Here is a 233,943-nt window from a genome sequence, read left to right on the forward strand (position 1 = left end):
AAGAATGGAACCCTGAACCACGAACTATAAAATTAGATACATTTAAGTGTTTTTCAAGCCACATCTCCATAACCCTTTGCCACCCTTTACTTTTAGGTTGTGTGGGAGGTGGAATTTCTACAAATGGTCCAAAAGCTCAAGGCCCAAATGCCTGCAATCCGTGACCCCCACGACTGTGTTATGCCTACAGCACAGTCGACTTCAAAAGGGGAGATGATAGAGGTGGGACTAATCAAGTGAGCCTTGGAAAGTGACAATTTTCTCCACCTGGTGGCAGAGAGGACGGCAAAAGGAGGCATCAGGGAGGTTCTAAGCATGAAAAGGATTGCACACACCATTGCTGGCTTGAAGATGGAACAGCCAAGTGATGAGAAATGTATGTGGCCTGTAGAAGGTTAGACTGGTCCCCAGATGACAGCCAGCAAGAAAATGGGGACCTCAGAACTCTAGCCACAAGGAACTGGATTCTGTCAACAACTGAAGAAGCGTTGAAGCAGCTAAGAGTTCGGTTGGTTGACACCTTGGTTTTGGCCTGTGAGGCCCTAAGTAGGGAAGCCAGCTGAGCCCATGTGGATTTCTTTTTTGTTAATTTTTAAATTAATTTTATTCAAGTATAGTTGATTTACAGTGTTCTGTTAATTACTGCTAAACAGCAAAGTGATTCAGTTATACATATATATACACTTTTTCATATTCTTTTCCATTATGATTCATCATAGGATACTGAATATAGTTCCCTGTGCTATACAGTAGGACCTTGTTTTTTATCCATTCTATACATGATAGTTTGCATCTGCTAATCCCAAACTCCCAATCCCTCCCTCCCCCACCTACCCCTTGGCAACCACAATTCTGTTCTCTATGTCTGTGAGTCTGTTTCTGTTTTGTAGATAAGCCCATTTGTGTCATGTTTTAGATTCCATGTGGAGTTAATGACTGACTGAACTGTGAGATGATAAATGGGTGTTGATTTGAGCTGCTAGCTTTGTGGTCATGTGTTATGCAGCAACAGAAAACGAATGCACCTTGGTAATTTGCTGATTGGATTCTACAGCTTTCTTTTTTTTTGTTGTGGTTCATAATCCACTGAGTTGATATGCTGTGTGGCCTCAGGTGTATTACTTGTCCTTTTTGAGCCTATAAAACCTGCCTCACTGAGTTTTTATGCAGGTTAAATGGGACCCACGTAAAGTGTTTACTGCAGACCCTGGTGCTCCGCAGGATCTCAGTCAAGCTCCTTCTCTGCATGTGTATTTTCACAGTTCCCATCATCCCCCTATACACAGAGCTTCCTGCGTATCACTGCACAGGGCCAGGGATGCTGTAGGTGCTCAATACATGTGCACTGGGTCTATACACAAACAATACTCACATTGTATTTATGTGTTGGAGAATGAACATATTAAAAATGTATACAAAGAAGTCCCTGTTTTCAAGCTGCCCAAGTTTGTAGGCGAGAATTATGTACACCAAACACAGCAATATACGATCCCATTCATGCTACTAGGTACCAACTGCCAGGCCACAGCACCCTTCCACTGCTCCAAGAGGAGGAGTGATTCTGCAAGTGGACATAAGCAGGTGCAGAGAAGTTTTCAGTGATTAAGGGCTGGAGGGAGGCGTGGTTTGGGTGGAGGGCAGGGTGCCTGAGTGGGGTACGATAGAAGGTGGAACTCATGCATTAAGCTGGGGACAGACTGCATTTCATGCCAACAGGTTTGGGCTTCTTCCTTCTGGCTCTGGGGAGCTTTCAGAGCGTTTCTGGCAGAGTAACCTGATCAGATTTGTATATGAGAAAGGAAACACTGGTGTGGGATGGAGGGACCGCATAGGATGGATTGCAGATGAAGAGACTGGCAGAACCGAAACAGGCCGCTAATTTAGCGATATTCTTTAACGCTCAAGAAAAATACACACAAATCTACTGAAGCCCACTATTCACAGTGAGGTCCTGCGATTCTAACACTTAGTATAATATCCTTTATAAAAAGGAATGTGCCTGCCCTGATGGACAGCAAAGCAAGGACTTCCTGTACGGGGAGGCACGGTGCCGGCTAGCTACCGCCCGAGCTGGTGAGCTCTGGAAGGGTGGAAGCGGGGAAGGCAGGCGTTTGGACCCCATAGATTACAACTAGTCTGGATTTTGGCAGAAACCGGGCTGGAACAGCACCTTCCTAGGGCTGACTGGGGGTGAGGGTGTTGGATTCCCTGCTAACTGGGAAAGTTCCAGGAGTTCAGAGGAAGGATGAAAAGATACTTACTTCTGAAGTAACACTTGGAATTCCTCTTCTCATAGAAACAATGTTATAAATAGGTTCCATGGCTGGTCTCTGGAATGAACAACAGCAAGTCTGAAATCCAGTCCATTTGTAACTTTATTATTATATTGCCTTCTGTATATTTTACTAACAACCAGATTTTGGGAACAGGACCTGTTTGTAAAATGGAGATTCTCTGTGGTTAAGAGTTTATAATCATGCTAGGTAACCTGCTATCAATTCAAGGTTGTCTTGAGAATTCCATGTGTTGCTGCAGAGAACTAGATCAGGAGCTATTGGCTAAGGATAATGGCTTGGAAACATTTCTATTTGAAAATGAATCACAGTTTCTGTTTTTACTAGAATAGAACTTTATTTGTGGCATCAAGATTTTAAAAAATGGTTTTATATTTTAAAGTATGCAATAAATTTTGATACATTAATCTTGATATCTTTTTCCCATATGAGAAGATTTTAAAAAACAATGTCAAGTGGCTTATAATCCAAACGAGTTGTTTAACTTGATAATTCTCTGGAATAATTTCAGCATTATAAATAAAAAATGAAAAGAAGTAACCATTTAAATTAGGATGAAATGCATTTGTAGCACAATTTTATGCCTGTTAAAATTTGATTACAGAGAAAATAATAGGCTAAAATTATGTGCTTATAACTCTAAAAAAACCCCGACGTCCTTGCTTTACGTAAATGACCCTATTTTACTTCCAGCCGTAGAATGCATTTGAGAAACTTTGCTATCTGGGATGAGGGGCTGTGTGGCTCGATACAGGTTCCTTTTGGACCATCAGTGCACACCTGGGAGATGATGGTCTGTGGCTGGGGGCTGGTGGGAGTGTCTGCTCTCTTTAACTCCCTGTTTTAGCTGAGTCACAGAATCATCCACGTGAATGAATTGGACGAAAAGCAAGCTTTATATTTTCTCAAGCTCTGATATCTGCTGTATTTCACAGAAGCGAGATTTAAACAATCATGTGGTAAAATCTTGTTTTAACAAAAATAGTTTTCACATTCAGTTCTACATAATGAGAACATTCCAAAATGCATTGGCCCATAGTAATATTCCTTTGCTCATGTGGAGAAAATGAATTCTGATGGTAAGATCCATGTACAGATAAACATGCATATGTATATCTGTATATATTCAATATCAGAGATGTTTCTACTTCCTTGTCTGTCAGCAGTCATTTTATTTTTAAATGAAGAGATTTTTCTTTGGGAGTGTAGTTCGTGTTCACACCTGATTTGACAAAATCTGATGGTCAGCGCAAAGCACCTTCTGATCGTATGATACTTTACAAAGCATCTTTCTGGAATTTACAATAATCTTACATGACAATGAGAGTGTGCATGATTATTTTCCTTTGACAGGTGAAGAACCAGGAGCCCGGAGAGGTGAAGTATGCTGCTTCAGTTTAAACATTTGGTAAGCGATAAAATTAGGGCTACACCTGGTGGTCTCCCCTGAATGCTAGTTAGCAAGGTGAAGATAAGACACAGGATACATAGATCTGTGAATTACTCTCCCTAAGCTGAGCTGCTGATGTGCTGTTTGGAAAGTGGTTTTGCTTCTGTCACATGGGACATCCCTACCAGGTGCTGAACGGTACCCATCGTGTTAGACCCCAACAAACTTTAACCAAGAGCCAGATGCACTTTTTACAACTCTCAGAGTATGCATATATATATATATGTATGTATTTAAGAAGATTAATAACATATATTTACAATTACCCCTAAATCACGAAGATACCATATTGAGAAATAGCTTTATCTTTTTGCAAGAGCATTTTCTATATAATCATTCCAATGTAGGTATAAAATATATAAATACAGTCTTGGCACACTTATCTTTGCAGGGGCACTGGAACACTTTCCCTTTTGCCTTCTTCTGCTCACCCCGACTGACTTTTGATTGTTTGAAAATTCCTTTACACATCTCTAAATTCCTTGAGGATGGGGACTCAGCTAGATTTCTTTGAAGCTGAGGACTCTCACCCCAGGGCCTAGACAGAGCTATGCACATCGCAGGCATTCAGTAAACCTTCACTGAATACATGCACAGGATTTTTATGTACTTCAGTTTGGTTAAAGTCGGAGTCTATCTGTAGCATTTTGCCTAAAGAGTTTTGGATTTATAGCAAAACATTTTCATAGTAAACAGGTTTTTAAAAAAGCATAAGAAATGTGGTAATTTAATACAAATTATGCCTTATAACTATTCTTTGGTTATTTTTAACAAATTATTTGGTTTTTTGATTAAACTGAAATACTAAAAATATAAAAATGCAACTGCAGAGATTAGCTTAATCTGTAAACATAATAAACCCTGTAAACATATATTTACTACATAATTGTTCAACTGTAAAGAATGACTAGTAAAGGCAAGTATTATACATTTAACTTAGTTCTTCAAGGCTTATTTAGGAATACTGCTTTGTCAAGCTTTAGTTTGAAGAAGGAATTCTTTTAACTAAACTAACACAGTAAAGAGTGATGACTCTACCAATGAGCCATAAGGATATACAGGCAAGAGGGAGGCGTTAATACCTTAACCCTTCGCAAATTTGAATTTGCTTCACGTCTTAGGAACCACCTTGCTTAGTAAAACCGCATATTAACAAAAGCCAAATGCTTTTTAAAATGAAGAAGTAAACAGCTTTTTGCAAGTGAATCAGTTGACTAAAAATATAGGTAACATACTTTCTAAGAGTTTTCCAAAAATCTGGGCAGTAATGTGCAGTAGGCAGGTCTACAAAAGAATAACTAGCTGCAGGCAGCACTGACTATATTGTAGTGTACTCAATATTGAAGTTTTTTCCCCCAATTTCAGTTTCCTTCTCAAAAAGCATCAAACTTTTCACACGTGACACTTATCACAAATATTTCACAGTTATAATTTCAGTAGTTTAAGAAACTGCCTGGCAAATACTGTAAAAGAGGTAAATGTCAAGGACAACACTCACGATTTCAGGCACACAGGACTTTTATACTAGAGGGTGAACTCAAGATAGAACAAAACAACTGCGTAAAAGCAACACCTTATATAAGTGAATGAAATAATGGAAAAGTTGTCATACTATTTCTTCTAATTCTTTGACATGATTTTCTCCAATATCTGGGAAGCATCAATGGCCAAGGGTTAGTAGTTCCCTGGAAAATTTTAAGTCAAGATTTTGCTTATAAAAGAGCGGCAGTAAAACACCATAGATGGTTACTTGTAATCTAATCGACGCCATCAAAACCCTGAGTGTTCTCAATGGCCATCTGAAGTTTATCCCATAATTCTTCAAAGGACTCATACGGTGGCAAGTCCAAGCGATTAAAGCTGAAAGAACAGAGAGGGGCTGGTTATTGCAGACACTGACAAAGCGAGTTCCCAGGGCAAACTGTTCATGGTGCAGCTATGCGTGCTACGTTTCAACCACACGAAAAGACCTTTTCTCCTCAGGGAGAAGGAATGTTTAGGATTGGACTCTAGGTGTGGACTCTCCCCACGAATTCTTGGTGGTGACCTCTCACCTCTACCCTGATCTCCAAACGTCTGGGCTCCTGTCATTGGAACCTTCAAAATGGAATGTTCTAGTCCTTCTTGGGATGGATCATCATTCATGTGATGGAAGCAAGATACGGTCAACAGTTTACCTTTTTTTTTGGCTGTACCGTGTGGCATCTGGGATCTTAGTTCCCTGTCCAGGGATCGAACCCGTGCCCCCTACAGTGGAAGCACCGAATCTTAACAACTGGACCGCCAGGGATGTCCCCGGGTCAAAAGTTTAGATGGGTCTCTCCAGTGTTCAGCTGCCTGGTCTTCAGGCCTGCCCAGTAAAGAAACAGCTGTTCCTGGGTTGGTGTGGCTGATTCCCGGCCCTCCTCCTCTCCTCTCCCCCCTCCCCCTCCATATCTGCCACCAACACAGCACAGAGGGAACTAGACCTTCCGTACCCAGACTGTAAGAGGACCTTCTGTCCCTGAGGACTTGTTCTCTAGGGTCAGAGAAACTGCTTACCACGTATGAGCTCTTGGCAGCTTCTCTGGGGTGCCCCACTGCTCAACTGTAAATGACTGTGGTCCGTTTGAGCCTACAAGGAAGAAGAGTTGCTTTGGTTTCAATTTGTCTTACAGGAATTTCTGGGCATTTCACAACTCGCTTTTGCTAATGTAGAACTTAAACACACAGAGGACATCTAGTTGCTTTAAACTCAGAAGAAATAATGTTGTCCTGGGCCTGATGACTTTACTGTCCAGCCATGAAATGAGGTCTCCTCTTCTATCAGTGCATCTGGGACCACAGTATCCCTCTGCCCTGGGGCAGGGGGTGGGGGTTGTGTGTCTGACGGGGCTTTTGCTGTTTCCTAGCCCTGCATTTCCATATACCACCTCTGTCATAGGTACACAGAAAATGTGTGTTTTTGAGTCCCACTGAAAACAGCCTTTTCTGATTATTTTTTCTCCATTGCTTTATTTTTTTTGCAGTGAGATTATATAATGAAAGATGCAAAAATAACCTGAAATTCCACCATTAAATCTGAGTAAACATCCTATCATGAATCTTTTTGTGCATGTGCATCTATATAGGATTTTATGTGCATGGGATCATGTTATACCTGCTACATTTTCCTCTTACTATGGACATTCTTAGAAACTTTTTTTTTCCTTTGGAGTTTTCGCTTAGCTCTTCCTTCTCCAATTCTCAAATTCCTCCAACCTCCCAGGTCATCAATGCTGACAACATGATGAGACACCTTCCATACTTCTCTGATGTCTTAGACTCATATCCAAATATGTGTGTGTGAGGATAATTGTCAGAAGCAGCACTAAAAATACCTAAATTTTCCATATTACTCTTTTCTCAAAAAGCATTGCTTTTCACACATCATCCATCACAATTATCCATACAGGTAAAATTTCAGTACTTTTGTCATTGTGTTTTCCATAGCATGGAATCATATTTCCTTTCCTCTTGATTCTCTCACCTAAACAATCCATCTGGAAAACTTCCTGTAAGTCAACCAATATCAATGTAACATACTTTTGCGTGGAAGTTCGCACTTGGCTTCCCGAGGCACCCCTTTCCCCTTCGCGAGTAAAGCCTGGGTACAGAATGTCACCATCCTTTGCCTGATCTCACCAAACAAGCCTTCTGACAGGTCTCCCATCATCTAGCTTTCTCCTGGCTTCAGTCCATCTTCTCCAGGATGACCCAGGATCTTGGTGCTCTGGCCAGGTGTCAGGCCTGAGCCTCTGAGGTGGGAGAGCTGAGTTCAGGACATTGGTCCACAAGAGACCTCCCAGCCCCTCGTAATATCAGTTGGCGAGAGCTCTCCCAGAGATCTCTATCTCAACGCTAAGACCCAGCTCCCCTGAACAACCAGCAAGCTACAGTGCTGGACACCCCATGTCAAACAACTAGCAAGACAGGAACACAACCCCACCCATTACCAGAGAGGCTGCCTAAAATCATAATAAGTTCACAGACACCCCAAAACACACCACTGGATGTGGTCCTGCCCACCAGAAAGACAAGATCCAGCCTCAACCATCAGAACACAGGCACCAGTCCCCTCCACCAGGAAGCCTACACAACCCACTGAACCAACATACCCACTGATGTCAGACACCAAAAACAACGGGAACTATGAACCTGCAGCCTGTGAACCCCAAACACAGTAAGTTAAGCAAAATGAGAAGACAGAGAAATACACAGCAGATGAAGGAGCAAGGTAAAAACCTAACAGACCAAACAAATGAAGAGGAAATAGGCATCTACCCAAAAAAGAATTCAGAGTAATGAAAGTAAAGATGATCCAAAATCTTGGGAATAGAATAGAGAAAATATAAGAAACGTTTAACAAGGACCTAGAAGAACTAAAGAGCAAACAAACAATTATGAACAACACAATAAATGAAATGAAAAATTCTCTAGAAGGAATCAATAGCAGAATAACTGAGGTAGAAGAAAGGATAAGTGACCTGAAAGATAAAATAGTGGAAATAACTACCGCAGAGCAGAATAAAGAAAAAAGAATGAAAAGAATTGAGGACAGTCTCAGAGACCTCTGGGACAACATTAAACGCACCAACATTTGAAATACAGGGGTCACAGAAGAAGAAGAGAAAAAGAAAGGGACTGAGAAAGTATTGGAAGAGATTATAGTTGAGAACATTGCTAATATGGGAAAGGAAATAGTCAAGTCCAGGAAGCGCAGAGAGTCCCATACAAGATAAATCCAAGGAGAAACATGCCAAGACACATATTAATCAAACTATTAAAACTTAAACACAAAGAAAACATATTAAAAGCAGCAAGGGAAAAGCAACAAATAATATACAGGGGAATCCCCATAAGGTTCAGAGCTGATCCTTCAGCAGAAACTCTGCAAGCCAGAAGGGTGTGGCAGGACATATTTAAAGTGATGAAAGGGAAAAGCCTACAACCAAGATTACTCTACCCAGCAAGGATCTCATTCAGATTCGATGGAGAAATTAAAACCTTTACAGACAAGCAAAAGCTAAGAGAATTCAGCACTACAACAAATGCTAAAGGAACTTCTCTAGGCAGGAAACACAAGAGAAGGAAAAGACTACAATAACAAACCCAAAACAATTAAGAAAATGGTAATAGGAACATACATATCAATAATTCCCTTAAATGTAAATGGATTAAATGCTCCAACCAAAAGACAAAGACTGGCTGAATGGATACAAAAACAAGACCCGTATACATGCTGCCTACAAAAGACCCACTTCAGACCTATGGACATGTACAGACTGACAGTGAGGGGACGGAAAAAAAGATATTCCATGCAAATGGAAATAAAAAGAAAGCTGAAGTAGCAATTCTCATATCAGACAGAATAGACTTTAAAATAAAGACTATTACAAGAGACAAAGAAGGACACTACATAATGATCAAGGGATCAATCCAAGAAGATAATATAACAATTGTAAATATTTATGCACCCAACATAGGAGCACCTCAATACATAGGGCAAATGCTAACAACCATAAAAGGGGAAATTGACAGTAACACAATAAATGTAGGGGACTTTAACACCCCACTTTCACCAATGGACAGATGATCCAAAATGAAAATAAATAAGGAAACACAAGCTTCAAATGACACATTAAACAAGATGGACTTAATTGATATTTATAGGACATCCCACCCCAAAACAACAGAATACACTTTCTTCTCAAGCACTCATGGAATATTCTTCAGGATAGATCATATCTTGGGTCACAAATCAAGCCTTGGTAAATTTAAGAAAATTGAAATTGTATCAAATATCTTTTCCGACCACAACACTATAGGACTAGATATCAATTACAGGAAAAAAATGGTAAAAAATACAAATACATGGAGACTAATCGATACTCTACTAAATAACCAAGAGATCACTGAAGAAATAAAAAAATCTATAAACAAATGACAATGAAAACATGACGACCCAAAACCTATGGGATGCAGCAAAAGCAGTTCTAAGAGGGCAGTTTAGAGCAATACAATCCTACCTCAAGAAACAAGAAAAATCTCAAATAAACAACCTAACCTTACACCTAAAGCAGTTAGAGAAAGAAGAACAAAAAAACCCCCAAAGTTAGAAGAAGGAAAGAAATCATAAAGACCAGATCAGAAATAAATGAAAAAGAAATGAAGGAAACAATAGCAAAGATCAATAAAACTAAAAGCTGGTTCTTTGAGAAGATAAACAAAATTGACACAGAATTAGAAATGAAAGAGGAGAAGTAACAACTGACACTGCAGAAATACAAAGGATCATGGGAGATTACAACAAGCAAGTATATGCCAATAAAATGCACAACCTGGAAGAAATTGGCAAATTTTTAGAAAAGCACAACCTTTTGAGACTGAACCAGGAAGAAATAGAAACAGACCAATCACAAGCACTGAAATTGAAACTGTGATTAAAAATTTTCCAACAAACAAAAGCCCAGGACCAGAGGGCTTCACAGGTGAATTCTATCAAACATTTAGAGAAGAGCTAACACCCATCCTTCTCAAACTCTTACAAAAAATTGCAGAGGAAGGAACACTCCCAAACTCATTCTATGAGCCCACCGTCTCCCTGACACCAAAACCAGACAAAGATACTCAAAAAAAGAAAATTACAGACCAGTATCACTGATGAATATAGATGCAAAAATCCTCAACAAAATACTAGCAAACAGAATCCAACAACACATTAAAAGTTGATACACCATGATCAAGTGGGGTTTATCCCAGGGATGCAAGGACTTTTCCATATATGCAAATCAATCAGTGTGATACATCATAATAACAAATCGAAGGATAAAAACAATATGATCATCTCAATAGATGCAGAGAAAGCTTTTGAAAAATTCAACACCGATTTATGATAAAAACTCTCCAGAAAGTGGGCATAGAGGGAACCTACCTACCTCAACATGATAAAGGCCATATATGACAAACCCACAGCAAACATCATTCATTTTCAGTGAAAAACTGAAAGCATTTCCTCTAAGATCAGGAACAAGACAAGGATGTCCACTCTTGCCACTATTATTCGACATAGTTTTGGAAGTCCTAGCCACGGCAATAAGAGGAGAAAAAGAAATAAAAGGAATACAAATTGAAAAAGAAGAAGTGAAACTGTCACTGTTTGCAGATGACATGATACTATACATAGAGAATCCTAAAGATGCCACCAGAAAACTACTAGAGCTAATCAATGAATTTGGTAAAGTTGCAGGATACAAAATTAATGCACAGAAATCTCTTGCATTCCTATACACCAATGATGAAAAATCTGAAAGAGAAATTAAGGAAACAGTCCCATTTACCACTGCAACAAAAAGAATAAAATACCTAGGAATAAACCTACCTAAGGAGACAAAAGACCTGTACGCAGAAAACTATAAGACACTGATGAAAGAAATTAAAGATGATAAAAACAGATGGTGAGATATACCATGTTCTTGGATGGGAAGAGTCAACATTGTGAAAATGACTCTACTACCCAAAGCAATGTACAAATTCAGTGCAATCTCTATCAAACTACCAATGGCATTTTTCAGAGAACTAGAACAAAAAATTTCACAATCTGTATTGAAACACAAAAGACCCGGAATAGCCAAAGCAATCCTGAGAAAGAAAACAGAGCTGGAGGAATTAGGCTCCCTGACTTCAGACTATACTACAAAGCTACAGTAATCAAGACCATATGGTACTGACACAAAAACAGAAATATAGATCAATGGAGCAGGATAGAAAGTCCAGAGATAAACCCACACACATATGGTCACCTTATCTTTCATAAAGGAGGCAAGAGTATACAACGGAGAAAAGACAGCCTCTTCAATAAGTGGTGCTGGGAAAACTGGACAGCTACATGTAAAAGAATGAAATTAGAACACTCCCTAACACCATACACAATAATAAACTCAAAATGGATTAAAGACCTAAATTTAAGGCCAGACACTATAAAACTCTTAGAGGAAAACATAGGTAGAACACTCTATGACATAAATCACAGCAAGATCCTTTTTGACCCACCTCCTAGGGAAAAGGAAATAAAAACAAAAATAAACAAATGGGACCTAATGAAACTTAAAAGTTTTTGCACAGGAAAGGAAACCATAAACAAGATGAAAAGACAACCCTCAGAATGGGAGAAAATATTTGCAAATGAAGCAACTGACAAAGAATTAATCTCCAAAATATACAAGCAGCTCATGCAGCTCAATATCAAAAAAACAAACAACCCAATCCAAAAATGGGCAGAAGACCTAAATAGACATTTCTCCGGAGAAGATATACAGATTGCCAACAAACACATGAAAGGATGCTCAACATCACTAATCATTACAGAAATGCAAATCAAAACTACAATGAGGTATCACCTCACACTGGTCAGAATGGCCATCATCAAAAAGTCTACAAACAATAAATGCTGGAGAGGGTGTGGAAAAAAGGGAACCCCCTTGCACTGTTGGTGGGAATATAAATTGATACAGCTACTATGGAGAACAGTATGGAAGTTCCTTAAAAAACTAAAAATAGAACTACCATATGACCCAGCAATCCCACTACTGGGCATTTACCCTGAGAAAACCATAATTCAAAAAGAGTCATGGGCTTCCCTGGTGGCGCAGTGGTTGAGAGTCCGCCTGCCGATGCAGGGGACACGGGTTTGTGCCCCGGCCCGGGAAGATTCCCACATGCCGCGGAGCGGCTGGGACCGTGAGCCATGGCCGCTGAGACTGCACATCCGGAGCCTGTGCTCTGCAATGGAAGGAGCCACAGCAGTGAGGGGCCCGCGTACCGCAAAAACAAACAAACAAAAACAAGAGTCATGTACCACAATGTTCAATGCAGCACTATTTACAATAGCCATGACACGGAAACAACCTAAGTGTCCATCAACAGATGAATGGATAAAGAAGATGTGGCACATATATACAATGGAATATTACTCAGCTATAAAAAGAAACGAAATTGATTTATTTGTAGTGAGGTGGATGGACCTAGAGTCTATCATACAGAGTGAAGTAAGTCAGAAAGAGGAAAACAAATACTGTATGCTAACACATATACATGGAATCTAAAAAAAAAAAAAAAAGGTTCTGAAGAACCTAGGGGCAGGACAGGAATAAAACTGCAGACGTAGAGAATGGACTTGAGGACACAGGGAAGGGGAAGGGTAAGCTGGGACGAAGTGAGAGAGTGGCATGGACATATATACACTACCAAATGTAAAATAGATAGGTAGTGGGAAGCAGCCGCACAGCACAGGGAGATCAGCTCAGTGCTCTGTGACCACCTAGAGGGGTGGGATAGGGAGGGTGGGAGGGAGACGCAAAAGGGAGGGGATATGGGGATATATGTATACATATAGCTGATTCACTTTGTGATACAGCAGAAATTAACACACCATTATAAAGGAATTATACTCCAATAAAGATGTTAAAAAAAATGTAACATACTTTTTATTGGCTAGATAATACTGCACTGCAATATTAACATTCTGAAGCAACTTCTACTTCTTTTGTAAACCCTTAAGAATTTGAATTTATAGTCTAGCACTAATAACTCTGGACCTGTGTGTGGGATATCTCCCCCAAATTCCAAAAAATTCATTATATCAGTGGACGGCTGTAGGCCTGGGCTGCATAAAAGAGGGCACTGGATCTAGAGATGGAAGGGGTGTTTGCCCTGCTTAACTGGATTTGTCTTTCCAATGAGCACACTGGTGAGCAGCAAAGCTCTTGTCTCAGCCTTCCTACTGGGAGTGGTTACTCTAGGTGGAGAAGTGGCAGCTGCTTGACAGGTTCTGCAAACAGATATAAATGAAGCTTAACAAGGAAACCAGGTTGACCAAGGAGGGGACAGTAGGGCTCCAATCTTGGCTCTACTTTCTCTGAAAGATTTGTTCTTCTTGGTATCTTTAAAAGCAAGTAAATGTCATTCCAATAAACAGAACATTTAACTTCATTTAGTCCGTTCTTTCCCCCAAATGTACTCTACTACGATACTCTGTGTTTTGTTGTACGCTTATTAACACCCTGTGGAACTTTACACACTGCCTGCCCTAAACCATCACACTACAGGCAATGCTTTTTCTGCAATGGAATGCAGGGTGGGAATCAAATTTAAAATTCAAGAACGGGAAGTAACTTGAGTCATTTCATGTTTGCAGTTTTCTCCTTTGCTATCTGATTAGAAGGTGTACATCTATTTTGACCTACTTCAGTGTATCGAATTATAATCATTTTAAAATCTTAATTTTTAAAATTAAGCTAAATATTTGTATAAATGATAGAAGCCTGAAGACTAGTCAGCCATGAAAAAGACAACTGCCATAAGCTCCATCTTTTAATGATCGATGGAAATCCTTACCATACAGTTCAGCAAATCCATTCATAGGCACACGGGATGTGCCAGTGACAAACTGAAGTAATCGTATTCTTTTTTCTGAGTCCATCATTAAAACAGCCTGCAAAAGATAAAAGCAGCACTTAGGAACATCACTGGGAAAAAACGGTAACAAAACTATCCTGAAAAATATGCTATCAGAAGTTAGTTAGAGCATTAATGATCACTTATGAAATTTGCATGTTTCTTTTAGTTCAAGTTGTGCTTATGGGTGGTTCACAAAGTTCTTGAAACTTCATTTCCAAGGCTACATGGTAACTCTTTAGAATGGGATTATAGCCCAATAAAGTGACAACATTTCCTCTCAGATGTGACTCACGGCTTTTAAAAAATTGTTATTTACTGGTATTATTGAGTAGCATACACATTTCTGTACAAGATGGAAAATCACATTCCAAGGAGCCATGCAGGAGTCCCAGAGAATACACTGCAGGTTAGTACAAGTTCCCTTGAAGAGTCCCAACTTTAGTAAGGAATCAAGTGCTTATCTCAGCTGTCACTGCCGCTTACTACATGCTGCACATTTTACGTATCTAAAAATATGCATGGAGGTTGGAACCATATTCCAGAAGGTAAACGTATACAGTACAACATCAAAGATAATTTTGGCAGGGCTATATATATTTTTTGTCGTATCCCTATGTGATCCACTAGTATAGTTAAATATGACTGAATCTACTGAAGAGTAATTTATGAAAATAGAAGCTTTCCATTACCTTCCAAAACCACTGGATGACTTGATGATTTACACTGTAGCCATTTTTGTACTTTGTGTGTTCTCTCCAGTCATTCACATCGACATCTCCCAAGCCACACATCAGAAGCTACGTAATAAGAAATGTCAAACTGTTGACATGAAAAATAATGGGAACAAAAGTTCTGTTTTAAGATATGAACAATATTTCTTACCTCTAGTTCATTTTCATCAAAAATTTTGATGAGATCCTGTGGTATCAGTTCAAAAAATCCCTAGTAGAAAGAATATATTTAAAATCCTGGTCAGTGGGGTCAATGGACAATCCCATACTTCGTCTTCTTCCACTATACATTCATGGGCTCTTAACTGACATTTCAGTGTTGGCAAGAAAGGATACATGTCTGTTCTCTCACTGATTCCTCAAAGTGGCCATTTTAAAACTTCCCCACAATTTTTAAGCCTCCTCCTCCTCCATGTCACCCCTTCTTTACAGCAGATAATTTCTACTTGAGAGAGAAAATAGAGGCAATTCTGCAGGATGGAATTCCCTCAACCTTCTGCATCCCCACATACCAACCAGCACCAACATCCACGAGGGCCTCCTCCCCACTGCTGTGGAGAGAGGGACCACTTCCTCTCTGTGCTTCATCTGTTTCCTCAAGGATGTCATCACTAAACCTTTATTAGCTCACTCTTGATGCATCTAAATTTGTTCAAGCCTTATCTACCTTAAAAACAAAACAAGAAAGCAAGCCCCTCTTTCTGCTCTCCACACTCTGGACAGTGTTACTATGCATTTCCAAATCCCCTCGCTCACCCCCATCTATCCCTCAACCACTGCAATCTGACCTCTTCATCAATGCTTCCCTGAAGGTGTCCTGGAGAAACTCAAAGACAGCTCTGCAGCTACATCTACTACATGCTTTTTAGTTCCCTATCTTATTTGACTTCTCTGCACTACGCTATTGTTGACAACACCTTTGTTCTTGAAACTCTGCTGTTGTTGATGGTTTTCCTCCTATGTCTGTCTGCCTTTGCTGACTTCCTTTGATGTCTCCGTTTCTCCTGTCCGTTCCTTAAATGTTGGTGTTCCCACATCCCCACGTGTGGCCATCCACTCTCACCGTTCTTACTGTTCTTTTGAATTTTCCATCTTGTCTAGTCCACACCTCCACTACACACATGCAGAGGATCCCCAGATCTCTATCCTTTAAATCACCCTAAGCTATAGATCCCCCTTCCTGAGAGCCACTCACGTGCCCACACAGCTTTCTTCCCACTGTCCTTGCCATTTCTCCCCGGGATTACTGCAGCACTTTCCAACTAGCCTCTGTGGCTCGTCTTGCCCTCTCTAGCTCATTACATACCACTTCCAGAATGATCTGACCAAAATGTATCATACATTGAATCCTGGTGTTCTATTGTTAATAGCCTTTAATGCCACCTTCTTCCCTCACTGGACTTCAGAGAAAACTCTGAACAAACAGGGCCCCCATCATCTGGTTCTTCCCATCTCTCCAGGCTTAATTTCACCTCTTGCATCCTCTTATCCAGTACAGCAATGGCTTGTATTCTCTCTAACGTGTGCCCAGTCTGTCTTACTGCCACACTTCACAGGTGCTGCTCCCTCTGCTTAGAATAGCATTTCCCCTTCCTTTGTGGCTGGCCGATCCCTCGAGCCCTCCCCTCCCCTGCCTCCACCTCTCTCTGCTCTGGTTTCTACCTCTCTTCTCTGCTCACCTAGTACTGCAGGCTTCCCTCTGTCCATTTCCCCCTTTAGAGTCTCTGCTCCTTGACAGCAGGACCTATGTCTCTTTGCCTCTCGCATAGCACCAGACACAGTCAGTGCTCAATGTTGAATAAATGAAAAAGTATGTGATAAATATTTAACAGAAGACTTTTAGTTAGCTTAGGAAATGAATGCCCTGACAACAGCCTAAATGTCTATCAATTGGCAAGTTTAAATCACTTATGAATTTAGAGTATGAATAAAAGGCAGCCACAAAGAAAGGTCGCTATATATCTTGACAGGTAAAGACCTCCAATAAGTATTTGATAAGCGAAGAAAGTGAGTCACAAACCAACATGTATGATGTGACCCCATTTAGGAAAAGAAACAAATAGTATATTCCACCATCCCTCTAGCACTCTTGTTCCTTTGTTCACCCAAGGTTACTTAAGGTGAGGGGAGTGGGACTGGGAAAGCTGAGGGGGATCCATGTTAAGGAGGACTGTTTATTGCATGGATTTCTTGAATGATTGCATTTTAACTCAACATCTATTCATTTAATATTTTGTCAGTATGAAAATGAATTTAAAATGGTTTTAAAAAGTCATATACTACTTTTTCTCTGACATGATAAGGCCCAATATTTAAAACTTACGGACTGTACTTTGAAGTTATAGAAGAGGAAACAAAATGAGTACCTCTTTAAAAGCAGCCATTTGCTTCTGGATTCGGTTTACAAATCGCCATTGTATTACAAGACTAAAACAAACAAAACATTTAATCGTTTTCACAGGAAACAAGAAAAACTGTTAAGGTACATGTATTCTGGTTAGAAACAAAAAATAAAGACTAGCTAAGCCCAAGGCAAAAACATGAACATGAGTGAGTAATATGACATGGTTACAGAAAGAGAAAAAGAACATTGAGGCTCTGACTCTGGGGTAAGAGAAAAAAGGTACAAAGAGTCTTCCCAGAAAGAAGTATAAAATTATTTCCAATAATTTACTAAATAGAGTAAAATACTTACAACAAAATACTTACTAAATATATTCCTTTTTGTTCTTATTGGTGACGACTATTTCTGACCCGCCGATTTTCAACTCATGTTGATGGGTCTAAAATTAAGCATGATACCTTGATATGTTATTTTAGTGAAAAAAATTAAGTATAAATATGATAGTTATACCAGAAACCTGGTGTTTTAAATTAAATCCATTCAAAAGCTAAGAAAACTTGAAATATTAGTTTTACTAAAATAAATATGGAATGAGTCAAATGTTAAAGAAGCAGAAATTCTTTCTGAGAGACAGCTTTCGTTACTGGAAAATAAATTTAAAAATAGAGTGCAGAAATATGTTGAGTACATGCATTATTTAACATCTAAACTTAAGTTATGACATTTCACTTAAGTTATTAAACTTAAGTTCTAAAGTTCCACAATTTATGTACCATTTTAATTAATCAAAATTTACAAACCTGTCCAAAAAGTTCTTCATCTATGACAAACCTGAGGTCCAGTTCTGTTGGATCGTTTTCAAGAATCCATCTTAGTGAATTGTAATACTCACTATCCTAAATGGGAAAGATTGCATATTTAAAATTTGTGTATAGAAAGAAGATACCTGAACCTGCAGAGAAAGTATGCTGAAGGTCTGAATAATTGGACAAAAGATGAAAAGGTCAGTTGGACATCTTTTACACACACACACAAGTGTTACAAAGAGATGAATGACCAGTAAGTATAAGTGCATATATCAACAACTTGGTGCCTGCTTAAAAGTTTCGAAGTCTAACTCTGTTTGGAAGTAGTGGAGGTACAGATTTTATTATCCAGTTGAAGCGTCAGTTTTGACATGAATCCTAACAGCCGTGCACACTCAGGAGCACTCAACACCTGTTTCACGTGGCCTGTGAGACTGTGTTTGAAGTGTTTAAGCAGCTCTGAGGAGGCCGTTATTTATACCTGGCCCAAGTTGAAGACAAATCTCAAATTCAATACAAAACTTCAGTGAACCAACGCCAGTAACTGTGCAATTTTATGATTTATGAAGAATTATACTGTTCACACAAATAATGTGTCACAAAAATGGGACTTGGTAACACAGACGAGGTCTCGGAATCCATGTGTTCACACACTGTGTGATGCTATTCAGCGTAGGTTACAAAGTTATGGTCAAGGATTTAATCCTTGGGTTTCTGTTTCTTTTATTAATTTTTATATTTTACTTATTTTTTATACAGCAGGTTCTTACTAGTTATCCATTTTATACCTATTAGTGTATATATGTCAATCCCAATCTCCCAATTCATCACACCACCACCCACCCCTCACTTTGCCCCCTTGGTGTCCATATGTTTGTTCTCTACACCTGTGTCTCAATTTCTGCCCTGCAAAAAATGGTTCATCTGTACCACTTTTTCTAGGTTCCATATATATGCGTTAATATACAATATTTGTTTTTCTCTTTCTGCCTTACTTCACTCTGTATGACAGTCTCGAGATCCATCCACATCTCGACAAATTACCCAATTTCGTTCCTTTTTATAGCTGAGTAATATTCCATTGTATATATGTACCACATCTTCTTTATCCATTCATCTGTAGATGGGCATTTAGGTTGCTTCCATGACCTGGCTATTGTAAATAGTGCTGCAATGAACATTGGGGTGCATGTGTCTTTTTTTTTTAATGGACCCAGGTTGCCACTTCAGGTGGTCAAAATAAGTCATCAACTTCTTGATTCCTTGCATAAGCCTTCTTTGGTGAGCTTTTTTTTTTTTTAATCCACTACGGAATATAAGTATAATACATTTTTTTTTAAATTTAATTTTATTTATTTTTTTATATAGCAGGTTCTTATTAGTTATCCATTTTATACACATCAGTGTATACATGTCAATCCCAATCTCCCAATTCATCCCACCACGCCGCCCCACCCCACCCCCCGCCCCGCCACTTTCTCCCCTTGGTGTCCATACGTTTGTTCTCTACATCTGTGTCTCAATTTCTGCCCTGCAAACCGGTTCATCTGTACCATTTTTCTAGGTTCCACATATATGCGTTAATATACGATATTTGTTTTTCTCTTTCTGACTTACTTCACTCTGTATGACAGTCTCTAGATTCATCCATGTCTCTACACATGATCCAATTTCGTTCCCTTTTATGGATGAGTAATATTCCATTGTATATTGTATATATGTACCACATCTTCTTTATCCATTCATCTGTAGATGGGCATTTAGGTTGCTTTCATGTCCATGCAGTAAATTGTACTGCAATGAACATTGGGGTGCATGTGTCTTTTTGAAATATGGTTTTCTCTGGGTATATGCCCAGCAGTGGGATTGCTGGGTGATATGGTAATTCTATTTTTAGTTTTTTAAGGAACCTCCATACTGTTCTCCATACTGGTGGTATCTATTTACATTCCCACCAACAGTGCAAGAGGGTTCCCTTTTCTCCACACCCTCTCCAGCATTTGTTGTTTGTATATTTTCTGATGATGCCCATTCTAACTGGTGTGAGATGATACCTCATTGTAGTTTTGATTTGTATTTCTCTAATAATTAGAGAGGTTGAGCAGCTTTTCATGTGCTTCTTGGCCATCTATATGTCTTCTATGGAGAAATGTCTATTTAGGTCTTCTGCCCATTTTTCACTGGATTGTTTGTTTTTTTAATATTGAGCTGCATGAGCTGTTTATATATTTTGGAGATTAATCCTTTGTCTGTTGATTCATTTGCAAATATTTTCTCCCATACTGAGAGTTGTCTTTTCATCTTGTTTGCAGTTTCCTTTGCTTTGCAAAAGCTTTTAAGTTTCATTAGGTCCCATTTGTTTATTTTTGTTTTTATTTCCATTACTCTAGGAGGTGGATCACAAAAGATCTTGCTGTGATTTATGTCAAAGAGCGTTCTTATATGTTTTTCTCTAAGAGTTTAATAGTGTCCAGTCTTACGTTTAGGTCTCGAATCCATTTTGAGTTTATTTTTGTGTATGGTGTTAGGGAGTGTTCTAATTTCATTCTTTTACATGTAGTTGTCCAGTTTTCCCAGCACCACTTATTGAAGAGACTGTCTTTTCTCCATTATATATCTTTTCCTCCTTTGTCATAGATAGGTTGACCATAGTTGCTTGGGTTTATCTCTGGGCTTTCTATCCTGTTCCATTGATCTACATTTCTGTTTTTGTGCCAGTACCATACTGTCTTGATTACTGCAGCTCTGTAGTATAGTATGAAGTCCGGGAGTCTGAATCCTCCAGCTCCGTTTCTTTCCCTCAACACTGCTTTGGCTATTCGGGGTCTTCTGTGTCTCCATACAAATTTTAAGATTTTTTGTTCTAGTTCTGTGAAAAATGCCACTGGTAATTTGATAGGGATTGCATTGAATCTGTAGATTGCTTTGGGTAGTATAGTCATTTTCACAATATTAATTCTTCCAATCCAAAAACATGGTATATCTCTCCATCTGTTCGTATCATCTTTAATTTCTTTCAACAGTGTCTTATAGTTTTCTGCATACAGGTCTTTTGTCCCCTTAGGTAGGTTTATTCCTAGGTATTTTATTCTTTTTGTTGCAGTGGTAAATGGGACTGTTTCCTTAATTTCTCTTTCAGATTTTTCATCATTAGTGTATAGGAATACAAGAGATTTCTGTGCATTAATCTTGTATCTTGCAATTTTACCAAATTCATTGATTACCTCTAGTAGTTTTCTGGTGGCCTCTTTAGGATTTCCTATGTATAGTATCATGTCATCTGCAAACAGTGACAGTTTCACTTCTTCTTTTCCAATTTGTATTCCTTTTATTTCTTTTTCTCCTCTGATTGCCATGGCTAGGACTTCCAAAACTATGTCGAATAATAGAGGCAAGAGTGGACATCCTTGTCTTGTTTCTGATCTTAGAGGAAATGCTTTCAGTTTTTCACCATTTAGAATGATGTTTGCTGTATGTTTGTCATATATGGCCTTTATTATGTTGAGGTAGGTTCCCTCTATGCCCACTTTGTGGAGAGTTTTTATCATAAATCAGTGTTGAATTTTGTCAAAAGCTTTTTCTGTATCTACTGAGATGATCATATGGTTTTTATCCTTCAATTTGTTAAAATGGTGTATCACATTGATTGATTTGCATATACTGAAGAATCCTTGCATCCCTGGGATAAATCCCACTTGATCATGGTGTATGATCCTTTTAATGTGTTGTTGGATTCTGTTTGCTAGTATTTTGTTGAGGATTTTTGCATCTATATTCATCAGTGATACTGGTCTGTAATTTTCTTTTTTGAGTATCTTTGGTTTTGGTATCAGGGTGATGGTGGCCTCATAGAATGGGTTTGGGAGTGTTCCTTCCTCTGCAATTTTTTGGAAGAGTTTGAGAAGGATGGGTGTTAGCTCTTCTCTAAATATTTGATAGAATTCACCTGTGAAGCCGTATGGGCCTGAACTTTTTTTGTTGGAAGATTTTAAATCACAGTTTCAATTTTATTACTTGTGATTGGTCTGTTCATATTTTCTATTTCTTCCTGGTTCAGTCTTGGAAGGTTACACCTTTCTAAGAATTTTTCCATTTCTTCCAGGTTGTCCATTTTATTGGCGTAGAGTTGTTTGTAGTAGTCTCTTAGGATGCTTTGTATTTCTGCAGTGTCTGTTGTAACTTCTCCTTTTTCATTTGTTATTTTATTGATTTGAGTCCTCTCCCTCTTTTTCTTGATGAGTCTGGGTAATGGTTTATGTATTTTGTTTATCTTCTCAAAGAAGCAGCTTTTAGTTTTATTGATCTTTGCTATTGTTTGTTTCTATTTCATTTATTTCTGCTCTGCTCTTTATGATTTGTTTCCTTCTGCAAATTTTGGGGTTTGTTTGTTCTTCTTTCTCTAGTTCCTTTAGGTGTAAGGTTAGATTGTTTATTTGAGATTTTTCTTGTTTCTTGAGGTAGGCTTGTATAGCTATAAACTTCCCTTTTAGAACTGCTTTTGATGCATCCCATAGGTTTTGGATCGTCATGTTTTCGTTGTCATTTGTTTCTAGGTATTTTTTGATCTCCTCTTTGATTTCTTCAGTGATCTCTTGGTTATTTAGTAATGCACTGCTTAGGCTCCATGTGTTTGTGTTTTTTACATTTTTTTCCCCTGTAATTGATTTGTAATCTGATAACGTTGTGGTCAGAAAAGATGCTTGATATGATTTCAATTTTTTTGAATTTAGTGAGGCTTGACTTGTGATCCAAGGTGTGACCTATCCTGGAGAATGTTCCATGCACACTTGAGAAGAAAGTGTAATCTGCTTTTTTTGGAAGGTATGTCCTATAAATATCAATTAAATCTATCTGGTCTATTGTGTCATTTAAAGCTTGTGTTTCCTTATTAATTTTCTGTTTGGATGATCTGTCCATTGGTGTAAATGAGGTGTTTAAGTCCCCCACTATTATCGTGTTACTGTCGATTTCCTCTTTTATAGCTGTTAGCAGTTGCCTTATGTATTGAGGTGCTCCTGTCTTGGGTGCATATATATTTATAATTGTTATATCTTATTCTTGGATTGATCCCTTGATCATTATGTAGTGTCCTTCCTTGTCTCTTGTAACATTCTTTGTTTTAAAGTCTACTTTATCTGATATGAGTATTGCTCCTCCAGCTTTCTTCTGATTTCCATTTGCATGGAATATTTTTTTCCATCCCCTCACTTTCAGTCTGAATGTGTCCCTAGGTCTGAAGTGGGTCTCTTGTAGACAGCATATATATGGGTCTTGTTTTTGTATCCATTCAGCGAGCCTTTGTCTTTTGGCTGGAGCATTTAATCCATTCACGTTTAAGGTAATTATCGATATGTATGTTCCTATTACCATTTTCTTAATTGTTACGGGTTTGTTTTTGTAGGTCCTTTTTTGTCTTGTGTTTTCCACTTAGAGAGGTTCCTTTAGCATTTGTTGTAGAACTCGTTTGGTGGTGCTGAATTCTCTTAGCTTTTGCTTGTCTGTAAAGCTTTTGATTTCTCCGTGGAATCTGACTGAGATCCTTGCTAGGGAGAGTAATCTTGGTTGTAGGTTCTTTCCTTTCATCACTTTAAGTGTATCATGCCACTCCCTTCTGGCTTGTAGAGTTTCTGCTGAGAAATCAGCTGTTAACCTTATGGGAGTTCCCTTGTATGTTATTTGTCATTTTTCCCTTGTTGCTTTCAATACTTTCTCTGTGTCTTTAATTTTTGCCAGTTTGATTACTATGTGTCTCAGCATGTTTCTCTTTGGGTTTATCCTGCCTGGGACTCTGTGCTTCCTGGACTTGGGTGGCTATTTCCTTTCCCATGTTAGGGAAGTTTTCCACTATAATCTCTGCAAATATTTTCTCAGGTCCTTTCTCTCTCTCTTCTCCTTCTGGGACCCCTGTAATGAGAATGTTGTTGTGTTTAATGTAGTCTCAGATGTCTCTTAGGCTGTCTTCATTTCTTTTCATTCTTTTTTCTTTATTCTGTTCTGCAGCACTGAATTCCAACATTCTGTCTTCCAGGTCACTTATCTGTTCTTCTCCCTCAGTTATTGTGCTATTGATTCCTTCTAGTGTTTTTTTCATTTCAGTTATTGTATGTTCATCTCTGTTTTGTTTGTTCTTTAATTTTTCTAGGTGTTTGTTAAACATTTCTTGCACCTTCTCATTCTTTGCCTCCATTCTTTTTCCCGAGGTCCTGGATCATCTTCGCTATCATTATTCTGAATTCTTTTTCTGGAATGTTTCCTATCTCCACTTCATTTAGTTGTTTATCTGGGGTTTTATCTTGTTCCTCTATCTTGTACATAGCCTCTGCCTTTCATCTTGTCTATCTTTCTGTGAATGTAGTTTTTGTTCCACAGGCTGCAGGATTGTAGTTCTTCTTGCTTCTTTTGTCTGCCCTCTGGTGGATGAGGCTATCTAAGAGGCTTTTCCAAGTTTTCTGATGGGAGGGACTGGTGGTGGGTAGAGCTGACTGTTGCTCTGGTGGGCAGAGCTCAGCAGAACTTTAATCTTCTTGTCTGCTGATGGGTGGGGCTGGGTTCCCTCCCTGTTGGTTGTTTGGCCTGAGGCAACCCAGCACTGGAGACTACTGGGCTCTTTGGTGGGGCTAATGGTGGACTCTGGGAGGGCTCATGCCAAGGAGTACTTCCCAGAACTTCTGCTGCCAGTGTCCTTGTCATCATGGTGAGACACATCCACCCCCCGCCTCTGCAGGAGACCCTCCAACACTAGCAGGTAGGTCTGGTTCAGTCTCCTATGGGGTCACTGCTCCTTCCCCTGGGTCCCGATGCACAAACTACTTTGTGTGTGCCCTCCAAGAGTGGAGTCTTTGTTTACCCCAGTCCTGTCAAAGTCCTGCAATCAAATCCCACTAGCCTTCAAAGTGTGATTCTCCAGGAATTCCTCTTCCCTTTGCCGGACCCCCAGGGTGGGAAGCCTGACGTGGGGCTCAGAACCTTCACACCAGTGGGTTGACTTCTGTGGTATAAGTGTTCTCCAGTTTGTGAGTCACCCACCCAGCAGTTATGGGATTTGATTTTACTGTGATTGCGCCCCTCCTACTGTCTCATTGTGGTTTCTCCTTTGTCTTTGGATATGGGGTATCTCTTTTGGTGAGTTCCAGTGTCTTCCTGTCGATGCTTGTTCAGCAGTTAGTTGTGATTCCAGTGCTCTCCTACAAGCCCACCTTTTTATCGGGTTTCTGTTTCTTTGTAGTAGCCTAATCTCAAGGCCTTGCTTTTGGACTGCCATTTTGAAAACATATGCCGTTCATCACAATTCAAATACTGATGCAAGAAATGCATAAAACTGATGTATAACATGTTGAAGTATTTAGAGAGACGTTTACTGATATATGCAACTTTCTTTGAAATGCATCAAAAAACCAGGATGGATTGATGGATGGGGGTGTGGACAAGTGAGTATAGATAAAAAGCCAATTGTGTAATCTGGGTGGTGGATACGCACATAGCCATTGTAAAATACTTTCAATTTCATTATGCGTTAGAAAATTTTCATAATAAAATGTTGGGGAAAAATGTTCCTTTGTATTTTGGCACATCTATTGATTTTTTTCATTATTAAAAGGTAAGCCTGTAAAATATTCATTTGCCTGTTCTATCATACTTTATAAGTGAAAAAGACATACCACCGATTCCATATCATGAAGTGTTATTGGCTTGTGCAGCATCATCTTGTAAAATGGGCGGATGAAAAAGCCTTGCAAAAAATCAAATATATTCAAAATGATTACCAAGTGAAAGAAATCAGATAATTACATTAAAAAAAAAGTTTTAGGCTTAATACTAACCATCCAACAGTTTGCCATGATAAACTGCCATCCCAGCTACCCGGCCAATAAACTTGAAGTAAGAGAGGTGATCTTCATTACACAATCCAGAGTTGGGATTTATCTGCAGGGTATAATTATCCCTGTAAAGATAACCACATTTGAATGTTCCTTTCTATATTTCATACAAAAATTTTAATATGACTAAATAACTGTAAATCATCTCCCTCTTTTCAGAGTTGTTTACCTCTGTTAGAACCATATTACACCATTGGATTTAATGGTTTTAAAAACAGGCATTTTGATCAAAAGGTGGAAACAATCCAAAATGTTATTGAAAGATAAATGGATAAACAAAATGCGGTAGATACACATAACGGGGTATTATATAGCCTTCAAAAAGAAGGAAATTCTACCACATGCTGCTACATGGATACAACCTTGAAGACATTATGCTAATGAAGTCAGTTACAAAAAGACAAATACTGTATGATTCTACTTATATGAGGTACTGAGAATAGTCAAATTCAGAGAGACAGAAAGTAGAACGGTTAATGCCAGGGAGTGGGGGAGATAGTGTTTAAAGGGTATGGAGTTTCAGTTTGGGATGATGAAAAAGTTCTGCAGATGGATGGTGGTGATGGTTACACAACAATGAATGTATTGTACTTAATGCCACTGAACAATGTACTTAAAATGATAAAAATGGTAAATTTTATGTTATGTATATTTCACCACAATTTTAAAAAGTTATTTCTGAAACAACATTAGTTACAGTCTCCGTTTTCTGACACTGTGATGTACATTTTCCTTGCATCACATCACTCTGTTACTTTCAAAACAGTGATTTTCTTTCTGTATACAGTCATTGTAAAGGTACTTACGTAGCAGAATATTCAAACAACCCATAATAAGGGTTAAACATTTCCTTCGAAATCAGAAAGAACCATTCTCTGGCGACTCCTCCATAATCTAGTCCCTTTTCGCCATCAAACTCAATCCACAGTCTAGCCTTGAGGAAGTCTGCCCTCTTGACCCCCATAATTCTCCTGTAAGAGTCCTCAAGGACAGTTGCACGGCGAAGTTTCATTTCAAATTTGTTTGGAATGTCATTCTGAAAACCCAGAGAAGAGAGACTAATGGTTTAAATCAATTCAACAAGATGACACATTTCTCTCATGAACGTTATAAAATTCATTGTATTCTACCCTGTGCCCAAGATCCTTTTTCAGGGAAAACAGGACTAGGTATATTGTCTGTATTTCCTCCACGGTATGAAATCACTCATGCATTTTCTCTAGTCACTTAATTACATAGACTTCTGATTGTCACATCTGAAGAAGCAGCTACTGATGGTGGTAATAAGGCTCACGTGAAGGCACTTCATGAACAGTTCTTTCCGTCTTAAGATCCAATGAAGAAGACCATTCTGTGACCTGCAGTCAGTCTAGCCACTGCCTGCTACTTGTGTGCCTGTTGGCTCAGGGTTCTTCCCTGCCCTCCACTTTTCCTCCTTGGAGCCTGCCTGCTTCACTCATTAACAGGTGCTAACATTTACAGACTGTGCCCGTACTGTTCCCAGCATTTTAATGGGTTAACTCACTTACTCCTCATAACAACACTATGAAGAAGCTACTATTATTGTCTTCATTTTACGGGTGAAGAAACTAAAGATACAAGTTAAGAAAGTCTTAGCTCCTGACTCTCTGTTCTTAGTGAATGAGCTCTGTTGCCTCACTCATCTTTTGTACATACTTTGCTTATATGACAAATGTAGATAACTATGCTTTTAGGCAGACCTTGTAAATTACATAGAAATATATCTGAATAGTTTATTCTTGAGTGCTTTGTGTGCAAGGTTCAAGTGGAAACCATGAAAAGGAAACATACTATAAATATTCTGTCACTTCAAAAAGAGGGTTAGCTCTAAGGGAAAAAAAATCAATTTCACTCTCATATTTAAGAAAAGTGGAAAGTCCTATAGAAACATAATAATACAAGCAGTTTATATAAGCAATATAAGCATAACATAATCAGTTTCCTCTGCTGCTTATGCAATTTTAAAAAGTGGTAAGATTGGAGAAAAGGAATTTTAGAATTTTAGGCACTAGGCAAACAGTGCAGGTAACTCAGCAAGCATTTACTGAAGGCCCGCTCTGGGCTAGGTCCATGCTAGGTAGGTATCGCAGTGGGGGCAGAGATGGGAGGAAAAGGGAATAAAAACATGGCATAAGATGTGGTCACTTTCTCAAGGAGTTTATAATTTGGTATGTGTGTGAGAAACAAATGTAAATGTTACTAATTCTGAGATTTAAAAGGTAGGAAAATTGTTAAAAATAGAAATAGACGCAAAGTTCTTGTGGGCAGAGAGACTGAGCTATTAATTGCAAGTGAGACAATCAAGGAGGCTTCAAGAGGGGGAAGGGAGAGGGCTTCCCTGGTGGCGCAGTGGTTGGGAGTCCGCCTGCTGATGCAGGGGACACGGGTTCGTGCCCCGGTCCGGGAAGATCCCACATGCCGTGGAGTCGCTGGGTCTGTGAGCCACGGCCGCTGAGCCTGCGCTCCGCAACAGGAGAGGCCCGGCAGTGAGAGGCCTTAGTACTGCAAAAAAAAAAAAAAAAAAAAGAGGGGAAGGGAGACAGGGACTGAGCAACAGCATGCAGGAGGGGTCTAAGCCATCTGACAGCTGGCCGGTACAGAAGGAGGAGGGGAGGGAGAGGAGGGATTAGAGCGCAAGAAGGTTTAGAAGCAGTGTGAGGCCACAGTGTAGACAGCGCGAAGGCTGACCAGGAAGAGCTGCTGAGCAGGAAGCCACAGGATCGGACTGGTGGGTTCTCAGAGGCTGATGGCGTCGAGTGTAAAGGGTGTTTTTAAGGAGAGACAAGAAACGTGCTGGTCAGTGAAAGACGCCTGAAACACCATGTGAGAGAAGACGAGTGGACCATGTGAGTGAGCAGTGGCAACGAAGAGAGGGTTGAAGGAGAAATTTCCACCTCTGAGCCGAGAGGTGGACCATGCATGGGTTCTAGAGTCAGGGGACACTGTGTTCAAGTCCCGCTTCACCTCACACATCTTTTCAAAGGCTTAATTTCCTCACCTATAAAACAGGGACGATAATACTGACCCTCAGGGCTCTGTTTCAGGACTTATTAGGATAGCGCATTTCTTGCGCTGACACAATACCAGGCATGCAGTGATCTCCGTAATGATCAGCCACCCTTATTCCTAACTAATGAGATGTTAAGGATTAGGCAGAAGAAAAGGTTAAAGACAGCTCAAAGCTCTGGAGCACTGATTTAGATATTTTCATCTCCATCTTGCTCTTTTGCCGTGATGTGTCCAGATAGGGATTTTAATTTTCAAATCCTGCTTGGGAAATTTTGTTAAACTGAGGATTCAGATTCTCAGCCTCTTTTCTCAGGCTCTCCAGTCTCTCTTTCTGGAACAGCTTCATGCTTCTTAAGCTTTCTTTCATAATTTTCATCTTTTTATGTATCTTTGTTGCATTCTGGGTAATTTCTTCTCTTAATCACCAATCTGATATGTCAGGTGGCTTAAGAGAATGGACTCTGGCGCTAGACCACTTGGTTTGTTTCTGGCTTTGCCACTAATAACCATGGAACTTGATCACATTGCCTAATTTCTCTGAACCTCAGTTTCCTCAGATTTAAAATGTGATAATAACAGTCCCTTCCTTATAGAGTTATTGTAGAGATTACACGTAGATAATACACGTAACTTGTTAAGAAAAACGCCTGTTATGTAGTGAAAGCTCAATAAATATTACTGCTTTCATTATGGTTTTTGTGTTCTGTGACCTGTTGCCTCATCAACCATTAGATACTGTAACATGCTTATAAGTGTTCAGACTGGCAAATGGAGAAGCTAGTGCTTCTATTCCACCAATACACTGTCATTAAGAATGAAAATATTTACCAGACAAGTAAATCAAAATAGACTTAAAATCCCAAATAATTTTAAGAGGTAGAAAACAAATTTCGAGTGATTTTAACATAAAATTATTATTGAAAATGAGTTTAAAACATTGATGACATTTTAGGGCTTTATTCAGGCATAAAATATCTGCACTATAAAACTATCATATTTCATTTTTTTGTTAAATTTAGGATGAGAAAATCTGTGGAAGCAGACCCACCATCTTGAATCTGGAAAAGCAGGCTTCAGGCTTGGAAGGCAAGTAAGTGTAACCCAATATAGCCACCTAGTGGCAGTACTCCTAAACTGCAGGGCAAGGGGAAAAGCACGAGCAAATTAGAAAGGCATTAAAAAATGGTCATCACCTTCACAGATATAGAGAACAAATTAGTGGCTACCAGGGGGAGCGGGAAGGGGGGAGGGGCAATACAGACTTGGGGAGGAAGGGTTATTATGGAGTTACATGAAATCGTGTGTGTGAAACCTTTGAAAACTAAAGCACTATGGAATTTAAAGAATCTTTCAATTTTTAAAAATTACTAAAAAAAAAATAGTCATCACCAACAGAAATGAAATAGATGGGCAGATGAGTTTAGTTCCAAACATAATGAATTTGTGGTGATGGAAAAGAGAGTAGTGAACATTTCTGATAAGCAGAAGGAGACAAGCAATAAGAGGACTGCTCCAACCACAGCTGTACTGTCAAATTATGCAGAGATATATTATATTTGAAGCTGTAAATAACGAATGACTAACACTGGAAAACAATAGTCAAAGCAGAAAAGGAATCCAGAGGGTCCTCCTACACAATTAAGTCCAGGCCTGGGGATAATCTCCTGAGTTATTCTTGCTTAGTTTCTACAAAACCCAAACCCCACAAACCCACGAGGGAACCAGGTTAGAGCTCTTTAAAAGCACACTTCTAATACTATTTTTCTATATTACAAGGTATACTGAAAAATAAAGACATAAAATAACTGTGGTCTCTAATCATATATTACAGGTACTCAAAAAATACACATCCTTTCCCTAAAAGAAACTATTCAAAGTTGTTAATATATAGAATAAATTCTCTGTTACTTTTTAAAATGCATTTCTCATGCTTTCAGTCTATATGACAATCATTCCTGAGAACTCGTTATAAGTATCACTAACCTGCTTCTTCAACTTTCTTCGGAAGAACTCATACTTTCTTTTGTAATCCCTGGAGTAGGGCACTGCCTTGAGTTGAAAATGTTGGAAAAATAAAGAAGGTTTAAGTTGTTTCATTCTGGAACAATTTTACAAACTCCCCTCTGGGTATTTGATGAACATAAGTTAAAGGCATTGAAAGAGAATATTTGAAAAGTTTAATTCAAAGAAAAACCATATATATAATTTAAAAATTTTTAATTTCTCTGTTTAAGATAAAATTGTATTCAGCAATTCCTATGGCTGTAATTTTCATCATGCAATACTCTTGAAATGCAACAGGCCAGAAACAGGAAATGTCTTCCAAGTAGAGAAATATTAGAAATGAACATTTCCATTTCTAAAGAGGCTTTCAAAGTGATTTCTTCATTAAAGGAGTAATTCGAAAAATATACTTTTTGCTTGAACTCTGAGGAGTTGCCTTTTTTATCCATTACTTTAAAAGACTAAACATGGAATCAGAAGAGTAATCCACAAGAACTGTATCTTCAATTTTACTTATTTTTGTGAATTAGGAAACAGTTAAAATCTGAAAAACTGAAGTTGGAAAAAGAAGCTATATAAAAGAGGAAAATGATTTTCCTATCGTTAATCTGACTCAAGAGCAGTGTAAACATCATACATGGTCATAATTGTACTTAAATGTGAGTACGTTTTATATACCGGTATTTACAACGATTTCAACCAAAAAGTTCAAGTCATGACGCTGAGTTGATAGGGTGCTCTCTGCTTCCTCACCAGATACACTCTTGGCTCCTTTGATCTGCTGAGGATTGCCAGCCTTCTTCTTCAGACAAGTACTAGCCTGAGCACGGCAGACCACTGCCTTAGTATTTGACTATCTGGCTCACTGGTTTCACAAGGCTGCCACGCAGAGTAAGGATAATGACTTTATATGCTCTTTTCAAATAACTGAGACCTGGTGTACAGGCGGTGGGGAGAGGGGAGATCTGCAAATGTGCTTTCCTCTCAACACCTTTAGTGCTATGTCCTTGATCAAACACTCTTGAAGAGACAGGTAAGTGGACAACCCCATCAGAGGATCCTGATACAAAGAGACTTACTGGTCCAGTTATTGCTACATTCTGCAGCCGAGGATCTTCCCATTGCGTTCTTTTTATATCTGAAGAAAGAGAGAAAAAAAGATGTTCTCCATCCTCATGTACAAAATTTGATACTGCAAAAGATAATGTAATGAAAATAATCACATTGCACATACTGTGATTTATGTAGAAGATTCTTCCATCGGTGTGAGTTCTTTCTTCCCATCCTGGCTATAATGAAGAATATATTTCAGTTATGTTAGGAAACGGTGTTCGATGTATGGGCAGAGAAATAGATTTGGTTATATGGTTGATTTCAGTTGCATATTCCATTCTTAGTAGAAGACATCAACACTTCAACAATAATATTAATTATTATTAAATGTTAAAGAACTACTGTATTCCAAAATACAAATGTTTGAGATAGCCAAGTTAGATGGGTAGCAGTTCTAGAAACTTACAGGTAAAGGCCCCAGGTCATTGGAGGAATCAAGTGATGTCTTTCCTCTCACATGAGCTGGAATTTTCAGTCTTGGATCTTCCTTTTTTGGTAGAGTAAATAAAGAAAACAATACACACACACAAACTTTAAAATCATGAAAGTCAATCTCTTACTACGTTTTCTAATATCAATGGATATCACTTTTATTTCTTTTGCTTACTCTATGAAATAATAGGTTCTCATCTAAAATCTATCACTCACAGGCTACAATATTCAGTTCTCAGATCTCAGAGGAGGATCAGTATTAACTCACTACCTCTTTCACAGAAACCATTCGGAGTATTTTGCCCACTCTTTATGGACTGTGTCACTACTTAGGGCTCTTCTCTAAATAAAAACTGGTGTAAGAGTGGGACATAAAACTGGAGCACATGTTATTTCTGAGGCCCTGAACATGCTTTTAGGCACCTAGCTGCTAAGGTGTTAATTTATTAATATTTATGAAAGATAGGAAGGTAAGCGCAAAAAGGTTATTAAAGGCAATTCAAATTGTTGAAAGAAAACAAAATTTAATTTATTGATGTATAATTTTAATATTATTTTCTTAAATCATTTATTGTATAATTTTAGTTTTATTTAGGTATATTGGTGTTTTAAACAAATTTATTAATCAAAATCTCTTCATCTGCAGCTGATTTTCAGTAATTTTTCAATTACTGGTGAACCAACTGCTCAACAACTTTAAGCCTCATCTTAACATAAAAATACCTATTCTACCTAGTCTCATAAGTTTTTTTGGGTACTATGAGATATGGATTCAAAAGTACTTTGGAACTATAAGCCTCATATAAAGGGAAAGGATTATGACTAAATATCTTCCTCAGTATTCATGGCTAGTGAGCTAAAAACTGCAAACGTGGTAATTCCGTGGCAGTCCAGTGGTTAGGACTCCACACTTCCACTGCAGGGGGCGTGGATTCGATCCCTGGCTGGGGAACTAAGATCCCACAAGCTGCACAGTGTGACCAAAAAAACACACACACACAAAGACAAACAAACAAAAACCCCCAAAACTGCAAACAGGAAGTAAATGTATCTCCATGACAATCCCCCCAAATATTAAAAATAGGCATAAACATATTGAATAGAAATAATCCTATTAAGAATTCAACCTATCTCTAAATGAGGACTAGGAAATGTAGGGTATATTAATGTATAATTAAAGATTATCAAGAACTACACATGAGAGACTATTATTGTTGTTATAAATTTAAACTGGAGAGCACTGAAGTTACCCAGGTGGTGGTTTTGGTGTTGTGGTCAATGAAGAAAGGCCTCCCGTTTGGTGCATGCCGGACTTCCCAGCCTTTGGGAAGGAATCCTTGCTCCACTTCAGATGGCTGGGTCACCTGCTGTGCTGCGTCACTCGTGGGGGCCTGCGGGTGAGGGCCTGCAGAAGAACCCTGGCTTGATGGTAGCTGACTGGTCTCCACTGTGGCCTAGAACGTTAATTTAATCGTGTTGCAGTGTTTATAGAGAACACACAAATAGCTGTGGTTAAAAAGGTAACTTAACCTGCAAACAGCACACACAATTATAAATAGGCCTAAAGATTGGAGGCTCATTTTTCCAATACAGTGTTTTGTCAAAGTTTGTTTTTAAAATAATTTACAATTTCTCAGCTGATTCTTGAGCAGTAAGAATGCTGGTTAACCGTCAGTCTGTTAGCCCTAGTTGCAAGGGAAGCTGCAGTGCCAAGTGGAGAAGGTTGTCTTTGCTCACCCAGAAGACTCATATAGAGTGGGAATTTCCCATACACACAAAGTGGGTTCAAATGCTGGGAAGACAAAATGAATGACAAACATATACTACAGAAATGCATACCTGAAAGGTAATATATACATGTGATGAAATATAAGGCAGTAGTTAAAAGAAATACACTGGATTTATATATAAAACAACATGATAGGGTTTTAAAACAATGGTGAGCAAAATAATATTTAGAATTATATAATACATCTTTGCAAAACTTGACATATGGACATAAATAACATTTTGCATTGTTTAGCTCTCTATTAAGTACATAAAATAGGCAGGAAGAATCCCCAACAAGCTCACGATGGTAGTTCCCTCTGGGTAGTGGGGTCAAGTGCTTGGCTAAAAGGAATTTAGTTTTATCTGTAAGATTTTATTTTAAAAAAGAAAATGTCTAGAAACATATATGGTGATTTGTTAATGGCGGTAAATTCAGGGTGTTAAGAAAATCGGTATTTACGATCTTATTCTCTGTACTTTTCAGTTTTAAAAAATTTCTCAATAAGAGACATGGTGATAAGAGAAAATATTTTCCTAAATGCTTGCAAGGAAGTATCACAAAAGGCGCTCACTGTTGCCAAGGACAAAGTGTCATCACGACAAAGTTCTTTGATAGATACTAATCATCAAGATTATCTTTTAGCAAAATAATGATCTTAACCATTCAAATTACACAATTACCCAGTGGACCAGATCATTTACTTTGTCCTCCTATTCCCAATTGGACTTGTTTTACATAATAACAAGCGGTGATTCATGTATATTAGAGATCGGCCGGAAATGGCAGACAATTAGCACCAATATCAGAAAATAATTAGAAGCATCCAGCATATACTACAAAGTGACGTAATAGCTTCCATAGCTTTCAAATTATGTAAGAAAACACATTAATGGATAGATTGCAGGGTACCTGTACAGTGGGCTTTATCCAGGTAGTAGTTCTGCAATTATGATCCACGTAATATGATCTTCCTCTTTCATCTTGTTTTTCTTCCCAACCTGGTGGTAATCCAGATGCAGTAGGCAAGAGCTAAGTGAAGAATAACAGAAGAATTAAATATTAATAAGAAAGAATCCTTTATTAAAGGACCACATCCCTTTTTCACTGCTAGCTCTCTTTATTTTTATTTTTTTTTAAGATTTTTTTTTCGATGTGGACCATTTTTAGAGTCTTTATTGAATTTGTTACAATATTGCTTATGTTTCACGTTTTGGTATATTGGCTGTGAGGCATGTGGGATCTTAGCTCCCCGACCAGAGATCGAGCCTGCACCCCTTGCATTGGAAGGCATAGCCTTAACCACTGGACCGCCAGGGAAGTCCCCCTGCTAGCTCTCCTTAAAATGAATCATGTTTTAAATCGTATTTTAAAGTGTACAGCATTTCACTTAAAAAAAAAACTCCAGTAGGACAGATAATAATGAGAATGATAACACTAAAAATCACGAGAGTAATAACAACCACACACTAAGTGCTTTAACACAGATCATGCCATTTAACCTCCACACAAACCTTAATGAGATAATTAAGATTACTGGTGCATTTTACTTAAGGATGAAACTGAAGCTTAGAAAATGGAAGCAATTTCCTACCAGATAACATTGCTAGTATGCAGCTGAGATTTGCACCCAGGTAGTCAAACTACAGATATGATCACCCATAACTGCCAAGTCAAAAGTTACCCCTGCTTTCTTTCTGTGAGGGCTGGGGACATGCTGATTATTGTAGTGTATTACTAATGAACAAAAGAGGTCTAGTTTTCCAGGTTTACTTAAAATAGTCCAGGTCTGGCCTTCCTTTTGTCTTTTTTTCTTTTCATGAGCTTTAATTTTTTAAATTTTTTTGGCCGTGCGGCAGGTGGGAGTCTTAGCTCCCCAACCAGGGATCAAATCTGCGCCCCCTGCATTGGAAATGCGGAGTCTTAACCACTGGACCGCCAGGGAAGTACCCGTTTTGTCTTAGAGATTAGACTCTTCAAGGTTTCGCCTGGTTCCCTCATGTGTCCTACCTATACAAACGATCACACTAGTCTGTTCACTAGATATACTGTTCCCTAGATGTATGGGGGTTAGATGTACATTGCTGACAGTTATGATGAGCTGTGAGTCTACAAAATAATGGAATTCAAATTCGCCCAACTTTACAAAGGTCCTACAGCTGGTGAGTAGATACATGGGATGTAGTAGACACATCTACACGATGCAATATCATGAGCTACTGAGACATGTAACAACATGGATAAACCTCAGAAACATCACATGAAGTGAAAGAGGCCAGATATGTAAGACGGCATGCTGTATAGTGCCACTTATAAGGCAAAACTAGCAACAAAAGCAGATGAGTGTTCACCTGGGGCTGAGAGTAGGTATTAGGATTAAGAAAACTTTTTGTGGCGATGGGAGCATCTCAAACTTGACTGTGGTGATATTTGCACAACTGCATACATTTACTAAACTCATTTATTTATGTACTTAAAAATGGGTGGATTTTAGGGCATGTAAATTATACCTTAAGAAAGCTGTAAACATGCAACCAAACAAGAGACCTCTAATCAATGTATTGAGAAGAAAAAGGCACGGAAATCGCTTTTCCAGTACATAAAATGGAAATCATCTCTAGATTCTATGGCTCATCTGGTGTACTTAAAATAGTTTCTCGGATGAGTGCCTGTCAGTCAATCAGAAATTCACCAGTTTCAATGCATAGAGCAAATGATGAAGTGAGGCGGGAGAAATACCAGGGATCTCCTTAAGTGGCTCCAGGCGAGTGGAGGTGGACAGACACGGGGCAGTAAGTGAGAGGAAGGCTGGGGAGGGCAGTCTTGCTGTGGCATCCACCCTCTTGCTGATGGTCAATGGTGACTGGACCAACTGCACAGGTGGGTACCCCTTCCTTCCTCAGCACAGGGTCCATGTCCCTCTCTTGATGCAGGGCCACCTTTTTAGATAGATGAGCCACTCCTAGGTCGAGGACTTCTGGGCCTGTGCATTCCTTTGCTGGAACTCCCGTGAAAGCAAAAACAATCCCCACTTTTCAAAATTAATATACAGACTGCCATTCAAAATCACAAATGGTTGGTGGGAAAAAAGTGAGGCGGCCAGTCCAAGTGGGGAACTGGAACACTCACAGACCCAGAATGGGGAGAGAATTAGGACATGGAAACAGGCTATTTGGAAGAAAGAGCCCAGACAGAAGGGAAGGTGGCTGGGGCAGGGGGGTGGTCTGTGGGTGGCTAAGAGGGAGGGAGGCTGAAAGGGCCAGGAGCCTGGGTGTTTACATTTGCTTTGAAAAACAAGCGGGGACCATCTGAGGAAGAGACAAACTCAAAGCAATGATGCTTGAGTCAGAAAGAGGATGGAGGCCATGACGTTGTTAGGTCTAAGCTCCAGTCCAGGTCATGGCGGGAGATGCTACTGAGGAAGCAGCGGACGGTTCCTCAGAGGGCTGATGAGGTTCATCCTGGCCGCCAAGCCTGCCGACACCAGGGCACACCTGCCTGAGGGACCGGCCCCTGACGCAGCTTCACACACGGGGCGGAAACAGTCGCAAGATGCCACGGGCCAGGCACAGAGCAGAGGCCACTGGAGACCACGGTCTCGATCTGTACGCAACACCTCCAGCCCACACAGTGCTTCACCTGCCAAGCCCAGACGCTACCCACCAGCACATGGGGACTTGGCTTTCTCATGATGGGAGAGACAGGTCTCCAGGTTTTGTCTTTAAAGGGTCTACCTATCCCATTTCCCTTCCCTCAACCTCATCCCCCAGAGCCCAGATGCTGTGCTGGATCAAACGTTCATGTTCAGCATTCCAAAAAAAAAAGTTGCTGCGTCTTATATTTTTATTGAGAACTGAGGGGAGAGGCTAAAACTCACCACAGGAAGTGTAGGCTGTTCCTCAAAAGTATAGGCTTGTAAGCTGCCTCTTCTGCTGGAATGATTCTTATAAAAGAAAAAAAAAAGAACAATAATAACCTTAGGTCTCTGCTTTGTCTTTGAATGGCAGATAAGGTAGCAGGGTGGGTATGATGGGGCAGAAGAAAGAACACCCACCCCACCCACTCTCAGCCTCACTCAATAAACACCACGCCACCCCCGCCGATGCCTTCCAACTTCCAGCTCACACTTGTCCCTCGAGTCCTAGACTGTCTCCTGGACACTTTCTCTTGAAGGTCTAACAGAGAACCCTTTATTGTGTCCAAAACTGGATTCAGCTTTTCCCTGTCCACACCCACTCAAACCTGTTCCTTCGCAGGTATTCCTCGTCTCAGTGGGCAGCAAGGGAGGCCAGCAGCTGCCCTAGGCAGACATCGGTCAGCCCCCAATTTCTCCCCATCCTGTCCCTTACAGCCGGGTCAGTTACCAGATCCTATGCATTCTATTTCTTTACTAGCTCTCAAATACATTTCCCTTACACTTTTTTTTTAAACTTCAGGTTTTCATCCTTTATCTCCTTGGCTATTACTATGGCAACATCCTAACAGATGTGCTTGCTGCAAGTCTCATTTGCTTAAATCTACTCTCCATACCCCGTGCTGCAGGCAGAGAGCGTTCTGCAGCGCAGATTTCCTCACATCATTCTCTCACTCCGAGCCCTTCGACGACTTAAATTCACTAGGATAAAATCTACAGCACAGAGCACAATGGTTAGTGAGCTTCCGGACCCGGCTCTTCCTGCTGGCTGCAGCCCTCCAATCTCACAACCCAGCCTCTGGACACTCCAGATTACTTGTTTCCTGGAACTCGCATAATTTTTCTTTCCTTGTGCTTTTATATGCACGCTGTTGTTGCCATCTGAAATATTTTAGTTCTGTTACTTAATGACATTAAAATTTATAATATATGTATAAATTAAGTCAGAGGAGCCTCTGTAGGATTGTTTACAGTAACAAAGAACTGTAAACCATCTAAAGTCCATCAAAGGAGACTGGAGAAATAGCTTAAGGGTTACTTGCACCAGGGAATGGTGTTTGATTATTTTGTTCTTGCTGGTTTTAAAAAGAGCACACCTATGTTTACTGAAATGGTCCAATGTCTATGATACAGTATGTAAAAAAAGTAAGTTACCAGAAAGTGCACACAAGATGATCTCAGGTTAAAAAAATGATATACAAATATGTCTGTGCATGCATGTTTATGAATATGTAGAAAATGTTTAAAACTATATATGCCAAACCATTAATGGCAATTGAGGGAGCACATGTTAGAGGTAAAATGGAAGATTCAATTTTTACTTTATAGACTTCAGTACTGTTTCAATTTTTAACCATGACCATATAATACTTTAAAAATAATAAATTAATTTTTTTTGAATTAATATGCACATGGTATGAAATTCAAAAGGTACAAAAGATATATGCCCTGTTTACCCTGTTCCTCTCTTCAGAGCCGAGCAATGTTACCAAGTTTAGTTTAGTTTTCAAGAAATATGATACACATATTTATTCTCTGTCACGTAAATAATTTTATAAATGGTAACATACCAAAAACACTGTTCGGTACCTTGGTGTTTTCCACTGAACGATATCTCTTAGGGATTGTTCCATACAACATATACATTCAAAGATACTTCATTCTTTTCAATGGCTGCATGGTATTTCATTGTATGGATGCCACCTTTTACTTTTTTTTTTTTAACCATCTTTATTGGAGTATAACTGCTCTACAATGGTGTGTTAGTTTCTGCTGTATAACAAAGTGAATCAGCTATACATATACACATATCCCCATATCTCCTCCCTCTTGAGTCTCCCTCCTACCCTCCCTATCCCACCCCTCTAGGTGGTCATAAAGCACCGAGCTGATCTCCCTGTTTTATAATTTAAAAAATAATAATAACAGGAAGAAAGGGAATAGGACCTTATGTGATTTATCACCAGCAAATCAATATAGCTTATCCTTTAAGTCTTTGACCTTTCCCACTCCTCTGACCAAAAAATAAAATGAAATGAATGGAAGATAGAATAGATGGATGGAAGAAAGGAGGGGAAGGGAGCAGGCAGGCAGACCTGCTCTTGGATATTCACACAGGCATTTACACAGAACTGTCTACATTGAAGCGTCTTAAGGGAGGTGCTAGAAGTCAGCAAACTTTTTCTGTTAAGGTCCAGATAGGAAATATTTTTTATGGGCCAAGCGGTCTCTGCTCCAACTACTCAACTATGACGATCTAGTGTGAAGGCAGCCATAGGCAATACTTAAACAGATAGGTGGGCTGTAGGCTGAAGATACTTTAACCAGCATATAACCTGCATGTGGTCAGCCCTCCATATTTACTAACTGAATGAAAAGCAAGGAATTCCAACTGGAAATGACCACAGCATCCTCAGATGCCTCTTTGTCTTCCACTGAAAGGTCTCCCTTGATAAGGTTAGAGAGCTAGCCACAAGGACCTCATCAGGGCAGTGTATGTTGGAGTATTTGCTTCTGGACCCCACAGACAGCAATTTTTCAAGCAGTTGCTGGAGTGAGAAGGTCATCTATCTTCTTGTTTAGTCAAAGTACATCAGCTCTTATTCACATGTGTGTTGGTGACATGTGTGGTATAACTGAGAAGGAGAAAAGTAACCCTAAACACCCAGGACCCACCCTGGCACTCATCGGCATCATCAAGGCAAAATCAACACTACTCTGTAATCATGCCTAAACACAGCAACATGTGAACACTGTCCAAGCCACAAAATACCAATTATCTCTCTATCCTGGCAGATATAAGTGACTGCTGCTTTTTTGCTAAATATAGCTTTAGTCTCGTAACAGATAAGATTTGAGATACCCAATCACAGAATAATCTCTGTTTCCTGACAGCATCCAATGCAGAGCAAAGTCCTGCTTCCTTAAACCCTCCCCAAAATTGACTAACATGAGCCCAAATCCTTTAAGTCTTTCCTAACATACTGCTACTGAGACACTCGTGGTGTGTTTTCCCCTTGCTGAAGTGAGTAATAAACCCAACTTGTTCAATTACAGGTGTGTTCCTGGCAGCCTTTGGCTGGAGGGCCCTGATTTATGTAATGGACATTTAGACTCCAATGACCATTTGGATTTTCCATAACTCTGCCTCATACTATTAGTGGGGATATTTGAAAACGGCCGTGCTGTAAAGTACCAAAGTCCCTAACACATTATTACGTGTAACTTAAGACAATTTTTTTCTCATCACAAGAAAAAAAAAAAAAACTTGTCAAGTGTTGGATAGTAACTAAAATTATTGTGGTTATAATTTTGCAACATATTTATAAAATCATTATGGTGTACATCTTAAGCTAATACAATGTGTTATATCAACTGTATCTCAGTAAAACTGGAGGAAAAAAGATAACATTCAGTCTTTAGACACTGAATGGAATAATATATAATACAAAATCCTGAAGCTCCAACAAAATCTAAGACCATCTTACTGAGCTGGATACTGGCTGGCCAGTGGCTGAATTTCCATAAACAGTGAGTCTGGCATTCAATTCTTCTGCAAGATTAGTCTGGACATCCAAGTTATTTGATGGTGGAGATGAGGGGAAGGCCTGATGGCTGTACATGGTGGCTTCATCTTCTCTTATAACTTCCCAGTTCTAAAATGAACAGAATAAGCTTAAGCCACACATACCTTAATCTACTGCTGTAACATATGTCTATCAACAAGAATGAGAAAATGATTTCTACCTCGGAAGACTCTCGGCTGTAAACACTTTCTGTTTCCTCAGATATCTGCCGCCTGGTGGTGAATGCACGCTGGGCTTGCAGTTGAATGTTACCATTCTCAGCATCTGTTAGGTTGTCCCTGTATTAGAAATGTAAAAGCCATCACCCATGTCTGAAGAGAGTAAAAGTGATAGTGAAAAATTCTGTTTTCATTAAAAAAAAAAACCTATATTAGATCAGAATTTATTGTTCTGGGCCAAAGCTTGCTTCAAAAGGCATAGATTAAGTCCTAGGCACCACGGTACCTGCAAGAGTACCTTATGGAGTTAAAGTTTTTGTGAAAATGTGTAATTCCTAATATTTTCATTCATCACTGTGCCTAGGATAAGGTCTCCCATATATGGGCACTCAAAAAGTATTTGTTGAATGAATGAATACCTGAGAGTTTCTTAAATAATTTCATTATATTATTACTTCACCATGTTCTTACAAGAGTAAAATCTAAAGTAGCTCCAGAAAGTTCCTAAAACAGAAGCTTTAAGAGTTACATATACATCTTCATGAATCAGACAGTAACATTTTCCAGAACTGATCTTTAGCCAAGAGTAGATTTCCCATGTAGGAACGCAGAGGGCAGAAGGAAAGACAGTGTAAGGACGCTATAATTAAAAACTTGACAGAGTACAGATTAAATGGTATCTATCTGCTTTTGATCATATACAGTAATGGACCGCTTCTGAAAAAGGACAGTAGTAAAGGCGTGTCTGAATCTAGGAAAGGTACGGTTAATCAGACTGAACACCCACTCCCCAGTCATTTCTGAGTTATACTGTTCTAGCTAGTTGTGTTTAATATAGCCAGACCATAAGATCTAGAATTTTATATAGATATTTAATAACAAAATTATTGTTCATTTATTTAATGACAGATAAGCCCAGGATAGTCAGAAGACCAGTTCTTACGGCACTGTTGCTGGAGAAAACATAGTGGTCCTAAGGGAATGCCTCACACTTTTTTCCTCCTAAATAGTTGATTTTTGCTGGCTGAAAACAACATCAACCACAGTGAAAAAAAATGTGATTCTGCTCAAGTCAGGCTTGCCATAATACTGAGGTATACAACAGGAGGATGTTGCAGAAATTTATCGTGCTTTCAGTCTTGCAATCTGTACGCCATTCTACAGAGATCAATGCCTCTGTGACACGAAGAACTTGGATCATTAATTTGCTTTGGAAGGATGTGAGAAGGGAAAATATCTGTGAAAGTGCTTGGACTATATCAGATACAAAATACCAAAGCCAAAAATTAGAACATTAAGGGACAAATAAGAAAAATTTTATGTCTGTGTCAAAAAGAAGAAAACTAAAGAAAGACTTCATAAGGTTATAAGGAAGGATAAGTGGAAGGATATTTGATAATAAACATGAATAATGGAAGAATTTATAAATGTTATTTACAAAAATACAGTCTGATGATAATAAAAGAAAAATGTCACTGAGGAAACATAAATCAGAATACCTCAAAGGCCATTCTGTCCTTGATTTGGGTACATTGGAAAGTATGTATACATTGACCAGATTGGCAAATGGGTGTTTAACAAAAGACCTTATTATTGAGTCCTTTCAACTTTATAAATAATTTACACTTTAAAAATACCGTACTGTAGAAATTAACACCTCATTATATTTTAGTAACAAACTACAAAAAAATCTCCAAGATTTTCTAAACTAGTCTCAAGAGAAAAACGTTTCTTTTGTGGCTACAATTAAAAACAGAAATAACTGGCAACTTATTAAAATAAAGAAGCAATTAGAAGGGTGGTATTTGTGACCCAAATACTTTTTAATACTATCAAATCATTTTAAAAAAGAAGCATCCATGATAGCATTTTTAAAGCCCTGGGCCATAAAAATCCTAGCATTCTTGCAGTTTTTGGATCCCCACACTATTATGAATCCATTTGAGTCATGACTTCAAAATGAAAACTAGTGGTCCAAAAGTATTCAGATTACAAACATGAAAGTCATCACATACTGAAGGGTTGGTCTTTTCCACTGTGTTCTTCTAGATTCATGGTTTACATAGTAGGTCCTTCCAAGAATATCCTGCCTCTCTTCCCATCCTGGAGGTAGAGGGGAAGGTTCTTGTTGCTGCTGCAAATGGCAAGCAGCATCTGGTTGGTCCAAAACCACCCAGCCAGGCTGAAAAACAGAATGGTAACAATTAAGTGTGTGCTTAATTTTTTTAACCTTATAAATTATGCTAGAGGAAGTTTTAAAAGAGATTTAGCACACCCAGTTCCAGAAACTATGCAAAGACAGAATTAGCACATTGTCAACTTTTAAGACCATAATAGGAATATCTTATGATAATGAAGATTTTTTTTTTTGCAAAATGATAACATTTAAATTTTGCTTGAAAAACATTTTTTTTGGAAAAAATTTAAAACATGTCTAATAGGAGAAAAAGGACACAGAAAACTTTCAAATAAACAAACAGCACTGGAAGGCACTAAGAAATTGAAAAGCATAGTTTAACCTTACTCTATTCTCTAAATTATAAACAGGGATAATATCTTATTGGGCATTGTCTCTCCCACAGAGAAAGCACCTTGTTTATGGTGGAAATAAACAACTCTCTGAAACCTGAAAAAAAAAAATCACTGGATGAAGGTCAAATATGTAGAGGCATGATAGGGAAGGGCAAATGATTTAGAAATAATTGAGTGATGGAAAAGACATGATGATTCTCTGGTCTGACTTTTCTCTTTCTCCTCTGGACCATGGAAAGGCATTTTGGTCAGGTCATAAAACAGTCAAAGAAAGAAAGTTTTGTTTTGTTTTATTTATATGCTAGGAAGGCACTGGAAATTTCCTCTGAGACTAGCAAGGGGCAAACATACAAAAACCCTTAGCTAGGGTAGTTATAGAGTAAGGAATTATTTGAAAAGGATAGCGAGGGTTAGTGACGTGCTTTTATACAAGAAACCTCATAACAGAAAAGGCAGTCAGTAAAAGGTTCTGCTAAACATCAACACGGTTAGGAAGCACAAATACACTAGTGATGAAAACTTAAAAATTCTCCTAAAGGGACACAAAAGAAGACCTGAATGAATGAAGAGACATAATCTGATCTTGGCTAGGAAGATTTAATCTCAGAAAGGTGTCAATTCTCCCCAAGTTAATTTATAAAGTTGCCAAGATTCCAATAGAACTACATTATGGATTTTTTTGAAAATAACAAGGCAAGGCAACTTTCAAATAGAAATAAAAACAAGCAAGAATAATCAGCACAGTTCCAAAAAAGTAGAGTGAAGATTAACTTTATCTGATAAAACATACCACAAACCACAATAATGAATAGAATTGGAAAACTCAGAAAGAATCAAATTTATAGGAATTTAGTATACGATAAAGACATTTCAAATTTGTGAGAAGATAGGCAAATTACTTAGAAAAAAAGAAAAAAAATATCTGGGTTTCTACCTCATACCTTATAACCAGAATGTTACAGATTAAGCAATATTTAAAATGTTAAAAAGTAAAACCAAAATGTATTAGAGCAAACCTGGGGATATTAAAAAAATATATTCTAAGAGTGGAGGAGCCATTGAGTATGACATCAAACCTGGAAGGCATAAAAGAGATTGAGTGATTTGATTACAACCCCCCAAATTTGTACATGGCAAAAACTACTAAATCGAAGTTTAAAAAAAAAGGCAAGCTGGGGAACATATTTGGTACCATAATAATAGGTAAAAAAATCATTTCCTTAATATATAGAGAGCCTTTTGTTCTAGACATTGGGGATCTAGCACTGGAGGACGGTTGTGTGCCAGTCAGTTGAAGGCTTAGAAGATGGAAGAGAATTCTTCTATGTTGGAAGGTGGGTTCTGAAGAGGAAGGGTCAAGGAGAAGAGCTGGGAAGAAAAGAAATGTTTTCTGGGAGAAAAGGATAGGGGTTTCTGCAGCAAGGTTGGTTTCTTCTGGCTAGCTCCAGTGGGAAGGTTAGAGACTGAGGCAGAAAGGAAGGTGAGGTGTAGGAGAGAGGAAGACAGAATTATTCTGGGAAAAGGAATCTGGATGGGAAGTAAAACAGACTCCTTTTCTTTCTTAGCCTATTTTCTTCTTTATATCTTCTATGGGAACTGATATCTCGTTAATTTCTTTTCCTTCTTTTTATTGGCCAAACTCCATTCTCTCTCCCTTCCCTCTAACCCCTTACTTTTTCTCTCCATCAATGTTTACCTTCCTTCTCTCTCTCCTTTCCTTTCCTTTAAATGATCATGATATAGGATCTATATATCTAAAAATTTGTCTTGTACATATTAAATCACATTTTACTTCTCTGGTCTCAATTTCAAAAGTGTTAGAGTTGAACTTTTACATTTCACTCTTTTGAAAAAAAGACTAATTAAAAAAATATGGTCACTGATTATTTTTCTGCAGATTAATAAAATTTATTAATAAAAGCGTTCTCACTTCTGCTGTGAAGGATTATGAAAATATTCAGAGCTTGGAAAATGGTACCAAAAATATTTCTTTAAAATCTTCTTAAAGACTTCTCTTTTTTTTTTTTTGCTGTACGCGGGCCTCTCACTGCTGTGGCCTCTCGCGTTGGAGCACAGTCTCCGGACGCGCAGGCTCAGCGGCCATGGCTCACGGGCCCAGCTGCTCCACGGCATGTGGGATCTTCTCGGACCGGGGCACGAACCCGTGTCCCCTGCATCGGCAGGCAGACTCTCAACCACTGTGCCACCAGGGAAGCCCAAAGATTTCTCTCTTAAAGGTCTACTTATTGAATTTATGTTACCCAAGTAAACTTGTGAAGGGGGATAAAAACTAAGTAAGGGCCTATTTTTAAAAAACCCGTTTCAGTTCCAAGAGGAAGTATAGTTACACATTTGAACATTGTTTAGAAAGAATGAGTTTTCATTTTCTGTCGAGAATGCCTCCCTATTAAACATGTATCAGCTAATATTCTTCACAAAATAATTTTCTAAGTATCAATGTATGTTACTTTATTACTAACCTCAAAGCTAATATGCAACTGCCCACAGTTTAACAGTCAAAGTCCAGAAAGAAAGCATTTAGAGGTACAACAAACATTATATTATGCGGTAATTGTGTAAAATGCATACAACTAAACCTAAAGTTACAAGGGGTGCAAATATCAACTATTACACAATTATCTATTATAGCCACACTTTATTGTACTAGGGCATACACTGCCTAAGAGTGAGCCTCTTCTGAAAATTACAATTGTTTTCTTTAAATGGTAGGATTTTATATATTCAGTCACAAACTAAATGTCAAAGACAAGACTTCTCTGGTCATTAGCTACACAGAAGATAAATAAGCACAGATTCTTGTGTTTGAATTCCTAGGGCCTTTCATAAATAAACTCCTACATGCTTACATCTACTGAAATTATAAGGTGCATTCTGAGGGAATTCAAACTTTGAGACATGAGACCACAAAATGAAGTGAAGCAGCTCTACCCGCAGAAACTGAACTGTGAATAGGGTACCTGTGATACGTGCGTGTGGGCAAAACTTGGAGCAGGTTACCAAATAATGAAATGCTGTTAAAAATTTTTTAAGTTACTAAATAAAGAATTTTCTTTCTTTACAGCAGACATCCTTCATTTCAAACAGAATTCCATTATTCAGGTTTCCCTGTGCACCAAAATGCCAGGTACAGAAAATTCTACTCAATAAATTTCTAAATTAAAAAAAAAAAAGACTGTTATATGACAAATCAGAGAAAAACTAAAATGAAAAACAAGGTAATCAAATAACGGAATTAGACTTAAGAGAGGATACCAAGTTCTCTGACTGCCAGAGTAAGGGCTAACTACAGTCTATGATTTAAAGAAAAATAGTTCTTTCTTTCTGTTATTATGAATTCCCCAACAAAGCAAAGTCTCATTACTGCATATAAAAAATTCCCAGAAAGCTTTGTTGCAAAAGCACTACTTGTCCTCGAACTTTCTTTCTCAAGACATTTGGGTGTGTGATGCACAGCCCAGCACTGGGGAAGGGTCCCTCAGCCTTATAGTTCTGGAGACTTCAGCAGACCTCGATCAAAGAGGCATGACTGCTGAGGAAGCCACACATGAAAAACCCTCCAAAGCAGACTGAGGCCAGCACACTGGGTGATTTCAGTCAATGTGGTAGAATAAGGTGCTATCTTTTGGTGATAAGGTTCCTTCAGTGGGAACCTCAAGGGGTAAATGTTTTTGTTCCCTTTTCAGATCATGAATTTTTGTGCTTGAAGAAACCTCAGAGGTCGTCTGGTACAACCCTGTCACTCTGTAAAGGAAGAACCTGAGGTCCAGAGAAGGTCAGACACTCACATGGTCACTCAACTCACAAGCAGCAGAGCTTGCAACTAAGACTCCAGGCTCCAAATCCCTGTCCAATTCTATTCCAAGTACATACTCTCTGCCTCTTCTTCACGCACCCCAAAGGCAGGTGGTTCTGCCCAAATCCTTGACTGGACTTCCTCTTATCCTGTCATCCGTGAAGATGGTTAAATTCTTCTGGCCCCCCATAAATGTGGCTTTTTATTAGATGACTTATATTCTCTCCCTCTCTCTCTCTTAGTCTCCTCCTTTTCTATGAGCCCTCCTGCCCACTCCCACCCCAAGCATGATAGGAAAAGTAATAGGAATTATATTTCATAGAAGAGTTCCTAATTAGTAGAGCCTCCTCAAATATTCCACATATTTAACTTACAAATACTAAATTGTGTTCTTACTTTAATGGAGGGGGAACACGACATCGTTTTAGAAAACTCTGAAAAACTAGAAACAGTTAATGACTTAGTTACAACAAATGCTTTCATTTATAAACATTACAACCTCTATTCCCTAACCCTTAAGAATGCCATCAGTAATGGCCACTCATTCTACAGAAATATCCTTAGCGGAAAGAAATGTTTAACAAATTCTTGGGTAAAATAAACAAATGTCCAGGGAAGTAATTTTTATTTCACACATTAACTTCATTTGAATAGTTATTTTTTCTTTGGAGTATAGTAAAATAAGAAATTAGATATTTTCTTTTTAGTTTAACCAAATATTTATAAAATCTCACCTCTAATTCCTCAGCCTGTTCTGTGTTATCTTCTTCTGAGCCACTGGTTTTAGGTAAGTAAGTCATTTTTAATCTCAGATAACCTTTAACTCTTGATTTGTGACTGTAGAAAAGAAAATAATAATTCACAAAATTTTAATACTAAGAAGAAAAGCACTCATTTAATAAGAGTTTACTGAACATCTACTAGCTACTAGAGGAGATTCAAAGACAAGTTCCAGTGCAGAAGATATTTAAGAAAAGGAATAGATGGTGGAGAAAAAGGAACATCCATAAATAAATAATTGTTATGAGATAAATAAGGAACTATGGAAGTTTAAGTGAAAGATCAGAGAGAATTTGAAAGAGAAGTTGGCATTTGAGTTGGGGCTAGAAGACTGGGGAGGATTTTGATCTGTGGCAGTGAAGGGAAAGGCATATGAGTAGAGAAGAGAGCAAAAACAAGGAAATAGATGGGAAACCTGGGGTACAGTTAAGGAAATGGCAGTAGCTGAGATTGGCTGAATTACAGGATACATAAAGGGAGTGGAAATGGTCCAGCTGATGAGATCCATGTGAAATAAGAGAACTTTTAGATTTTATTTTGCATAGAATTTTGGGACTAGGGAAAGTCATCCTCAGAGATGTGCTTTAGGGATAATAATCTAACCATGTTGTATAAGATGACAGAAAAGTGGAGAGCAAGGATGGATAACTGCCTGAAACCTAGTGTCTTTGACAGCTGTTTGAATCTGTCATACGTTAATTTACCTCACCTGTTTTCATATTGTATCTTGTATCACCTCTTTGAATAATGAATTGTCTAAGTTAAGGGCTGCTGCCCAGTGTAGTAACATTTAAGGATTTTAAAACCTGTCTTTCTTAAGCTTCTAACTGAAGACCTAACTCTGTCTATTGCCCCCACCAAATCTAGCATCCTGTTTACTTAAGAAATCCTTGCTTGTCCTAGCCTTCTGTATAGGTTTTTGGGGTATTTTTTTAAAATGGATTTCAGTTATGTAATATGACATAAAAGTCCTAATCTTTTATCCTGTCTTCAAGAGATACTCCCCTACCCCACCTCACCGCCAATGTCTCCCTTAAGCTTTTTCCCAGGCCACTAACGTGACTCCTGTCTCCATAGTTAAGGGGGTGTGAACACTCTCACTTGTTATAAAAGATGGATACAGAAAACTTACTCAGATAATATTTTATAGGAGAGTTTCTCCACAATGATAGGTTTTATTATGTTTTTCCAACTAGATAATATGCCTGTGGGTTTGGGCTTAGTGATGCTCAAAAAAATCTAAGAATGTAGTTGGATAAAGCTCTTTCTGCACTTGCAGTAATACCCAGTGCAGACAGAAGATGTGTTTTGAAGATAAAGATACCGGAAAGCATTTGACAAATTGAAAAGCAGGTTACTAGAGCAACCAAATAAGAGAAGAAAGAAATATTTAGTTATTCTTGATAGACAGATGTCACAGTCAGTTCAAAATTAAAGGAAGAAAAGAGACTTATATTGCAAGAGTTCTAGAGAAATTAAATATGTGGTTTCTCTTATAGATGGTAAATATGAACACAGTCAGAAAGCACTGTCCCCTTTATTTTAATAATTTATATTACAATGAATACTTAAAAATTTTGATTAAAAATATAAAATATTTTAATCAAAAATTTTACTAAGTTCCCATACTATATTTTTCAATTGCATTTTCTAGTTTTAAAAACAAAACATATAATGTTTTCACAGATTTCCTTCCTCTGCTTTACTCTGCCCTTTCTGACAGTAAAGCCACATACACATCTTCACTAGATTTTACTTGATTCTGTGGTTCAGAAGATCAAAAGGAGTTTTATTTACAGCTTAAACTTAAAAATTTTGACAAAAATAAAGTAATTCAGTTTAGGAAAATGGAATTATGAACAGGCTATTGGGTTGTAAATTATAGTCTTTGCTCATGTTATTTTCTCTAAACATTTGAGTTTTCTGAAATATCTTTTTTTAAATGAAAGTATGCTAAATGTAGTTATATATCCCTGAAAATGGTTTTGTGTGTATCAAGTTGGATTTTTTTTTTGGCTGTGCTATACACCTTGCAGGATCTTACTTCACGGACCAGGGACTGAACCAGGGCCATGGCAGTGAAAGTGCTGAGTCCCAACCACTGGACCACCAGGGAATTCCCTGGATGTTTTTTTTTACATGAATTGATGTTTGTGATTTTTTAAAGTGCAGTATGACAAAATTACATATACTGTAAGATATAAAATACATATAAACGAATGACAAATTTCATTCTCATAGTATGATAAATATAAGGGAGACAAGTCTTTCCCAAAGGGGTATGATCACTTTTTTGTATTTTCAGAATTTTTGCACTGTGCCTATATTACTTTTTAATCAGAAATAGCAAAAAAGCTTTTAAAAACTAATATTTATATGTAGCTTATTTACAAAGGTTGAAACTGAATTTCCAAAGAGGCTACTGTAAGGTATAAAGAGATTAAAAAAAATTTCATGTTATTATTTTATATTTACTGACCTTCTTGGGTGAAGAACAAAATCCTTAAATGTATATGGTCTCTCCATTCTTGGATTTTCTGTCTAGAATAAAACAGTGGGTTTTTAAGATACATCTGTAACACCAAAAATACATACTTTTCAAGAATATCCATTAACTATGACCTAAGGCATAATCGAAGTTAGAGGTGAGAAAAAAGTAGCTTTAGCTTATTCAACGGTAACAGTTGGTAACTTGACAGCACTTTCACTTTCCTGCACTGTAGGAATTGCACCTGGCATCACAACTCAGTATAAAACTAGCTGAGCAGGTGTGTCGTGAAGACAAAGGGAGGGTAAAAGTGGAAAAACAGTAGAGAATGGTTAGTATGCTTGCGCCCCAAAGAAATATGGAATAGGTACAATGTCAGCAGGCTGGCGTGGTTAGACCATAGAGGCAGTTCCAGGAGAACAAAAAAGTAAGCAGCTTGGAAAATAAGACTGGATTAAATTCATTATCAAAAGTTTGCAATGTCTAAAGACTACAGAGAGACAATAAACATCTGAAAAGACTGATAAAGAAGTATTACTTCTCTTTCTTATCAAGCTCAGCAGCCCTTTGTTTTTATTCTCCTTTACTTCTCTGCTGCACTTTGCATTGTTAACTACCCATTCAGTCTTGAAACTCTTAAATTCTCATGACATCATTTTACTTCGTTCTTTTCCGATTTCTCCTGGTCTGTCTTCTCTTTCTCCTTTGACAGAGCCACACTGATGAACGTTCAATGTTTTAGCCTTCAATGCTCTCATCCCTCTCGTTTGGACAGCCCATTCTTCTCAGAGATTCTGCGGTTACCTTAACAATGATAGCTCTCAATCCTTCCAGACCCTTTTCCCTACACAACTTATTTTTATATCTCTGTCAGCTGCCCACTTTAAGCTTTCATTTTTCTTGTTTACTACTGATATGCAATATGGCCAAAAATAAATTTATCATATCTCAAAAAAAAATGGCTTTCCTCCTATGTTTTCTACTTGAGATACCACCCTTATCTCGCAAGTTCAACTTGTATTATCTTTACTTTTTGCTTAATTTTATTTTTTTCAACTGGAGCTCCATGTTAAAAACCAGATCCAGTAATGTTATGTTATGAAATGTTCCCTGCATCTGTCTGTTTTCTTCTGTTGCTATATGCTTGGTCCAGGTTCAGTTTCATGCCCATATTGTTGTAATTGATCTTAGTTTCTTTTTGTGAGACTAAGCTCTCCCCATTCTAGTTATTCAATAGAATATTTCCAAAGTGATCTTCCTCAAACAATGCTTTCATGATGTCAACCAACTTCAGTGGCTCTCTATTTCTTACTGGGGTTCATGTAAGGGATTTTTTTTTTTCTTTTTTTTTTGCGGTACGCGGGCCTCTCACTGTTGTGGCCCCTCCCACTGCGGAGCACAGGCCCCGGACGCGCAGGCTCAGCGGCCATGGCTCACGGGTCCAGCCGCTCCACGGCATGTGAGATCTTCCCGGACCAGGGCACGAACTCGCGTCCCCTGCATCAGCAGGAGGACTCAACCACTGCGCCACCAGGGAAGCCCACGTAAGGGAATTTTGAAAATAAAATGGAAAACTGAGATGAGTTTTCAGAAAACAATATGCTCAAGAAATAATAGCTGTATACACTTCACAAATCAAATATTTACATTTACTATATTGTGTATTGTAAGTATTTATTAAAATAAAAAGAATAAACATAAAAAGTAAAATCATGGACATCTATACTAACCGGTAATGGATAAAGAGGAACATCCACTTGACCTAGGAAATCATCTCTTGTCTACAAAAGAAAGAAGAAAAAATGACATTAGTAATATGCTTGATCTTTTTGGAAAACTTTGATGAGCTATTGTCATCATTCACAAAAATACATCGAATTTTTTTTTTTTGTTTAACCCTATGAAGTATCAATGAAAAAATCAATCGAAAATAAAAGGTAATATGCTACAACTTCTGGTAATGGCAGAATGGAGTATATTAGATTGATCCTTCTGAAGATAATAACTATACACTCTGAAAATATATCAAAACAACTATTTGAAAGCACCACAGAGTGACCAAAAGTAAGCAGAAACTGGAAGTCAATCCTTGAAAGAATGAACTGTACTAGGTAGGATTCCTGTTCATATGGCTTTTCACCTGGTAGTACTCCACAGTTCATATGGTGGAATGATTGGAACTCAAAGAGAAATCTGAAATCTTACTCATTTGAGGAGTCCAAAGACTTACTTTGAAGTCAACAGTCTAACTGGAAAGTGAGGGGGACAACCCCTGAAAGGAAGAAGACACAAGAGTCCCTTCAAATCTACGTACAAACTCTATCCAAATTCCTAGCTGATCTCTGAACTGCATATGTGAAAGACAACAGCTGGAAGGCTGAAAGGACTCAGCATAGATTTCACAGTTGATGTTCACCTAAGGGGAGCTAGCATTTAGAGTTCAGCTAAGTTAATAACCTGCTAGAACAAAAATCAACACTCTTTAGGGAAAGATAACAAAACTCATTGTATCCATCATGTGCCACACACACTGTCCAATATACATTAAAAATTACTAAACATGCAAAGAAATAGAAAAATGTGACCCAGTAGCAAGAGAAAAGGTAATTAATAGAAACTGACCACAAGATAAGCCAGATCTTGGAATTAGCAGACAGGAAAGTGAAAGTAGCTATTATAAAGATGTTCAAGGACATAAAATGGAAAATAAGGTCATAATAAATGAATGGATGGGGAATCTCAGCAGTGAAATGGAAACTATAAAAGGGAATTAAATGTATATTTTGAAATATATATAGAACTGAAAAATAGAATAACTGAATTAAAGATCAGTGGATCTGCTTAACGTATGATTGAAAATAACTAGAGAAAAGTTCTGTGAACCTGAAGATATATCAAAAGAATTTGTATAATATGAAAAATAAAGAGGACTTGTGGTAAAATATCAAGCAGTATAATATCTGTGTAAGTGAAGTTCCAGAAAGATAGGAGGGGAAGGAAGAGAAAAAAGAAAGAGAGAGAGAAGAGAGAAAAATATTTAAAGAATAAAATCACCAGCTTCCCCAAATGTTAACATCTTACATAACCATAGCACAATGATCAAAACTAGGTGAAATATTTTTAGAGGAAATATTAACACTTTTATTTATTCATTCTTTTATTCTTAAGCTTTTTTAATTGTTAAAAAAAAAACCCTGTACATGTAACAGACAGTAAATATCTGTCATCCATAATCTTTATCAATTTAAAGTAAGCTTATGAAAACCTTGACCCTGCAATCACAGTTCCCGAAGAGCACTAGAGTTAACAGTTAAGTAACTTCTCTGAGATTTTTTTCCTGCATGCATCCACCCACATAATTAAATTTTTTTAAATTGAGGTATAATTGACATACAACATTACGTTAGTTTCAGATGTACAACATAATGATTCAATATTTGGATATATTGCAAAATAATCACCATAATAAAACTAGTTAACATTGGGTACCTTACATGGTTACAGAATTTTTGTTTCCTGTGATGAGAACTTTTAAGATTTACTCTCTCAGCAACTTTCAAGTATGTTATACAGTATTATTAGCTGTAGTCACCAGGCTGTAATTATGTCCTCATGACTTATTTATTTTAAAACTGTAAGTTTGTATCTTTTGACCCCCTTCACTCATTTACCCCACTCCTCATCCCCTGCCTCTCTGACAACCACCAATCTGTTCTGTATGAGCTTGGTTTTTGTTTGTTTTGTTTTTAGATTCCACATATAAGTGACAGCATACATTATTTGTCTTTCTTTGATTTATTTCACTTAGCATAATGCCTTCAAGGTCCATCCATGTTGTTGCAAATGGCAAGACTTCATTCTTGTTTTTATGGTTAATATTCCATTGTATGTGTGTGTATATATACATATACATCTATTGATGGACACGTAGGTTGTTTCCATAGCTTGGCTATTGTAAATAATGCTGCAATGAACATGAGAGTGCATGTATCTTTTCAAGTTGGTGTTTTTGTTTTCTTTTGATAAATGCCCCAAAGTGGAAATGCTGGATCATATGGTAGCTCTATTTTTAATTTTTTGAGGAACCTCCATACTGTTTTCCATAGTGGCTGCACCAACTTAGATTCCTACCAATAGTGCATAAGGGTTCCTTTACTCTACATCCTTGCCAGCACTTGTTATTGACTTTTTGAAAATAGCCATTCTGACAGGTGTGATATGATAGCTCATTGTGCTTTTGATTTGCATTTTCCTTATTAGTCATAATGAACATCACTTCATGTGTCTGTTGGCCAACTGTATGTCTTCTTTGGAAAAATGTCTATTTATATCCTCTATCCATTTTTTAACTGGATTGTTTGGTTTTTTTTGCTATTGAGTTGTATAAAAAACCAGGAATAACATTAACTCATCTACGGACCTTACTCAAATTTCACCAACTGTCCTACTAATTTTGGTCCAGGGTTCATTTTAGGATCATACACTGCGTTTAATTGTCATGTCTCCTTAGTTTCTTTGAATCTGGAAAGTACCTCAGTCTCTTTGTCTTTCATAATATTGACATTTTAAAAGCATACTGGCTAATTATAGGATATCCCTCAGTTTGGGTTTGTGTATTATTTCTTCATGGCTGAATTTAGGTTATGCATTTTTTTGCAAGAATACTATAAAAGTGATGTTGGTGCGCTTCTCAATGCATCATATCAGCAGGCAATAAACCCTGAATCTTATACATTATGGACAGTTAAGGACCATTAAATATTTGAGTAAAGACTTTAACATGAGAAACAGAGACCTAATCCAAAAAAACAAACAGCAAGAAGGGAGTCAGATGAATAAGAATCAAGTCAGACTGCAGGAGAAATACTTGAGAAAAACTGTAATTAATATTCTCAGAGATAAGAGATAAACATCTATCAAACAGAATAGGAGGGTATAAAAAAAGCAATTGAAGAACAAGAAAGAACTCTTGGGAATTAAAAATATAACTGAAATTAAAAGTTTAAGATAGAATTAGAAAATAGAGTTAAAGAAATTTCTCAGAAAGTAGAACTAAAAGACAAAAGAAAAGACTGTAGGATTCCCAAAATAAAGAAATTACAGGATAAATTTTAAAAGTCAACATTTAAGCAGTAGGCATTCCAGAAAGAAAAACAAAAAGGGAAGGAATTATCAAAGAAGCATTTTAAGAAACTTTCCCTAAACTCAAGAAAATGAATTTTGAGAGTGGAAGGCCTCACTGAGTTTTAGGTAAAATACCTGAAGAAAAGACCCACAGAAAGGCACAATACTGTGACATTTCGAAGCACCAGAGATAAAGAAATTCTAAGAGCTCTGAGAGATAGAAAACAGATCATACCCCAAACTGAAAGACAAGAGAATAATGATTTCAAAATTGTGAGAGAAAAATATATCCTACATAGAATTCTAGATCCAGCCAAAATATCTTTTTCAATAATGAAGGCAGAATAAAGACATTGGTGTTCTTCTAAGGTAATGGAGGATATATTTCACCAAAATGAGGGAGGACAACATGGTAAGGGAAGATGCAGGGGAGTCAAGACAGGAGAGAAGAAAAGAGAATTCCCTAGAATTATGGGGAAGGGAACTGTCAGAATGACAGTAGTGTAAGACCTACAAAACAACCAGTGCATACTGGAGCAGGAGGATGGAGAGTTATAAGAGGGATGTTTCCACAGGAATAGGAATAATCATAGCCAGCTCACAGGGTTTTGTGAGAATTAAATGAGATAATATACATAAAGTATGTTACATAATACCTAGCAAGCAATAAGTTTTCAATAAATGTTAGCTGTTATATTTGAAATGCTAGATTTTATAATGAAACCCCTGCTCCCTTTTCCCATGGACCAGTCTTTGGACAGGTCAAACAGGTACATACAATAAAAGGAGCATGGCTGCAGACTGAAGCCTAGCAAATTAGCTTAGTTTAGGGCCATATTCCTATTCCAGAACATGAGTTGATGGTAATTTTTTGAAATGGACAAGTTAGCTTTAATTATATCCTCAAGGCTATGCTGTGGCATGTTTATTTCTGTTTTTACGGCAAGTAGATGTTATACTCCATAAATTTGATCTTTAAGAAGATAAATAACAAAGTAAAATACAACAAAATACAGTTAAATCTCAATCAAGATGACAGAAGGATAAATTATTTTGGTTAACTGAATTATCTAATTAACTTAGGTTTAGACTTAACCAGATAAGGAAATAAAACACTTTTGAGGGGTTTAGTCTTACTGAATAGCCTTGCCCTCAGTAAGTGGAATTCAGTGAACATCTATCTGTTTGATGATTCATGATTTTTCAGTGCTTCAAAAACATGGCTGTGGTCCATTATCACTAGAGGAACACAAGTAGAGAACAGGGTTTCTTAACTTGGGCATTATTGACAATATAAGCCCGGTAATTTTTTTGTTGTGGGGCTGCCCATGCACTGAAGGATGTCCAGCAGCATCCTGGGCCTCTACCCATTAGATGCCAGCAGGACTCCTACACCAGTTGTAACAACGAAAAATATCTCCTGGCATTGCCAAATTTCCCCTGGGTGGCAACATTGAGAACCACTGCTAAAGAATGTAGAAAACAGAATGTGTCAACCAATGAGTAAAAGACACCCCACTTTGAAAATAACAGCTTTACTCAGATATAATTCACATACTATACAATTCACCCACTTAAAGTGTACAATCAATTTTGGAACATTTTCAACACCCCCAAAAGAAAATCCATATCTATCAGCAGTCACTCCTCATTTCCCCCCTCTTTCCTTAGCCCTAGGCAACCACCAATCTACTTTATATCTCTACTGCTTTACTTACTCTGGACATTTCACATAAATGAAGTCATATAATATGTGGTCCTTTATGACCAGCTTCCTTCACTTATAAGAAACATTTTCAAGGTTCATTCATGTTGTAGCAAGTATCAGTACTTTATTCCTTGTTTTTACTGCTGAATATTATGTTATATGGATATACCATATTATTTATCCATTTATCTGTTGATTGACATTTGGGTTGTTCCCATTTTTTTGACAATTATAAATAAGGCTGCTATGAACATTCGAGTACAAGTTTTTGTACTGACACATGTTCTCATCTCTCTTGGGTATATACTTAGGAGTGGAATTTCTGGGCAATATGGTAACTCTGTTTAATCTTTTAAGGGACTGCAGACTCTCCAAAGCGGCTGCACCATTTTATATTCCCACCAACACTGTAAGAGGGTTTTAGTTTCTCTATATCCTTGTCAACACTTATTATTACCTATCTTTTTTATATAGCCCTCCTAGTGGGTGTGAAGTGATATCTCATTATGCTTTTGTTGGCCTTTCCCTGAGGCAATGATACTGAGCATCTTTTCATGTGTTTATTGTGCTCCTTATTTCTTAAAACCTTTTAACTTACAAATCTTTCCTAGAGATTCAGTCTCTATTACAGAGGCAGTGCCTGGTCACTGTGGGGCAGAAAGAAAACATCTTATCCCATATTCCTTTTTCATTGATTGCACTGTGTGAACAAGAGCATAGAGCAAAAATTCCACATACTGAAACCTCCCTTGTCTCAAGTAATTCTGGTATATAAAAATGTATTTTAGAAAGTTCTTGTTACACACCTTCCTTCTTTAAAAGAAGTGATCTAAAATGAGATTCTTAACGACTACTTTAAATTAAACGATCCCAAAGAACTATATTTATCATATTAGAAGAATGAACAAATTTTCCAACCTAAAAATCTATATGCATGGTCTGAGGTGATGCAGAATACAAAACTGGGAACTACCCTGGAAAGTCTGGGACATATGGTTACTATAAATAGAGGACAATTAGAGGTTCTTTTTTCCATTTACAAAGAAAAAGTAATAGTTTAAAATTCATCCCTAATGAAGGCAAGTCAGTCTGTGATGTTCAATAATGTTTCCCTAGCCAACCGATTATTCCAAACTCAACATCAGGCATTTCCTTGTAAGAATTAATTTCCTATATTTGAACTGCATACAGCTTCATAAAGCAAATTTGCATTTGGTAAAATATAAGTAATTGAAGAATGCCTGAAAATCTGAGAAAGAATTTAGAACAGAGGTGATTTTAAACACGACCATTTAGGGCACAGTTTAGTCATTATATAGTACTTTTCCCAATATTCTAAAGATACGAATTTCTGTTTCTTAAACCAATTTTTAGAATATTAAAAGAGAAAAATCCAAATTGCTGTTTTTGCAAAACTTCAATTAGAACTATACATGGCTCTAAGTTTAGCAGGACAAGCTGTTACTAACTTTGATAAGGCTGCATAGTGACTGAATGTTCTGCTTCAAAAGAACCCAATGTTGGACTTCCCTGGTGGCTCAGTGGTTAAGAATCTGCCTGCTAATGCAGGGGCACGGGTTCGAGCCCTGGTCCGGGAAGGTCCCACAAACTGCGGAGCAACTAAGCCCGTGCACCACAACTACTGAGCCTGCGCTCTAGAGCCCATGAGCCACAACTCCTGAGCCTGCGCGGCACAACTACTGAAACCCGGGAGCCTAGAGCCCGTGCTCCTCAACAAGAGAAGCCACTGCAGTGAGAAGCCCGCGCACCGCAAGAAAGAGTAGCCCCCACTCGCGGCAAGTAAAGAAAGCCCACGGGCAGCAACGAAGACCCAGTGCAGCCAAAAATAAATAAATTTATAAAAAATAAATAAAATAAAAGAACCCAATGTTACAGAAAAATGAGAATTTTAAGAACAGGGTATGTTAAAGTGTCATAGCTTTGAAGAATACTTGGCTTTAAAAAAAGTTTCCACTAAATCTGAGTTACAGATAATTTCCCAGGGTAAATCTACTGTATAGAGCAAAATATTAAAGGAAGAATCACTTCCTCATAACCAGAGCCAAACAACAGAGCCAAAGTTTTCTGCTGTAATATCCAAGTTTTCATTTCAATCACACATTCTAATCAGTAAAAATGAACTTTATACCTGGACATTAAATATAGCATAGTTTCAGTTTTCAGACTTAGCTATCAGCACTTTTCTAATCAAGATGATTTTTCAAGGTAATTTAAAAACAATAGTAACACATACACAGGATACAAAATTAAAAAAGATTCCTAGGCTCCATCTATCTAACTGTATACTCTGTCCTCCCAAGAGACAACAGCTGTTATTTTTTTGTGTTTGGTGTGTCTGAAACCATTCAGAGTTTTCTTTGATACACTCTTATGCATCTTGCCTTTTTTCTTGTCAGTATCTCTACGACCTTGTCCAATATCGGTCAACAAAGAGATGCTTTACCTATTTGATGGGGATATAGTATATGCCATTGTATGGAATGCTGAAATTTAATTAGTTCAGATATTTAGGTTGTTTCTAATCTTTTGCCCATTACAAGCAATGCCTCAATGAATAAAGTTGCATTTATCATTTTGCGTATATACCCGATAATTTTTATTTTGTATAATAATAAATACTACACTAAACTAATCTGAACTAATCTGAAATGGAAGCAGATCTCAACGACTGACTGTATGTTACAGAAGGAAATAGTGTCCTGAGTAAGCCGAAAACCATATGTAAGTTTTCAAAGATAAGATCAAGATAAAAGATTCAAGATCAAGAAGTTTGCATTGAAATGAATATCTTGCTCAATAACTACTGTCTTCACACAGCTGCTTTCAAATTTTCTATGTGCAAATGTCATGATTCTTCTGTAGAGATTACTAACAGTCTAAAAAAAATTAACTGGGGCAGGCAGTTAAAAAGAAACAATAAATTCATAGCTATAAAAAGTTCAAGCCATGATTGATTATATTATTTAAATTAAGTCAACAGAGCAAGAGATATTTCAGAGATCATAAAAGATAAGAGTTAAAATCTCTGAAGCTGAGACACTAAAAGTGAAATTATCTAAAAACCTCTTTGTATAAATAGGTAGAATTTAAACTCTCATTCTACTATTTATGTTAAGAGGATAAATGTTTTCTTGATTTAAACACATGAAAAGTAAATATTTTGACATAGAGGATATTAACACGTGAAGCTCTGAGAAAAATAAGCAGAACTTTTATGAATGGGCCCATTTATAGTATTTTTTTAAAAACAAGAAACCATATATTTCCTGCTTTCAAAATTTTATAAAAACTATTATTTTTAATGAACATCTTTCCTCTCAAAATCCATACTACATGGATTTATACCACATCCTAAATATTATAATTAAAAAGGATTATGAAAATGACTCTAACTTCAGCTTAACTATTTTCTAACACATGCAAATCTTACTAAGTAAAACTGCTTTTTCCTTAGCTTTTTACAGAGCTTCTACCTTCCTATTTACATACTGACTCACTCTATACTGTGACCTGCTTATTTTACACATTTTTCTGGAAGTTCAAGATTTATTGATTCAATCTTTTTTAGTATGTTGCGGGGAAAATGGTGTGAGCTAAAAAAACAGTATACTCTGATCTATGCTATAAAATCACAGTGCTATGGAGACTGGATGTCTTTGCTTAAAGCAAACACTCACCGCCCCAAACTCGTGATTTGCTCTGCTTGCCAGCCTGTCTGGTAGATTTAACTATAACACACAAACTGTACTTGTTCTTCGACAATAGCTTCATGCTGCTTGAAAATTTCCGTACATGAATTCTGCAGCCTTTAGCAACTCTCACATTTTTAAAGGGATTTTAACCTAATAGATGGGGGTAGGAAGGGAGTCAGGAGAAATCACTGTCTAAATCAGTTTCACTTTGAATTCTCCTCCTCTGAATTTCAGTTTCTTTGGAGGTCTCTATTTTATAATCATCACACACTTGCGAAAGCTGAAGATTGACCTTGACATGTTCCTCTATCTTTACATCCTGTAAAGTGTAGTTTGTAATTTATTGTGAGGATTTTCAAATAGAAAACATTTTAAAAATACGGTACAGAAGAGAAGGAATCTAAAGCAGGAGTAATGGGAATCAGGTGGTGTTATATCAAACATGCATAGGATTTTATTATTTTCAAAATTCAAATTTAATATATCCAACCGACTTTTATAAGCAATTTATATTGTACATCCCTAAACTAGAAGACTATAGAAAGAGAGAAGAAAGTTTTGCATTTATTACAATTTTCCTCCCTCTGCAAAAAAAAGTGAGGGGCTCATCAATTTTTCCCATTGTTTTGAATTTGCATTTCTAAACAAAGGAAAATAATAAGAGGACTAAATATATAGTTATAACTAGGAAATACCCACAGCTAGACAACTGATAAAAGGGATAAAGATCTTTTCAGAGAGAAAATATATTCACTCTTGGTTAAAAATAGACACAGAGATTCACTCTTCTGAGCTCCAATAAATTATGATACTACTTTTTTCTTTCTAGGAATGTCTGCCAAACTACCAGGGAAAGAAAAAAAGGGCAAACTTTTGAAAAGACGGAAGCTAATATTCTCTGGAGAACTGTACCTGTAGTCTAAGTGAGAAACTAGCAGATGGCTGCCAGTGTTGAGAAAGATAGAGTGACTCTAATGCTAAGAAACCAGAGCTGTGTAAATCTCAGATACTTAATTTAAAAACAAGTTAAACGTGAGAAGGTGAACTAACATTATCACTTTAAAATGGATCAATGAAAGCTGTGGCAGTTGAGGAAGCAGCTGAGCTGCTTCTGCTCCCAACCTGACCTAGAGTTTCGAAAGCTTCAGGTTGAGTTAGTCCATTCGAGTGGTTTTCAAACTTCAGCGTGTGTCAGAATCACCTGGAGGGCTTTTTAAAGCCAGATCACTGCCCTTCCCCACCACCCCCAGGTGATACTCAGGCAGCTGATCCAATAGTCACACCTAGAGAACCACATCTCTATTCAGTTCAATTTCTGGAGAAAACCAAGACGAGTAAACAATGATTGATAACAGCTGAAGATGAATGAGCAGGGCATCTAAATTTATCTGTTTTTATCCTATTTCCAAACAGATTTGGTAATTTTAAGATAACACATGATGTAAATAGCACGTAAAGATAACACAAAACAGCAACCCTCTAAAAGAAGCAAAAGGAGTCAGGGGTCTATGTATTTGCATTTCTTTTCTGCTAATATGTACAAATAAAAACATCTTTTCTAATTATGAGAATCCTCTTTCAAAATCTTTGAAGGCTTGCTATTACATAAATATCATTTCCCAAGTGTGTTCTGATGAATAATGGATCTGCTGGATACTAAAAGAGTTCAAAGGTGGTCACATAATTGGGAAGCATTTGGTTAAACAAAGTTCAAAAGTTTATTTCCTGTAGAATTTTAGGAACTTTACTAGTATGCACTGTGACATCCCAAGAAATAGAGCATGTGGCATTATACAAATTTATTAGTCAATGGGATGGGTTTTATATGAGGTATCTTACAAACTAGTGAGGAACACGCTGAAAAACATTGGTCCAGGAACTTCCCTGGCGGTCCAGTGGTTAAGACTCTGCACTTCCACTGCAGGGGGCACGGGTTCAATCCCTGGTGGGGGAAGTTCCACATGCTGTGAGGTGAGGCCCCCCCCAAAAAAAGAAAAAAAAATCGGTCCAGAGGAAGCAATATAAACTCCTTAGCATGGGATTCTAGGTCCTATACTTTTTTTTTTAATGAAGATCATTTATTATAAAACCACTGACACTTTCCTTAAAAGGTTGAGCTTGCAATCACTTGAATGTGACAGAATTAAGATCAGTTGCCCCCACATTCATCCTCATCCGCATCTTTCATGTCACAAACAAAACTGGATGGACCCTTAGCCTCCTGACCTCCAGATCAGCACTCCCTCAAGTAACGCCATCCCCGTGCTGAGGTCAGCCACAAGCACTCATCTGGATTAGGAATTCCAGACCGGCCCCAGCCTTAGATCCTCTATTTTGTCTTTCCAATCTACCTTGCAGCCTTATCTACTGATGTTAATACAAGACTCTCAATAGAGTTTCATGCCTGTACAGGCTGAACAAATCCAGTATTTTGCCCTCTCAAACTCCCTTCGACTTCCTGGAAAATTTCTCTCTCTGCTTGTGTAAATCCTATCTCCTGATGAGGCCCAGTTCAATGCCATTAAAAAAAAAATTTTTTTTAACTTTATATTGGAGTATAGTTGATTAACAATGTTGCGTTAGTTTGAGGTGTACAGCGGAGTGATTCAGTTGTACATATACACGTATCTATTCTTTTTCAAATTCTTTTCCCATTTGGGTTATTACAGAATACTGAGCAGAGTTCTGTGCTGTACAGTAGGTCCTTGTTGGTTATATATTTTAAATATAGCAGTGTGTACATGTCAATTCCAAAAATCTTCTTGATAAGACTAAATTGCTAATCTCCTCCTCTGTAATTCTACTCTGTATCTTTTAACATCTGTATTATAGCTCCCTTCTACTCCAACGAGACCACACATTTTGTGGTCAACAAATGTTAGTGATTGGCTTCTACAGCCAGGCTCTGTACTAAGCGCGGAGAATGTTCCTGATCTCATGGAGTGTACAGTCCTGCATCCTTGACAAACATGCACATATAATTAAAGCATGCGTAAAAATTGTAAAGGAAAAGTACAGAATTCTATGGATGTGTATATAGGAGAGGGATTAAGGAAAACTTTTATTCTTTGTTATATCCCAATCTGCATTGCCTTTATAGGTATTTAATACTTAGAGATAAATTCTAAATTATTAGATAGTTTTAAAAATGAAAATGGGCCAGACTTACTAGAAAATTATATCATCTTTATGTCAATTAATTCCTCCTTTGTAAAAAACTATTTAAAAACAAAAACAAAACTATTTAGACCCAAGGAAGTACTCTATGATGTGCAGAGAACTTACCAGGAAGAAAACAGTAATAGTTCTAGCATTATTAAACCAAATCAGCAATGCCACAGGAAATGTGACAATACCAAAGTAAGATAGTATCAGATTTCCCTTGCTTGTTTGGGAAATAGACTCAAGTTCTGCTTGCCCAGTTCAAGAGGGTCAGTATATTGAACAGTGTTGGAGAAATAATCAGAAGGGTTACATGACCTGTTCCACTTCCAGCAATCTGACTACCTTCTTCAACCTGGACTTGAACTTAACTACCAATGTGATAACTTGGTAATGTCTGGGCTCTAGTCTGGTTTATTGATTCCCTGCCCACGTTTCTCACTGCTTTGACTATGGCTTATGTTCCTGGATCATTTACTGACTTTTCTGCCCCAGGGACTGAACTGTGTTTTCTTCCAGTTGTGAGAGGTTGTCTTCCTTATGAAGAGGTGGTGCAACCTCTTCCCTACACTTGTCCCCAGCCTTCCCCATCTGTTACTGACCTTTTTTCCCCTCTAGTGACCAGAAGCCACTCTCCCATCCTTGGCATATGGAATCCACCACTTGGAATATGCACAGCTGGTAAAGTTTGACAGACAGTATATTAGGCTTGAATCTCTATTACTCAAGTCCCACAGGAGTACAACCATGATCTCCAATGGCAAGTACCTTCAAATTAAAGAAATACATCCACGAGAGGTGAAATCCACAAGTTACATAGACTTAGATTCAGATAAAACTACCCCACTTGGTAGTTTAAATATAATCTAAGAATGTTTAAACAATGTTTAAAAGGAAGGTTAAAATAATTCCTAAGTTTTGCCATATGGTGCAGGGCCTACAATGCCTTGTACATGGTTAAGAAGTCATTATTTAGCTCATTGTTAGGTTAACTGCTCCAGCTTCCAATTTAATCATCCTTCAAGGTAACTGAATCTGAAATTTATAAGCCACTGAACTTCATGTTAAATCTTTTTCTTCAGTGTACTAAACACCAGCTAGTACTTAGTGAGTCTGGAGAACATTGCTGACAATTCAAAACTTATCAAAGTTTTCGGTCTACAGATTAGGTCTTTTTTTTTAATAAGCTGCCTTATTGTCTTTTTAATTAATTAATTAGGCTGCTCTGGGTCTTATTTGAGGCACATGGGATCTTCGTTGCCACGTGTGGGATCTTTGCAGCATGCGAACTCTTAGTTGCAGCATGAGGGATCTAGTTCCCTGACCAGGGATCGAACCCCAGCCCTCTGCACTGGGAGCATGGAGTCTTAGCCACCTGACCACCAGGGAAGTCCCAGTCTACAGACTACTTCAATGAGGTGATCCTCCTGCAGACTCCCCTGATTCATGGGCAAACAGCCTTGAAGTTACAATCATTTCAACTCTCCTTAAGTTTAAACCATTATATACATATATATGTTATTTGACTGCCTTGCTAAGACTGGCCTACCAAAAGTTGGGATGATGTCTTCCATTCTTTTGTATTTCACAACAAATACATTTAAAAAGCAAAATCTGCTCGTTGGAGTTTCAATAGCATTTTCCCTAATCAACAACGAATAGTATTAAGCACAAACAATGCACAGTGACTGGCAAATACTTTCAAAGATTTATTGTCAGTAAAATGAGCACATTTGGACAAGACCTGAAGGGACTGGCCCAAGAATACATCTCAACAAAAACAAAACAATTAATGATCAAACGACTCCCAAAAAGGTTTTCCTCTTCTTTTTTTTCTTCTTTTTCTAGGGAGGTGGGGTGGTAAACCTTGGTACAAGACTACTTATAGAGTGATAGGATGAAATGCTTTCTCTAACAGTTTTCACTTTTTGAAATGAATAATCCTTTCTAACTTTGTTTTAAATTCAGAAGTAGAAACGGATTATTCTTATAATTTGATTACTAATTATCTGATCAAGTGTAACTTTAGCTGATCTATAAATAGTTTTTAAAGTTTCTCCCAGAATTGAAAGCTCATATAATGTTTATTGAAGAATATAATGTATCAGTGAAAACGGGGAGGGGGTAAGGATGTGGGTTACTGTTGTTTAAGAAAATAAGAACTCAGTGGAGTTCTTTAAAGCCAAATCTTTTGGGACTTCCCTGGTGACGCAGTGATTAAGAATCTGCCTGCCAATGCAGGAGACACGGGTTCAAGCCCTAGTCTGGGAAGATCTCACATGCCATGGAGCAACTAAGCCTGCGCACCACAAATACTGAGCCTGCGCTCTAGAGCCCGTGAGCGACAACTACTGAACCCGTGTGCTACAACTACTGAAGCCCATGCGGCTAGAGCCTGTGCCCCACAACAAGAGAAGCCACTGCAACAAGAAGCGCGCACGCCGCAATGAAAAGTAGCCCCTGCTCGCTGCAACTAGAAAGCCCACATGCAGCAAGGAAGACCCAATGAAGCCAAATATAAATAAATAAATAAATAAATGTATAACAAACAAAACAACCAAATCTTTCTTGCTTAAACAGCAGGCAGGTACCAGTGCAGAAAAATAAGGCCACTGGGATGTGGTTCTGCTCCACCCACATCAGCTACCAAGCACTGTAGCTTTAGGTGCCTTCCTCAATACACTGGAGCACTGTCAAAGTTATAGGGGTATCAATGGCTTGTTGCTCAAAATGTAATGTTCCAGAGGGACCCCGTCCAACAGAATTTTCTGCAATAAGAGAAATATTCTATATCTATGCTGTCTAATGCAGTAGTCATTGATTACATGTGGGTACTGAATACTTGAAATGTGTCTAGTGCAAATGAGGTTCAGAATTTTAAATCTGATTTCATTTAAATTAATTTAAATATCACAAGCTATATGTAGTTACTGTACTGAACAGTGAAGTTCTAGAAAAATTTTCAGTAAAACAGTACTTTCTGGTTTTATGACTGATTTTTAGTTCTTGCTCTGGGATTAATAAGTATGCCCAGAGTTGACTGATTCCCCCACCATACTGTATTTGGAATTAGGACTCTTTTTTTTTCTTTTAATTAGGTTGGTTCATCATAGCTAAGGAAAGGTTGAGTTAAGCTTTTTAAGTACGCTCCTGAGAAAGAAGTCACCCTAAGAAAAGAAGGACAAACTGCAGCCCAGTGGGATGCAGTAGTACCCCAAAGTGACAATCCCCGAAAATATAGTAGCAATGACGACAGGACTAGCAAGCATTTGTTTAAGACTGCGTGGGAGCCATCTCTTGGAAACTCCAGCCATATTGAAGAATACTTCATAGCTGCCTGGGATCTTTTCTGGGCAGAAGAGAATGGGTAAGTCATGAAACTTTGGTTATAAACATTATTTTGTCTCCACTGGTACCCTTTGTCTGATGAAGCTTGGGAAGATTCAGGTTATATGTATTGAATAAAGAGAGTTGACTGGCTTCAATCAGTATAACATATTTCAGCAGTTTTATCACCTGTCTGATAAAGTTTTAAAATGACAATCCTGGATGATATCCAAATTAATTTTAGAAAGTTAACAGTAATCCTAAGAGTCAAATACATACTATTTTAAGCGAAAGGGAAGAACAGCTGTAAGATGGACACCAGATGGACAAAACTGAATTGCTTATATGAATCATTTAAAATTCAGTTTTAATGAATTTCCTAAAGAGAATAACAAGATAAATGTGAAATTACAAGAGCTGAGTTACTTAGCTTTTACCTTATCGATAACTGCCAACCAAATATTTCAATATAAAGATAAATGGGGTTATAAAGCAGAAACTAACACACCATTGTAAAGCAATTATACCCCAATAAAGATGTTAAAAAAAAAAGATAAATGGGAATCCTGCAGCCTGTGGAACAAAAACCACATTCACAGAAAGATAGACAATATTAAAAGGCAGAGGACTATGTACCAGATGAAGAACAAGATAAAACCCAGAAAAATAACTAAATGAAGTGGAGATAGGCAACCTACCAGAAAAAGAATTCAGAATAATGATAGTGAAGATGATCCAAGACCTCGGAAAAAGAATGGAGGCAAAGAACGAGAAGATGTAAGAAATGTTTAACAAAGATCTAGAAGAATTAAAGAACAAACAAACAGAGACGGCCAACACGATAACTGAAATGAAAAATACACTAGAAGGAATCAATAGCAGAATAACTGAGGCAGAAGAATGGATAAGGGACCTGGAAGACAGAATGGTGGAATTCATTGCTGCAAAACAGAATAAAGAAAACAGAATGAAAAGAAATGAAGACAGCCTAAGAGATCTCTGGGACATCATTAAATGCAACAACACTCGAAATTATAGGGGTCCCAGAAAAAGAGAGAGAGAAAGGACCAAGAAAATATTTGAAGGGATTACAGTTGAAAACTTCCCTAACATGGGAAAGGAAATAGCCAACCAAGTCCAGGAAGCACAGTGACTCCCATACAGGATAAACCCAAGGAGAAACACGCCGAGACACATAGTAATCAAACTGGCAAAAATTAAAGACAAAGAAAAATTATTGACAACATCAAGGGAAAAATGACAAATAACATACAAGGGAACTCCCATAAGGTTAACAGCTGATTTCTCAGCAGAAACTCTACAAGCCAGAAGGGAGTGGCATGATATACTTAAAGTGATGAAAGGGAAGAACCGACAAGAAAGATTACTCTACCCAGCAAGGATCTCATTCATATTTGATGGAGAAATCAAAAGCTTTACAGACAAGCAAGAACTAAGAGAATTCAGCACCACAAAACCAGCTCTACAACAAATGCTAAAGGACCTTCTCTAAGTGGGAAACACAAGAGAAGAAAAAGAACTACAAAAACAAACCCAAAACAATTAAGAAAATGGTAATAGGAACATACATATCGATAAGGACCTTAAACGTGAATGGATTAAATGCTCCAACAAAAAGACACCGGCTTGCTGAATGGATACAAAAACAAGACCCATATATATGCTGTCTACAAGAGACCCACTTCAGACCTAGGGACACATTCAGACTGAAAGTGAGGGGATGGAAAAAGATATTCCATGAAAATGGAAACCAAAAGAAAGCTGGAGTAGCAATACTCAATAAGATAAAATGGACTTTAAAATAAAGAATGTTACAAGAGACAAGGCAGGACACTACATAATAAGCAAGCGATCAATCCAAGAAGAAGACAAAAAATTATAAATATATATGCATCCAATATAGGAGCACCTCAATACATAAGGTAACTGCTAACAGCTATAAAAGAGGAAATCGACAGTAACACAATAATAGTGGGGGACTTTAACACCTCACTTACACCAATGGACAGATCATCTAAAATGAAAATAAATAAGGAAACAGAAGCTTTAAATAACACAATAGACCAGATAGATTTCATTGATACTTATAGGCCATTCCATCCAAAAACAGCAGATTACACTTTCTTCTCAAGTGCGCATGGAACATTCTCCAGGATAGATCACATCTGGGTCACAAATCAAACCTCAGTAAATCAAGATAACTGAAATCATATCAAGCATCTTTTCTGACCACAACGCTAGGAGATTAGAAATCAATTACATGGGAGAAAACGTAAAAAACACAAACACATGGAGGCTAAACAATACGTTACTAAGTAACCAATAGATCACTGAAGAAATTAAAGAGGAAATAAAAATATACCTAAAGACAAATGATAATGAAAACATGACGATCCAAAACCTATGGGATGCAGCAAAAGCAGTTCTAAGAGGGAAGTTTATAGCTATACAGGCCTGCCTCAAGAAAAAAAAATCTCAAATAAACACTCTAACCTTACACCTAAAGGAACTAGAGAAAGAAGAACAAACAAACCCCAAAATTTGCAGAAGGAAACAAATCATAAAGAGCAGAGCAGAAATAAATGAAATAGAAACAAAGAAAACAATAGCAAAGATCAATAAAACTAAAAGCTGGTTCTTTGAGAAGAGAAACAAAATTGATAAACCATTAGCCAGACTCATCAAGAAAAAGAGACAGAGTACTCAAGTCAATAAAATTAGAAATGAAAAAGGAGAAGCTACAACAGACACCACAGAAATACAAAGCATCCTAAGAGACTACTACAAACAATTCTACGCCAATAAAATGGACAACCTGGAAGAAATCAACAAATTCTTAGAAAGGTATAACCTTCCAAGACCGAACCAGGAAGAAACAGAAAATATGAACAGACCAATCACAAGTAATGAAATTGGAATTTTGATTAAAAATCTTCCAACAAACAAAAGTCCAGGACCAGATGGCTTCACAGGTGAATTCTATCAAATATTTAGAGAAGAGCTAACACCCATCCTTCTCAAACTCTTCCAAAAAACTGCAGAGGAAGGAACACTCCCAAACTCATTCTATGAGGCCACCATCACCCTGATACCAAAATGAGACAAAGATACTACAAAAGAAGAAAATTACAGACCAATATCACTGATGAATTAGATCCAAAAATGCTAAACAAAATACTAGCAAACAGAATCCAAGAACACATTAAAAGGATCATACGTTGTGATCAAGTGGGATTTATCCAAGGGATGCAAGAGTTCTTCAATATATGCAAATCAATCAATGTGATACACCATATTAACAAACTGAAGGATAAAAACCATATGATCATCTCAATAGATGCAGAAAAAGCTTTCAACAAAATTCGAAACACATTCATGATAAAAACTCTCCAGAAAGTGGGCATAGGGGGAACCTACCTCAACGTAATAAAGGCCATATATGACAACCTACAGCAAACATCATTCTCAATGGTGAAAAACTGAAAGCATTTCCTCTAAGATTAGGAACAAGACAAGTATGTCTACTCTCACCACTATTATTCAACATAGTTTTGGAAGTCCTAGCCTCAGCAGTCAGAGAAGAAAAACAAATAAAAGGAATAAAAATTGGAAAAGAAGAAGTGAAACTGTCACTGTTTGCAGATGACATGATACTAAACATAGGGAATCCTAAAGATGCCTATAGAAGACTACTAGAGCTAATCAATGAATTTGGTAAAGTTGTAGGATACAAAATTAATGCACAGAAATCTCTTGCATTCCTAGACAATGATTAAAAATCTGAAAGAGAAATTAAGGAAACACTCCAATTTACCACTGCAACAAAAAGAATAAAATATCTAGGAATAAACCTACCTAGGGAGACAGAAGACCTGTATGCAGAAAACTATAAAACACTGATGAAAGAAGTTAAAGATGATACCAACAGATGGAGAGATATACCATGTCCTTGGATTGGAAGAATCAATATTGTGAAAATGACTGTACTACCCAAAGCAATCTACAGATTCAATGCAATCCCTATCAAATTACCAATGGCATTTTTTAAGGAACTAGAACAAAATATCTTAAAATTTGTATGGAGACACAAATAACCCCGAATAGCCAAAGCAGTCTTGAGGGAATAAAACCGAGCTGGAGGAATCAGACTCCCGGACTTCAGACTATACTACAAAGCTACAGTAATCAAGACAATATGGTACTGGCACAAAAACAGAAACATAGATCAATGGAACAAGATAGAAAGCCCAGAGTTAAATCCATGCACTTATGGTCAACTAATCTATGACAAAGGTGGCAATGATATACAATGTAGAAAAGACAGTCTCTTCAACAAGTGGTGCTGGGAAAACTGGACAGCTACATGTAAAAGAATGAAATTAGAACACTCCCTAACACCATACATAAAAATAAACTCAAAATGGAGTAGAGACCTAAATGTAAGACCGGACACTATAAAACTCTTAGAGGAAAACATAGGAAGAACACTCTTTGACATAAATCACAACAAGATCTTTTTTGATCCACCTCCTAGAGTAATGGAAATAAAAACGAAAATAAACAAATGGGACCTAATGAAACTTAAAAGCTTTTGCAAAGCAAAGAAAACTACAAACAAGATGAAAAGACAACCCTCAGAATTGAAGAAAATGTTTGCAAATTTATCAATGGACAAAGGATTAATCTCCAAAATATATAAACAGCTCATGCAGCTCAATATTGAAAAAAACAATCCAATCAAATAACGGTCAGAAGACCTAAATAGACATTTCTCCAAAGAAGACATACAGATGGCCAAGAAGCACATGAACAGCTGCTCAACATCACTAATTATTAGGGAAATGCAAATCAAAACTACAATGAGGTATCACCTCACACCAGTTAGAATGGGCATCATCAGAATATCTACAAACAACAAATGCTGGAGAGGGTGTGGAGAAAAGGGAACCCTCTTGCACTGTTGGTGGGAATGTAAATTGATACAGCCACTATGGAGAACAGTATGGAGGTTCCTTATAAAACTAAAAATAGTATTACCATATGGCCCAGCAATCCCACTGTTGGGCATATACTCAGAGTAAACCATAATTCAAAAAGACACATGCACCCCAATGTTCACTGCAGCACTATTTACAATAGCCAGGACATGAAAGCAACCTAAATGCCCATCAACAGACGAATGGATAAAGAAGATGTGGTACATATATACAATGGAATATTACTCAGCCATAAAAAGGAATGAAATTGAGTCATTTGTTGATACGTGGATGGATCTAGAGCCTGTCATACAGAGTGAAGTAAGTCAGAAAGAGAAAAACAAATATCGTATATTAATGCATATATTTGGAACGTAGAAAAATGGTACAGATGAACCGGTTTGCAGGGCAGAAATTGAGACAGATGTAGAGAACAAACATATGAGCTCCAAGGGGGGAAAGCAGCAGTGGGTGGGGGTGGTAGTTTCATGAATTGCGAGATTGGGTTTGACGTGTATATACACTGATGTGTATAAAATGGATGACTAGTAAGAACCTGCTGTATAAAAACATAAATAAAATAAAGTGCAAAAATTCAAAGAAAACCAAAAACAAAAAAAAATTTAAAAAAGGGTAAATGGGCACACTAGGATATGTTTCCTTTTTTAAAAGTAATCTTTTGTTGAAAACATTAAAAAATACAGATAACAGTTAGGAGATTATTTGATTCCTAAAGATCAATAATAAAATAAAAACCAAATTATAATGTGACTTTCACAAAATAAGATATTTATTTTAATGTCTTCAAATATTATAAGCTTATTTAAATGAAAACAATGTTATCAGTAAAAAACTGTGATATTTGAAAACAACTATTAATAGACAATCTGAGTAGGCCTATATCTACAAACTAAATCAGTAATTAATAACCTAAAAATACAGAAAGCACCAAGCCCAGATGGATATACTGGTGAATTCTACAAAACATTTAAAAAAGAAATTATACAGTTCTTTCAGAAGACAATTACACCAAACTCTTTCAGAAGACAGAAGTAAGGGAATACTTCCTAACTCGTCTATGATGCCAGCATTACCTTGATACCAAAGCTAGATGAAGACATTATATAAGCAAAGAAAACCACAGACCAATATCCCTCATGAACATAGATGTAAAAATCCTCAAAAAAGTATTAGCAAATTAAATCCAACCATGTATAAAAAGAATTATACACCACAACCAAGTGGGATTTAGTTCAGGTTTGCAAGTTATTTCAACATTCAAAATTAATTAATGTGATCTATCATATCAACAGGTTAAAGAAGAAAAATCACATGTTCATATCTACGTGCAGGAAAAACATTTAACAAAAACCAACACCAATTCATGATAAAAACTAGGAAAAGAGGGGAACTTTCTCAACTTGATAAGGAACATCTACAAAAAAACCTACATCTAACATCATACTAACTGGTGAGAAACTAGATGCTTTACCACTATGATCAGGAACAAGTAAAGGGTATCCCTCTTCACCACTCCTTTTCAACACTGTACTGAAGTCTTAGTTTATATAATAAGACAAGAAAAGGAAATAAAAGGTATATAGGTTGGGAAAGATGAAATAAAACTCTTTATTTGCAGATGACAGGATCATCTTTGTAGACAATTTTAAAAAATGACCAAAAAACTCCTGGAACTAATGAGCAATTATAGGAAGGATAAAAGGTTAATATAGAAAGGTCAATTGCTTTCCTATATACCAGTGAACAAGTAGAATTTGAAATAAAAAAACACAATATCATTTAGAATAGCACTCCCCAAAATGAAGTACTTAAGAGATAACTTAAATAAAATACATACAAGATCTATATGAGGAAAACTACAAAACTCTGATGAATGAATTTGAAGAACTAAATAGATGGAGAAATATTCTATGCTCATGGATAGGAAGACTCGATATCGTCAAGATATCAGTTCTTCCAAATTTGATTTATAAATTCACGGCAATCCCAGTCAAAATCCCAGCAAGTTATTTTGTGGATGTTGAAAACTGATTCTAAAGCTTACTATATGGAGACACAAATCACCCAGAATAGCCAACAAAATATTAAGGGATAAGAACGAAGTTGGAGGACTGACAGTACCTCGCTGTACAACTACAATATTCCAGTGTGCTAACGGTTAAAGAATAGACAAATAGAACAGTGGAACAGTATAGAGAGCCCGGAAATAGACCCATATAAATATGTGGGTTTTTTGACAAAGGAGCAAAGTTAATACAATGCAGAAAAGATAGTCTCTTCAACAAGTGGTGCTGAAACAACTGGACATTCACATGCAAAAAAATGAATCTAGACACAGACCTTACACCCCTCATAAAAATTAACTCAAAATGGTTCACAGACCTAAAAGTAAAATGTAAAACTATGCAAATCCTATAAGACAACATAGGAGAAAATTTAGATGGACTTGGGTATGGCGATGACTTTTTAAATATAATACCAATATATTATGATAAATATAATACCAAATATAATATTTCTTTCATGATCCATGAAAAAAATAACTGATAAACTGGACTTTAATCAAATTAAAAAATTTCTACTCTGTGAAAGACACTGTCAAGAGAATGAAAGACAAGCCACAGACTGGGAGAAAATATTTGCAAAGGACACATTTGATAAAGGATTATTATCCAAAATATACAAAGAATGCTGAAAACTCAACAAGAGGAAAACAACACGATTAAAATATGGGCCAAAGACCTTAGCAGACACCTCACCAGAGAGGATATACAGATGGCATACAAGCATATGAAAAGATACTCCAGGGCTTCCCTGGTGGCACAGTGGTTGGGAGTCCGCCTGCCGATGCGGGGGACATGGGTTCGTGCCCTGGTCCGGGAAGATACCACATGCCGTGGAGTGGCTGGGCCCATAAGCCATGGCCGCTGAGCCTGCGCGTCCGGAGCCTGTGCTCCGCAATGGGAGAGGCCGCAACAGTGAGAGGCCTGCATACCGCAAAAAAAAAAAAAAAAAAAAAAGATACTCCATATCATCTGTCATCAGGGAACCGCAAATTAAAACAACAGCAAGATACCATAGCACACATATAAGAATGGCCAAAATCCAGAACACTGACAACACCAAATGCTGATAAGGATATGGAACAATAGGAACTCTCATTCATTGATGGTGGGATTGAAAAATTGTAGAGCTACTTCAGAAGACAGTTGGGCGGTTCTTACAAAATTAAACTTACTCTTATCATATGATCCAGCAATCACACTCCTTGGTATCTACCCAAAGGAACTGAAAAATTATGTTTGCACAAAAACCTGCACACAGATAGTTACAGCAGCTTCATTCACAACTGCCAAAACTTGGAAACAACCAAGATGTCCTTCAGTGAATGTACAAATAAACTAAGGTACATCTGGACAATGTAATATTATTTAGCACTACAAAAAAAACCAGTTATCAAAAACCACGAACTAGTTATCAAGCTATGAAAAGAGATGGACGAAACTTAAATGAGTATTAGTAAGTGAAAGAAGCCCAACTGAAAAGGCTACATACTGTATGATTTCAATTACAAGACATTCTGGAAAAGGCAAAACTATGGGGACAGCAGAAAGATCATGGTTGCCAGGGGTTACGGGATGGACAGATGAAGATGCAAAGCACAGAGGACTTTTAGGGCAGTTAAACTACTCTGTATGACACTATAATTGTGGAAACATGACATTATAAAATTGTACAAACCTACAGAACGAATACCACCAAGAATGAACCCTAAAGTAAACTATGGACTCTGGATGATAATGATATGTCAATGTAGATTTATTAATTGTAACGAATGTACCACTTTGGTGGGGGATATAGATAAAGGAGGAGGCTGCATAGGTCAGGGTAGGGAGTATATAGGAAATCTCTGTACCTCTGCTCACTAATGCTGTGAAGCTAAAACTGCTCTAAAAAATAAAGTCTATTGAAAAAATAAACAAACAAACACAAACCATCTTTTGAGAGGTCTGGAATTGTTTAGTCTAAATGAACAAAAAGAATCTATCACTGAGATCCGACGCCTTGCCCTCAGGCAATTGTACCTGACAGGGAATCCCCTGACAGGAGGCCACCCCTCAGGCATCTCCAGGACCGAGGAGAGAAGTCCCCCGACTGGTGGCCCGGCCCTCAGTCGACTCTGTGACAGGACGGCTGGCCGAGCCGTGTGGCTGACAGGGTCTTGGTGCTCCGGCCGGGTGTCAGGCCTGAGCCACTGATGTGGGAGAGCCGACTTCAGGATGTTGGACCACCAGAGACCTCCCGGCCACATGTAATATCAATCAGCAAGACCTCTCCCAGAGATCTCCATCTCAAAGCTAAGACCCAGCTCCACCCAAAGGCCAGCAAGCTCCAGTGCTGGATGCCCCATGCCAAACAACTAGTAAGACAGGAACACAAGCCCACCCATTAGCTGAGAGGTTGCCTAAAATCATACTAAGTTCACAGACACCCCAAAACACACCACTGGATGCAGCCCTGCCCACCAGAAAGACAAGATCCAACCCCAGCCCCCAGAACACAGGCACCAGTCCCCTCCACCAGGAAGCCTACCAAAGCCATGGAACCAACCTTACCGAGTGGGGGCAGACACCAAAAACAACAGGAACTACAAACCTGCAGCCTGTGAAAAGGAAACCCCGAACACAGTAAGTTAAGCAAAATGAGAAGACACAGAAATATGCAGGAGATGAAAGAGCAAGGTAAAAACCCACCATAGCAAACAAATGAAGAGGAAATAGGCAGACTACCTGAAAAAGAATTCAGAGTAATGATTGTAAAGATGATCCAAAATCTTGGAAATAGAATAGAGAAAATAAAACAAAAGTTTAACAAGGACCTAGAAGAATTAAAGAACAAACAAACAATGAGCAACACAATAAATGAAATTAAAAATTCTCTAGAAGGAATCAATAGCAGAATAACTGAGGGAGAAGAACGGATAAGTAACCTGGCAGGTAAAACAGTGGAAATAGCTATCACAGAGCAGAATGAAGAAAAAAGAATGAAAAGAATTGAGGACAGTCTCAGAGACCTCTGGGACAACATTAAACACAGCAACATTGAATTATAGGGGTCCCAGAAAAAGAAGACAACAAGAAAGGGTCTGTGAAAATATTTGAAGAGATTATAGTTGATAATTTCCATAACATGGGAAAGGAAATAATTAATCCAGTCCAGGAAGCACTGAGAGTCCCATACAGGTTAAATCCAAGGAGAAACAAGCCAAGACACATATTAATCAAACTATTAAAAATTAAATACAAAGAAAAAATATTAAAAGCAGCAAGGGAAAAGCAACAAATAACATACAAGGGAATCCCCATAAGATTAACAGCTGATCTTTCAGCAGAAACTCTGCAAGCCAGAAGGGGCTGGCAGGATATATTTCAAGTGATGAAAGGGAAAAGCCTACAGCCAAGATTACTCTGCCCAGCAAGGATCTCATTCAGATTTGATGGAGAAATTAAAACATATACAGACAAGCAAAAGTTAAGAGAATTCAGGAGGAACCAAGATGGTGGAGTAGAAGGATGTGCTGTCACTCCCTCTTGCAAGAACACCAGAATCACAACTAGCTGCTGAACAAGCATCGACAGGAAGACACTGGAACTCACCAAAAAAGGTACCCCACATCCAAAGAAAAAGGAGAAGCTACAATGAGATGGTAAGAGGGGCACAATCACAGTAAAATCAAATCCCATAACTGGTGGATGGGTGACTCACAGACTAGCAAACACTTATACCACAGAAGTCCACCCACTGCAGTGAAGGTTGTGAGCCCCACGTCAGGCTTCCCAACCTGGGGGTCCAGAAACAGGAGGAGGAATTCCTAGAGAATCAGACATTGAAGTCTAGCGGGAATTGATTGCAGGACTTTGACAGGACTTGGGGAAACAGAGACTCCACTCTTGGAGGGCACACACAAAGTAGTGTGCACATCGGGACCCAGGGGAAGGAGCAGTGACCCCAGGGGAGACTGAACCAGACGTACTTGCTAGTGTTGGTCTCTACAGCTCTACAACAAATGCTAAAGGACCTTCTCTAAGTGGGAAACACAAGAGAAGAAAAGGACCTACAAAAACAAACCCAAAACAATTAAGAAAATGGTCATAGGAACATACATATCGATAATTACCTTAAACGTGAATGGATTAAATGCTCCAACCAAAACACACAGGCTTGCTGAATGGATACAAAAACAAGACCCATATATATGCTGTCTACAAGAGACCCACTTCAGACCTAGGGACACATTCAGACTGAAAGTGAGGGGATGGAAAAAGATATTCCATGCAAATGGAAATCAAAAGAAAGCTGGAGTAGCTATATTCGTATCAGATAAAATAGACTTTAAAACAAAGAATGTTAAAAGAGACAAAGAAGGACACTACATAATGATCAAGGGATCAATCCAGGAAGAAGATATAACAATTATAAATATATATGCACCCAACACAGGAGCACCTCAATACATAAGGCAACTGCTAACAGCTGTAAAAGAGGAAATCGACAGTAACACAATAATAGTGGGGGACTTTAACACCTCACTTACACCAATGGACAGATCATCCAAAATGAAAATAAATAAGGAAACAGAAGCTTTAAATAACACAATAGACCAGATAGATTTCATTGATATTTATAGAACATTCCATCCAAAAACAGCAGATTACACTTTCTTCTCAAGTGCGCATGGAACATTCTCCAGGATAGATCACATCTTGGGTCACAAATCAAACCTCAGTAAATTCAAGAAAATTGAAATCATATCAAGCACCTTTTCTGACCACAACACTAGGAGATTAGAAATGAATTAAGGGAAAATAACGTAAAAAACACAAACACATGGAGGCTAAACAATACGTTACTAAGTAACCAAAAGATCACTGAAGAAATTAAAGAGGAAATAAAAAAATACCTAGAGACAAATGACAGTGAAAACATGACGATCCAAAAACTATGGGATGCAGCAAAAGCAGTTTTAAGAGGGAAGTTTATAGCTATACAGGCCTGCCTCAAGAAAAAAAAAAACTCAAGTAAACAATTTAACCTTACAACTAAAGGAACTAGAGAAAGAAGAGCAAACAAAACCCAAAGTTAGAAGAAGGAATGAAATCATAAAGACAGGAGCAGAAATAAATGGAATAGAAACAAAGAAAACAATAGCAAAGTTCAATAAAAATAAAAGCTGCTTCATTGAGAAGATAAACAAAATTGATAAACCATTAGCAAGACTCATCAAGAAAAAGAGAGAGAGGACTCAAATCAATAAAATTAGAAATGAAAAAGGAGAATTTACAACAGACACTGTAGAAATACAAAGCATCCTAAGAGATTAGTACAAGCAACTCTATGCCAATAAAATGGACAACCTGGAAAAAAGGACAAATTCTTAGAAAGGTATAACCTTCCAAGACTGAACCAGGAAGGAACGGAAAATATGAACAGACCAATCACAAGTAATGAAATTGGAATTGTGATTAAAAATCTTCCAACAAACAAAAGTCCAGGACCAAATAGCTTCACAGGTGAATTCTAGCAAACATTTACAGAAGAGCTAACACCCATTCTTCTCAAACTCTTCCAAAAAACTGCAGAGGAAGGAACACTCCCAAACTCATTCTATGAGGCCACCATTACCCTGATACCAAAATGAGACAAAGATACTACAAAAGAAGAAAATTACAGACCAATATCACTGATGAATTAGATCCAAAAATGCTAAACAAAATACTATCAAACAGAATCCAAGAACACATTAAAAGGATCATACATTGTGATCAAGTGGGATTTATCCAAGGGATGCAAGGATTCTTCAATATACGCAAATCAATCAATGTGATACACCATGTTAACAAACTGAAGGATAAAAACCATACGGTCATCTCAATAGATGCAGAAAAAGCTTTTGACAAAATTCAACACCGATTTATGATAAAAATTCCAGAAAGTGGGCATAGAGGGAACCTACCTCAACATAATAAAGGCCATATATGACAAACCCACAGCCAACATCATTCTCAATGGTGAAAAACTGAAACCATATCCTCTAAAATCAGAAACAAGACAAGGTTGCCCACGCTCACCACTACTATTCAACATAGTTTTGGAACTTTCAGCCACAGCAATCAGAGAAGAAAAAGAAATAAAGGAATCCAAATCAGAAAAGAAGAAGTAAAGCTGTCACTGTTTGCAGATGACATGATAGTATACATAGAGAAGCCTAAAGATGCGACCACAAAACTACTACAGGTAATCAATGAATCTGGTAAGGTAGCAGGAAACAAAATTAATGCACAGAAATCTCTTGCATTCCTATACACTAATGATGAAAAATCTGAAAGAGAAGTCATAGAAATACTCCCATTTACCACTGCAACAAAAAGAATAAAATACCTAGGAATAAACCTACCTAGGGAGACAAAAGTCCTGTATGCAGAAAACTATAAGACACTGATGAAAGAAATTGATGATGATAGCAACAGATGGAGAGATATACCATGTTCTTGGATTGGAAGAATCAATACTGTGAAAATGACTATACTACCCAAAGCAATCTACAGATTCAATGCAATCCATATCAAATTACCAATGGCATTTTTTATGGAACTAGAACAAAATATCTTAAAATTTGTATGGAGACACAAAAGACCCCGAATAGCCAAAGCAATCATGAGGGAGAAAAATGGAACTGGAGGAATCATACTCCCTGACTTCAGACTATACTAAAAAGCTACAGTAATCAAGACAATATGGCACTGGCACAAAAAAAGAAACATAGATCAATGGAACAAGATAGAAAGCCCAGAAATAAACCCGCGCACCTATGGCCAACTAATCTATGACAAATGAGGGAAAGGTATAAAATGAAGAAAAGACAGTGTCTTCAATAAGTGGTGCTGGGAAAACTGGACAGCTACACGTATAAGAATGAAATTAGAAAACTTCCTAACACCATACATAAAAATAAACTCAAAATGGATTCGAGACCTAAATGTAAGACCGGACACTATAAAAGTCTTAGAGGAAAACATAGGAAGAACACTCTTTGACATAAATCGCAGCAAGATCTTTTTTGATCCACCTCCTAGAGTAATGGAAATAAAAAAAAAATAAACAAATGGGACCTAATGAAACTTCAAATCTTTTGCACAGCAAAGGGAACCATAAACAAGATGAAAAGACAACCCTCAGAATGGGAGAAAATATTTGCAAATGAATCAACGGACAAAGGATTAATCTCCAAAACATGTAAACAGCTCATGCAGCTCAATATTAAAGAAACAAACAACCCAATCCAAAATTGGTCAGAAGAGCTAAATAGAGATTTCTCCAAAGAAGACATACAGATGGCCAAGAAGCACATGAAAAGCTGCTCAACATCACTAATTATTAGAGAAATGCAAATCAAAACTACAATGAGGTATCACCTCACACCAGTTAGAATGGGCATCATCAGAAAATCTACAAACAACAAATGCTACAGAGGGTGCAGAAAAAAGGTAACCCTCTTGCACTGTTGGTGGGAATGTAAATTGATACAGCCACTATGGAGAACAGTATGGAGGTTCCTTAAAAAAATAAAAATAGAATTACCATATGATCTAGCAATCCCACTACTGGGCATATACCCAGAGAAAACCATAATTGAAAAAGACACATGCACCCCAATGTTCATTGCAGCACAATTTACAATAGCCCAATCATGGAAGCAACCTAAATGCCCATTTACAGACAAATGGATAAAGAAGTTGTGGTACACAGATACAATGGAATATTACTCAGCCATAAAAAGGAACGAAATTGAGTCATTTGTTGAGATGTGGATGGATCTAGAGACTGTCATACAGTGTGAAGTAAGTCAGAAAGAGAAAAACAAATATCGTATATTAACGCATGTATGTCGAACCCAGAAAATGGTACAGATGAACTGGTTTGCAGGGCAGAAGTTGAGACACAGATGTAGAGAACAAACAAACGTATGGACGCCAAGGGGGGAAAACCGCGGTCGGGTGGGGATGGTGGTGTGCTGAATTGGGTGATTGGAATTGACATGTATACATTGATGTGTATAAAATTGATGATCAATAAGAACCTGCAGTATAAACAAACAAACAAAGAAACTAAAAACAACTAAACTTTCTTTCGGTTATTTGTATGGAAGTATGTTAATATAAATGTTTCAGACATCACATGGAATTTCTAAAAATCTTATATGTTCTGGTGTAATGTTATAAGTCATAATTCTAGTTATTACTTTAAAATGTATATCTCAGAAATAACTAAAAAAAAAAAAAGAGAGAATTCAGCACCACCAAAGCATCCTTACAACAAATGCTAAAGGAACTTCTCTAGGTAGGAAACACAAGAAGATGAAAAGACCTACAAAAACAAACCCAAAACAAATAAGAAAATTGTAATAGAAACATACATATTGATAATTACCTTAAATGTAAATGAATTAAATCCTGCAAGAAAAAGACACAGACTGGCTAAATGGATACAAAAACAAGACCTGTATATATACTGTCTATAAGAGACCCACTTCAGGCCTAGGGACACATACAGACTGAAAAAGAGGGGACAGAAAAAGATATTCCATGCAAATGGAAACCAAAAGAAAGCTGGAAGTAACAATTCTCATATCAGACACAATAGACTTTAAAATAAAGACTATTACAAGAGACAAAGAGGGACACTACATTAACTACATTAAATTAAATACAAAGAAAAAATCAAGAAAAAATCAAAATACAAGAAAAAATTTAAAAATTAACAGTTGTAAATATTTATGCACCCAACATAGGAGCACCTCAATATTTAAGGCAAATGCTAACAGCCATAAAAGGGGAAATTGACAGTAACACAATCATAGTAGGAAACTTTAACACCCCACTTTCACCAATGGACAGATGACCCAAAATAAAAATAAATAAGGAAACACAAGCTTTAAATGACACATTAAACAACATGGACTTAACTGATAGGTATAGGACATTCTATCCAAAAACAACACAATACACTTTCTTCTCAAGTGCTCATGGAACATCTCCAGGATAGATCATATCTTGGGTCACAAATGAAGCCTTGGAAAATTTAAGAAAATTGAAATTGTATCAAGTAACTTTTCTGACCACAATGCTATGAGACTAGATATCAATTACAGGAAAAAAACTGTAAAAACTACAAACACATTGAGGGCTAAACAATACACTACTAAATAACCAAGAGATCACTGAAGAAATCAAAGAGGAAATCAAAAAATACTTAGAAACAAATGACAATGAAATCACGATGACCCAAAACCTATGGGATGCAGCAAAAGCAGTTCTAAGAGGGAAGTTTATAGCAATACAATACTTCCTCAAGAAACAAGAAAAATCTCAAATAAATAACCTAAACTTGGGCTTCCCTGGTGGCACAGTGGTTGAGAGTTCGCCTGCCAATGCAGGGGACACGGGTTCGTGCCCCGGTCCGGGAAGATCCCATGTGCCGTGGAGCGGTTGGGCCCTTGGGCCATGGCCGCTGAGCCTGCGCGTCCGGAGCCTGTGCTCAGCAACGGGAGAGGCCACAACAGTGAGAGGCCCGCGTACCGCAAAAAAGAAGAAAAAAAAAAATAACCTAAACTTACATCTAAAGCAATTAGAGAAAGAACAAAAAAAAACCCCCAAAGTTAGCAGAAGGAAAGAAATCATAAAGATCAGATCAGAAATAAGTGAAAAAGAAATAAAGGAAACGACAGCAAAGATCAATAAAACTAAAAGTTGGTTGTTTGAGATGATAAACAATATTGATAAACCACTAGCCAGACTCATCAAGAAAAGAAGGGAGAACACTCAAATCAACAGAATTAGGAATGAAAAAGGAGAAGTAGCAACTGACACTGCAGAAATAGAAAGGATCAAAAGGGATTACTGCAAGCAACTATATGCCAATAAAATGGACAACCTGGAAGAAATGGAAAAATTATTAGAAAAGCAAAACCTTCTGAGACTGAGCCAGGAAAAAACACAAAATATAAACAGACCAGTCACATGCACTGAAATTGAAACTGTGATTAAAAATCTTCCAACAAACAAAAGCCCAGGACAAGATGGCTTCACAGGTGAATTCCATCAAACATTTAGAGAAGAGCTAACATCCATCTTTCTCAAACTCTTCCAAAATATAGCAGAGGGAGGAACATTCCCAAGCTCTTTATATGAGGCCACCATCACCCTGATCCCAAAACCCGAAAAAGATGTCACAAAAAAAGAAAATTACAGGCCAATATCACTGATGAACACAGATGCCAAAATTCTCAACAAAATACTAGCAAACAGAATCCAACAACACATTAAAAGGATCATACACCATGATCAAGTGGGATTTATCCCAGGGGTGCAAGGATTCTTCAATATACACAAATCAATCAATGTGATACACCATATTAACAAATTGAAGGATAGAAACCATGATAATCTCAATAGATGCAGAAAAAGCTTTCAACAAAATTCAACAATGATTTATGATAAAAACTCCAGAAAGTAGGCATAGACAGAACTTACCTCAATATAATAAAGGTCATATATGACAAACCCACAGCCAACATCATTCTCAATGGTGAAAAACTGAAACCATATCCTCTAAAATCAGGAACAAGACAAGGTTGCCCACTCTCACCACTACTATTCAACATAGTTTTGGAACTTTTAGCCACAGCAATCAGAGAAGAAAAAGAAATAAAGGAATCCAAATCAGAAAAGAAGAAGTAAAGCTGTCACTGTTTGCAGGTGACATGATACTATACATAGAGAAGCCTAAAGATGCGACCACAAAACTACTACAGGTAATCAATGAATCTGGTAAAGTAGCAGGACACAAAATTAATGCACAGAAATCTCTTGCATTCCTATACACTAATGATGAAAAGTCTGAAAGAGAAATTAAGGAAACACTTCCATTTACCATTGCAACAGAAAGAATAAAATAGCTAGGAACAAACCTACCTAAGGAAACAAAAGACCTGTATGCAGAAAACTGTAAGACAATGATGAAAGAAATTAAAGATGACATAAACAGATGGAGAGATATACCATGTTCTTGGATGGGAAGAGTCAATATTATGAAAATGACTATACTACCCAAAGCAATCTACAGATTCAATGTGATCCCTATCAAACTACCAATGGCATTTTTCACAGAACTAGAACAAAAAAAATTCACAATCCGTATGGAAATATCAAAGACCCCGAATAGCCAAAGCAATCTTGAGAAAGATAAATGGAGCTGGAGGAATTAGGCTCCCTGACTTCAGACTATACTACAAAGCTACAGTAATCAAGACAGTATGGTACTGTCACAAAAACAGAAATATTGATCAATGGAACAGGACAGAAAGTCCAGAGATAAACCCACAGACAAATGGTCACCTTATCTTTGACAAAGGAGGCAAGAATATACAATGGAGAAAAGACAGCATCTTTAATAAGTGGTGTTGGGTAAACTGGATAGCTACATGTAAAAGAATGAAATTAGAACACTTCCTAACACCATATACAAAATTAAACTCACAGTGGATTAAAGACCTAAATGTAAAGCCAGACACTATCAAACCCTTAGAGGAAAACATAGGCAGAACACTCTGTGACATAAATCATAGCAAGATCCTTTTTGACTCACCTCCTAGAGAAATGGAAATAAAAACAAAAATAAACAAATGGGACTTAATGAAACTTAAAAGCTTTTTCATAGCAAAGGTAACCATAAACAAGATGAAAAGAGAGCCCTCAAAATGGGAGAAAATATTTGCAAATGAAGCAACTGACAAAGGATTAATCTCCAAAATATACAAGCAGCTCATGCGGCTCAATATCAGAAAAACAAACAACTCAATCCAAAAATGGGCAGAAGACCTAAATAGACATTTCTCCAAAGAAGATATACAGATTGCCAACAAACACATGAAAGGATGCTCAACATCACTAATCATTAGAGAAATGCAAATCAAAACTATGAGATGTCACCTCACACCGTTCATAATGGCCATCATCAAAAAATCTACAAATAATAAATGCTGGAGAGAGTGTGGAGAAAAGGGAACCCTCTTGCACTGTTGCTGGGAATGTAAATTGATTCAGCCACTATGGAGAAGACTTTGGAGGTTCCTTAAAAAACTAAAACTAGAACAATCATATCACCCTGCAGTCCCACTACTGGGCATATACCCTGAGAAATCCATAATTCAAAAAGAGTCATGTACCACAATGTTCATTGCAGCACTATTTACAATAGCCAGGACATGGAAGCAACCTAGGTGTCCATCGACAGATGAATGGATAAAGAAGATGTGGCACATATATACAATGGAACATTACTGGGCCATAAAAAGAAATGAAATTGAGTTATCTGTAGGGAGGTGGATGGACTTAGAGGCTGTCAGACAGAGTGAAGTAAGTCAGAAGGAGAAAAACAAATACCGTATGCTAACACATATATATGGAATCTAAAAAAAAAAATGGTTCTGATGAATCAGGGGCAGGTCAGGAATAAAGATGCAGACATAGAGAATGGACTTCAGGACATGGGGAGGGGGAAGGGTAAGCTTGGACGAAGTGAGACAGTAGCACTGACATATATACAGTACCAAATGTAAAAGAGATAGCTAATGGGAAGCAGCTACATAGCCCAGGGAGATCAGTTTGGTGCTTTGTGACCACTTCGAGGGGTGGGACAGGGAGGATGAGAGGGAGATGCAAGAGGGAGGGGATATGGGAATATATGTGTGTATATATATATATGTATATATATATATGTATATATATATATATGTATATATATATAGCTTATTTTCTTTGTTATACAGCAGAAACTAACACAACATTATAAAGCAATTATACTCCTATAAAGATGTTTTAAAAAACAACAATCTATCACCTTATGGCTAGAAGCTGACTCTATCAGTGACATAAGATGAGTAAGGCTATCTCTTATGAGTCAATATTTTCAATGAGGGATTAAAAAAATAGGGTCACCTTGTTTAGAACTACCAATTATTGCATAATAAGTGGCTTGTGGCCCACTTAGAGGACTTTCCAGATTCTAATGGTCTCCTCCTGTTAATTTTCTGTATAATTCTTATTTATTTCTGTCTTTATTTTGAATATCTTAGTCTTGATGTAGTTTTGTCCCCAAGAATATACATAATCGAAATTGAGTATAAGTGAAAAGAATTGTGCTTTACATTTTAATACGGCTTTGGAAAAACCATATTCAGTTGAAAAATGTATCATGATCTTTAATTCAGAGTCTTAGGAAGAAGTGCTTCCCTAGATTTCTAGTCTGTATTTAGTTGCAGAACACGGGATCTTAGTTGCCACATGTGGGATCTTTAGTTGCGGCATGTGGGATCTAGTTCCCTGACCCGGGATCGAACCCGGGCCCCCTGCATTGGGAGTGCTGAATCTTAGCCAGTGGACCACCAGGGAAGTCCCTGCATTACTTTTTAAAATGTTCTTTTCATGAATTTACTATTACTTAACTGTTAACCTGGATTCTTAGATTTATATATGATTCAGATTGTACATATATAAAACAATTATTATTAGGTTATGCACTGTGTCACTTTTTAGTGTACAGCACACCTTCATAAACTCTCACAACAATATTATAAGGCAGATAATAATAGCCACTTTTTACTGAGCACCAACTATTAGCCAAACAGATATCAAATTTCCAGTCCTCAAAATAACTTCACCAAGTTTCATACACTTCATGTTCCCTAAACATGAAATTAAGACGCAGAGAAGCTTTAAGAGGAATTAATACAGCTAATTCACTATAGAGCACATTTTCACTCTACTGGGGAATGAGGAAGATAAGGTATCCCAGCTCACTGAAGACTTGTGGCGATTAAGGTGGAGGTAAGGTGTAGTTAGGTGATCAATTGTAAGTCCTAACTCTAACCTTACTTTTAGGTTCCAGAATACAGCCTCAATCACATCGATAACAAATGTGTTATCAAAAACTGTCTGATTAAAGACACAGAAAATCCTATGCTAAATAATTGGCACGCTCAGCCCCAAAGTGAAATGAAGATCATAACATAGATGAAGAATTCGATAGACACGTGTTAAAGGAGAAGAATCCATCTTGAGTTATGTCAACACTAAAGTGACATAGGTGACTTAGAAAGAGATCCAGTCAAAACAGTTTAGAACTATTGTTAATTTTGTTAAGTGTGATAATTGAATGGTACTTTGATATATTTAAAAGGTCCTTCTCCATTACAGATACACTCTGAAGTATTTATGGGTAAAATTCCATGCTGTATGGGATTTACTTTAAAAAACTTACAGAAAAAAAGGAGGAGAGGATGTGGAAGCAACCTAAATGTCCATCAACAGAGGAATGAATAAAGAATATGTGGTACATATATACAATTACTGAACATTACTCAGCCATAAAAAAGAACGAAATAATGCCATTTACAGTGACACGGATGGACCCAGAGATTGTCATACTGAGTTAAGTAAGTCAGACAGAGAAAGACAAATATCATATGATATCACTTATATGTGGACTCTAAAGAAATGGTACAAAGGAACCTATTTACAAAATAGAAATTGAGTCACAGATGTTAAAAATAAACTTGTGGTTACCGGGGGGAGGAATAAATTGGGAGATTGGGATTGACATATACACACTTACACACTACTATATATAAAATAGATAACTAATAAGAACTTGCTGAATTGCACAGGAAACTATTCAATATGCTGTAATGACCTACATGGGAAAAGAATCTAAAAAAGAGTGGATATATGGGTATGTCTAACTGACTAACTTTGCTGTACAGTAGAAACTAACACAAAAGTGTAAATCAACTATACTCCAAAAAAAATAATAATAATTAAAAAAAAAAGGGATGGAAAAAGACGGATGACCTGATGGACAAAATGTTGGTAATTATTGAAATTGGGAATTCACTAGGGGCTCACACGGGGGGATCACTGCATTATTCTTTCTACTTTTGTGTGTGTTTGAAATTTTCCACAATAAAAAGTTTTAAAATATTAGGGAAGAAAAGACACAGCTTCCATCGATTTAGGTAGTTTATAATAGTTATTGAAGGAAAAGAACATAGTGAAACTCAAAGAGTTGCGGGAGGTAGAAACACACAGTATGTGATATTTGATCAATAAAACTAATCAGAAAGAAGAAAGTAGTATAAGTGTTGGGTCACAAGTCAGAAGAAGAAATATAAAAGTTTCAGAGATAAACTGGTTCTCTAGAAATAGGCTTAAATAATCCCTGAACCTCACTTTCACTCAACAATGGCAAGCAAACAGGACTTGATCAGGACTTCTTCAGAGAGTAAAAGTTAGTCATCAGATTGCAGTCAGCCCAAGTGGAAACTTTCCTTTAGACAACTCTCTTTTTGTTCTGTATGATGCTATTTTTACTAAAATAACCTTCCCCAAGCAGCTTTATTTATCCTGTAGATTCCCCCTATTGTAGTGAAAAATGAATTCCTCTTGGTTAGAAATGTAGAAAAGGGCTTTAGAGTACATAACAGAGCTGAGTAAGTAAGTAAGTAACATAACATTTACTAGACTTACGATCCTGACTACATCATTTTAACTTTTCTGAGCTTGTTCTCTTATTTCTAATGTGGAGATAATCACTATCTCAGAGAGTTTTTTGAAATGTGGTATATAACGTATGCTGACTGATTTAAACTTTTACAGATATCGGGTTAAGAGTTTAAAAAAGAATATATCAGGATTTTGTCCAAGTTAAAACAATCAGTGATGAGGTTTCAGGTTCTAGTGTGACAGTAAGCACCCAATGTTCTTCTCCATTAGGGGGTCATTTTGGTCTCCTCTTCCTTCTCTCCTGTACCCAAACACAGTTTTAACAGGTCTATCCTCTTTCTCAGAGGACAGGCACACACATTTACATTTAAATATATTGCCAAGAATGTAAAAGGTTGGGAGATGTGTTAAGGAAACTACAGATTCTTTTATAAAGGATGTTTAAATTTGGTCTTTCTACGAGCATCTTCTCTTCTAGAATATACACAATGTATTTCAGACAATAGATATGAAAATCAGGCACCTTACTGACTATATTAATTAAATTATAATCAGCACCTTAAGAATTTGATAAGTAAATATCACTTTTAAGGCATGGTTTACCTTGAACTAACTCAGTTTCAGAACCTATGAAAGAAATCACCTCCATTTCTAGTTTATCACTAACCAGGGCTATAAAACATAACTGGGCAATCGTTGCAAGTTTCTTTTCTGGAGAAACAAACTGACCTTTGAGAAAAGACCTCCAGACACTGACAGTTAGAAGTCTCCCTACAATGAAGTGTACCATTTGAAAAGCCCCACAGAATTACAGAGCCTCCAGATAACTTCATAGTGACTCACTCTCAAACAGGAATAGACAGCCAAGGTTCACCAGCCACCTGGAGGACGATGTCTAATAACAAAGAGGAACAAACAACAACAACAGCAAAACGGCCCACAGGAACCAGAGACAATGTAGGACCCATAACAAAACTTAAAAGAAAAAGCCTTAAGTAAAATATTCTCAGAGAGATAAGAGATTACACTTATAAAACAAGAATAAGAATAGGGAATCATCAAAAAACTAGAACTTGAGAAATTAAAATAACCACAATTTTAAAATTAAAGAGAAGAAAAAACTGAGGGAAATCTTCCAGAAAGTAGAATAAGGAGGCAAAGAAACAGAAAACAGGAGAGAAAAGTAAATTATAAGATCAATCTGGGAGGTGCAAACTTTGGCTAACAGGAATTCTGGGAAGACAGAACACAGAGAAAAAGGCAGAAAGGAAATCTTCAAAGAAAAAAACACCTGATTTTTAAAACAGGCACATGTGTCATCTTGATAAAAATTTAAATTAGTTAAAAATTATAGAGACGATCACATAGCTCAGAGTTTAGGCGTTCACCTGCCTGAAGTAGGTATACGGACATTATTATATATTATTTTACTGTTCTCTGGTTCTTTTTTTAAATGGATAATGCTGTCTTCTCATCTAAATTAGAAACTCTTCAAAGCCAGGAATAATATTTGCCACTCGCAGCAGGCACATATTCTATTTCTGATAAATACTTGTTAAACTCATTTGCTTTGAAGATGACTTGAGTTTGCGTTAAGCTCTGTGACTCCTTAAGAGGGTTCAGTCTTTCAGTCTTGGTACAAAAGGTAAAGGTCATTCTTAGCTAAAACAGTTACTTGAAATTCCGGGAACAACACTGAGAAGCCAGCTCTTACATCAAGTCTGAAATGAAGTCATTTTATTAAACAATGATAAACTTAAAGCCAGTCAAATGGCCTTTGTTTAAATACCCTTAAAACTTTTGGCCCATTCAATCTTCTTTTCAGAAAACTTGATCTGAGCCTCTACCCAGACACGTACTTCTACGGTACTAGTTAGTGGAATATGTAGGCTATGAATCAGACTCCACTGTGGAAACTAATCCTTGAGTCACAGTCATAATATTCCATTGGCATCCACCCCAGGGACAAGGTATTCATTAAAGGGTGCCACTCTTTCAAGCAGAGGATGAAGCATCAAGAAGCTTCCACTAAAGGAGGCAAGGATATACAGTGGAGAAAAGACAGCCTCTTCAATAAGTGGCGCTGGGAAAACTGGACAGCTACATGTAAAAGTATGAGATTAGAATACTCCCTAACACCTAAACACAAAAATAAACTCAAAATGGATTAAAGACCTAAATGTAAGGCCAGACACTATCAAACTCTTAGAGGAAAATATAGGCAGAACACTCCATGACATAAATCACAGCAAGATCCTTGTTGACCCACCTCCTAGAGAAATGGAAATAAAAACAAAAATAAACAAATGGGACCTAGTGAAACTTAAAAGCTTTTGCACAGCAAAGGAAACCATAAACAACACCAAAAGACAACCCTCAGAATGGGAGAAAATATTTGCAAATGAAGCAACTGACAAAGGATTAATCTCCAAAATTTACAAGCAGCTCATGCAGCTCAATAACAAAAAAACAAATAACCCAATCCAAAAATGGGCAGAAGACCTAAATAGACACTTCTCCGAAGAAGATATACAGATTGCTAACAAACACATGAAAGAATGCTCAACATCACTAATCATTAGAGAAATGCAAATCAAAACTACAGTGAGATATCATCTCACACAGGTCAGAATGGCCATCATCAAAAAATCTAGAAACAATAAATGCTGGAGAGAGTGTGGCGAAAAGGGAACTCTCTTGCACCGTTGGTGGGAATGTAAATTGATACAGCCACTATGGAGAACAGTATGGAGGTTCCTTAGAAAACTAAAAATAGAACTACCATGCGACCCAGCAATCCCACTACTGGGCATATACCCTGAGCAAACCATAATTCAAAAAGAGTCATGTACCAATACGTTCATTGCAGCCCTATTTACAATAGCCAGGACATGGAAGCAACCTAAGTGTCCAACAACAGATGAATGGATAAAGAAAATGTGGCACATACATACAATGGAATATTACTCAGCCATAAAAAGAAACGAAATTGAGTTATTTGTAGTGAGGTGGATGGACCTAGAGTCTGTCATACAGAGTGAAGTAAGTCAGAAAGAGAAAAATAAATACCGTATGCTAACACATATATATGGAATCTAAGAAAAAAAAAAAAAGGTCATGAAGAACCTAGGGGTAAGATGGGAATAAAGACACAGGCCTACTAGAGAATGGACTTGAGGATATGGGGAGGGGGAAGGGTAAGCTGGGAGGAAGTGACAGAGTGGCATGGACATACATACACTACCAAACGTAAAATAGCTAGTGGGAAGCAGCCGCATAGCACAGGGAGATCAGCTCGGTGGTTTGTGACCACCTAGAGGGGTGGGATAGGGAGGGTGGGAGGGAGGAAGATGCAAGAGGGAAGAGATATGGGAACATATGTATATGTATAACTGATTCACTTTGTTATAAAGCAGAAAGTAACACACCATTGTAAAGCAATTACACTCCAATAAAGATGTTAAAAAAATAAAAATAAAAATAAAATAAAAGCTAGCCGGGATCTGAAAAAAAAAAAAAAAAAAAAAGAAGCTTCCACTCATCATTACAGTCATCCCTCAAATATCCTAGTTTGGTTATCTGTGCAAGGCTGTGTGGTCACCCTCATCTAGATTCTAGTTGTCTCTACCCCATTCCAAAGGGTCCCCTTGGCTTCAGTCATTAATTTAATAAATACTTACTGAGTGTCTATTTTGAGCTACGCACTGTTCTAGGTACTGAGGATATAGTGGTGAATAAGACAAAAAAGTCCCTGATTTAGGGAATTTCATTCTAGTAAATTAGAGCCCAGAAAAGATTACCCATTTGCCTAATCCCTTCTCTAGAATTCAATCAATTCTGGAAAATTTATCAATACATTTGCCTGCCTGCCTGCCTGCCTATCTATCTCCCTATCTTTAACTTTTTTCTTGCTATGCTTCCTTTTTCTCATTGCTTACCTGAAATGTTTAATGTGTTATTAGGCTCCCTGAAGTTAGGCTAAGCCACAAGCAGCCATGAAGACCACAAAAACCCAGCTACCGATAAAATGTCTTCAACTGCTCCAACGGAAGAACAGTTCCTAAGATTTTCATATAGTGATTTATGCTTGAGAATGGATATATACTTTTAAGTAGCATTACAAAGTTACACATAAAGGATTTTTAAACTTTCTCCCTATAGATCTATCAAGAGGATAGCTCATAAGCAAGCATTAATTATAGACGGTGTTTCATTTCATTACATAAGCCAATGTAAGATTCAAGCATTCTCAATAGTACCCTAAACTGGCACTGCTACAGGAAAGTATATTGGAAAGATTGAAAGTGTTCACAAAGAGGAAGATAGAAGCTATTGCTTGAGTAAGCCAGAATAGTTAAGAAAAATACATTTCCATTGCATATTTTTCAAATCTCATGCTGAGAGGGGAAAAAGTTAATGTAGGCAACAATTTCAAAAACAACACAAACCAGAATTACAGCCATAATGAATTCAAGAGATTTCTTTAAGCAGAACTTCATGCCTTATAGAGCAATATTTTTAACTTCTTAAATGAAACTAAAATGTAATCCTAGAAGATTTAATAGTCACAATTCTGCAAGAGTCATACTAAAGTTCTTTTGTGAGACAGGCAGACAATCTTGCTCTTGAATGTTTGTTGGTCCAAACAATCTCTTCTGCATCACATGGTCTCAATCAATAACTAGTCTAAATGTCCAAGAAGATTTAAAACTCCTTGCAAATTATTTTAGCCCTGGCCACAGCATACCTATGGTTCTTCTTTATGTAAAAGTGGAAGAGGGACTCACTGGATACTTCAACTATGAACTGTATTACTGTTCTCATTTAAAAAAATTGTCTTAAGCCTTGCTTCTCAAAGTGCGTTTGAGGAATTAGCAGCATTGGTAGGACCTGGGAGCACGGTAGAAATACGGAACCCTGAGGCCCCACTCCAGACCTACTGAACCAAAATCTGCCTTTTAACAAGATCTCTAGGAGATGTACACACACATGAAAATTTGAAAATCAGTAGTCCAAATGACAACTTAATAAGCCATTGTCCGGTTGCAATCCTTAAAGCATTAGAAGGCAGCTTACCAATAAATATTTGAAAGAGGAAAAAAAAGGAAGTAGTCCTAGGAACTTCCCTGGCGGCGCAGTGGTTAAGAATTCGCTTGCCAATGCAGGGGACATGGGTTCAATCCCTGGTCCAGGAAGATCCCACATGCCATGGAGCAACTAAGCCCGTGCACCACAACTACTGAAGCTTGCGCACCTAGAGCCCACAAGCCACAACTACTGGGCCTGTGCACCACAACTACTGAAGCCCACGTGCCCTAGAGCCCGTGTGCTGCAACTACTGAAGCCCGTGTGCTCTAGGGCCCATGTGCTGCAACTACTGAGCCCGTGTGCTGCAACTACTGAAGCCCACGCACCTAGAGCCCATGCTCCGCAACAAGAGAAGCCACTGCGATGAGAGGCCCGTGCACCGCAACGAAGAGTAGCCCCAGCTAGCCACAACTAGAGAAAGCCCGCACACAGCAACAAAGACCCAACACAGCCAAAATAAATAAAAAGAGCTATTTCATTAAAAAAAGGACATAGTCCTAGATAATATTATTTTAGCTATATCATAAAATGTTATACTCAGCTTTTGTAAGAGGGATGAAAGATAAAAATTAAGAATGTTTTAATGTAAACATTAAGAATGTTTCCGTACTTGATGAACATAAAGACATTGTCCATTGTACCACCAATATCCTTGATGTAAACTTCTTGCTTGGTAATATTTCATCTATTAAGGTACATCACAAAACGTTTCACAGTGTTATGGTTTTTATCTTAGATGTAATACATCTAAGTCAAGAGAAGGCATGATCACCGCAGCCCTCTGCCAAGATATCCTAGAACCCTGACTAGAAACATCATGGGATCTCTTGGTCAAGGTCTTCTTTGTTATGACCCATCCCTGAATTGGGCTACCAGGTATATAAACATGCTAGCTGCTTGCCCTTCCAAGTTCTCAGATCTGCTCTAGTTATATTGAAAAAGTTCTGTGAAATCTCAGCGAAGGTAAAATTGCTTCCCGACAACTGCTGCTATGTTGAGTCTCCCCCCAGCTATCTCACTAAACCAGGGCACATCGGCTCACCTCTTGTTTACAGGCTATCTCTAAATGTTGGTCTTCACCTGACCATAGTCTTCCAGTCTCCCACTTGGCCAACAAAGAATACCGAGCCACACACTTGAGCAAGACTTCAGGTATTTTGTGTATTTGTTGGCAAGATCATCGGATGCCCTTCTCAGCACTCATTCACTCCTGTTAACCACCCTCCTGACCTCAACACGTTGGCTGGCCACACCCAGGGACTCTGCCAAGCCCCTTCTGCCCATACAGCCTCCGGTCCTGGCTTCTCCTAGTTCATCCTGTTCCCTGTCACCCATAACATAAAGGGAGAGTGGATCTAGAAGGGCCAGGCCTCACCACAGGTAGCACACGGTGGGCTCCCTATGCTGGAAGAAGCCGGTGACAGCAAGACAGAGGTGCCTCTTCTCCAAGTCGTTTCTAGGAAGAGGCCTTAAACCCTGACCTGTTTTCTACCTGGAAGCTCTATTTTTGTTTTGTCGTATTTTGGGTGGTAGGGAGGGGGAGGAGAACGTTAGGATAATGCTGCTCGCCAAGAGTTGTGACTATTCAGAGGTGGTTTCACGCTTTTACTCCTAATTGTTTGTTCCCTTCATTTCATATTGCTCAGTCTCCATTTCAGTTTTCACTGCCGATGCTCACTTATTCTTTACTTCTAAGGTGAAAGAACAGAGAGCTACAGACCTTTTCTCCTCCTAGAGAACAGGCTGCAATATCCTTGTGGACAGTTTGTCTTACGCAATTATAACCACATAATACCATGTATTCTATATAACAGCCATTAAATACATACCTTGCCTACACTAACTCATGACTATTTTTATGACATTGAGCAAACAAGCTATGCCTGCTGTTTTTGCTTCCTCACCTGTTTCATTCTTTCTTCAACCAGGCTTTTACACTATGCTCCTGAGCCTACTTTTACTGAAGTCACCAAGGACCTCTTACACTCAATGGATACCTAAATTCCATGGCACTGTATGCTGCTCACCTTGAACTTTCTCTTCCCTTGGCTTTCAGGCCTCCAAGCTCTCCTGGCCTCTCTGCTCCTCCGGTGGCTCTTTCTTGGACTCCTTTTTATCTCCTCTTCCACTGTTTCTCCAAAGTTGGTAGTCCCCAGAATTCTGATTTATCACTCCTCCCATCTCACTTTCATGCTTTTTTCAGTTCATCCTTACCTAAGTCTTTGACTAGACTCATGACGCCCAAGCTACATTTCCAGCTCTCACTTCTCTCCTGAGTCCTGAGCCTGTATCTCCAACTACCTTACTTGACAGCACTACTACCAGGGCAGCTTCTCGGTACAGAAACTTAATGCCGCATGGTTTTTTTCTTTGCGCTCCCAATCTGGCCCCTTCTCCTGAATTCCCTATCTTAGTTCATGATGTCACTATTCACCTGGCCATCCAAGTTAAGAAAACTTTAATTCACTTATAATCCATGGTGTCATAAGAAAGTATCATCTAAAAGCATAAAAGTGAGCATGTCACACTCTCAAATAACGACTTCCATTGCCTAACTATTATCTGTTAGCAGGAGACACACTGCTTTCTTTCAGCATGAGGTGCTCCATGCAATGGGACTCCCACCCACTGCCAGCATATCATCTCCTCCCACATCCCTGGACTCCCTGTGCTAGAGTCACACTGCATCTTTCTCACGTTCTCATATACAGCTCTATTTTAGTACATCACACTTTAGACTGGAATTTTTTTTATCTACCAGTGTGTCTCTAACTAGGATGGGAGTTCCCCCAAGTAGAAACTGTGCTTCAGTATCTTTTATTCCCAGAACTTGAGTCAGTGACTGGCAAACAGTAGGCACTCAAACATGTGCCAGATGAATGAATTAAAGACACATCTACAGAGGAATACAAAGTATTTCTGAAGCAAACAATTCACCTCCCTGAACCACCCTGAAATTAATATTTTAGTTCTTCAGTTCTAAGAAATGTACATATACATGCACACACCTCTCACCAGGTTTCTAAAACTGGTCATTAACATTGTTGCATTACAGTTTTAGGGTTAATACTTATAAACTATATTGATTTTTATAGGAAAGATTAAGTGTTCAAAATAAATTTAACCAAATGTCTCTAAATATTCTGCTAAAGTTAATAAAATAAGGACTAAGAAAATAATGGAACACTAAAAATAGTAAATATTTAAAACAGTTGTTTTGGGAAGAACAGCTAAATATATTATTGAAATCTAAATTCTTGAGATTAGTTTTAAAGGCTTTGAAAGAATTGAAACACAGTTTTTTAAAGTTCTTCTACACTAGGCTTAAGCAATTTACCTACCTAGGATTAAATAACAGAAAATAAACAAAAACGTTTATAATAAAAAGAAAAATGTAAAGTCAAAATTTCTGATAAAAGCATGCATATACATGAAGTATGGAAGACATATACAAGCTTAGGCAAATGCTAAGGTATTTTAAATAATAGGGCAATGAAATTTCTGAGCATCCTAACAATACATGAAATTTAAAAAAAACAATAGATAGGGAAAAATAAAATAATAATAGAGTAAACTAACTATTGCACAGATTTTAGAAATCTGAATGGTAATTTCTGTAACTGTATAAAAACCATCTTAGCTCCTTAACCTATCTCTTGATCGAGCTGACAATACACACAATGTTAAAATATCAAATATCTACTTTCAGATCAAAAGTCATTATAAAGCCTTTACAAAAGTAATATTGTCTCTCAAAAAATATATATAATAAATATATGCCAGTTATTGTTATGCTCTTTGATGGCAATAAGTGAAATCAACATTATTATGTGGAATATAAAGTCTCATCTTCATCCCCAGTTGTAAACAACACACGGAACCCCAGTCGCAGATACAGGTAAAAGTTCTCACTAAATTAAAAAAATTAGCCAGTAATGAGCTGTTGATTATAGAGAGCTAGAAACTGGATACTATCCTCCTAGAGACTGGTAGCTAAACACAGAAGAAAAGAATCTGTAGACCTCTCAGTGCTTTAGAAACCAGGGTCCCTGACCAAAGCAGTGATTTAATTTCATGGCTGCTGGGTACAGATAGCTGACATTACTAAATGCTACTCTAATATCAACTTGTTAAATGTGAATCCAGACTCAGCATATCAGAATACTAACCCAGACTAACTGGAGTCATGGGAAATATTTTGGGAGCTGTTTATTTATAAATGAGTTACAATATACCACTATAATTAGATTAATATATAATTATTGATAAACACAGGATTATTTCTAAAATCCCATTATTGTTGTCACTGCTATGTTTAGAAAAAACAACATTACTATTTTTCCTCTTAAAACAAGCCCTTGATTTACCAGTAAACAATTAGATCAATTTAGATCCAGTATGTGTTAAATGTAATGGTCCTATATTGTTTACGATTCTTGTATAAACAGCTGTCTAATAAACATTAAAAGGAGGAACAATTTAAAGCTCTCCAGCAAATGACACACTTCCGAACTATTTTATAATCCAATAATCTATCAAAAAAAATAGAATCTGCAGAAAGCTAGGCATTTGGCTGTCACAAAAAAATATTTAAGTTAGCTTACCTAATTTTAAATAAAGCCAATAAAAGTGTATCTTTTAGCCACGCAAAAGGCAGTCACACTTTTTAAAAAAACATTAAAAATACCATTTTTTCAAAAGCATCAACAACAACAAACTATAATATTACCACAAAATCAACTATTTAAAGGATATTTCTAGAAATATTTCTAGGTTAATTTTTCCTTTCAGGTTAATTATTTCATTAAATGTAAAATAAATTTACAAGGTACATGTCGTACAATTAGCAAACTATTAATGTATTTCTTCATAGTATCACTTAATTGCTTTTTTTTAGAAGACAAGACAACTGAATGGATTATAATCTCCTAACAGCTGGTGTTTTAAAAGTTTTGTAAATGGAATTAATAATTCTAAAACATACATCAGAATTTGAAATGTGATCTTTATTCATCCTCAGTAAAGTAGCTGCTTATATTAACATCTGGGCATTAGATAACAAGAATTATATTTATCAGACTTCAAAAGAGAGAAAACAAACTAGCAATTACTTAATATTTTATTTGCCCAGAAGTGTTAAAAGAATCTTTAATATTGATTTTGTTATACAAACACAGATAAACAGATAAGTTTTTTTCCCCCAAACTATTATGTACTGTCATCTAAAATTGGTTTAGTCAGAAACATTTTTTTCATTTGCAGAAATCTGGCAAGATCTTCCAAATACAGAAATTAAAAAAAATCTATTTAAGTTCAAAACACTTAAAATACTTTGGAAAGGCCAAATTACATTAAAAAACTGTTTTGGTTAAGATTCACTAGAGTTAAATTACTAATATAATAAAGCAAAATTACCAAAATAACAAATTAATTGGGTAATTAGAGAATTATGGAAAATACCTAGCAATTGAAACCAAACTTAAAAATACAAAATTTAGAATTCAATATTGTTGAGTGAGTTACATTTTAGAAGGCACACTTAACTGGTAGCTAAAGAAAAATAGGGTGGAAACAAAATTCCTGTGGTTAAGGGTATATACAAATGCAGATAACATTTATTTTTCCTCTGCTTTAAACATTCAGCATAACAGTTTTTATCAATGATCAAATAAATATATGTATTTTAAAGAAACATTTTCTCTATGTTCACTTATAAGATTTTCACATTTTTATGTAGACTTTTTACTGTTTAATACTTTGAGTGGCTTTCTATATTTTACTTTTTTTCACAATGCTTAAGGAGGGGAGAATACAAAATGAGCATTTTTGAAAGTAGGAATAAAATACGGAGTTAGACATTAAAATACCATGCCACTTGAGGGAAAACATATGAAGGCAAAATGTTATCAAATAAATTATTATTTTAGCTTGTTTTTATGTGACAGAAATGTTTTATGGCTTAAATCACTTTGGAAAGTTTTTTTAAATACATATTTTCTACATTGATAAAATAACAAATAGAGTGAAAAACTACTGGGCATTTTTTCAGATTTACAAATATGAAGTTCATGACTACACAGTGCTTGCTAGCTAAGGACCAAGAAAATATATAAAGCTGCCAAGTTATAATAAATTTTAACCAAATATTTCATAGAGCCATTCTAGTATAAAACAACATTTACCAAGACCAAAGGAGACTTACCTTACAAGAATGCTGTAAAGAATTAGATAGTTCATTTGTGAAATCTCTGTTGCTGTCTCTTGTTAAATTATCAACTTTACCTTCATTCCTAGATGCAAACTTTATGAGTAATTGAGATGGTCCCCCCTTAGAACAACTGTGCTTAAGGCTGGATAAACAGGAAACATTTGGATAAGTTCCTCCCAATGAAATACTTCTTTGTAAAAGAGCATGGTTTTTGTTTATCTGTAAATGTGGTCTTTCCAACTGTCCATTGATATTTATTTGATAATCTACATTTTGGGAAGATGGTAAACATGCAGATGTCCTGTGCATAAGCTTAATATACTCTGAATCAGAATTAAGCTTAATTTCTGACATCTCTGGTCTACAATCACCATTTGCTGTTTCACAATCTAATGCAGTTGCTTTTTGTTGGGTGAAATGCACTGAAACGCAAGAATATCCTTCAGATGACTTTTCACAGACCGTCTGATTTGGACTATTATTTGCAATAACAATTTTCTTTTGTAATGAGCTGTGAAGAGGTCGTATGTCTCTTACTTCTCTGGGAGTACAGATTGTTTTAGATAACCGAAGTCCATTGACAGCTGTTGAAAGAAATCCCTTAGCACTACTGCCATCTTCATTGTGGGCAATTTCACTAGGAGAAATAATAAACTGGTGTGAGGTCTGATAGGATCCTTTGCTTGGAGGAGTACCTGTACTTGTTAGAGAAGTTGGTGGGGTATCTGAAGGACTCCTAGGAAAAATGACTAAGGATGAACAACGTTTTAGTGGAATTTTCAAGTTCCTGCTCACAGGCAATTTCATAATCTCTAGTCCACGATCCAGGTCATGCTGGACAAAGGGAACTGTACTTCTACTTCTCGAAAAAATTTCACATGGAGTAGTATTCCTGTTTGGCAAACTTCTATTGGAGATGCTGTCAGAAGATGAATTTCCACCAAAAAAGGTATCATCAGTTGGTGGAAAAGTATAACCACTGCTATCACTGATGATACTGTTGGTGTATGAACCTCCACTGGTGATACTTGTGCATGACCCATAATCACTACCGTTGCTGCTATAAGACCCATTCTCACTGGCTGAGAAGTGACTAAGGCTACCACTGCAAATGGCAGGACTGCTCAAGAGGTTACCATCATCCACAGCATTCAGTTCATTATCAACCACAGCACTGCCATCCTTCAAGACACAAGTAAATGAAGCATCATCACCATCAGCTAAGACATTGCCAGACTGAAGACATCCACTGTACCTTGTTGGCTGTAGTGAAATCTGCAGACAGCTGCTCTTTTTATTAACATTTTCAGGTGAAGGAACAGATGATCCTTCCCGAGACTTAACGTTTTCCTTTATTAACGGAGGTAGTGTAGTCTGTCTGGGAGTCAGCTTCATTTGAACCACGTTAGACGTTGAAGTCCGTGTTGGTCTCGTGAAGCACATGTGAACACTGCTATCCGAATCATCTCCAGAGGTTTCTGACACAGGATAAGTATTGCTTCTTCTGGCTGCAAAGTGCAATCGTAAGCTTTGTGCCATTTGTTCTCATTTCCAAACATGTTAAGGGCTGAAAGTCATAACAAAGATCTCTGTCGGTAGACAGGCTAGAAGCAGCTGCACTGCATCGAAAGAAAAAATCATTTGTGGTGCCTAAAAGAGCTCAGAAGTCGTAGTCTTTATCCTAAGTAAAACCTTAGAGACCAGATATCACAGAAAGAAAAAGACGGCCCATTCCCGAGACTGACGTTTACAAAATGTCTTGAATCGTCTGTAGTCAAAATGCCTTCACTTACAAAGCACTTGATTTCCAGCGACCTTTAAGCTGAGCTCAGCTGCAGCACACTGCCTCAAACACTGCCAACCTTGTTTCAATTATACCTTCTCCAATTTGCATGAATGAGTAACACAAGAACAACAATCTTCTAGCATTTCAAGTTGAAACAGTATTTTTTCACTCCAGCTCTACTAAATGAACATTTAACTATGTGAATCACGGTGCCTATGCTTTCTCCAGCAGAGTTTGACCACTAATATTTTTACCCATAGGGATAGTATTACAGGAAGTTGGTAGGAATGAAACTCCATGTAATTGAGTATCAAATCAAGGATTGAATTTCCAAACAGTGAATTTAGTAAACATAGAAATCTAGTCAATTTAGTCAATTTAGTAAACATAGAAAGGAATATAGACTGTTAATATTTTTAAAATGAGTAAATTCAAACATGTATAAATTTGGAAATACCAAAACTTTGAGGTGAATTAAAACTTTAGCATTAAATCAAATAGATAAATATTTTAGCTTCCAAAACACTACGTACTTATAAATAGTGAAAGCTGAAGGATCGAAATACAAAATTAGCCTAGCAATACTACTGCAAAACTTGAGCATACGTCTGAGGAAAAAAAAGTTTGAGAGAAGCTGTCACCAAGCATTTTCTCCTGTAATTTTAAGGCTTTTCCAGCCAAGCAGTACAGTCTTTAAATGATGCCATTTATATTCTGACTATTAAAACTCTGCCAAGAAATAGCCTAAGCAAACATTCCATTAAAAATATATGCAGATTAGACAGAAAAACTATCCCCCGATATAGTTTGAGCACACAAGATATTTTATTCCACTGTCTCTGCAATTCATTCACTTTAGAGAGTGTTGTGGTAGGTAAAGAAGTCTAAAAAGGATTTAACACATCAAATAAACATATCTCAATGCCAATTCTGTTCTGAAAAACTCTAAGGGCTCTTTGCTGTCCCCTACTGGTGCACTGAAACAATTCATTTAGTTGTTCAATATCTGTGAAGAAGTATAAACCATGCTGCATATTTCTTGATATAAACAAAGTACATACTTGTTTACATTTTTGAGTACTAGGACTGCCCTAGAGGTGGAATTACTTACCCACTGCTGATAAAGCTCCTGCAGGAGAGAACAGGAGACTGTTTGTCCTTTTAGATGTTGTGATTTTGTATATGTATTTTTCTGCTGTGTATTTATTTAACTTTTACTTTATTTTCAGTTTACTAGGTAACAGAAGTTTAATATTTTAATTTCTCCCCTAAATGTCATAGACCAAGGTTGGTATTCTATTTGAAAGAAACAAATTTATTTTTAAATAATACTCTAGGGTATATTTAAACCCCTTAGCTGAAATTTACAGCTGGAACTCCAGTAATAAATATATACTGGCTCATTCATAGGAAAGTAAAAAGTAAAATAGTTCAGTTGTTTACACCACATGGTACTACACCCAAGTTGTATTTTTCTAAGTGTTTTTTTCTAAGTAAAAGCAAATATGTAAAACATCTACTTGCAGTTTGTTTAAAAAAGAAAACTTAAGATAGATCTGTTCTCAATCACAATTTTCTAAACAGTGTTTTTAATCAATTAAGAGGACAAAATAGAAATATGGAATTTACTAAGTTCTATTTCTGACTAGAATGAGATAGTACTGTTTTAGAATGGGTACAATTATAAACTTAGTAATAAAATTATTATGCTATTTTGGTTTTGTATAATCTACACTATGATTTTATAGACTTTAGTACATATTCCCTTATAATCTTGTTTCTTTAAGAAGCAAGAGTCCTAATCTTTTCACTATACCTTCAAATAACTATAGCAGCTTTCCTTCTTTAATTAAGTTAGGAATCTAATGACTCAAAAAATGGATCACTTCTAATAAGCTGATCAATGAGATTAAACTGCTCATGTCTGTGGCCTAAAACTTCCAGTTAATAAGCAAATATCCTTTGGTTGTTTTTTTTTAATTTTATTTATTTTTTTATACAGCAGGTTCTTATTAGTCATCAATTTTATACACATCAGTGTATACATGTCAATCCCAATCGCCCAATTCATCACACCCACACACCCCCCACCGCTTTCCCCCCTTGATATCCATACGTTTGTCCTCTACATCTGTGTCTCAATTTCTGCGCTGCAAACCAGTTCATCTGTACCCTTTTTATAGGTTCCACATATATGCGTTAATATACGATATTTGTTTTTCTCTTTTTGCCTTACTTCACTCTGTATGACAGTCTCGAGATCCATCCACGTCTCTACAAAAGACCCAGTTTTGTTCCCTTTTAAGGCTGAGTCATATTCCATTGTATATATGTACCATATCTTCTTTATCCATTCGTCTGTATATGGGCATTTAGGTTGCTTCCATGACCTGGCTATTGTAAATAGTGCTGCAATGAACATTGGGGTGCATGTGTCTTTTTGAATTGTGGTTTTCTCTGGGTATATGCCCAGTAAAGGGATTGCTGGATCATATGGTAATTCTATTTTTAATTTTTTAAGGAACCTCCATACTGTTCTCCATAGTGACTGTATCAGTTTAATTCCCACCAACAGTGCAAGAGGGTTCCCTTTTCTCCACACCCCCTCCAGCATTTGTTGTTTGTAAATTTTCTGATGATGCCCATTCTAACTGGTGTGAGGTGATACCTCATTGAAGTTTTGATTTGCATTTCTCTAATGACTAGTGATGTTGAGCAGCTGTTCATGTGCTTCTTGGCCATCTGTATGTCTTCTTTGGAGAAATGTCTATTTATGTCTTCTGCCCATCTTGGGATTGGGTTGCTTGTTTTTTTAATATTGAGTTGCATGAGCTGTTTATATATTTTGGAGATTAATCCTCTGTCCATTGATTCATTTGCAAATATTTTCTCCCATTCTAAGGGTTGTCTTTTTGTCTTGTTTATGGTTTCCTTTGCTGTGCAAAAGCTTTGAGGTTTCATTAGGTCCCATTTGTTAATTTTTCTTTTTCTTTCCATTACTCTAGGAGGTGGATCAAAAAAGATCTTGCTGTGATTTATGTCAGAGAGTGTTCTGCCTATGTTTTCCTCTAAGAGTTTTATGGTGTCCAGTCTTACATTTAGGTCTCTAATCCATTTTGAGTTTATTTTTATGTATGGTGTTAGGGAGTGTTCTAATTTCATTCTTTTACATGTAGCTGTCCAGTTTTCCCAGCACCACTTGTTGAAGAGACTGTCTTTTCTCCATTGTATATCCTTGCCTCCTCTGTCATAGACTAGTTGAACATAGGTGCGTGGGTTTACCTCTGGGCTTTCTATCTTGTTCCATTGATCTATTTCCGGTTTTGTGCCAGTACCATATTGTCTTGATTACTGTAACTCTGTAGTATAGTCTGAAGTCAGGGAGTCTCATTCCTCCAGCTTGGTTTTTTTCCCTCAAGACTGCTTTGGCTATTCGGGGTCTTTTGTGTCTCCATACAAATTTTAAGATTTTTTGTTCTAGCTCAGTAAGAAATGTCATTGGTAATTTGATAGGGATTGCATTGAATCTGTAGATTGCTTTGGGTAGTATAGTCATTTTCACAATATTGATTCTTCCAATCCAAGGACATGGTATATCTCTCCATTTGTTGGTATCATCTTTAATTTCTTTCATCAGAGTCTTATAGTTTTCTGCATACGGGTATTTTGTCTCCCTAGGAAGGTTCATTCCTAGGTATTTCATTCTTTTTGTTGCAATGGTAAATAGGAGTGTTTCCTTAATTTCTCTTTCAGATTTTTCATCATTAGTGTATAGGAATGCAAGAGATTTCTGTGCATTTATTTTGTATCCTGCTACTTTACCAAATTCATTGATTAGCTCTAGTAGTTTTCTGGTGACATCTTTAGGATTCTCTATGTATAGTATCGTGTCATCTGCAAACAGTGACAGTTTTACTTCTTCTTTCCCAATTTGTTTCCTTTTATTTCTTTTTCTTCTCTGATTGCTGTGGTTAGGACTCTCAAAACTATGTTGAATAATAGCAGAGAGAGTGGACATCCTTGTCTTGTTCCTGATCTTAGAGGAAATGCTTTCAGGTTTTCACCATTGAGAATGATGTTTGCTGTGGGTTTGTTGTATATGGCCTTTATTATGTTGAGGTAGGTTCCCTCTATGCCCACTTTCTGGAGAGTTTTTACCATAAATCGGTGTTGAATTTTGTCAAAAGTTTTTTCTGCATCTATTGAGATGATCATATGGTTTTAATTCTTCAATTTGTTAATACGGTATATCACATTGATTGATTTGTGTATATTGAAGAATCCTTGCATCCCTGGGATAAATTCCACTTGATCATGGTATATGATCCTTTTAATGTGTTCTTGGATTCTGTTTGCTAGTATTTTGTTGAGCATTTTTGTATCTATATTCATCAGTGATATTGGTCTGTAATTTTCTTTTTTTGTAGTATCTTTGTCTCATTTTGGTATCAGGGTGTTGGTGACCTCATAGAATGAGTTTGGGAGTGTTCCTTCCTCCACAATATTTTGGAAGAGTTTGAGAAGGATGGGTGTTAGCTCTTCTCTAAATGTTTGATAGAATTTACCTGTGAAGCCATCTGGTCCTGGACTTTTGTTTGTTGGAAGATTTTTAATCACGGTTTCAATTTTGTAACTTGTGATTGGTCTGTTCATATTTTCTATTTCTTCCTGGTTCAGTCTTGGACGGTTATACCTTTTTGAGAATTTGTCCATTTCTTCCAGGTTGTCCATTTTATTGGCATAGAATTGCTGGTAATAGTCTCTTAGGATGCTTTGTATTTCTGCAGTGTCTGTTGTAACTTCTTTTTCACTTCTAATTTTATTGATTTGAGTCCTCTCCCTCTTTTTTTGATGAGTCTTGCTAATGGTTTATCAATTTTGTTTATCTTCTCAAAGAACCAGCTTTTAGTTTTATTGATCTTTGCTATTGTTTTCTGTTTCTATTTCATTTTTTTGTGCTCTGATCTTTATGATTTCTTTCCTTCTGCTAACTTTGGGTTTTGTTTGTTCTTCTTTCTCTAGTTCCTTTAGGTGTAAGGTTAGATTGTTTATTTGAGATTTTTCTTGTTCCTTGAGGTAGGCTTGTACAGCTATAAACTTCCCTTTTAGAACTGCTTTTGCTGCATCCCATAGGTTTTGGACTGCTGTGTTTTCATTGTCATTTGTCTCTAGGTATTTTTTGATTTCCTCTTTGATTTCTTCAGTGATCTCTTGGTTACTTAGTAAAGTAGTGTTTAGGCCCCATGTGTTTGTGTTTTTTACGTTTTTTCACCTGCAATTCATTTCTAATCTCCTAGCGTTGTGGTCAGAAAAGATGCTTGATATGATATCAATTTTCTTAAATTTTTGAGGCTTTATTTGTGACCCAAAATGTGATCTACCCTGGAGAATGTTCCATGCGCACTTGAGAAGAAAGTGTAATCTGCTGTTTTTGGATGGAATGTCCTATAAATATCAATGAAATCTATCTGGTCTATTGTGTCATTTAAAGCTTCTGTTTCCTTATTTATTTTCATTTTGGATGATCTGTCCATTGGTGTAAGTGAGGTGTTAAAGTCCCCCACTATTATTGTGTTACTGTCGATTTCCTCTTTTACAGCTGTTAGCAGTTGCCTTATGTATTGAGGTGCTCCTGTGTTGGGTGCATATATATTTATAATTGTTATATCTTCTTCTTGGATTGATCTCTTGATCATTATGTACTGTCCTTCCTTGTTTCTTGTAACATTCTTTATTTTCAAGTCTATCTTATCTGAGATGAGTATTGCTCCTCCAGCTTTCTTTTGATTTCCATTTGCATGGAATATCTTTTTCCATCCCGTCACTCTCAGTCTGAATGTGTCCCTAGGTCTGAAGTGGGTCTCTTGTAGACAGCATATAGACGGGTCTTGTTTTTGTATCCATTCAGTAAGCCTATGTCTTTTGGTTGGAGCATTTAATCCATTCATGTTTAAGGTAATTATCAATAGGTATGTTCCTATGACTATTTTCTTAATTGTTTTGGGTTTGTTTTTGTAGGTTCTTTTCTTCTCTTGTGTTTCCCACTTTGAGAAGTTCCTTTAGCATTTGTTGTAGAGCTGGTTTTGTGGTGCTGAATTCTCTTAGCTTTTGCTTGTCTGTAAAGCTTTTGATTTCTCCATCGAATCTGAATGAGATCCTTGCTGGGTAGAGTAATTTTGGTTGTAGGTTCTTCCCTTTCATCACTTTAAGTATATCATGCCACTCCGTTCTGGCTTGTAGAGTTTCTGCTGAGAAATCAGCTGTTAACCCTATGGGAGTTCCCTTGTATGTTATTTGTCATTTTTCCCTTGCTGCTTTCAGTAATTTTTCTTTGTCTTTAATTTTTGCCAATTTGATTACTATGTGTCTCGGTGTGTTTCTCCTTGGGTTTATGCTGTATGGGACTCGCTGCGCTTCCTGGACTTAGGTGGCTATTTCCTTTCCCATGTTAGGGAAGTTTTCGACTATAATCTCTGCAAATATTTTCTCTGGTTCTTTCTCTCTCTCTTCTCCTTCTGGGACCCCTATAATGCGAATCTTGTTGCATTTAATGATGTCCCAGAGGTCTCTTAGGCTGTCTTCATTTCTTTTCATTCTTTTTTCTTTATTCTGTTTTGCAGCAGTGAATTCCACCATTCTGACTTCCAGGTCACTTATCCGTCCTTCTGCCTCAGTTATTCTGCTATTGATTCCTTCTAGTGTATTTTTCATTTCAGTTACTGTATTGTTCATCTCTGTTTGTTTTTTCTTTAATTCTTCTAGGTCTTTGTTAAACATTTCTTGCATTTTCTCAATCTTCACCTACATTCTCTTTCCGAGGTCCTGGATCATCTTCACTATCATTATTCTGAATTCTTTTTCTGGACGGTTGCCTATCTCCACTTCATTTAGTTGTTTTTCTGGGGTTTTATCTTGTTTCTTCTTCTGGTATATAGCCCTCTGCCTTTTCATCTTGTCTATCTTTCTGTGAATGTGGTTTTTGTTCCACAGGCTTCAGGATTGTAGTTCTTCTTGCTTCTGTGTCTTTCCTCTCCTCCTTTGGTTTTAAATATAAAATGAACCAGATAAATGTTTTCTCTTTGGTAAGCTTCACTATAAGCATCAGTTTCATGTCCCCTAACTAGATTGTAAGCTTCCAGAGTGTGAGGACCGCAACTAAACATTTCTTCTGATCCTCTTGAGCTAATGCTGGGCACAATGCAAGCACTAAATAACACCAGGGAGGAGGTTTGATGGATCCAGCTACTACTTCTAAAGAAATATCAAAAAGTACTCCAGCTGGACAGGAAGGAAGGTTGCTTGAAACATTTGCAAAGAGGGTTTCAGCCAAGGAAAAGTAAGAAACTCATTTGCACTTCCTAGCACTCTAGTCTGAGTTTAAATTCTCAGAAGGCTGAACAGTTTGCATTACTGGCTCTGGTCTGGGACTGCAGAGGATCTGCACCAGTATTAGAGCAGTTATGTGTACAACCTGGAGAACCTGGGGTAGAATTTAGCCCTTCAGCCAAACAGATGCCAAGAGAGTAGCATCAACCCTAACTTCAAGGGGAGAAGAGCTGGAGAGTAGTGGCAGACCTCACCTGGAAGGAGTCTATGTAAATCCTATAGAATTTCACATTTTAGAATGAAACATATAATATCCTAGGATTAGACTGAAGCTCAGGGCCTCACATTCTGAGATATTTGGTTATTGATTATCTTCACAGAAAATAATGTGATTACCTACATGCTATGGACAGGCTCTGGATAATACTAATTGTTAACTAGAACTTTGAAGGCTAATATCCACTGTGATGGTTAATTGCATGTGTTGAGTTGGCTAAGATATTTTGCCCAGCCGATGGGTCAAACACTGAACTAGATGTTGCTACGAAGCTATTTTTTATATGTGATTAGTATTTAAATCTGTAGATTTTGAGTAAAGCAGAATGCCCTCCATAATGTGGTGGCTCTCATTCAATCAGTTAAAGGCCTTAAGAGCAAAGACAGGTTTCTGGAAGCAGCAATGCTGCCTCAAGACTATAACACAGAAACCTGCCTTAGTTTCCAGCTTGCTGCCCAGCACTGCAGATTTCAGATGCATTAACTCTTACCTGAATCTGCAACCTGCCAGCACCACCTCACAGATTTCAGACTTGCCAGCTTCCACTATCATGTAAAGCAATTCCTTAAAGTAAATCAATCCCTCCCACCTCATTATCTCTCACTGTCTCATTCTGTGTGTGTGTGTGTGTGTGTGTGTGTGTGTGTGTGTGTGTGTGTGTGTGTGTCCTATTGGTTCTGTTTCTCTGGAAAACCCTGACTAATACAACCACTGAACTTGAGAAGCACAGCATCTCTGCCTGGAATATGGAATATAGGCGTTTCCTAAAGCTTCAGAGGCTGTATGCGTGCAGAGATAGCTCTTAGGTAGTGACACAGAAGCACTAACTTTTGCACTGGTGGGTAGAATTCATTTAAAGGCACATCACTCTCAAATGTCCCATCACCATCAACATCACCACAACCATAACCAAACTATGACTGTTTTAATCCCCAGCTTCTTAAAACTGGCTGAAAAAATATCACTCATATTGCAAATATTTTCCAGATGACTAGAAATTCTTTTTCCTTAAAAGTGCACCTGTGCTCTTCGCTGTACATTTCCAAAGAGAATCTGCTAGGAAAAGGATGCACTTCTAATTTAGTTGTGAATGCTACAGGAGAATGATAAAATGACATTTACAGTGCATAGGCCAATTTACTGCCACACAATCAAGCCTGTTATTCCTTCAATGGCTATAGTATCTATGACATCTCAGGTGATCTGTACACTTCAATTACCTGCTAGGACTAACAACAAATCAGAGCATTAGAATGATGAGCACCACCCTGTTCTAATTATTTCTTGTTCCCTTTTGCTAGTAAAGTGAGCTTTTTAAGAAAAACTACATTTCTAATGCATAGCAGAGTATCTAACACAGTAGATGTCTGAAATGGCATACTGTAGTTAACACACAAAATGTGATATCAGAGAGCCACAAACGCATGATTCCATGAACGTTAAATAACACTCTGTATTAATGATGAAAAATTTTCTGAGTGCTTTGATAACTACTATCTCATTTTATTTTCATAATATATTTATCAGATAGGTAAGGCAAATACTGTTATTCCAATTTTTAAACATGAGAAAATATTTTCAGAAGGATTAAATAATCTGTCTAGGGTTACAAGCTAATGTACCAAATCACAAGCCAGACTATAAGGACTTCTGACTCCTTGGTATGGGGATCTATAATATCCTGTTACATGCATTATTTTTTTTTTTTTAGAAATATTCCATTGTTAATATCAGAAGCAATGCTTTTTTTCTTTCGACCTATCGTGACACCCTGTATAGTACTCTACACGTGGCAAATGGTCAAGGAGTGTTAATGCACCAATCAGAGCATGATAGATACCAGTTTTGGCAATGAAGAGTCGTACCATAATAAGATTATCAGCAAAAAAGACCAGATAACTATAAGCAGGGTGGAAAGCATAAACATGTCCTCCTTGTGGACAATATGCAAATAACTCAAATAAAATAGTTCACCAGTTATGTACCCAAGAATCAGGAAGAAATTCATATCAGTGTCACTAACAACAGGAAAAATAACACATGACCCAGCAATTCAACCCCAAAATATGAACCTTAGAGATACACTCATACACGTATATCAGGAAACATAGCAAGAATGTTTATCAATTGGTTATAGCAAAAACCTGGAAACCACACTAATATCTATTAAGGAGGATAAATACATAAATTATGGCATTACAGCATTTGCAGATGAAGGGAAAACTATGCATCTGTAAAATGTCTTATTACAGATCGACCTTACAAATATAACATTAAGCAAAGAGCATGTCACAGAGGAAAGTATTCAGAGTGCTACTACTCTAATAAAATCAAAAATATGAAAAAGGAAACTACTATGCTTTTAGGGATACATACATACATGATAAAAATTTTTAAATAAGAAAGATAAACACAATATTCAGGACAGTGGCTACTACTTGCAGGGGAAGAAAAGGAGATGCTATTGGGGAGGAGTATGAGGGGTTTTGAAGATTTTGGTAATATTCTAGTTCTTAAGTTGAGTAAGAAGTGTACAGATATTCATCTTATTATTTAAAATAAAGATTTATATTAAACATATTTTTTGTATGTCTATTTCATGATTAAAAAAACACCAATACTAAATTTCACCTGGTCCTATCTAGAAGGAAAACAGATCTGTAGCAACAGAGGGAAAAAAACAGAAGACATTCCCTATTCTATTAAAAGAAAAAAAAAGGCAAAAATACAAACAGAAAACAAAAAGCTCTGTGACTAACCAAATCTGATAAGCAAATCATCAACATCTGTCATTCAGCCTTACAAAATTACATTGCCAGTTAGTGCTGAAGTCTCCCTTGGCTGCAAAAAAGTACCTTTGCCTGTTATGATACTAACTAATGATTTCAGCTGCAATATCTTCAGTTACTAGTATAGTTATCACTTCTTGACAGAAAAAAACAAAGTGTTGTATAGTCCAACACTAAAAATAGATTCTTTAAAAAATCCAGTTTCCATGTTAGCTACAAAATGAATAAAACTGTTTAATTTCTTTTTTGGTGCTTCTGTTTGGTAACTGATAAGCTTTGAATATATAACACTGTTCTTACACCTTCATATTCAAATCTTACCAGTGTAAAATGTAAACGTAAGATGCTAAAAAGAAGGTTTGAAATAAAGTTCCAAAGAGACAAATTAGGAAAAGGATAGGATTTCAAGACAGTCTTTAGGAAATCAGGAATCAGAACTATCCTTTTATAAAAATAAAATCAGGTTATATTTGCTTTTTGTCCCTCTAAGGACTGGCAATCCTTCAGAGGACTTTACTTCATCGGTGTAGAGAGGATAGCTTTCCTTTGTAGAATAGTGGGGATAAGGGAGAGGATGGGATGTCATAACTGGATACAGGTAACCCCAAGAAATCCACTGGAGTGAGGAGGGGAAGGCTCCTGAGCCTGGGACTACCGACCAGGGTACAAGGATGAGTGTGAGGGAAGGCCAGACAAAGAGGCTGACTTTCCTGCATCTCCTGCCATGTCAGGCCTTGAGGAAGACCGTGAATCTGCTGAGAACTGACAATCCCAAGAGGTGCCTGGGAGAATAGAAGGGTAGAGAGTAGCACCAGGAAAGAGGGAAAAAAAAATTCTATCTGTCCACCATTTTGCCCAGAGTCTCCATAACCATCCCCAAAGCATCCCTCACCTCACAGATCCCCAGCCCACTTTTCCTTGCTGCTCTACTGAAATATACCCTTGCTTCACATTTTACACTCGTACAATAGAACTCACCAATCGATTTTCATCAAACACTTCAAAAAGAAGCCGGTGCTGCTGAGGGTGAACCTAAGTAAGAAAAAAACAACCTTTCTTTAAAAACAAGTGAACATCGGAACTATATTCAATATCTTGTAATAACCTATAATGGAAAAGAATCTGAAAAATTATATGTGTGTGTGTGTGTGTGTGTGTGTCTTTGCTGTATACCAAAAACTAACACAACATTGTAAATCAACTATACTTTTAATTTAGAAAAAGTGAACATCAACCCACAAACACTGAGAAATAAATGTTTGAAAATGTTACCATTTCCTAATTCCTGTTACTTACAATATATTTTAAATTTCACAAGATACTTAATATATACAAAGCTCAGACCAGTCACAAGTCACCCATTTTCTAGTAATTTTTCCATAATGACAAAGTGGATTTGGTTGCTTATTTTTCCATTTTTTCTAAAATAGAATAAAAGAAAGTAAGATAAAATTTCTTTTTTTTTTTAGCCACACAGTTTATGGGATTTTAGTTCCCCGACCAGGGATAGAACCCACACCCTCCACAGTGAGAGCCTGGAGTCCTAACCACTAGACCTCCAAGAAATTCCTGAAAGTGAGATAAAATTTCAAAAAATTACATATTTACAAGCACTTAAAAATACAGATTAGATTTTAACTTATTATCAATTTTATGTACTCACTTTTTATTTATCAGGTTAGAAATACCCAAAGTGGATGCTGATTTTATGGAGACTAGTGTTCTGAATCCTTTTAGTACTGACTTGATAAAACCAATCTTGTTTATACTATGTAAAGTACATAAGCAGTCAAAAAGTATACACTGAGTTTTCACTTACTGTTTATATCTTATAGCACGAGTAAAATTAACATGCAGTAATTTATTTTTCAAAGCTAATGCTTTTATCTTTGCTGAAATGTTTCAATATCAAGTTAATATCTACTAAATATCAAACACAAAGAAAATCTTTAATAATTTGTTATACCAGAGGTTAAGATGATGTATGAAACATTCTCACATTTAAGTTGATATTTTCTCTATGATAAATATATTACATTAAACACTGAGATATTTTAAAACTTTGGTTTACATGTCAAAAGTATCGACAGCCTTCAGAAAAAAGTCCTATATGTGTGACAATGATATAGAGATACCTAACCCAATGTCCACTCTCCCTTATGTTCTTCTGAGAACATAATCCTAATTTTACCTGCAACAAGTGCCCAGGGTCACCACACTGCACAACTCTTGGGGATAGGGGCATTAATTTTTTTAAATTGAAGTATAACATAAATTCAGTAAAGTATAAAGTTAACTAACCTTAAATATACAGCTTGATGATTTTTCATACATGTTTACTGTGTCATCATCACCGAGATCAAAATATGGAACACTCCATTCTATTTTATGTATTGTTTTCTATATGAACAGTGCCCTCTGGACTTGTTCAACACTGAGACTCTCAATAAGACTCTCTAAAAAAGGTTCCCTTGGGCTTCCCTGGTGGCGCAGTGGTTGAGAGTCCGCCTGCCGATGCAGGGGACATGGGTTCGTGCCCCGGTCCGGGAGGATCCCACATGCCGCTGAGTGGCTGGGCCCGTGCGCCATGGCCGCTGAGCCTGTGCGTCCGGAGCCTGTGCTCCGCAACGGGAGAGGCCACAACAGTGAGAGGCCCGCACACCGCTATAAAAAAAATAAATAAATAAAAAAATAAAGTTCCCTTGCACCCGGGGGCGACCAAAAAGGCCAACCTACCAGCGGTCACTGGGTGGGACTTCTGGAAGAGCTCTTTATTTCTTTCTTTATTTAAAGATTGAGTATGCTTTTCTTTTTTAAAAAAATATTTATTTGTTTGTTTGTTTATTTATTATTGCCTGCGTTATGGCTTTATTGCTGCACGCAGGCTTTCTCTAGTTGCAGCGAGCAGGGGCTACTCTTCGTTGCGGTGCGCGGGCTTCTCATTGCGGTGACTTCTCTTGTTGCAGAGCATGGGCTCTAGGTGCGTGGGCTTCAGTAGTTGTGGCACATGGTCTCAGTAGTTGTGGCTCGCGGGCTCTAGAGCACAGGCTCAGACATTGTGGTGCACAGGCTTCGCTGTTGTGCGGCATGTGGGATCTTCCCGGACCATGGCTCAAACCCGTGTCCCCTGCACTGGCAGGCAGATTCTTAACCACTGCGCCACCAGGGAAGTTCCTGGGAGAGCTCTTTAAATGGGGCTGACTCAGCTGGGAGAGATGTCGCTTTTGCCCTTTGTACTTCTTTTTCCTGTGTGGAACTTGGTTAGGACAGCTGGCACCCCTACAGTCATATTGTAACCATGGGGCAACTATGAGGACAGAAGCCCCAATTAAGGGCTATATATGCCACGGGGATAGAAGAAACAGTGTTAAGACAATAATCTCTTCTAGGAGCATATAGAGGACATTTTGGGGAGGAGATGACGCTTGAGCTAAGACTTGAAAGATGGGAAGAATTTGAATAAGAAAATATAGATAATATTCACAGCAAGGAGATCGCAGGAGGAAAGGCATGGGGGCAGAATGAGCATGCTGTAAGGAGATCAACTGATAAGAACATTTTTGTGTTACAAAGTGGTAAGAAAAATTTGGTTAGTCAGTGTAGAGCCAGACTGAGGGCACTGATATCCAGAAAAGGAATGAAGACTTGATTGGTATGGAAGAAAATTAAGCTTTTAAATGAAAAACTGATACGATGTAGATCATATGTAAATATTATTTTGTCAGTGATACATAAAATAAATTGGACTAGAGAGAGACCCTGGAGTCCACAGAGACTGTGGCTCTAGTAACTCAGGTATGAAGTGATGAGAGCTTTGCCTGTGATGGTCCCAGTGAGACTAGGGAGGGAGACAAGAACATGAAAAATATTTTGAGGGAAAAAATAAAAAGTCTCAATGTCTAACAAAATACCTGGCAGACAATGTAGATGTTCAATGAATATTGCTAAGAAAATAGATATATGTGACTTGAATAGGCCTCTGCTGTCCTGGTTCAGACTATAATTAATAGCTTCCTAACAGGATGCTCTAACTCAACTATCTTACCTTTTAAATCTACCTTTTCTATTACAACTGGAGTGACCTACCTAAAAGATAGCTTAGGTCGTCTTTACTGCCCTTCTCAAAAGCTGTTCCCAGTGGCCTAAAGCATAATATTCAAATGCCTGAGCATGGAATGATGCTTCCTGATCTGAGTCCAATTTGCCTCTCCAGCCTTGTGTCCTGTAACTGTCGCCTGCCAACACAAATACACATACACCCTATGCTCTAATCACACTAGAAACAGTCTAATCACTGCTTACTGCGCTTTCTGATCTGTACTTCTGTACATGCTAAGGTCTCTCCATGCGCAACACCTTCTCAGCTCAACACGTCCAAAATCTACCCCTTGTTCAAGCCTCAGCTCAAACGTCAACTCCGCCCTGAAGTCTTACCTCCCGTCACTCCCCCTCCTCCGTTTCCAGTTATTAAAAAACTGACTACATTCTTCCATTTATGAAGTTAATAATATGTAATAGCTCTCTACTGAATTATAAAAACACCATAAAAGACTTGGTTACTTGTTTTTTAAGGGGGGTTATATCAAAGGCACACCCTAAGTGCAAGAATACAATTTAAAACATGTGGTGAGAATTCTAATTCAAAATGGCAGCCTGAACACAAATATTAACCCTCTCCCTCCTGAGATCCTGTTTTCATAATAGCAAAGGAGTTTGTAAAAGGTATTAAAGCGTCACAGCAAAGATCATATGCACGTGCAAGGGCCACCAGCAGGCAAGCAATTTCCATACCTCCCTAGGAGGGAGATGAAGTGGGGATGAAAGCAGGCTTCTGAAGAAACTGAAAACTATTAAAAGAACAGAATGTTGAAGCAAAGAGGTCAATGGCCCAAATGAGAGAATATTCCTATAGCACCTAAACCTCTAGTAAACACATTTACACACAGACACATACACATTATTAGAGTTTCTCTTTGTGTCTGATTTCAGGTAGAGGTTCAACAATAATGCAACCATCAGCTCTTTTTTTTTTTTAACATCTTATTGGAGTATAATTGTTTTACAATGGTGTGTTAGTTTCTGCTTTATAACAAAGTGAGTCAGCTATACGTACACATGTATCCCTATATCCCCTCCCTCTGCGTCTCCCTCCCACCCTCCCTATCCCACCCCTCTAGGTGGTCACAAAGCACCGAGCTGATCTCCCTGTCCTATGTGGCTGCTTCCCACTAGCTATCTATTTAACAGTTGGTAGTGTATATATGTCCATGCCACTCTCTCACTTCGTCCCAGCTTACCCTTCCCCCTCCCCATGTCCTCAAGTCCATTCTCTACGTCTGCATCTTTATTCCTGTCCTGCCCCTAGGTTCTTCAGAACCATTTTTTTCTTTTTTTAGATTCCATATATATGTGTTAGCATACAGTATTTTTCTCTTTCTGACTTCACTCTGTTTGACAGACTCTAGGTCCATCCACCTCAGTACAAATAACTCAATTTCATTTTATGGCTGAGTAATATTCCATTGTATATATGTGCCACATCTTCTTTATCCATTCATCTGTTGATGGACACTATGGTTGCTTCCATGTCCTGGCTACTGTAAATAGTGCTGCAGTGAATATAGTGGTACATGATTCTTTTTGAATTATGGTTTTCTCAGGGTATATGCCCAGTAGTGAGATTACTGGGTCATATGGTAGTTCTATTTTTAGTTTTTTAAGGAACCTCCACACTGTTCTCCCTAGTGGCTGTATCAATTTACATTCCTACCAACAGTGCAAGAGTGTTCCCTTTTCTCCACACCCTCTCCAGCATGTATTGTTTGTACATTTTTTGATGATGGCCATTCTGAATGGTGTGAGGTGATACCTCATTGTAGTTTTGATTTGCATTTCTCTAATGATTAGTGATGTTGGGCATCCTTTCGTGTATTTGTTGGCAATCTGTATATCTTCTTTGGAGAAATGTCTATTTAGGTCTTCTGCCCATTTTTGGATTGGGTTGTTTGTTTTTTTGATATTGAGCTGCATGAGATGCTTGTATATTTTGGAGGTTAATCCTTTGTCAGTTGCTTCGTTTGCAAATATTTTCTCCTATTATGAGGGTTGTCTTTTCATCTTGTTTATGGCTACCTTTGCTGTGCAAAAGCTTTTAAGTTTCATTAGGTCCCATCTGTTTATTTTTGTTTTTATTTCCATTTCTCTAGGAGGTGGGTCAAAAAGGATCTTGCTGCGATTTATGTACAGAGTGTTCTGCCTATGTTTTCCTCTAAGAGTTTTATCCTGTCTGGCATTGCATTTAGGTCTTTAATCCATTTTGAGTTTACTTTTGTATACGGTGTTAGGGAGTATTCTAATTTCATTCTTTTACACATAGCTGTCCAGTTTTCCCAGCACCACTTATTGAAGAGACTGTCTTTTCTCCACTGTATATTCTTGCCTTCTTTATCAAAGATAAGGTGACCATATGTCTGTGGGTTTATCTTTGGGCTTTCTGTCCTGTTCCATTGATCGATATTTCTGTTTTTGTGCCAATACCATACTGTCTTGATTACTGTAGCTTTGTAGTATAGTCTGAAGTCAGGGAGCCTGATTCCTCCAGCTCTGTTTTTCTGTCTCAAGACTGCTTTAGCTATTCGGGGTCTTTTGTGTTTCCATACAAATTGTGAATTTTTTTGTTCCAGTTCTGTGAAAAATGCCATTGGTAGCTTGATAGGGATTGCACTGAATCTGTACATTGCTTTGGGTAGTAGAGCCATTTTCAAAAAGTTGATTTTTCCAATACAAGAACATGGTATATATCTCCATCTGTTTGTATCACCTTTAATTTATTTCATCTGTGTCTTATAGTTTTCTACATACAGGTCTTTTGTCTCCTTAGGTAGGTTTATTCCTAGCTGTTTTATTCTTTTTGTTGCAATGGTAAATGGGAGTGTTTCCTTAATTTCTCTTCCATATTTTTCATTGTTAGTGTACAGGAATGCAAGAAATTTCTGTGCATTAATTTTGTATCCTGCTACTTTACCAAATTCATTGATTAGCTCTAGTAGTTTTCTGGTGGCATCTTTAGGATTCTCTATGTATAGTATCATGTCATCTGCAAACAGTGACAGTTTTACTTCTTTTCCGATTTGGATTCCATTTATTTTGTTTTTTCTTCTCTGATTGCTGTGGCTAAAACTTCCAGAACTATGTTGAGTAATAGTGGTGAGAGTGGGCATCCTTGTCTTGTTCCTGATCTTAATGGAAATGGATTCAGTTTTTCACCATTGAGAACGATGTTGGCTGTGGGTTTATCAAATATGGCCTTTATTATGTTGAGGTAAGTTCCCTCTGTGTCTACTTTCTGCTGGGGTTTTTTTATCATAAATGGTGTTGAATTTTGCTGAAAGCTTTTTCTGCATCTATTGAGATGATAATATGGTTTTTATCCTTCAGCTTGTTAATATGATGTATCACATTGATTGATTTGCACACATTGAAGAATCCTTGCATTCCTGGGGTAAACCCCACTTGATCATGGTGTATGATCCTTTAATGTGCTGTTGAATTCTGTTTGCTAGTATTTTGTTGAGGATTTTTGCATCTATGTTCATCAGTGATATTGGCCTGTAGTTTTTTTGTGACATCTTTGTCTGGTTTTGGTATCAGGGTCATGGTGGTCTTGTAGAAGGAGTTTGCGAGTGTTCCTCCCTCTGCTATATTTTGGAAGAGTTTGAGTAGGATGGGTGTTAGCTCTTCTCTAAATGTTTGATAGAATTCGCCTGGGAAGCCATCTGGTTTTGGGCTTTTGTTTGTTGGAAGATTTTAAATCACAGTTTCAATTTCAGTGCTTGTGATTGGTCTGTGTATATTTTCTATTTCTTCCTGGTTCAGTCTCAGAAGGTTGTGCTTTTCTAAGAATTTGTCCATTTCTTCCAGGTTGTTCATTTTATTGGCATACAGTTGCTTGTAGTAATCTCTCATGATCCTTTGTATTTCTGCAGCGTCAGTTGTTACTTCTCCCTTTTCATTTCTAATTCTATTGATTTGAGTCTTCTCCCTTTTTTTCTTGATGAGTCTAGCTAATGGTTTATCAATTTCGTTTATCTTCTCAAAGAACCAACTTTTAGTTTTATAGATCTTTGCTATCATTTCCTTCATTTCTTTTTCATTTATTTCTGATCTGATCTTTATGATTTCTTTTCTTCTGCTAACTTTGGGGTATTTTGGTTCTTCTTTGTCTAATTGCTTTAGGTATAAGTTTAGGTTGTTTATTTGAGATTTTTCTTCTTTCTTGAGGTTGTATTGTATTGCTATAATCTTCCCTCTTAGAACTGCCTTTGCTGCACCCCATAGGTTTTGGGTCGTTGTGTTTTCACTGTCATTTGTTTCTAGGTATTTTTTGATTTCTTCAGTGATCTCTTGGTTATTTAGTAGTGTATTGTTTAGCCCCCAATGTGTTTGTATTTTTTACAGTTTTTTTTCCTGTAATTGATATCTAGTCTTATAGCGTTGTGGTTGGAAAAGAAACTTGATCCAATTTCAAATTTCTCAAATTTACCAAGGCTTGATTTGTGACCCAAGATATGCTCTATCATGGAGAATGTTCCATGAGCACTTGAGAAGGAAGTGTATTCTGTTGTTTTTGGACGGAATGTCCTACAAATATCAATTAAGTCCATCTTGTTTAATGTATCATTTAAAGCTTGTGTTCCCTTATTTATTTTCATTTTGGATCGTCTGTACATTGGTGAAAGTGGGGTGTTAAAGTCCCATACTATGATTATGTTACTGTCAATTTCCCCTTTTATGGTTGTTAGCATTTGCCTTATGTATTGAGGTGCTCCTTTGTTGGGTGCATAAATATTTACAATTGTTGTATCTTCTTCTTGGATTGATCCCTTGATCATTATGTAGTGTCCTTCTTTGTCTCTTGTAATAGTCTTTATTTTAAAGTCTATTTCAAAGTCTATTTTGTCTGATATGAGAATTGCTACTCCAGCCTTCTTTTGATTTCCATTTGCATGGAATATCTTTTTCCATCCCCTCACTTTCAGTCTCACTTTTCAGTCCCTAAGTCTGAAGTGGGTCTCTTGTAGACAGCATATATATGGGTCTTGTTTTTGTATCCATTCAGCCAGTCTATGTTTTTTGGTTGGAGCATTTAATCCATTTACATTTAAGGTAATTATTGATATGTATGTTGTTATTACTGTTTTCTTAATTGTTTTGGGTTTGTTTTTGTAGGTCTTTCCCTTCTCTTGTGTTTATTGCCTAGAGAAGTTCCTTTAGCATTTGCTGTAAAGCTAATTTGATGGTGCTGAATTCTCTTAGCTTTTGCTTGTCTGTAAAGGTTTTAATTTCTCTGTCGAATCTAAATGAGACCCTTGCTGGGTACAGTAATCTTGGTTGTAGGTTTTTCCCTTTCATCACTTTAAATATGTGCTGCCAGTCCCTTCTGGCTTGCAGAGTTTCTGCTGAAAGATCAGCTGTTAACCTTATGGGGATTCCCTTGTATGTTATTTGTTGCTTTTCCCTTGCTGCTTTTAATGATTTTTCTTTGTATTTAATTTTTGATAGTTTGATTAATATGTGTCTTGGCATGTTTCTCCTTGGATTTATCCTGTATGGGACTCTCTTTGCTTCGTGTACTTGATTGACTATTTCCTTTTCCATAGTTGGGAAGTTTTCAACTATAATCTCTTCAAATATTTTCCCAGTCCCTTTCTTTTTCTCTTCTTCTTCTGGGACCCCATACTTCAAATGTTGGTGTGTTTAATGTTGTCCCAGAGGTCTCTGAGACTGTCTTCAATTCTTTTCATTCTTTTTTCTTTATTCTATTCTGCTGCCGTTATTTCCACTATTTTATCTTCCAGGTCACTTATCCATTATTTTGCCTCAGTTATTCTGCTATTGATTCCTTCTAGAGAATTCTTAATTTCATTTATTGTGTTGTTCATCATTGTTTGTTTGCTCTTTAGTTCTTCTAGGTCCCTGTTAAAAGTTTCTTGTAGTTTCCCCATTCTATTTCCAAGATTTTGGATCACCTTTACTATTACTCTGAACTCTTTTTCAGGTAAACTGCCTACGTCCTCTTCATTTGTTTGGTCTGGTGGGTTTTTACCTTGCTCCTTCATCTGCTGTGTATTTCTCTGTCTTCTCATTTTGCTTAACTTACTGTGTTTGGGGTCTCCTTTTCAAAGGATGCAGGTTTATAGTTCCCATTGTTTTTCATGTCTGCCCTCAGTGGGTAAGTTTGGTTCAGTGTGTTGTGCAGGCTTCCTGGTGGAGGGACTAGTGCCTGTGTTCTGGTGAATGAGGCTGGATCTTGTCTTTCTGGTGGGTAGGACCGCATCCAGTGGTGTGTTTTGGGGTGTCTGTGAACTTAGTATGATTTTAGGCAGCCTCTCTGCTAATGTGTGGGGTTGTGTTCCTGTCTTGCTCGTTGTTTGGCATGGGGCGTCCAGCACTGGAGCTTGCTCATTGTTGAGTGGAGCTGGGTCTCAGCGTTGAGATGGAGATCTCTGGGAGAGCTCTCGTTGATTGATACTACGTGGAGCCAGGAGGTCTCTGGTGATCCAATGTCCTGAAGTTGGCTCTCCCACCTCAGTGGCTCAGGCCTGACACCCGGCCGGAGCAACGAGATCCTGTCAGTCGCACAGCTCATCACAACTCCACAGCTGAGGGCAAGGGGTTTCTCTCAGCTCCAGGTTGCAGTGCTCCAGGGAAGTGTTCAGATTGGCTTGCCTCCCATAGACATCCAGAGCAGTCTGTACAAAGCCACAGAGCATCTCACGTCTCACTCTCTGATCCTCCTTGCTCTATCGATTTTGGAGCTGTTGCCCCCATTTTAATCATGAGGCTTTAGAGCTCTGTAGCCAATGCTATTAGAGCTCAGCCTGTCATCCCATGGATCCCTTCAGCATTTTTGTGCACACCTGCTCCCCAAGCACGTGCTCTCTCAACAGCAGCAACTGCATCTTCTTCAACCATCAGTTTTAATATATAAAATATAAATAACTAAAAATGTAACATGTAATTGTTGAATGTTTAGGATTTTCATATATAGAAGCAATAGATGATTACCAGAGATCACAGATGTAGAAACAGAAAAACTGTCCCCAGAGAAAAGAGATACTTAAGAAACACCTTTAAAAACTGTAAGGTATATCCTTAGAAAAATTTGGGAAAGTCTTGCATCCATAAAGCTAAAATAGGGCACTATAAAAAGAGGCAAGGAGTGATGTTGCAACTAAAAATAACTGTTGAATTCAAATATAAGCAATTTTAGGTAAATTTGCAGAAATATCCCAAAATGTAGAGCAAAAAGCTAAGCTAAGGAAAATATGAGAGAAAATAAAAAAGAGGATTTTCTGAACAGATTCAGTGAAAGAATTAAGCCCTAATGTCCTAAAACAGAGGTTACAGCTTATGGACCAAAGCCAGCTAGGCACTTGCTTGTTTTTGTTTTTTTTTTAACAGCCCATAAGATAATAATTTTTTTTACATTTTAAAATGGTTACCTTTTAAACGGCTATATAAGTACCTACACAGTAGCCTCAATTTTTGTCTCCTGCCTGTGTGACACCTATGAAAAAGTTTACTGGCCCTTTATGAAAAAGTTTACTGACTCCTGTCCTAAGACATTTAATGTATGTTATCTATTGATATATCTCATATATCTAGGATCGTACTCAGTAAGACCATCCTTGGAATATGTGAGGAAACTATCACTCAAATCATTTTCTGTGTTCTGTGGTTCACATGAGGAATTCTGACTGAGAAAGATAAGAATCAGTCTAGGTAACCCTGCACCCAACTAGCTGGAATCGCCAAACAATAATACAAACAGAGGGAAGGAAATTATTAAAGAAATTATTCACACAAAAATTTTCAGAGCTGAAGGGAAACAGTAGTCTTTAAATTGAAATGCTTATCAAAGGCCCAATACAATGACACTGTACACACAAGGTATAATACTGTGAAATTTTGAAACACCAGGGTAAAGATAAATCATCACATTTTTCACAGCGAGAGAAGGATCACCTCCAAAGGAACAAGAAGCAGCCTTTTCAATACCAATACCATACTCAAAGTTGATAAAGCACTGTCTTCAAGCTTCTGAGGAAAAATGAGTTTCAACCTAGATTCCTATGAGGGGCCAAACTACTGGCCAAACACATAAGTTGGCGATCTACTACTCATCTATCATAGCTGGAAGCCAGTTTGGGACAGGGATGTGTGAGTTATTCAGCAGGATGGGAATAAGGACCAGCATGACAAACAGAAACAGTTAAACAGGGGTTCCTTCTGGGAAGCAGGAATAGGAGGGGAGAGGTTGGGGCACCAGAGTCTATTGCTTTTCATTATAAGCCCCTTTATACTATCTCATTTTAAAGCTATGTGTGAATTCTTTGATGAGATGATTGTTTTTTAATTTATTAAAAATAGGAGTAAAGCTATGGTCATAAAAATAGAGTTTACAGGGTCATATTTATAGGAAAGGTGTAAGAAGAAGAAACAAAAATTAAAATATTGAGATAGGTTTTTTGAAAAATGTCTAAGTCTATAAATGCATAAAAGAATAGAGGAAAAAAACACTTTCCAGAGGAGTAACCAAATTCTCAAAGAAGGACAAAGGTATTAACAAATATCAATTTATTCTCTGGTATTCATAAAGAACCTGAAGTAATGCTCCTGGAAATTATGCTGGTCGTTGCAGGAAAAATAACAACGCAGTCATACTTTTTAAAAAGCTTTATAAAGATATAATATATATACCATGTACCTGACCCACTGAAAATGCACCATTCAATGGTTTTTAGTATATTCACAGAGTATGCAACCACCCTCGCAATTCTGGAACATTTTCATCACCTCAAAAAGAAGCCCCATGCCCTTGAGCAGTCACTCCTGATTTCCCAACTTCCTCAGCCTCAGACAACCTCTAATATATTTTCTGTCTCTATAGATTTGCCTATTACAGACATTTAACATGAGGTGAATCTTACAATATGTGGTCTTTTGTAACTGGCTTCTTTTACTTTGCATAATGTGTCTGAGGTTCACCCGTGTTGTAGCATGTATCAGTACTTCATTCCTTTCTATAACTGAATAATATCCCACTGTATGTATATACCCCAGTTTGTTTATCCATTCATTTGTTGATGGACCTATGGGTTGTTTCTACTTTTTTTTTTTTTTTGCGGTACATAGGCCTCTCACTGTTGTGGCCTCTCCTGTCACGGAGCACAGGCTCCGGACGCGCAGGCTCAGTGGCCATGGCTCACGGGCCCAGCCACTCCGTGGCATGTGGAATCTTCCCGGACCGGGGCACGAACCCGTGTCTCCTGCATTGGCAGGCGTACTCTCAACCACCGCACCACCAGGGAAGCCCTGTTTCTACTTTTTGACTATAATTAATAATGATGCTATGAGTATTCATGTACAGGTTTTTGTGCGGACATATGTGGTAAGTAGATTTTAAAATAAAAACTGTGTAAAAAGTAAAATGAACTAGATAAGTATTTTTACAAGCTTTAAGCGTTATATAAATAGAAACTATCTTTGCATTTTTATCTACATATTTTATGTTCTTCTAATTTGTTTCTCTATACAGTTATTGCTAATCAACAAATATAAAAATGAATTATAGATACACAGCCATGGGGAAAAAACCCAAACAGTAAAAAAAAAAAAAGATACTCAGTATAGTGAATTATAAATCTCTCACCCTTTCCCCACCCTCAGAGAAAATACTGTGAACAGTTTCTTGGACCTTCTAGAAGTATTTTTTGCAAATACCAGCATGTGAGAAAGCTGTTCTGTTTTTACACAAAAAGGTGCATCATATATACAATGTTTTGCACCTTTGTTCCTTCATTTAATATATTTTGAAACTTAACATCCTATCAATACATATACCTCTGTCTCTTTTTAAACAGCTGATGAGGATTTCATTATATGGCTACACCATACCTTACTTAGTGCTTTATTAATGGGGCACCCCAGCCTTCTTCCTAGCTAACAGAATTCTGATTTTATTCAAATAATGGATGATAATGTGTGTCAGGGATACAGGCAGCTACTCCCTACCCCGACCCCACCCCACCCCCAGGAGCTGACTTCTGATTCCTCTAAACCTCCCGGTAATTCCACTCTCTTTACTAATGACGGGGTTAGAAATACACACACAACATAATTCCGGTCCAAGAGACATGAATCAAAGTCTCCTAGGGAAACTTTTGGAAAAGGGTTCTTCACTTTTTAAAAGAGACATGTGAGAAAACATTCTCCCTTTTCTACCTCTGGACATCATCATGGGAGGCTATGTCATTAGGAACTGCTGGAAGCTTCCTGTGACCAAGGACAGAAAGGCAAGAGAATCCCAGAGAGGCTAGGATTACTTGAAGCTGAAAGCATCCTAAATGATACACTTCAGAAGGGCCTTCCCTAAATTCCCTACATTGAGAGAATCCCCTCAAGTCTCTAATATCCCCTGATACTCACTCCATAGCACCCAGTGTTTTCCCTTGACAAGTCTCAGCACATTGGTAATTCTTTTGAGAAACTAGTTTATAGGGGTCCACAGCAGACAGTAAGCTTCGCTGAGGGTAGGGACTGTGGCCTCACATTAATAAGCATTAGCAAAGTGACTGGGAAAAAATATCACACCAATTTTTTTTGTGTGTGCGGAGGTGGAGGAGTATAAATACATGGATAAAAATACATAGGAAAAAATACCAGACTATCACACAATCAGTGGTGGCATTATGGAGATTAAGTTATGGCCGATTTTTATTTCTCTTTCTAAAAATATCTGTGGTGTACAAGTTATGTTGCTTCTGTAACATAATACTAATATATTCATGAACATATATACATTTTGTAAATATAATATGATTATGAATATTAAAGATATAAACTGAGCACCATGGGTGTACAGGGAATGAAGTGGGGCTTTTTTCAGATGCTCATACACTACGCTGATGCACAGACTATACAATGTGTACATTGCTCCTAATGTGTCAAACATTTTTCCCTCCTGATAACTTGCCTCCCTTGGTCTCATATGAGCAACTATAAGTGTAGATTTTACTATAATTTTCTATTGAGCACTAACTTCAATTTGGAGTCTCCTCTATTTGTTAATCTACCAGTAACAGTTCTCCACAAGACTTTCTTTGAACTTCACGTTTTCTCAAAGATATAAAGGCTCCCTTCAACTTCTGGCCACAATTTCCATCTGGCTGAATGCCCAATAATCAACATTTTACTGTACTCTGTTATCTCAATAGACATTTTTATGTGAATACATTCAATGGAAAACATTTTGTGCTATGTATAATGATATAAATGACAAGAAGAAAATAGAGGACTGCACATAATTATGTCCTTTGTACAGCAAGTATTAAATCGCCATGTGTTTTCTATATCTAGCTGTGATGAATTAGCATTGATCCACAAAAATTTATCTAGTTACCCTTGGAATAAATTTGCAAATTTCTGATTAAAATAAATGCACGGCCTATGATCCCAGAATAGAGGAATACTGGCTAGAACATTTGGCAACAGTGAAATTATAGTAAAAGAAACAATGAGTTAAAGGCAGTAAAGTACTGAGCCAGGTTTATCATCTACAAATGGCCTTCTTTCTTATTTTTGTAGTAACATCTCTAACTCAAGAGTAGTACTGACTTTCAAGTATCCATTCTAAGAAAAAATCAAGATGGTAAAAAATAATGGGAAGATTTTTAATTAGTTTTTAATTAAAATTTTTAAAAATTTAATTACAATTTTAATTCCTCTAATGGATAACCACATTATCTACTTCTACCCACACTTTGATATTCCTTTCATCCCTGATATTGTTCATCTGAGTTTTCTTTCTCCATTTTTTCCTCCTTTTTAAATTAATTAATTACTGTATTTACTTTTGGGTGCATCGTGTCTCCGCCGCTGCACGCGGGCCTCCCCCCCCTCCCCAGGTGCAGCAAGCAGGGGCCACTCCTTCGTTGCAGTGTGCAGGCTCCTCACTGTGGCGGCCTCTCTCGCTGCGAAGCACGGGCTCTAGGCACGCAGGCTTCAGCAGTTGTGGCACGGGGGATCAGTAGCTGTGGCTTATGGACTCTAGAGCGCAGTCTCAGTAGTTGTGGCACACGGGCTTAGTTGCTCCGCGGCATGTGGGATCTTCCCGGACCAGGGCTCGAACCCATGTCCCCTATATTGACTGCAGCATTCTTAACCACTGCGCCACCAGGGAAGCCCTGAGTTTTCTTTCTCTCTTATTAGGGCTTGCTATGGTATAGCAATTTTATTAATTTTTTCAAAGAACCACCTTTAGTTTCATTTACTTTCTCTACTTTTTATCCATTTTCTATTTTATTGACTTCCATTCTTATTTCCTTCCCTCTACTTTTTTTTTTTTTTTTTTTTTGGTGCTACGCGGGCCTCTCACTGCTGTGGCCTCTCCCGTTGCAGAGTGCAGGCTCCGCACGCGCAGGCTCAGCGGCCATGGCTCACGGGCCCAGCTGCCCCGCGGCATGTGGGATCCTCCCGGACCGGGGCAAGAACCCGCATCCCCTGCATCGGCAGGCGGACTCTCAACCACTGCGCCACCAGGGAAGCCCTCCCCTCTACTTTTTATTTTTTGGTTAAGGCAGAAACTTAGATCATCGATTTTAAATCCTTTTTCTTTTGTATATAAGCATATAAAGATGTAAATTTCCAAGCACTGAATTAGCTCATCCTATATTGATATGTTATGCTTTAATTATCAATCAGTTAAAATGATTTCTAAATTTCCTATGATTTTCTTTTTGAGCGTGGTTTATTTAAAATACGTTTAATTTCCAAATATTTATGGATTTTTGAGATATACTGACATATCCAGATATACATGTATAATATATATCCCAGATATACATTCCAGAATTCTATTTAAAGGTTGTTGTAATCAGAGAATATATTCTATAGAATCTCAAGCCTTTTAAACACATTCAGACTTGTTTTATGGCCCAATATATGGTCATCTTGGTGAATGTTCCATGGGCATATAAAAAGAACGTATATTCTTCAGGTTCAGGCATACTTTGTTTTATTGTGTTTCACAGATATTGCGTTTTTTACAAATTGAAAGTTTGTGGAAAACCTGTGTCAAGTGAGTTTACTGGTGCCATTTTTCCAACAGCACTTGCTCACTTTGTGTCGCTATGTCACTAACAATTCTCACAATATTTCAAAATTTCTCATTATTATTATATTATGATACCATTGTCATGGTATCTGTGATCAGTGATCTCTGATGTTACTATTGCAAAAAGATTATGACTCCCTGAAGGCTCAGATGATGGTTAGCATTTTTTAGCAATAAAAAGTTATTTTTAAATTAAGGTATGTATAGTGTTTTAAGACATAATGCTATTACACACTTAACAGACTACAGTATAGTGTAGACATAACTTTTATATGCACTGGGAAACCAAAAAAATTGTGTGACTCACTTTATTGTGGTGGTCTGGAACTGACTCCACAATATCTCTGAGGTATGCTGTATCAGATGTAGTGTTTTATACATGCCAAACAGTTTAAGTTGATTGATAGTGTTCTTCAAATCTTTTATGTACTTACTGGATTTTTGTTTTTTGGTCTAGTTGTTTTATCAATTATTGACAGAGGTGTGACAAAATCTTTATTCTGGATTTATTTCTCTAGTTAGTTCTGTCAATTTTTTCTTCAAAATTTTGAAGTTCTTCTATCAGGTGTATTCATAGGACTGTATGTCTTCTTGATGAATAAATGCTTTTATGATCATGAAATCTCTCTGGTAATACTCTTCATCCTGAAGTCTACTTCATTTAATAATAATACAGCCATATCAGGGTATTGTTTTGTTTGGCTTAGTGATGGTATACCTTTTCCTGTACTTTTACTTTTAACCTGTTTGTGTCTCTATACTCAAAATGTGTCTCCTGTAAACAGCATATAGTTGAATATTACTTTTTTGTAAGTATTGAGATGGTTTGCTTTATGGCTTGTTATCATCTATTTCTTTTCTATTTTTTTATTCTTCTTTTCTTCCCTTTCACCTTTTTAAAAAAATTATTAATCAAGTGTTTCTTGGTATGCCATTTTATTTCCTTTAATGGACCTTCACCTATAATATTTCATTTTAATTTCTTAGTGACAGCTCTAAGGATTACAATACGCATCCTTAAATGTCACAATTATAAGAGAGTTGAGCCACTTTAATCACTTTCGGATCTCTTTCAAGAGAACCTGCATAGCTGATTGGCAGCCACAGCTAATCATGTACCTTTGAATCTACCCATTGGGTTCTCTTTGCTTTCTCTCAAAGACTGGGCACTCTTGCCCAACACAGGACTTCTCTAACAGACAACCTTTGCTGGGAAGCTCCCCATCAGTCTGGGCGAGACTTTCTCAGAACTGTGCTGCAGTGTGAGACTCTTCCTACCCAGTCCTTTCACCCCTCTCCTTGAGCAGGTGTTAAGCCTGCATCATGAGGAGAAGGCTCTTCCCATCTGTGTGTCTTCCCTGTCTGACCTTCACAGGTGCTTCCCCAATAAACCTCCTGCATATCTAATTCCATCTTGATGTCTGTTTCTTAGAGAGCCCAAACCAACACAGATGGTATGAGTAGTGGGGTGTTAGGACCAGCCCACACTCACTTGGCTGGCAAGGATCTCCCTATCCTTAGTAGAATGTAGGACATATATAGTCACTGGCAGAAGATGGTGGTCCAATTCCTTGCCTGTCAAGGATCTCCCCATCTTTAGCAGAATGTGGGACATATATAGTCACTGGCAGAAGATGGTGGTCCAATTCCTAAAGACTTCTCCAGGGGTGTCCTAGGCAAATGTCCTGGTGGAGGGAGACACCCTTGACAGTTTGATGTATAACGCACTTGAAAGGTAAGGGAAGAACAATACCTACAAGGACAATGAAGTTGTCTAGTTTTTACTACTGATGACTTACAGAGAGACAATGAGAAAATAAGGGCAGTTAACAAAAGCAAAAGGTTAAATCTGAGAGACAGAGGGTCTCTTTGGTAATGTATAAAGAGGCCTGCACCTCCTGAAGTGGAAAAGAGGACAAAACTGAGGAGCAGTGTCGGAGTTGACAGAGCTTGCAGAGCTCAGAGACATTTAAATGCTCAGTCACTGTGGGTCTATTATGTTAATGTCAGGGCCCTGGCTGGGAAAACCTGGGATCCTGATGTGCAGGACAGGAGGATCTGGGTGGACGCTCCTGAGGATTTTCCTGGTTCCACAGGTCCCTGAACCCTCAGAGCTTGCAGAGTAGGGTATCTCATCCCTCTGTAATAAGAGCTGGCACTTCCCACATGCAGGATGACATTGCAGAAGCTGGTCCCCACACTCTCTCCTCAGGAGTTGCCCCCACTTCTCCCCTGGTTATCAAGATAATAATCAGTGTTAAATCCCGGCTGGGCCTGATACAGAATGAAAGCGATTACATTTGGAAGAAGCTTCAAGAATTAAACAGCATGTCCTGGCACGAGCCAGAGGAATATCTCTGGGACTACGATTGATCAAAGGGGCAGAAACATAAGACAGCATAAGCAAGAATTCATTGACATGGAGGCATCTTCTCAGGACAAGGGATTGAACATCCTGTCAAGGACCCCATGAGATGAGGCAAGGTTCCTGCTAGAGTGGCTCCTAGAAGTTGCCCTGGCATATGGTAGGGGAAGGAATAAAAAGGCCAAGGGAAGTTGGAATGCTAGAATTAGAAGAAAAAAATATATATATATATATATAAAATATGAGGCCAAAATACCTACCAGATGCTTGTATTCCATGAGAGGGGAGGGAACCACAGTCATCAGGTGTGTGCTGGTAAGAGGGGCAGCAGCTTCACCCAGAAGTGCAGTAGTGGCTCTCGTCTGCATGCCAGGACTGATGGTGGGAGAGGTGGTCAAAGAGCTGGGCTCCTTAATAGCCATGCACGGGGATGAGCCTCCCCTTCTCCAGTAAGAGGCCGGCCAGTGACATTTCACTGCTAGAACCAAGGGGGTTACAATTATTGTAACGACCAGCCACGTAAGGGGGGCACTGACGCTGACTTGACCTGTAGGGTATAGAGCATGGCGCCCCTAAGGGGCAAAATAGGCAGGTGATCAACAAAAGTGCTGCTTAACATCTACAATTACAAGAAGGAAGAATGGAGAAGCAGTGGCTAAGGACAATTGTCCCGATTAAAAAAGAAAAGTCACAATCCCTCATCCAGTTCCCCAACCTGAGCCAATTTTCAGATCCACAGTACATTGACTGAAGAAGTAACCTAGTCCATAGGAGGAAGGACTCTGCATCACTGTAGGAAATGTATATTGTAATGATTCCTCTCTTCCTCCCCCAAAAGGACTATGGCCACTTATTTGGGTGAGTGTATATTGGGGAGAAAGAATAATCAGACATATTGAGGACTGCTGGAAACAGAAACCCAAAGTGTCATTAGGTCTTCCATATTAAAGCAAGGACTTACAGAGAACAGAAAACAAATGGAGTCCTGTCTAACGTTCAGCTTATACCGAGTTCACTAGTTCTGTGGATCCACCCAGTAGTCATTTCCCTACTTTTCAAGTGTACAATAGGGATTGATATAATGGAAGTTGGATCTCCTCACTACCACCACCACATTGAATCCGTGGCTTGTGGGATAGGAGCTATCATAGTAAGAAGGCCAAGTGGAAGCCTTTGAAACTGTCCTCCCTCTGGTGAAGATAGTAAATCTGAAACAATACTGACTAGATATGACAACAAAAGCACAAGGAACAAAAGAAAAGAGAAACTGAACATCATCAAAACTTAAAACTTTTGTGCTTCAAAGGATACCCTCAATAAATTCAAAAGACAACCCACAGAATGAGAGAAAATTTTTGCAAATCATGTATCTGACAAGGGACTTGTATCTAGAAATATAAAGAACTATGACAACTCAATAACAAAAAGACAAATAACCCAATTATAAAATGGGCAAAGGATCTGACTAGACATTTCTCTAAAGAAAATATACAACTGGAAAATAAGCTCATGAAAAGATGCACAACATCATTAGCCATCACGGAAATGCAGATCAAAACCACAATAAGATACCATTTCACACCCACTAGGAGGGCTGTAATAAAAAGTCAGATAATAACAAGTGTTGTCAAGCATGTGGAGAAGTGAGAACTCTCATACTCTGTTGGTGGGAATATCAAACGGTAAAGCCACTTTGGAAAACATTTTGGCAGTTTCTCATTCGATGCAGCAATCCCACTCCTAGGTATATATACTCCCCAAATGAAAATCTATGTCCACACAAAAACTTGCATCCAAATGTTCATAGCACCATTATTCATAATAGTTAAAAAGTGGAAACAACTCAGATGTCCAACTGATGCATGAATATAGCGTGGTTAACCATATAATGGAATATTATTTGGCAATAAAAAGAAATTAAGTACTGATACATGCTACAACATGGTTGAACCTTGAAAACATTACACTTAGTGAAAGAAGCCAGATACAAAGGACCACATATTATATGATATCATTTATACGAAATGTCCAAAATAGGCAAATCTCTTTAAGAGGCTGAGAGTAGATTTGGACGTTGCCTGGGAAGAGGGGCAGATCCTGGGGGAAAATGAGAAGTGACAGATGGTGGGTCTGGGGTTTATTTTTGGGGTGATGAAAATGTTCTAAAATTGATTTTGGTGATGGTTGAACAACTCTGTGAATATACTAAAAACCACTGAATTGTACACTTTGAGTGGGTGAATTGTATGTTATGTTAATTATATCTTAATAAAGCTGTTTAAAAAACAACAAAAATACTGCAACATAGTGGCAATGTCATATATTTGTACCACCACTAAAGACCTAAAGGATATAAGAGTGGTTCCTATAATATGCTCATTTAATTCTCCAGTCTGGTCCCTACAGAAACCAGATAATAGCCTCAATCACCTGCTGGTTCCTGGATACAAGGAGTCCAAGTGCCCTGACAGCAGGTATAGACTGTGGTTCAATGGAACCCTTGATATGTTCCCTAGAAAGAGAGTGCTCCCTCTGGGGACTTGGACCTCTAACTCAGCAGAGCCCACAGTTCTAGGGACAGGAAGCACACAGTCCTCCAGTGGATCTTTGGAAATGATGGTAAGTGGGGCCCCTCCTACTTCTATTCCTTTGTTCCTGGACCATGTATTCTTTCCATTGTGAACACAGCCTCATATTAGGTCTTTGGTTTAAATGATTAAACTGGCACCCCATCTTTACGGAGTATTGCCTCCATATTGGTGCTTCAGTTGTGCCTTCAGTAGGCCATTCCAGTGCTCTGTGAGGCTGCCTGCTTCTGGATGGCGTGGTAAACGCTGTGACCAATGGATCCCATGGTCATGGGTCCATTCCTGCACCTCCTTCTCTGTGAACTGGGTCCCCTGGAAGGATGAAATGTTGCATGGATTCCATCCCTATGAACACAAATTCTGTAAGCCCCCAGATGATTGTGCTGCCTGAGGTTCTGCAGACAGGAAAGGCAAATCCACATCCACAGGTAATTTGAGGAAAAATTACTGGCCCTTTCAGAATGGAAGGCACCCAATTTAATAAACTTACCACAGAATGGCTATAATCGTGAGGGCTAATGGTCTGCAGTTTTAATTTTCTTATAAAGTCTTTGGTCTGGTTTTGGTATCAGAGTAATGCTGGCAAATGTTCCTTCCTCTTCTAGTTTCAGTAAGACATTGCATAGAATTGGAATTACTTATTCATCAAATGCGTGGTAGAATTCAACCAGTGGAACTACCTGGGCTCAAAGTCTTCTTTGTTGGATGGTTTTTAACTTCAAATGCAATCTTTTAAGAGATAAACTTTTCAGGTAATTTATTTCCTATTAAAGTTTTGATGGGATATGTCTTTAAAGGAATTGATCCATTTTATCTAAGTTATTGAATTTATGGGCACAGAATTGTTCATAATATCCCTTATTTTCCATTTAATGTCTGTTGGTTCTGTAATGATGCTACTTTCTAGTTTCTTCAGGTGGAATCTTAGATTAATGGTTCAAGACCTTTCTTCTTTTCTAATATAATTTAATGCTATATATTTTTCTCTAAGCATCGCTTTAGCTGCATCCTACAAATTTTGATTTTTTTTTTTTTTACTGAAGTACAGTTGATTTACAATGTTGTGTTAGTTTCTGGTGTACAGCAAAGTGATTCAGATATATATATATATTTTTTTTCTTTTTCATATTCTTTTACATTATGGTTTATTACAGGATACTAAATATAGTTCCCTGTGCTATGTAGTAGGACCTTGTTCTTTATCTGTTTTATATATAGTAGTTTGTATCTGCTAATCCCAAACTCCTAATTTATCCCTTCTCCACCCTCTTTCCCCTTTGGTAACCGTAAGTTTGTTTTGTATGTCTTTGAATCTGTTTCTATTTCGTAAATAAGTTTGTTTGTGTCATATTTTAGATTCCACATATAAATGATACCATATGGTATTTGTCTTTCTCTTTCTGACTTACTTCACTTAGTATGATAATCTCTAGGTCCATCCATGTTGCTGCAAATGGCATTATTTCATTCTCTTTTATGGCTGAGTAGTATTCCATTGTGTATATATATATAACATCTTCTTTATCCATTTGATGCTGTATTTTTATTTCATGCTATTAAAATATCTTCTAATCCCTCTTGACAATTCTTATTTGACTCATGGATTACTTAGAAGTGTGTTGTTTAACTTCCAAATATTTGCGGATTTTTCAGACATTTTTGTGTTACTAATTTGTACTTTAATTCCATTATAATCAGAGACCATACTTTGCATGATTTAAATTCTTTTAATATTGTTGAGGTTTGGGTTTTGGCCCAGCATACTCAGTAAATATTCCATGTGCAATTTTAAAGACCATGTGTTCTGCTGCTGTTGGGTGGAAAGTCTATAAATGTCAATTAAATAAAACTGATTTGATCGTGTTGTTCAGGACTTCTGTATCTTTACTGAATTTTTTGTCTACTTATCCTACCAATTACTGAGAGAAGAGCATTTAGTTTTCCAAGTATAATTCTCGTATTTTTCCTCAGCTTAGAATAACTTTATCACACTGTCATTCCTGAAGGATATTTTTGTTAGATATAGAATTTGGAGTTGACTATTCTTTTTTCTTTGCTACCTTAATTACCCTGTTTCATCACAGTTTCTGATGATAAATCCATAGTTATATGAATCATTGTTCCCATATACATGTCATTGTCAGTTTGAGGGCCCTCCTGGGAACCTGAAATAAGTGCTGACTGGAGTTTGCTCTTATGGGATAGTGAGGCGGGGTGAGGAGGAAGGCAGGAATGTGACTGGAGGGTGTATAAGAAGAAATGTATCCACTTGTTGGTAGGCCTTCATCATCTCTTGCCTGGATCAGTGTATTTAACAAAAGACTGGGGACCTCCCTGGTGGCGCAGTGGTTAAGAATACGCCTGCCAATGCAGGGGACGTGGGTTCGATCCCTGGTCCGGGAAGGTCCTACGTGCTGTGGAGCAATTAAGCCCATGCACCACAACTACTGAGCCTGCATGCCATAACTACTGAATCCCACGTGCCTAGAGCCCGTGCTTCACAACAAGAGAAGCCACCACAATGAGAAGCCTGTGCACTGCAACGAAGAGTAGCCCCCGCTCACCGCAACCAGAGAAAGCCTGTGTGCAGCAACAAACACCCAACACAGCCAAAAATAAATAAATAAATAAACAAATGACTGGAGAGACACAAATATTGCATCATCTTTAAAATCAAACTCTGCAAAATTCGAATAAGACTGTTCTCTAAATCAGAATTAAATTAGAATAAGATAATTCCAGGTTTACAATTATCCTTTACCTCTTCATTACCTTACATATGTTTTTCATAATAAGATAAATGGTTCCAGGGCCATGTCAAAATGGGGATACCTAGATTTAAGTCTTTTAAATTTTTACAAATTCTTACAAGATACATTTAAGAATACTGTAAGTGAGAACTTATCATTCTAACCTACTGAGAAAAATCTTTGTTGTTATAATGAAATAAAATGCATACTTACTCTGAATAATATTTCTTCATTCCATTTTGGATTCAAAGTCTAAAAGACAATAAACATATTATAACTAACTGTTTAATATTTTGTCATATAAAAATAAAACAAAGTATATTTTTGAAAAATTTGAATACTGCTAAGTCTAACCTTTTTAATGGTTTTCGTTTGCACACTTGTAAAAACTCCATTCACTGGGTCATATAACGTCACTCTCACATAAGGATCACTGTTAAAATTAAAAAAAAAAAAAGTTAATTGTTGCTTATTCCCAAACTCAGGTTACTCGAACTGTAAAAATCACAGAATTTTCCTTGTTAACAATTTCTACAGTTACTTCCTACACTTAAAAGTAAGGGTTCCTTAGGCAGGGGTAAGTAATTATAGCAATCTTTGCATTTTGTTAAAAAGCTGAAATACCATGTTAGTGAAATAGACAAAGAATTAGAAAGAAAACCTTTTAATCACAATTTAATGATTTCCAACCTCTTCAGATTTTTGAAGTTTTGTTTTATCTTTATTATATGTCTTCCTCTTTTGGGTTAAGAAGGTTGATTCAATGATTCTCAAGAACAGCTTTGCAAGACCTCAGGTTGCTCCAAGTTATCTCATGGGTATAAACTCGTTTTACAAAATAAAGGCAAAGTGCTTCAGTTCAAAATAATTATATGATATGTAACCCCTTGTACAAAGAGACATGGAGAAGGAAAACCTTGTGATATTTAGGTTTGCAAAGCAAAAGACTTTAGACATTTTACTTGTCCATGGTCAAATTTCTCCCATTTCTCTTGGGGATCCCAAGTACCCACCATTCTCCACCACAAACTCCCTCCTCCCATTTCCTTATACAACCTTACCTTTTACTTTAATTGACAAAAATCAAAGTCATTGTAATACTCCCAACATCCTGGTATTTATCAGAGCCCATCTTACCCCTAACCTCAGTGATGCTGGTATTTCACCCAATCGCCCTTGTCCAGTTTCCTCCCACTTCCTCTGGAACCTTACATCATCTATTTTGACTTCTCCCTTTTATATCTCCAGCTTTTCTTTGACCTAGGTTTTTCCAGTCATAGAAATGTTATTAAACCCCCTCAACTCCTTGACTCTCCTTCCTGCCTCCAGCAAAGCAAACTAGATTTCTTTTCTTTCTGTCTCAAACTTTCCAAGAGAATAATCTGTAATAATAATAACAATTAACATTTATATAGCAATTACTCTGTGCCAGGCACTGTTCTAAACAGTTTATATATATTAAATTTTGGAATCCTTATAACGACCTATGAGGTAGGTATGATTATTATCTCTATTTTACACAGAGAGGTAAGTCAACTCATCCCAGATCACACAGCTAGGAAGCGGAAAAGCAAGAACTGAAACTCAAGCACCTGGCTCCAGAGGCCCTGCGCTTAACCGTGATGGCATACGACCTCTCTTTCTTCATTTCCTCAACTCCCAGTGCTCTTCACAGCCCTATAATCTGGTTTCCACCTCTTTCCTTCAGATCCATTCCTTGAAAAGTCACCAATCTTGCTAAAACAATAGACACTTTCTAGGCACTTATTTTACTGGTCCTCTGTAGGTTTGATAATACTGACCATTTCCTCCTTGAAACTCATCTCGTTTAGCTTTCATGACGCAAGTCCCTTCTGGTTCTCCCTTTTGTTCTCTCTACATATTTCCTTCACAATCTCATCCGTGGTTTTAACAACTAACTACATCCTGTCAAATATAAATATAAAACATAAATATAAATATATATTCCTGATCTCGCCACCCAGCTAGACACTTCCACCTGGACAGTCCACAGACAATGTCTGTTCAAGAGTTTTGCCTATTTTTAATTGGCCATTTTATCATATTATTATTGAGTTGTAAGAGGTCTTTATATACTGTGAATTAAAGGCCTTTGTCAGATATATGTTTTGAAAACATTTTCTCCCAATCTGTGGCTTGCCTCTTCCCTTCCTTAACTGTGTCTTTCAAACAACAAAAGTTTTTAATTCTGATGAAGTCTGTTTCAACATTTTTCTTTCTAAATTTTAGGTTCATATTTTCTGAGTTCCATTCAAGAAATCTTTGTGTAACTCAGTAGAGCAAATATTTTCTCCTATGTCTTCTTCTAGAAGTTTATTAATTTTAGCTCTTATTAATTTTCTATATTATGTGTGATAAGGAAAGAGCTTCATTTTGTTCCATATAGATAACCACTTGTTCTAGTATCATGTACTTAAAAGACTATCCTTTCTGTTGAATTACCTTAATGCTTAAAGCAACTGACCATATACATGTATATGTGTATGTGTGTGGGGGGGTGTGTGTACTTCTACACTCTTTATTCTAGTCCACTGAACAATATATCTGTTCTCATGCCAATGCTACTTTGTCTTGATTACCTATAGCTATATAAAAGTCTTGAAATTATGTAGCAAAAGTTCTCCACCTATGTTCTTCTTTTTCAAAATTGTTTTGGCTATTCTATGTCCTTTGACTTTCCATAACAATACTGGAATCAGCTTATCCATTTCTCAAAAAAAAACATGCCTGGGATTTTGATTGGGGTTGAGCCAAATCTATTCAATTTGGAGAGAAATACAACTCTAACAATAATGAATCTTCCAATCCATGAATATGAAAATATTTATCCATCGATTTAGATCTTCAGTTTTGCTCAGGAATGTTTTATAGTTTTCAGTGTACAGTGCTTGCAAATCTTTTGTTAAATTTATTTCTAAGTTTTAAATTTTTATATTATTGTAAACAGAGATTTAAAAAATTCATTTTCCAATTGTTAATTCATTGACAGGATATAACAATATGACTAATTTTGGTACACTGGCTTTGTATCTTGTGGCCTTATATTTTAGTTCTAGCAGCTTCTTTGAGATTCCTTAGGGTTTTCTATGTACATGATCAGACAGTCTACAAGTAAAAAGTTTCTTCCTTTTCAGTCTGCATTATTTTTATTTCTTTTCCTAGTCATATTACTTGGCTAGGACATCCAGTACAGTGTTGAACTGAATGTGAGCTTCTTATTCCTGAGTTTAAGTTTAAGCATTCAGACTGTCATCACTGGGCATGATATTAGCTATTGTCTTTCTCACAGAAAACCTTAATCATGTCTACAACTCCCATCTATCCCTAGTTTGCTAAGACTTTGTATCATGATTGGGTACTGAATTTTGTCAGATGCTTTTTTTGTTTTTATTGAAATGATCATGTTTTTCTTTTATTCTATTAATATCGTATATTACATTGATTAATTTTCATATGTTAAACTAATTCTGCATTTTATTATTAGTTTGTTGAGAGTTTTTATCACAAAAGGGTGTTGAACGTTGACAAATGTACTTTCTACACCTATTGAAATGATCATGCATTTTTTTCCTTCTGTGCTATATTAATGTGATGATTTACAGTGGTTGACTTTTTTCAAATGTTGAACAAACCTTATATTCATAGGAAAAATCCCACCTGATCATATATTGCTATATATGGTTCAATATAGGGCTACTGAAGTTTTCTATTTCTTCTGTGATCAGTTTTGGCAATTTCTATCTTTCAAAGATTTTGTCTACTTCATTTAAGTTGTGCATGATTCTTTATTGGCATGAAGTTGTGCACAGTGTTCCCTTTCTGTCTTTTTCATTTCCATAGGGTCTATAGCAATGCCTCTGCTTTTGTTCCATTATGGTAATTTGTGCCTTCTCTCTTTTTTGCTCTTGATTGGTCTAGCTTGAAGTTTAAAATTTTTATTGATCCCTTCAAGGAATGAGCTTTTCATTTCAATGATTTTTTCCTATCATTGTCCATTTTCTATTTCACTAATTTCTGCCCTTATCATTATTTTCTTCCTTCTACTTACTTTGGAATTAATTTGCCCTTCTTTTTTCTGATTTCTTAATCTCAGAACTCAAGCCATTCATTTAGATCTTACTCCTTTACTAAGTTTAGATCTTACTCCTTTTCTAAGTTAAACATTTTAAAACTATAAATTTTCCTCTAATACTTTAGCTGCATCTCACAAATTTTGATGTTGCTATATTTTAATTTCATTCAGTTCAAAATGTTTTCTAATTTATCTTTTGATTCCTTCTTTGACTTATAAACAAAACAAAGTGTATTGTTTTATTTCCAAATATTTGGGATGTTATTGGTTTTTAACTTAATTCCACTGTTATCAGAGAACATCTCCATATGATTTAAATCTTTTCTAAATTCTTGAGATTCGTCCTGTGGTCTTATACATCGCCTATATTGGTGAATGTACCATATGCCCTTGAAAATAATGTAAATTTTGCACTTGTTTGATTTACTGTTTTATTGCCCAGCATAATATGGCAGACAGACTCTAGGGTGGCTCCTTTTATCCCCACCTCCTAATGTTCATGCCTTTTGTGGTCCCCTCCTCGTAAATGCGGGAAGGATTGTGTATTCTAACCAATAATTATATCAAAAGTGACAAAATGTATGTGGTTACATTACCAAAGATTGTAACCCATCTTGCTAGGAGACTTTCTCTCCTATGATAGCTTTGAAGAAGCAAGCTGCTATCCTGTGAGCTGTCATATGAAGGCCATGTGACAAGAAACTTAGGATGGCCTCTGGCTGACAGCCAGCAAAAAACTGAAGCCCTCAATCTGGCAGTCTGAAAGAATTGAATGCTGCCAACAACCACATGAGCTTGGAAGTGTATGCTTCCCCAAACAAGCCTCAGATGAAACCACAGCCCTGGCCAATGCCTGACTGCAGATTTTCAAGACCTTGAAGCAGACGACCCAGTTAAACCATGCACAGACTCTGTGACCCACAGAAACTATGAAATCATAAATAATGTGTTCTTCTAAGCTGCTATATTTGAGGTAATTATAGTTGTGCAGCAATCGATAAATAATGTGAATATACCATGTGCACTTGAAAAGAATGTGTATTTGGCGGTTGTCAGGAAGTGTTCTCTGCATCAAAGTTCATAACATTGTTCAACTTACTGTTCTTGTTTTTTTTTTTATCTTGTTTTATTAACTGCTGAGAGAGAGCTAATGTTTCCAACTATGATTGTGGAATTTTTTCTCTCTCCCTCTAATTCTGTCAACTTTTGCTTCATGTATTTTCAAGTTCTCTTGGCAGGAACATAAAACTTTATGATTGTTTTATCTTCTTGATGAATTTATTCTTATATTGTTGTGAAATATCTGGAAATAATTTTTGTGTTGAAATCTCTTTTATCAGATATTAAAATATCCACTTCAGTCTTCACATGCTTGTTTGTATGGCTATGCATCCCTTCTCTTTCAACTTACCTGTGTCTTTATATTTTAAGTGCATCATTTATAGACAGCATTTAGTTGGGTCTTCTTTTTCAATCCATTCTAATAACTTCTACCTCATATTCACCTTAGTCCATTAATGTTTAATGTAATTATTGTTATGATTAGATTTAGGTGTATCAAATTATTACTAGTTTTCTATTCTTTCCTCTCCCCTTTCTCTCTCTCTCTCTTTTTTGATCATTTGTTCTTTTCCTGGCCTTTTGTTTAACTATTTTATTTTTTCAAGAATTTTATTTTAAAATTTCTATTGCTTTTTAATCTGTAATTCTTTACATTATTTTATTTATTTTTTTATTTTTATTTTTTTTGCGGTACACGGGCCTCTCACTGCTGTGGCCTCTCCCGTTGCGGAGCACAGGCTCTGGACGCGCAGGCTCAGCAGCCATGGCTCACGGGCCTAGCCGCTCCGTGGTATGTGGGATCTTCCCGGACTGGGGCACGAACCCGTGTCCCCTGCATCAGCAGGCGGACTCTCAACCACTGCGCCACCAGGGAAGCCCTACATTATTTTTTAGTGATTTATCTAGGTATTACAATATACATGCTTACTTTTTATTCCACTTACACTTAATATAGTAAACTCTACTAAAAAGGTTCATAATGCATACCATCCCTGTCCTTTATGCCATAGTTGTTATGTGTATTCCAATACATATAACACAATACAATACAAAACAGTAAGTTGTGATATAAACAGGCATATGTTTTTTCTAAAAAATTATGATGAAAAGAGCAAAAAGTCTTTCACATGTTTCTAGATATTTACCATTTCTGATGCTCTTCATTCCTTTCTGAGGATCTGAATTTCCATCTTATATCTACCTCTTTAGTTGGGAGAATTTTCTTTAGCTTTTATTATAGTGCAGGTCTGCCAATGACAAAGTCTCATAGTTTTCTTTTACCTGAAAATGTTATTTTGTCATCATCCTGAAGAATATTTTCACTGAATATAGTACAGAACTCTAGATTGACAGCTATTCTATTGTTCCATTTTCTTCTGGCCTCCATAGTTTCTGGTGAGAAGTCAGTACTCAACTGAGTTATAGGTCCCTTGTATGTAATTTGTCATTTTCTGAGTTTCTTCTGTCAGAATTTTTCTTTATACTTTGTTTTCAACAGCTTGACTATTATGTGCCTCAGTATGTTCTTCTCAGTGTTTATCCTGCTTGGTGTTTTTTTGGTACTATAAACTTGTGTCATTCATCAAATTTGGAAAAAATTTGGCCATTATTTCTTCAAACAACATTTTGCCTCATTCTCTCTCCTCTATTTCTAGGACTCCAGGTACATGTATGTTAGACTGTTCAATATTATCTAACAAGTCCCTGAGGCTCTGTTCACTCAAAAAATTTTTTAAATCTTTGTTTCTCTCTCATCTCCGGTTGGGAAATCATTTCTATTGATCTATCTTTAAGTTCAATTAATTTTTCCTCGTCATCTCCATTCTGCTATTAATTTCATCCAAGAATTTTCATTTCAAATATTATATTTTTCAGTTCTAGAATTTTCATTTTTTATGGGTTCTATTTCATTCCTGAGATTTCCAATCTTTTGACTTATTGTGAGCATATTTTCTTTTCTCTACTGAGAATGTGTTTCGTTTTCCTGGCTTTTTATAAATTACATAGCTTTGGATTATATCTTAGACATTATAAATGTTACATTGTGGAGACTGTGGATACTGTACTTTCTCTTTGATGAGAATTTGTTTGTTTTTATCATGTAATTAATTATCTTACTTGGACAAGAACCACAAGCTCTGTTTCTTGGGCAGCAACCCTGATCTCTGTTCAGATCTTTTGTCCTCCAATGAGTTGTTTTGAATCTGCTATCATGTGTGTGATTCAGGGTCAGCCAAAATGTCAGTGGACATAGTTTGGGAATTTCCTCTCCAGTTCTCTCCCTTCCAGAATCCCCACCATTGTCATGTTTTCTTCAGAGTAAGTCTTCTGATTTCCCAGGCTATGAATATTATAATTTTTCCATGTTCTGATTCCATGTGGCCTCAGACTAATTCATAAAATTGGAGACTCACTCAGTACAACTCCACACCTCCAAACATGGACTCTCCACTAGACTCTCTACCTGCTCTGTTCGCTCTCCACTGCCTTTAACTTGCTGGTTTTTATAATATGTTCAGAGTCTATGGTTGTTATCTGCAAAAGGATTCGTCTGTTAGAATTTTACTGATTCTCAGAAACAGAACTCAATAATGTATCTTATAACTACCACTCTCAGTTATACCTTTGCCTAAGTTCACAAACTCTGCAATTCAGATGTCAAGGAATTTAGTAAACCACCAACTAGAAACATTATTCTACCTCATAAAACAGCTTACTAATAATATTACTCAATTTTTCATCTAACCAAAGTTTGGAAAAAAACTAATTAATAAATACAAAGTTTTAAAATTACAACCCAACTTCTTACACTTACCTAGCTCCCAAGATATCCTTTTTGGCAAGGCCTATTCCAGCTATAACTTTTACCCTCACAATTCGGGAATTTTCCTAAAATACAAAAATTTATATTTTATTTTCATATATTTATAACTTACTCAAGACACATTATCTTTATATATATGTGTGTGTATATGTGTGTGTATATATATATATATATATATCAAATAAGGTAACAGGATATTAAAATTAACTGGAAGAATCTTTTTCAGGAATTAATTTGATTAAAAGCTATATAAAGGAAAATAAAAACTATATTGTTATTTGTAATGACTTGATTATCTACAAAGAAAAGCCAAAAAAGCTAGAGCCAAATTGTTATAATGACTAAGAATTTATCATTGCTTCCAAGAAAATCTAAAGCCAAATTATTGGAACTGATATAGATTTATCATTGTTGCTAGGTACAGGATAACACAAAATTTAGAGTTCATAATCATCTGTAATAATTACTTTGGTAATTATTTTAAAAATCCCTTTCAGTAAACTATATATTAAATAAAACTATAATGTATTGATATTTTAATGTAGGAAACATTAAATTTCTTGGGTATCATAATAGTATCATGAGGTTTTATATAAGAATGTCTTACTTTTTTTTTCTTTTTTTTGCGGTATGCGGGCCTCTCACTGTTGTGGCCTCTCCTGTTGCAGAGCACAGGCTCTAGACGTGCAAGCTCAGCGGCCATGGCTCATGGGCCCAGCCACTCTGTGGCATGTGGGATCTTCCCAGACTGGGGCACGAACCCGTGTCCCCTGCATCGGCAGGCAGACTCTCAACCACTGTGCCACCAAGGAAGCCCAAGAATGTCTTACTTTTAAGAGATACATATTTAAGTATTTAGGGACAAAGTAAGATAAAGTCTGCAACTTACTCTTAAATGGCTCAGCAAACAAAAAGTTGAACATGAGCGTATGTGTGTGTGTATGGAAATAAAAGGAATAAGCAAAATGTTACCAATTTATGGATCTAGCTGATGGGTAATCAAGTGTTCATTATACTATTCTTTTTATTGTCTCATAGATTTGAAATTTTTCAAATAAAAAGGTGAGTAAAAAAATACTATAAAACAGAATACACATTTAAAAAATTCACAAGTAAGCAAAACTGTTAGATACATTGAAATAAAATTAATAAAAGTCAAAAACCTTTATGGATAAAATTTGTAAATTATTGAAGAAAATAAGAAAAATATAAATAAATGAAGGAATTCACTGTGTTCATGGAAGTAAATATTTAATATTATTATCTGTTTTCTCCAAAGTAAATTATAAATTCAATACAATTTCAACTCCCCTCCTTGAATTATTTCATAGATCTTAACAAATGATTCTAAAATTCATAGGGAAAAGTGAGAATGAGTAAAGAGGTAAACTATAGCATTTGATCACTATCTTATACTATATCTAAAAACAAATTGCAGATACATCAAATTCTAAAAGTGAAAAAGAAAACTTTAAAAATTTAATAAGATACTTTAGAATATTTCTGACATTGGAGTAGGAAAGGATTAAAAAAATACAAACTCTAATGGAAAAAATTGTTAGATTTGACACTAAAATTATGTTTATATATTTCATATGGAAAAAGATGCCATGAACAAAATGAAAAGACAAGGGGACACACGGGGTGGAAATATCTAAAATATATACACCATGGACAAATTATGATTATCCAGATTATATAAAGAACTCCTAAAAGCCACTAAGTGAAGTTTAAACAACATAATACAAGAAATCATAGAGAATGGCCAATAAACACATAAAAAGATCCTCAATTTCATCAGTAATAAAAGAGACCTCTAGTGTAAGTGCTGCCAAAGCAAGCACAAGAGAGAACTCTAATACACTGTTGGTGGGGGTATAAACTGAAGAATAACTTTGAAGAGATATTTGGCAATATCTACTAAAAGTTCTAAATCAATAACCCAGGAACTGCACTTTTAGATATAACCCCTAGATAAACTCTCACTCATGTACACAAGGCCATAAGTACAACAGTATTCACAGTAGCATTTATAAGATCAACAAATGTGAAATAAATGTCACCCAACAGACAGCAATCTAACTGATTTTATTCTAAAATTATTCCATCAGCCAGATGAATGGGAAGAAAATGTGGTACACACACACACACACACACACACACACACACACACACAATGGAATACTACTCAGCCATAAAAAAGAACGAAAATTTGCCATTTGCAGCAACATAGGTGGACTTGCAGGGCATTATGCTAAGTGAACTGAGTCACACAGAGAAAGAAAAATACTGTTTGATATCACTTGTATGTGGAATCTTAAAAAATACAACAAACTACTGAATAAAACAAAAAAGAAGCAGACAGATATAGAGAACAAACTAGTGGTTACCAGTGGGGAGAGGCAGGGAGGGGCAATATAAGAGTTTGGGGCACAAACTATTGGGTGTAAGATAGGCTCAAGGATGTATTGTACATCATGGGGAATATAGCCAATATTCTGTAATAACTAAATGGAAAGTAATCTTTTAAAACTGCATAAAAATTTTAAAAAATAATAAAATTATTCCATCAGCAAGTAGTAGGTCATATTCCTTTCTGAGGAGAGATCTGGGTGGGGGAAAATATACATATCATAGGGTATTTATTTCAATCTTCTTCCATTTCTAAATACTTAGACCCACCCTTATTCCTGGAGGTTTCATTGAATAAATATGATAACAGAAATATTCTATCAGCTTCAAAACTCAGATGACAAATTCAGATAACACAAAAATCCTTGACTAGAGATGCTCGATATTTTATAACTTTCCTCCATCACCAAATATAATTAAATATACAGCTGATCTTGCAAGTAAGAAGAGAAATCCTCAAGTATCAGAAATAAAGATAGAATTGAAAATCAGAGAGGAAAACATAAACTGAAATTTCAGTTTTCTGTGGGAACTGATTTCCAAAAATCTGAGGAGATTTACAGAACTACCATTTTTTTCCTGTAAGGTCATTGAATAATTAGGCCAATTAAAATATTCTATTGGCCCTACAGCTGAATTCTCCTATACCAGTTGACTGGAAAGTGGCTATACTTTATAGCAAGACTGATTCTGAAAATCAGAAATCTTTTCTCTGATGACTTAATAAGTAAAATGTTTTTCAAGTGGTAAAGTATAATCAATGGTGCCCTCAGCAAATAATCTTACCTTTTCTAAGTGCAGACAAGTGTTTATAATTTGTACATGACCTTAATTGAGGAAAGAAATGATCATACCTCTCTAAAAAAGTTAATCCATATTTGTGGAGCTCCTGACTTAAAATCATCCGTGTTAGCCTCTACTGAAACTATCCCCCAGAAGTCTCCGGAAGAAAAATGTAGCAAGCATTAACTAAAAACAATTCCAGGGGATGATAACTTGCAGTCACAGATACATTCAACTTTTACACTTTATCCTTGCATTTCCCACCACAAAGATGAGAACTACTTACTTTAGATGCTGTGGTTAAATGATGTAAAGCTACAGTGATTTAAGATTCTTTCATAAAATTAAATAAGAAATGCCGCTTACTTGCATTCATTTAACTTCATTTTAGAAATTTATGATAGAAAATTGTCCAAACAGCTCTCTTCAATCACATCCATAAGCAGAGATCACATCTCACATCATCTTTGAAAATGAAGGAGAAGAACATGTATGTTGCAACTAGAGACCAAACTCTTAAGTAATTTTAGAATCATGATATTAACAGTATTATTAACAGAATTCTGGATAGTACCCAAATGAGTAAAAAAGAAACAAAAATGAAACATCTTTTCCTTAATCAAAAAAGAGACATTATCCTCAAGCAGATCAGGGCTCTTCACTAAAGCTGGAATCTTCCCCTTCCACTCACAAGACAGCTTTACTGACTTTTGGAAGCAAAATAGAAAGGTTGTAAATTGCAGGCAAAGATGTGTCATTTTCAGCCAAAAACAAAAACCAAGGAAGTTCATTAGCAGGAAACATTCACTGAAAGAAATTCTAGAGGATGTACTTCAGGCAGAAAAAAAGTTATCACAGATGGAAAGTCAGAGGGGCAGGAAGAAATGAAGAAATAACAAGCAAAAAAAAAGTTAACTGCATGAGGAAAAAAATTATTAAAAAAATAGCAATGTTAATGATGATAATGATGATGACGATGATGTGTGTATGCTCACACAGGCATTTAGTGAGTTTCCATTCCACTTGGGATCCAATACAAAATCCTTAATAAACGGCCTTCAGGCCCTGCCTGACTGGGTTCTGCTCTCCTCTCCTCTACAGATTCACCTCCTGATACCATCCCTCTCTCTCCAACACTCTAGCCTTCTTTATGTTCCCCTCCATTTCATCTTTTACACATGCAGTTCTATTTACCTAGAAGGCTTTTTTCCTCCACTGCCTGGCTAACTCCTATCCATCCTTAGTCTACTTCCTCAGCTTTTCCTCATACTCTCTCCCCTCCTCCATATAAGATTAATTCTTTTCTTTCCTGTTATATATTTTTATCTTCCACTCCTTTTCCTTCAAAACATTTATAAAACATTGATGTGTGATTATATATTTAATGGCCCTCTCTCCCTCTAGGCTGTAAATTCAGTAAAGTCTGCTGTCCATCGTTATAGCCTCATAGCCTGACTCAAACACCTTACATATAGTAAGAGTTCAACAAATATTTGTCAAGCAAATACAGAATTCAAGTACGTCATAGGTCCACCTAAAAGCTACAAGAACAACAAAAAAAAAAAGACAGAAGATCTGGAAGAACAGAGGAACAATTACAAGTTAATTTTGCACATGTTCCATTCATCATCTTGCTGAGAAAGAATCTCTTCTGTTACATTCTTTTATTTGAGCAACTATGTGCAGTAGGACAGAGTAAAGACCATGTCTTTGTTACAAAAGAGTTCTGGGTTTCGATCCCAGATCTGCTACCTACTGAGATAAGTCCTTGAGCAAGTCGCAATCTCAGATTTCCTGTCTGTAAAATGGGGAGAGCATTACCTAGTTTTGCAGGACTGTTATGACAATTACAGCCAAAGCATTGAGAACACAGAACCTGGAGCCCAGCATAGAGCAAGCATTCAATTAAAGGCAGCTATGATTATATTTCAATTGACTCTTTTACTCTGAAAGAGGAGATCTTCATTAAGGAATCCATATGCACTAACATGATTGTTTGTTCACATTACTCTCTTCATTGCCCCAACATGGCTCACACGACAGAAGCCAGACATTTGGGTCAAGCCAGGAGGTTATGTTGAGCTACAGACATATTTATTCCATAAAAGTCTTATCAAACCCTTTTACCATTTGTCTGTGCTGTGTCTTCCTCCTGTCATTTATCTGCAGACCTCTTAGCCTTACATTCATTTATCCTCTTAAAACTTCAACAGGATTGAGATGGGAACCAGACTAAATAGAAGCTTCAAGAAGGAAGAGGTCAGTAACATCGATTCAGTAGAACAGTGGGTTTAGCAATTCGAATCAGCAATCTTACATGTCTCCAGGTGCTGTAGAATATTCTTAACAACAGACATAGCTAGGAGACAGGCAAATCAGCTGAATTAAATATCCTGCTCTACATTAAAAGGCTCATAAACCATGATCAAGTGGGGTTTACCCCAGGAAGGAAAGGATTCTTCAGTATACAGAAATCAAACAATGTGATATACCATATTAACAAACTGAAGGATAAAAAACATATGATCATCTCAATAGATGAAGAAAAAGCTTTCAACAAAATTCAACACCATTTATGATAAAAAAAACTCTCCAGAAAGTAGGCATAGAGTGAATTTATCTCAATATAATAAAGGTCATATATGACAAATCCACAGCCAACATCATTCTCAAAGGTGAAAAGCTGAAACCATTTCCACTAAGATCAGGAACAAGACAAGGATGCCCACTCTCACCACTATTATTCAACACAGTTCTGGAAGTTTCAGCCACAGCAATCAGAGATGAAAAAGAAATAAAAGGAATCCAAATCGGAAAAGAAGTAAAACTGTCACTGTTTGCAGATGACATGATACTATACATAGAGAATCCTAAAGATGCCACCAGAAAACTACTAGAGCTAATCAATGAATTTGGTAAAGTAGCAGGATACAAAATTAATGCACAGAAATCTCTTGCGTTCCTATACACTAATGATGAAAAATCTGAAAGAGAAATTAAGGAAACACTCCCATTTACCATTGCAACAAAAAGAATAAAATAGCTAGGAATAAACCTACCTAAGGAGACAAAAGACCTGTATGCAGAAAACTATGAGACACTGATGAAAGAAATTAAAGATGACACAAACAGATGGAGAGATATACCATGTTCTTGGATTGGAAGAATCAACATTGTGAAAATGACTATACTACCCAAAGCAATGTACAGATTCAGTGCAATCCCTATCAAACTGCCAATGGCATTTTTCACAGAACTGGAACAAAAAATTTCACAATTTGTATGGAAACACAAAAGACCCAGAATAACCAAAGCAATTTTGAGAAAGAAATATGGAGCTGGAGGAATCAGGCTCCCTGACTTCAGACTATACTACAAACCTACAGTAATCAAGACAGTATGGTACTGACACAAAAACAGAAATATAGATCAATGGAACAGGATAGGAAACCCAGAGATAAACCCACACACATATGGTCACCTTATCTTTGATAAAGGAGGCAAGAATATACAATGGAGAAAAGACAGCCTCTTCAATAAGTGGTGCTAGGAAAACTGTACAGCTACATGTAAAAGAATGAAATTAGAACACTCCCTAACACCGTATACAAAAATAAACTCAAAAAAGGGCTTCCCTGGTGGTGCAGTGGTTGAGAGTCCGCCTGCCAATGCAGGGGACACGGGTTCGTGCCCCGTTCCAGGAAGATCCCACATGCCGCGGAGCGGCTGGGCCCGTGAGCCATGGCCGCTGAGCCTGCGCGTCCGGAGCCTGTGCTCCGCAATGGGAGAGGCCACAACAGTAAGAGGCCAGCGTACCGCAAAAAACAAACAAACAAACTCAAAATGGATTAAAGACCTAAATGTAAGGCTAGATACTATAAAACTCTTACAGGAAAACATAGGCAGAACACTCCATGACATAAACCACAGCCTTTTTGACCCACCTCCTAGAGAAATGGAAATAAAAACAAAAGTAAACAAATAGGACCTAATGAAACTTAAAAGCTTTTGCACAGCCAAGGAAAACATAAACAAGATGAAAAGAAAATCCTCAGCATGGGAGAAAAATTTGCAAATGAAACAACTGACAAAGGATTAATCTCCAAAATATACAAGCAGCTCATGCAGCTCAATATCAAAAAAAACAACCCAATCAAAAAAATCAGCCATAAAAAGAAACGAAATTGAGTTATTTCTAGTGAGGTGGATGGACCTAGAGTCTATCATACAGAGTGAAGTCAGAAAGAGAAAAACAAATACCGTATGCTAACATATATATATGGAATTAAAAAAAAAAAAAAGGTTCTGGGCTTCCTTGGTGGCGCAGTGGTTGAGAGTCCACCTGCCGATGCAGGGGACGTGGGTTCGTGCCCCGGTCCAGGAAGATCCCACATGCCGAGGAGCGGCTGGGCCCGTGAGCCATGGTTGCTGAGCCTGCGCGTCCGGACCGCAACGGTAGAGGCCACAACAGTGAGAGGCCCGTGTACAGCAAAAAAAATAAATAAAACAACAAAAAAAAAAGGTTCTGAAGAACCTAGGGTCAGGACAGGAATAAAGATGCAGATGTAGAGAACGGACTTGAGGACACAGGGACGGGGAAGGGTAAGCTGGGATGAAGTGACAGAGTGGCATGGACATATATACACTACCAAATGTAAAATAGATAGCTAGTGGGAAGCAGCCGCATAGCACAGGGAGATCAGTTCATGCTTTGTGACCACCTAGAGGGGTGGGATAGGGAGGGTGGGAGGGAGGCTCTAGAGGGAGGGGATATGGCGATATATGTATACGTATAGCTGATTCACTGTTATAAAGCAGATACTAACGCAATTATACTCCAATAAAGATGTGAAAAAAAAAATCCTGCTCTGAAAGATGTGAAAAACTAATGCCAGATGACCTGTAAGTGACAGGGCCAGAATTACAACCTAGTCAAATTCCATTTTTTATACCCCTGCTCACCCTAAGCAATGTATTTAAAAGGTGCCTCTGAGATTCTATTCCTATATGACATATGAATTGCTAATAGTTAGCTGTTAAAAAAGACTGTAGTCCTTTTTCCTCTTCTCTTCCTGGTGCAGAGGAGGCCATGGCAGGCCTGAGGCAGAGTTTGGGGGAAGCAGGGAGTTTCATGGAGATGCACAGTCAGCATGCCCACCTGCATGGGGCACTGAGGCAAAGAGGGAGGTGTCATACAGAGAGGCTTCAGGAGCATGCCCACTGGCATGGGACTCAGAGGAGAGGAGGAGAGTGTTGCATAGACATACACAGCAGTACTCCCACTGGCACCCAAGGATGCAGGGAGCTGAAAGTGGGGTGCAGAAGTGCAGACAGAGGAGATACCTGCATGACTGGGAAACTAGTTACACCGAAAACATAAGTAAATGGACTGAGCACGTAAGTAAATGTATTGAGAATAATGAAACTCAGCATTTTCATTTTTAGAGGAGGTACTTATGACTAGCAAGAACCTGAAGTACAATATTAGATTTGAATTGGAGATACTTATATCAATTAATGATTTTTAGATATATGAATAGAGATTGATACAGAGATAGCTATAGATTTATGTGTTGACTTATATATGTATACATGTGTGGCACACACATACATTTCAGCTCTGCTGAGATGGCTGAAGAGCAATGGCATCCAGTAGCACTGAGCACAGTGAGCACACAGATCTTGGCTTCTAAAAACCATTTCCTACTAAAAGTAATCAATGTTTCTAGGAGAAATGGCTGCTCTCAGACAGTGCCGGGCCAGGCGAAATACAAGAGGATCTTGGAACATCTGCTGCCAAAAAAGTAATGAAGAGCTCAAAAGAATGATGCGGACTTGTCACAAGAACATAGGAACCTCCCTGCAAGGGCTTCCACTGGCCAAACTGAAATAATATGAGCCATAAAAAATTTAAGGATAGAAATTAATTACAACCCATTGAATAGGGTGGGATTCTACAAGTCCATGCTGATACAAATAAATAAATAAATGGATAAACAAATGGCCAAGAAAGGGAAGGCTCTTCTTAACACAGAATGCCAATTAATAAAAATGGAAATAGGGCTTCCCTGGTGGCGCAGTGGTTGAGGGTCCGCCTGCCAATGCAGGGGACGCGGGTTCGTGCCCTGGTCTGGGAAGATCCCACATGCCGCGGAGCGGCTGGGCCCGTGAGCCATGGCCGCTGAGCCTGCGCATCCGGAGCCGGAGCCTGTGCTCCGCAGTGGCGGAGGCCACAGCGGTGAGAGGTCCGCGTACCGCAAAAAAAAAAAAAAAAAAAAAAAACCCACAAAAAAAATGGAAATAAAAGATAGTAGCATTTGTTTCAGGGGGAAGTCATCATCGACGGGTAGTAAAACTAGTGGATGGAGATCTGACGAATGAGGGATAGGATACTAGCATAATCTTTGAATATGTCCCCACAAAATACCAATCAATTATAAAGGGAAAAACGGTGAAAATACCAAGAAGAAACCTGGCAGACACTAAAATTACCAAGTGATCAAGGTTATCACCCACAGTCATGAGACAAGCCAAAATCATGTACCCCTGATATGATACACTGAGAAGAACACAGTATCATCTCTGTGATTCCTGCCCCAAAAGTGTGGCCTTGCCATGATCATGAGGAAACAGTAAACAGATCCAGGTTGAGAAACATCAATAGGTTATACAGCCTGTACTCCTTACAACTGTTAAGGATAAGAAAGACTGAGGAACTGATACAAAGTACATGCAACATACACTCCTAGATGGGATCTTGGACCGTGAAGGAAGAAGAGAAATTATTAGAACACTGGTCAAAGATTGAATGGGATCTATGGATTGGATGGTAGTGTTGTAACACTTGACTTCCTGGCTTAGAGGGCTGGATGGCTGTTATGCAGGAAAGCATTCTTGTTTTAGGAAAATACACACTAGAGTATTTAGTGGTGATGGGGAATCGTGTCTGCAGATTGCCCTCAAATGGTTCCAAAAACACTAATGAAAATGGCAAAAAAAAAAAAAAAAAAGGGTTATGTAACAACTGTGGTGAAATATCAACAGTTGGAGAATCTGCTTTAGGAGGATTTGGAGTTCTTCGTACTGTACTTCCAACTTTTCTGTTGGCTTTAAATAACTAAAAAGCAAACAATTAAAAATAAACTATATTATATCTACTTCTTTGTTCCCATGGAAACCCACAAAAAATACTTTAGAATGATGCCGGAATTAAAAAGTTGCAAAAAAGCCATAATGGCAAAAACAACACATGAAAGATTGGGTTAGATACTAACGCAGCTGCTGCTCACACTGTGCTTCTCCTTCTTTGTGTGCAGTGAATATAGGCTGGGAACTTTGTTCTCAGGCTCAGTACAATGCCAGGATAGGCAGGGTCTGCTTCTGCTCAGTGTTAGTGGGTCTAGAAGTGTCAGAATATACACTTCTTTGTTACCCTGTTTCTTACGCATTGTCGTAGCTGTCAGCATGAGAGGCATCCATTCTTCTGTATGTGCAAACTCTACTCCCAAACTGGTGATGGAGACTCAACCCTTTCCTCTTTATTTCCTTCCTTCTCTTCCTTGTTTCAGTCAGGTTTCAGTTGTCGGAAACAGAAATTACTCTAGATATTTTAAGAAGAAAGATGCTCATACAGGGAATTAGGTGCTTCCAAAATTGTTAGAAGAGCTGCAGAGGCAGGCTGTAGGCTGTGTCTTCAGAGGACCCGAAAACACCTCGGAACTGGCCTACCCAGGAAGCTGCTACATGTACCCGAGTCAGAAAGGTAGGTAATCAGGAGCCACCGCCAGATCTGTTGACTTTAAGAACATACCAAATCTAGACCGCTATTTCTGTAACTTCCTGTCAATACCCACAAACCAAGTTACAGATACTGAAACACTTTTGTAGAAAAACTCAATGTCTACATGACTACACTTGTCAGCAGAAAAAACCAAGGAAACAAGAAGTTATGCCCCACTCCATTTTCACCTTCCCAATCTCAAGTAGGTGCACCTCATTGGGAAACCTATTTCACAACCTCTTTCCAGAATGCTAAGTGCAAGAGAGTCTGGGAAACATGGTGTTTAGCTTTCCAGCCTCTGCATAACAGGGAAATCCACTGAAATGAAGGGGGAAGGGATGCTGAATGGTAAGTGCAAGAGAGTCTGGGAAACATGGTGTTTAGCTTTCCAGCCTCTGCATAACAGGGAAATCCACTGAAATGAAGGGGGAAGGGATGCTGAATGGCAGGCCCCATATCTACCACACTCCTCACCACAGTTGGGCGGGAGTTATCCTCTACTGTTAATCCCAAGAGACTGTCAGAGCAAACTTGGTATAAATTATAGTATACTACTTGCTTAGTTTGTTACTCTTTAATGGCAAAATTCTATGCATGGAGCCAGGACCATCTCTTACTCAAAGACACATATGTGGAAGAAGAGCTAAAACCCACCCCAAAGTGAGAGCGAGATATAATGACCTAAATTTTGGCATTCTTCAGCACCAATATGCTCATACAGTGTGACTCAGCGGCTCTTCAGTATATACTGGTTAAATTACACTTCTCTCACTATCTTCTATCCCATTCCTATTCATTTTTCTTTGTTTCAGTTTCAAATTTAAAATAAGAATCATCTCTTTTTGCTGTCATATCAAACCTATCTTATAATCACTAGTCTGTGAGTTTTAGAAAATGACATAGCTGCAGTGTTTTTCTTCCCAAAAAAGGAAGGGGGGGGGTTGCTTTTCTAAGCCCACTTTTACTTTTGTGATAGACCAGAAAATAAAAGGCAAGTGATAGTGATGAGATGGCAACCTCCACCAGAAAACAAGTGATTTTTGTCTTTCCCACTAGACTTTGAGCTTCTCACAAAACAGGCAGATGCTCTTTTTTCTGTGTACCTAGTGCCTAGCATACTGCATGATACACAACAGACAGCTAAAAAACGTCTGTCGAATGAATAACCCAAATTACAATGGAAGAAGTAGAAGATGACACTTCATCATCATGTCTCTTATCTGCCTATCTCACTCTCTTCCTCTAAGTGGAAAAAGTGAACAGGGGAGTGGGAGGGAAATCTGAGTCATGAGGCTGACAACCAGGACCCCCCCCCCCGTGAACAGAGTGAAACTGCCCAGAAGTACAAATCCTTCATCCAGTTCAGGAAAACCTCAGTTCAGAGGGCCCTTAGTCCCGGATGCTTACTGACCACCCAGCAACTGGCATGATTCAATTTATCTCAGCTGGGCAGAAGAGTGATATGAGAAGCAGACAACTGAAAACAAATCTGTACAGAGAAAAGAGAGAGAGCAGATGCAAGATGCTATGATCAGTTGGTTCTGCTGGAAAAAGGTGATATGAGAAATCTGGAATAGCAGAGCCTACCTCTGAGTAGTAACAACAGGGAAAGAAAGTCCAAGGCCAGCCTGATTGGGTTGGAGGCCAGTTTGAGATTATCTGCATTGAACAACTTATTGTAGCAAGCAGGGAGATCGGACTGATAAGAAGAAAGCTATCATAGCAGGTTCAAAACTGCATTATTTTCCTCTGATCTCTTCTACAGAACAATAATGGAACATTAGCTAGAATATTATCTTCAGCCATATACTGACTGTCCTTCCTGAGGGACTGCTGAGCTGCCACCATTTGTCCACCATCACTTTGTTTCTCTTCTGGTAGCAATAACTAAGAAATTAACTGCATCACATAATCATTCTCAAAACGCTCGGAGATAACTTGCTTGCATCAGCAAGTTGCCCACTGTTTATAAACCAAGAACTTCCAAGAGAAATGTAAAAGACACTTTATAAAAGATGTTTTTTGAAGATACCAAGTTACTAAGAGAAGGCACTATTCCAACACTCTTAGAAAATCTAAGCAATCAATCTAAATTAGGCTGAAGGATTTACAGTTAACTGGGTCTAATCCTGATAGCAGGTACATATGACAGTTTAGTCAATGAACAAGAATGCTTAAAATCTTTTCCCAAACTTAACTTGTCACTGTTAGACTAGATAGCCTTTCATTTCCCACCCATTCCCATTTTTGAGACAATCACCAATAACACAGGGAAGGCACATCTCACTTAAAATGTAACTGCTCTTTACAAGTAGCCTTATTTTTAATAAGCGTTAAGGCATAACCAGCCTAAGTTATTTAGCTGAAAAAGAGACAATTCTCAAATCACAGAATTTTGAGTGAACAGCTGTGGGAAGTTCTTTTAAATATTTATACTTTTTGGCTTAATTTTTAAAATACCAGTGAAGACCAGTGAAACACAGCGTGAACTTTCCACACTTGACACTTGCTGCTAAATAGAAGGGGGAAAAAACCCTATCTGCCTGCTTTCCCATCCCCGTCTCCTGTAAAGGGGTTTTAAAGGATTTCAAATGAAAAAGAAATAACCCAAACAGCTAATGACAATTCTCTTGTAAGTCTTCAGGTCAAAGTCCATAAAGTTAAGCCCAACGGGCCTCTCTGCCAGAGCAGGCTAATCAAGAGCCGGGATGCTAAGCTCCAGGGAAATTCGCCCCGCCCCACCCCCGCCCGGAGCTCACGCACACTCGGCCGGGGGTGGCAGGAAGGGGCAGGCGGGGTGCTGCGCGTGCCCCCGCGCACTCACGCCGCTGGCTGCCTAGCCCCCCTCCTCATCACTTCCTGAAGGAAAATGACAAGGAAGGCGGCAGTTCCAGGGAAGAGCGGGGTGTAGAGTCCACAGGCTCGCGAAGAAAATGCGGCTCCCTAAAGCACCCCACCCCACCCCACCCGCCTGCGCGCGCCAGGCAGCCCCGGGAGTCCCCACGGCGCCCGGCGCGCTCCCGGAGCTCGCGCAGAGGGAGGAGGGCGCTGACAGCAGTCCCTCTGGCCGCCGTCGCCTCCTCCCGTTCGGCTGATGGGCAGCGCGATGGGAAGCTCGCCCCGCAGCCCCGCGACCCTCGCACCTCGTCCTCCGGGACTCCGAACACCTCCACCGCGCAAGTTGCCATTTCCGAATGGCTCCAGCAAACCAGACGCACTCGCCCCTTCCCAGAGAGTGGGAACTGTAGTGAGGAGGAGAGGGAGGAGAGGGAGGAGGCGGAGGAGGAGAGGGAGGAGGCGGGAGGAATTGGAGGAAGAGGGGGCGGTGTTCCCCTGGGCGCACAGCGACCCCAGCGGCCGGCCGGCGGCATGGCACGAGGAAACAGGGCGGGGAAGGCCGGCCGCGCCTCTGCAGCGGCGCGCGTCGTGGGGCTCTGGGCGCGGGGACCGCGCGCGGTGGGAAAACGTGCGTGCTGGGGCTCGGGAGGGAGGAGCCCGCGCGCGGCGCGGGCGCGCCTTCAGTCCCCACGCCAGGACGATAGTGGCTGACGCGGCCGCCTCTGGGAGCCAGGCAGCTCCAGGGCTTTGCGCCGAGCCGGCAGTGGCGCCCGGAGGACGTCCGCCCTTCCCCGGGGAAACAAAGCTGCGGCTTTCGTCGGCAACGAGTCTCACTGAGATCCGCCCCAGAACTCGGCCTCTGACTAGCCACCTGGGATCAGGAGAGCTTAATATTATTCTCTCCACAAACTAAAAATCAGACCGCTTTTTTGTCAGTTAAGGCTGCCGATTCCAATAGAAGCTGGACCTTGAGACGCCCAGGCAAAGCCCAGCCTGAGCATGGTAGCAAACGGGGAGGCCTGTAGGGATCGCATCAGTCTTGGACTCAGGATCTGAAATTCTCTCCTTGTGATTTGTAAACACCGTACCAATCAATGTTTCCTGTCATATGGTCTGTCCATCTTTAAAGCCTCCCAATAACGTTCAGCCTCCAGGCTTAACGCTCTAAATCTGCTTAGCTAAGTAAGCCTTGATCTGCAGCACCACTGGAAGGTAGCGAAGAAGGGGGAAAATAAACTAGGACCTCCTGTGCTATGGAATAATCATGCTTATTTTATAGTCATGTCTGATGGGGTTTATAGTTCCACAGTCACAGGAAGACTCTTACCAAACAAACCACCCAAAAACAGAATGGGGAAAATGATAAGCACTCATTGTCTAAGCCAGAATTAGTATCTTGTCCTTTTCCTACAGTTGCAGAAATTTGCAAAACTCTAGAATCTCAAAATCTAATTTAAATTTTCCTTAAGGAATACAGAATAAACAATTTAAAATACCAGTATTACTGGTTTGTTATATAAGATTCTGTTGTACTTTATGATTGGCAGGATCCATTTGTGTTATGTATGAAAATTCGATTAATAATACATCATCCAAATTTTATCATCTGTATTAGGCAGAAAGAAGTGGCAATTAAGTAAACATGAATGTAGAATTCCAGAAAGGTCAGGAATTGTTGGCTTAACTAAATTTAAAAAGCTATCATAGTATAAATGTCTTTGTTTTATAAACTGTCACATACTTGTGTTTTTTAGTAGGTTAGGAGTAAAATCTGAAAATATTTAGTATGCTCTTTTATTTTGGAAATAATACTTTTCCCTAATCTCTTTCTGATACACATTTTAATATTTGAAGTAGGACAGTCATGTCATTTCAGGGCATGGTTTCAAACAGATATAGAAATAGCTTCCATCCTCCTACTAAAATTTAATGAATGGATGAGAAGGATACACACAACCTAAAACTGGTAATAAAATCAACCAGAAATCCCAGTGGTTTATAAAGTAAAGCATCAGCTCATATAGCCAATAGGCAATAGTGAAGATAATTCCAAATACCACTGATTTGACTCATGATTACTTATTCTGTCTGAATCCAAAATCATAATAAGAATTAAGCAGGCAGTTAACTGACATATGATGAACTACAGTAATTATTATTTCCCAGCCAAAAGCTAGAAGAGGCCCTGTGCATCTGGTACCTGGAATTATAAGGAAGTTCAAATAGAGAAGGTGGTATTAGCTGGTGGTCCAATAATCACCACTACCATCAAGAAAGCTGTGTAGAATGAGAAACCCCTCTTCAACTGGACATGTCGCTCAATTGCATGGTATACTCATGCAGGCTTTTTGCCCACCTAGGCTGCCTTCAACTAAGTTCATGTTGATTTGACTTGAATAACTATGTATGTGTACAACCATGTAAGAGGCGTGTTTGAAGAATGTGATACTGTGCATAATAATTTGTTCCCAGCCTCACACCTCTGCTAGAGATTGCCCCCAAGTGAAAGGCTAGGCAATTCTAGCAACCTCCAGTGGCATCACCATGCTATTTCTTGTTCGTGAACCTGTTCTCCCTTCAAATCTCTTTTTACATGAGCCTTCAAACTGATAAAGGAGCAGTAAACAAATGAGAAATCAGTAAACCTCGTCAAGACCTCCTAATCGTCTATGTACCTATACCTCTTTATCTCTGCCTAAACTATTAATTGTAATGCAGAAGTGGAAGTTGTTTTCATTTTATGAGTCTTTGAGATAAAAAATTCTGGTGTTAAATAACTGATCTATCAAGGGTAACAATATGAAAGATACTTTAATGTTGGTTATTAATTCTGTAAGGAATACCAAAAAAAAAAAGTCCTTTTTGAAAGTTACCCTTTAATTCTCTCTTCCATAATATCTGCTGGCGGCCTGTCTTCTGATACTAGATGTTTGAGTTCTTTAAGTTTCACTTTTTCTTCCTCTTCTTCCACTCTAAACTCCCTGTACCTCATCCATTGCCATTGCCATTGCCATGGTTTCGGCTACAGTCTTTGCAGAGTCTATCTCAGACCCAGAGCTCAGTAGTGCAGGGAATGTTACTTTTAATATTACTATATAATGTTACTATGAATGTTACTATTTAATTCTGTAACAGAACTTAGTCCCCACCTCAAGTTTCCTGTCTGCCCAGTAGTAAAAAACCTAATCTTAATCAACTCAGTGTTCCTCCTCAACCCTCTTTCCTCTAAGGTTGATTCTAAGTTCTAGTAGGCTGCTGTGGTGCAACATCATCTTGGGGATGGAGGGCACGGCACGGTCTTCATCGTTCCACGCTGGTATTCGTAGATGCATCCTTGATCCCATTGGTCTCTAGTTGCGGTCTCCAGTTAGAATGACATTTGGCTGTTAGTAACCCAAACTAGTAGGATTTAAAAAATAGATATTATATTGTTCTCTTCTATAAAAGTCTAGAGGTAGGCAGGCCAGGGTAAATATGGCTACTTTGCTCCACAAAAGACATCAGAAATCCAGGAACTTTACAGCTGGCTGCTTTGCCATTTGTGAGTGTGGCCCTTATCTTCATAGTCAGAGAGAGGCTAAAGCTCCAACCATTACGTCTATGTTGTAGCCAACAAGATACAGGAAGGAATAAAGAAAGGAGTTCAGGTCTGATGCTCGATTTTTAAGAAAGGCTAACGGAGCCTTCTACTTAAACTCTTAAAACAGATATGAGGGCTTCCGTGGTGGCGCAGTGGTTGAGAGTCGGCCTGCTAATGCAGGGGACACGGGTTCGTGCCCCGGTCCGGGAAGATCCCACACGCCGCGGAGCGGCTGGGCCCGTGAGCCATGGCCGCTGAGCCTGCGCGTCCGGAGCCTGTGCTCCACAACAGGAGAGGCCACAACAGTGAGAGGCCCACGTACCGCAAAAAAAAAAAAAGACAACAACAACAAAAAAACAAATCAGAGTCACATGGCTGTATCTAAATACAGGATAGGAAGAGACTTTTTTTCTGGGAAGGCTTGTTGAGTTTCCGTTCCTGGAGAGGAATGGATATAGGAAGGGAATTAGCAGTCTCTGCCCTAGCATCTTCACCCTGCAGCATCCTTGGAGAAATCAGCACTCTCATCTGTTTCTGGTATACAGGCCATTTTAGCTCAAAGATGAAAACCCCTTCAGGTCCTCCGACCTCTTTTATCTGCTCCTGGCCCTTCCTGGTTCCTGTGGTTGTTTCCACAGGCTGGGAACAACCCTTGTGGCTGCAGAGACATGGGGCCTATCTCCAGCCTACCCTTTGCCTTACTTCTACGGTACTGCTGCTGTTCCACTCTGGAATGAGGTAGGGGTCGTGGGCACTTCTGTAAAGCTTTCCGTGTAAGACTGTACCCAAGACACAGGTCACCTCCACTCTTGGATTCCAGGAATCTAACCTTTAAGGGAAAATCCAAGTGTGGGAAGGGAGTTCTCAGAGCCTCTTCTCAGAGATAGTCACCGTGTCTAGTACTGTCCAACAAAACTTGCTTCAGTGAAGGAAATCTTTTTATATCTACATTGCCAATATGGTAGCCACTAGCTTACATGGCTATTCAGCACTTGAAATGTGGCTAGTGCAACTTTTTAATTATTTAAATTTAAATAGTCACTTGTGGTTAGTGACCTCTATATTAGACAACACAGGAACTGTGTCTAACATGTCCAAAATTATAGAAACATTTTAAACTAAATTCTGAGTACATACAAAAGATTATAAAAACAGGTAAGGTATAAAGAATAACAGTGAATTGGACACTAATATACTTATCACCCACTGTAAGAAAAAGAACATTACCAACAACTTTTTTCACCTCTTTCATGCTTTCCTATTCCATTTCCTTTTCTCCACTCACCAAAAGATAACTACTATTCTGAATTCTATGTTTACCATTTTCTTGTTTTTTTAATTATTTCATCAGATGTATGTATTACTCAATAATGCATTGTTCATGTCTGCTTCTTTATATGAATGCAATCATAAAGTGACTTGGATTCTTTTACTCACCATTCTATTTGTGAGATTGATTCACACTGATTTGTTTATGGTAGTTAATTTATTTTTACTGCTGTGTAATATTCCATTGGATGACTCTATCACAATTAATCATTCTTCTGTTGTTGGACATTGGGGTGCTTCCAGGTTTTGTTTTGAATTTGTAAAGACCTTTTATTATATGATTTAGCTGTTTCAAATGTTTACAGCACAATGTTTAGATAAATTACAGTGGCAGCTCTGAAATTTAATAATGGTTCAGAGTTTGTATCACTTGAGATAAATGAAGCACCAGTGATATTACTAATCTTTTCCCAAAGGTGCATTACATTCAAATACAAAAATGTCAGTTTGTGATTATGGTGTTATACATCTGATCCCATTATACTTTTTTTTATTTTAATGAAGTAAATTCTAAAAGTTTTTCCCCACTGAAACCCAAATACAGCACAGTGCTTCTTGCTTTAACTTTCTCTTCCATGCCATGTTAAGGAGTTTGAACTTTACACTTCAGCAATGAGAGTCAATGCTTCCCATTTTTTTTTCTTTTTTTTGGATTATTTTCTATTGTTGTTTTGTTTAACTATTACAAATAATGCTACTATAAACAGTCTTGTTTATAAGGTCTTCTAATGGAACATCTTGTTATGCCAGAAAGTAATGAACGTTATGATGGGGACATGTCAAAAGGACACAGGAGCCCACTTGAAGAGGTTCCCACTGGCCAAATACAGACTAACTTGAACGCCAAAATAAAGTGATAGCAACAGATTATAATCCAGTGAATAAATCCAGTACGATGAGATTATAATCTAATGAATAAATCCAGTACTATGAGTCCACACCGATGTAAATTCTAATAGATGGGTAAATTCAACGTTTGGCAAGTGAGATTTTTACAGAGTTTGATGTTGTGTACATAAGGGAAAAAGCTGAAAGACACCACTGTAATTAAACGATCAAAGTGAACATCAGTAATGGAACAAATAGAAATGTTACAGCCTGATAGGATGCAATGAAAAGAACACAGTATGACTTCAGTGCTATTCCTGCCCAGCCTGAATCTAATCATCAGTAAACATCTCACAAATCCAACTTAAGGGACATAATATAAAATAACTGGCTTGTAATCTTCAGAAATGTCAAGGACATGGATGTCAGAGAAATTTGAGGAACTATTCCAAAATGACAGAGATTAAAGAGATCGTATTAATCAGGGTTCTCCAGAGAAAGAGAACCAATAGGATATGTGTGTGTATGTGTATATATAAAAACTTATTGTAAGGAATTGGCTCACAGGATAATGGAAGTTGGCATATCCAAAATCTGAACTTGGGCCAGCAGCCTAGAGACCCAGGAGAGCCAATGGTACATATGAAGTCCAAAAACTGTGTTCTGGAGAATTTCCTCTTGCTCAGGGAAGGTGAGTGTTTCTGTTCTATTCAGGCCCTCAGCTGATTGAATGAGGCCCACCAATATTATGGAGAGCAATCTGTTTCACCCAAAGTTTACCAATTTAAATGTTAATCTCATCCAAAAACACCCTCTAAGTTAATACATAAAATTAACCATCATAGAGACATGACAAATAAGGCAACTCATGATTCTGAACCCCATTGCTATAAAAGACAGTATTTGGACATTTGCTGAAACATGACTATATCTGAGGATATATTAAATGGTTGTAATGTATGAATGTTAACTGCCAGATTATGATGATTGTACTGTGGTTATGTAGATGAGAATGATCCTGTTCATAAAAAGTACACACTAAGGTATTAGAAGGTGATGGGGCAGCAAGTTGGCAAAGTACTCTCAAATGGTACAAGAACAAATATCTTTATACTTTCTGGACTTCCCTGGTGGTGTAGTGGTTAAGACTCCATGCTCCCAATGCAGGGGGCCCAGGTTCGATCCCTGGTCAGGGAACTAGATCCTGCATGCCACGACTAAGAGGACACATGCTGCAACTAAAGATCCCACGTGCCACAACAAAGATCCCGCGTGCTGCAACTAAGACCTGGTACAGCCAAAAATAATAAATAAATAAATAGATTGCTTCAGATTATTTTTTAAAAAGAAATGACATTGTTCTGGTTAAAAATAAATATCTCCAATAAAAGGAACCCAGGTACCTTGGAGAAAAGGCTGATTCTAGGACTGGGGCAGGGAATATACAAGATGAACCTGGAGCATCTTTTAGTGCCAGAAAGTAAAGAAGTGCTCAAAAAAATCAAACCCACGATTACCACAGCTGGAACAGTTTGAGCAACAAAATAAATAAATATTGGATTATAACCCAAAGTATAAAATAAATATACATGTCTGTAATGATATAAATAAATCATTTAGTAAATAAATGGGGGAGTAGAGACAAATCTTTGTGTGAAATTCAAAATAGTTTAGGTAGATACTTCACCCTCCACCCCAAGGAAGGGGAGCATGACCTACCGCTGCTACAGTGTGGGATAAGCATAGTAATTTTATCCCAAAGGTTACAGTATGGAAAGGGGGGAAAAAGAGGAACTTTATTTATTTTATTTTTATATTTATTTTATTTATTTATTTTTGGCTGTGTTGGGTCTTTGCTGCTGCGCGCGGGGCTTTCTTCAGTTGCGATGAGTGGAGGTTACTCTTTGTTGTGGTGCACAGGCTTCTCATTACGGTGGCTTCTCGTTGTGGAGCACGGGCTCTAGGCATGTGGGCTTCAGTAGTTGTGGCACGCGGCCTCAGCTGTTGTGGCTCACAGGCTCTAGAGCACAGGCCCAGTAGTTGTGGCGCACGGGCTTAGTTGCTCTGCAGCATGTGGGATCTTCCTGCACCAGGGCTCAAACCCGTGTCCCCTGCATTGGCAGGCGGATTCTTAACCACTGTGCCACCAAGGAAGCCCCAAGAGGAACTTTATAGTGGAGAAACCTGACAAGCACTGCCTCAGCCAGGTGTTCAAGGTCAACATCAATAGTGATAAGTGATGATAATATGTACCCTTGATATGATGGGATGAACGTAGCACCTTACCTCTGTGAGGCCAAAAACTATAACCCCAGTCTAATCATGAGAGAAACCTCAGACAAATCCTAATAGACAATCTACAAAATACCTGATGAGTACTCCTCAAAACTGTCAAGGTCCATCAAAAACAAGGAAAGTCACAGCTGTGAGGAACCTAAAGAGACATGATGACTAAATGTAATAGTGTAATGTGGTATCCAGAATAGGATCCTGGAACAGAAAAAGGACATTAGGTAGAAACTACAGAAGTCTAAATAAAGTATGAATTTTAGTTCATAATTATTGTAAAGGGAAGATCCTGTTTCTTCCTTTCTATGGAAGGAAAAATCCAGTTCTTCCCCATTGTGTTTCTCCCCCGTGTATCTCCTTTACCTTTACAGAGAACATGTCACTTCTGACACTTCCGGTCACTAAGTGTGTAGAGGTTTTTTTCCCCATACCAACAAGCAATTCCTGAACACCAACTGGGTGTCCTACAATTCAGCTTCATTCTGATACAATACAATTCAGCTTCATTCTGGTACAGTCTAGCCAGAGATACCATCAGATTCCACAGGTTAAGTTTCAGTCCTAAAAGGCTACCCTCCTCCCCTTACCTCAGACACCAGTCACAAGCCCAGGTTATCTCCTGTACTTCTGACGGACAGGCTGAGATTCTAACGACCCCCTCCTTGGGTTTGATTAATTTGTTAGAGCAGCTCACAGAACTCTGGGAAACATTACGTTAACCAGTTTATTAAAGGATATGATAAAGGATACAGATGAACAGCCAGATGAAGAGAGCTCTGGAAGGGTCCCAAGCACAAGAGCTCCTGTCCCCATGGAGCTGGGGTGCCTCACCCTCACAGTGTGGATGTGTTCACCAACCTAGAAGCTCCTCAAACCCCATGCTTTTGGGATTTTATGGAGGCTTCATCACACAGCATTATCTATCATTGACTCCATTTTCAGCCATTCTCCCTTCTCCCAGCCCTCATCCAGGAACCCATGCAGAGTTGTCTCATTAGAACAAAAGACAGTCCTATCACCCACAAAATTACCACCCAGAGAATTACAAGGCTTTCAGAAGTTCTGTGTCAGGAACAGAGATCAAAGATCAATAGTAGGGCTTCCCTGGTGGCGCAGTGGTTGAGGGTCCGCCTGCCGATGCAGGGGACACAGGTTCGTGTCCCGGTCCGGTAAGAGCCCACATGCCGCGGAGTGGCTGGGCCCGTGAGCCATGGCCGCTGAGCCTGCGCGTCCGGAGCCTGTGCTCCGCGACGGGAGAGGCCACAACAGTGAGAGGCCCACGTACCACAAAAACAAAACAAAACAAAAAGATCAATAGTAGAACAACAGATGTTCCTAGTGCTCTTATCACTTAGGAAATGCCAAGGGTTTTAGGAGCTCTGTGCTGGGAACTGGGGGCAGACATATATTTTCTATTATCTCATAATAATGCATCAAGGTTTTTTTAATTAATTACAACAAAGTACCATACTAACATAAGATGGCAATAACAGGAGAAACTGAGGGTGGGGTGGATAGGCACTCTCTCTTCTATCTTCACAATTTTTCTGTAAATCTGAACTGTTCTAAAAAGTAAAGTTTAAAAATAAATAAATCTTAGTGTCTTTCAAAAAGTTTTACAATTTTCTCCACTGTGGTCTTGCATATATTTTGCTACATTTATCCCAACATACTTTGCATTTTTCCTTGCTACTGTAAATTTAATGTCTTTTTTTTATTACACACCCTAATAGTTTATTGCTGGTGTACAAAAATACAACAGTTTTGTACATTTACCTTAGTATTCAACAAACTTCCTCAACTTCATTATGTCTAAAATAATTATTTTCACTTTCACACGGACATTCATTAACATCTTTGAATGACAGTTTTGCTTGTTCCTTTCCATTCCTCTCAACTTGTGTTTCTTTTTTTTATCTTAGTGTCCTGTCTAACAAATAGACATGGTGATAACAGGCATAATTGTCTTATTCCTGGTTTTAAAGAGAATGATATTTGCTGTAGGGTTTTGGATTTTGTTTTCATTTGGGGTTTGTCTTTTTCTTTCTAGCCTTTATTTGGTTAAGAAGCTCACTCCTATTCCTAGTTCACTAAGATTATTGGTCATAAATGGACACTGAATTTTACTTAACAATGTCTTCTGTATCTTTTGAGATGGTCTTTTTTCTTTTAATCTTCTAGTGTGGTAAATTTTGGTTAAGTTACGGTAATTAGTTATGGTAAATTTTAGGTGTAAAGATGTAGTCATTCCAGATTTCCCCAGTCTTTTCAGGCTTTAACTCAATCAAATGATTATTTTTCTTTTCTCCCCATTCTCTCACGAGTAGAATCTAAGTACGAGGAGCTTACATGTGGTCATGGCCATGGAGGAGGGTGACTGGTTTTTTCCTGTCATCCCTCCGTATTGTAATTCTAGCTGTTGTCAGGTCACCTATCATTCTCTGGCTGTTGTCCCATCTCTACGGGCTCTCCTGGTTCACTGGCCCTCTCTCAACCATTTTCCACCCTCTTTTAGGATTGTAGAAACTTCTGCATGCTATCCCCTACTACTTTGGAGACTGAAATCTTGGCAGCTGGACTCCAGCACACTGTCAGATCACACACTATCATCATTTCTACTATAGCTATTATTTGCTGCTAGGTATGCTAGCCAAGGAGAACTACCTGGGGCTTACCATCTCATAGGGATCCTGATAGGAAGTGGGCACACACTTTCTCTCAGATCTCCACCATTATTTGGGAATTATATCACTGTCTCCTACTGATAGCTCAGCAGTGAGGATGTAGGCTGGGAGAAGGGTCCTTTCTCAGAGACACTCAACTATATCTTGTTTTCACCTCCAACTCTCTCTTAAGGGTAGGAAAACTGGCTCTTTTATCATCATTCATTCTATCGAAATCTGATGCTAATGGCATCAACTTTGGCTCTTGGCGCTCAAAATCCAGGCTTTTGAAACTCAAAAAACCTTTTTATCTCAACCTATTTTTTCTACTAGGAGATTCAAAGCTCTGTTTTGAAACTTATAAACTGAACATGGACTCATCTTTCTCTTTTCTTTTCTGTAGTAACAGCCCTCCCCTGAAGGCAGTAAATATGGAAAGCACTGCTCACTGCTGCCTGGGTTGGAGAAGAGAGAGGCAGGCGGGATATTCCAGGAATAATGAGTAATTATCAACAATAACATTTCACAATAATACTGTGCACAGCTTCCACACTCTGCCTGAATATCTTTAAAAACCCTTAAATTTAATAGATCCAAGGATGAACTCACCATTGTCCTATATTCTCTGTGTCTGGAAATGGCATTACTATCTACCCAGTAGAAACTTCTGAGTATCCTCAAATTCTTACCCCCTACCCCTTTTCCCACCATCAATTTGTTATATAATAGAAATTCTTCTCCCTCCAATCTCATTATAATATTTTGTCTTATTGGTATCCATGGCTAATGTCGGTGTACCAACGAGTCTCTGCTTATTGGCTCAGACAGATAGGTAACTCTTCGTCCTTCCTAAGCCACCTGTGTCTTCTGAGACAAAGATTGGTAGGCAGGTAGTTTATTTGGGGTCATGCTCCCGAGCAGTAGTGTGCTCAGACTCAGCTCCTACTGGCTCCCAAGGACCAACTGGACCAACTATGCGTATCTCTATCCAACTGCAGAAATGGGCAAATGGTACAAACCAGGGTAATTTTTTTTTCCTAGAGAGCAAGGAAAAAACATTGACCAGCATACTACTCATCCTAGGGAACATGAGTGAGGGCAGGAGAAGAGTAAAACAGGGAAGGGGGTAAAACCAATGTAATGGTTTTTGAATTACTGAGTTTGATCACTATTATTGAGTTGATGTGGGGCTCAGTCTCACTAAAGTCCCCTGAACAGCCATGCAGAATACACCTCAGAATTTTCTTTTTTCTTGGCCGTGCCACACGACCTATGGGATCTTAGTTCCCTGACCAGGGATTGAACCTGGGCCCCCTGCAGTGGAAGCATGGAGTCCTAACCACTGGACCGCCAGGGAATTCCCATACCTCAGAATTATCTTCCCAAGAAAGGAGTATTTATCCATGGGTTTCCATTCCCCACTGGACAGGGGTTGTCTTGAGGGGTGTTACCTCTCCTACTTTTCCAGATTTGCTTCCGTGTAGCATGGCTGAGAAGGCTCCAGCCGGCATCTTAAACAGGAGTGACAGTGAAGCCTGGGTGCAGAAGGGGAGAGCCTGCTAAGCAACCAAAGGAAGTCACTGCCCGAAGACGTCTCCACACAGCTGGTTGCTGCAGCAGGACTGAAGTAAAGGCTAGATGAGAGGATATGAGGACATATGAAGCAGAGTGCAAAAGAAATCCAACACAAGGATTAGTTGCAGCGCCCACTGCAGCAACTGGGCTCAGAGTAGTAATTAATATTCATCATCTCTCTCCTAAAATACCCAGTCCAGATTGCCCCCGCCCTTGGCCGGCACTTCAGCAAGTCTGTGTTGTTGCCTGGTGGTGACTCAGATTTTTATCTCCAAGGGCTGTGAACCGTCAGTTGTATTAACCTTATCAGGCCATCGTTGTTGCGATAGACTATTTACAGTTATCATTGGACATGCCAGTATTAGGATATGCCGCAGTGAATCCCCTGAGTTCCACACATGCTCTTTCTTGTATAGCCCCAAACTAGCTCTTCATGAGAATCAGAGTTGACCCCTCCCCCCCCCACATATGATAACTCCCTCATTTGTCTATGGGCCTACTATTATGAAAAGCTCAAAATGACCAAGTGATAGTCACAGTTTCAGGTATAGTGGAACCGTTACTGTCTCCTAAAGGAAGCATCCCCACACACCATTTCAAGAACTAGGACTTCGAATCCCATAGAGCCTAAATTGCAGGAGCAGGGAACACAAATTCCACAAATGAGTCACTGAGATGATTGTGAGAGAGTCTAGCCCATTTCCACCTTTTGGGTCACAGATCTGAGGGTCTAGTTCTTAGAGAACAACACCAAAAGTCTGCTACCTTACTGCCCGTTGTAGTAATGTTCACAGGCCTCTGTGCTTCCAGAACCCTACTCTTACAAATATAGTTTCATGATAATATCTATTATTGCCATCCCTGCCCTACAGAGGTTAGCCAATGAACCCAAAGCCATTAGGAGCCCCCTCGCCAGTGCATTCCTTATTGCCTTAGCAAGGTGCCCTCTGTTGTCCTCTTAGGGAATACAGTTGGATGGTGAGTTCTCAGATGAGTTTATTGATTATAAACCAATTCTATTATTCCTCCCTCCCCGAGCTTTCTGATTTTTACCTCAGTGATCCTGCGAAGGCTGTTTGGACCCCTCTTCTTCATTTGCTGTATGCCACAGTCACGCTCAAGTCTCAAGGAACAATCCCAGCAGCATATTAAGACTAGATCCAGGTATTCTTCTCAGGACTCTAAATTCTGAGTAAGAGGAGAATAAGCCCATTTTAATAAATTCCCCTCACCCAGCCTTTATAGTCTGCCCTTTGTAGTCAACACCTTCAAGATCTATTCTTGCTTATGCTGTCTTGGTTTCTTTCAGCTACGGTAATGTGTATAGTATTTCCTCCCAGAGCAGGCATTATATTCCTTTATTTTAAGGCTGTGCTGTGACCTGACGCAAAAATGCATCCATTATGTTTCTGGAGGAACTGATGGGCCAGGATCTTTTTTTTTTTTTTGACATCTTTATTGGGGTATAATTGCTTTACAATGGTGTGTTAGTTTCTGCTTTATAACAAAGTGAATCAGTTATACATATACATATGTTCCCATATGTCTTCCCTCTTGCATCTCCCTCCCTCCCACCCTCCCTATCCCACCGCTCCAGGCTGTCACAAAGCACGGAGCCGATATCCCTGTGCCATGCGGCTGCTTCCCACTAGCTATCTACCTTACTACGTTTGTTAGTGTGTATATGTCCATGACTCTCTCTCGCCCTGTCACAGCTTACCCTTCCCCCTCCCCATATCCTCAAGTCCGTTCTCCAGTAGGTCTGCGTCTTTATTCCTGTCTTACCCCTAGGTTCTTCATGACATTTTTTTTCCTTAAATTCCATATATATGTGTTAGCATACGGTATTTGTCTTTTTCTTTCTGACTTACTTCACTCTGTATGACAGACTCTAGGTCTATCCACCTCATTACAAATAGCTCAATTTCGTTTCTTTTTATGGCTGAGTAATATTCCATTGTAATGGGCCAGGATCTTGAAGAGGACAAGCATCGTCTTGAGAGGCACCTGCCTGGTGTAACATCTTTGCAGGGCCTCTAGGTGCAGGAGGCTGCTCGCCGCTAGCAAGGGCAAGGGAAGGGCTTCTGCCAGTCCAGAGAGTTCAGGGAAATCTGGGTGTATTAGTTTCCTAGGGAATGCCATAGCAAATTGCCACAAACTGGCTGAGTTAAACAACATAAAATTCTTCTCTCACAGTTTTGAAGACCAGAAGTCCAAAATCTAGGTGTTGGCAGGGTAGCACTCCCACTGGAGGTTCCAGAGGAGAATCAGGTCCTTGCCTCTTCCAGTTTCTGGCAGCTGTCAGCATTCCTTGTTTCGTAGCTGCATCCCTCTGCTCTGTCTTTACGTTGCCTCCTCTGTGTATCTGTGTTATGTCCCTCTGCCTCTCTCTCATAAGAACACTTGTGATGGCACTTAGGGCTCACCTGGATAATCCAGAGTAATCTCCTTATCTCAAGATCCTTAACTTACATCTCCAAAGACCCCTTTTCCAAATAAGGTAAAGTAATTACAAGTTCCAAGGATTGAGACTTGCTATGTTCAGGTGGCCATTATTCAGTTTAGCATAATGAGGTTTCAAGTTTCTCAGGCTCTTCTAACCAAATGTCCGCTTCTAAGGTTTACAGAACTGAGTCCAGTATTTTCTCCATCAGAGCCCTGACTTTGGCATGACCAACCTGTTGAGTCTGTGTATTCAGTTTCCTGTGTAGTGTTGCCACCCTTGCCATTAAAGCTTGGACTTGTTTTCATCACAACCTGCCTTAGAGCTACAGGAGAAACAGATCTCTTCACATGGAAGATTTCTGACTTTCACCATTCTATAACATTGCCCACGCTGTCTTTCTTCTTGCAGTGCCCTTCTGCCTCACTTTTCTTTTACTGGAAAGCAGTTACACATTTCTTTTTTTTTGTTGTTGTTTTACGCGGGCCTGTCACTGTTGTGGCCTCTCCCGTTGCGGAGCACAGGCTCCGGACGCGCAGGCTCAGTGGCCATGGCTCACGGGCCCAGCCGCTCTGCAGCATGTGGGATCTTCCCGGACAGGGGCACGAACCCGTGTCCCCTGCATCGGCAGGCGGACTCTCAACCACTGTGCCACCAGGGAAGCCCTGTTTGTTTCTTTTAAAAAATTAATTAATTAATTATTTTTTGGCTGCGTTGGGTCTTTGTTGCTGTGCGCGGGCTTTCTCTAGTTGCAGTGAGCAGGGGCTACTCTTCCTTACAGTGCACGGGCTTCTCTTTGTGGTGGCTTCTCTTGTTGGAGAGCACGGGCTCTAGAGAGCAGGCTCAGTAGTTGTGGCACACGGGCTTAGTTGCTCCGTAGCATGTGGGATCTTCCTGGACCAGGGATAGGGGCTTAGTTGCTCCGTAGCATGTGGGATCTTCCTGGACCAGGGATAGAACCCATGTTCCCTGTATTAGCAGGCGGATTCTTAACCCCTGCGCTACGAGGGAAGTCCCAGTTACTCACTTTTTAAGATCCAGCTCACATGTCACAATTCCCCCAGGCAAACTTAGTTGCACTGTTTTCAGTGTAATCACAGACCTCGATTCTTACCTTTTTCTTTAGAAAAAAACTTTTGTCAGCTTTCATTCTTTTAAAAACTTATTCATACCTCTTTTACAGGACCTAATGCATTGTCTTATAAATTGCTTTACAGTGCTCCCTGAATTAATGTGGGAATTCCTTGAATATAGGAATCATGTGTATTATCTTACCACTGGACATATAGTAGCCAGGCAACAGTTACGTGTTAAATGAATGAAAGATATTTCCCAGCAGTAGAGGAAAGGGCATATGTAACACTCATATTTTTACCTCATAAAATTTTTACACTTATGGATTTTATGTTGTTTTCTTATTGCATCTGACTCAGCTCTACAAATAAATAAGTCATGTCTAAACCATCAGTACTCTAGCTCAAAACGTGTGAGCAAATGCTATTGCTTGTTTTCACTCCCAAATATAAAATAAACTTACAAAGAACATTCAGTTTTAGGTATTAATGATTTTTGAGTGATAAAATTGAAAAGTGGAGGTTAGGAAAAAATATTAATAATTACTACAAAAATATGGTCTTTCTATAATGACTTGTTGAGCTTTTACTTAAAATGAGTAGCATTTAGGACTATAGATGATATTTGCATGAATTATCAAAAAGATAGAAAGGTAACGATTTGAACTGCAAAATGTTTTATATTGTTCTCTGGAGGAATAAAAGACATTGTATCAGTGGATTCTTTTACCCTAACTATTCTTAAGTCTGAGTTAGAGAATCTATCCATTAAAGTGAATTTGAGTTAAACATTTAAGAAATTGCTTCTACTTTATCATAACATATAGAGTAAAAGTATTATAAATGAGGATTTCTACACTGTAATTTGAAATGACTCAAATCTGTGGCTAAAAATAACATTACCTCCATATAAACCCAAGAAGACAAGTTGGAAAGCAATTAGAAGCTCAATATTTTATTTAAAAATTGAAAATTATCCTGTAGGTAATGTGGTGTGTGTACGAGTGTGTGTAATTTTGTCCTCTTTCTTTACATGCCACATTTCTAATGCAAAGAAATCATTTCTAAGTTACATGTGGCCTCAAATATCTAAACCATTGAGAAAACTCTCTTTGAGTTTTCTTACCAAATATAGGTTGACATTCCAGTTCTGTTAAGAGATGGTGAGAGATAAAATGAATGGCTTGAGGGGTTTGCAAGAAACCACTTATAAATTAAGCTGAAGGTCTTATCTACCTGCACAAACTTGTTTAGCTTTCAACTGAAGAGACTCAAGAGAAGATAAATAAGTTACAAGCAATTTATTAAGTAAATCTGTTGCATCTGAACTCTTCCTCCTTCTCTTGACTCATTTATGAGGCCAAAAATAAACTCACTTCTTCTAAGGAGATAATTTTGAGGTTAAAACACTATACTACCGGTCTAGTGTACAGTGAAAGTACAAAAAGCAACTTGGGGGTTTCCCTGGTGGCGCAGTGGTTGAGAGTCCGCCTGCCGATGCAGGGGACGCGGGTTCGTGCCCCGGTCCGGGAGGATCCCACATGCTGCGAAGCAGCTGGGCCTGTGAGCCATGGCCGCTGGGCCTGCGCGTCTGGAGCCTGTGCTCCGCAACGGGAGAGGCCACAACAGTGAGAGGCCTGTGTACCGAAAAAAAAAAAAAAAAAAAGCAACTTGGCATCTCTTATTAGAAATACACATAGAATCACAGAATTTTAGAACAATAGGGCATGTCCCTCATTGTATGTGCTAGCTGATGTTTAAGGACAAAAAAAGTGTTTATTGCAAAATAAATAGAAAAATACTGACTTCAAAAATAATGTTCTTTTGCCACATTGAGCTTTTTGGATCAGTTTTATGTATAGAAATATTTTCCTATTATGTGAAAAATTCATAGGAAACAATGTGAAATCTAAACAACCAAATTAACGTCAATAGGGAAAGAGGTTAAATAAATTGTGGTATATTGACACTATATTCCCAAAAATATAAATGTATAAATTAGATGGGTATGCAACACCATAGATTAAAAGACATAGTAGGAAAAAAAAAAAACAAGTTGAGGAAAAATGTATACTATTTACTATCTAAGTAGAACTGTATGCATCAAACTTATAACAGTGGTAACTCCTGGCACAGGGGGAGGGTATTGGGATTTGGGGATTTGGTCAAAAGGAACTTTAGCCTTATTGAAAATGTATTCAATATTACGTTTTTTTAGAATAATTTTAAATCTCTTTTTGTATTATAATTAGTTAAAACATGATTAAATGAGAGAATGAATGGAAAATATCATTAATTATACAGTGCTACATTAATATAAGGTTTAATACAAATATAAATTTATATTTAATATAAAAATATTAGATAAGATTTGGTGTAAGGAGGAAAAGATAAGGCACTTAACCAAAATTACTCCTGATTCTTATTCAATGATAATATTGAAAAAAATAATTTTCCAGAGGACTTTTTAGTATAGTTCAAAATTTCTATTCAAATGAGAAAACAAATTCTGGCTCATGATGGCTCCAGGACACTGTCACTGTAAGTAAGAAATGAGTATTTAAATGAAAACTAATGTTATAACATTTGCTTTTGGCTGCCCAATGGATCTCCCTTTGGAAAACTTCCATTACTCCCACTTTATATAATTCTGAAAGAATGTCCATCATAAGCCAGCACACCCCTTACCACAGGGATGAGAATGTGGTCCAAGCTAGGCCACTCTAACTCTCTTCTGGGAGTTTAAGTTTTAAGTGTGGAATCTAATAAAGGACTCAATTAGAAAAAAGACAGACAACCCAATAAAATACTTAAACAAGCACTTCACAAAGGAGGGTATCTAATTATTCAATGAGGCTATGAAAAGAAGGTGTTCAACATCTAAAGTCATCAAGGAAATGTACACAATGAGATAACACTACTTACTCTCCAGAAAGGATAAAAAGTTTTAAATGACACTACCAAGTGTTGATAAGAATGTGGAGCAAGTGGAACTCTTATCATCTGCAGGTGGGAATATAAACGGGCACAGCCTCTTTGGAAAACTATTTGGCTATATCTACTACATCTGAATGTACGCTTACTTTACCACCCAGCGGTTACACCCTTAGAGAGTGAAAACATATGTGAACCAAAAACATGTGGAAGAACATTCATTTGTAGCTTTGTTTACAATATTACCAAATTGGAAACGACCCACATGTCCATCAAGAATACAGTATTTGTAGAGTGAAATACTATATAGCAATCAGAACAAGCAATTGGTATATGCAACAATAAGGATATATTTCCCAGGCATTACCTTGAGCAAAAGAAGTCAGACATTAAAGCATACTGTATGATTCCGTTTAAATAAAGTTCAAAAATAGGCAAAACACATTTATGTGACAGAGAAGTCAGAACAGTGGATACCTCTGAGGGGTAATGACTGGGAGAGGGCATAAGGGAGATTTCTAGGGCAATGATAATGGCCTATATCTTGGTATACATACTAGTTATGAGACAGGAAGGAAGGGGGCAGAGCACAGCCGTTAAAAGAATGACACAGCCGTTGAGAAAATCAGGATATGACAAAAACTGGTTAGAACCAACTAGGCCCAAGATGTTGGAAGATTTGATTCCCAATAGCCCTTGAATCTCATTATACGCTCACTGAAATACATTAGCTAAATGACACACCCATCAATGGTGCCCTGACAGTTCTGAGGCCCACCATAAAAGGCCAAAAAGTGGGCCATGGCCCAGTTCCTGGAAATCCCCACCCCTTCCCCAAAATAGTTTGAATATTCCTCCCACTTGTTGGCATATGAGATTACCTAGCCCATAAGAACTAACCACCCCATACCCCGGGGGCTGCTCTCACTTTCTGAGCCGGTCCACATTCTGCCTATGGAATGTGTATCCCTCCCAATAAACCTGCTTTCACCGTGAAACCTCTTACTATGGCTCACTCTTGAATTCTTTCCTGCGCGAAGCCAAGGACCCTCACTTGGTGGCCCGTCCCAGGGGCTCACTCGCATCCTGGGATGTGATATTTCCTTCTCCCATATCAGTTACATGAGTGTGTTCACTTGGTAACAATTTATTGAGCTATACACTTAAGATCTGTGTACTTAATATATGTTATACTTTAATTTAAAAGGTTTACAAAATAAAATTTCTAGCAGAGACACACAGAGATGGAAGGCAGGTGGAACCAAGTTATCCCAAAGCTGGGACCTCTATAAGACTGACCGTGAGTTCCCACCTCTGAGGTCCCCAGAGCTCCAGAGCTATTCTAGTTTCTCTCTTGCCCAGGAACTGGTTGTTAAATTATTGTTTTGATTCTCTGGATCCTTACAATAAATTCCTTTCCATTTTTTCCCTAACATAGTAAGAGTTGGTTTCTTACTGAGACCGAACTTGAGTTGCCAGGAAAAATGTTGGTATTATTCTTGAGGTAAATAGTTACTTTATTTTTTTAAAAAGACAAATGCCTTATAGGTAAAGTGGAAAAAAATTTTCTTATAAATGATAGAAGCCTAGTTGAGTACATTGGAATGCTTGGCTATAAGCAAGAACGTTATATAAGTGACGTCTGTACTGGAAGGGAATGCCATATAACTTAACAGCAATAAAATCCAGATCTAACATCAGAATTAAAAGAATAATAGCCACATGGGTAAGATCAGTTAGACCTGGTGTCTCCTGCCAATTATTACTCTTGAGCACACTGACCTAAACATGATTAACTGATCCTTAATATTCCCTAGTGCAACCAAGAAGGATGGAAAGTTTAAAATGGCTAACTTACAAGGACAATTCTCTTCTAAAGAGGGTGGATCCTGTTATAAGAAAGCCCCTTCTGTTTTGTTGAATACCTTGATAGATCTGGATACACAAAACAAGGCTAGAGCTAAATTCGAGACTGAAGATTTGAATTGTTCTGCATTTTAGAGACAGAAGAAATTGGAGTTCCTGGTATACTCATTGAGGGTAGAGGAGTTCAGGAAAGAAAGGAAGAGGATAACATGAACTTGGGGAGAAATGGGTAGAAAAGAAACATACCTTGGGCTACACACCCCTACACACCCAAAAAATTATTTGCGTTTTAACAATGCAAGCCCCATATCTATCTCCCCAAAATATTCAATCAAGGTTACTCAACACATAAATGTTTCTTGTGTGTGTGTATTTCAAACACAAGAGTTATGCTTCAGATAAAAGTTAGTATAATATTTAGCAGACAGAATACTGCTCAACATATACTAGAGAATGAGATGACCCATAAAGAGAACCATTGCCAACAGTGGGCATATGAACATGAGTACATCTAGAATTCAAAGAAATCTAGAGGAATGCTTTGTATTTCCACAGAACTTGGAATAGTGGGATCAAGATACTCTCTGCATAGTCTCATGGGAAGGAAACTCCAACTAACACATGGCTTACACAAGACTTCACTAAAGCTAAGAAGTAACAAAAGGGAAATAAACTCATCATGTAAGACCAAACTAGATTGCTTGGTTATGATTTGCTTACCAGCTCTCAGTCCTCTGTCCAGTTGAGGGGACTTATTGTTTAGGGGATTATACCTGGACATCTATCGGTCAGTTAAGAGGCTTGCTACTCTAAATGACAGAAAAACAAATCCAAGACTAAACAATGATGCTGGCTCACATAACCAGAAGTCTAGACAGTACAGGCTTCAGGTACAATGTGATCAAGGCTCTGGTCCTATTTTTCTTGCAGTTCTGTCAGCTCCATTCTCCTTCACGTGTAGGTTTTGTTCTCAGGCTGATATCCTTCAAGGTCACAAAATGGCTGCCAGCAGGAAATGGGCAATATTCAATACGAAGAGTGAGATTGACTTTCCATCACTACCGCTCAAATAAAAGGAAGTACTTTCCTAAAAGCTTTAAGTAACTCATATTTAATCAGCCAGCATCGGGGCACATTCCCATTTGTAAACCATTTGCTGGCCAGGGGCAGGATTACCATGAGTAGCTTACCTTAACCAGTCCTCCCTTGGTGAGCCAAGGACGGAGTTAGCTTTCCCTGAGTCAGAAAGGCTATATCTGATAAGGACCAGTACCCAACCAAAACTGGAGATTAATGAGAAAGGAGGCTTGGCAACTGGGTTATGGGTAATCATCTAGAATATCCACTATATCTATTTTCTACCTCCCTCAGACTCTTGCACTATTTTCCCCCTTGCTCTTTGTAATCCATCCTCACTGGCCTTCTTTCAGATCTTCAACATGCTTTGTTCCTTTTCCCTCTAAGGTCTTTGCTCAAGCTATTCCTTTAGCCTGGAATGCTCTTCTTCCACTCCCTTTCCTAGTGAAATACTCATCGGTGTGCTTTCCACTGAAAAGTCACCCCTTTAGTAGAGCCTTCCCTCAGCCCCATACTAGCTCACGTGCTGCTTCTTCCCACTCTAACTTAAGCAAAAAGAGAAGACAGTTGATTCTCATTATTCCTGGTAGGTATGTTCTATAAAGTTGCCACAAATACCGAATTAGTGAATACTGAACCACTGTTGCTAGGGGATACAGGCTTAGGTTCCAGGGAACCTGGTCACAACACTGTCAGTAACCAACCAATACATAACATTGTTTTATGGGTGTTTCTGTTTAAAGACACCTGATTTAATATATAGTTGACTCATTAACATAGAACTCACAGCCAATAGTACTATAACTCACACCTGAACTAAGCTGATGTAACACACGTGTTTTCTCTGTAAGGCACCTCACGCCTTCCTGCGCTCAGGGACATTAGAGAACACTTCAGCACTCCCCTCGCGGGACATTTTAAGCAGCAAGGTTACCAATAATAAGTGCAAAAATTAGATAAATGCGAAAAGGACATGTTTACAGTCTGAGAGCTGAAATAAGAAGGCAGAGTGTGGCCTTGTTTGACCTCAGCTGGGAACGTGCATATCAGGCAATTCAAAATTTTCACCATTCTGCACGCGTGCATGTCTACAAATGATGGAATGACCACAAAAGTCCAAAGGTATTGATGTTGGGGTTACGCATAAATTTTAGCCAGTAGGCAAATTTGCAAATACAGAATCTATGACTAATGAGGATCAACTGTATATTGCTTCATATACCTGGGGAGTCCTAGAAGGTGAATCTGATGCCAGGTGTGACTGGATCTCAGAGTTCCAGGGCTCTTTCTGCCTCCATCTTCTGCCTTTTCTCGGCTTCCTTCTTGAAAACCTCTCTCCACCCGTTAGCACAACAGCCGCTGGTAGCCCCAAGTCTATGTAACTCTTAGTTTACCCACAAACCCAGAGGAAAAAGAAACCCTTTGTCTCTCAAGCTCTCAGTACGAATCTATGGGAAGACTGGTCCTTCTTGCACCCTGCTCTACCCTCTCTGGCGGGAGGGAGCATGTCAGCCCCACACGACCCACGTAGACAAGACTCCTCACTGGGAAGGGGGCCCTGGGATCAGAAGAAAGAGAACAAGCACAGTGGAAAAAATTTAAAATGTCAATTATAGTTGACATACTTTTAGAATTCTTTAAAATGAAAAATGAACTTTTTTTTTTTGGCCGTGCTGCATGGCTTATGGGACCTTAGTTCCCTGAACAGGGTTGAACCCAGGCCCATGGCAGTGAAAGCATGGAGTCCTCACCACTGCCAGGGAATTCCCTGAACATATTTTTTTAAAATAATAACTATTTTAATATATTTATAATTAAAGAAGATGTGGTATATACACACAATGGAATATTACTCTGCCATAAAAAAGAATGAATGGACGCCATTTTCAGTAACCAGGATGGACCGAGAGATTATCATATGAAGTGAAGTAAGTCAGACAAAGACAAATATCATATGATACCACTTATGTGTGGAATCTAAAAAAATGATATAAATGAACTTATTTACAAAATAGAAATAGACTCACAGACATAGAAAACAAACTTCTGGTTACCAAAGGGGACAGCAGGGGGTGGGGAGGTAAATTAGGAGTTTGGGACTAACAGATACACACATATATATATGTGTATATATACATATATTTTATACACATGTATAAAATAGGTAAACAACAAGGACCTACTGTATAGCACAGGGAACTCTACTCAATACCTTGTAATATTCTATAATGGAAAGGAATCTGAAAAAATATATATATTTAAAACTGAGTCACTTTGCCATACACCTGAAACTAATGCATTGTAAATTAACTATACTTCAATTAAAAATGTTTTTAAAGAATAATAAAAAATCATAGTAGATATATTTCCTTGGCACACCACTGGACCAGTGTGCACATGCTTCACATGAGACAGCACTGTTCTAAACACTCCCATTACTAACCCCTGATGTAGGTCTTAGTATCATTCCATTTAACATACGAGGAAACTGAGGCACATCAAGATAATTTTTGAAAAGGAGCAGTGATGGTGGACATCAGTCTTCTTACTGACTTTAGAAAATATTATTTCTAATATTTCACCATGAAATGTGGTGTTTGAGGAACTTTTTTTTTTCTGTACATTTTTTATAGCTATGTTTTATAAAGGTAAACAAGTTTCCTGTTCTGAGTTTTCCTAATGAGGATTTTTTTTAATGTACCTAACTTACCATTGTAAAATGTAATAATTGGACTAAAATATTTTTTTAAATACCCTTGAGATGTTTCCTCACCATTTGCTTATTTCCTATCAACCAAATCATAGACTGTTCAGATTGCTGTTGACCACAGAACATTAATTGGATTCAATTTGCAGAAAAGAAAATTTTTTCCTGCATTTGTAAGAGAATCATATTGTTTTTCTCTTATGATCTACTAAGTTAGTAGATCATTTATAAGTTTCCCTCGCATTTCTAAGACAAATTCTACTTGTTCTAGAGTAACTTGTATAGTCATCCCTAACCACTCTCTTTCATAACCCATATCCAGTCTACTAAATCTATTAGTAGACTCAACTGGCCCCTTCTTCAAATTATACCCTGAATTTGACCACTTCTTACTACCTCTGCCATCGAAAATAAAGACATCATTATCTGTTGCCGAGATGGAATCATCGATCCACTCCTGGTCCCTTTGCCTCCACACTTGCCTCTTTATAGGTGATTCTCAAATTGCAGTTGTAATGATCCTTTAAAAATGTAAGACTTCCCATTTCCTCAGAGTGAACACTATAATCCTTTTAATGGCCCACATCTCCTGTTGCTCTCCCCTGTTCTTGTTCACTCTGAATCACCCCACTGGCCTTCTTGCTCTTCCTTGAGTACACCAGGTACACTGCTACCTCAGGGCCTTTGCATTTGCTGATTCAACTGCCTCTGCCTAGGTAATTCTTTCCACAAATGAGTACAAATATGTATATTGGTCTACATGTATACTAATAGATGGCTACATATATACATGTCTACACATAGATTACACATATAGGTCTACCTATATATTATACACCTGTCTACATATATCCATCAACTCTTAGGTCCATGCCCAAATGTCACCTTCTGAGTGAGATGTTTCGGATAACACTATGGACAGCTGCAATCATGCTCCTGTATTACTTTACCCCCTCCCCACAGCAGCTTTATATTTCTCCACATTTTTCTCCATCTGATATACTGCATACTTGCTTATTTATTGTGTTTCTCCTCCATTAGAATGTCAGCTTCATGACAGTAGAGGTGTTTGCCTGTTTTGTTCCCTGTTACACCTGCAGTGCATGAGTCACTCAGTAAATATTAAATAGATGAGTGGACCATTATTTTATTCATCGTTTGCCTCAAGATCTGCTTCTGTCTCCCCTCATTGTTGGATTCAGTTTAGTAACATTTTATTTAGGATTTGAGGAGCTATGTTTCTTAATGTGACTGGCTTACAATTTATTGGATTGATTGTACTTTCTTTGTTCCTCTTTCTCCCTTCAACTTTTTAGGAAGTTATATCTCCTATTTTCATTCTTTCAGTAGTTACCCTCAAAATGTTAACATGTAGTATAGACTTAGAAGAGGAAATTAACAGTATCTCTACTCTCCCCCAGTATGATACAGAGACCCTGATCAGACCACATGTTCTGGTTGCTAGTAATTTGGGCTACACTTTGTAGACTGTCAATGTAATTCATGTCCATAGTATGTCTGAAAAAAATTATGAAGCAGACACAATCCTTGGGGTCTCCTCTCCTTTCTGCATTTTTGCACAATTTCTCCACCTGGGCAGAGGAGTTTTATCTGAACCTGTACATTCTGGTTTTAATGCCGTTATACTCTTTCCTATTAATACATATTGTCTATCAATACCTACAGTCATGAAAGAATCTTATTAACTAGGTCACAATAACCAATGAGATTTACAGTGTTATGTCACCTTAAAGTAATTACATTTCAGCATAAAATAAATGAAAATATCAATACATCACTAGTGGGGAAATTTAAATAGAATAGTTAAATTAAACCTAGTCAAGGGCTCCCTTGTTATTCCTTAAAAAATGTAATATGTATTGCTAACTTCTTTTACTCATGGTCTTTGTCCCATCAATAAGAATTAACAAAAGCTGATTTGATTGTCTCAAATTATTTTTCCTCCATCACTACTTCTTACCCCTCACTGACGTCATCAGTAATATTCTCTCTAACCTTTGCCAGCATTCAAAATATTCTTTATTACATCCGCATCTGTACTAAAATATGAAACCAATATATCTTGTCTTCTTAGTTTATTAATGTTGATACGAATTACGTTCAACCTGTAAATATTTTTTAAAATACTAAACAGCTTAGCAGCATCAGAATCTTGATTTTTGTGGAATACAACTGAATATCTAATGTCATGATTTTTTTTTTTTCCCCACACTGTGTGGCATCTTAGTTCCCTGACCAGGGGACCAGAGATCAAACCCATGCCCCCTGCAGTGGGAGCACAGGGTCTTAACCACTGGACTGCCAGGGAAGTCCTTAATGTCATGATTTTTAAAGCGTTACTTACTTAAATATTTTATTTTATTTTTTAAATATGCCCTGCTCTTGTAACACAATGCTGGAAAGACTGCCGCTCTCTTGTGACACAGTGCCAGAAAGACTGCCCCATTTACTTTTATCAGTGCCTATTTCCCCATATCACCTTCAAAACAGAGTTTTAGTATTATATTTGGTTTTGCTACATTATTAAGTATAAAGAAATAAAGTACGATCACTTTGGAAGACAGTTGGCTGTTAATAAATTATTTTAATTTGCATTATTTACTTACTAAAAATGTGAATATTTTCTTGGTTTACTCTTTACGTTTCTCTTTGTAACAAGCTGTTAGTTACTATCCTTAAAAATGAGTTACTACCTGAAGAATGTTTTGACTAGAATCTGGCATATAGTAAGTTCTGAATAAATGTTACTTGTTCTCATTATGATTATTGTTAAAATATTATCTTTGTTTTTTGTTACTATGATCATCCCTGGACCTAATGAGGCTAGATTTAGCCCATTGATTTATACCAAATTCCTTCTTTCTCTATTTATTTTTAATAGGCTTTATATTTTAGAGCAGTTTTAGGTTCACAGCAAAATTGAACAGAAGGTAGAGATTCTCACAGATTCCCTGCCCTGAGGCAGGCATTATCAACACTCCCCATGAGATTGATGCATTTGTTACAACTGACAAATGTCCACTGATGCATCATTATCAGGCAAAGTTCATAGTTAATATTAGGGTTCACTCTTGGTGTTGTACATTCAGTGAGTTTGGACAAATGTATAGTGATGTATAGCCACCATTATAGTATCACACAGAGTAGTTTTACTGCCCTAAAAATCCTCTATGCCTTGCCTATTCATCCCTCCCTCCCCTTAGCAACCACTGATCTTTTTACTGTTTCCATAGTTTTGGCTTTTCCAGGATTCCAAAACTTGGACTCATACAGTGTGTAGTCTTCACATTGGTTTCATTCACTTAGTAATACTCATTTAAGTTTCCTCCATGACTTTTCTTGACTTGATAACTCATTTCTTTTTAGCACCAAATAATATTCCACTGTCTCTATGTACCTTAGTTTACTTATCCATTCATTTACTGAAGGACATCTTGGTTGCTTCCAAGTTCTGCCAATTGTGAATGAAGCTGCCATAAACATCCTTATGCAGGTTTTTCATTTTCAACTCCTTTGGGTAGATATCAAGGAGCACAACTGCTGGATCTAATGGTAAGAGTATGTTTAGTTTTGTAAGAAATAGCCAACTGTCTCGCAAAGTGATTGTACTATAGTACTTTGCATTCCCATCAACAATAAATGAGAGTTCCTATTGCTACTCATCTTCTTTGGCATTAGCTGTGTCCGTGTTCTGGATTTTGGCCATTCTAACATGTGTAGAATGTATATGCATATGTAGTGGTCTCTCATTTTAATTTGCCTTTCCCTGATGATATAAGATATGGAGTATCTTTTCATATGCTTATATGCTATCTGTATATCTTCTTTGGTGAGGTGTCTGTTAAGGTCTTTGGTCCATTTTTTAGTTGCATTATTTGTTTTTATGTTGTTGAGTTTTAAGAGTTCTTTAATGTTTGGATAACAGTTTTTTATCAGGTATGTCTTTTGTAAATGTTTTCTTAGTTAGGGAAATCCCCCCCGCCTCATCAATGTTTCAGATGCCATCTCTTCTCACCTTCTCTAGAATACTGTTTTAGCAAATCTCACCTTTCTCTCCTGCATTATTCGACTTCCCTCTCTACTGGATTTTTCCCTAGCAGCATACAAAATGCCTTTTATATCTCCTATTTTTAAAAAAACACAACAGGGACTTCCCTTGCTGGCACAGTAGTTAAGAATCTGCCTGCCAGTGCAGGGGACATGGGTTCAAGCCCTGGTCTGGGAAGATCCCACATGCCGTGGAGCAACTAAGCCCATGTGCCGCAACTACTGAGACCGCATGCCACAGCTACTGAAGCCTGCGTGCCTAGAGCCCGTGCTCTGCAACAAGAGAAGCCACGGCAATGAGAAGCCTGCGCGCCACAGTGAAGAGTAGCCCCCGCTCACTGCAACTAGAGAAAGCCGGTACACAGCAATGAAGACCCAAAGCAGCCAAAAATAAATAAATAAATAAAATTAAAAATAATAATAATAAAAAAATAAAAAAACATGACAAGAAAACACTCTTGATCACAATTTCGAATCCTGAATTCTCACTTTCCCTTTACAGTAAACTAAAAAGGAATTGTCTAAACTTGTCTCATCTCATCTTTCTTCCAATCTCTTTTTAAAGTTATGAATTTATTTCACATGGTATATACACTATGGAACAAAAATTAAAATAATCAAAATTCCATTAAAAATTTCAAAATATGTAGGAAATAGTGAAATAAGATTGACAAAATATTAATAATTGTTGAAGCTGCATAATGAGTCCCTGTAGGTTTATTATACTAGTCTTTATATATATATATATTTGAAATTCTGCCATAATAAAATGTTAAAGAAGTTTGTGTTGAAGTCTTTCTCCTGCTCTTTCCCTATCCACCTCATCTGCCCTGTCCTCTACAGGTAATCACTTTTATTAGTTTCTTATGTATCCTTTCAGAGCAGATACAAGTAAAAATGAACATATATTCTCTACCTTCTTTTCTTACACACAAGGTCGTACACCTCATACACATTCTGTGATTTGCTTTTATCGTGTTAACAGTAGGTGTTGTACGCTACCTTGTGTGTGAGGCACCAGTCTGTAGAGCAAAACTTTTCTTTGCTTTTCGTATTGAGTTACCTTTCAGTCCAGGGTCTCCCTCAGATAGACATCTAGGACTTTCCTTCTTCTCCCTTGGGGCTCCTTCTCCTGCACACAGGGTCCTGATATTTTTCTCCTTATGCTGGCACTGTCCTTGAGGGCTGGAGTCGGATCCTTGAGGGCTGGAGTCGGATCCCTGAAGTCCTGCGTGTTCCCCGGCGCAGCGGTGTCTGCTCAAGGCCTTCGCATCTTGGGAGGCGGTTTCACTCCTTCAGGTCCTGGGGAGTGAAGCATCTATGACAGTGGTCCCCAACCTTTTTGGCAGCAGGGACCTGTTTCGTGGAAGACAGTTTTTCCATGGACGGGGCTTTGAGGGGGGAGTATGGTTCAGGCGGTAATGTAGCTATGGGGAGGGATGGGGAGCCGCAGGCAGAGGAAGCTTCGCCTGCTCGTCCACTGCTCACCTCTTGCTGTGCGGCCCGGTTCCTAACAGGCCGTGGACAGATACTGGTCTACAGCCCCGGGGGTTGGGGACCCCTGATCTATGAGACAAAGCTTTCCTTTGCAGATGGTGACTACTTCTTGTGGCCAATTTTTAGTGCAAAGTCTTACCAAGGATTTCTTTCCATTTGGGTGTGTGAGTGTGAAATGGGAATGGGGATATAAAGAAGAAAAAAAGGAAGAAAGTCAAATCCAGCCACTCATGTAAAACTTTTAATTGTTTGGTTCTATTTTTACATTATCTGTATCATTAACCTTTATTTCTGTTTATAAAAATTTTTTAAATACGTATTTGTTTTCTATTTAAAAAGATACTGCTTTTCCACTAAAAATAGTTCCTGGAATTCTTACTATTTATTTTTCTGTAAACAGTTTCCTATTTTCTATAGAGGTTTCCATCGATATTTTAATTGTACTGCATTAAATCTATGACTAAATTAGGAAAGATATTGTGTTCCTCAATACATTAATTATTTACACCCCAGAATGTAACATATTGCTTGTTCTATTCAAACCTACCTTTATTGTAATGCTTTCTTATTAGATCTAGTTGGGACTTTGCTAGGCTAATTTTATAAATGCTTTGCTAATTTTATAAATGTCTTAGCACCTTAGCATGGCTAACATACACTGGATTGTTCAAAAACAATTTTGATAACAAATTAAGGAAAAAAATCAGAATAATATACTGATGGAAAGTTATAAAACGTCAAAAAAGTCTGAATAATGAGGCTAATTAGCTTTACTGAATCCAAAATTCCCATGTCCTAAGGTAACACCATTCTGTCAAGACAGTGATTGGCACATGGCAATCCTTCCCTCAGTCAGGCGCCAGCGCCCTGCACAACTAGTTCCATTTGGGCAGACACCAACTCATTTCTAAGCTAAACTGTTTTGTAGTTCAAACCTCCCTAGGTTAGGGTTGCCAGATAAAACACAGGACAGTTAAATTTGCAATTCAGATAAACAAGTAATACTTTATTCTAGTATAAGTATTCCTTTTTTAAAACATCTTTATTAGAGTATAATTGCTTTACAATGGTGTGTTAGTTTCTGCTTTATAACAAAGTGAATCAGTTATACATATAAATATATCCCTATATCTCTTCCCTCTTGCATCTCCCTCCATCCCACCCTCCCCATCCCACCCCTCTAGGTGGTCACAAAGCCCTGAGCTGATCTCCCTCTGCTATGCAGCTGTTTCCCACTAGCTATTTATTTTACATTTGGTAGTGTACATATGTCCATGCCACTCTCTCACTTTGTCCCAAATTACCCTTCCCCCTCCCATATCCTCAAGTCCTTTCTCTAGCAGGTCTGCACCTTCATTCCCATCTTGCCCCTAGGTTTTTCTGACCATTTTTTTTCTAGATTCCATATATATGTGTTAGCATACAGTATTTGTTTTTCTCATTCTGACTTACTTCACTCTGTATGACAGTGCCTAGGCCCATCCACCTCACTACAAATAACTCAGTTTCATTCCTTTTTACAGCTGAGTAATATTCCATTGTGTATATATGCCACATCTTCTTTACCCATTCATCTGTTGATGGACACTTAGGCTGCTTCCATGTCCTGGCTATTGTAAATAGAGCTGCAATGAACATTTTGGTATATGACTCTTTTTGAATTATGGTTTTCTCAGGGTATATGTCCAGTAGTGGGATTGCTGGGTCGTATGGTAGTTCTATTTTTAGTTTTTTAAGGAACCTCCATACTGTTCTCCATAGTGGCTGTATCAATTTATATCCCCACCAACAGTGCAAGAGGGTTCCCTTTTCTCCACACCCTCTCCAGCATTTATTGTTTGTAGATTTTTTTTGATGATGGCCATTCTGACTGGTGTGAGATGATATCTCATTGTAGTTTTGATTTGCATTTCTCTAATGATTAATGATGTTGAGCATCCTTTCATGTGTTTGTTGGCACTCTATATATCTTCTTTGGAGAAATGTCTATTTAGCTCTTCTGCCCATTTTTGGATTGGGTTGTTTGTTTTTTTGATATTGAGCTGCATGAGTTGCTTGTATGTTTTGGAGATTAATCCTTTGTCAGCTGCTTCATTTGCAAATATTTGCTCCTATTCTGAAGGTTGTCTTTTCGTCTTGTTTATGGTTTCCTTTGCTGAGAAAAAGCTTTTAAGTTTCATTAGGTCCCATTTGTTTACTTTTGTTTTTATTTCCATTTCTCTAGGAGGTGGGTCAAAAAGGATCTTGCTGTGATTTATGTCATAGAGTGTTCTGCCTATGTTTTCCTCTAAGAGTTTGATGGTGTCTGGCCTTACATTTAGGTCTTTAATACATTTTGAGTTTATTGTTGTGTATAGTGTTAGGGAGTGTTCTAATTTCATTCTTTTACATGTAGCTGTCCAGTTTTCCCAGCACCACTTATTGAAGAGACTGTCTTTTCTCCACTGTATATTCTTGCCTCCTTTATCAAAGATAAGGTGACCATATGTCTGTGGGTTTATCTGTGGGCTTTCTGTCCTGTTCCACTGATCTATATTTCTGTTTTTGTGCCAGTACCATACTGTCCTGATTACTGTAGCTTTGTAGTATAGTCTGAAGTCAGGGAGCCTGATTCCTCCAGCTCCGTTTTTCTTTCTCAGGATTGCTTTGGCTATTCGGGGTCTTTTGTGTTTCCATTCAAATTGTGAAATTTTTTGTTCTACTTCTGTGAAAACTGCCACTGGTAGTTTGATAGGGATTGCATTGAATCTGTAGATTGCTTTGGTTAGTAGAGTCATTTTCACAATGTTGATTCTTCCACTTCAAGAACATGGTATATCTCTCCATCTATTTGTATCATTTTTAATTTCTTTTATCAGTGTCTTATAGTTTTCTGCATACAGGACTTTTGTCTCCTTAGGTAGGTTTATTCCTATGTATTTTATTCTTTTTCTTGCAATGGTAAATGAGAGTGTTTTCTTAATTTCACTTTCAGATTTTTCATCATTAGTGTATAGGAATGCAAGAGATTTCTGTGCATTAATCTTTTATCCTGCTACTTTACCAAATTCATTGATTAGCTCTAGTAGTTTTCTGGTAGCATGTTTAGGATTCTCTATGTATAGTATCATGTCATCTGCAAACAGGGACAGCTTTACTTCCTCTTTTCCAATTTGGATTCCTTTTATTTCTTTTTCTTCTCTGATTGCTGTGGCTAAAACTTCCATAACTATGTTCAATAATAGTGGTGAGAGTGGGCAACCTTGTCTTGTTCCTGATCTTAGTGGAAATGGTTTCAGTTTTTCACCATTGAGGATGATGTTGGCTGTGGGTTTGTTATAGATGGCCTTTATTATGTGGAGGAAAGTTCCCTCTATGCCTACTTTCTGCAGGGTTTTTATCATAAATGCGTGTTGAATTTTGTCGAAAGCTTTCTCTGCATCTATTGAGATGATCATATGGTTTTTCTCCTTCAGTTTGTTAATATGGTGTATCACGTTGATTTGTGTAAATTGAAGAATCCTTGCATTCCTGGGATAAACCCCACTTGATCATGGTGTATGATCCTTTTAATGTGCTGTTGGATTCTGTCTGCTAGTATTTTGTTGAGGATTTTTGCATCTATGTTCATTAGTGATATTGGCCTGTAGTTTTGTTTCTTTGTGACATCTTTGTCTGGTTTTGGTATCAGAGTGATGGTGGCCTTGTAGAATGAGTTTGGGAGTATTCCTCCCTCTGCTTTATTTTGGAAGAGTTTGAGAAGGATAGGTGTTAGCTCTTTTCTAAATGTTTGATAGAATTCGCCTGGGAAGCCATCTGGTCCTGGGCTTTTGTTTGTTGGAAGATTTTTAATGACAGTTTCAATTTCAGTGCTTGTGATTGGTGTGTCCAAATTTTCTATTTCTTCCTGGTTCAGTCTCGGAAGGTTGTGCATTTTTAAGAATTTGTCCATTTCTTCCAGGTTGTCCATTTTATTGGCATACAGTTGCTTGTAGTAATCTCTCATGATCCTTTGTATGTCTGCAGTGTCAGTTGTTACTTCTCCTTTTTCATTTCTAATTCTGTTGATTTGAGTCTTCTCCCTTTTTTTCTTGATAAGTCTGGCTAATGGTTTATCAATTTTGTTTATCTTCTCAAAGAACCAACTTTTAGTTTTATTGATCTTTTCTATCGTTTCCTTCATTTCTTTTTCATTTATGTCTGATTTTATCTTTATGATTTCTTTCCTTCTGCTAACATTGGGGTTTTTTTGTTCTTCTTTCTCTAATTGCTTTAGGTGTAAGGTTAGGTTGTTTATTTCAGATGTTCCTTGTTTCTTAAGGTAGGATTGTATTGCTATAAACTTCCCTCTTAGAACTGCTTTTGCTGCATCCCATAGGTTTTGGGTCGTTGTGTTTTTGATAATTTTATTAATATGTGTCTTGGCGTGTTTCTCCTTGGATTTATCCTGTATGGGACTCGCTGTGCTTCCTGGACTTGATTAACTATTTCCTTTCCCATATTAGGGAAGTTTTCAACTATAATCTCTTCAAATATTTTCTCAGTCCCTTTCTTTTTCTCTTCTTCTTCTGGGACCCCTATAATTCGAATGTTGGTGCATTTAATGTTGTCTCAGAGATCTCTGAGACTGTCCTCAATTCTTTTCATTCTTTTTTCTTTATTCTGCTCTGCAGTAGTTATTTCCACTATTTTATCTTCCAGGTCACTTATCCGTTCTTCTGCCTCAGTTATTCTGCTGTTGATTCCTTATAGAGAATTTTTAACTGCATTTATTGTGTTGTTCATCTCTGTTTGTTTGCTCTTTAGTTCTTCTAGGTCGTTGTTAAAAGTTTCTTGTATTTTCTCCATTCTATTTCCAAGATTTTGGATCATCTTTACTATCATTATTCTGAATTGTTTTTCAGGTAGACTGCCTATTTCCTCTTCATTTGTTAGGTCTGGTGGGTGTTTGCCTCGCTACTTCATCTGCTGTGTGTTTCTCTGTCTTCTCATTTTGCTTAACTTACTGTGTTTGGGGTCTCCTTTTCACAGGATGCAGGTTCATAGTTTCCATTATTTTTGGTGTCTGTTCCCAGTGGCTAAGGTGGGTTCAGTGGGCTGTGTAGGCTTCCTGGTGGAGGGACTAGTGCCTGTGTTCTGGTGGATGAGGCTGGATCTTGTCTTTCTGGTGGGCAGGTCCACATCTGGTGGTGTGTTTTGGGGTGTCTGTGGCCTTGTTATGGTTTTAAGCAGCCTCTGTGCTAATGGGTGGGGTTGTGTTCCTGTCTTGCTAATTGTCTGGCATAGGGTGTCCTGCAGTGTAGCTTGATGGTTGTTGAGTGGAGCTGGGTTTTGGCGTTGAGATGGAGATCTCTGGAAGATTTTCGCTGTTTGATATTACGTGGAGCTGGGAGGTCTCTTGTGGCCCAGTGTCCTGAACTTGGCTCTTCCACCTCAGTGGCACAGCCATGACGCCTGGCTGGAGAACCAAGAGCCTGTCCTCCACATGGCTCAGAATTAAAGGGAGAAAATAAAGAAAGAAAGAAAGAAAGAAAGAAGAAAATAAAATAAAATAAAATAAAGTTATTAAAATAAAAAATAATTATTAAGAAAAAAATTTTTTAAGTAAAAAACAAAACAAAACAAAAAAAAAATGGACAGACACAACCCTAGGACAAATGGTAAAAGCAAAGCTATACAGACAAAATCACACACAGAAGCATACACATACACACTCACAAAAAGAGGAAAAGGGGGAAAAATCATAAATCTTGCTCCCAAAGTCCACCTCCTCAATTTGGGATGATTCGTTGTCTATTCAGGTATTCCACAGATGCGGGGTACATCAAGTTGATTGTGGAGCTTTAATCCGCTGCTCCTGAGAGAAATTTCCCTTTCTCTTCTTTGTTTGCACAGCTCCTGGGGTTCAGCTTTGGATTTGGCCCCGCCTCTGCGAGTAGGTCACCTGAGGGCATCTGTTCTTCACTCAGACAGGACGGGGTTAAAGGAGCAGCTGATTTGGGGACTCTGGCTCACTCACGCCGGGGGCAGGGAGGGGTATGGATGTGGGGCGAGCCTGCGGCGGCAGAGGCCAGCGTGATGTTGCACTAGCCTGAGGCGCGCCGTGTGCTCTCCCGGGGAAGTTGTCCCTGGATCCCGGGACCCTGGCAGTGGTGGGCTGCACACGTTCCTCAGAAGGGGGTGTGGAGAGTGACCTGTGCTCACACACAGGCTTCTTGGTGGCGGCAGCAGCAGCCTTAGCGTGTCATGCCCATCTCTGGGGTCCGCGCTGATAGCTGTGGCTCGCGCCTGTCTCTGGAGCTCCTTTAAGCGGCGCTCTTAATCCCCTCTCCTCGCGCACCAGGAAACAGAGACAAGAAAAAGTCTCCTGTCTCTTAGGCAGCTGCAGACTTTTTTCCCCGGACTCCCTCCCGGCTAGCCGTGGCGCACTAGCCCCTTCATGCTGTGTTCATGCCGCCAACCCCAGCCCTCTCCCTGCACTCCGACCGAAGCCCGAGCTTCAGCTCCCAGCCCCGCCTGCCCCGGCGGGGGAGCAGACAAGCGTCTCGGGCTGGTGAGTGCCCGTCGGCCCCGCTTTGCCCTCCGCACCCCTGTTGCTGTGCTCTCCTCCGCGGCTCCGAAGCTTTCCCCCTCCGCCACCCGCATTCTCTGTCCGCAAAGGTGCTTCCTAGTGTGTGAAAACCTTTCCTCCTTCACAGCTCCCTCCCACTGCTGCAGGTCCCGTCCCTATTCTTTTGTCTCTGTTTTTTCTTGTTTTCTTTAGCCCTACCCAGGTATGTGGGGAGTTTCTTGCCTTTTGGGAGGTCTGAGGTCTTCTGCCAGCGTTCAGTAGGTGTTCTTTAGGAGTTGTTCCACGTGTAGATGTATTTCTGATGTATTTGTGGAGAGGAAGGTGATCTCCGCGTCTTACCCTTCCGCCATCTTGAAGCTCCTCAGTATTCCTAAGTATTCCACGTTCATTGTTTATCTGAAATACAAATTTTAACTGGAGATCTATTTCTATGTCTATACCTATACTTATCTATCTATAAATATGTGTATGTGTGTGTGTATGTGTGTGTGTGTATTTCTAATATTTTCCTAAATCTGGCAATCTTACGCCCTACCCAAGATATTATTACCAACTAGTTTTATTTTCTGGTCTGAGTGATAAACCTAGTTCACAATTAATGTGCTGGCTAATGGAGATTAAGTTTTTGAAACCAATCGAGTAATAAAAGTACATCTTTTAAAGCATTCAATGGTTTGCAGTCCACACTTTCCAGGATATAAAAGAGCAGGCCGGAAGGCTCAAGTCTCCATGTTCAAATCAATGATACACTTTTATTGAACTGATTGCTCCAATTCAGCTATCCTAAGAAGCCTGATCTTGGGGCTTCCCTGGTGGCGCAGTGGTTGGGGGTCCGCCTGCCGATGCAGGGGACACGGGTTCGTGCCCTGGTCCGGGAAGATACCACCTGCCGCGGAGCAGCTGGGCCCGTGAGCCATGGCCGCTGAGTCTGCGCGTCCGGGGCCTGTGCTCCGCGACGGGAGAAGCCTGATCCTTAGTATACCTGCCTAAGAATTCATTCCTTCCCTAGCTTCTCCTGGTTCTCTCAGAATCTTCCATACCAGAGCCTTCCTGCTTCATCTGAGCTCTCCATTACTGGCTCAAGCTCACTCATGGAAGTGTGCTTTCTGTGTGCCCACCCCGCACATCCTCTGGCTCCTGGATGCAGGCTGCTGCCTGTCCGTGACTTTCTGCCATTCCTCCCCCTGCACAGCCCTCTGGCACTCCTTCCAGCCACAGTCCCATTCTTCTATCACCCCAAGTGATCTTTAAGAACTCCACTCCCCACTGCAGATTGACTGGGAGAAGGGTGTGAGAAGCCCCTGATGGTGGGCACTCACAGCTGGCCTTGGTGTTCTCCGGTCAAACATAATTTCACAGAACAAACATCAGACAAGGCCCCTGAGACCAGGATGGATCAAGACAGAAACAAGTCCACTCTGTAATCATGTCTGAACACAGACAAAAACACTGTCCAGACCACAAAAATGACCACCCAAATATGCCCTAGCCTGGCCAGCAGAAGTGACTGCTGCTTCTTTACCAATTACGGCTTTAGCTTTACTCTAGTCCTCCCTCCTTCTAGATAAGGTTCATTAAGATCCCCAGTCACAGAATTGCCCCTGCTTCCCGACAGCCTCCAGTCCAAAGCAAGCTCTTGCCTCCTTAAGCTCGCCTTAAAATGAACTAACTAGAGCCCAGATCCTATAGTAAGTCTTTTCAAACCCCCATGGTTACTGTGACGCATGCTATGGGATGCTGTCTCCCCCTTTCTAGGAACAATAAACCCAAATGCTAAACTGCAGGGGTGTTCCGGGTGCTCTTTGACTGGAGGACATTGACAACTCCCAGCAACATCAATAGTCTTCAAGGTCACTCCCAGGATGGAGCAAAAGTGGCAGGCGTTTTGTCAAGCCCCAAGCTGCACTGTGTTCCCTAGAGGTACTCTTATCTCTGGATCCTGCCTAGCCAGTCGAAGCTTACAGCAGGGCTCTAGGGGAGGGTTACAGGGTCTGCCCACCTGTCAGAGGTCAACTTTCCAGCCCTCTCACTCAGAACCACCTGGCTATTGGGGGTTAGCCCCACTTGGCTATTGGGGGGTAACCCCACTCTGCTGGTTTCACTGTGATTGGGTGGGACCAATAAATCTAGAAGAAGTAAGCCCTATGGGCCGTTACCATCTAACTGAAGAACTATGGTTTATAGCTCTGTCCTCACACCCTAGAACAAAAATCTCTTCCTTGCAGAAGTACCCACTTCTCTGTCAGTGATCAAAGAGCAAGAAGAATGTTAGGCTTAGCATATACTCAACTCAAAGTTGGTACAGGAGTACCTATACTATTATTAAAGTTCAAGAGAAAAGAATCCCTGTCTAGCATATGAAGCTGAAACAAGCAGCTTTAAATACCCACCAAAGTCTAGAAATTTCACAACACAGATATTATAAAGAATCTTTTAAAAAAAAGTCAGGTTATCTGCCAGGCTTCCTTGGGAAGCAACTCTGACCACCCAAGGATCTAGGAGGTGAACCCCCCTCTCTGGCCTCAAATATACAACCACCAAAAATTATCCTTCCAAACATAGCAGTGTTGGTTGAATTCCACTTTGTAGAATTACTGTGGGCTGCTGTTTTGTACCTCCCCCATATGAGAATGTGAGTCCTGTCTCTGTTAGGGTATGTGCTTTCTTGACTTATCCTTAGGACACCAACATTTGTCTGTCTGTCTGGATTCAGCTTCCAGCACATTTGTTGCTGGCAGCAGGGTCAGCAGCAGGGTCTACTTGCCCTGATCTAGAGAAGTCAGTCTCCCATCTGATGGCCCCTGGGACCCAGTGCCCTTGCCACTGTACCCACCAATTCCCTTCTTGGCAGGACTTACCAATAGTCACCTATAGAGTGGTACTAACCTTTTCCTCTGTTCTCGTCCCTCAACTTTGTTGTCATGCTCATTCCTACTCAGTTTAGACTTTCTTCCCATTTGCTGCTTCTCTTCCTTAACTCACTAGTGTTTAATCTAAGTTCTCTAGTTTTAGTAGGATTCAGGTCACTGCTTTTTGGACAGGGAACAAATCATACCATAGGATTACTCAAAATTAAGCTAGAAGATCTCTAAGGTCCCTTTCAACTCTACAATTACATGATCTTTGGAACACTGTTCTCTCTAACTTCTACCTGCTAAATAAATAATTCAACTAGAACTTTCACTTTAGTGGGTACTTTATTAACTCTGCTTAGAGTTAATTTTGGAGACAGAAGACCAGCTCATAAACAAGTTTCTCAACCTTAGAAATAGAGAAATTTAAATTAAGCAACAAAACAGTATTGTTTTCAATCAGTCGAACTGACAAAGATTAAAAATAACAGTAATTCCCAGGATAGGCAAAATTAATGGGATAGTACTTTGGTACATCTTTCTGGAAAAGAACCTGGTAACATATACTAACATTTTAAATATACCATAGTCTACATTTAGGAATTTAAGAGTTCTTTTTATATATATATATATATATATATATATATATTTTTTTTTTTTGGCGGTACGCGGGCCTCTCACTGTTGTGGCCTGTCCCGTTGCGGAGCACAGGCTCCGGACGCGCAGGCCCAGCGGCCATGGCTCACGGGCCCAGCCGCCTCGCGGCATGTGGGATCCTCCCGGACCGGGGCACAAACCCGCGTCCCCTGCATCGGCAGGCAGACTCTCAACCACTGTGCCACCAGGGAAGCCCTAGAGTTCTTTATATATGTTTGATTGACATTTTGCTGATAGTGAAGTCGTGCATATTTTCATGTATGTGTTGGCCATTTGTGTCTCTCTTTTTGGAAAAGTGTCTTTAAATACTTTGCCATTTAAAAATGGAATTGTTTGGTTTTTTGCTATTGAGTTGTATGAGTTCCTTACATATTTTGGATATTAACTCCTTTTCAGATAGCTGGTTTGCAAATATTTTCTCTCATTCCATAGGTTGCCTTTTAATGCTGATTATTTCTTTTGTTGTGCAGAAGCTTTTTAGTTTGATGTACTTCCACTTTATTTTTGCTTTCATTGCTTGTGCTTCTGGTGTCATGTCCAAAAGTCTTTCCCAAAGCCAATGTCAAGGAGATTTTCCCCCTATGTTTTCTTCTATGAGTTTTATAGTTTTGGGTCTTACATAAATGTTTAATTCATTTTGAGTTACTTTTTTAAAAATAGTATAAGATAGGGGTCCAGTTTCATTCTTCTTCATGTGGTTAAACAGTTTTCCCAACACTATTTATGGAGAAGACTCTCCTTTCCCCATTAAGTCTTCTTGGCTCCCTTGTCAAATATTAGTGACAATGCAGAGGAAAAATGAAAAACTGGTCCTGGAATAGTTTCTGAATGTAAGGAGGAAATTCGACCCTAAACCCAACTTTCCATAGCTGACAACAGCAAGTAAGTATTTAGAGAAAATATAGTCACCTAAGGTCAAGTCAAAAAGAGGGGCTAACTAATTATGAACTGTCCTTGTGAACTGATGTTCTAGAGAAAGAGATAATAAAGTGGAATATATAAATGTATAAAGGATATATCACCTTCTATTTTAGAAATCACATATTCAGGCAAGCATTTCTAAGTGCATACTAAAAAGTGTTTGCACACTTGAGGCTGGAGAGTTAAACTTTGTTATAGCTCACATTCTAGAACTTATATATGAACTGGTAGTAGAATTTACTGAAAATCATGATTCATAGTTTTACCACACAGTAGAGTTCGTTAAAAAATTACAACTAAAAAAACAATAGAAAGGATCAATGAAACTAAAAGCTGGTTCTTTGAAAAGATAAACACAATGGATAAACCTTTAGCTACACTCATCAAGAAAAAAAGGCAGAAGGCCCAAATCAATAAAATCAGAAATGAAAAAGAAGTTACAACCAACACCACAGAAGTACAAAGGATCATAAGAGACTACTATGAACAACTATATACCAATAAAATGGACAATCTGGAAGAAATGGACAAATTCTTAGAAAAGTATAATTTTCCAAGACTGAACCAGGAAGAAACAGAAAATATGAACAGGTCAATCACCAGTAATGAAATTGAATCAGTAATTTTAAAATTCCCAACAAACAAAAGTCCAGGATCAGATGGCTTCACAGGTGAGTTCTATCAAACATTTAAAGAGTTAACAACATCTATCCTTCTTAAACTACTCCAAAAAAATTGCAGAGGAAGGAACACTTCCAAACCCATTCTATGAAGCCACCATCATCCTGATACCAAAACCAGACAAAGATATCACAAAAAAAGAAAATTACAGGCCAATATCACTGATGAATATAGATGCAAAAATCCTCAAGAAGATATTAGCAAACCAAATCCAACAATACATTAAAAGGATCATGGGATCATACACTATGATCAAGTAGGATTTATCCCAGGGATACAAGGATTTTTCAATATCCACAAATCAATCAATGTGACACACCACATTAATAAAAAGAAGAATAAAAGCCATATGATCATCTCAATAGATGCAGAAAAAGCTTTTGATAAAGTTCAACATCAATTTATGATAAAAACTCTCCAGCAAGTGGGCATAGAGGGAACATACCTCAACATAATGAAGGCCATATATGACAAACCCACAGCGAACATCCTACTCAACAGTGAAAAAGCTGAAAGCATTTCCTCTAAGATATTAGTTAGAAGACAAGCATATCCACTCTCGCCACTTTTATTCAACATGGTTTTCGAAGTCCTAGCCATGGCAATCAGAGAACAAAAAGAAATGAAAGAAATCAAAATCGGAAAGTAAGAAGTAAAACTGTCACTGTTTTCAGATGACGTGATACTATACCTAGAAAATCCTAAAGATGTCACTAGAAAACCATTAGAGCTCATCAATGAATTTGGTAAAGTTGCAGGATACAAAATTAATATACAGAAATCTGTTGCATTTCTATACACTAACCACAAATTATCAGAAAGAGAAATTAAGGAAACATTCCCATTTACCTTTGCATCATAAATAATAAAATAACTAGGATCAAACCTACCTAAGGAAGAAAAAGACATGTACTTGGAAAACTATAAGACACTGATGAAAGAAACTGAAGGTGACACAAATAGATGGAAAGATATACCGTGTTATTGGATTGGAAGAATTAATATGGTTAAAATGACCATACTACCCAAAGCAATTTACAGATTCAATGCAATCACTATAAAAATACCAATGGCATTTTCACAGAACTAGAAAAATAATTTTAAAATTCGTATGGAAATACAAAAGACCCTGAATAGCCAAAACTATCTTGAGAAAGAAGAACAGAGCTGGAGGAATCATGCTCCCTGAGTTCAGACTATACATTAATCAAAACCGTATGGGAGGGCTTCCCTGGTGGCGCAGTGGTTGAGAGTCCACCTGCCGATGCAGGGGACACGGGTTCGTGCCCCAGTCCGGGAAGATCCCACATGCCGTGGAGCGGCTGGGCCCGTGAGCCATGGCCTCTGAGCCTGAGCGTCCGGAGCCTGTGCTCCGCAATGGGAGAGGCCACAACAGTGAGAGGCCCACGTACCGCAAAAAGAAAGAAAAAAAACAAAACAGTATGGGACTGGCACAAAAACAGACACATAGATCAATGGAACAGGATAGAGAGATCAGAAATAAATTCCCACACTTATGATCAATTAATCTATGACAAAGAGGCAAGAATATACAATGGAGAAAAGATAGTCTCTTCAATAGCTGGTGCTGAGAAAACTGGACAGCTACATGTAAAAGAATAAAATCAGAACATTCTCTAACACCATACACAAAAATAAACTAAAAATGGAATAAACACCTAAAAGACCAGATACTATAAAACTCCTAAAGGAAAACATAGGCAGAACACACTTTGACATAAATCATAGCAATATTTTTTTGAATCCATCTCCTAAAGCAAAGGAAACAAATGCAGAAATAAACAAATAGGACCTAGTTAAACTTAAAAGCTTTTGCACAGCAAAAGAAACCATTGACAAAAGGAAAAGACAACCTACTGAATAGGTGAAGATATTTGCAAATAATATGACTGATAAGGGGCTAATATCCAACATATATAAACAGCTCATATAACTCAACATCAAAAAAAAAAAACCCAATTAAAAAATGGGCATAAGAACCAAAGAGATGTTTTTCCAAAGAGGAAATGAAGATGGCCAACAAGCACATGAAAAGATGCTCAATATCGCTAATTATCAGGGAAATTCAAATCAAAACCACAATGAGATATCACCTCACACCTGTCAGAATGGCTACCATCAAAAAGAACACAAATAACAAATGTTGGTGAGGATGTGGAGAAAAGGGAACCTTCCTACACTGTTGGTGGGAATGTAAATTGGTGCAACCACTGTGGAAAACACCATAGAGGTTTCTCAAAAAACTAAAAATAGAACTACCATATGACCCAGCAATTCCACCCCAGGTATATATTTGGAAAAAAACAAAAAACTAATTCGAAAAGCTACATGAACCCTAACGTTCACAGCAGCATTATTTACAATTGCCAAGGTATGGAAGTAACCTAAGTGTCCATCAACAGATGAATGGATAAAGATGTGGTATATATATATATATATATGTATATATATATATATATATATATACACATATATATGTATGTATATATACACAACAGAATACTATTCAGCCATAAAAAAGAATGAAGTAATGCCATTTGCAACAACAGATGGACTTGGAGGGCATTATGCTAAAAGAAGTAAGTCAGACAGAGAAAGTTAAATACTGTATGATATCACTTATATGTGGAATCTAAAAAATAGAACAGACTAGTGAATAAAACAAAAAAGCAGCAGATTCTCAGATATAGAGAACAAACTAGTGGTTACCAGTGGGGAGAGGGAAGGGAGGAAGGGCAATACAGGGGTAGGGGGAAAAAAAAAGGGTTATTATGGGGTTATATGAAATCATGTGTGTGAAAACTTTGAAAATCATAAAGCGCTAAAGAATTTAAAGATTCCTTCATTCAATAAAAAAATTACAACTCAATGAAACTGTATATATATATGTATATTTAAATATCATTGATTTCAAGTCTATAATTCTTTCCTTCCTTCCTTTTTTTGTCAGGGGTTTGAGGGAAAACATCTAATCAACGAGTTTGCACAGGGCTAGATTGTCAAAGACCTGATTTCTTCATATTATATAACCATACTACTTGTGCATTTAAAAAACAATTTAAACTCATAGATAAATTCATTATTTTTTTTGTTACTTCCTTCTATCATATACAATCTTCCAGAATGATAAGGAGACTGAGGCTCTATTCACAATTAAGTTCAACTGTCAGGAATGAATAAACATCTTCCTTATCCACAGGAAGGGTGTGAACCAAACAGTGAACAACCACGCAAGTTAGGCTGTTGGTTTTCTGCATTCAGATGCTACGGTGCATCCTAGCTCAGAAGAGGAAAACAGCATGGTTTTGTACCAGATTATTGGATGAAGAATGGGATAAATTCTCTGACTTCTCTGAAATCAGTCTTCCAGAAAGAGTTGTTTTGCTTGATGTTTTGTTTCCACGACATTTAGACACCAACTCTCAATTGTAATATTCTAAACACGAAAGTCATAAATTATAAGGGATTTTTGAAGCACTCTTCATAACCATCTGTGTTGTTCTTTCCCTTTACTAGCATGGGTAATTTGGAGTTAATTGTAGAGTTAATACGTAGGAAATAAATACCACATGATTTTCAGGTTAAAGGTGAGAAAAAAGGAGAAAGGGCATTTCCTGTACCTTGATGAAACACTATTCCATCTGCAGAAGTAGCTGTAGCTCACATATGTGACTCATATTAGAACAGCAACCTAATATAAAAAGTGCATCACATCCTGGCAAACAGTGTAAGATGACAGGCTGCTTATCTTATTGGCCTGATGCAATCCTGGAATTTCCTGAATTGAAATACAATTTAGAACCAGAGGCAGGGACCCTGGGCTCTTTGGCCTTTAGCTAATTCTGCCCCTCCTCCTCCTTTTAAATGCATTTTTCTGTTTCTGTCCTTTCTTATGTGTGAGGTGATCATTGCTAAGAATTAGAGGAGTGCCAGATACTCCTCTAAATGTTTAATTCTTTTAACTTGAATCATCCCATTTTACACACAAGGCAACCGAGATGCAAAAATCCTATGTAATTTCTTTAGGTCACACAGGCAAAAATGTAAGACTCTTCCCTTTGAGACTCATCTATGAGGGTCTTTGCCTTCAGAGCTCAGGTTGTGCCTAAGTCTTCCAGGAAGCCCCACTCTCGGAAAGACCATGCCCCCTGTGAGCTGTGACAAAGAGGACATTGGCACCTCGGTAAACTCAGAGGTCCGGTCATCCATTTTTAACCTTGAAACTGAAGCTTTCCTTTAACTATATTAGAATCTTATTTTTCTACAATTGTTTCAGATTGCTGTTAGTATTTTGTCTTCAGTGTTTTACTAGAAAAGGGTCACCACCTAAGATCTCCACCTACATTTTTAGGATTTAAATAATGGGCTTTACAGACTTCCCTGGTAGCCCCGTGGTTAAGAATCTGCTTGCCAATGCAGGGGATACGGGTTCGAGCCCTGGTCCGGGAAGATCCCACATGCCACGGAGCAACTAACCTGTGCACCACAACTACTGAGCCTGCGCTCTAGAGCCCACGAGCCACAACTACTGAAGCCCGTGCACCTAGAGCCCGTGCTCCGCAACAAGAGAAGCCACCGCAATGAGAAGCCCGCACACTGCAAGGAAGACCCAAGGCAGCCAAAAATAAAATATAAATAAACACATTTTTAAATAATGGGATTTACTTATCTATTTGGGGTTTTAAGATTATTTTTAGATAAAGTCAAATGATGAAGTCAAAATCTTTTATAGCTCATTATTTTGTTCTGGATTTAATAACAATATTTATATAAATAAGAGATCAGAAGAGAAAAACAGGCAAGGACTATGTTGGTTTGATGATTATCCTCAGGTCTCACACAATTCAAAATCCATACATCCTCCACTTCTTATCATTGTATATGAATGGAGGAAACTATAAATGTCTTATAATCCTGGAGGCCATCTCAATGATGGCTTTCATTCAGCCTTGGATATTTTCCACCTGGCAGCCACACCAATCCAAAGTACCTATGCCCTCTGGTACTTTGCTAGGAAGGCAAGGAGCACAGAGTGAGTATAGATCGATTGCCCAAACTTACTACCTGGATCCCAGGTGTCCAGGACAGGTGTCTCTAATACCTCCGAGCCAGGGATGGAATTAGATATTCAGAGTTCATCTCAGCCTGAGGCTCTTTCACTACTTCAGTTTACTCTTGAGACAGAGTTCAACTCTTCCTCTCATGTGTTCCTGGAGTTACTAGAATGTTTCAAAGGTTTAAGTCAAGGTTCGTGGACCTCACCAATAGCACAGGGTCACTGTTCTGTTAGGGCGTCTGGCAAGTGCTACTTCAAGGTGCCTTTCTTACCTATAAAGACTGACTTCTATTTTAAAAAGGACATGTCATACCTAACTAATGGAGGATAAACAGCACTTTTCTATTAGAATATAAATTCTAATTAAATGACAAGTATGATTTATAACCACATATAGACAAAAAAACGAACACAACTGATGCTTTGATTATTGCTTTTTTTCTTTTAATTTTTTGGCTGCGTTGGGTCTTCATTGCTGCACACAGGCTTTTCTCTAGTTGTGGCAAGCAGGGGCTACTCTTCACTGCAGCGTGTGGGCTTCTCACTGCACTGGCTTCTCTTGTTGCGGAGCACAGGCTCTAGGTGCGCAGGCTTCAGTAGTTGTGGCTCACGGGCTCTAGAGCGCAGGCTCAGTAGTTGTGGCACACGGGTTTAGTTGCTCCGTGGCATGTGGGATCTTCCTGGACCAGGGCTCGAACCCGTGTCCCCTGCATTGGCAGGCGGATTTTTAACCACTGCACCACCAGGGAAGTCCTGATTATGGCTTATTTGAAGACTAATTCCTATCTCTCCCCACCCTTCCCCACCCTGTGACGTATTAAATATAATCAGTACATTTACAATTTTAAGATGGAGGAGTACCTATAGAGGGGATACTGATGGGAAGAAGTTGATTTACCCCCTCAGAACCCTGGAAATGCTCAGGGATTAGAAGTGCCGAGCACCTCAGAAGTCAGAGAGTGAGGCATGTGAGTGCGTGTGTGAGGACCGAAAGCAGGGGATTGTTTGAAAGTCTGTATAATCAACAGTCAGCTTGCTAGGTTGCCATTCACACTCTAAGTAGTAGGGCCCTCCCCCTTCCCAACACTTTCAGCAGAAGGGATGCTTTGGAGAAATTAGACCAGAGGCTCCGGGCTTGAGGATGCCAGGAATAGAGGAGAATGAGGATGAAATGACACATTTAAAACAAGTAAGTGATATTCTGCATACTGAAAAGTAAAACCATTCTCCTTCCCCACTGAATTTCAGACTAACAGTAACCAGTCTTATAAATACAGGCAGGAGATGGCAAGATGGACAGCCTCAGGAAAAAATGTCTATAGAGAATGACCTTTGGGGTTACATGATGAAAAAGGCAGCTGGCCACCTGTTTGCTCTAAAATAAAGACCACCAACTAACAAGACTGTTCACTCATACTACTTGAATTATGTATGTGAAAAAAAATATGTATACATATGTAAAAAAATTATATATATACCTAAGTGGTTACATTTAAGGCAGAGAACAATAAGATGAAAAGGGCAGGAGATTGCTGTGTTTTGGTACATGACTTTAGCAGTTATATGATATTTTAAAACTATGGACTAATATTACTTTGGTGAAAGTGATATAATATACAGTTAATAGTAAATTGTTTTATTTCTTATCAATGAATACGTTAAGAAGTGCACACCTTAATGGAATACCACTCATGTACTTGTGTGTGGACTGCTAATGGCACAGAGCTTTGTGGAGAAAATTTCACAGCATCTATCAAATTAAAAAATCTACTTACTACGCAACATAGAAATTCTTCTCTAGGAATAAATCTACAGAAATACTCTCCCAAATACGCAGCTATATATGTAAATGAATTTCAATGTGGCATTACTTGTTACAGAAAAAGAAATATCTGTAGTAGAGAATTGGCCAAATAAATTAATAATTTAAGGTAAAAAAATAGAGTGTACACCTTAATTTAATTAAACATGTTATAGGTAGAATACCCCTGTTGCTTTCCAGAAGGAACTAGATTGTTCTCTTTAAGAATACTTCCCATACAGGAACCCTCCCACACTGTTGGTGGGAATGTAAACTGGTGCAGCCACTATGGAAATTCCTTTAAAAAGTAAAAACAGAGCTACCATATGATCCAGCAATCCCACTCCTGGGCATAGATATATACACCCCAATGTACAAAGCAGCACTATTTGCAATAGCCAGGACATGGAAGCAACTTAAATGTCCATCAACAGATGAACGGATAAAGAAGATGTGAGATATATATATATATTCAGCCATAAAAAAGAATGGCATATTACCATTTGCAGCAACATGGATGGACTTAGAGATTATCATACTGAGTGAAATGTCAGACAAAGACAAATATTATATGATATCCCTTTTATGTGGAATTAAAAAATGATACAAATGTACTTATTTACAAAACAGAAACTGTCTCACAAACTTCAAAAACAAACTTACAGTTTGTCTTTTTTTTTTTTATTGGGGTATAGTTGTTTTACAATGTTGTGTTAGCTTCTACTGTACAGCAAAGTGGAGTTCCCTGTGCTATACAGCAGGTTCTTATTAGTCATCTATTTTATACATATTAGTGTATAGATGTCAATCCCAGTCTCCCAATTAATTGCCCCCTGCCAACCTGCTTTCCCCCTTTGGTGTCCATACATTTGTTCTCTACATCTGTGTCTCTATTTCTGCCTTGCAAACTGGTACATCTTTACCATTTTTCTAGATTCCACATATATGCGTTAATATACGACATTTGAAAACAAACTTACGGTTACCAAAGGGGAAGAGGGGGATAGATTAGGAGTATGGGATTAATAGATACACACCACTATATATAAAATAAACAACAAGGGTTTACTATATAGCACAGGGAACTATACTCAATGTCTTGTAATAAATTATAATGGAAAGTATCTGAAGAAAATATATGTATGTATAACTGAATCACTTTGCTCTACACCTGAAGCTAACACAATATTGTAAACCAACTATACTTCAATTTATTTGTTATTAATATTTTATTTTATATTTTGGCTGCACCGTGCAACATGAGGGATCTTTTTTCCCTGACCAGCGATTGAACCCATGCCCCCTGCGTTGGAAGCGTGGAATCTTAACCACTGGACTACCAGGGAAGTCCTTATACTTCAATTTAAAAAAAAGAATACTTCTCATGCAGGAGCTAAATCTTTAATGAAAGACAAAGAGATTTCCCCAGTAAGGTAATTCCATGAAGATATTAGAACCTGGAGAAGGGAAGTAGAAAACTGTCTTTCAGTAGATGCATTACTCTTTCTTTCTAAATTAGCCTGGATATCTTTGCAGTAAATGGCTATTACCTTCCTAGAAATTCAAATGCTTCATTATTTAAGAATGTTGTTGAGCTATAGTTTGAGGCAATAGCTTGAAAACTTTGGAATACGGAGCAAAAAAATATTGGCAAGCCTTTGATAAATACATCATTTTCTCATTAATTGTACAGGGTGAAAAGACATTTTAAGAACACATTATCTCTTCATCAATATTAGGTCGTGCCCCAGGCAGAAATCAAGACCAGCCACAGATTCTAAAGGGAGAAAGTCTACAGGGTCAGGAGACATAGGTCAGGGCTTAATTATCTGGTTATTTAGTACAAAGGGTTATATGGATTATTTAAAGACCCCTTTGAAGAAAAACTGACAATTTTTATAGAATCTTCTTCTCAAGGAGTAACTAAATATTATGACCAAAGTGGAGATCTGAAAAAACAGGCTACTAAATAAAGTCTTAAATTTATTCTATTACCTCATAAATTTACCAAAACAAGTTTTAATTCAATGATTAATGAACTCATGTCTTTCCCTATAAAAATGATCTCCCCGTTTACGTAGAGATTCTCTCTACTGAGTATTAGACTATAAAGAGATGTTAAATATATCAGAAGAAATAACCAAATGTCATAAGGAAATCTCTAAGTCCAGAATTCTCAGCGGCCACGGCTCACAGGCCCAGCCGCTCCGCGGCATGTGGGATCCTCCCGGACCGGGGCACGAACCCTTGTCCCCTGCATCGGCAGGCGGACTCTCAACCACTGCGCCACCAGGGAAGCCCTAAGTCCAGAATATTTAAAAAATATTTATGTATTTATTTATTTGGCTGCGTCAGGTCTTAGTTGCGGCATGAGGCATCTTTTGTTGCATCATGTGGCTCTTCGTTGGGGCATGTGGGCTTCTCTCTAGTTGCGGCATGCAGGCTCAGTAGTTGTGGTGCACGGGCTTAGTTGCCCTGTGGCATGTGGGATCTTAGTTCTCCAGCTAGGGATCGAACCCGTGTCCCCTGTATTGGAAGGCAGATTCTTAACCACTGGACCATCAGGGAAGCCCCTCTAAGTCCAGAAATTTTGATAAGCCTTTAAACCTTGACTCCGTTTAACATCCATCTTTCCATAGTGCCTTGCAAGACATGTCAATAAAGAAGGGGTTCATCAAATATTTTTAAAGCCATGATGGCATTCTTGAAGAAATACAAAGGGTCAAAACAAAACCATACAATCAGCAATAATTCCAAAGTATAACAATGTCTCAGCATGTCTCTAAATTTGTACTGAGATAGAATTTAGAGATATTAACCTTGGACCTTTTCTTCTCCTAAAATTATTCTGTATATATTATTCACTGGTTGGATAATGACATTCACTGTGTGATGAAAGCAGATGCTGCCTACAGAGAAATAATTCAAATAATTTAATTGAAGGACTGAATGAATTTTTAAATTCACACCTGGCAAAAGAGTCTGAAAGCACAGCATTTTGGACTTGTGTGAGCCAAGCCTCTGACAGAGAAATGGTTTTGTTTTGAATTCACAGAGGGGTTGGTTCCAAATTTTGAGCTTGATTAGAGGACCAGAGTTTAGGCTTTATAAAAAGTAACCATAAAGTAAGGAGCAATACACTCTGACTCCTGGGCATTTCCCCACCTCCAGGGCAGGACAATTACAGGAGCTCTTCCAGGACTGGAAGAGAGAAATCAGAGAAAGAGGGAGAGGAGAGCAAAACAGCTAAAGTGACTGAATGGGGCTACTAGAACCCAGCCCCTTGGGGAGCAGTCAGACCTGTAGTGGGGGGTAGGTTGGTGGAGCTTGGTTCAGTAATCAAAGCAGGAGCCTGTGCCCCACTTTTCACAAGGGACCCTTGGAGGACACCCCTGCAGAGTGCCCCACCCCACTATGGGTGGCCTCAGTAGAGTAGAAATGGTACCATAATGTGTTTGAGTCTCTGGTTCCCCATGACCTGGACCAGATCCCTGAGTTCCTTGGGCCCAGTTGATAGGCCAGGAGCGCTAAGCAGAGGTAGACACAGGATAGCTGGCAGAAGAAAGCAAAGAACGTGGGATGCTATATTTAAAGTTTCTTTCTTGGACTCCGAATGATTCAAAGAACTGAGCCTCTTTTCAGAGAGATAAAGACATGAAGCACCAAACAAAATCTTAAAGCAACTCAGGCCCTAATGTCAGGCTTAGGGGATATCTGGAAAGACTAGGCTTTGGAGAAAGAGACAAGATTTTTAAAGCTAGGCTTGAAAGAGAACCCAACGCTACTGACAGAGAAACTGTGCAGACCTGGGAGGTGCTGGGGAGGCAGAGAAGAGACAAGGGCAGGGCCATACTGATTTGGGCAGAACCTTGGCTCAGGAGATGCCCACAGCCCTTTCTCTGCCACAAGCCAAGGAAGACACAGCCGCCAGCAAGGAGAAGAGGGACTTGGGTGGAGGGATTGGCCCGCACTGTCTGTTGCTTTTAAGAAAAGATAGCCGCTTACCTTGTTGTTGTGGAGTGAGGACCACCATGTATAACCCTGTGGGGGGAGTCAGACATACAGCTGAGGATAAAAACGATGCCCCCAGGGCAATGCACATCCTGCACTCCTGTACTTGGGACCTTGTCCAAAGCCTGTCTGAAGCTTATCCCCCATTGGGGGAGGCTCTGTGTACATCATGGCTGAAGCTTCCTATGAGGTGCGGTCAGTGGGGGAATGAAGGAAAGCCACTGATGAAGGAATGTGAGGATTTTACTTAAGACCAAGGCCACCCAGGTAAACCCAGAGGGCTTTTGAAGAGAGATGAAACAGATTCTATACAGAAACCTCCTGGAAGTGGGGACATCTAGATGAAAGTAAATGTCTTTGTGAGGACTATGGTTAATTCGCTAGAAGAAATGAATTTGGAATTTTGAAAGCTACTTGGAAATTTTATATCAAGATTTGTTTTCTTTCCAAAAATGATACTTGTTGCCCAGTGATTCTCCATTCATTAGAATGGCATTCACTGCTTTGGGAAAAGCCTAGAATAAAGAAGGCCATCGAAGGGCTGCAAAGTAGTGCATGCATGTGTGTGTGTGTGTGTGCGCACGTGTGCACGCGTGTGTGTGTGTGTGCGTGCGCACGCGTGTGTGTGTGTAGTCTGTGTGTTTAAACTCAGAGCAGAAAAAATTACCTGAAACCCTTCATATGCAATAGGTTTGAAGTTTATGGTCATAATGATTCAGAAGCAAAGAAATGTAAGGTTCTTTATTTGTCATTAAAAATTGAAAGAGCCCCTCATTTCTACAAATGGTGGGAAAACATTTCGTCCTGTTCCTTTAAGGTAACTCAAACAGCTCCAGTTTAAAATCTCATCTGTTTTGGAAAAACAACTGAAGGGTGACAGAATATGCCACCCCCGAACATGCCACTTAGGCATAAGGATTATTTTGAGCTAAAGGCAAATGAGAATAATCAGATATAAGGAAAGTCATGGGGATATAATGCACTGCAGTGTGACTACAGTTAAGAATACTGCATTGCATATTTGAAAGCAGCTAGAAGAATGGGTCTTGAAAGTTCTGAGCACAAGAAAAGAATTCTAAATATAACTGTACATGGTGACGGATGTTAAGCGGATTTATTGTGATGATAATTTCGCTATATAAATACCGAATATTGCACTGTACACGTGAAACTAATATGTCAATTATACCTCAACAGAATTTTTTAAAATGCTACTTGTTTATGAAATAATTTCCTTTTAAAAAAAGAAAGAAAAAAGAAAATCCACCTGCCTTCCCCCTATTTGCCTAAAAGTAGGACATAAATTTACAAAGGTGTCCCTCCCCTCTCTACGAGGAAGGACAAAAGTGAATCACTGGAGACTTTAGACCCTGTCAGCCTGGAGATGACACCAGAGGAGTTTACATGCAAAGTTTACAACCTAGCCTTTGTCTCTCATTTGTTTCCCATATACTTGCCGTCCCATAATTTGCTGCCCATTGGGGACTCTAGGTCCTTTTTCTTGTCACTTCTCTAAAATTTATTGTTCCTTTGCTAAGATATTATATAAACTAAAGTTCTAACCAAACCTATGAGTTACTCATCTCTGGGTTCTCCCATGTGTTACATGTGTGATACACATGTTAATAAACTTCTGCTTGTTTTCTCTTGTTAATGTGTCTTCTGTTATAGGGGCCCAGCTGAGAATTTAGAAGGGTAGAAGGAAACTTATTCTTTTTCTCCCTACATAACCAATTCAAAATTCAAATTCAGTTAATTCAAAGTCAAAGTCCATGATTAGGCTTTTCTGACTCTCCCAACCCTTTGCCCCAGGCCTGTGCTCTGAGTACAGGTGGCAAGTGGCCTGGGTCCAGCACTGTGCTGCGCAGAGGAGTGTCTGGCTCACCTGCTGATCTGCCGACCTCTGCCGCTTGTTGGCCTAAGACGACACCTTGCTCAGCTAAGGTGTCTTATTCTCTGCTGTGTGCACCACTAGCCATCACCTGCTTGGAAGCCTATGGCTCTTGCCTTGGCCTCCCTGCGCGAGGGGTCTGCTCTCCTCAGCTGGAATCCAGTCCTGCCCCAGTAACGCCCTCTCAGCTGTTGTGCAGCCTGCATGGAGGCACACGGCCTCTGGATCTTGTCCAGGACACACATAACCCCAGAAAACCCATGGAAAACCACAATCACAGGCCGTTTCTCTGCCTAGACACTCCACCCCGCCATTGCTACTCTATTGTTGGTGTCGGGTATTCTTTAAGGTGGCGTCCTTCCAAATTTCCAAACAGAAAATAGTGCAGGGGCTTCCCTGGTGGCACAGTGGTTGAGAATCTGCCTGCCAATGCAGGGGACATGGGTTCGAGCCCTGGTCTGGGAGGATCCCACATGCCACGGAGCAACTAGGCCCGTGAGCCACAGCTACTGAGCCTGCGCGTCTGGAGCCTGTGCTCCGCAACAGGAGAGGCCGTGATAGTGAGAGGCCTGCGCACCGTGATGAAGAGTGGCCCCCGCTCGCCGCAACTAGAGAAAGCCCTCGCACAGAAACAAAGACCCAACACAGCCAAAAATAAATAAATTAATTAAAAAAAAATAAAAATAAGGGAAAAAAAAAACAGAAAAGAAAAGAAAATAGTGCATGAGCACCCCCTGCTCTAGGAATTTCAAGCTGAGGCTCCTTTTCCCTGCCTGTCCCCATTCATGGAGCTTGAGAATCCTGTGTTCCTCAGTATTTCCTCCAAGCTCCTTCTCCCAAGCCAGGAAGGGTTTTTATTGCCTTTCTGTGTGACAGGAAATTGCCATGACCTCATGTTCTATACCCTATGGTTTATGTTATAGACTCTAAACTTAGCCCTCCAGGCTTTGGGTCTAGAGATTTAAAGAGAACGTTTAGGAAGATGAAAACAAAACAGAGCAAAACCCTGTTCTATCTCCAGTGGCTGGCCTTTGTAATTGGTGTGTGGACACTGAACCTGCTTGCCCTCTAGCGCTCTCTGGTCCTGCCCCTGTCCATCTCTCCGGGGGCTCTGGATGCCTGCAGGTCCCCATGGTACTGACCCTGGCTGGGCTCAGCCACTGGATGACACTAGCAGGAGATGGGGCCGGGATGGGAAGGGAGAATTCTAAATATTTCTCTCTGCCTTTGCGGTACCTCTGGCAGGAGCTGCCTTACTCCACTGTGGATCCAGTTTCCTGTAGCGACAGTCTCCTCCCTTTGCCCCTCCAGTCTTGCTGATGTGGCTCATCTCTGGGTGACTTCACCATCCAGTCTCTGGCTTCTCACCTACTCCATCTCCTGTAAACCCAGTTACCTAAGTCAATTTTCCTATACTGTAAGTTCTTAAAGGGATTTCTGTTTTCCTATTTAGACCCTGACTGTACACCTGGCTTCAAGACTCTTGCTTCTGAAACGGGCTTCAAGATTAAACAATGACTTTGCATTCCTGCTAAAAAATATCCTAATCCTTCTTAAGGCAATGAAGACTAAATTGGGGGGGAAGGCATAGCCAAAGAAGTACAGAAGTAAAAAACACATTAATATATTTCAAAATATCTCACCACCAGAGCACCCATAGTTATTGAATTCGTTGTATTGTTACTTGAATAGACATTTTTTTGCTGCCCTTATATACTCATGGGGCAAAGTTCTCCGGTGTTCCATTAATCATGTGATCTTTCTGGATTCTACACTTTGTCTCTTACCTCTTCCTTGTAGAAGATTATACCCGATTCAATAGCAAGTCACACAACCCACTTAGTTTAATGAATTGATGGCATATATGCTCAGTTGCAACAAAATCAATTTTACACACTGACCAAAATGTGGATGCAGGAAAGAGTTTGAGAACATCAGTGTGTAAAGACTGGTGATGACCAGTCCAACAAAGATACTAAAATCTGCAGATCCAAATGGGCAGACATAGAGATCACACAAATCAAATGTCTATGGGCCAGACAGGTAATATAAATTGGAAAGCAGGTCCTGTGTATTACAGAAGGGAGCAGGGCACATGGAAACTAGAGAGGAGGTGTGTTACTGAATGGGGGGGTGGTCTCTACACAGCTCCAGCTGACTATGCCGAATGGGAACGGGGATGCCTTGTTATGAAATTTTACAATATTTGAAGAGAAGCCAGAAATCTAGATTGCATGTGAAAGCCTCATGATTTGTAAAGTAATATCAAGTAATTCAAAAAAAAATTTTTTTTTTTTGCAGTACGTGGGCCTCTCACTGCTGTGGCCTCTCCCGTTTTGGAGCACAGGCTCCGGACGCGCAGGCTCAGCGGCCATGGCTCACGGGCCCAGCTGCTCCGCGGCATGTGGGATCTTCCTGGACCGGGGCACGAACCCGTGTCCCCTGCATCGGCAGGCGGACTCTCAACCACTGCGCTACCAGGGAAGCCCTCAAAAAAAATTTTTTTTAATGTTGTGCAAATTTAACAAAACATATATATATATATACATATATATATATATATATATATATTTTTAAAATATTTATTTATTTGGCTGTGCCAGGTCTTAGTTGCAGCACACAGGATCTTCATTGTGAAGTGCGGGATCTTCATTGTGGCATGCTGGATCTTTAGCTGTGGCATGTGGGATCTATTTCCCTGACCAGGGATCAAACCCGGGTCCCCTGCATTGGGAGCACGGAGTCTTAGCTGCTGGACCACCAGGGAAGTGCACTTACAGAACATATTTTGAGCTAGATAGGACCCCAAGTCACCAGTTTGCAATCTCTGCCCTAACTGGACATTATTCTTTGGAGCAATATACACTGTGTGTTCAAATAATCTTCCTCAACTCAGTAACATTTGTGGATATTTTAGTTACCTCCATAATGTGGTCTATTCTTTTGAATATTCTCATCATATGAAATATACATTCTTTAGTGGTAAGCCAAATTTTCGAAAATAGTCAAAATAATAAAAACATGAGTACCCTTAATAAAAAGAGAAAAACTGGGAAAAATGAATTTGGGTTTATTTTTTATCTCTCACTTTCACTACCCCCAACACATTTGTCAGATATTCTAGTAGGTAGGAGGGCTGTAGGTGTGGGGGAAAGGGAGTCCTGACTCTGCCCAAAGGAAGGAATGTGGAGGAACAGAGCCTGGTTTATAGACTGGTGTCTCAAAGAACCGGGGGTGGGGGTGGGGCTGGGGGGGCACCTCCATCACTGATTGAATTAATTATAATCTCTTCAACTTGGCATTTAAAACAATATAGCCCTACACTACATCTCAAGTCTTATCTCTTGGTGTTGCAAGAACACATTATCATGCTTTCCCACCTCTGTGTTTGTTTATCCAACACTCTCCACCTCAGTCAGTTGAAATGCTACTTGAACTTCAAAATTCATATGCTACCTCATCCAAAAATCTTCTGCTAATGTTTTGGAGTTATCCTCTCTTTTGAGTTTCCATAGAACTTCTCATTTGTATTTTGACATTTATATTCTGCTTTGAAATACAGATTCTTGAGTTCTTGTCTTGTCCCCACCAGACTACTATGATGTTTAGAACATCAACTATTATTTTTGATAATCTGGAGTGCCTAACATTAAGCTTTGCACAAATTATGCACTGGAGATTTCTGTCTTGTGTTGATAAGAAGATGAGTAAGTTGGTAAGAAGATGGATACATCTAGTGGTAGAACTGAAAAATTGCATGCAACTTTTGCTTTATCTAAAACAGTTATCATAACCTCCTCTCCAACAACAAAAAAAGATTGCCTCAACGATACTACAGATGGCTTCAACTTTAATCTCTATTGAGGAATGCACTGTGTTACTTCTTAGGCAGACACTGAGCTCTCTTATAGCATTTTTTAAAAATAAATTTATATATTTTATTTATTTATTTTGGCTGCTTTGGTTCTTTGCTGCTGTGCGTGGTTTTCTCTAGTTGCAGTGAGCGGGGGCTACTCTTCGTTGCGGTGCATGGGCTTCTCACTGCAGTGGCTTCTCTTGTTACGGAGCACAGGCTCTAGGCGGGCTTCAGTAGTTGTGGCACTCAGGCTCAGTAGCTGTGGCTCGCAGGCTGTAGAGCACAGGCTCAGTAGTTGTGGCGCACCGGCTTAGTTGCCCCGCAGCATGTGGGATCATCCCGAACCAGGGCTTGAACCTGTGTCCCCTGCATTGGCAGGTGGATTCTTTTTCTTTTTAACATCTTTATTGGAGTGTAATTGCTTTACAATGGTGTGTTGGTTTCTGCTTTATAACAAAGTGAATCAGCTATACATATACATATATCCCCATATCTCCTCTCCCTTGCATCTCCCTCCCACCCTCCCTATCCCACCCCTCTAGGTGGTCACAAAGCACCTAGCTGATCTCCCTGTGCTATGCAGCTGCTTCCCACTAGCTATCTATTTTACATTTGGCAGCGTATATATGTCCATGCCACTCTTTCACTTCATCCCAGCTTACCCTTCCCCCTCCCGATGTCCTCAAGTCCATTCTCTACTTATGTGTCTTTATTCCTGTCCTACCCCTAGGTTTTTCAGAACCATTTTTTAAAAATTCCGTATATATGTGTTAGCATACAGTATTTGTTTTTCTGACTTACTTCACTCTGTATGACAGACTCTAGGTCCATCCACCTCACTACAAATAACTCAATTTCGTTTCTTTTTATGGCTGAGTAATATTGCATCGTATATACGTGCCACATCTTCTTTATCCATTCATTTGTTGATGGACACTTAGGTTGCTTCCACGTCCTGGCTATTGCAAAGAGTGCTGCAATGAATATTGTGGTATATGACTTTTTGAATTATGGTTTTATCAGGGTATATGCCCAGTAGTGGGATTGCTGGGTCATATGGTAGTTCTATTTGTAGTTTTTTAAGCAACCTCCATACTGCTGTCCATAATGGCTGTATCAATTTACATTCCCACCAACAGTGCAAGAGGGTTCCCTTTTCTCCACATCCTCTCCAGCATTTATTGTTTGTAGATTTTTTGATGATGGCCATTCTGACTGGTATGAGATGATATCTCACTGTAGTTTTGATTTGCATTTCTCTAATGATTAGTGATGTTGCGCCTTCTTTCATGTGTTTGTTGGCAATCTGTATATCTTCTTTGGAGAAATGTCTATTTAGGTCTTCTGCCCATTTTTGGATTGGGTTGTTTGTGTTTTTGACATTGAGCTGGCAGGCAGATTCTTAACCACTGCGCCACCAGGGAAGCCCTCTTATAGCATTTTTGATCAAAACACTGTGTGCAAGATATTTCTCTAGATTATAAAAGATGCTACAAACAATCATAAAGATTCCTGTAAATGGGTAAGTTTCCTTTATCAGGCTTAGATAAGTGCCACCATTGTTTTATGACCCATGACATAAATATCTTGGACTAAATGCAGATATTCTCTAATTCTTCTAGTTTAGCAAACCCATACTTGTGGAATTTGTGAACGAAAGGATGCTCTATAAGAGCTGGTTCTCAGTACGTTTCTAACTATTAATCACTCAAGGACAAGTCCAGAAAAGTTAAGCTTAACATTTTGAAATGTAGGTTTTTACAGAAGTTTTTAGAGCACGATTTCTGATAGATAGGGACCTACCCAATGATCTAAAGGTCTTACCTGACAGAATTTCCAGCTGATTGCTGCTTTCACATTCCACTTTCTCCTTACTCTCTTTTCCCCAGGCTTAAAAGGATTTCAGGGGCAGAAAAGCGCTCACCAGTGATGGGGGCCATGCAGGATGATCTCAAGACCTGAGGAAATGTTTGGTAATTCATAAAACAGTTCGGAGACCCTATTTTAGTATTTGGTATCTTTTAAAATTGGCTTTCTAAAAAATAAAGAAAAAAAGAAAGTTAAGGTGGTTTTGACAATAGGGCTAAAGTAAAAATGATGATATAATGCTTTCTTAGATTAATTTTAAAATGTCCTATATGTTATTTTGTGTACAGTCATTCTAGTTCTGTTCCTAAGCACAAATATCTGGCATTTCACTAAAATTTTTGTGACATGATGGTAAATTGAAAAACTTGGCCACAATACTTTGCAGCTCTTCTCATCAATAAGATGAGAAAAGAAACTATTTGGTTCTCTCCCGTCTCTTGAATGAATCTGGGCTGACTGTTTGACTTGCTTTGAATGTGGTGGAAGTGACACTGTATAAGTCCGTAGAGACTCATCTTCAGGGAGCCTTGCAGCTCCTGGTTTTTCCTTCTGGGAACGCTGCCCTAAGACCACCATGTAAGGAAACTGGTCTAGCCTACTAAAGATGAGAGGACATATGGAGAAGAACCAATGGCCAGCCCTGTGAGTGAGGCTGTCTTGGACCTTCCAGCCCAGCTAACCCTCCAGCTGAATGCAGCCCTATGAGTGAGCCCAGGCAAAACCTCCACCTTTTGAAGGGTGGACCCCAAAGAACTTGAGCTATCATTAGTCCATCACTATATTTCTGTTGTATTCATCTATTGCTTTGTAACTAGCTATCCCAAAACTTAGTGGTTTAAAACAATCCCTGTGCATTTACTCACATTTGTGCAACTTGGGTTCGCTGGACTTAGCAGGACAGCTCTTTGCCTGCGGCTGGGAATTCAAGACAGGTTTTCCCATAAGTCTGGTGTCTCACTGTGACAGCTGGAACATCAAGGGCTTGGCCAATGTGACACTGTGATAAAATAAGACATCTATATTTGGTCTTCGTCCCAGTTCCTGTCACAGAGCTCTTAAAATTTTTGTGATTTCCTGAGTGATGTGGTGAGAGAAGGGCCTTTGTTAATCATAATAAACCCTTTTCAACCCTGCTTGAGTTTATGTTAATAAGATGAATGGTGGCCAAAAGCCCCAGGATACAGGCTGGTCACCAGAGGAACCAACCAAGTGACTAGAGGATTAGAACTTTCAGTCCCACCCCCAGCCTCCATGGAGAGGAGAGAAGCTGGAGACTGAGTTAATGATCAATGGCCAGTGATTTAATCAATCATACCTACAAAATGGGACCTTCCTAAAATGACTAAACTATAGATTGTTCAGAGAGCTTCTAGTTTGGTGAACGTGTCTATGTGCCGGGAGGATGCACACCCCAAATTCACGGGACAGAAGCTCCTGTGCTCAGGATTCTTCCAGACCCCACCCCATGCACCTATTCCTTTGGCTGTTCCTCTGTACCCTTTAGAGTATCCTTTATAATAAGCCAATAATAGTAAGCAGAGTGTTTCCCTGAGTTCTGAGCCATTATAGCAAATTATCAAACCTGAGGGGAGGGTCGTGGGAACTCCTGATTCGTAGCCAGAAGTTGGACAGAAGTTGGATAGAAGTTGGACAGAAGTGTGGGTAACCTGGGGACCCACTATTTGCATAGTGGGACTGATCCCCTTAACCTGTGTGCTAACTCTAGATTAATAATGTCAGAATTGAATTAAATTGTGGGACACCACTTCGTGTGCACAGAGAATTGGAGAATTGCTTGGTGTGGAAAATCTACACACTTGGCGTCAGAAGTGCTACAAGCAGAGAAACAGTTTTCTTTTAGCCAGGCACCTTTCAGCTCTCCATCTGGGTGGCTGAACCTCTTTCCATGTGGCTTGGGGCTCCAAGAGGGCAAACGTGGAAGCTGCACAGTCTTTTAAGACCTGGCACAGTATCACTTCTGCTGCTTCTATTTGTCAAAACAGGTCACGAAGCCAGCCCAGACTCAAGGGGAGGAGAAATAGACTTCTGGTCTCTATGCAAGGACACAAAAGATTTTGTGGCCATCTTTTTACTTTTTATTTATTTATTTATTTATTTTATTTATTTTTGGCTGCATTGGGCCTTCGTTGCTGTGCACGGGCTTTCTTTAGATGGGTCGAGTGGGGTCGACTCTTCATTGCGGTGTGTGGGCTTCTCATTGTGGTGGCTTCTCTTGTTGCGGAGCACAGGCTCTAGCTGCGCGGGCTTCAGTAGTTGTGGCGCGTTGGCTCAGTAGTTGTGGCTCACGGGCTCTAGAGCGCAGACTCAGTAGTTGTGGCTCACGGGCTTTGTTGCTCTGCAGCATATGGGATCTTCCCGGACCAGGGCTCGAACCCATGTCCCCTGCGTTGGCAGGCGGATTCTTAACCACTGCACCACCAGGGAAGCCCTTTGTGGCCATCTTTATCATCTATCACAATCCATCCTCTGGCCATAAATTACTGGCATTTCTCCCTTATGCAAAACACATTCATCTCTTCCAGTACCTCCCAAAGTCTCACCCAGTATGGCAGCTGCTCGGTGCCCAGAATTTCATCATTTGGATCAGGTCTGGATGTGGATGAGGTTGCTTGGGTGTGGCTTTTCTCAGTCTGGAAACCTGTGAACTAAAAATTCAAGTTATCTGCCACCATCACCAACCCCCCTCCCCCAACCCCGCATGCAGTGGTGAGAGAGGGATAAGATAGCAGCAGATGCTCCCGTTCTCAGGGGGAGGACATTAAAGGCACGTAGCAGGCACGGGTCCTCAGCAGTTCTAAAAGCCAGCTGTACACATGTTGCCAGTTTCCCTAGGTCTGGAGGGAGGGATTATTGCTTGATTGGGGCCTGCTTCTGCTCCCTCCTCCACCACACCCCGCCAAATTACCATCACATCACCTTGTTCTTTTTTTCTTGCCATTTGAAATGATCTTGTTTATGAATTTTCTAATATGTTCACTTTTTCCTCAATCCATTGTTCTTAGCTGTTGGCTCTGTCCTCTGAGATCTTTTTCATTTTCCATGAGAAATGGTTCATCTCTGAGGCTGATTTCTCAGTCTGCTTCTTGCTCATGGAAAGGTGGGAGCCCAGAGGCCTCTTTTCATTTTCAACTGTCTTTGTTCCTTTAAGTGTGTACAGTTCCTTTTAAAATGCTGTGGATGTTCTGTATGGTAAATTATAATCTACTCCATTAGACAAGAGTCACACACCGATCCACACATCTCTTGGGAACGGGCCCTCTGCATTTTGGGCTCTGAGGTCTTAAAATAGGTCTTACAGCCACACCCTCAACTTGATCTTGACTAAGATCACGTTTGGCTGGCAGCATGCTGAGGCCATTTATTATTTTTTCTGCTTGAAAACTGAAATTCTCGTTCATCCTTCCTTCCCATATTTTATGACAGGCAGCTAAAAGAAGCAGATTAACCCCTTTGGCATTCTACTTGGAAGTTTCCTTTGGACAGATCCACAAGTTCATTAAGTACATTTTCTATCTTACATGTTACCGCAGTCATCAGCTTTACCAGCTGTTCCCCAGCTTTACAACACAGATGACCATCTTTCCAGCGTTCCATTTGCTCACTGCCTTTGCCACCCTTCCAGCCTTCCTCCATGGCTCAATCTCAAAATCACCTGCTTTAGGTTTCCGTTACAGCAGCACCCCACTTCCAGGTGCTACTTTCTCTTTCCATTTTCTATTGCCATGTAATTAACCACCCCCCAAAATAATGACTGAAAACAGTGATTTATTGTTTCTCATGATTTTGTGGGTTGACTGCAGTAACGTGACCACGTTCTTTTAGGAGCTCGGTGGCGCTGCACTGTCCAAGGTGAACTCTCATCCTCCAGAGGGTGTCTCCATGTGGCCCCTCATCACTCACTAGTCTAGCTCAAGTCACTTTTCAGCATGGTGGCTAGCTTCCAGAGACAGCGTTCCAAGAGGACAAGCTCTAGTGTGCAAGTGCTAATCCAGTCTCCTTCTACCATGCTTGCTAATGTCCCACTGGCCAAAGCAAAGCACACGATCAAGTAAACTTGCTTATGAGTTTTCTAATTTGTTTACTATTTTCCTCTCCCTACCAAAATATAATATCAGGGGTTCTTGTCTACTTTGTTCATAGCTGTATTCCCAGAATTCCAAGTAGCTCCAGTACATACTAAGTACTTAATAAACTTTTTCTTTTTGTTTTCTGGCTGTGTGGCATGCAGGATACCAAGGACATGAATATTGGAAGGGATGATTTGTTGGGGGTCACTGTCTACCACACTCTCCAGCTGTATGTCTGACCAGTTTCTCCCTTGTTTATTATGCTGAATTTACACTGTGTTCCTTGCTGTTCCCTGACACAGAAATCTCTTCCTTGCCTCAGTCTTTTTGATTTTCTCTGCCTGGTTCACTCTATACCCAGTCTTCAAATTGCTGTTCTTTTATATTCTTCAGGTATCAGCTGAAATGTCACACCTCCCCTCCTTCCACCAGGCCGAGTTACTATCACATTACCTTGTTCCTTTCTTTCTTGACATTTGAAATAAACTTGTTTATGAATTTTCTAATTTGTTTACTATTTTCCTCTCCCTACCAAAATATAATATCAGGGGTTCTTGTCTACTTTGTTCATAGCTGTATTCCCAGAATTCCAAGTAGGTCCAGTACATACTAAGTACTTAATAACCTTTTTCTTTTTTTCTTTTTTTTTCTGGCTCTGTGGCATGCAGGATCTTAGTTCCCTGACCTGGGATTGAACCCATGCCCCCTGCAGTGGAACCATGGAGCCTAACCACTGGACCGCAAGGGAATTCCCAATAAATGTTTCTGACGTGTGATGAATGAACAAATGGATGGACAAATGGATGAACTAACTAAATCAGTGTAAAAAAATTTGTAAGTAAATATGTTTATTTTTGTAGAAACTGTATCAAAGTTTTAAACAACTACTGACTACTAAAAATCAGGAGTGATCCAGAAAAAGCCTTTTTGAGAACTGGACTGAACAATGGTTATAGCTTTCTGAAATATTTAAAATAAATGATATACTTGAGATTTGTTTCAAGATAATCTGGAGAACATGGGGAAAATGGATTGGAGTACAGAGAAAATGAGACTGACTGTGAATTGATACTTATTTAAGTTGGGTTAAGGGTACATGAAGGTTCATTATACTGTTCTCTTAACTTACATATTTGTTTGAAATTTCCATAATAAAAAGTTTTAAAATTACATGTAGATTATTAAGGGACTGAAGAGCATTGGAAAGACTGTGAGAAATATTCATAAGTATGAACTAATTTATTAATATTCCTACTTCTCCTACATCTTTTAGAAAGAGATATGATGGGAGGCATTTTAAAGATCATCTAGAAATGTCATTCGCTAGATAATCTGAAGGTTATTTAGATGTTGCATTTAACCTGTAATAGACCTTATTTTAAAATATTCCTGGAACTTTGCATGTGGAACAGATTTCGGTAAAGCAAGTCATTTCCCCATTGATTTCCATTCAATTTTGAAGACATGCTCTCATACCTCCTGATTTCCCAGTCTGCTAATTATAGCCCAAGGTAGGAGATGGGAAGTACAGAGCTCATGTAAGCATTGGCATTTTGCCTTGATCTGGGGCTCAATCAGGTATCTGATGCAAGAAATTTTTATGTTCTCTGCCTGGATCAAGAAGAAGCCAGGGAGAGCAGGAGCTTGCCTCCACAGATGCCATCCTCAAACTGACAACTGCTTTGCCTGGCTTTGTTATCAGTCTGGGGAGTTGCTAGTCTGTTGGCAGAATTCAATTAATAAGGACTTTTAATTATTATATATCTTCCTTACAAGTCATAATTTGGGGAAATATAGAAGAAATACAGTTTTGTCCCTGGTATCAAAGAGCCTGAAGATTTCAAGGGCTTAGGAACAAGTCCAGCCTTAAGCATTATATAATATTTTCCATCCAGAACTAGAAGAAGAGTAATGTGTTTGGGGGCTGTCATATCCTGGGCATTCATTTAAGGGATCAGGGCCATGGGGCCAAAATCATTCAGCACAAAGCTTATTCATGAGTGAGCAATGGAATCGATGATATGGTTCTTGGGGCAGAAGACCAGGTGACTGGTTTGCAGGCAGAGGAGTGAGCTCTCCCACTCCTAGAGATCCCCAGATTTATTATAACTAGGCAAATCCATTCAGGAAGACCATTCTGCTGGGCATCTCTGCCTCTGGAATAGAGATAAGGCAACAAGTATGAATTTGTTTTAATGGAAGTCTCTTTGCTGGGGGATTTGTCCTCACTCAGAATTCACACACACCCCCCTAGATTTAATGCTGTCTGATTATAAAAATGGTTGGAAGAAGGCCAAAACACAGAAATAGAGGTGTGTGGAGGGAAGAGACCTGGGGTAAGAGAAGCATAACAGTTTAGGGTGCTCTCAGCTGCAAGTAACAGTGAACCGCAAGTGTGGGTTAACTTCAGGCAGCTTCTCGTTCTCAGGGAGGCCCTGAATTTATACTGGAGGCCAGGGGCCAGGTGGCCTGAGTATTGGTCTTGAGTCATCACTTTTCTCACCTTTCCAAACCCAGTTTTCCCATTTGAACAAGGAGGGTGTGGTCTAACTTCTCTGAGATATCAGGATCTAAAGATCCAGGAATATTTGGTGTGTAGTTCCTGTAGGTGGGTAGTAGATCATGGACAAGTGGGAGGAACTAGTTCCTCATTTTGTGATTATGTTCAAAGGCCCACATTGACCTTGGCTTTTTGGAATAAGTTAAATGAAGGTACCTGCCACGGTGCTCAATGAATGTGTCTCCTGCTTCCTTCCCATAGGTGAAGCCCACCTTCCATATGTAGGACCACATCACCTGGACAAGAGAGAGAAGCAGTTCTGATTTGCAAATGCAAACACAAGCCTATGTCAAGACTTCCTTTCAAAAAGGGCTTATTAAATTAAAAAAATATACATTTGCATAGCATAATTTCACATAGACAACAGTAGACTCCAATCACAAAAATAAAAATATAAAAATGTTATATTCTTATTGGAATTCAGTTAGATTTGAGGATGTTACCATTTACAGACTCATGATAAAACAGTAGTTTAATCAAAGATCTGTTTAATGCAAATATTTGGAGTCCTACCAGAAAGACCATAAGGCTATTGTCAAATCAGTTAAATGTCTGTTACAAGCAGTAAGGGTGACCATCTGCTGTGGTTGGCAAAAAATTAACATATTTCAAAATACAAACACTTCTCAGTCTACCCCTACAGACCTCAAAGCAGTCATCTTCGCTATAGACAGTTTGGATCTAATATCTAGTACTTCAACTAAAACGATATCCAATGTCTTTAAACAGGCAAGAGATATTGGATAATAAATGTTCCATTTATTTGCTATTATGAAAGATGACAAGTTCTTAGCTTATTAATACTTCGTGCCTTGTTGAGAAACTCAATCTGAAAATCCCTGGTGTTAATTCAATTAGGCAAACAAGGATTGTGCCCTTGCTATAGACAGTTCATTGGGCTCCATTGTTTGAGGTATACAATGAAAGGAGACTTCAGGGAGCCTCCAATTTAGTGGGGGCTATGGATACGCACGTTTGCCCATACAAGGCAGAATACTATCACAGAGGCTGAATCCAGTGCCACAGGAGTCTTCTTATTTTATAGGCTTGTAAGGCAAAGGTTACCCCTAAGATGGCAGTTGCGGTGGATTTTGAAGGAAAGTATGACCTCAGTTAAAGAAAAAAAAAGTACAGAGGACAGCCTGAGCAAGACTAACAGGCATAGGAATGCACTCTACTCAGGACATAGCACGTGGTCCTGTTTGCCTACATGCGTTTTGTAAGATGAAGCTCAAAAAGTTGTGTGGGAACAATGGTGGGCATCTATTATGATTTTTGCCTGGCTTTGATTCTCCTTCTTCTAGAAACAGCACCATGGTTTTCCCTTGGGAATCTATGCCTGCCCTCTTTTTCAGCTCATGTGACTTGAAGGAGCTGATTGTGCAATGCCATGAATACCATCTAAAAGGCTTGGATTTTGAGTTCCATATTTCAAATCTCTTATTTAATAGAAGGGAGAATCATGAAAACCTTTGTAAATGAAAGAATGTTCAAACATGTACAGAAGTAAAACAAAACGAAACAGTGAATCTCTATAAGCCCCATACCCAGACTAAACAATTATAGGCATACCTCATTGTATTGTGCTTTGGTTTATTGCACTTTGCAGATAATGTGTTTTTTACAAATTGGAGGTTTGTAGCAAGCCTGAGTTGAGCAAGTCTATCAGCGCCATTTTCCCAACAGCATTATTTCTAAATTAAGGTATGTACACTGTTTTTTTTGTTTGTTTGTTTGTTTTTGTTTTGTTTTTTGCGGTACGTGGGCCTCTCACTGTTGTGGCCTTTCCTGTTGCGGAGCACAGGCTCCGGACACGCAGGCTCAGCCGCCATGGCTCACGGGCCCAGCCGCTCCACAGCATGTGGGATCTTCCTGGACCGGGGCACAAACCCGTGTCCCCTGCATCGGCAGGTGGACTCTCAACCACTGCGCCACCAGGGAAGCCCCTGTACATTGTTTTTTTTTTTAGAAATAATGCTATTGCACACTTAATAGACTACAGTATAGTGTAAACATAACTTTTACATACACTGGCAGACCAAAAAATTCATGTGACTCGCTTTATTGCAATATTCACTTGATTGCAGTGGTCTGAAACCAAACCTGCAATATTTCTGAGGTATGCCTGTGTCAAGATTTTATCATTCTTCCTCTATCCTCCGCTCTGTCTTTTGCCAAAGTATTTCAGAGCAAATCCTGGACATCCTGTGTTTTCAATTCTATGTATTTTAGCATGCGTCTCTAAAAAGTATGGACATTTTCTTACAAACAAAATGTCATCGTCACACCTAATGATTCTTTGGGATTGACTAATCCCCAGTCCATATTAAAATTCCCACTGCTATATTTAAAATAGATAACCAACAAGGACCTACTGTATAGCACAGGGAACTCTGCTCAATATTCTGTAATAACCTAAATGGGAAAAGAATTTGAAAGAGAATGGATACATGTATAACTGAATCACTCTGCTGTACACCTGAAACTAACACAACATTATTAATCAACTATACTTCAAAATAAAATAAAAATTGAAAAACAAAATAAAGTAAAATCTCCCTATCTAAAAAATGTCTTTGGTTAGCTGGCTTGTTTAAATCATGTTCTAAACAAGGTCCACACATGGAATGTGATTTTTATAGCTCTTCAGTTTATTTTAATCCACAGCAGCCCTACTCACTCCACCTTTTTCCTTTATTTACTATGAACTTTAATATAACGTTTTAAAAAGTGTCTTTTAATCTACAGGTTCTCCTTCCATTGCTTTTTCTTTTTTTTCCTTGTAAGTTATTTGTTAAAGAAACTCAACTGTTTGGCCTGTAGTTTCCCAGACTCTGGATTCTACTGATTATATCTCCATGATGCAGTGTTTCATGATCTGTGCACTTCCTGTAAATTGGTAATTGGGTACAGAGACTTGATTAGATTTCAGTTTAATTTTTGGAGGCAAGGCTACTTAATTGTGAACTGTACTCTTCTATATTGGGGCACATGATGTCTTTTTAATTCTCTCTTTGTGATATTAGTAGCTGTCAATGCCCATTGTCTAGATCCATTCAATTCATTAGGGATTGCAAAATGACGATATTCCAATTTTATCACTCCCTTACTTATTAGCTAAAACATTTCTATATAGAGTAGCTCCCCCTCATCTATTATTTGATTATCCAGTAGTATAGCTCACATAGGAAAGGCAGGATAAATATTTGATTGTTTCCCTTTACCCAGTTTTAAAAATAATAAGTTGGTTGCCTATCACCCTCAAAAGGTGACCAATTAATTTTTTAGGATCATTAAAACTCATGGATTAAAACATTTTAAGTGTGTCAATCCCCTGAAGTTATTACCCCTATGGAGTTTAATTGTTCCAACTCTGGCCAGTGGCAGCTTCTTCAAGTTGGGTCTTATGTCCTTTTGACATGACCTCAGTAGTATTTGATAGTTTCCTTGCTATCGTATGGCAAGATATCCCATGAGTTCACACTGATACTTCCAATGCAAAGTCAGGACTGTAATGTTTTTACTTAACATCTTCTGTTTTACATCGGTATCACCTTTCTTCTGAGAATCCAGGTTCTCAGAGACCAGAGAATGATAGAATTAGAAGATCACACAATTACAGTGTGCATGGTCTTGCATTATACCCCACTACAGTCTCAGCAAAATCACCCATTGTACCATCACCAGTACTACTGAAACAGTTTAAAAACTGTTTGCATATACTCTCTCCATTTTCTTTAGTTTGATTTTATATACATTTTCAGAGCATATAGCCAATACATAGTATGCTCTTTCTTCTCTAACCCTCATGTGGTCTTTGTTTTACAAGTAAATAGGTATTTAATGCTCACCACCGGTCCTTAGGTTGACATCTCTCTAGTCGTTTGGACATTTGAAGTCTGTTCTCTAGTAGATTCTTTACGAAATGTGCAAGGAAACAATATTAAATGCCTGTGCTCCCCCAATGTTTCTAAAAGAGGATGGCATCAAGCATAGATTTTTATTTTATTTTTTTGGCTAAACTGATAGGTAAGGAGGGCCAACTTGGCATAGTTTTAATTTGTATTTCTCTTAGTATGAATCAGGTTGAGAATTTTTTTTTAATGTTTAAGGATCATTTCTTCTTTCTGTGAGCTGTCTGTTCACATCTTTTGTCCACTTTTCTATGGGGTTGTTGGTGTTCCTTCTTCCCCCGTTTTTAGGAGTTCTTTCCATATTGGAGCCATTACTCCTTTGTATGTGGTATGTGTTAGAAATATCTCTTCCTACTTTGTCATTTGTTATTTGACTTTACTTATAGGGATTTAGGAATATGACTCTATGTTTAATACCTAGTAGGGTCAACCCCTCAGACATTGCTTTTTTTTTAAAGATTTTGTTTTGGCGGGGGGCTACAATTAATTATATTCTAAGAATACATTCAACTTGTCTAGAAAAAAAGATTGACATTTTTGTTGGGATCATGTTAAATTCATCAATTATCTTAGTGATGTTGTGTCTTCCCATCTAAGAACACGGTTTTCTCATTCCATTTGCTCTAGTCTACCTTGTGTCTTTCAGTAAAAGTGTTTTAAAAATTCTCCTTATATAACTTTTGCACGTTTCCCATTAGGTTCATGGCTGGATATTTTATCTTTTTTCTTGCTAGCATAAAAAGGATCTTCTCTTGCATTATATCTTCTAGCTGGTTATTGTTTATATATATGAAGAACACTGATTTCTGAATATCAAAGGCTTTTGAGTTAAGGATTTCAAAGGTGACATAGTACAGAGATGATTAGAAAAGTGAGAGATAATTAAGTTATCGATATTTCAAGTGAGAAATGAATCCATGTACCAGGGCAGGATCAGGAGGGAAAAGAAGAACAAGGAGATAGGGACATCAAAGGTATAGAACTTGGAAACTAATTTGATGTTGAGGAGAGGATGAAGGAAAGGGCACATGAGCTTTCAACTGAGTGACTGCAATGATGGTAATGTTGTTAACAAATAATAGGAGGAGGAGAGGGTTGGGGAAAAGAGAGTGGATTTCAATTCTGGGTGCTTAGATTTTAAGACTGGAAGTCAGGGAGATGCTGGAAGCCATCTGGAGGAGCTGTAGGAGTGTTAGAAATGACTAGGGAGAGAAAGCAGAATGAGAAAAGACAATGATAGGATGTTGAAGGATTTCTATATCTAAATAATAGGCAGAGGAAGCCGATTTATGAGAGAGATGGGCAATGAGGGGTCTGAGGTAGGAAGTGAACCAGAAAATAAAGCCATAGAAACCAAAGGAACAGTGTCGCAGGATTTACTAATTATGAAATCACCAGTAATTTTGAGACAGCCATTTCAGAACTGTTGTGAGGGTGTGGTAAAATTATGAAAGACTAAGTAGAGAGATTATATTGACTAGGGGTGAATTGGCGTAGGAAATTTAAACTCTGTGTCCTTCAAACATGTGAAATCTAAATACATGGTATCATGATTTAAATAATCTATGAAGGTGTCAGTTAAACAAACATGCTCAGGTGACAATAACTTGGTTTAAATTAAATTTTGTTAACGGTGATTTCTTATGGACACATAACCTAATTCAAAGTTCAGCCCTTTGTCTGAATATAATTCTTACTTTACCTCCTGACAGATGTGATATGTGTGTGTTCAAGTAAAACAGTGCATTTTAGTGCTAAAAAGGACAAGAATTTTTCCCACTCCTAGGTGAATGTCTGTTCTTTTATGTAGGCATTTATAACAATCATAATAGTTTATATTTAGGGTTTACAAAATATTGTCATTTCTCACTGAA

General features: G+C 38.4%; 1 protein-coding gene and 2 long non-coding RNA genes across 6 annotated transcripts; all 3 read right to left on the reverse strand.

Annotated features, from left to right (window-relative positions):
* Positions 1–5,244: 5,244 nt before the first annotated feature.
* On the reverse strand, positions 5,245–161,897 carry NEDD4 (NEDD4 E3 ubiquitin protein ligase). 3 transcript variants are annotated; one of them, XM_067747663.1, is made up of 29 exons: positions 161,718–161,893; positions 147,591–147,664; positions 139,975–140,053; positions 139,834–139,872; positions 115,720–115,773; positions 53,328–53,378; positions 51,589–51,650; positions 49,064–49,166; positions 43,999–44,165; positions 41,986–42,103; positions 41,727–41,894; positions 38,203–38,268; positions 35,238–35,357; positions 33,808–34,011; positions 32,532–32,612; positions 32,247–32,301; positions 32,092–32,150; positions 30,992–31,057; positions 26,785–27,014; positions 25,922–26,043; positions 25,760–25,830; positions 18,096–18,191; positions 17,661–17,734; positions 17,318–17,378; positions 15,103–15,162; positions 14,910–15,017; positions 14,158–14,254; positions 6,286–6,358; positions 5,245–5,604 (listed from the first exon to the last, which is right to left on the reverse strand). In XM_067747663.1, the coding sequence occupies exons 1-29, from the start codon at positions 161,760–161,762 to the stop codon at positions 5,502–5,504; spliced, it is 2,706 nt and encodes a 901-aa protein (XP_067603764.1). In that variant the 5' UTR covers positions 161,763–161,893; the 3' UTR covers positions 5,245–5,501. The 3 variants fall into 3 exon arrangements, with proteins under 3 accessions (XP_067603764.1, XP_067603769.1, XP_067603762.1); XM_067747668.1 differs by lacking the exon at positions 147,591–147,664 and having other exon boundaries at positions 161,718–161,897; XM_067747661.1 differs by lacking the exons at positions 115,720–115,773; positions 139,834–139,872; positions 139,975–140,053; positions 147,591–147,664; positions 161,718–161,893 and adding an exon at positions 102,558–104,521.
* Positions 161,898–170,146: 8,249 nt separating this feature from the next.
* LOC137229725 (uncharacterized) lies at positions 170,147–191,535 on the reverse strand. 2 transcript variants are annotated; one of them, XR_010945816.1, is made up of 3 exons: positions 190,908–191,535; positions 174,730–174,864; positions 170,147–173,735 (listed from the first exon to the last, which is right to left on the reverse strand). It is a non-coding gene; the product is annotated as an uncharacterized lncRNA (long non-coding RNA). The 2 variants fall into 2 exon arrangements; XR_010945818.1 differs by having other exon boundaries at positions 170,147–173,636; positions 190,908–191,531.
* Positions 191,536–197,198: 5,663 nt separating this feature from the next.
* On the reverse strand, positions 197,199–230,035 carry LOC137229794 (uncharacterized). The gene is made up of 4 exons (XR_010945847.1): positions 228,312–230,035; positions 222,371–222,504; positions 221,463–221,596; positions 197,199–198,287 (listed from the first exon to the last, which is right to left on the reverse strand). It is a non-coding gene; the product is annotated as an uncharacterized lncRNA (long non-coding RNA).
* Positions 230,036–233,943: the final 3,908 nt, after the last annotated feature.

This window comes from Pseudorca crassidens, chromosome 1, assembly GCF_039906515.1.
Source record: "Pseudorca crassidens isolate mPseCra1 chromosome 1, mPseCra1.hap1, whole genome shotgun sequence".
Classification (NCBI taxonomy): domain Eukaryota; kingdom Metazoa; phylum Chordata; class Mammalia; order Artiodactyla; family Delphinidae; genus Pseudorca; species Pseudorca crassidens.

Bases quoted from the DNA above. Each gene is read 5' to 3' on its own strand.
- NEDD4 (XM_067747661.1), bottom strand. From the start codon at position 104,102: ATGGCACAAAGCTTACGATTGCACTTTGCAGCCAGAAGAAGCAATACT. The intron at 35,358-38,202 runs GTGAGTTTTAGC...TTCTTCACTTAG, and splicing joins AACAGCCTACACTTCCTGTG to CTCTTGCCTACTGCATCTGG. The intron at 15,018-15,102 runs GTAAGAAATATT...CTTATTACGTAG, and splicing joins TTGATGAAAATGAACTAGAG to CTTCTGATGTGTGGCTTGGG.